The 280,342-nt window shown below is 45.8% G+C and overlaps 4 protein-coding genes across 11 annotated transcripts; 3 read left to right on the plus strand and 1 right to left on the minus strand.

Annotated features, from left to right (window-relative positions):
- Positions 1-7,478: 7,478 nt before the first annotated feature.
- Positions 7,479-201,406, plus strand: ITGA11 (integrin subunit alpha 11). Of its 5 annotated transcripts, none has more exons than XM_030578859.1 (31): positions 45,341-45,434; positions 71,449-71,560; positions 114,577-114,686; positions 117,277-117,368; positions 118,807-118,921; positions 120,825-120,952; positions 123,767-123,915; positions 125,151-125,295; positions 127,099-127,264; positions 128,031-128,101; positions 132,532-132,676; positions 136,513-136,661; positions 140,583-140,723; positions 145,025-145,228; positions 148,073-148,203; positions 150,336-150,502; positions 154,567-154,709; positions 157,764-157,874; positions 159,800-159,885; positions 162,032-162,239; positions 170,006-170,104; positions 175,008-175,084; positions 178,384-178,473; positions 185,408-185,498; positions 186,509-186,622; positions 188,196-188,282; positions 190,691-190,801; positions 192,050-192,145; positions 195,099-195,212; positions 196,350-196,398; positions 201,132-201,406. In XM_030578859.1, the coding sequence occupies exons 1-30, from the start codon at positions 45,383-45,385 to the stop codon at positions 196,362-196,364; spliced, it is 3,519 nt and encodes a 1,172-aa protein (XP_030434719.1). In that variant the 5' UTR covers positions 45,341-45,382; the 3' UTR covers positions 196,365-196,398; positions 201,132-201,406. The 5 variants fall into 5 exon arrangements, with proteins under 5 accessions (XP_030434717.1, XP_030434719.1, XP_030434718.1 ...); XM_030578858.1 differs by lacking the exon at positions 201,132-201,406 and adding an exon at positions 198,331-198,556; XM_030578857.1 differs by lacking the exons at positions 45,341-45,434; positions 196,350-196,398 and adding an exon at positions 7,479-7,545 and having other exon boundaries at positions 198,466-201,406.
- Positions 201,407-213,014: 11,608 nt separating this feature from the next.
- On the minus strand, positions 213,015-223,919 carry FEM1B (fem-1 homolog B). The gene is made up of 2 exons (XM_030577931.1): positions 222,884-223,919; positions 213,015-217,209 (listed from the first exon to the last, which is right to left on the minus strand). The coding sequence occupies exons 1-2, from the start codon at positions 223,129-223,131 to the stop codon at positions 215,574-215,576; spliced, it is 1,884 nt and encodes a 627-aa protein (XP_030433791.1). The 5' UTR covers positions 223,132-223,919; the 3' UTR covers positions 213,015-215,573.
- A 12,371-nt stretch (positions 223,920-236,290) lies between these two features.
- On the plus strand, positions 236,291-255,308 carry CLN6 (CLN6 transmembrane ER protein). Of its 2 annotated transcripts, XM_030578862.1 has the most exons (7): positions 236,291-236,402; positions 239,950-240,064; positions 241,098-241,196; positions 245,374-245,562; positions 245,670-245,725; positions 247,827-247,949; positions 252,108-255,308. In XM_030578862.1, exons 1-7 carry the CDS (start codon positions 236,323-236,325, stop codon positions 252,394-252,396), a joined length of 951 nt encoding a protein of 316 aa, XP_030434722.1. In that variant the 5' UTR covers positions 236,291-236,322; the 3' UTR covers positions 252,397-255,308. The 2 variants fall into 2 exon arrangements, with proteins under 2 accessions (XP_030434722.1, XP_030434723.1); XM_030578863.1 differs by lacking the exon at positions 241,098-241,196.
- A 2,878-nt stretch (positions 255,309-258,186) lies between these two features.
- On the plus strand, positions 258,187-275,060 carry CALML4 (calmodulin like 4). Of its 3 annotated transcripts, none has more exons than XM_030578866.1 (5): positions 258,187-258,306; positions 258,675-258,705; positions 265,831-265,971; positions 267,829-268,017; positions 273,521-275,050. In XM_030578866.1, the coding sequence occupies exons 1-5, from the start codon at positions 258,304-258,306 to the stop codon at positions 273,616-273,618; spliced, it is 462 nt and encodes a 153-aa protein (XP_030434726.1). In that variant the 5' UTR covers positions 258,187-258,303; the 3' UTR covers positions 273,619-275,050. The 3 variants fall into 3 exon arrangements, with proteins under 3 accessions (XP_030434726.1, XP_030434727.1, XP_030434724.1); XM_030578867.1 differs by lacking the exon at positions 258,187-258,306 and adding an exon at positions 258,358-258,573 and having other exon boundaries at positions 273,524-275,060; XM_030578864.1 differs by lacking the exon at positions 258,187-258,306 and adding an exon at positions 258,363-258,573.
- The last annotated feature ends 5,282 nt before the right edge of the window (positions 275,061-280,342 follow it).

Below are 280,342 nucleotides of genomic sequence, written 5' to 3' on the forward strand. Positions count from 1 at the left end.
GCCCAAAGCTTCCGCAATGTGTCTTACATGCAGATTATTTGCTCGCTGTTATTTGCTTGACAGCTGTGCAAATAAACACCTGTCTGGTACTGGGAGGACGCTGCCTGTTGTCATCAGAGACTGGCCCAAGAGAGACTCCAAGCTCTCTGCAGGGTTCTGTGGATTTGATGGCTCTAATTATAATGCGCTGCAGCCCCCTTTACAGTGAATTGGTGTCACAGGGTGTTACCCAGTCTGACATCAGACCCTGTCACTGCCTCAGTTTCCCTTTCTTGAATTGCCCAGTAATGGCACCCTGGCACTCATGCAAATCAAAGAATGTCTGCTCTTGAGGATCTGGTTTACTATTACAGCACCACAGTTCAAATGGCAAGTTAAATCAAAACAGGGCTTTCTCCCTCTCCACGGTTTCTTCAGCCCTTTGTGGATCAAACACTCTTTTCCCCCTGGCCAAGCCAGGTTCTGCTGCCTGACATTTCCAATGAGTTTTGCTCCAGGCCTTTCCCTGTGGGTGGCGTGGAGAGCTCCTTCCTCCCTGACCTGAGCATCCTCTAAGAGCCTTTCAGGTGAGGTCTTGCCTCACTTACCCTTGTCCTGGAGCTGCATTCACCCCAACCTCTGGGCATCTCTGGAGATCCCTCCCCATGGCCTTTCTTAGGCCCTGAATGCCTCCTAGGCTACCATCTCATGATGCCTAGTTACTCAGCCCAAACCCATCAACTGTGACCTAGGGAAAAGGCACCAGGGGGCTGAGCCCAAATCTCCTAAAGGGCCAGCCCATGTGACCAGTGGGATATAGTGAAACTCCGTTCATGGCAAGCTTGTCTGTAGAGAGCTGCTTTCCTGAAAGAGCGGTCCAGAGTCCACACACAAAGCATGTGGCGACTGAGAGCTGAGTAGCTGGAGGTTCCTTTTTGTAACACACCTGCCTGGAGTCTTTTATTCACTGTCCTGTAGGAAAGCAGCTACTTCTTGGCTGTTTTCATTGGTGATTTATTTATAGCAGAAGCTAGTTTGCTGTCCCCACTTCTAAGCTGTGTGCTCCCAGGTAGCTGTAAGTAATAAAGCCCTCGTTTTCAAACAGGGCTGAGTTCCCATGAGCACTTGCACCTGCCGCCGAATCACATGGGAACTCTGGGTACTCAGCACCTTTGAAAACCAAACTAACTCAATACCTTCCAGTGCTGAGTCTGTATTTGTACCTGTCTCTTTGTGCCATTCATGGTGTGCCTTACCACTTGTGAATATTAGACCGTGCATGGCTTCTGTCCCTTCATCTGTCTAGGAATTCTACCAAAAAAATCCTTGCCTCTCCAAACAGAACATTGCTAGTGTCATAAACAGATGGTTAAGGGTTAATGTCTCTCTTACCTGTAAAGGGTTAAGAAACTCAGTAAACCTGGCTGACACCTGACCAGAGGACCAATGGGGCGACAAGATACTTTCAAATCTTGGTGGAGGGAAGTCTTTGTTTGTGCTGTTTGTTTTGTTGGTTGTTCGCTCTTGGGGCTAAGAGGGGCCAGACGTGCAACCAGGTCTCTCTCCAATCTTTCTGAAACAGTCTCTCATGTTCAAAATAGTAAGTACTAGCTAGAAAAGGCAGATTAGTCTTATGTTTGTTTTCTTAACTTGTGAATGTGTATTTTGCCGGAAGTATTCTTACCTCTGTTTGCTGTACATGTATCTTAGGCTAAGGGGGAGGGAGTCCCTCTAGTCTATGTAAACTGAAGACCCTGTAAACATTTCCCATCCTGGTTTTACAGAGATAATTTTTACTTTTTTCTTTCTTTAATTAAAAGCTTTCTTTTTTAAGAGCCTGATTGGTTTTTCCCCCTTGTTTAAGACCCAAGGGGATTGGGTCTGAACTCACCAGGGATTGGGGGGGGGAAGGGGTGGGGAAGGTTAATTCCTCTCTGTTTTAAGATCCAAGGCGTTTGGATCAGTGTAGCCTCTCAGGGTAACCGAGGGAGGGGAAAGTCTGGGAGGGGGAAGGAGGGGGAATGGTTTATTTCTCCTTGTTTTAAGACCCAAGGGGTTTGGGTCCTGGGTCCCCCAGGGAAGGTTTTGGGGGACAGGGAGTGTACCAGACACTGGAATTTCTGATTGGTGGCAGCGCTATCAGATCTAAGCTAGGAATTAAGCTCAGAAGGGTACACGCAGGTCCCCACTTTTGGATGCGAAAGTTCAAACTGGGGGAAAAATACCTTGACAGCTAGTTTGCAATCCTGGTATTCTCACTGATGGGACAGGAAGAGAAATGGATAGTGCAGGCTTGGATTCAGAAAACCTCCCCCTCCTTACCATACATGGCTATTTGCAAAGTTGTTTTTTCACAACTGTCCTTTTTCCCCAGCAGTCAACATATTAGCAATGTATCATGTTCTGGGCAATGCTGCCAGCACTGCTGCAAAATTCATCCTGTCCAGAAGTTGACACTTTAGTCTCTTAAATCTACCATGCCCTGCAAGCAACGTCCTCAGTGCCCGTGAGCCAAGCCCTCAGGATGCCACGAAGCTTTGCTAATGTTTTTACTGTTTCTTGCAGAACAAGACAAGAGGAAATTGTAAAGGCTCTGTCCTGGAATGAAATCCTTGGTATCGAGACGTGGCTTGTTTGCCTAGGCAGCCTCTCTGTTTATCTGTCAGTGTAATAAGAAGAAAATAGACTCTTCTTTTAGCCATTCATTGGAAAAATCCATTGTAATCAAATATAAATGGTGCCACTTGTAGGGAGAATTATCCAGTTTTAAATGGAAAAACTGCAGTTTTGGGGGGCTCAAATATTAGGTGTTGTAGAAATATTTTTCTAAATCCCAGGCAAAGGACTTTTAAATAAGACCCTGATACAGCAAACCACTTAGGCCTAGATTTGTAAATACATTTAGGTGTTGCTGCATTTTGCATTGCAATGCCTAGGTCTCATTTTCAAAAGCGACATAGGCAGTTAATGAGCCTAATGAGCAGCAATGCCTAAATAACTTTAAAAATCTGGGCTTTAAGCGCTTGCTTAAATTTTCAAGTACGTGCTGTATTCACTGGCATTTAAGCACGTATGTAAAGTAATACATGCTGTGCTGAATAAAGATGGACTGAAACGTTCGCCTGATGTGCAAGGATTGTTCATGATGGGAGACAGCCTCTTGTCCAGGAGGAGGGATTAGTTCATTCAAGATGATGTGATCCTGGCTGCTACTAGTAGCTCGAGTAATGAACGTCACTGTCAGGAATAAATCATTCATGAGTGTCCTCAGGGGCCAGGAGAAAGGTGAATGGAGCTCCGAAGTACCAACAGATCTCAAGCCAAAAGCGCTCCTTTGCCTTTCATACAACCAGGCCCTTTTTTAAACTGGTGTGATGTGCTAGATTGTGAGTGTAAACTCCTATTATAAACTTCCAAATGTCAGTAGTGAGACAAATCTCATCCAGATGGAGGAGGTGGGTCCCATGCAACTGGTGATAGGCTTTTGCCAACCAGCTGCTTCTGACCTGGGGTTTCATGATATATGGAAAGGAAGTTACAACAAAAAAACATCAGCACAGTGAAAATGAGAGTTTGCCCCAAACTCCTTATTACAGTGCAAGTCCTTTGGGATCTGCTGCCGTTTCTTTATTCAGATTTTTATTCACAGCACTGATACTGGTAAACATCAGAAAGACCCGAGGTTCTGTGTATTTGGCATTTCAAATAGACATCATAAAATCTGCTTCAAATTTGCCATTGGCATATGGGTAGCACTTTGAGCAGAGAGTGAGAACATTCAGGTGACTGCAAAAGTCGTTCCAGCCATATGACTTAAATAGTGTCTTGATACAATCAGCTAAGTCTGTGCTTGGATTATTAATCTAGGAATACTCCTTAAAAGGCCCCTTTGTATAAGAGCAAATGTCACCCCGAAGATGCCATCAATGTGGATAAATAGGCTGGTTCCTACTAATGATGTCTTCAGTGTTTTGTCTTCTCGGTCACTGTAGCTGTCTTTAGCTGTCTCAAGGTACTACATGAACGTTCTTTGTCTAGCCACGTGGATAAAGTGTGTTTATTTCTCAGTAAAGAAACTTTATTGTGAGAAGGTAAGAAAACTATTATTCTAATGCTCTGGTGAGCTCTGTTTCTTTGGGAGAGAGACAGCGTTGCTGCACAATTTCTATGATGGGTTGTTCTAATCAACAATCATTAGAAAAGGTTGATTATGCTTTGTAAAATAGCTCTGGATAATAATTAGCACTAGTGTCAAACTTCTCATCTGCAAACATTAATAGAGTTGGTCAAGAACTAGGAAAATGTAAATTTTTGTAAACATTTCCTTTTTCGTTGAAATTTTGAAATGCAACATTTTTTATTTAAATTGCAAAGTTTTGGTTTTTTTGTCATTGATATTGAAAATTTTGATGAAAGATGTCAAAATTAAATACCGTAAATTCTGACAGCTCTACTAATTAATCCTTGCAAAAATGTGTAATGTAGATACAGTACTTAAAATGTTATCAGTCTAGGACCAGTGGGTCAGTATACTCCTTCTTCCCCTCCCCCTCCCTGCAACACCAGGCATGGGAATGGAGCAGGGATGATAAACCCAGGAAGCTGCTCCCAAGCCTGGGAAGGGGGAGAAAAGGACCCTGCAGCAGCTGTTCCCCCCACCAGGCCTGGGAGAGGGGAGGCGCAGAGGTGCAGGGGGAGCTGAGGGGCAGGTGTGAAGCCGGGGGCAGAACTGAGGAGTGGGCTGGGAAGGTGTAAAATTAATTGCTGGGCAGTGGGGAGGGGACTGCAGAATGAATTGGGATGTTGGGGCTTCAGGGGAAGCGCCACTCCATCAACCCGGGAAAGCTCCTGCAGCGGTGCCGGGCTCGGCTGACTTGGAGTAAAAGTAGAGGAAAGTGGGTCTTACATGACCGAACAAAGCACACCCTATAATCTTTTGTAAAAACAACCTCCTGGTTGTCGGGCCAGTTCCACGATTTTTTGTGTGTGAGGGGGTCTGACTGCTGATTTAGGGGTGGGCAGTACAATCGCCCCAAGGCCATCTGCTTGTTGTAGCTTGTCTGGTCCAGCGCTGCCTGAGCTCCTCAGTCTGAGATCCCTCTCTTTGCCCCTCGACTTCTGCTCAGTTCCCAAATGAACTTCTGGGGCAGGCCACTGGCAAGGCAACTTGAGCCTAAATGATGAATAAACCTAAACCTTCCAGCCAGCTTCTTGTGTTACAATGCTATGCAATGAATTGCATGGCTCGCCATTCTGCACCATATACAGTGCTCCTAGTGACCTGAGCGGCCCATAAGTGTCACTTGAAAAGTGTCCACGAAAATCACTGCTTAAGTGAGTGTGTAGTCGCTGCATTCACTCATAAAACAAAAACAAAACAACTCCCCCCGACACACACAGGTGCTGAATTTGAAAGTGTGCAAGATTTTAATACAATAAAAGCACCTTAAATCATTCGGGAACCCTGCTTTTTAGATCAGGTCAGATTAATTTACACTTCAAATTCTCCTGGCATGTGGCATGGATTTAATCTGGCATTCAGCAAAGATTTCATATGGGCCCTGCGAGAGTAGAATGAAGTTTAATGAATACTCTTGAAGGTCTGGAAGAAGATATAAATAATCACATTGTAACACATATGATTTGGCACCCAGGGCAGCTCTGTCAAACTATGGTCAAGGGGAAATAGAGTTTTGCTCGCAGCTATTCTAAAGGGCTGATCTAGATGCATTCCAAAACTGCTCGTTTATCCTGACTTCTTGCCTCTGTTGAAATTCTTTATTTTACGCAACCTGTTGTTTTTTTGCTTTGAAAATTTATTTGACATTTTGGTTTGGAGAAGAGGGGAAAATAATTCAAAAAGCCAACTATAAATTCCAATCTGCCACTGAAGAATGAATGGAACGGGACTGGGAAAAAAAATGTACCAGGGAGAAATATCAGTGCTGAAAAAAACAATAACCCATAGAATAAGATGTGTTCATATATAAGATTAAATATATTATGAAGATGATTTTCCTGCCCTGAATCGGTCAGAAAAATCTTGGCCTTTTCTGCATATTTTGCTGTGATTTGCAAAAAAAATTCTTTAAAGAGAAATGTATCAGTCAGGATATTGTGAGTCTACCTTGTGCCTGCAGTTGCTGCCATATTAAGTAAAAATAGGACTGACAGGATTAATAACTGAACTAGAGACAACGAGTAAGAGAATCTTAATCACTTCCAGTCACACTGGAACCTGCTGCAAATACAAAACTTCCTCCCCAGAATCATCCAAAATGGCACGGAAACTCCAACTAGAAGCATAACCAAAATAAACACCTAGGAAACTGGAAGGAAACGTATTTGCTGTAAAATGTCCATCATGCAAGGAATTCTACCCGACTCCTGTCTGAGCAAGCACCATATGGCACTGATTAGCCACATCAGGAGCTGGGGGTCTGCATGGACGAAGTCAGCCTCCTTCCTCTGCCAGTTAGTAGCAAGATTGATTTTAATCTCCATATACCTCTCTGAGATACTGCAGTCAGTGTGCAGTGTTTGCGTTGCACGTGCAGACTTGCACACGAGTGAAATCTGTGTCAGACATTGGTGTGGCTCCAGTATCTTCACTAGATTTAGAGCAGGGGTGATGCTGGCCCGTTGTCTCCAAATCAAAGATGCACCGTTTAGTGTAACCACGTGTTCAAAGAATTTGCCTATTTATTTTGAGTGCTTTTGTTGAAAATAATTTCCCTTCCCCTCAGCTCTGAGCACGTCTCCTGTTTGCCTAAATCTCTGAACTGGGTTCCCCTCTTCCATATACATTCAACCTTCTGCTACTCCCTTTCAAAGTTCTCTGTGACAGATTTTCTGCACATGCCTCTCTGCCCTCAGCTCCTTCTATACTCCTACCGCACCGGCTCTGCTTCATCCTCAGTGGGGGCTCTGTCTAGCATGTAGAAAGGGACATTTTGCACCTGCCACCAGCAGTGACCAAGAGGTACAGTTAAAGCACATTGCATCCGTACAGTGTGATTAAGCTGCTATATTGCAGCAGTGCTTGCTTGATTTTGCTGCATGCTTTTCACAGTTTGAATCCAGTCCTCTGTTTTATTTTCTCAATATTATTTTTTCTTGTGGGGCTCAAGCCCCAGTTAGCCAGTGTTTTAACAGGACGTGCTAATGTACGTGGCTTTTGTGGCGTTAGCACCCCGGGAATAATGTCTGACTTAGGAGGAGCCCCAGCATCCTTCACAACTCACCCACTCCATGTAACAAGCTTCCTGAACTGTCCTGATTCCAATTCCCATAAACAAAAGCTGTAGATCTAAAGTGCTGTGGAATGCACCAAGTCCTGAAGGGTCTGGAATCCCTGGAAAAGATGTTTCACTTGGAAAACCCCCTCCGGAGGCTTTATTTCTTCTTTATGATTTCCCCAGGTTATTCTCCAAGGCTGCTCCACCAATGAGTGAGCGCTCACGTGCCAAAATCCATCCACCTGTAAATCCTCTTTGGAGGCAACTGCTGCTACACGCTTTCATGAACAGTCAAGAGGGTTAAATGAATGGTCTTCAAGGGCAATGGGTATGGCTTTGATTGTAGCGATTTTCAAATGTTTTACAAGTCTAAGAGAATGGAAAATGTCTCAGATTGACAGAGTCATCTCAGCTCCTAGCCAACTGCATTTCTAAGAATCCTGGAAAAATAGTGGAGCGGTGGGGAAAGCTTGACAGGGCCAGTTCAGAGGCCAATTCTTTGCTCTCTAGACACGTGAGAGAGTGAGAGAGAGAGTTGGACGGGAAGGCATGACAAATGAAGGCTAGAGACCCACAATTAATTGGTATCAAAAGAAAGGGAGTGAAAAGTGGCCCTCGTCATTTATAAGTAGCTTTATATTGCAGCATCCAGCATTTGTCTATAAATTCTCTTTGTTAGGAATTACATTTTTAGAAGATGAAGGTCCAGAGTCTCACCTGCTATAAATCAGGATAATTCCATTGTCGTCAGCAGAACGGGGCCAATTTATACCAGCGGAGCATTCGGGTCTCTTGACTGCAACTTCTGTTATTTATGAGGGCAGCTTGTGTTACCTGTAGCAGCAAGTTTTCAACTCACTCCCGAAGATGCTGACTGAGCAGTTGCAGCTCCCACAGCCAGACTTGGAGTTGTGGGTGCTTAGCACCTCTGAATCAGTCTGCAGATGAATGCTGCCTTAGGCTTTTTGGTCTGACACTGGGGGAGCTGGATTCCTGAGATCTTTAGCCTAGTGTCTGCTGCTCTCAATTGCTATTTTTGTGATTTTTGGATTTCCTGCCCCATATTCATTGATCAGAAGTGGGCGGAGGGAGGTGGGTGCAGAGATGGCTCTGGCCCGTTTGGACTAAATCCAGTTTAGAGAGTGAAAGTTGGAACCTTCTAGTGGTGGTTTGATGGGTGTCGGTTCAGTTCACAGCAGACCGGTGTCTACTACACACAGAGCACCATCCCATCTGGCCCTAACTGGCAACCTTGTTGGTAGCTACAGCAAAGAACCTGCAGACTGAAAGGGAAGGAGCTCTTACCTTTACTGGTGCTACATGCTGGTCATGGCTGAGGCAATTGGGAGGACCTAAAGCTCAAGATTCAGCTCTAGATTTGGGTCCAAACTTCCCCAAAGTTCAATAGTTGATTTTTTTTTGTGAGTCTCTGGTTTTGATTCAGCCTCTTACTGAGAAAGGGCTGAGCTTAGAGTTGGAATCTGGTGCTGGATTCCCCAGAGTCAGGACTGAACTAGGCCCATCTCTGCACCTTAGTGGATGAAAGCTCTGTTTTCTTGCTGAGACTTCTCTTTAGAGGTCACTTTCTGCCACACAAGTTCCAACATTTCCACAGGGATAGCAGGGTTCCCAAAACAGTTCAGAGAAAACAAAACTTGTCCTAAATCTTCACCCAGAACTGTACCTGAAACTCTTTTCTGGATAAACAAAGCGGATTCATCTTTCTTCATTTGCTTGTGTCTCTTGCAATTTCCTGTTTTGTCTAGGATTACAAGTAGCTCTCTCCAAGTCAAGCCCTATCATATTCTATTTAGGTTCTCATACCATGTCCATCACCGTGGCATCTGGGAATCCTGCAAGGATTCTCACAGGCAAACACCAAAAATACCAGAGATCCCACAAGAGTATTTCTTCTCAAAGATTTCCTGCCCAACTTCAGATTTTTTCCATTATGTATGCTAGAGGTTGGTAGGTCTGCACTGTAGGGTACAGAGATGGAGTTCTAACCCCTTCACAAAACTTATGCGTGTTTGTATGTGGGGTTTTGCTGTAGTGTATTGAAATTACAGTCCAGCACAAATTTGGTTCCAGGTCCTGATGGGACCTATCTTCAAGGGAGTTTGGGTCCAATTTGTTGGTACAGGCCCATCTTTTACATATAATATGGTAATAAAGAGGGGCTTACAGTATATGTTGTGAAAAGGTTATTAAAGATTCCTTTCCTACAGAATCATTCAGATTAAATGTGAGCCTGAGATAGACGGCCAAATGCTACAGAAGAGAAACCAATATACTTGGTCTGGCTTGATTTTTTATAACAGACCTCAATTCAGACTGCAGCAGAGCAATCATTTAGAATTTTTGTAAATGGTTTTCAGGTGTGAGTAGGTAACGTAACACAAAATAACATACTGAGTAAAAGGAATGACTTTGCTTGCTTGAATGTATTAAGAATACATCAGCCTTAAAAGAAGTCTATAATTTAGTCCAAAAAACTTTCCCAATTTATGTATCAAACATCTTTGCCTTTAAATATTTATATATGAGAGGAGCCTGGAAAGAATCTTGATGAAGCAATTTTATCCTGGAGAGGTCTTCTGTTATGCATTTAACAGAGTTTCTGAAGTGGAGAACCACAGGGTAGCCCAGGGCATGGGACAGAGGAGGGCAAACTACAGCCGGAGGACCAGATCCGGCCCGTCAGGGCTTTCAGTCCAGCCCGCGGGATTGCCAGCCCCGTGGTACAGCAGGGCTAAGGCAGGATCCCTGCCAAAAAGTTTGCGCACCCTTGGCATAAGACTTAACAGGGATCAATAGCATCTTATGTCCCATGGAACAGATCTGAGTTGGACAGTGGATGATGGCTGCAGGAAGTAAGCATTGTCCCAGACTTTACCACCTTCTGCTCCGAGTCCAGAGCATGTGGTTTCCACCGGCCTTCTCTAGAATAAACACTGAGTGGCCTCTGAAATCCTACCAAAACAATATTCTTCACTGCACAAAGTTCCCCCCCAGGAGAATAACCCCTTTGTGACCAGTATTAGCCATGTCACTTGATGAGCTACTGCAAGGGCTCAGATACTACTGGAATGTGGGTGGAATCAGAACGTATGAAGAATACAATGGCATTCCAGCAGGGGGGGATTTAGATTAATGAAGATTCAATCTTGAAAATGAGGAGGACTCCTGAGAGGTGTTGAGTGCACTTAACTCCCACTAACTTCAGTGGGAGCTGGGGGCACTCAGCACCTCACAGGAGTGTGCAGGATTGAGTCCTAAAGGTCTTCTGAATGTCAGTTCTCACTGGCTTCAATGGGAGATGAGAGCTCAGTTCCTCCACAGTGCAATGACAACACCTGTGCCCTGAGCCAAAAGCAGGGTCCCCTTCTGCAACCCTCATTGATCTGCTGCTGTGGGTGAGGTTAGGGACTAAAGACGGAGGGGCCAGGCCCCTCAAGGGACTGCATCGTGGGATGCAGAATGAACATCCTGGAGAGTAGCTGCAGTGAAAGCTTTTTCAGTGTACCTGCACTAAAGTTCACTCAGTGGACTATGGTTTTGCTGTGGCCTAGGATATCCCCTTTAGCTCACAATGAAAAGAGCACCTTAAAAAAGTGTGCCCTAAAGACTGTCATTTAACTGGCAGGGAGTTCATGTGTCTCCAAGTGTGAGAGCCCAGGGAGCTGGGGGAAGGAATTTAGCTTTTTGCAAGGAGAGCTATTGCTAGTAGATTTTGCAGCTGAGCCTGCAATGCAGTGTTCACTGCGGGCCCTGCTCGATGACACAGCTCTGCCCATGTCCACCCAGATCTTATAGTGAGATCTCCACTTTCCTAAGTGAGGTCTTGGAGCGCGTCCCCGCTGGGAGAGCAGTATCTTTGCATTCTTTTCCTATTGATTTCAGCGGGGCCAGAGTGACACTCTGGTTTTGGCGGTGGTAAGCTTTTCTCACAGTAGCTCCATACCTTCAAGTTCTCCCAGCTTCCTTTTGACTTTCAAGCCACTCAGTCACCAGTCACAAAGTGGGTTCATTGGTTGTAATCATTTTTTGACCCACAGAACTTTTCTTATGAAAGCTAGAGCTCCAGGTACCATTTAGGGAAGATGCCTGGTCCCATGGGGAAGGGTGGGCAAGGACTTGGCAGTAAGGCTGGGCAAAATCCTTCCAGTAAATAGTAAATTTGTGAAGAGAGGTATTTTTCAGAACACTGAAACTATTCGTGAATTTGGCAAATACTTTCAGCTGGAAAAAACCCTGAGTAATGTCGCAATGGTTTGTGTCAACATTGTCGAAACCAAAGCTCAGTTTGAATCAAGATTCAAAATCTTTCATTCAACCTAAATAATTTGGTTTGTTTGTTTGTTTTTCCTTTTGGTGAGGGAAAACAAAAAATATCTAGTTTTGGTTTGAAACTAGGTGATTTTTTTTCCAGTTTGGCCACTGAACCTAAAAATCAGTTATTTGTTCAGTTCTATTGTGGAGATCTGGGTTCTGTTCCTGGCTCCCCCACTGACCTGCTGTGTGACCCTGGGCCAATTGTTGCATCTCTGTGTCTCAGTTTCCTTCCCCCATCTTTTGTCTTGTCTAATTAGCTTGTAAGTCCTTTGCAGCAGGGACTGTCTTTACTACGTGACACTACAATGTCTAGCACCGTGGATCTCAGCTGTCTCTTGGGGATTTTGGCTGCTACTGCAATACAGATAATCAACAATTTATAGATCCTGGATAATTTTTTTTGTCCTGACTGTTTTCTTGTGAGCATGATACAAAGTAAATATAATCCTCATTACATTAACATCAGAGCTCTGACCCACTAGAGGTTTTGTTCTTCATTATGTAGGGCACCAGACTGAACATTTTAAATGTATAGTGCTTCCACAGCATCATTCAAGTGTTTTTTTTTAAATAACAAACAACGAAATATTCCTGTGGGAAGAATATCCTCAAGTAGCCTACTTTGGAGAGTTACTGAATCCAATGAAACACGTTTTCCCAGGAATCTAGCTCAGAGGAAACCAAAAATTGTATACAAAAGACATATTCTTCTCATAATGGCTTTGCAAAATCTTGTTTTAGTAAAGTGCTAAAAACAGAATCTCGCCAAGATAGAAGTAGAGCTGATTCTGCCATGTGCAGGTCTAAGGAAGGAATCTCACGTGCACTGCAGGAGAATTGAGATGCCCTGGTACAAACACTAGATGTTTGCAGCAACAAAGCTTCAGGTGGATAGTTACCGAAATGCTTTTCTGCTGTTCCCGTGTAAGCGTATGGGCAGCTGAGAGAAAACAGAATTTTTATGTGAACAATAAGGGGAGAGGGATATTTCTTTTTAAATGTTTAAATGAGAAGTTTTTTGAAACCACATTTTCTTGGAGTCTAAGTTTTTCAGTTAAGCATTGGTTTTTTCTTCTACAAAATTTGTAGGCTATCGTGTCATGCTGGGATGTGTCAGCCCACAGCATTTAAAAAGACTTGGCTTAAAAAACAAACATAAGAAAACCCCAGTTTACAAAGTATCAGAGGGGTAGCCGTGTTAGTCTGGATCTGTAAAAGCAAAAAAGAATCTTGTGGCACCTTATAGACTAACAGACATTTTGGAGCATGAGCTTTCGTGGGTGAATACCCACTTCCTCAGATGCATGTAGTGGAAATTTCCAGGGGCAGGTATATATATGCTAGCAAGCAAGCTAGAGATAACAAGGTCAATTCAATCAGGGAGGATGAGGCCCTGTTCTAGCAGTTGAGGTGTGAAAACCAAGAGAGGAGAAACTGGTTCTGTAGTTGGCAAGCCATTCACAGTCTTTGTTCAATCCTGAGCTGATGGTGTCAAATTTGCAGATGAACTGAAGCTCAGCAGTTTCTCTTTGAAGTCTGGTCCTGAAGTTTTTTTGCTGCAGGGTGGCCACCTTAAGGTCTGCTATAGTGTGGCCGGGGAGGCTGAAGTGTTCTCCTACAGGTTTTTGTATATTGCCATTCCTAATGTCTGATTTGTGTCCATTTATCCTTTTCCGTAGAGACTGTCCAGTTTGGCCGATGTACATAGCAGAGGGGCATTGCTGGCATATGATGGCGTATATTACATTGGTGGATGTGCAGGTGAATGAACCAGTGATGGTGTGGCTGATCTGGTTAGGTCCTGCGATGGTGTCGCTGGTGTAGATATGTGGGCAGAGTTGGCATCGAGGTTTGTTGCATGGATTGGTTCCTGAGCTAGAGTTACTATGGTGCGGTGTGCAGTTACTGGTGAGAATATGTTTCAGGTTGGCAGGTTGTCTGTGGGCAAGGACTGGCCTGCCACCCAATGCCTGTAAAGTGTGGGATCATTGTCCAGGATGGGTTGTAGATCCTTGATGATGCGTTGGAGGGGTTTTAGCTGGGGGCTGTATGTGATGGCCAGTGGAGTCCTGTTGGTTTCTTTCTTGGGTTTGTCTTGCAGTAGGAGGCTTCTGGGTACACGTCTGGCTCTGTTGATCTGTTTCCTTATTTCCTCGTGCGGGTATTGTAGTTTTGAGAATGCTTGGTGGAGATTTTGTAGGTGTTGGTCTCTGTCTGAGGGGTTAGAGCAGATGCGGTTGTACCGCAGTGCTTGGCTGTAGACAATGGATCGTGTGATGTGTCCGGGATGGAAGCTGGAGGCATGAAGGTAGGCATAGCGGTCGGTAGGTTTTCGATATAGGGTGGTGTTAATGTGACCATCACTTATTTGCACCGTGGTGTCAAGAAAGTGGACCTCCCGTGTAGATTGGTCCAGGCTGAGGTTGATGGTGGGGTGGAAGCTGTTGAAATCGTGGTGGAATTTTTCCAGAGTCTCCTTCCCATGGGTCCAGATGATGAAGATGTCATCAATGTAGCGTAGGTAGAGAAGGGGCGTGAGTGGCCGAGAGCTGAGGAAGCGTTGTTCCAGGTTGGCCATAAAGATATTGGCATATTGTGGGGCAATGCGGGTGCCCATAGCAGTGCCACTGATCTGGAGATATATATTGTCATCAAATTTGAAATAGTTGTGTGTAAGTATAAAGGCACAGAGCTCAGCAGCCAGTTGTGCTGTGGCATCATCAGGGATAGTGTTCCTGACAGCTTGTATTCCATCTGTGTGGGGGATGTTCGTGTTGAGAGCCTCTACATCCATGGTGGCTAGAATGGTGTTTTCTGGGAGGTGACCAATGCGTTGTAGTTTCCTCAGGAAATCGGTGGTGTCACGGAGATAGCTGGGAGTGCTGGTGGCATAGGGTCTGAGTAGAGAGTCCATATATCCAGACAGTCCTTCAGTGAGAGTGCCAATGCCCGAGATGATGGGGCGTCCAGGATTTCCGGGTTTGTGGATCTTGGGTAGTAGATAGAATAACCCTGGTCGGGGCTCTAGGGGTATGTTGATTTCTTCTGCTGTTAGTGTAGGGAGTGTCCTGAGTAGATGCTGTAGTTTCTTAGTGTATTCCTCAGTGGGATCTGAGGGAAGTGGTATTGGAGAGTTGTCTGGCGGCCTCTTTTTGGTAGTCAGATCTGTTCATGATGACAACGGCACCTCCTTTATCAGCCTCTTTGATGATAATGTCAGGGTGGTTTCTGAGGCTGTGGATGGCATTGCGTTCTGCACGACTTAGGTTGTGAGGCAAGCGATGTTGTTGTTCCACAATTTCTGCCTGTGCACGCTGGCGGAAGCATTCAATGTATAGGTCCAGACTGTCATTTCGACCCTCAGGAGGAGTCCATGTGGAGTTCTTCTTCTTGTGCTGTTGGTGGGAGGTCACCTGTGTATCAGTGCACTGTTCAGTGTTGTCCTGGAAGTATTCTTTGAGTCGGAGACGGCGAAAGTAGGCTTCCAGATCGCCACAGAACTGTATCATGTTGGTGGGGGTGGCAGGGCAGAAAGAGAGTCCCCGAGATAGGACAGACTTTTCTTCTGGGCTGAGTGTGTAGTTGGATAGATTGACGATATTGCTGGGTGGGTTAGGGGTACCATGGTTGTGGCCCCATGAGGCAGGTAGGAGTTTAGACAGCTTACAGTCCTTTTTCCTTTGTAGAGAGGTGAAGTGAGTAATGTAGATCTCCTGTCTTATTCTAGTGAAGTACGTTTGTATAGAAGTTTGGTTATTAATGAGAGTCTCCAGGTTGGAGAGCTCTTTTCTGATGTTTTCCTGTTTGCTGTATAGGATGCTGATCAGGTGGTTCCTCAGTTTTTTTGATAGAGTATGGCATAATCTCTCACTGTGGTCTGTATAGTATGTAGAGAGCAGTGGATTTTTTACCTTTAGTCCATTTGGTATGATGTCCATCCGTTTGCATTTGGAAAGGAAGATGATATCCGTCTGTATTTGTGCAAGTTTCTTCATGAGGTTGATGGATTTCCACTCCATACGGCTAAATGCAGTGCCTTGCATGGTGTCAAGTATCAGAGGGGTAGCCGTGTTAGTCTGGATCTGTAAAAGTAGCAAAGAATCCTGTGGCACATTATAGATTAACAGACGTTTTGGAGGTTGAAGTGTTCTCCTACAGGTTTTTGTATATTGCCATTCCTAATGTCTGATTTGTGTCCATTGTATCCATCTACCTACACTACATTGATGACATCTTCATCATCTGGACCCATGGGAAGGAGACTCTGGAAAAATTCCACCACGATTTCAACAGCTTCCACCCCACCATCAACCTCAGCCTGGACCAATCTACACGGGAGGTCCACTTTCTTGACACCACGGTGCAAATAAGTGATGGTCACATTAACACCACCCTATATCGAAAACCTACCGACCGCTATGCCTACCTTCATGCCTCCAGCTTCCATCCCGGACACATCACACGATCCATTGTCTACAGCCAAGCACTGAGGTACAACCGCATCTGCTCTAACCCCTCAGACAGAGACCAACACCTACAAAATCTCCACCAAGCATTCTCAAAACTACAATACCCGCACGAGGAAATAAGGAAACAGATCAACAGAGCCAGACGTGTACCCAGAAGCCTCCTACTGCAAGACAAACCCAAGAAAGAAACCAACAGGACTCCACTGGCCATCACATACAGCCCCCAGCTAAAACCCCTCCAACGCATCATCAAGGATCTACAACCCATCCTGGACAATGATCCCACACTTTCACAGGCATTGGGTGGCAGGCCAGTCCTTGCCCACAGACAACCTGCCAACCTGAAACATATTCTCACCAGTAACTGCACACCGCACCATAGTAACTCTAGCTCAGGCACCAATCCATGCAACAAACCTCGATGCCAACTCTGCCCACATATCTACACCAGCGACACCATCGCAGGACCTAACCAGATCAGCCACACCATCACTGGTTCATTCACCTGCACATCCACCAATGTAATATACGCCATCATATGCCAGCAATGCCCCTCTGCTATGTACATCGGCCAAACTGGACAGTCTCTACGGAAAAGGATAAATGGACACAAATCAGACATTAGGAATGGCAATATACAAAAACCTGTAGGAGAACACTTCAGCCTCCCCGGCCACACTATAGCAGACCTTAAGGTGGCCACCCTGCAGCAAAAAAACTTCAGGACCAGACTTCAAAGAGAAACTGCTGAGCTTCAGTTCATCTGCAAATTTGACACCATCAGCTCAGGATTGAACAAAGACTGTGAATGGCTTGCCAACTACAGAACCAGTTTCTCCTCTCTTGGTTTTCACACCTCAACTGCTAGAACAGGGCCTCATCCTCCCTGATTGAATTGACCTTGTTATCTCTAGCTTGCTTGCTAGCATATATATACCTGCCCCTGGAAATTTCCACTACATGCATCTGAGGAAGTGGGTATTCACCCAGTTTACAAACTGTTTTCAAATTCTTTAAATTGTGATTGCAAAAAATGTGCAGCACTTTCACAAATGTGACTTTTTGCCAACACACTTACAGGTAACTACACTGAATTCAAAAGCAGAGAAGCTCTAGACACATCATAAACACTAAGCATAGCATCACACACACAATGTTTTATAGAGATTTGAGGACTGATTTTTAATTATAACATAAAATATGAGTGAGATGAGAGTTGCCTTTGAACTGCATAAAAAATCTCGTTTTGGCTTGAAAACAGAAGACAACTTTGTAAACTGTAGCCAGAAATATTGATCCATATAACCTAGGTAGGAAGTGCATAGTAACTGTATTGTGTGACACTGTGCAAAACTTGACATGATTTTATTTGGTTATTGTAACAAACTGAAGTTGGCCTTTAGTACATACTGAATGCTGGCCTTCACCACAGATATTGCACACAGATGGCAGGCAAAAAAATCCACTTATCTGTGGAAAGAAAGAGAATACTTGAGCTATGCTTCCTGTCCAATTTATATTGTTTATGAAGGCATTCATTTACCGTGGTGATGCCTGCAGCATAAATACCTAGAGAGAATAGCATAATTTTTCATCTACAGTATAACTTGGAAGGTACTAAGTTGACTGTCTGGTTTTGATTTTTGATACATGAACCTTTTATGATAGTATTTGATCTTCAGCTTGTTTAACTGATTCCTGAGAGGTAATAACTGTCTGCATCTATTTGCGTACATGGCTTCTGAGCTTCAGTGCCGCAGAAGGAATGGAACTGGGAATCATGGCATAGAACTGAGCAAAGGACGACTTAGGAGAAATAGCAGGAAATGTTTTCAGAGGGTGGGAGCTTATAGACTGTGTCATGGCCTGCCAAGGGAAACAGGAGAAGACCAGGCCCAGACTAGGTTTGGCAAAATACTTGATAATATGTCATAGGCTCCAGTACTGCATGGACCCAGAGGGTACATCTAAACTGCAATGTAAGCCCAGAGTTAGTAGAAGTCGAGTTAGCAGAGCTTTTTAACCTAGGACTTGAGCATCTACACTCAATTGTAACCACAGGTTAGGAGCTGTTGAACCCTGGGACACAACCTGAGGCTCCAGATTCTACACTACATTATGTGGGTCCAAGTCCAACCACCCTATCCCAGACTGTGTTCACAGTGTGAAATGATGGATGGAGATAATATCTAACTTACAGTTAAATCATTCAGTTTTGCAAATGGACAAGTAGAGCCAGTGTGGATGGGCCACAGGTCTATTAATACCAATTGAGCTGTGCCCTGGTGACATTCTAGATGATAGTCCTGTGTTCCAGGGATGATGCTAAGTATGCCGTCCCAATCTCCTGTCAGCAGAATGTGTCTTCACCAGGCACGCTACAGTGGTGCAGTTGCATTGGTGCAGCTGTGCCAATGTAGCACGGTAGTGTTGACCTGCTCATAGTGTTGTAACAACTCTGTAGTTGAGACTAAGTCAAAAATCTGTTCCTGGCTTTTCAATCCTCCGTGTAACAGTCTGTGGAAGTTCCAGTCTTTGATTGTTAAACAGATATTTGTGAAACCCATGACTGATTTGTTCAAGATGCTTATGATGTTGTGACTTTAAAAAGAATATATAGGAGGAGGTGAGGTCATTGGTCTCAGATACAGAACACTGTACTTTGTGAACTTGAACTGACTCACTTATGTATGGGCTAACAGTAGCTCCAGTGTCTAAGTGAGTAATTTTCTCCCTTTTGGGGTTTTTTTCCTTCATAGCAAATGCTTACATGAGATATTGTGTGACAATCGCAAGTCTCCCCACTGTTCTTTTTATAGAGAATGCCATGCAGGAGGCCAAAATGGTAGGTAGAAGAGAGAGAAAATCTGGTAGACCTGTTAGTCTAATGTCTCTAGTTAAAAATGTGGAGGGGATGAAACTTGTAGGGAATTCCAAGGCAGATACAACAGCAAGTAGTTCTCAACGTCAGATCAGTGTTAGTTTTATCTGAAGATACCCCTGTCACTGGGATGTCTTTTCAATAGCTTTATGGATTGGAGAAAGAAAGAGGAACCACCTGCTTGATGCAGTAATAAATTGTTTAACCTTGGACTATTTCTCATTTGGCATCACAGAACTAGTCAAAGGCATTTGTTTAAGAGTTTGGGGGGTTTTTTGGGTTTGGAGGATGTTTTTGTCCACTGAGCTGGAGAACTTAGCTGGCTCTTGGTTGCGTTTCCTGGTCTGTAGATGATATTGTGTCTCGGATCTGTTTTTTTTTTAAATGGGAATTTATTTCTGTGGAAGATAACTTTCTGATGGAAAAAAATGAAAACCAGACAAAAACTGAAAAATGTTCAGGCATTCCATTTCTCAACAAAAAATGTAAATTTTGATGGAAAACAGACATCTTTCATGAAAAATTTTTATTTACTCAAAAACCCAATTTTCCGTCAAACAGTTTAGATGTTCCATCAATTTGCCCTTGTCTCAGATTTGTGAGCAATACCCAAGCTGAGAATGATTTCCTTGATCAAAGACAAAGTAGGCTGTCTTTGAACAGGGTTTGAAAAAGAACTAGATAAATTCATGGAGGATAGGTCCATCAATGGCTATCAGCCAGGTTGGGCAGGGATGGTGTCCGTAGCCTCTGTTTGCCAGAAGCTGGAAACAGGTGACAGGAAATGGATCACTTGATAATTGCCTGTTCTGTTCATTCCCTCTGGGGCACCTGGCATTGGCCACTGTTGGAAGATAGGATACTGGGCTAGATGGACCTTTGGTCTGATCCAGTATGGCCGTTCTTATGTTTTTATGTTCTTAAGTATGTGGTACGTTGCAGGATGGTTCATGTGTATTTCTTTACATCATTCACACTGCTGTTAACCAAGACTGTGCAATAATTCCCCGTGCAGTGTTCCGAACATATATGTACTCCATTATCTTATATCTTAAAGGCACATCATGCTTCAGTACATCCTGTATATCCTGACATTCAAAAAGCAATATAAGTGTATGAGTGGCTTGTCTTTTTCTTTTTAAACAAATATCAATCATCAGCTGCATTATCAATACGCTTTTATCCAATAGCTCACTAGTTTCTTTAGCAGAGCAGACATCCGTGAGAACATACATACATGTGTGTGTGAGAGAGAAAGGGAATTTCTCCGGACAGTGGGCCTAATTCTGTTCCCAGTGAAGTATGTGTGTTTTGCCATTTTACTGTTCTCGGACGTGCACCTGAAATTCGCTGTCATGGGATAGCTTTTGTTTTTCTAAAAAAACCAAAAGAGGTACAAAGCTAATTGCATTACCTCCCACTTACAATTATATTTACAAATAGGAGAGAGCTTTTTAAAAAAATCCATAAAAAGCAATGTATGAAATTGTTCTATAGCTATCTCTGTATGGAACGTTCTGTCCTGGAAACTGAAAGCTATGAATATGAAGCAGATCATGATTTTCTCCGCATGTGGCAAAAATGTTCATTATTAGCATCCTTGCCAGACAGGCCACTGCCAACTCATGTGGGCAATTCAGTCCACGTTTTCAGACATATTGTCTGAGACAAAAGAGAAGATTGGTCTTGTGGCAAAAAGGTGGGGTTTTCAAGAACAACTAAATGACTTAGGAGCATAAGTCCCATTGAAAGTCTATGGGAATTGTGCTCCTAAATCATGTAGGTGCTTTTGAAAATCCCAAAGAGTAAGGAAATATATCTTCTATTCCAGCATGACCTTGGGCCAGCCACTGGAGACCGTATTTTCATGAGTGCCTACTAATTTTGGATGCCACTGTTTGGGGCTGTGTCATAAACAGATAGCTAAGGGTTAATGTTCTTTTACCTGTAAAGGGTTAACACAAGGAACCTGAAACACCTGACCAGAGGACCAATCAGGAAACAAGACTTTTTCAAATCGGGGTGGAGGGAAGTTTTGGGTGTGAGTTCTTTGTTCTTTGTCTTGTGTCTGTGCCTTCTCGGCTCTGAGAATGATTTTTCTATCTCTTGCCTTTCTAATCTTCTGTTTCCAAGTTGTAAGTACAAAGATAGTAAGACAATAGGTTTATATATTTTTTTGTATTTACATGTGTGTAGTTGCTGGAGTGTTTTGAATTGTATTCTTTTTGGATAAGGCTGTTTATTCACTTTTTTTTCTTAAGCAATTGACCCTGTATATTTTCACCTTATACAGAGATTATTTTTAATGTATTTTTCTTTCTTTTTATAAAACTTTCTTTTTAAGACCTGTTGGAGTTTTTCTTTAGTGGGGACTCCAGGGAATTGAGTCTGCAGCTCACCAGGGAATTGGTGGGAGGAAGAAGTCAGGGGGAAAATCTCTTTGTGTTAGATTTACTAAGCCTGACTTTGCATACCCTCTGGGTAAGGGGGAAGAGAGATTAGTTCTCTCGGTACTTGTGTTTCCAGGACTGGAAGCAGGGAATCTCCTAGGGTCGTCCAGGGAGGGGAGCCTGGGAGGAAGTAACCAGGAAACAAGGGGAGGGGGTTATTTCCCTTTGTTGTAAGACTCAAGGCATCTGAGTCTGGGGGTCCCCCAGGGAAGGTTTTGGGGAGACCACAGTGAGCTAGGCACTGTATAATTCCTGGCTGGTGGCAGCTTTACCAGGTCCAAGCTGGTAACTAAGCTTGGAGGTTTTCATGCTAACACCCATATTTTGGACGCTAAGGTCCAGCTTCATACTGCCAAGGGGAACAATAAGAAACTTCTTCGTTGGAGTTTAGCTCTCCAAGATTTTGACTTTGAAATTCAGCACATCTCAGGAGCTTCTAACAAAGTAGCTGATGCTCTCTTCCGTGAGAGTTTCCCAGAATCCAGTAGTTAAAAAGTGTTCTTAAAATGTAAAAGTCTGTTAGTTATATACTTAGTGGTATATGTAAAGGTGCATGTGTTGTATTAATCTGTTTATTTTAAAGTTCTAGGAGGAAATCGCTGCCAGTGAGGTTCCCCACTGTCTGCAATTTGGGGGGCATGTCATAAACAGATAGCTAAGGGTTAATGTCTCTTTCACCTGGAAAGGGGTAACAAAAAACACCTGACCAGAGGATCAATCAGGAAACAAGACTTTTTCAAATCTGGGTGGAGGGAAGTTTTGGGTGTGAGTTCTTTGTTCTTTGTCTTGTGTCTGACCCTCTCGGCTCTGAGAGTGAGTTTTCTATATCCTGGCTCTCTAATCTTCTGTTTCCAAGTTGTAAGTACAAAAATAGTAAGACAATAGGTTTACATTGTTTTCTTTTGTATTTACATGTGTGTAGTTGCTGGAGTGTTTTGAATTGTATTCTTTTTGGATAAGGCTGTTTATTCATTTTTTCCCTTTAAGCAATTGACCCTGTATATTGCCACCTTGATACAGAGACTATATATTATGCCCTTTTTCACTCTTTTTATATAAAGCTTTCTTTTTAAGACCTGTTGGAGTTTTTCTTTAGTGGGGACTCCAGGGAATTGAGTCTGCAGCTCACCAGGGAATTGGTGGGAGGAAGAAGTCAGGGGGAAAATCTCTTTGTGTTAGATTTACTAAGCCTGACTTTGCATACCCTCTGGGTAAGGGGGAAGAGAGATTAGTTCTCTCGGTACTTGTGTTTCCAGGACTGAAAGCAGGGAATCTCCTAGGGTCGTCCAGGGAGGGGAGCCTGGGAGGAAGTAACCAGGAAACAAAGGGAGGGGGTTATTTCCCTTTGTTGTGAGACTCAAGGAATCTGAGTCTGGGGGGTCCCCCAGGGAAGGTTTTGCAGAGACCACAGTGAGCTAGGCACTGTATAATTCCTGGCTGGTGGCAGCTTTACCAGGTCCAAGTTGGTAACTAAGCTTGGAGGTTTTCATGCTAACACCCATATTTTGGACGCTAAGGTCCAGATCTGGGAAAAAATGTTATGACATGGCTCAGGCTGGGCATCCAAAAACCATGGCACACAGAGCCTAGAAGGGTTGGGAGAAGTTATGAGACTTGAATGATGTTTGTAATGGGGGGGAGGGGGAGGGCTGCACTCTCCCAACCCAAACACCCCTCAACTTTTGGAGTGTGTTAAATCTGAATCCAAACTCTGAAAAATGGCTCATCTTTCTTATGGGTTGACCCAAAACCCGGGTTCCAAACATCCATGAACTCAAGTCCGTCAGAGATGTGGATCTGATTTGGCTGGTATGACCCCATCTTTGGTTTGGGAAGCTCTTTTGGATGCTTCGTGGGAGTGCTGTTGAAGTACAAAGCTTTCTTTACATGACTACGGCTACACCTCAGAATTCTCAGTGTGGTAATTTTTTTGCAGTGGATGTCACCTGTTCTGAAAAAATGACCACAAGGTATTTGGTTCCTAATCTGCATCTAGAAGAGTGAGAATTCTTGGGAAATGTCAAATGTGGGCTTCATTGACAGGTTTGACATGTCCTCCTGCCGCTGCACGTTCCAGAGCCTTCTGATCGCAGCTTGCTTGGAATCTAGTAGAATGACATTGGGGAAAAGTCCGGGTGACTCATGCTTTAATATTGGTTTTGGTTTATTTTTAATCTCTGTCATTTACCAGATGAGAGGTCAAATCAATTTCCCATATTATTTTCTTAAGTTTTCAAATCCATTGCCATAGCAACTGTTTTGCCCTCCTCAAAGCTGTCATTAAGCCATGACACTGCTTTCCTCTGGGAAAGAAAAATGGCTGGTTGAGCTCAATGTAAAGGGTGAATATGTATTGGTTTAACCTTTCATAGAGCTCTGCTCAGCAAAAATTCCAAATTCCGTGGCTCTGGCAGTGCACAAGAATCCCTAGTTCAGTTATTACCAAACGTAATCCCCATCCAGAGACCAGGAGATATTTCTCTTGCCCGCAGCATTTGTAATCTTGCCTTGTGCTTTAGCTCCCAGATGGCCATGCGAAGAGAAGCTACATCTGTTCACCATGTGCAGTGGGCTAGGTGTGAACATACCCACCAAGGCTGGAAGTTGAAGTTTCCCCAGTTGAAGCTAATAAATAATGAAGTCAGTATTCCTGAGGGGAAATGGGAACCATACATAAGAGTGTGTTTCATTGTTCCTCGGTTTGGTAGGACCACTAAAACTTGTGGTTGTGCACTGCAAATGGCTTCCTCAGGGTAGCTCTTTACATCAGCGCTTAGCAGTCCCCTCCAGATGGGAACAAAGGCCTTTCTTTATGTTACAGCCCCTGCATGTGAGACACATTCCTGGGTGAACAGCAAGACACCCACATTGGTATATCTACAGCACTTGCCTCCAGGGCCTGTGGTGTGGTTGTCCATGGTTAATGGCTGTAGTTAATTTCCATGCAATGTTGCTTATGTGGGATCAGGATCAGGCCACTCTGAGGCATGGAGGAGTTGGTTACATTGCTTGTCACTAAACGCTACAAGGATACACTAGCAGGGAGTCTAGAGATGGGGGAAGTCACGAGAACACCTGTATTGTAATAAGTGATCCGCAATACGGAAAAGAGTTGAGAGCCATTGCTCTAAAATACACATCTTTGCTAATCAAGCTAGTAACACCCCCAGGCTGTCGTTCATGGAGCAGCATGATTTACCCACCTTCTGATCATTGCCTGCCCTTAGCTGCAAGTTACCATGTGTTCTCAGTGTAGGTAAAGAGGAACGTGTCATCCAGGACCAATATGTGCAGCTTTCCTTTTGCTCCGCTTTGAAGGACAGCAGATAGCAAGTCCAGCTGAACCTGCTGCACGAGTGGTGAACTTGTGCACTCCCCTGGAGAAGCCAGCAAACTAACCACGGGCCAATCCCAGAGCTCCCGGTAAGCAGGCACACAGACATACCAGTGGGCTTGATGCACTGCAGATAAGTATATCAGGACTGATTCCCCTACAAGTGTAATGCTAATGAAGTCAATGGAATTACACTGGAGTGAGATCAGAATCAAGCCCATTCCACTGAAAGTATAATAATGATATTTCCACCCTCTTAAGTGTTTCTGAGGAAAGTTCCAGAGGGAGTTAAAATACTACCAGAGAAGAGCTGATGACGAATAATCTGGAGGATCCAGAGGGCTCATGTCATGTTTCTTTTGAACGGGTTTCCACTTTCTTTGTCAGACAGAATGGAAAGTGATTTGAAACATTTCTCTTTCCCTCCTTGCAAATTATTTTGCGGACTAAATTACTTTACTGTCACTTTTTTCCCTTCCACTACGTTCAGCGGGGTCTGGATCAGGCTCTCCTTTTATATTCTGTGATTTTATGAATTGCCAACTGCACAAAGCCAGTTTGGCATTTTCTCTTACAAATCCAGCTTGAAATGATTTTCCCATATGTATTTGGGACTTAACTGTGCATGTTGCTTCGGTAAAATTGAGCTGGAGGAAACCCAAAAGAATTCGTATTTATATTACACAGCAAATGCCTCTATTCTGGGAGTAATTCTCCAAGCAGACAAATATCTGTAACAAAAATGTACAGCTCTGAATAATACTGCTGTGGAGCAAGAAGAATATAATAATCAGTAATACAATGTTTATTTTTCCTGCAGTGGAAAAATTTCCCAGGGGAAAGATTCTGTTTTTATGGGCATGGTGTTTAATTTCTTTTTTGTAAATTAAACGTGTCTGAGCATTTCCATTGTTGGTACTTAGTGGTAATGGTAATAGCTTTACATTTCTGGCAAAACTGTACCTTCAGTGGAAGGAGGAGAAATCTGGCTTTCATGCGCATGCGTTTCTGGTTCTCCTGCATTCCTCAACAGTGACTCGCTCTCAGAATGGCAGCGCTTGAGGTTCGAACGTGTTTTGGTGCGTGGGGTAGCGTTTTGGAAGAGAGGAGTCCTTGAGTGCCTTTGGAGGGAGACTGAGCATTGCCAGCTCTCATTGAATTCAGCAGCCTGGACCTTGCAGAATCAGACGCGCGAGCATGAGGCTGGACTGGAAGTTGGAAGATCTGGTTGCTGTTCTCATCTTTGCCACAGATTAACGGCTGGGTGACTGTGGGCAGGTCATAGGCAAAGGGCCTTTTCTGGGTGCTCAGCAGGGGATCTGGCAATCCAGTTTCAGGAGCTCCGTACATCAGGCCAAAGTGCAATGCAGAAAAGGAGTGCTGTTTGTTCTGTGAAAAATGTGCTCTTAAATTCCTCTCCCACGATCCCACACCACATCTGTGGGCAGAGATGCAAATGGACTCTGGGTCTTCTGACTTTCATGCTTGCGCTGTACTGACTAAGACATGCTTCCTGGAAGACTGTAAACTCCTCCTGACCAAGAACTGAAGTGAACTACTGCAGGCCACGAAATGGATTTTATATTTGGGTAACCCAGAGCTAGCTTTTTCCCAGGGGGATTTTTAATAACCTATTTATTAGCAAGACAGCACAGATGACTGACTCAAAGGAAGAAATAAACAAAAAGAGACTAAATAAATAAGAAAAAATGCTGGCTAAGTAAACAAGTAGAAATTCCTCAGTAGCAAACACTTATTTTAAGGTTAACTGTGTAAACATGACATTTGAAAAGATGCTTTAATAATGAGGCAACCCCGGTCTAATATCAAAGGAAGTGCATAAACTCCCTTACTTTAATAGCAGATTAGCAGCTGTTTCAAAACAGCCTCGCGTGAGCATTAAATATAACTTGCTACCAAAGCTAACAGTAGAGGTTGGGACCAAGCTGCAAAGCTGAGATTTATAATTGAATCTGAATCCAAACATCCACAAAGCTCAGGAGGGCTGGATTCAGGGGACCTCTAGTTAATAGCCTGAGTCTGAGGGTATGTCTAGACTGCAATTAAAAAGCCACAGCTGGCCCATGCCAGCTGACTCAGGCTAGCAGGCATTGGACTAAGGAGCTGTTCAATTGCAGTGTAGACATTCAGGCGCAGGACCCCGTGATGGGGGAAGGTCCTGGAATTTGTGCTCCAGCCGTGGGTGTAATTGTGGTATAGACAAACCCTCAGTCAAAACATCGGTGGGGTGTCCAATCCCTTTCTAAGGTGTCTGTATCCAAATCCACTGCAGTCCAAATTGCCCTAAGGTCATTACTGCTTTCAGATCACCAGAACTAATTACTCATTTAGGAGGCAGCATTGCAAGGTGCTTCCATGCCAAACAGTCAGATCAGAGGAAATGGTCACATTTTCAAAAACTTCTTCTATCTGGAAAGCACCTACCACTTTCCACCTTATACTTAAAATGCAGAATACCAGTGCAACTGGTCATCTATCAGATGGGTAGAAACTTGTAAGTTCATCCACTATCAGCACTACAAAGTAGGAATTTTAAGCTGTTACAGTTAGGCAGAAATGGTTTCCCATCTTACGAATATTTCTGAGTTCAAAAATGTTTACTGTCCAGAATAGAGATGAGAAGTTGAAATCTCAAGAATTTTCACAAGCCGAAAAGATTTTGATTATTTTTCCCCATTTTGGTCAATCGAAATATTTCATTTCAATAATTATGAAATGTTTTATTTAGATTTTGACCTTTTTTCTTACCTCTTTTTCAGTCTAATTAGCTCAAGTGTCTAAACAAAACATTATTTTGAACTGGAAACTTGGCACTTTTTTGTTTCGAAGATGTCAAAACTTTTTGACAATTTTGAAACTTGTTTCAATACATTTTTGAGTCAGGAGATTTGTAAAAACCAGTCCTGTTTCACAAACAATTTCAGTTTCAATGAATTGGCATTTTTCAACAGCAACAACAAAAATACCTTGTGTTTAAAAAATTCTTGACCCAGCTGTACTTTAGAGTTGGAGCGAGTGTCCTCAACTGATTACAGCAAGTGACAATAACTTTGCTTCTGTTCCTACCTCTTCAACAGGTTTGTTATTGCGCTTGGGCAAATTTCTTAACTATTCTGTGCCCTAGTTTGTCCACCTGTAAAATGGGTATAAAAGTAATACCTCAGAGTCACGGAAATGAAATTGGAAAAGACTTATTCTGTCATTTAGTCAATTTTCTAGCCAGTGCAGGCTTATTTGAACTATATAGTCCCTTATGGTAGGCTGTGTCAGAGCTTTAACAACTCATGTTGTGATATACTTTCAAGATCCTTAAAGAAAAGCTGCTTTTCAGAGCACAAAGTACTTTTATCTGCAGTGGATGTTTGTGTCTGGAGATTACAGCTGCCTTTATTGCCAAGACAACTTAAATTTGCTAGAACGTTTCTCAAAACTGTTGCAACTTTGTTTTAGTTCTTGTGGAAGAACATTCTTCAGTTATCTGTAGGGAACTTCCTGACTTCGGCCCCATGCGTATTGCAGCGTGAGGCCTTCTGAAATAGGGAAGTCATACGCCTGTTGATTAATAGTGCCAATGCTTTCCTACCTGTTATAAAAAGTGTTAGGCCATATGGGCGAGGACTGTTCCAATTGATGCAAAAGTAGAGAGCTGCCATTTAGGAGAGAAGCATTTTGGCTAAGAGACTAATAAATAAAGCTGAAATGCCAGGAGTCCAGTGCCAGAGGAATTCCAAACAGAGCAGGTTCCAAATCTCCATTTTCTTGAGGTTAAGTTGCTTTTTAAGAAATACTGAAAAAGCAAATCAGCCGGAGCAGCACTGCTACATCAACAGAGTTTTCTCGTTGCTCCTTCCCAGCGTTACAGTTACACATGTTCAGTACGTTTTCTGTCCTCCAAGACTGCTTCTGGGATTGGGCACCGACGGTGAGTGTGACTAGGAGACTCATAGGCCCTAATGATCAGCCTGGCTGCAGGGAGGAGGTAACTTTTACCACAGTAGCACTGTGATACCATCGCTCAAAGGTAGATTCGGTGCCTCAACCAGCCACAAAAGCAGCACTGGGGGGATGCTATTATACACGTCAGCCATGCTAATCTATCCTCTTGGGCACACCAGCTCCAGTGCTAGGCTCACAACCTTCGCCTTGCTTTCCATAGTGGTTCTGCTGGAGGCTCAGGGCCTTGTGCATTGCTATTTTCTATTCAGCACCGTCATTTTGCAGACAAATGTCCTGCCTTTAGGATCTTATCCTTTACACTAGACTCGACATGGGAAGAGATTCCAATAAACAAAGAAAGAGAGAAGGGAAGGGATATGGAAGAATAGGGTACAACAGCTGAAGATCAGGAGACGTGCTTAATATTCTGCATATCTCTTGCTAGATCCTCTTTGGAGTTTTAAAATAAATGAATGTAACGTATTGGGACTGGGGACCCAGAATGGTTATGGTGGAAGTAGGGAACAAGGGGCAAAGCGAAGGCTCTTTCTTTGCAGGTGGTGAAGAAATAGGTCCCCAGTTATGGACGCACTTTATTTTTCTTTGAAAATCAGACAACAGAGTTTCTGCTGAGGCTGCGTGTGTAGGAGTCAGGGAGCCTGTTTCTCCTTCGTCCATGAGTAGAGAGTGGAGGTTGGTGCCCTCTTGAATAGAAACAGTGGCTGGCAGTGGGAGTGTGATCTCTCACAAGAGCAGATGCTAGAGGCTGTGTTAGGGAATACCCACTCCCCTGCACCATCAGTGTGAGCAAAGGCTAAAGGAGACGCCATGAAGCTAGCACGTGGTAAAGACAGACATACATCTGAAGGCTGCAGAAATATGCTGTCTGACCACGGCAATGCCAACATTCATTGGTGCTGTGACAGCTGACTGAAAAGCATGGGAGCTTAGCACGGACTTCTAGCATCATAATGGTACAATGGAAATAAATGCACCTTTGTCCATGCTCAACAGAATACAGAATTCCGTAAGGAGGCGCTTCTATTTACTGTACACTTGGGATTTGTTTCCATTTTGTATTCCTAGAGTGCTCCTGCTGTGGACATTTGGTTTGCTACTTGCACAGCTAAAGAGCCACCATTTCCTGGCTTCATATTAAATTGATAATCTCCGGAACATGGCATTTTTGTACAGTGAGATCATGTGTTGAATCCTGACCAATTTCACTCTCCTTAAAAAATTCCAAACTACTGGACAGTTCTGGGATAGTCATTGAGTATTTAGCTTAACCCTCAAAATGAGTTGTGGTGGGAAAAGTCCATATTATCAAACAAGTTGAGGACTGGCTCTTACGAGTAATTCAGCTGCATTTCATTTTCATTAGAGATGATCTGAGCAGCAAAGCTTGGAGCCGTGTCTGAACTGTCACAAAGTTTCGGGGGCGAATTCAATGGCCGTTCTTCATGACTGATCCAGCAAGATTTGGTCTGGAAAGTGATATTTTGTTGGCTGGTGAGTGGCAGGAGCTCCCTTCCATTAGAAGTGCTAACATGCTGTGTAAATTAGTCCACAGAGTTGACAGCTAATGTAACGTTGCAACTCCTTTCTTAGATGACTATGGAGATACAGTGCTCCCAATGCACCTCAAACGACACCTAGTAAGCCAGACACCCATGACTGGCCTTGAGCAAATAGTGTCTATGGCAAATGAATTTGACAAATAGTTCATGTGAACAAAATTCATCTGTGCACTGTTCACACTGAGAATGAATTCAATTATTCAGTATCCAGAATTTGCAATTCAGGCTGTGTGATTACTCAGCTAGGCCATGTGGTATTGTTTTTGCTCTCTGATTTGATCTAATCTTTCTAAATGGCTAGTGTAAAGTACTTTAATTTAGTCACACAACCAATTTTATTTCTTGATTAAACAAATTCATTCTGTTTACGGTCCTCTCAGTGAAGCTTCACGCACATGGATAGTTTGGAAGAATGAACAAAAAAGGACCTGGATGTCACCAAATCAAAATAATATTCAGAATTCACAATCCTACTAGTGAATGCTTTCCCGCACTATTCACTCATATTTTCATGGAGTATGTAATTGGTTTGGGTTCGTCTGCTGAAGGGCCAAAGAAGGTTGGTTTTGGCTTTAAAACCTCATCCTAAGAGTGTCTGGAATCTGATTTCCTTTTTGCCTGGGCTATTAGAATTTTTAGGGTAACATAACCCTTCAGGAGCCAGCAACCACAAGAGACATCCCCAGATATTAAACTCTGCCCTTAACAAGACAAAGCAGAACCAGCTTGAGCTACCATCCACTAATCTAGGAAAACTAGCCCCCACCCCAGGCAAGTGCTTCCCCCCTCAAAAGCACTGAGACTGTGCAGAACAAAAGAAACCGGGAAACAGGGAAAGGGAATCCTGCATTCATGTGGGAAAACACCGCAACCACCATCGGAAAGCTGGTGCCTCGAAGCAAACACGCACCCCACAGTATGTTGGGCAGTGTCCTTTGCCTCTGTTTCCTGCCTTGTGCTGTGAAAGTCTGACTAAGGAATGTCCCTTTCATGCATCACTCCCCTCTCTCTCCGCCGCGTCTCGCTCACAGTTTGTTGTCCTGGGTCAGCGAAGACCAGAATTCAGAGTGTGTTCACGTGGGTTCGCCACCCACCCCTCCAAAGAGGTGCGGGGCACACACCGAGCAGTGTCTCCTCGGCTGCCACCGCTGTACTCCACCACTGCTTGCCACCGCTGTTGCCACACTATCTCTACCGTCGCTGGGCACCTGCTGATGCTATTGTCTCTGCCGTCATTCAGCGCTGCCACTTCTGCAATGCAGCATTTCCAGGGTCCCCCACTTAACCCAGCACCTAGTGATTTCACGGGAGTGTGGGGCACCTCTCAGCTGCTGCCTCTTTGTTCTTTCAGTGCAACGCTGCCTGCACACTTGGTCTAGGGCTCAGCTCATTGGTGATTTCAGCTCTAGTAATCACTGAACAGAGATAAGGACTTTCAATTGAGTCAGATCAGCTCTGTCTTTAAACTGTGGAGATGAGAGGGTCAAATAGTGTCTAGAACTCTTTTTAGGCAGAGTCCACACCACCATATAGGAACATCTTTCCCCACCCCCTCTCGTTTTCACTGTGATTGGGCATCCCTCCTGCCCTACTTAGCAAGTGAGGTTCGGTTTAGGGTAAGCCCCTCAATCCAGGCAGGCTAAGTGCAGTTTGACTGCCCTTTACTCATGCAATAAGGGTAACAGCGTTTCATTCCCCCTGCGTTTCATGCTAAAGTGAATTGTAACCCAAAGACCAGCCAAAATTGATCACTTTGGCTAAGCAGCTCTGTCTGCTGACTGCCTTGGCAGAACAGGTGTGTGTATGCAGATACAGTCTGCTCCTGAAGTCTTTCCCCTCAGTTTGTCACTAGGAATCAGGTGCTCATTCAGACCCTGCTTAGAGTAACATAAAAAAGGTTTCAGTTCAACCACATCTCTGAGCTACTGAATCAACACTCAACAAACCAACTCTTAATTCATTTGGTAGGATCAGTGTCTGCACGTGACTAACCATCTCAACATACAGCGCAATATGCAGAGATGAACAGCAGGCCGCCATTAGCCCGGGATAGACCAGTCTAGTCCAATTATTGCGGGTGGATTTTGGATGATATTTCTGTTTTTCCTCTCCTGGTGCCAGGCGTTGCTTTCCTGACTGAGGGGCTTCCCCTACATCCAATAACTGAATTGCATTCAGCACGAGCAAGCTACAGGATTTGCTAACAGATATGATGCATTGCACAGCCACTTCTAAAATTGTCATTAAATCACCATTGATGCTAACTCCATGAGAAGCACCTACATAGTCACCTGCATCACTAATCTCTCATTACCTCCCGATTACTATATGATTAGTTTGTCATTTTATGAAAGCAATCCTTACGATGAAGGATGATTTCATTTTTCTGGTGCAGCTGATGGTTAAAATACCTCACAGAAGATCCCCACAATAAATCCCAGTCCTTCTGACATCTGTATTAATTTACTGCAGCCTTTTTGTTTTCGTTCCTAGACTCTGTTTCTTTACATTTCCCCGTATCCTAGTTTAACGCTTTAAAAACCCAAAGAACACAAGCATCCAGCATATCAAGCATCGATTGTGAGGATGTGTCTGCAGGAGGAAAACCTGGAGTTTAGGAAAGAAGTGAGTGTGTGTGTGAAATAATGTGCAATGAACTTCTGTGACCTCTGCTAGCTTCTGAGTATCTTGCAATGGAGGGAAAATAAGATCATGCAAATCCATGAGGTTGATAAAAGTGGGCTTTCTTCCAACTCAGGATGGGCTGGGGTGGGCGTCTGTGTTCAGCTCTGGATCGAATCTAGGCAAGTTTGACCTGGGAGTCAGGGCTGAGGCACTGTATATAAATCAAAAGTTTGGGACTTAAAATTAGTCCTTTATTTTGCTAGGGAAGTCTATTGAAGTAGATTTCCATTCGGCAAGCTGTGTGTGGTGGTATTGAGTCATTCATATTTTTAGTGATTATACATTAAGAGCCTAATTCTCCCCAATGGGAGAATTCAGGATTAACGGCTGCAAAACTGACTCCTTAGTAAATGCATTAAATAAAGCCAAATTCTGCCCTGTTACACTGGCGTGAATCTAGAGCCTTTCCACTTACAACAGAGAGAGACTCCAGCTTTACATCAATGTAACTGAATGCAGCATGTTTCCCATGGTGTTTTTTTAGCATAGTAACTCGATTACACACGACTTAATTCCAATAAATTAATTATTCATTCCCTTGATGAAAACCAATTCTACCTAATTCAGCTACAGAGATTTAACATAAATTACTGAACATTTCTTGCAGAAAGGAAACATTCCTTTACTTTTTAGTAAACAGTATCGTAGGCCAATTTATTTTAGCAGTGAACGATGAGTCAAGCAATTAAAATAAGCCCCAGCTTTATGGGGTCTGGTGTAGCCTTGGCAATGCTGAAATCTCATGAGTTTTCTGCTATTGTGGAGAAACAATCCAAGTAAACTGCTGGTGTCATAAATTTTTGTTTCTTTCAGATGAGATCTGGTGCCCTGTTCTGGCCTGGAACTGAAACCTTCAGTTCAGGTTCAGATCTACGAATTTCTTAGATTTCTATTTCACAAATGACCAATGTGACTCCCCCAACCAAGGGAGGATGGAACAAACTAATTGGATGGGTTACTTTCATTTTTCTGCTGCCTCTGTGCTTTTCGGCTACTCACCGAGGTTTTTTTAAGGCTCTGGTATTTTCTTAACAGAAATATAGTGGGTAGGTAGGCAAGGCCTGACACAAAACTTGGATTCAAATTTTTAACACCAAGGAGTTTGGATGTTTTTTTAGCCTGTTAAAGAGAGAATGGCCAGTTGAATTTAGGGGTCAAACCCTTAACCCTTTCAGAGCTCAGAAGAAGGGCGGGCTGAAAACTTTTCATCAAACTTTTTTCCAATGGAAAATTAGACTTTTGACAAAACCAAATTTATTGCCAAAACTTTTGGCTTTCTGCAGAAAAATTTGAGGTTTTTTTGTCAAGACCAAAATCTTCATCTTCCGCCAAAAAGTTTCAGTGTTTGGCTGAAAATTTTGGGTCTTGCAAAAACAAGAAAATGACAAAAACAACCTCCCCCCCACCCCTCAAAAAAATACAAGTTAAATTTTATGCAGGAGGAAAAAAAACATTTTCCAATCAGCTTTGTTCAGAGGTGTTTAGAGCCAAGGTTTTATTTCTGGCACATCTCTGGCTGTTGGTGGGCATTAAAGGACGGAGTCAATGGCAAAGTCTCCAAGTGTGTTAATTTATTAGGCTCATGATTAACTTGGGGGAATGACTCCAAAAAGCACCTGCAATGTGCACAGAACCTCTCATTCCTGTCCTCTGGGAGCCTGCTGGGAACCAGGAGTGGGCAACTCCCCTGAGGAGCTGACAAGAACAAAGGGCATGAGAGTAGAGAATGCAGGGGGGGCAGGAAGTCATCAACTATACAGGGAAGGAGGGAAAAGGGAGCATTGGCAGAAGCTCATATAGTATGGCCAAGAGGTTGTGGTGGGCATTGCATGTAAGTAACGGATGGAGCCGCTACTGCAGAACTACTTTGCAAGTATTCTTTGCATTACTGGAGCACCTGGTAGCCCTAGTCAAGGACCAGGAACCCATTGTGCAAGGCCCTGTACAAACACAGAACAAAAATGACAGTCCCTGCCCCATGGTGCTTACCATCTAACAAGAGACAATAGATGGATACTGACGGTTGTAGCTTGAATGAAATCAGCAGAATATATGAGTTTGGAAATGTAGCAGCAGAATAAATCAGAAGCATAATCTGTTGTTCAAATCTAAAAACCTCTACCAGATGTGGCAGTCCAGTATGGAAAGAAAGAAATATACACAAGGTTCACAGGAAGTATATGATAGTACATGTGTATTCTGCCATCAATATAGCTAGCTTTTGTTAGAGAGGAACCACCCGTCCCCCCACCCCATCTTTTTCACTCTGTTGTACAAGAAATAAATTGTACTATCACTGTAATTGCTTTTACAAAGCCAAAAAAAAGTGGCAAAGCTTTTCCTAGTCTGATGGTTTTTGTTATGGGATCAATTGTTTCTTTCCACAATCAGTTATTTCTGCTGGAGATATTTATATCCTATCTATCTTCATTTCCTACAAGGAAACATTGCTATAGCTCACAAACTTTCCTCCAAAATGTATTAAAACTTTGAGACTCTCCAGCATTGCTGCTGCTTTTTCACTAAGAATCATAATCAACTGCTGCGATGTTAAAAAAAAATCTGCTCTTTCTGTTTAAATACTAAACTTTGGCAGAGGGAGAGTGTATCCTTTCGATGGCTGCATCTTCTCCTTGCTCTCATATGAACATGCATAAATCTAACCCCAGTCACTGGGGAGATGTGTTCAGCTCAAATTTGGCTCCACTGTAGTGAAAAAAAATTGAAAATTTCTATCTGGCCTGGATTAAATAGAGCACTGACTAGGACAACGATCCAGATATAAAATGGGAAGATAGTTCTTAATTTGCACCAGCTCTTTTCTCCTGCAGGATTAATCACATCGGATGACTAGCAATGAAAAGCTTCTTTTTCAGATTTCTTTAACCCAGGATAACCTATGCCGTTTAATTTTCCAGAAGAGAAGAGTGCAACGTCACCATAACCGCTCAGAATTTCTGAAGTGCTTTTGTTTTCAGGTCCCTCCTTTGTCATTATTTCCTTCCCTTGTTTCCCCATAGATCATTCCAGTTAACAGCTGTTTACATTTTGAAAGTATTACATCAATATTATCACAATGAAGCTTTATTTTCCTTTGAACTTCTGGCATTTCTAGTTCATGCAAAGATCAGTAATATTAAGATGTCTAAACGTGATTTCTAATAACACAGCAAAAAAGACTCATAAGAATATAGCCATATGAATCATTGTAAAATGTGAACTAGGCAAACACTGGCTTTTCAGAAGATCTACCAAATAAGATTACATCCTGCATTAATTGATGAATCATTATGAATAGTGGATAAACTTCAGAGATTGGCAAGTCTCTTACAGCCAATTCACAAGCAGAAAAAGAGACAAAATTTATCTAAGCAAATTCTTCACAGCAAATTCTTCACTCCGCTCTACCTAAACAATTTGAGAAAAAGATTCTCTTTGCCTTCAGAGCTGGTTTTAAACTCGAAACCTATGAGGATCAACACAACCATCTCCCATCCTTTCCCTGTTATTGGGGTAAACATGAGATAACGTGGCATCCTCAGATGTTGAAATAGTCTGTATAATAAGAGAAAAGGCTTACAGAATTGCTCACCTGCAGTAACTTTTGGTGACAGATTAGAGCAGGGGTCAGCAACCTGCAGATGTGTGACAAAGGCAGCATGTGGGCCCATTCTAGTGGCACACTGCTGCCAGCCGGGGTCCCGGCCGCCGGCCCCGCTCAGCCTACTGCTGGACTGGATGAATGGAAGCTGGGCTGGCAGTGGGCTGAGCAGGGTCTGCAGCTGGGACTGGGGTTCAGTCTGGCGTGCTGCCAGTCTGGCACGCGAAACCTTTTACTGGCATGCGGAACCTTAAATTAATGAAGACTTGGCACACCACTTCCCACAGCTTGCCGACCCTGGGACTAGAGTATGGTATGATCAGGCCTGATCACATGGTACTTACATTCCCATTCAAGTTATTAGAGCTGCAAAGTTGTGGGAGTGGGGGAGGGCGGATTTATGAAAAAATGTCAATTTATTTCTGTCTCATTGCACACAAAATGGAATAATAGTTATTTTCTTTTTAAAAAATTGTGAAGTATCTTTTACTTTTTCCCCCTTTTCTCTTTTGATTTCCCTTTTTGCTGTAGGGTTCAATACATTAAGTAATGTCCGCGGGAGTGGGCATTCTTTACTTGGGCATTCCCCTCTGTAACTTTTCCAACCTTCCTCCTCTCTCAAAAAGTTCCAGGTTGGTAGAGTGACAGAATTCCATAGTTCCTTTTGCCACATGTCACTTTCCCCAAGTTCCAGAACATCAGGTTGAGAGGGTGGGGCACCACCCTTATGAGAAGACTGGAGGTAGAGGGTTGCTAAGAAGTCCGTATCAGATGGGGCTCCCCAGAACATCTGTGAATCTAGACCCCCATTTGTGAAACTGTGACTCTTGTGAGGTAGGAATTGTCACTCCAAGAACAGAATGATCTGCAGCAACCTTTTTGAGTCATTTATATCGGGCCAAAGTGAAAGGGTTTTTTCAGCCCCTTTTCTTAGCTCTTCTCTATTTGGAATTCCCTGCAACTGCAGCCACTTTAAACCATGGGAGACCCTGGAAATTTCTGTTTCTGCTTCCACTGCTCACTTTCTAGAGGCAATTATCCCAAAGCTTAGCTATTATCTGAGTTTTCCATAGAGTGTTCGCATCATTAATGAGTATGATGTGAACTCTGGGGAAGTGCTGGATTTTTCCTCTCTCCTGAAAGCAATGCATGTGGCACTCTGGCACCAGTGGATAGTTAGGCAGACTCTGGGAACTGGAATGCAGTCCAGTCCGTCAATGGGCATGTCATGCAGGATGCCAGGTGCAGAATTACCAATATACTTGTCAAATTTTTAGTATTCTATCATGATTTACTGCATTTATTGAACTCTTAGGTATTGCCAACTTTGTTTGAGAGGTTCCAGAAATACAGAGGATGGCTGTTTAGTAATCTTGGCAACTCTTACATGTTAATACACAGGGAAAATGTTATATTGATTATTACTCTATTTTTTCCCCACTGGAAATGATTCACTGAGAACAAGTGGCTGGAAAAGTCAGTACCTTCTGCAGAAGCTCATTATGAGAAAACAAATAAAATCATTAGTGGAGTCTGACCCAGATTGCTTAGCAAAATGAATAGGATTAATATTTCTAAATAGGGTCTGGTAATGTATTTGCAACAGAATCATAGAAATATAGGGCTGGAAAAGACCTTGGAAGTCAACAAGTCCAGCCCTTTGCACTGAGGCAGGGCCAAATCAATCTTTGAAAGTTTCCAAGTGCTTCCATGTTGTACATTAGACAATCTTGTCGTGGGGGTTTTGTTGGCCGGAGAGTTCACGTTAATACGCCCACTGTTTGCTGTGTGGGGTTACACAAATAGTGAAGTTGGGCAGTTTGCTGTCACAGGCTACAAACCCTGCCTTTCCCCTCATGACAACTGATGTACCTGAAAGTACCTGCCCAAGTTTCTTTCTGCATGTGTCACCTTGCTCCCCCAGTGAGTACCGTAGAGCGATTATGAAGACATTTCTTTAGTACAGCTAAGTTGTCCAAACAGAATCTGAATTTGGATGGAAAATTTGTACTAGATTTGGAAGAACCTGGTTGACAAGGAGTATTGGCTAGTGATTCACACAGGGGACTGAAAGTTGTTGGTTTTCTTCCTGGATTGGACTTGGACTAGCTTTGGGACCTTGGGGAAGTCACTTCTGCCTAAATTGTGTCACAAAGACACAGCAGTGTATTGCTGTCCCACCCCAGGGCCATCTGAAGCAAGGACTGAATATTAAAGAGCCACAGTCTCCTGCCTGCACCCCACTTCCTATAGCCTGTGTCGGCAATAAATTATGATACCACCTACGCTCGCTCAGTTGCCTGGACTGGTGCTTGGGCTCTACCCACTCGCTCCCAGCAGGAAAAGAGTAGTGGGTGCACAGTGCCCATTCACTCTTGCATGCTGGACCAAAGTCCAGGTAGTCCGTTTAGGGAGGGTCTTCTCCCCATTGCATCCTGCACAGCTGTGCTGCCTGGGGCAAAGTATGGCCATTAACTTCTATGTGCTCTGTTTACCCATCCGTATCATAGAATGTACCTAACTGCGAGGATTAACTGATGTCTCCACGTACTTTGAGATTCTCCAGTAGCCATAACTAAGTCAGAACAAAATGTTGCTAGGCTATTTTAATATTTTCTAACTCAAGATGATCTGGAATCAAAATCCTGGATTTGAAACCCCCCAAAGTTCAGATCTGGTTACAGTGGCAAACTTTGTGGCTTGGGCCCATCTTTTTCTATCTATGGTTTTGATCATATCTATAAGATCCAACTCTACCCACCTCACTCTGCTTTACTGGAAGGAATGGGGAAAAGATTGCTCTTCTTTCTGGGTGTTATTTATTCTGCTGTATTTCTCCCTCTCTCAGGCCTGGTCATAATTAAGATTTCATTGACCAGAGTCATGTCCTAGGATGTGTGTGTGTAATTCTGTATATTTTAACAATGCATGAATGAGGGGCTTTTTACGTAGATATCTCCCAGATGGGACATTCATAGCTGCTATGCAGTGCTAGCATAGGTCATGGTTACTTTCTGGAGGCTTTAGTTAGACTTTGTAGTCTCTCCTTTTGAACTAATAGTATTCACCACTATCAGTGTCAGAAACTGCCTCTGCCCCCGAGGCAGCAACATCTTACAATGAAAGCCGTTCCTGAAAACCTCTCAAATGTCCATCACCTTCCACAAATGGACTTGCTCCTCGGTTAATAACAGCATTCACTGAAAACACACTTTGTGTAAACACTGAAAGCAAACCACATCTGCTAGAGTCATGGCAGGTCACAGCTATCATTTCTGGAGAAAGTACTCGAGGGAACATTCCTATACTTGGCTGTCATGTAGTCTGCAGACTCTTACCATGCAAGATGCTGGCAGCGTGGAGCTGGTGGCATGAGAGTTTAGATGATGACAGCAATTAATTACTTCTCATCTGAAAGCCACAGTTTACAGCCAGTACATTACCACTCCATTTATCCAGTCGTTGGAAGCAAATTCCAGATCTCTCAAACAGCCTTCCAGTTTTGAAAAGACCTGACTCCGGTGGGAGGTGGAGAAACGCTGCCCAGGCCATATTGCACTATGGCTGTCTAGCTTTGTACCCGGGAGGGGTTCAGAACTGAGCTTCATGTTTCTGGGAGTACAGGTGAAACAGGTTCAGTTAAATGGTGGTACAGGGAAAGACCTAGGAGGAAGTTATGGTTCATTGAGATTAATGCCCTCTCTCAATTTGGGCCAGATTCTGCCACTCTTGCAGTGCGGAATACTCTACTCTGCAAGTAGTCCCATTGATTTCAGTGGGACTATTCCTGGAGTAAGTCATTACTCAATGGGAGTAAGGATTGTGAGTCTCATCAGACTGCTTTGACTTCCGGTACACATTTGCTGCACCACTCCGAGGTTTATGGGGATGCACACATTCTAGTGGCTTTGAAACCGAAGCATGACTGCAGCTTTTCAGATATTTGGGGCCAAACTTCTTGTAAACAGGCAGATTTCAATCCACTGAAGAGCCCAAAAGCTGCAACTTAGAAGGAATTTCTCAGTTAATTTTGCCGTTCTAGCCAGTAATAATCAAAGGGTATTGTTTTTTAAAAACTCCTTTGTGTTTATTCAAACCTTTTGGGAAGTGTTCAAAATACAAAGTAGAGAGACAAGGCTGGTAAGGTAATATCTTTCATTGGACCAACTTCTGTTGGGGAGAGAGAGAGAAGCTTTCAAGTCACACGGAACGGTTCTTCAGGTCCTGTGTGGCTCGAAAGCTTGTCTCCCTCCCCAACAAAAGATGGGCCTGTAAAAGATATCACCTCATCCACCTTGTCTCTCTAATACCTTGGGACCAACACGGCTACAACTACACTGCAGAATACAAAGTAGTGTGATATGATTTGCAGTTTTTCCATACAACTGATTAAATCCATAGGTTTGCTGGTTGGTAACAGTGAAGTTCCCAGGGGGATTTTTGTTGCTGCTCAGTGGTAACCCATCTTCCTTTTCTGAGCATCTTGTTGAGTAAAATATGGGACATCCTTCAACTTAGACACATACTTTACTTTACTTGCTGTGTATAATCCCGCTGACTTCACAGTGTGTAAAATTAAGCATGTGTGTAAGTCTTTGCAGAACTGGGGATTTACTGTGGAGCATTTTACTGACCTGAGTCTAATATACATGAATCTAAACCACAACATATGCTGTTCTTAGACCCTTACTGGGATCATGGGTTGTAATGTTGCATTTTTTATTTAAATTGAATACCTCTTATCCACCATTGTCTTCTGTACTTTAGTTAGTCCGTGGTTAAATTTCCTATTGTGACAGACCATGCCAGTGGGGTAGAGGAGTCTGGTCCTATTGGTATCCAGGAGGTGGGTGGGCGAAGCCTGCCCACTACTAAAGGACCTTCCCCCAGCCTAAGGGGAGGACCCACAGGTTAGGGACACCAAGTAATTACGTGGGACAACTAATGAAAAAACAGGATTGGGAGTGAGGTCATAGGGCTAAACGAAGGGAACCTGGTGGGGACACTGAGCAGAGAACCCCGGACAACGCCCACTGCTCCTCGAAAGTGTCAAGGGAGCCAGTGGACGCCACCCAGAGGAACTCTGCTCAGATGCATGAACAGACGGAGGAATGGAAATAGGCCCTACAGTCGCAGGAAATCCCGTCAGCCAACCTCCTCTCCCTGGTGTTGTAGATGGCCAGTTTGGCTAGAGCCAAGAGGAGGTTGAGAAGGAGATCCCGCGACTTTGTGGGGCCATGGATGGGGAGCGTGTAGATAAAAAGGTGAGGGGAAAAGTGCAACCAAAAATGCAAGAAAATATTCAAGAGGAGCTGGAAAAGGGGTTGCAATCTGGTGCACTCCAAATAAATGTGCGCCAGGATCTCTGTCACCCCACAAAAAGGGCAGGTGTTAGGGACAGGGGTGAACCGTGCCAAGTACACGCCCGTGCTCATGGCCCCATGAAGGAGTCACCAACTGACATCCCTGGCAGGCCTTCTCACCCTCAAGAGGTGGCAGGAGGTCCCGCCATTTGGTATCGGGGCGGGATGTGAGGGTGAGGTAGTTACAGGAGTCTGGTAGAGGGCAAATATACTGGTCACTGGCTGAGTAATTTTCTGTTCCCTGAGTGACCAGAGCAGGGGCTGCACTAGAGTAATCAGGAACCTGCTAGAACCAATTAAGGCAGACAGGCTGATTAGAACACCTGCAGCCAATCAAGGCAGGCTAATCGGGGCACCTGGGTTTAAAAAGGAGCTCACTCCAGTCAGGCAGGGAGGAGCCAGAGGAGAAGTGCGTGTGAGGAGCTGGGAGCAAGAGGCACAAGGAGCTGAGAGTGAGAGAGTATACTGCTGGAGGATTGAGGAGGACAAGCGTTATCAGACAGCAGGAGGAAGGTCCTGTGGTGAGGATAAAGAAGGTGTTTGGAGGAGCCCATGGGGAAGTAGCCCAGGGACTTGTAGCTGTCATGTAGCTGTTACAGGAGGTACTATAGACAGCTGCAATCCACAGGGCCCTGGGCTGGAACCCGGAGTAGAGGGCTGGTCCGGGTTCCCCCCAAACCTCCCAACTCCTGATCAGACACAGGAGGAGTTGATCCAGGCTGTGGGGAAGATCACTGAGGTGAGCAAATCTGCCAATAAGTGCAGGACCCACCAAGGTAGAGGAGGAACTTTGTCACACTATGTACTTGTGTATAATTATGTATTTTAATACTTTCCTCTGTTTGTTACACCCCAAAAATAGTGATAACAAAAATCATATACTACAAAAAGAAAAGCGTTGTTTCCCCTCAGCTGTTGACCTCCCTTGAAATTCTGATTTTTGGTCTAGAACTGACATGGGGAGAGGCAGGTGGGAAATTCAGGAAGAAAACTGACAATGCTTAATTTTATCAAAGCATTTAGCCCCTAGAAAGAACTGGACACTAACAAATTAGAAGAGCATGCACACATTTGAAATGTTTTGGATTCTGCTGCTGCTTTGATCTCGGGTCAAACATTCTCTCCAATCTAGAGTCCCCAAACGTGCATTTTCTGTGGAAAAAAGTGGAAAGAAATCAACTCTCCCAAATGTTCTGCTTCATCCAAGAATGTCTGGATCAGAGCTTAACTTCTTTCTTAAGATCCTGTACCCAGTTTGAAAAATAGCCAATAGACAGAGATAAGGTCTGACATTTGGACTAATTTCAAAAGGTGGTGGTTGTTTTATTCAGAGGAAGGAGGGAATTATTTAGGCCTTGTCCTCTCCATCTTCTGATTATAAGGACTAACTTTCTATGCGTGGAACATCCCTTTCACAATCTCGTTTGTCAGCACCACGACGCGTTCTGCTGGCTGGCATTGTGCTTTAACAGAGATCCCACCGTGCAAATGGTAATTCTGGTAGCTAGATTCTGCAGGGCTTCCTTTTGCAGCCAAAGTGTTGGGTTCCAAGACGTTTGAGGAGAAGGCCTCTGGGATCAAATCTCACGTACATGAGATATTTTTGTTATCTATTTATTTGTACAGAAAGGCGAAAAGCATGTAGGAGCAGCAGCAACAAGAAGAGCTGACATGATCTTACCACAAACCCCACTGCTTTGTATTCATGTCTAATCTGAATGCAAGGCCAGATCCAAAGCTGTTATAAATCAGAGCGACACTGATTTACACTGGCTGACAATCTGGCACTTCAAGTCTAAGTCTTAATATAAAAGCCCCTTACTGGGTTGGGACCTGACTGCCTATGAATGTTACCTATATAGTTGCAAAGAATCCTGTGGCACCTTATAGACTAACAGACGTTTTGGAGCATGAGCTTTCGTGGGTGAATACCCACTTCCTCAGATGCATGTCATTTGCATGAAAGCTGCTTCATGTCAGATGCATGAAAGCTCATGCTCCAAAACGTCTGTTAGTCTATAAGGTGCCCCAGGATTCTTTGCTGCTTTTACAGATCCAGACTAACACGGCTACCCTCTGATACTTGACACCTATATAGTTATAGCTCCATCTTCTGTGTAGAGCAAAGAGAACCAAGATAATACTCTCTAGTGATGGGTGGTGGGACCACCGCTGTGGAACTCCATGCCAAGGGAGATTAGATTGACCCTGAGTTTAGCTGTGTTCAGATCAAACAGTGAGGCTGTCTTTCTCGATAAAGCCAACGCCACAGTCATCATGACTTCTTCCACACCAAAATGACCAGCTCTTCCAACCCTGTGGGAGGTGGTCAGGGAGCAGAGCAGCCTTTGGATTTTGCTGTGCTTGGCTGCTGAATGCAACTCAGGTGCAACAGGCACTGCTGAACTGCTGTAGATAATTTAGATCCGCACAGTCGTTACTGGGCTGATGGTGACCAAGCGAAGCAGCACTTTGTGCACAGCTGAGGGGACAATCAGGTCTTGGGGGATTCATCTCGGAGGGTAGGGGAACGATCATTGCCATTGGACAATTGTGAAGCCTTTATTTCTCCCTGGTCCCCTGTGAGCTTCCAGGCTATGTTTTTCTAGGTGCCTGGCTGGGAGGCAAGCACAAACTTTAGGCTGTAGCAAAAGTGCTGAATAACAATGAGACAAAATTCAGAGTAGCGGCCGTGTTAGTCTGTATCCGCAAAAAGAACAGGAGAACTTGTGGCACCTTAGAGACTAACACATTTAGTTGAGCATCAGCTTTCGTGGGCTACAGCCCACTTCTTCGGATGCATAGACTGGAACACACAGACAGGAGATATTTATATATACAGAGGACATGAAAAAAGGCAAAACTTAGCCTGACCACTCCTCAGGCAGGCATTTGCAATAGAGACCTGCACTGTTCCAGGTACAGCCAGGTCAGTTCCTCAGGAACAATTCCCTGCTAAGTCCTGGCACTCAAGCACACTGTTCTCTCTCCTACTTACCAGGAAGCATAATTAGAATAGATCTTAGCAGATGGTAAATGCAATGGCTCAGACTGAACCCTGGTGTAACTCGCCAGCGGCCAGCAGGGTCAAGAGCCGGCACTGATCTCGGCTTCAGCTACATTATTTTGTCATCGGAAACGATTATTCTGTGTAGGAAGAAAAAATCTTTCCTTGCCATGGAAGGCATGTCTCTCAATGCATGCCATTGCCTGTCTCTCGATGCTGCCCAAGCTGGGGCATCTGAGTGTGAAATCTGGGGGAGAGGGGCCCTGGCAGGACAGGCAGTCAGGGTGGACTCTCTGCAAAGCATGTCCTCTCTTCAGTCCTCTTGTGCTGTACCTCCTACAAGTTAACTTGTCCCTCCCACTCCTTCCCAATGAGCAGCTTCTGGCAGGGAGCTGGGAAAGGCTGGGGATAAGTGGAAGCTTTTTTCAGAGTAAGGCTACCACTCTGGCTCGGTGCCTCAAGCGGGTGGTAGGGGTAGGGTACCAGACGCCTCTAGCACTCACATGGACTTCTACAGAGGGATCTTTGTAGCCTGGGCTCTCAGCCTCCTACCAGGTAAGCTCCCTCTCCTCTCTACCAGCTGCTGAACTCTGGAAAGCTTTTCTCAGGGCTGAAGGCACCGAGGGCAGCAGGCAGCTTTAAAAAGGGGGGAAATGGCTTTTTGCTTATGTTGGCAATCAAAAGAAAAGGAGCCAGAGAAAGGCACCGTTTAATAGGGCCATTGGTCAGTTAGTGAAAGGGCTACGTAACTGGGGAAGGGTAAACGAGGGGATTTTCCTCCAGGACGTGGAAGGGGATAGAATCTTTCGCTCGGCTCCTGAGGGGTGACTGGGAATGAAGGCGAGAGAACTCTTTTCGGTAGAGCACTCTCGACTCCTCATCTGGGTTACAGTTGCATGTGGGATTAGTTTGTATCTTTTTCTTTTTTCCTTAAGGAGGAAAAATATTTTAAACCAAAAATGAAGTCTCTAAGCCGGTGCTAAGTTTGGGGTTGTACAGTCAGCTTGTATTCAGCAGCACAAAAGGGGGCTGGGCATGGGGAAGGTGTCAGGGGCTAAATAACCTCTGGGTTCCAAGATTTTAGGTTCTCGTTTCATTTTAAGATGTGAGTTTGCAGCCTTCCTTCACATATGGTTCAGTGCGTGGCTGCATAAGCCGTATTGAGTTACAGAGGGGCTGGGGGGAGAGAGTTCTGCTTACTGTTGGCCACATGCCTGGGAGTTTAAGTTCAGTTATTACAGAAAGTGAGTCCCTGCAGTAGTCAGTTTTGCTGAAATTAGACTTGCCAGCTTTCCATGCACAGTCTACCTCAGGAGCAAAGGGGACTGTGACTCCACTTTGAGCTTTAGAACAAAAAGAAATCTTTCTACCAGCTAGTAAAAATTTGCTACTGTTGCTAACTAAATCACACACATCTATATGATGCTAAGAGCCGCACTGGGATCACTTGTGATACTGTAAACATTTCTAAACATCCTGAGGGAATGTGTAGCTATTTTTTCTAATTGCACAATTACTTGATAATCTAAGGAAAGCTGCAAGGACGCTGCCTTTCTTTGCCTAATAGGGAACATGTGTCTATGCCTTGCACGTGGATCTGAGAGGTTTTCACTTTGGACAGCATTTTGTGGTTACTTGCTGCATTTCGGAGATATTACTTCTTACTGTTTTTTTCAGACTACTGCAGACTTGCCTTTGAAAATAGGTAGATCAAGTTGCTCTGACATTTGGACAATAGGCACTATACTTAAAACTGTGCTTACATGTACTTTAAAGTCTGCAGCTTAAACTCTTTAAGGAGATCAAGTTATAGACTTGGTTTTATTTTATATTTTTAGACTCCACTTATGGAACACTGTAAATTTTTGGATCTTTGCCTGCAGGCCACACAAATAAATTTAAACCTGACTATTCCGTTATACGTACACTCCAGATTCTATGGTGACACCTGCTGGTGATGACAGAGCTCTTTAAATACAGACATCTGCGGTAAACAGTCTGATGTTTGTTCAAACAGGCAGCAAAAGAATAATTGAAATAGCAAGAGTCAATGTTTAACTCCCTATAAAGTGTCCAATGGTATCCTAGGTCTGGCAGTCCTGTATGTCTAGAAGTGCTAATAAATAACTACAACTATGACATTGTTGGCATTACTGAAACTTGGTGGGATAATACACACAACTGGAATGTTGGTGTGGATGGGTATAGTTTGCTCAGGAAGGATAGACAGGGGAAAAAGGGAGGAGGTGTTGCCTTATATATTAAAAATGTACACACTTGGACTGAGGTGGAGATGGACATAGGAGATGGAAGTGTTGAGAGTCTCTGGGTTAGGCTAAAAGGGGTAAAAAACACGGGTGATGTCATGCTCGGAGTCTACTACAGGCCACCTAATCAGGTGGAAGAGGTGGATGAGGCTTTTTTCAAACAACTAATAAAATCATCCAAAGCCCAAGATTTGGTGGTGATGGGGGACTTCAACTATCCAGATATATGTTGGGAAAATAACACCGCGGGGCACAAACTATCCAATAAGTTCCTGGACTGCATTGCAGACAACTTTTTATTTCAGAAAGTTGAAAAAGCTACTAGGGGGGAAGCTGTTCTAGAGTTGATTTTAACAAATAGGGAGGAACTCATTGAGAATTTGAAAGTAGAAGGAAGCTTGGGTGACAGTGATCATGAAATCATAGAGTTTGCAATTCTAAGGAAGGGTAGAAGGGAGTACAGCAAAATAGAGACAATGGATTTCAGGAAGGCAGATTTTGGTAAGCTCAGGGAGCTGATAGGCAAGGTCCCATGGGAATCAAGACTGAGGGGAAAAACAGCTGAGGAGAGTTGGCAGTTTTTCAAAGGGACGCTATTAAGGGCCCAAAAGCAAGCTATTCTGATGGTTAGGAAAGATTGAAAATGTGGCAAAAGACCACCATGGCTTAACCACGAGATCTTGCGTGACCTACAAAATAAAAAGGCGTCATATGAAAAATGGAAACTAGGTCAGATTACAAAGGATGAATATAGGCAAATAACACAGGAATGCAGAGGCAAGATTAGAAAGGCAAAGGCACAAAATGAGCTCAAAGTAGCTATGGGAATAAAGGGAAACAAGAAGACTTTTTATCAATATATTAGAAGCAAGAGGAAGACCAAGGACAGGGTAGGCCCACTGCTCAGTGAGGAGGGGAAACAGTAACGGGAGACTTGGAAATGGCAGAGATGCTTAATGACTTCTTTGTTTCGGTCTTCACTGAGAAGTCTGAAGGAATGTCTAGTATAGTGAATGCTTACGGGAAGAGGGTAGGTTTAGAAGATAAAATAAAAAAAGAGCAAGTAAAAATCACTTAGAAAAGTTAGATGCCTGCAAGTCACCAGGGCCTGATGAAATGCATCCTGGAATACTCAAGGAGTTAATAGAGGAGGTATCTGAGCCTCTAGCTATTATCTTTGGGAAATCATGGGAGACGGGGGAGATTCCAGAAAACTGGAAGGGGGCAAATATAGTGCCCCTCTATAAAAAGGGAAATAAAAACAACCCAGGAAACTACAGACCAGTTAGTTTAACTTCTGTGCCAGGGAAGATAATGGAGCAAGTAATTGAAGAAATCATCTGCAAACACTTGGAAGGTGGTAAGGTGATAGGGAATAGCCAGCATGGATTTGTAAAGAACAAATCATGTCAAACTAATCTGATAGCATTCTTTGATAGGATAACGAGCCTTGTGGATAAGGGAGAAGCGGTGGATGTGATATACCTAGACTTTAGTAAGGCATTTGATACGGTCTCACATGATATTCTTATAGATAAACTAGGAAAGTACAATTTAGATGGGGCTACTATAAGGTGGGTGCATAACTGGCTGGATAACCGTACTCAGAGAGTAGTTATTAATGGCTCCCAATCCTGCTGGAAAGGTATAACAAGTGGGGTTCCGCAGGGGTCTGTTGTGGGACCGGCTCTGTTCAATATCTTCATCAACGATTTAGATGTTGGCATAGAAAGTACACTTATTAAGTTTGCGGACAATACCAAACTGGGAGGGATTGCAACTGCTTTGGAGGACAGGGTCAAAATTCAAAATGATTTGGACAAATTGGAGAAATGGTCTGAGGTAAACAGGATGAAGTTCAATAAAGATAAATGCAAAGTGCTCCACTTAGGAAGGAACAATCAGTTTCACACATACAGAATGGGAAGAGACTGTCTAGGAAGGAGTATGGCAGAAAGAGATCTAGGGGTCATAGTGGACCACAAGCTTAATATGAGTCAACAGTGTGATACTGTTGCAAAAAAAGCAAATGTGATTCTGGGATGCATTAACAGGTGTGTTGTAAACAAGACACGAGAAGTCATTCTTCCGCTTTACTCTGCGCTGGTTAGGCCTCAACTGGAGTATTGTGTCCAGTTCTGGGCACCGCATTTCAAGAAGGATGTGGAGAAATTGGAGAGGGTCCAGAGAAGAGCAACAAGAACGATTAAAGGTCTTGAGAACATGACCTATGAAGGAAGGCTGAAGGAATTGGGTTTGTTTAGTTTGGAAAAGAGAAGACTGAGAGGGGACATGATAGCAGTTTTCAGGTATCTAAAAGGGTGTCATCAGGAGGAGGGAGAAAACTTGTTCACCTTAGCCTTCAATGATAGAACAAGAAGCAATGGGCTTAAACTGCAGCAAGGGAGATTTAGGTTGGACATTAGGAAAAAGTTCCTAACTGTCAGGGTAGTTAAACACTGGAATAGATTGCCTAGGGAAGTTGTGGAATCTCCATCTCTGGAGATATTTAAGAGTAGGTTAGATAAATGTCTTTTAGGAAAGGTCTAGACAGTATTTGGTCCTGCCATGAGGGCAGGGGACTGGACTCGATGACCTCTCGAGGTCCCTTCCAGTCCTAGAGTCTATGAGTCTATGAGTCTTGTCTTGCAGTCAACCCAGGTGTGGTGGGGTATGTGGGGACAGGAAACTAAGGATGGCATTTGGCTCTTTTGGATGAAGGCATATTTGGTTTTGTATGCTTGATGCACAAAGACATGACCAACTTTAGAAGGATCATAGAATCTCAGGGTCGGAAGGGACCTTGAGGTCATCTAGTCCAACCCCCTGCTCAAAGCAGGACCAATCTCCAACTAAATCATCCCAGCCAGGGCTTTGTCAAGCCTGACCTTAAAAACCTCTAAGGAAGGAGATTCCACCGCCTCCCTAGGGAACCCATTCCAGTGCTTCACGACCCTCCTAGTGAAATAGTGTTTCCTAATATCCAGCTAGACCTCCCTCATTGCAACTAGAGACCATTGCTCCTTGTTCTGTCTTCTGCCACCATTGAGAACAGTCAAGATCCATCCTCTTTGGAACACCCCACCTTCAGGTAGTTGAAGGCTGCTATTAAATCCCCCCTCACTCTTTTCTTCTGCAGACTAAATAAGCCCAGTTCCCTCAGCCTCTCCTCGTAAGTCATCACAGCTTACATCACAGCTGTGGAGCAGTAACATAGGCTGAGCGTGAAGCTGCAGAGTGGAACCAAATCTAAGTATGTATATGTTGAAATAATCCTTGTATACACATAGGAAGCCATCACATGTTCACAGCTGGATATTGTGTCATGATTTATGTTAATCTAGTGTGTAAAATGCTGTCATGTGGTAACTTCCTGCAACAGAAAGAAAGCGGGGACCTAAAAAAAGGCTACTGCATCAGACCTACTTTGTCTCTTTCACCTTTTAAAGTGACTGTTTTCAGGCATAATTGGTTTGTGGAAACTCAAGTTATTTACACTCTAGTTATAAAGACATTGGAAAATGCCCCAGCAGCCACTGGGGTATATCCCCTGACTTCACTGAAGTTATCCCTGGGATTGATTTGGTCTAGTACATCTCTGTATAACAGACTTTAAAACTACTTGAAGAACTTATTGTCCATATCAGTGTGTATTCCTTTAAGTTAGGTCAGAGTTTTTCAGCGGTGGCACGTGTGCCATGTTACTATGGAGTTACTATGGTGATTAGCTAATGTTAATAAATAGTGTTGGTCCAACTATTACATACATGACCAGAAGAGTCAGGCCACTTTCTCTTTTCAGCTGACTACCACTCTTCCTGAGAACGTACGTTCCAAGGAACTCCATGCAGTATAATGTCTTGTGCACAGGCAAACAGAGTTTGGCGAACAGTGATGATCCATCAGGGACCATTACTTCATATCTGGATCTATGGAGAACTAGTCTTAGGACCTGCAAACAGTGACACCCCCTTCTCTGACGGTTAGAAGCAACAAACAGGGCTAGATCCTGTTCCTAATGAATTCAGTGGGACAGGGATTGGACTCTTATCGGTTACTAACATTGTGGGTAAAGTGCTGCACATGGGCTTGATAGAAATGGCTTCTCTAAGTATCTGCTGGTATCAGCTGGCTCTGGATGTTCACAGTCAATAGATTATGTTATTGATCACTGACAGTGCAACTTTCTGTGACATGGAGAAATTGTGTCAGTTGGCAACACTTCCAATTCCAAAAATCAAAGACCCATTTGAAGAAAGCCAAGAAGGTTTTCCCTGATTAGAGAGTTTAGGAAACACACAAAGAGTTGTCACAGCTCCATCTCGCATGTTTGCATCTGGATGGTTTTATCTGTATGACACATTCTGACACAGAGCGTCACTGGAACGTTGGTAAGTGGGGAAGATGTCAGAATCTAGATAGTAACCTTATCCAGCATGGTGCCTGGACCTGTTGATAACCTCTCTTGTTATTGCTTTTGTTACGTAGCTACTTCTAGGCTTGTGAAAGTGAGGGACTAATGGAATAATAGAGCTGGGCATTTCACAAGGCTGTCTCAACCGCTTTGTCCTTACACTTCCATCCTCGTCTGTAACACCCCTGTTATTCCAGTCCAGGAATTCTCTAGCAACTATGCCCTGCCAGCCACAGCAAATTAAGCACTGATTTTGTAATGTACCCAGATCTCTATGGGAGAATAGGAGGAAGCCCCCGACTCATCTTGCCTTGTGTCCTAAGCTGAGCTGGAACCTAGGACATCAGGTGTGCTAGACTGGTATGTCTGGCTAGTGGACTAACGCTGCGCCACCCAGACTCCACGCTGCTTCATTTCACTATGAAAGATTTAGTCTAACTTTATTTTTTTATTTTCCACTTCTTCCTCTACCCCAGCTTTCTATTCACTGGGGTGGCTAGAATGTCTATTTCTAGCTGGGCAGCACATGTGTCAGGAAGGCCCTGACCACACTGGCATGGGAACTGTGCACTCTGTGACCATGTTAAAAGATTGTTGTCCTAGCGAGCTTCCAGCATGATTTTCCTAACCAGTGTGCACAGGGTTTATTATTCATCTGGAAAATGTGCTGGGGACATTATAGACGTTTGCTACAGAATAGCTAGGGGCTTGTCTCCATTAGATAACCTTTTGGGGTTTGAATAAAATTGTGAGTCTGTTAGCTGAAACAATACTGACCACAATTTTGTGGTTAGGACAGATCATGTGCAGTATTGGCTTGTAGTGTTTTCAGGAGAGTTTAACCTGCCATGATGGGGAACATGCTTCTCTTTGGTCTACCCTGTACACAAGGTCAGGGTCAGAATCGTGTCATTTAACTTGAATGTTCCCAGTTGTGATCAAACACACTAAGATTATGAATGTTAAGATGTGGGGAGCTAGTCTATTGTTTGGCTTGCATGGTACAAGGAAATCACCTTCAAACCCTGATAGACACAGATATGTAGTTGGATTGGTGTTAACTTGGATCCCAAATGCAGTGGGATACCTCTCATGTTCTTCCTCTGTCCTACTAGTACAGTAGCAGTTAATTGGAGAGCTAGAATTTTTATTTTTATAATGACTATGTAGTCCCTGCGTTATCAAGAATGATATTCTCGTGGCCCAGCATTTTAAAATAAAGCAACTTCTCGTTTGCTGCTTTTTGAAGACCAATGAGCTGGTCCGACACTTAATGACGTGTGGCTGCTTCCTAAAGATCTTGTGGGTAACCATGAACGTTACAGAATATGGATTTGTAATTAGAGATTTTACATTTATGCTTCTTATTACCCTGTTTTCGATCTACATCCATGTTGGCATCCACAAAGAGAACTCACTTTGTTCCCTAATGCCACATGATGGACAATGGCTTTTAAAGAGCTGGAGTCATGGGATAAAAGGGAAGGTCCTTTCATGGATTGAGAACTGGTTAAAAGACAGGGAACAAAGGGTAGGAATTAATGGTAAATTCTCAGAATGGGGAGGGGTAACTAGTGGTGTTCCCCAAGGGTCAGTCCTAGAACCAGTCCTATTCAATTTATTTATAAATGATCTGGAGAAAGGGGTAAACAGTGAGGTGGCAAAGTTTGCAGATGATACTAAACTACTCAAGATAGTTAAGACCAGAGCAGATTGTGAAGAACTTCAAAAAGATCTCACAAAACTAAGTGATTGGACAACAACGTGGCAAATGAAATTTAACGTGGATAAATGTAAAGTAATGTACATTGGAAAAAATAACACCAACTATACATACAATACGATGGGGGCTAATTTAGCTACAACCAGTCAGAAAAAAAAATCTTGGCATCATCGTGGATAGTTCTCTGAAGATGTCCACGCAGTGTGCAGAGGCGGTCAAAAAATCAAACAGGATGTTAGGAATCATTAAAAAGGGGATAGAGAATAAGACTGAGAATATATTATTGCCCTTATATAAATCCATGTACACCCACATCTCGAAATACTGTGTACAGATGTGGTCTCCTCACCTCAAAAAAGATATTCTAGCACTAGAAAAGGTTCAGAAAAGGGCAACTAAAATGATTAGCGGTTTGGAGAGGGTCCCATATGAGGAAAGATTAAAGAGGCTAGGCATCTTCAGCTTGGAAAAGAGGAGACTAAGGAGGGATATGATAGAGATATATAAAATCATGAGTGATGTGGAGAAAGTGGATAAGGAAAAGTTTTTACTTATTCCCATAATACAAGAACTAGGGGTCACCAAATGAAATTAATAGGTAGCAGGTTTAAAACAAATAAAAGGAAGTTCTTCTTCACACAGCGCACATTCAGCTTGTGGAACTCCTTACCTGAGGAGGTTGTGAAGGCTGGGACTATAACAATGTTTAAAAGGGAACTGGATAAATTCATGGTGGCTAAGACCATAAATGGCTATTAGCCAGGATGGGTAAAGAATGGTGTCCCTAGCCTCTGTTCATCAGAGGATGGAGATGGATGACAGGAGAGAGATCACTTGATCATTGCCTGTTAGCTTCACTCCCTCTGGGGCACCTGGCATTGGCCACTGTCAGTAGACAGATACTGGGCTAGATGGACCTTTGGTCTGACCCAGTACGGCCGTTCTTATGTTCTTATGTTATGAGTTTTAGCCTTTTTTGCCTGTAGTATATCAAGTAGTTTAGGAGTTTGTTTAGCTCTTTGCTGGCAAGATCTTGGATGTTTTAATACTTTCAGCATTTTATTTCACTTTTAGGAGGTAATGGCTGGGTTTACTGCAAGGATAAATTGTAGTCATATAATATCTATATGTCATTATCATTATTGTTGTGTGATTTGCTGTCACTGCTCGCTAAGCTTTCTCCCAAGTTTAGAATCGAGTAGCAGCGTCTACACATACACTTTGTTACAAGGGATGCTGCACCTCAGAACTAGGCTTTAGTGACTGGGTAGGGCCCAGAAGTGAAAAAGAGTCTGAGTTTAGAGTCCCAGACCAGGATGTTTGACCTCGGATTGTACCAGGCTTTGTGCAAGTGTAAACTCCCCACCTGCCACATGCACAGTCCTCGCCTCCACAGCTCAGAAGAGGATCGACCTGGATTCTCTGGAGTCAAGAGGGATCTAGCCCAGCTGATGGTGTTCCAATTCTCAGCTTCAGAAGGGTTTCCTTAGCGCCTTTTAATTTGTCAGTGTCCAGAATCCTCCAGCCCCTGAATCATGCATCTGCTTCAACGGCAAACTTGGGGGATCCCTCTCCCAGGGAAAAGTGCCCAGTGGAGGCTCTGGAGGGAATAAAACTCCACCAGGTTCCCCTTTACAAGTCATTGTCAGAGGTTGACCCTCCCCCATGGTTGAGCCCCAAACTGATGTGTCAGCTAGAAGCTGACTCTCCCCCTGGCATGGAGCTAGTTCAGGGGCAGAAGAGCATCCCTCCCTACTGGCTATCACCTGCCTTCTGCAAAGCCAATAGATGCCCTGGCAGACAGAGCATGAGCTAAGGTAGGGTTGAACGCAGCCCCAGGCTAGAGGAGATCCTCTGGGGGCCTGAGCTAGGCTCTGCCCTGGCTCCTAGACCCCTGCTCTTCCCCTTCTCCTTGGAGCCACACAGCATCTCCCCGCCACTCCTCAGAGGGATACTCCACTGTGCAAAGAGCTGTCCGAAAAGATCAGCAGCCTCCGGCTACATTAACTCTTTCATGGTTTTACCACTACAGGGAGGACCACCATGTATTTCTCTAGTGCTGCCCAGTTCCTCTCTTTCAGCCCACACACCTTCCTACCCACGGAGAGCCCTTCCCAGGGCCAGGGCAGGCAGTGAGGGGCCGCAGAAACTGCTGATGTCCGCTCTGTGCAGATGAAATACTCAGGGAAGAGGTACTCAGCTGAGAAGCCTGATAGGCTACTACACTGTAGCTCCCTTCCATAGCCTTTCGGTTCATTCCACATTTCCGTCACGCTCAGATTATGCAGGGAATGCTCTCCAGTTCTGCCCTGCTCCAGCTAAACAAACTGTTAAGGCGCTACGGGCACACCTGTTCAGCTTAACTTAATAATATAAAGCCATTGTCACCGACACAGTAACCTCAAACCATCGCAACAGGCCACATTTTTAATAACATCAAACAAAACTACCCAATAGCGCTGTATAGAGAGTGGTGAGGTCTATATTAGAGCCAATGTCGTCACCTGTGACAGCTGCTGCAGAGCAAAGACCAGCTACCATCAATAACAAGACACAGTTTGAGAGGCAAAGGCTCAAAGGTTAACCTTCCTTCAGAAAAATCTAGCTCTAATAGCATCCTGATTCTAGAAAACCTAGCCTGGGGTAGCCCCAAAAACTGGCCAAATCTTACCTTCCTGGTGTGTGAGCCACTGAAAAGTAAACCTAGATGACCTGGTTTCTTTCCACTCATATGCACAGATAGGATGGTGCTGTGGCTAGAGTGATAGATGGGGACTTGGAAGATGTGGATTCAATTCCCTGCTCTGCTACAGACTTCCTGTGTGACCTTGGACAAGTCACTTAGTCTCTCTGTGCCTCAGTTTCCCATCTGCACAATGGGAATAATAGCAGTTCCCCTCCACCTTAGAGGGGTTTTGTGAGAATAAATGCATTAAAAGATTGTAAGATGCTCAGATATATAGTAAGGAGGATCACATAAGCACTTTAGGGAGATATACACATTACATTTCTCCTCTCCTGTCTGTTTTTTTCTTATGAATCCTGCTCTCTGAAGCCCTCAGAGAAACAGGGGGAATAGACCTAGAGAGGACAGACCCCTTTCAGTGTTGTGTGTTCCTTTAGAAGAAAGTCCCTTCTGACAGAAGATGCATAGCTCCAGTAAGAAGAGAATGGAAATGAAGATGGGGAGAGAGATTTGTGCAGGAGAACTTTTTCTTTCAGAGAAAATGGTAGCTTTTCTTCCCAGTATTGTTTCCCAAATTTATTTTTCTTTTTCATGCTTAGCTAACGAGTATCAAGAGTTTGTACTAAACAAAAACTCCAGTACAGACAGGAGATATTTGAGGCTTCTGGGTTTGACAGCATTGCAAGCTAAACTTGTGGGATTTGGGCACTTGTTTATGACTACAATGTCACTTCTGACAAGAAAATAAGACGTGGTTCTTCCGATTGTAAACAGTCTCCTTGACAACTTTTCACAAGATTTGTTTTAGTAATTTAATCCAGTTTGAACAGTCTCTGACTTTTCTTTTTTGCCTTAAATGCTCTGCTCAACATCTGCGTACATTTCTGAACAGCTTTTCCTCCAACATATGACGAATTCCACTGACTTTGCCATCTAGTTTGTAAATCTTTCCTCCAAATCATTTTCTGTTTTTCCCCCTAGATTTGTCACCAGACTCTCACTAAAACTAAACATTTATATGGGGCCTATGAACCTGAAAGATTCCTGTGCTATATTCCCAGAGTATACCACCACTGAAATGCAGCTACCCCTGGTTTTCAGGGAAGACCCAAATGGCTCGACAGTGTGGAGAGGGAACGTTTGTTGGCCTATGGTACTAGGTCGTGCCTCTTCTCTTACAAAAGTGTCTGTTCTTTAGGTGCTCATCTTGCATCATTGAAGTCAGTGGGATTTTTGACATCAGAGTCCCAAAAGCCATTCAGGTTCTCTGTTTGTAAGCCTGTGTCTGAAACAAACCCTCGCACAGAGAAAACCACCTGGTGCTCACGTCATCTGCCTGGGGAAGATGAAGAGCTGAGCTGACCCACTCAGCCAGTGTTTGACCCTGAGACTCCAATGAACCTTGGTGTTCCCAACCTGATGCTGCTGCCCCTAAACCTCCCCTCTAACATTTGCTCTTGTCTGCCATTTTTAATGCCTGGGGCGTTTTCCGCTATTATTTGTGTTTATTTTTTGAAGCTGGCTTTTGTTGACCAGCCTGAGAGCAATGGGGTCCTTTGTGAATTTAATTTCTGACAGGCTTGGATGAGTTTACATTTAAAAAGGCTCCACTACTGAACGTTGAAAACTTTAGAAAGTTTAGTAATTAAAACATATTCCAAAATCCCTCAGCCACCATTTCTCCTTAGCCAAAGAAAAATATATTTTGTTAACTGAAAAAAATGCCTTGACAGTGAAACAAATGCCTGAGGAAATGCAAATGACTAATCTCAGAAACAGAGGAGACTTTCTACCTACTGCCAAGAGTCATCAGTGCCGTTGCTATGTTGTCAACAATGGTGGGTGTGGCTGAACAAGCAGCAGATGGGATGCGAAATTTTGTGAGTCTTAGAGAAGTAAGAAATACAAATCCTTAATGAATCAACTGTAGGTAGGTCTTGGAGACAAGAGCTGAAATCGTATCTGATATTATGGGGTTGATTCAGCACCACTGAAGTCTATGGAAGTTTTGTGTTGACCCATATGTGAACAGAAGCAAGTTCCATAGGGTATGCCTTCACTGCAGAATTAGCCCAGGCTCTTCCTTGGGTGTTTCCCCTAACTACCCTTCTCTCCACACACAAACCCTCTCACCTGAGTGCAGGGGTGCTTTCAACCCAGGCTAGCTGGCCAGGCTAGAGCCTGGTTTCTGCTTTCACTCCGGCCAATAACCAGTGAGGAGACACGTAAAATCTCTTGAATGCCAATAGTCCTCCAATGCCTTCCCACAATTCCCTCCGTGTGCCCAGAAGGACAGACATGTTTTCCAACAATTCACTGGGAAGGACTCATAGAACGGCTCTTCTTACTGCAGCACAGAAAACCAGAGGGTCTCCCCCTAGAAGTCCTAGTGACGTGCATGGGGGAACACAGCACCAGTGAGGAGGACACAATAGCACAAGTCAGGCTTTGCTGTCTGGCTGCTCACACCTGGGCTAGGCTAACCCGGGTGCTGTTCAACTGAGTTAACGCATGTTGATAAATTGGATAGTTAATTGCTTGACCGCACTTTGGTTCATTATGAAATATATTCAAGAGACCAAATAACCAGTGTCAGTCAGGTTGATTGCTCTGAGCCAATAACAATATAGTACAGGAAAAAGGGTCCATACTATATGAGTCTCTGGGAAGCCGATTCGTGAAGTGTTGTTACATCCACCTTAAGCAGAAGGTGTGCTCCCCGAGATACACTCCTAATGCCTCCTTTTTATACCCTGCCTGTTTACAAGTAAAAGGCATTGCATACATCATCTGAAAGTAGGCTGAACCAGTCAGCTCTTTGCCTTGTTTTTCTGGTGTCAGGATGTACCCCTTATCTCTTTGTTCTAAACACATGCATTTCAGGCACACGAGAGAGCATGAAGGCATCTCCTAGGTTTGTACTAGGGTAGGACAATCATGTTACTTGCTCTCTTCCTTTGGGGCATTTCAGTACAGGCCTGTGAGTAATTCCCTTTCTGTTGCTATGGTAAAGCACTCACTTGTCCGGATCTTAACAGCTTCCCTGTTTGCTCAAGCCAAAACTTACTTCAGTGAATACAAGGGGTTATAGGATACTTAGCATAAGTGAGCAGGGTGATATAAAATCCATAGGCCAATTTAAGCTATATTGCTGGTGCTTAATGCATACTGTAGCAATGCAGTCTCACCCCTGCAGCGCCTCCTGCTGGTCGTCCGTGGGAATTAGCTCACCAGCCCTCTGGAGTGCCTGGCAGGTGATCCGCTACTACTGGGCCCCTGTGTCCCTCCTGGACTCTGCTGTTCCTTCCCTTAGGGTTGCTGCCCTTCCCCCAGCAGTACCCCTCAGTCTCAGGGTCACCCCACCCATGAGAACCCCCACCTCCTATCCCCTCAGTCGTGACTACTGCCAGTCACCATCTAGCCCCCACGCCCTGGGGTGGACTGCAGTCTATCAGCCAATCATCACAGGCAACAAGGGGTTTGGACTGGCTGCCTTTACCCACCCTCAGGCCACCCCTCTGCAAGCCCAATACCTAAGTGGACCTAGGACCAGGCCCTGCAGCCTGGGGATTTGCTGGCCTTGGGCTTCCCAGCCCTGCCTCACTCTAGGTCCCCTGGGCAAGTTCTCCAGCAGCCAGGCCTATCTCCTTCTCAAGTCAGAGAGAGGTGGCTCCCTCTGGCTTCCCTGGCTGCCTTATAAGGCCCAGTTGCTCAGTTTGGGGCGTGGCCCCAGCTGCAGCCACTTACCCAATCAGCCAGGGTTTTACCTTGCCCAGCCGCAGCCCTCTGCAGGGCTTTTCCAACCCCTTCCAGGCTGGAGCAGGTGCTCACCCCGCTACACATACTAATATATATATATATATATGGTGGGGATAATCTGTATTATTTGTAGACTATGTCTATATGCTAGCCAGCATACATTAGTCAGTATTCTGACATGAAGTCCTACCCTAAATCTCTCCCTAGCACTTTTCACATGAGTAAGAAGTCGAACCCAGTGACCCTGATTCAATATTTCCTCTGCTGGGTAGCAAGCTCTCTGCCACTTGGGAACTGTCATTCACCCCAGAAGTAAGTGCAGTTCAGTGGTGTGGGACTTGGAAGGCCTTTGAGGTGAAAGGGGCTGGATAAAGATAAAATAGTATTATCTCCTGTGATGGTGAAACAAGCAGATGGCATACGGTCCTCTAGTAAGTATTCCTGTGATTGTTTTCAAACATGGTCAGGATATGGGGCTAGAACATGGAAAAGGCTTTCCAAGGCCTAATGGAAAAGAATTAACTCCTCACTGTGTTTAATTTGGTACTGGATATTGCTCCAACCTAGCACCACTTTACAGTAAAACAGATTTTATACAATCTCTTTTTCTCTGAGATCCTGCCAAGACTGTCATGTTCTGACAAAGACCAGACACCATCTTGGGCTCTCTTTAATTTTTGGTAAGGATGTTCTAGGGTACCAATTATATATGGCACAGTTAACAGCTAATCAAAACACTCATTATAATTTTGTCCTTCAACCCCATTCACCAACTACTGTCAAGGCAATTAACAAACACAAGGACTTTTTCTGGTTTCCTAACTTCAATGGATCATCAAGAACATGTTTTGGCTACAGATGTGCTGGATGTGATTGTGTGGTGGGGTGTTTACCCCCCAAGGTTGTTAAAGAGTTATTATGGGTCTGAGAGGTAACCCAGTGGCTTGGGCCAGACCTAATCAGAGATAAAGCACAGCTGGGAGGAGAGCTAGTGCATTTCTTTCTTTCTCCTACCCCAAATAAAGAGCTATTAAAAGGAGGAGACCTCAAAGGGGAGGAGGTGTGGTGTTTCCACTCTCTGGGCAGTAGCTTGGAAGCAGGCTGGTTTCTTTCTCCTGGGGTGAGCTGGAAGCCTGTCTGCAGGTGGGTTCTGAGGAGCTGTAGTCTGCCTGAATCCCTTAGCAAAGAGAGGAGTGTGCCAACCGCTGAGCTGTAGGGTTGATTGCAGCACAAAAGCCTGTGGTTAGACAGGAGCACAGTCTAGAGCAGCAGGGGCTTGGCTGTTCTGAGGTGGCTGCCAGCTGAAGGTTTGGCTGTTTTTATGCTTCTGTTGGGTTTTGGTAAAGGATTCTGTGGCCCTGGAAGCACTGGTATGGTTGGAGGGCCAGAACTCTCCTGGGGCTGGAGTTGGCCAAAGGACAGTGGGTGGGCACTGAGGAGAAGGTATTTCAATGCTACATCTAGGTATTGGCTAGAGCTGTTGTGGTGGCCATCTTGCTTCAGATAGTCTTTGACAACTGTTGAGAAAACGATTACAAATCCTAGTGTAACAAGGGCAAAAAACAGTTCTTCTCAGAGCCTGGGAGAGGCAGAGAGAGCCACCTTTCATGCAAAGCCTGGGCTCTGGCTGAGCAGTGCGTGGTGTAGGGCCAGAGAGGGGAGGTGTGTTATGCTATCTTTGGGCTCACCCAGAGGGCCAGCTGGCCCAGGGGAGTAAGTTAGTGGCCTCAGGCTGGTCTAACTTACATAGACTTGCGCATGCTTCCAAGGGGCCATTGCAGAAGCCTGGGAGCAACAAACTGCAACATGTTGTGACCACAGCCACTCCCCTGCTAGCGCTCCCTGGCATGACCTTCAAACCAAGCTGGCCATGTCTGCTCTACAGCACCAGGGATCTCCTACCCCAGGAAAATCCAGGCAGCAGGTGTGACATTCAGGGGAAAGGGCTCCACACACTTGCGATTCCCCTTAGGAAATGGGATTGGCAGGGACATCTCCGACTTGCCCTCTATGTTTAGTGTAATAATATCCATGCTTTAAGGACAGCCTGGCCACTCGGTGTATTGCTTTGTCTGTCACTTGACTCGTATGAAGATTCTTCCTCATGCTGGGTCCACCCTGAATTTAGGAAAAAGTTCCTCCGTTGCAGAACCTGCTGCAACTCTTGTCTAAGGGTGAGGTGAAACTACAGAAGCCCATGCCACCTCTTCTGGCCTTCTGAAATCATGGCCCTGAATATAGTTTGATTTTTAAGACTAATTACAGAAGCAGAAGCTCATACTTCAGGGGATGAGTGTGGCTTAGTGTTCATGTCACACACAGCAGGTCTTGCAAGATTCATCAGTGTTCCCAAGTCTCGTGGATTTTTACCATGAGCTTTCCAATATTTTAGGCTTTTCTTAGCCTCCAGATCCTGGAGTCTAGGGATTACGTGAGAATCTCAGCTTTCATGTTTTAAACAAAAGTAATTTTTGAGCCTTCATGGGTATGGAGGAAAGCTTGAAAATGTGACCCTTAAAAGCTCAAACATCAGAACACAAATAAAAAAAAACCCCACATTCATTATTTTAATCTTATGATTCTGGGGAGGCTGACTCATGATTTGTGAATACATGGGGCTGGCAATGTGTCTCACACAGGATTTTCCAAGAGATCATCTGCAATGTGAGGGGTTTTTTTCCCAGCAGTAGTAGTAAAATGTAACCAAATTGCATGAGTTTCCAAGTCGGTCTCCCTGATAAAATTTTTTCCCAGTCTTTTGGGGGGCTGCCTGGATCCTGCCTATTTATTTGATTGGGGAGGCAGCCAAGCCAGAGCACGTTTTTTACAGTTTGCACATGTGTGTTAAATTTCCCATTTTACACTTCTCCATAATAGGTTTGATTTATACACTTTACTGCTTAATGAAACATTAATGCTTTTTTTTTTTCTAAATTGCCTTTTATGAATCGTCCCAGTGGATTACCTTTCTACTGCCACATTTCTCAGAGAAGATATACGAGTGGTGATTGGGACCAGGCTAGGGCCATATATTAGGTCTGTATGGGTATGTCTACACTGTAATAAAAGACCTGCGGCGGGACCAGGTCAGCTGACTTGCGCTTGCACGTGTTAAAATTTGCTGTGTAGCTTTTTGGGCTCAGGCTGGCGCCTGGGCTTTGGGACCCCTTTCCCTCAGGGGATCCCAGAGCCTGGGCTCCAGCCCGAGGCCAAATGTCTACATTGCAGTTAAACAGCTTGAGCCCTGTGAGCCTGAGTCAACTGACACGAGCCAGCTGTGGATGTTTAATTGTTTTACTGACTTACCTTATGTGCTAAGGATTTTGTCTTTAGCTGTTCTTTGGAATAACAAAGCAACTGTGTAAGAACATTCTCCCACAGGTGGATAGCCAGGGACGGATTTTGTCCCCAATGATCTGCAAGGTTAAAGGTCCATAGCTGCAGATACAATTGTATGATTAAGTCCTAAAGCAAGGAAGGATGGTGCTGCACTCTTCCTATGTTATAAAAAAATAAAATTGAGAAAAATAGAAAACCAAGGGCCCAGCATTGCAGTCTTCAAAAGACAAAACTCCCAGCTCTGTACACTGAGACCTTTATCTATGTAAGTTTCGCTGGTGTAAAACTAGAGAAACTCTGTTGAACTCACGCATCCAAACTATGCAAAGGCAGAAGGGAGCTCAACTGTGTTACATCCCATCTAGCACTTCCTCCATTGACTACAAAAATACAATAACCTAGGTAATTAATCTTCTTGAGAACGCAATTTAGTTACTGACACACATGTACATGGAGGTGGATTTTGCTATTTTGCGTGTTTGAAACTAGGGATGGCTGAAACTTTTCCATCTAAACTGTTTATCAGTTTACAATTTCGAGTTTTCATGAAAAAAATTAAAATGTTTTTGGCTGAAAATTCTTGAGTTTTGTTGTTTAGAAGAAAAGCTGAAATTTTCCTGTGGTGAACAACTCCATTTTCCAACCAGTTCTCATTTAAACCTCATCTGTTAATATTGGGCCTGATTCTCCACAATCTAACACAGGTGTCAATCTTCAGTAACTCCCACTGAAGCCAACGGATTTGCACTGATATAAGCCAGCAAAAGGAAAACAAGCCATTAACTGAGACTCTTAAAGCAGCCAAGGAGATTTGGTTGCCCCATTGCCATTAAAATACCCCAGGCAGCTTTGAAAATCTCAATCCTTGCTTCTGTTACTTTTTGACAGAGTTCTCAGTTCTACATACAGGAGCCGATTCTTCTCTTATTTACATCTCTGTGAATCAGGAATAACTGCACTCTGCACAGAAGAAAGTGAAGTTACACCAGTGTAAATGGATCAGAGTCAGGCCTGCTGTGCTATATATTCTGTCTTGTTTTTTCTCCATGATACCTTTTCATTATATTACTGTTGGTAATGTTGCCCGGAATCCGCCCAGCAGGTGTTCGATAAGTTGCAGCAGTTTTTCGTTAAACTGGATATTGTTTTTAGCATTAAAAAAGATCAGTCTAGCCACAAAATTTTGGATACAATCTCCATGTCTCATCTTCTATGCTGTCTAGAATTTCTTCTAGCAGGTTTTAAAGAGTCTTACCTCAGTTTTCTTTGGCTAGACTCAAGAGTTTCTCTGCTCATGGAGTCAGTGTTGCAGATAAGTTACTATGGTTACAAAGAAGCAGATTGATGCCTAACATTCTTACCTGCAAAAACACTTTTCCATCCTGCATTTTCGTCAGAGAAACTCCAGTTTCAACCTCATGATGAGCCCTTGTTTTCCATAAAAAAGCCTGGCCCCCAGAACATGCTGTTGCCAAGTGGTCACCTTTAAAGTGGTCATTTACCAACCATTACCACAACATAGAATATGAGACACTGCTGCTATTTTCTGCCCTAAGGGGGACAGAAATGCTGTGGTATCCTAGATACCTCACTGGAGTAATGTTCACTTCTTTTGATTGTCCCCCCGAGGCATTCTTTTCCTATTCAGTTCTCTGATCATGTGCATCTAATGTAAAGAGATGCGGGGTGTTGGGGAGCCTACAGCACCTACAGGTATTTGATGCGCTTTAACAATAAAGCGTTCCATAAAGGAACACATTTCAAAATGACAGCATTAGGATGGAAGTCAAAGTGTGTGATTGTGATGTTGCACTCTATATGATTTTATGCAAATATACTAATGAGTGTGAACATAATGTAACTGGAATATGCTTCATGCAAAAGGTCTCTTGTAAGGTATCATTACAAAGCTTATAATCTATTGAGTGTGTTCATCTTATTTGTATAAATGTATCACTCTTGTATCTAAAACTAGAAATATGAAATATAACTCTGAGGTCCTATTGTAGTTATGCAAAGTGTGGGCCATTAATGGTGCTTTGGAATCTTGATGGCTCTCATCAGCCAGGACAATTTACTGTGGATAGTTCTGTTTGTTTGCAGGCCTTCCTGTGAGTCAGGCTGAGAGGAATGAAGGCTTGGCGTCTTACAGTGACATGTGATCATGTCACCTGAACTGGAATCCATCTTTAACCTTGTGTTTTTCCATTTAGAAGGAGGGGTGGGCACCCAGAGAGGGACAAAGGATTCCTGCCTTGTGCAAAGCTATATAAGGGGGTGGAACAGAACAATAGAGGCTGCAACCATGAGAAATTCCCTAGCTACCACCTGAGCTGGAACAAGGGCTATACCAGGGGAAAAGATTGTGCCCAGACTAGGAAGGTGTCCAGTCTGTTATAGAAGCTTATTGAAACATCTAAGGGTGAGATTTTATCTGTAATCAGTTTTCTTACTGTATTAGGTTTAGACTTGCGTGTTTTATTTTATTTTTTTTGGTAATTCACTTTGTTCTGTCTGTTCCTACTTGGAACTGCTTAAATTCTACTTTTTGTATTTAATAAAATCACTTTTTACTTATTAACTAACCCAGAGTAGTAATTAATACCTAATGGGGGGGCATCTGTGCATCTCTCTCTATCAGTGTTATAGAGGGTGTACAATTTATGAGTTTACCCTGTATAAGTTTTATAAAAGGTAAAACAGATTTATTTGAGGTTTGGACCCCACTGGGAACTGGGCATCTGGGCAGGGCCAGCTCTAGACACCAGCCTATCAAGCATGTGCTTGGAGTGGCACCTTGGGACAGGGCGGCACTCGGAGTTTGTTTTGGTTTTGGTTTTAGTTCAACCAGGTGGCGCTGGGGAGAGGCAGGGCTTGGGAGGAGTGGCGCCGTGCTGAGGGGGTGGGGACTTGGGCAGCACGGCGCTTGGCTGGGGCGGGGACTTGGGCGACGCGACGCTTGGGGGGCGGGGCGACGCGACGCTCAGGGGGCGGGGTGGGGTGGCGCTCTTTGTTTTTGCTTGGGGTGGCAAAAATGTTAGAGCCGGCCCTGCATCTGGGTGTTGGAGACAGGAACACTTTTTAAGCTGCTTTCAGTTAAACCTTCAGCTTTTGGGGGATGTTGTTCAGACCTGGGTCTGGGTTTGTAGCAGGCAGGCGTGTCTGGCTCGAACAGGCAGGGTTCTGGAGTCCCCAGCTGGCAGGGAAGATGGGTTAGAAATAGTCTCAGCACATCAGTTGGCAGCCCCAAGGGGTTTCTGTGATCCAACTCGTCACAGGGATGTGGCTCACAAAATCCAGGAACCATGACTTTGCTGGTTTGAAGACCTAGGGAGGATGAAGAGAGACCTGGTAAAGATAGCACGGCAGGAGAGGGGGGTAGGAACACAGAGAAAGCAATAGATGGATTGTATCAAAGAAAGTTGTAAGCAGGTGGACTTTAATGCTGCCTCAGACAGATAAAGATAACAGATGCTTGGGATACGGGGAAGAAGAAGTAAGGAGATCCATGGTGAGGATTATATTTTAAACAAAATCTCCTCTAGGAAGTGAGCAGCATGTGTACATGTAGGAGGTTGACGTGTTCAGACATGACTCAGGGTGTATATGCCTTTGAATAAACATGTGCAGTATAATACTCTTAGCAACAGATAAACTGTTTCTTCTGGGCGAGAAATAATAAGCTGAGTGTCATCCATATCTGGAAGTTGTCCCAACCCCATACCTCCAGACTAATGCTGCTAACAGCCTCGCATATGCATTGAATAAGAGGACAAGATGAGAGTTCTTTCTAGGAAGAACAACAATTGCTAAGCACAAGACTTTGGGTCCTGACAAGAAATAGGAATGAGTCCATTTGTGAGCAGCCCTGCCCAATTCTCCCAAGATCTACAGACAGGTCAGTGGCATCTTACGATTTGATTATTGTAGGCAAAAAATATCTCTAATTACATTATCATGGATACTTGACTTTTTCATCTATTACTAGAAGGTCAGCAGCCCTCCCCAGTCATGCAGTCTATTTACCCAACTCCATACCCTGCCTGACAAAGGGTCAAGAGGATCTGAGAAAATATTGAGAAAATTGTCTAGGCACAGATAATCTTTTCCTCTAAAGGGCCGGTTAGAGTGTCAGTCAAGTTTCATGAGCATAGGTGGAGCTTTGAAAGAGACCAGCAGCTTGCCCTCCTAATGGGTGGTGTTGCCAACCTGCATTAACTGTGGGCTAGCCCCTTCTCCCTTGCCTTCCCCAGGCAGAATGTAAATCTGGAGCACACATGGTGGCCCAAAGTTTCTCCAAAACCTCGAGAAACCCAGAGAGTACTACTAGCCAAAACTCAAAGAGAGCTGATGTCCCTCCAAAGTCATTGCCCTACCTCCAGGGACATAGACAGATTAATCTGAATCTTCTCGGGGAGAGGAACTCAAATTAGCTAATAAGGTGACATTGCCACTACTAACCAACCTGTCCATTGTTTGAGATTTGTTGGAGACAAGAAACTGCTCTTGCAGTATTATCCAATCAGGTTTCAGAGACCCATGTAAATGTGGGGCTTCAACTTCAAACAGTGGCAACCCTGTGGACCAATGACGTTGGTATACTCAGCATAAGCAAATGATCCTTGACGTTCCAGCCTCCTGAGAGAGAGGCACAGGCGAAACCTATAGAACCAATTTCAAACTTGGCTCGTATTTCTTTTATTCTTTTGGCAAGTATCATCGCCCTTCTGGTCTGCCCGCCTGCAGAACACAAAAGTGAAGAGGGAGAGGAGAGGAAGGATTTGATCTGATTCTGTCACATGTTCTGCACAGTTGTTAATGTTTTCCCCGTAGCACCTCCTCTGTGGGTGTGTCCCTGGGAAATGCACGCTGGCTTAGAGCTCTTAAGGAAGCTTCATGGGAACAACAGACTATGATCAGAAAGTCCATCTGCCAGTTAAGCATTTATCTTATTCAAAAAAAAACAACCCCATACTTTGTTGTAGTTAAACACTGCTACTGATAATATGTCTTTACAATTGATAAAACCAAGATTTTTTTAAAAAAAATAGACTTTAGATTCCCGGGGGAAAATAATAATGGATGCACTCAGCTACAAGAGAGTCAGGAAATGTCAGGAATTAGATTTACCTTCCATTTTTATAAATCTTTGCATACTCCATTATGGATTTAGACAGCAAAGAAATAGCTATTTACATTTATATCTGTGTCTCGTCCCAAATTTCTGGATGATATGAAATGCCCCTTAGGTTAGCCGTGTGAGCCAGAAATATATTATTCATGCTTTCTATACCGAAGAAAACACTGGGGATACCATAATACAGCACAAATAAAAACCAGACTCCTTCATTTCATTTAGAGCAATTACAATTCTTGAACTACATCAAGATGTATTTCATCATTCCTTTTCACAGTCTGGACACTGTATGAGAGAGAAATCTTCTCCCATCCCATTGGCAGTCTGTTTCCTTTCTATTTACATTCCAACTCTCTTTTGAGCTCATATGCAGCAACAAAATATGTCCCTAAAGAAACCCCTATAGCACACACAGAATTTAGTGTTTTGGTTTATTTTAGTGACTTCAAAATACCACCCATACAAAAATGGATGTGCTGCCATATTTTGATCTTGCTTTTCTTAGACAGTCAAAGTTCTGATGGTGAATTCGGTTATCATTGCAAGCTAACCATTTTTATTCTTTTTGGTTGAGATCGTTATTCTGCAGACGTCCCACCGGGTTTGTATCATAGCAGTTCTTTGCAATGTTAACACTGAGTTAGATGGGGTCTTGGACCAAATGCTTATGCAAGGGAATAAGGGGGAGGAAGAAATTGTCTTACACCTGGGTTGACTACTTGGCTCTTGGAGCAAAGGAGAAAAAAGGCTTTGTGCACCTGCTTACCACCTCTCCCTGCGCAGGTGACTGGGATGTAGGATGGGAGGGACAGGGAAGGGCTAGAGCCTTAGTTATCTCCCAGTGTCTGAGCCACTTCAAGGACTAGTTCAGGCCATCAGCAGTGCCAGCACCCTAATTCTTCCCCAGAGCAAGATGAAAGAAGGGAGGGACCTGAGCCTCCGGGGGGGGGGGGTCTCTGAAGCACAGTGTCCTCTGGAGTGATGCATTTTTCACACCTTCCCTTGCTCGGAGCTGTATCTAAAGGCACAGTTAATGCTATAAGCCAGGGATCGGCAACCTTTCAGAAGTGCTGTGCTGAGTCTTCATTTATTCATTCTAATTTAAGGTTTTGCATGCCAGTAATACATGTGAACATTTTTAGAAGGTCTCTTTCTATTAGTCTATAAGTGTGAGTGCCACTGAAAGTCAGCTTGCGTGCCGCCTTCGGCACACGTGCCATAGGTTGCCTACCCGCTATAAGCAAAAATACACTTTAAACTGAGACTGTCTGAGGTGCAAAGCCGGGCTGGGCGTGGAGATCCGATCTGGTCCTGAACTTCCCCTACTCTGCTGATGGTCACAGCAGAAGGGTTTGGATTCTGGACCAGCTGTACTGCAGAAGGGGGCCTCTTACTGAAGACAGCAGATTTAATGCAGGTTTAAGCGTATATTTCATAGACAGGCTTTTTAAACATATGTCTGAGCCTTAAAGATCACATTTTTCAGTGCTTCCAGTCTCCATGTCAGAGCATCCTTGCACCTGGGAGAGATCCCGCTTTAGAGTCCATAAAGACTGCTCCCTACTCAGCTGGAGAGCTCGCTAAACATTGGCTTCCTTTCCCCCTGGAGCTACAACAGCCTCTTTCCCAGAGCAAGACTGAATTCAGCCGATCGAGCTGCCTCTCCTGGCAGAGCATCAAACCATCACTAAACCTGCTGGAAGGATTGTCTGGGGAGAGAGCACTGGTTTGGGATTCAGGAGATGACAGCTCAGCGCCTGGCTCAGCCACAAACTATTTATATGGCCTTTGGAAACTCATTTAATCCATCCCATCTCTGTTCCCCAGCTGTGAAATGGGGCTAGTACTTCTCTACTTGACAGGGGTGTTGTGAGAATAATGACTTTGTGGCATTCAGATGTTATCATGAGGGCCATATATGCCCCCGGATAGGAATCCAATCTGTCAGAATAGTGACCCAGCGTTCAGAGGGAGGTGATTGAGAGGTGCAAGTGTGCAAGGAGGATGTTCAAAGATCTTTCTTTTGTTGTTCTTAATCCCTGTCCTGTCAGCTCTGATTTTCCAAGGTGACTTGCTCTTGCATTGCCTAGGGTAAAAATGTGATTATCTCGCTCCTATCTTTGCTTAGAGGCTGCCTCTGCAGCTAAGGAATTCCTTACAATGATTTCAGCACCCAGACGGGTTAAACCTTTGTGCAGGCCCCAGATGGGCTGGAGAGCAGAAACAGGCGTCTTCCTTCAGACTTCTGCAGCTGTGACCTCTACACCCTAAACAACGGGTTTTAAAAATAGTTCAGATCCAGGTCGTCCAGCAGTCTATTGACACGGCACAGTGCTGGGGAGCCAGGGTCTAGGCTTGAACTTGGGCCCTTGTTCCTAACAAAGGCTCAGCCCTTGCCTTTGCCCTTCTGCATCCAGGGGGTTTACTGGTAACAGGGGAGCTGAGCTGTAGAAGCTCTGGCAATGCAAAGCACTCTCCTCTTTTGCTAACTTCAGAGGGAGCTAGTGTGCTCAGACTCTCCCAGGATCAGACTCTGCGAGCTGCGCTGGGTCCTTCCCGGATGTGTGATCAGGGAGATGCTGATGGTCCCAGTAAGCTGTAGGAGAATAGAAGGAGCAGATCCCCTATAATCAGCATGGGGAAGGGCAGGGGAATCCCATGTAATAATTATTGGGCTACAGGACATTCCTGCTGGGGCGGGGGATGGGGTGGCAGAACAGGACCATTTTAGGCAGAAATAACTCTCAGCAGATGGATAAATGAAGTGCAATATCTGGGGGTTAAATCTCAGTCCCAATATCACCTCACTCTCAATATCCAGTGCTCCCTGCCCTGTGGCTCAACAGCCTAGCACACCCGTGGCAAGTCCACACAGCAGCCAGCTGAGAGTCTGGGGAAGCCCTAAAATGGAGGCAAGGTGGACAGCTGAAAAAATGAGTTCTTAGCTGTGTGCTGCACAGGTGGTATCATAAGACTAAAAACCTGGAAGCACTTTTCCTGGCTGGTTTCTTCACTCATAAGAAGAAACAGAAGGCAAAGGACCACAATGGATATAACCAAGAATGAGATTTTTCCTTTCAAACAGTGTAAGGAGTAACATGCCTGAATTGTATATATTATTAATTCTGTGTGTTGGATTTCAGGGTGCTTTACACTGGGGGTCAGTGTCGCTAGGGGAAGATCTCCTCCTCCCTGCCCGGACCTGAACTGATTAGATCTTTTTTTTTTTTTTTTCCTACCTCAGGATTCTGTGACACCTTCAATATTGACACCAAAAGGCCCCGAATCATACCAGGCTCTAAAGAAGCGTACTTTGGCTACACGGTGCAGCAGCATGAAATCGCTGGGAAGAAATGGTAAGTGAGCGCCTCTTATCCCTGTGGTCTAGCAAGAGGACAGGTGCCATTCTCTTAAAGCCAATCTATGCAGAACGCTGTACGGTCATTCCATCTCACTAAAGGTGCTGTCTTGGAGAAGGCAGAGTTGTGGCTTTCTGTTCTGAGAGGGACTGTGAGGCAAATTCTGCTCTTCCTTACTCTGGTGTAAATCTTTGATCTTCCCGAGTGCCTTCCATCTGAGGAGCTCCAAGTGTGAGTCTCATGAGAGGTTCTGTCAGAGAGAGAGTTTGTTTCCCTTCCATAGAAGCTGATGGGTGTCGAGTTTCCAGGTCCTGCTGTTGCCTGTCATTTGTACATGGCTGGTTCCATTCCCATGAACATTACCTTCGATCTTCAGGTGGGTTCACACCCCTGAGGGTTCTCTTGAGTTTCAGAGCCTGGGACTCAGAGAAAAGCTCAAAGCAAAACAGCCTGGCTTTTGGTCAGAACTGTTAAGTTTTACCTGGTTTCCACCCAAATGCACAACATGGGCCAGGTTATTTTGGGTTGGGTATGAAAGATGAAACTTGGCTGAATTTTTATCTGGCTTTAGGTTTCATGGTGAAAAGTTTCACTCCCAGCCAAGGCTGGAGAAATGAGGACTGCCTAGGATAATATGATGATTCACCAGATGTTACAGACGTCACTTAGTGCACTTCGGGAAGTCACTCGGATATTACAACGATGAGGGTGGTCTGAGAACCTATGCAATGCCCCAAAACTTCATTAACACAGAGTTAAGGTTGCCCAGTGGTGCCTAACGCTCTTCCAGAGTCACTGACCATAAATCTCTGAAAACCAGGATACGAATAATTTATGGTACAGGCCTCCTCCATTTCCCCTGCCCCTATCCCCCAACTCCTTCTACTATGTCCCCCTCATTCCTCCCACTGCTCTCCTACCCTTCCCTACTACTCAGCCTTATTTATCCCCCTCCGCTCGCCACAGCCCAAAGCCCCCTCTCTCTTCCCCTCCCAAAAGCCACACCCCTGTACAGCTCCAGCACCCCAACACATTCTCCCTCCGTGCCCCTCCACATTCCTTTGGTTTGCACCAAAAAGTTATAAGACTCTGAACATGTTCAGAGCAGCTCATGTTGGCAGGGGGTGGGTGTCTATGTACTAAGTCACGGGGCACTTGCTTTCCTTTGATCGCACTGTCCTATTGTTCAGGAAAGAGGATGACATTATCCTAATTGCTTACTAGAGTTTTTCTCCTGATCTGTATTGAAGTTAACGTTAATTTCCTTGACAATACTGCTAAAGGAAAATCTGAGTCTGTGTGTGGATTTTAAACTATCGCTCTTATCGTATGTCACCTTGAGCCACCAGGATACTGTGACAACAGACTGCCTGGACACTCTTGCTTCAACAGAGCCCTAATCTTGCTGTGTGCGCACATCCTGTTCTTTTATGTCTTTCACTTTGGCACATGTCAGCCCAGACTTACATACCTTACCCTTAGTCACCTTTTCAATCAACCAGAAAGGGGCTGGGCACTAGCTGAGATAAAACCCAAACAACTGAGATCAGTTTGGGGAGGGTCGGAGCCACAGTTTGTGCTTTAGGTGTATGCAAAAAAATCAATCCATCAATAAAAGAGATGATGATTTTGTAAAAGGCTGGATTGGAAGGGGTGGGGGAGGTCTGTATCTTAAGAGCCCCTTCTTCAAATGGCACCAAATCAGACCCCAACATGATCTGGCACCACCGTGAGGCACAGCACATTTCAAGACCATCCTCGTCAGCATGTGAATTTTAGAGCATTTATAATAGCCCGCATCCAAACAGAAAATGACTCTCAACCTTAACCAAAGCAGAGCTAGTGCTCTGCTATTCTAGAGAATAAACCAGACCACACTGCTGATTGTCCTGTTGCTTTCTGGGACTTGTTGCCCAGCTAAGCCCGGTGCTCCCATATGTCATGTTGTGAAGATGCCCACACCCCAGGTGATAACAGTCGATGTGTGCGAATGAGCTGGGGCAGCCTGCGGTTTGAGCAGAAAGTTTACAGAGTACAATGGGGAGGGGGTCTAATGACTAGATCAAGATATGAGGCTTTGCATCTAAATGCTCAGTCATTTCTATGTGTGAGTGGCTTTGTTCACACTTTCCCCATGTTAATGTTGGGCTTTGCTGTCTCAGTCTGGGAGGATTGCTCTAATTATTAAGATATTCACATGTGTGAAAACCCATCAGATGAAAAGTCCTTCCCGTGGCCCCCAGATCTTCAGATAACCAGTGGGAATTGTCAGTCTAGTCTCTTTGGAGGCACACATTCTCCCTTACAGTGTGGCCTCACATGACATAGAGTTGGTGGAGTGGCTTTCAGGCCTCCCCCACTGCTGCTCTCATGTTCTGCCATTCCTTCACTCTGCTGCAATATGGCTCAGTGGCTTCTTATACTTGAGTTAATGAGAGGTTCTGATTTAACCTTGGATTCCCCAGCTTTTGTCATCACAGCCTTAACATATTTAGATGCAGTTTCTTTTCTGTTTAATTTAAGGCTGTCCTGTGGTGAATGATGAGTCTCTGGCTGGATTTATGCCCTGACTGCCCTAAAGCCAAAGGGATGGCATGTTTTTCCCAAATCATATCATATACTGCTTTAGTTAGAGATGACTGCTGGGGGCCAGAGACTTGTTAGAAATAGCAAAGGGTGACTCCGTGGTCACAAGAGACCAGCCATAGGAGTACAGTGGTGGATCAGAGCTCAGGGATGCTGCTCACGACTCCAGAATTCCTAGCTGTGATTCTTCTGAGATATTTGCAGGTATATAAAACATTGGTATTTCCACTCTGTGGCCGCTGGTTTTCTTCACCCTACAGGAGGGGACTGAATTCAGAGATTCAGAGAACATAGATTGACATTCCTGTGAGAGCTGGCAATAAGGGACTGGTTTAAAAGGCGAATGATAGCACCATTATGAGTTCACTGTTGCCAGCTGAAAAGGAGAGTTTAGGTATTTAAAGGTGCCCTTTAAAACTCTTGGCTGAGTACTTTCAAAACTGGGTGCCTGTATTTAAGACCTAGGTATTTTTCCACTGCTTCCATGGGACCACCAGTATGCCCAAATTATAGCAAAGAATCCTGCATGTCATGCATCCGACGAAGTGGGTATTCACCCACGAAAGCTCATGCTCCAAAACGTCTGTTAGTCTATAAGGTGCCACAGGATTCTTTGCTGCTTTTACAGATCCAGACTAACACGGCTACCCCTCTGATACTTGACCCCAAATTATAGTTGGCCCTAGGCTTAAATTTTCCAAAATGACTCATGTGTTTTGTGTGTGTGCGCCCAACTTGAAACTCCTTATGGGGTGTGGCTTTCAGAGGGTGGGAACTCAGCACTTCCTGAAAACCAGGCCCCTTTGAGGTATCTCACCCTGGGCAAAACCACTTTAGCAAATGTGAGCACCCACGTAAGCGGCCTGATGTTCAGAAGTGCCCCCCAGCTCCTCTTGATGTTGACTGGGTTGCTGGGTGTTGAGCCCCTCTGACGATGAGAGTCCACGTTCTTTCCATGATGCCTGTTGGCCTGTCTTCCTCCTCCTTTAGGTCACTTTATCTATTTTGGAAAGACAGAAGAAATCCTCTTACATCCTGCTATCAATGTGTGGAGACCTGTGGTTTCCATCTGAAGTGCCAGATACTTCTATTGCAAGATTTTGGTGGCTGGTGTTCCAAGTGCCACATTTAAACAGCTCATCCATCACATTCGTTTGCCAGCAAAGCCAGTGTAAACAAATGAACAATGAAATGAGAGTTGCCAGCTATTTCTGTTGACTAAGAATTAATGTTTCACTAGTCAAATTCCTTGTGGTTCAGGGAACAACGATGCAGTTAAAGAACCTGCTAAATCAACACCAACTGTTATTCAGCATGTGTATTAATCATACATTTTAAAATTAAACGTGGGGAAAGAATAAACTGCATTCCCCAAATGCCATTCATTTGCGGATTTCAGTGCCATTTGCAATTGTTTGGATTATTTCTTCCCCTCTAGGAGCAACCAGTAATACTTCTCCTCGTTAAACAAGAAAGCGTGGATACTTGTGTCCACACACAGATCTCCTTATTTGGATATAAATGTTGGTATTTGCCTCCAAGATGGTCTTTCCCAAACTCTTTGGGGAACAAGAGACCCTCTGCAGACATGCTCACGGAAAAGCCAATAAAATGAGGAGCAAGCATGAAATAATTTCCTGACTGTTCATCTTGCTCAGGTAGAGGAATAGGCAGGAATTGGCCAGGTTAGAGTAACATTTTCTGTGCCCAGCACCTTCCGGTAGAACTTTAGTTCAACATGGGAATAGCTACTTTTCTGTCATGATTCAAAATACCACCAGCATTTACATGTGCATTAGATCATACAGCGCTGAGTTAGGCTTGGATCAGAATTTCCTGATGATTGGAGTGTCCAAAATCCAAATCTTTCTCCTCGTGCCAATCTCTAATATAGTCAAAGGTGAGTATGAATCGCAGTGCATGGTATATTTATCCCGTCTGATCTCCTGCTGTAGGTGAGCCAGCAATTCTAATAAAACTTACAACCATAATCAATCTCTGGCAGGCTAAAGCAGTAATTTCTGCCTGCTAATGCAGTATCTCTCTGGTAATGTTGATCTTTAATCATGATTAAAGTCTTCAATCCTGATTTACATCCACATGATACACTGCTAGCAATTGCAACTCTGGCAGTTCCTGATTGCAACCCTCAGTCACTGTTGAGTGTACCACTAACACCTTTGCAACAGATATAGCAGGCGCTTTCGTATATAAAAGGGATAGACATCTGGTTTGCAATGGCCTGAAGTAAGATGCTTATGTGTTGGAGTTTCTCTCTACCGTTTGTTGGTCAACTAGCCTAAGTTGTGGCAACCGCTTTGTGGTGTACATGGCAGGTGAGAGCTAGGATGAAGTATTTGTTTTCTAAAAGAATGGGAATCCTTGTGGCACCTTAGAGACTAACAGTTATTTGAGCATAAGCTTCCTTGGGCTAGAACCCACTTCATCGGCTGCATGCAGCGGAAAATACAGGAGGAAGAGAGATATACACAGAGGACATGAAAAAATGGGCGTTGCCATACTAACTGTAATGAGAGTAATCAATTAAGGTGGGTTATTATCAGCAGGAGGAAAAAAACCTTTTGTAGTGATAATCAGGATGGCCCATTTCCAACAGCTGACAAGAAGGTATGAGTAACAATAGAGGAGAAAAAAATTAGCATAGGGAAATAGGTTTTACTTTGTGTAATGACCCATCCACTCCCAGTCTTTATTCAAGCCTAATTTAATGGTGTCCAGTTTGCAAATTAATTCCAATTCTGCCGTTTCTCATTGGAGTCTGTTTTTGAAGTTTTTTTGTTGGAGTATTGCGACTTTGAGGTCTGTAACTGAGTGACCAAGGAGATTGACGTGTTCTCTGACTGGTTTTTGAAAGTTATAATTCTTGATGTCTGATTTGTGTCCATTTATTCTTTTGTGTAGAGAAAATGTATCAAGTTTATCCTCACTGGAGAGGGTCACCATTTTTCTAGATTCCTAGATTTTATTTTAAGGCCAGAAGGAAGCACTGTGATCTTCTAGTCTGACCTCCTGTCTAACACAGCCCACAAAACGTCACTCCCTGACTTCTGTCTGAGCCAGCTATAGTGTATCATTTTAGAAGAATGTCCAGTCTCTATTTAAAGACTTCAAGGGACAGAGAATCCACCGTATCCCTTGGTACGTCCTTGGATCGTTTGCCCAGCTGAGTCACTCCATTGTGCTTCTCTCCTCACCCCAAAGGTGTAGCCAGCTGAACTGCAGGTGGGGCCAGGGCCCTGCCTCCTGATGGGCACCTAGCAGAGGCCCAGGACTGAGTGTAGACCATGTTATCTGTTCCAGGCTTAAGTGCTGCTGCTTGGCTTGTTCTCTCCAGTGCCCTGAGGCCTGCATTTGCCCTGACCAGATGGAATTCATCGGCAGGTGCTACCTCTGTTTTCCTGGTCTCCCTCCCCATCCCGTCAGCCTCCAAAGGGCAGGATTTGGCTCATGGTGTTTATCTGTCTGAAGGAGCTAGGGGCTATTTGGTGGAAAAGGTTCAAAGTGCGATATAGAAGCAGCCTCTCCCTGGCAGAAACTCATGATTTGCTTTGCTTCTAAAGCGAATAGCAACAACTAGAGGATTGCAACGTGATTCACATTGGTGTATGTCTTTAAACCACTCTCAGACTGCAGCTGGCACAGAACACAGCTGCTCGCTTACTGAGCATTGAGAGCACATGAGGCCAGTGTTCTGGGATCTGCACTGGCAGCTTCTTGGTCTTTGGGTGGGGTTGAAGGTATTGGTTATGACCCGAGACTGGCTTAACTGAAGGATTGCCTCCCTCCCTGTGGTGAGCAGGGGCACGCACGCCAGATCCCCTGTTATAAAAGCATTGGGACAACTGGCAGGGCCCCTCTCCCACCGTCCAAAACTGCCTGAACTTAGTGACTTAGCTCAGTACAAAAAACATGTATTTGAGGGGAGTTTTTTGGAGGTGCTGAGGGCCTACATCCTAGACAATGAAGGGGGTAGATAGCTGGCTGCCTTCCTGTGGCATCCTGTGACTTCACTGCTACTAAGGTGGAATTTAAGGGCCAGATTCTCATACTGGTGTACGGCACCCCCTCATCCCCCCGCCCCGCATGCATGCACGTGCACTTGGCGATTTGAGAGCCAAAATCAGGCACATCCAAAAGGATGCGCACACTTTTCTGTATTCCCACTTACAATCAGAACCTAAACTAACATAGCAGACTTCATTTTTAAAGACGTATCATCCCAGCCTCCTGTTTTGCAGGTGCAATTTTTGCACTCCCAATTGACTGTAGGTGAAAAAGATGTATTCCAACACCTACTTGCCTGAGGTGGCAGCCAATCAGATAGCTAGCTAGAGAGGTAAGTGTTATCATGTGATGTTAATAAGGAATTATTAATCTCATTTGCAGAAACTGCTCCTATTTGAAGACTTAATTAGCTAATTTTAGCACTCAGTCACATTTTGCAGTCTGTTATCCCACAGAAAAGTCCTTTGGCAACTGGGTGGTAGAACAATTCTGCTAAGTAGCTGGCTCAAATCAAGCCTCCATTGATAGTGACCAGAAGTCATTGCCATCTGATGGCTTTGAAATGAGCTGTGTATCTTAGTTCATGTCCTAGAGAGCAGGGATCACATCACAAAATCAAGGCAACTGCCACAAAATTAGCATCCTTACTTGTAGCCTAGACAGAGAAGTCAAGACCCTTGCATGGAAGAAGAAAGATCCTGTGACCCCAGGGCAGGATTGAGGCATATGGGCAAGTTGGCTTGGCGGGGGGGAGGGGGGCGGTCTCCATTTTCCAGGGCTGCTAATCTGACGTCTTTCACAAGCACTGCCTTCTCACTTATAAACTGACACCTGCTGCGGGATAATAGATAAAATACCATATTTGTGAGGACCTGATACCAAGCCCATAGCAGTCAATGGGCGTCTTTGCACTGATGTCTGTGATCTTTGATTTAGGCCCTAATAGATGTCTGGTTTCTGCAAAGAGTTTTCTGATAGGTTGATTCTGAGCTCGGGAAATTGTGTTTGAAGCTGCACATCTCAGAATTAGATAAGGAAGAGGAAATAAGATGCTTTTCCTTTAGCTTCTTTCCCCCTTTTGCTTTGGACATGATCCTTTTTTGAAAATCCTCACTTTGATCTTAAAAGTACATGCCACCCTCAGAGAACTGTACTGTAACAGAAAGCGAAGGGCATGCAAGTGTGTGGAAATCCAGATGATAATTAGATACATAGCATATTGTTCCAAGCTGATGTGCCAAACTGCTCCTCAAGCAATGTTCCTCATCAGACTGTACACAGGAAAGACTACGACTGCTGGAAAAATCCACCATGAGTGGCAACACTGTGGTTCTACAGTGCAAATGATTTAACTTTAAAATCTCTTCTACAAGGGAGACCCTAGTGTATTGGGAAGAAAAGAGGGTATTTTAGCAGAATCTGCCTACTGTCCTGTTCAGATATTAAGAAGCTTGAAAGAGGAATTCTTTCTGCAAGAAAAGTTAGTGAGGTTCTTTCTCCACCAGGAGCCCCACTTCTACCCTTGGATGCATGACCCTTGTGTCATATTCTATCTCATGAAGTCAGTTGTGCCTAAGTTATTTACGTACTGCACTGAGCCTACAGCTGTATTTTGTAATCTTTCCACCAATGGCTACCCTCTCATGATACAAGAAGAGTTCCCGCCTTTAGAGTTCCTACTCTCCAACTGGGTATTTATGATGATTAAATGTCCAGTTCCAGGTAACCTGCCCCTCTCTTTGCAAACTTTGTGTAGACTATGCAATAAATAACAGCCTCGCTCTTGCAGTTGCTTCGCCTGGTTCATAAAGTATAGAGCTCTTCTCTCAGCTCTCACATTCTCTGGCAGAGGCTGGGTCTGGCTCTTTGTTCACACACACAAAATGAAACAATTTACACTCATTTCAGCAGCCATTTTGTCTCAAGGTTTTACTTATCAAAAAACTCCAGGCTTTTGCCTGATGTGGCTGGGACGAATGGTAAGAAATGAGCCATTAGTTGCTTATAGCCTCAGACCTGTAAGTGAAAGACCAGTTGTTTGCTGATTGTAAGGAAAGATTTCCCCTCTCCCACCCAGCCCTCAAGAGGTTTTTATCCTCCATCTCTCTTTGTGAAATAGAAGGTCTGTGACATTCCCCAGGGTGCATTGCTGTCCCCTTGGCTTTCCAGCCTGGAAAGCCTTTAACATTGCTTTGCTAGTGAACACCAAGCCTGCAGAGTCACTCCCAGCTGAGTACATGAATGCTATGCCCAGCCATCCATGAATAGATACAGGGTGACACCCACATATCCAACAATCCCAGCCTTGCTCCCCAGAAATGTGCTTTTGTATGGTTCAGTAGCCCACTGGATGGTACAAACTCATAATTTTAGTCTGTCATTCCAGCAAAGGGTAATTAATACATCAGCCTTTTTGACCTGAGTCAAACACTTCAGTCAAACACACTGGTTTAGATAAAACAGTAAAACAAGTTTATTAACTAGAGAAAGATAGATAAATTTTAAGTGATTTACAAGTGATAAAGCATAAAATTCAGAATTGGTTACAAAAGAAATAAAAAGATAAACATGCAAGCTAATTCCTAAATTTACCACAGCTAATAAATTTAAAGCAAATAGGTTTCTCTCACCCAAAAACTTACAGCAAGCTGTACTGGCTGCAAAAACCTGCAGGCCAGGAACACTCCCCCTCAGTTCAATGATGCGCCATTTGTCTTTCAAGCAATCTTGCTGCCATGAGTAGAGATAGGGTGGAGAGGTGATGAGGAGGTCACTGTCTCTCCTCTTTATAACCTCCTCCTCTCTTTGAGGATTACCCCCTGCCCACTGGGGTGTAGGCAAAACAGTTCCCTGTGAACATGAGATTCAAAACATCTTTCAGGTGAATTGCAAATTTCTTTGTTTACAGTTTCCCCTGCTGGCAAATGGTTGCTTCAGCAGTTAATAGTTTTCTAACACCTGTGGTCAGTTCTTTGCTGTCTCTGAGGAGCTAGTCTAGGGGCATTACACAGAACTGCGACATATTTCAGTAACAAACATATAGTAAAATCTCATAGCTTTACACACAATGTTGTTACACACTTTAAAACAGGACAGTTATGTTCATCAGATTATGAGTTTTCAAATGATACCTCACAAGGCATACTTTATGCAAAATATATCATAAATGTACAAAAATGGTGAACATGGGGTACAGGGTGTCACAAGGTCCTTGTAGACTGATAGATAATGTTTCCTTGATTATTTTTTTTCAATATAAGGGCATATCGAGTGGTGCCCAACTGGGGTCAGTTCTGGATCCAGTTCTGTTCAATATATTTATCAATGATTTAGATAATGACAGAGAGAGAGAGAGAGAGAGAGAGAGAGAGAGAGTAAAGTTTGTGAACAATACCAAACTGGGAGGGCTTGCAAGTATTAAAATTCAAAATGATCTGGACAAACTGGAGAAATGGTCTGAAATAAATAGTATGAAATTCAATAAGGACAAATGCAAAGTACTCTACTTAGGAAGGAAAAATCAGTTCCACACATACAAAATGGGAAATGACTGCCTAGGAAGGAGCACTGCTGAAAGGGCTCTGGGGGTCATAGTGGATCACAAGCTAAATATGAGTCAGCAGTGTAACACTGTTGCAATATAAGCAAACATCATTCTGGGATGTATTAGCAGGAGTATTATAAGCAAGACATAATTATTCCGCTGGACCTCAGGCTAATTAGGCCTCAACTGGAGTATTGTGTCCAGTTCTGGGTGCCACATTTCAGGAAAGATGTGGAAAAATTGGAGAAAATCCAGAGGAGAGTAACAAAAATGATTAAAGGTCCAGAAAACATGACCTATGAGGGAAGGTTGAAAAATTGGTTTGTTTAGTCTGGAGAAGAGAAGACTGAGAGGGACATAACCTCAAGTACATAAAAGGTTGTTACAAGGAGGAGGGAGAAAAATTGTTTTTCTTAAACTTTCAGGATAGGACAAGAAGCAATGGGCCTAAATTGCAGCAACCGCAGTTTAGGTTGGACATTAGGAAAAATTTCCTAACTGTCAGGGTGGTTAAGCACTGGAATAAATTGCCCAGGGGGGCCGTGGTATCTCCATCATTGGGGATTTTTAAGAGCAGGTTAGACAAACACCTGTCAGGGTTGGTCTAGATAATACTTAGTCCTGCCATGAGTGCAGGGGACTGGACTAGATGACCTCTCAATGTCCCTTCCAGTCCTGTGATTCTATGATAATCATTTCATAGCCATTAATAACTCATGATTTTTAGGGCTTGACCCAATGCCCACTGAAGTCAGTGGAAAGACTACCATTCACTTTGTCTCGCAGGCAGCATGCTCTAGTGGATGGAGAATCTGAATGGGAGTTGGATCTCCTGTGTTCTGAACCTGGCTGATTCACTGTGTCACCTTGAGCATGTGAAATAATGTAACATTATGAAATAACATTTCTCATCTGCAAACTAGGGATGATGATGTCTACATCACACTCCAAGTACCTGCCACCCAGGGATAATAGGTATGTACATCACTTACCTCCTTCATACTTTTATTCCATAGAGCTTAATGTACATGCTTGTCACCATGGTATCTGACTCCCTTCTATTAGTGCTGTTAGCAAGGTGATTGACATCTGTCACGTGTGGTTTGTTCTCTCATCCTCTCCACAGAGGGAGAAGCATGTGCAATGGAGTGTCTTGTTTGTTTTTAAAATATACCTGTGTCCGTGTGTTAGAGAAGGCCAGGAGGCAGAAATTGGTTTTGCACTTGGAGCAGAAGGAGGAAAGGTGTAGGATGATCCTTAGCTCCTGGGGGTCTTGGACTGATGTCAGCCAACTGGGACCAGGACAGTCTAGTCTAGTGGCCAAAACAGGTGTCAAGCCTAGTGCTTGGCATTGATAGTCAGCACGAAAGGTCAGACTGAAGGTCAGGAACAGGAGTGAGCAGGATAGGAGGTGAGGAGGGGTACCGGGCAGGGGCAGCAGGCATAGTGGAGGGCATGAGCCCTGAGCATCCACCAAACTGCTGTTGCTGGCCCCTGCAGCCAATCAGGAGGCATGGCCAACTGGGCTGCCTGCTGCAGGCCACCTGTACTGCTGATGCTGCCTGGAGATTAGTCCTGCTGTGGGCCCTGAATCCTGACCTCCCACCCCTGAGAAAGTTTGGTTTCTTAGCACTTGTTTCCAGTTCAGTACGACTCTAGAACGTTTGTTGTAGTTAGTAATGTACTTACGTGGTTTTTGATGAATTAATAAACTGCTGATTGGTTATGAATAACCAAGTGTCCTGATGTGAGAAATACTGTCTAAGGACCTTGCACTAAAATTAGTAAGATAGGGCTCCCTGGACTTGGTACGTGTTACCCAGTATTGGCTACAATACTTACCAAACTGGCAAGTGTAGTTGGTTAGATTTCAGCTTTAAAATCTAACTAGGACGGTGGCAAAGACATTAAATGGACTCTATTCAAGCTTACATAATGGTTACGTGATTCCTCCACACTCACCCAGACATGCCAAACCCACCAAAAAAAATGTAGAAATCGGGCTTATTTTTGGCTTAATTGATTTGTGAGTTGCTTGTTGGCTAGTTTTTAGCTTGTAAATTGTTGCTTGTTTGGCTTGTAGCTGCTTCTTTTTGATCAGCTCCAAGCAAGCAGGGGCAAAGGGGAGGGGGCAAACAGGGACAAGTGGGGGAGAGAGTCAGAGGTGCACACTGAGCCCACCACAGTCCCAGACTGCATGCCGGGGGGATCCAGTCACATAGAGTGTTGAGGTTCTTAGGGACTGGCTTGTTTTGAAATGAGATTAGCCTGATTTTTGGCTTACTGTGAAAGTCGGGGTGCTTATTTACTGCGTGAAAGTTGGTAACTGTGCATTTACCTATCTTTCAGGGGTGATAGTTACCTGCCTCACACCTCATTTAGTTACTTCCCAACAGCGTGGGGGTGACCGGGGCACTCTGGAGGCATAAAGTGGCATATACTGCCAATTGGAATGTAATTTTATTTATGCTTCCAGGCCATCACCTATAGCGTCATGAAGGAATTTTCACCCCATGTATCTGATGGCTCAGTAAGGCTACTCCATGTTCCTCAAGCCAACATCCAATTTATGCTTCTTTCCATCTCTTTGGATGAATATAAATGAATATCCTGAGGCAAGATAAATAGGCCAAGGTATTTTTATAAAAAAACCAACCCACCATGAGTCATTCTGGTTAAAATATAAATCACTGACCAAACAAAATGGCCATAGTATAAAACCGACAGACATACACTGCAGAGGAACCCTATTATGTGATTGATTATAATGGTGTAGGACCTCAACTGGCAGGAGGCAGCTGAAATGGAAATGATGAAATGAAACCACAGCTTGCTGGTGAGGCGGAAACCAGACATTCGTTCCTGAATAACAGCCTCCAAAAGGTTCCATGAGATCTGCTGAAAGGCAAAGGGGTGCCAGGAAACAAAACGACAACCTCAGAAATGCAAGACTATCTGGGAGCAATTGCTATAACAACACTCCAAAAACTTTGCTGCCAAATACCAAATATGGAATCCGAGTACTTTGGCACCTAACGCTAGTTTCTAAATATTTGAATGCTGCTTTTGGCCAGTTAGATGACTTTTAGGAGACTTTTAAATGCTATTATATACATAGATGTGTATGCACATTTATATATATACCTATGGGTGTGTTTGTGTTAATAGATACTATGGATATTGTGACAAAGTTCCTCCTCTACCTTGGTGGGTCCTGCGCTTATTGGCAGATTTGCTCACCTCAGTGATCTTCCCCACAGTCTGGATCAACTCCTCCTGTGTCTGATCAGGAGTTGGGAGGTTTGGGGGGAACCCAAGCCCACCCTCTACTCTGGGTTCCAGCCCAGAGCCCTGTGGATTGCAGCTGTCTATAGTGCCTCCCGTAACAGCTGCGTGACAGCTACAACTCCCTGGGCTACTTCCTCATGGCCTCCTCCAAACACTTTCTTTATCCTCACCATAGAATCTTCCTCCTGGTGTCTGATAACGCTTGTACTCCTTAGTCCTCCAGCAGCACACCCTCTTACTCTCAGCTCCTTGTGCCTCTTGCTCCCAGCTCCTCACATGCACTTCCTCTCCTCTGGCTCCTCCCTGCCTGACTGGAGAGAGCTCCTTTTTAAACCCAGGTGTCCTGATTAGCCTGCCTTGATTGGCTGCAGGTGTTCTAATCAGCCTGTCTGCCTTAATTGGTTCTAGCAAGTTCCTGATTACTCTAGTGCAGCCCCTGCTCTGGTCACTCAGGGAACAGAAAACTACTCACCCAGTGACCAGTATATTTGCCTTCTACCAGACTCCTGTACCCCACTGGTTAGGGTCTATCACAATATTTTTGGTCAGGACTATTTTCTTAGGGCAGTTAACTTTTTCGGTTCTAACCATAATCCCCATAATAGAAAGTTTGAGAGAAAAGGCTCCAGAATACTCAATTCACGGGGAAGGGGGGAAAGATGGCCACTATGGCTTCTCTGTTCATTGTCCTCCCAGACCAGCGAGTTAATGGCAGGTGTTTCCTCTTCAAAGCTTGGCTCCTTTTAGAAAAAGCTCAATATGTTTCCATTGAGTGTGTGAATGGAATAAAGAGCAGTCAGCTATCAAAACCAATAGAATCACGTCATATAACTTTGCGCAGTAGCAATGGCTGAGCTACCACAACACTGTGGAAAGCTCCAGCATGCAAGCTGTGCTTATGCTCGGTGATGTTGGATCAACAGAAATACCCAGCAATGGGCCACAGCGGGCCCTCATTGACAGCTAGGAGTCGCCGTTGAAGTCCTTGGGGGTCCCTGGGTGTAGCGGAGGGCAGAATACAGCCCCATATGGGTTTTGCACTTGGTATAAAGTCGATTTTATATAGTTTTCCGTTGAATGAAGCAGAATTTTGTTAACAAGATATTGTTAAGGACGCGTATAACTATGAGATCCTCACGTTGTGCGTAGGATTGGTGAAGGTCCATTCCCTGACAGTGAATTGCTCCTCACGGGGAAGTCCTCTGCTAGTGTGAGTCACTGTAGCTTCAGATGGCGAAGCTGACCGCTGTGACCGCTCCTGGGAGTGAAGGGTGCAGAAAAGTCCCATCACTAGGCATGGATGCACCTGCTTGGATAAACTAAGAAGCGCATACCTCCCCTGCCCCAACACACACACACACCTCTGCCCCTTGTGCACACACACAGACACACCTCTCCACACATACGCACACACAACACACATGGAGAGAGACACCTCTCCCCACCCCCTCCAAGCATACACGGAGATGCACACCTCCCCCAACACACATTCCCTCCCCAGCACACATGAAGACACACACCTCCCCAGATGCACACGCACACACAAGGATGCACATCTCTGTACCCCCCCAGGCGCGCACACAGTTTTGAGTCAAATACAAACTCAGCTTTTTTGAGTTTCAGAAAAAAAGTTCTTAAAGGCCCACCCGGAAGGGAAAGAAAAGGAGGGGAGGGGATTCTTGTTAAGCCGCAGCTCTGGTATGTAGCTAGGAGTGCATGGTGAAATGTGAGGGCCAGAATCTCTTGTGAACGTCATTGTCCTCAGTGGAGGTACACCTGATTTACACAAGCAGGAATCTGGTCCGGCAGGTGAAATTTACTCTTGGCATGAACCCACACAGGAGCTAGACACCACTTCAACGCATTGGTGCTGGAACTAGGGGTGCTGGGGATGCTACTGCAGCCCCTGGCTTGAAGTGGTTTCCATTATACACAGGGGTTACAGTTTGGTTCAGTGACTTTCAGTTCCACGCCCCCCTTACAAATTTTGTCAGCTCTCCTGCTTCAACCCCCCTTTCCATCCTGTTCTGAAGGTTTAAGCAGGAGTCTTCACTGCGGGCTGAACCAAATCCTAATGTGTTTTGAAATTTTCAGTGAATCAGAAAGTAAAAAATAAAATTATTGTGGGTTGGAGGAAATGTTTTGTGGATGCCAAAAGAAAACACTTGTTTTGATTTCAAGCCTTTGTTTACATTTACCCCCCAGGATGCAGCCTGGGACTGTGGGACCGCTGTGCCCCCTTACCTCTCTCCAGCCTGGGCCATCTCTCACAATGCCTTGCTAGTGACCAGCAGCAAACCCCTCCAGGCGCTGTGATCACTCAGCACAACAGCATGTGGAGCCCCACACCCAGCTAGATTGCATGAATGCTCCCAGAGCCACTCATGAATCACACAGAGAAAGGCATTGGAGCCAAATTTTCCCAGCTCCCAGCACTGTGCCCCAGGAATATACTGTCGTGCACTGCTCAAGATGGCAGTGCTGATTTATTAATTGGTTCACCTTCAACAGTGGAAAGTGGACATACACCAGCCTTTGTCAAACCTGAGCAGATTTGCCACACACTTCATACAAACTCACTGGTAAAGATAAACAGTAAAACAAATGTATTGACTACAAAGGTAGATTTTAAGTGATATTAAGGGCTTGTCTACATCAGAAAGTTGCAGCGCTGGTGAGGGAGTTACAGCGCTGCAACTTTGAAGGTGTACACATCTGCAGGGCATCACCAGCGCTGCAACTCCCTGTTTGCAGCGCTGGCCGTACTCCCGTTTTGTCTCGGGTGTAGAGGATCCAGCGCTGGTGATCCAGCGCTGGTAATCCAATGTAGACACTTACCAGCGCTTTTCTTGACCTCCGTGGAAGGAGAAAGCCTCTGGTAATCAAGCTGGTCTCCTTTCCCGGTTTGCTCTCTCGTTCCCGGAACCCCGAGCAAGCAGGTCTCCTTCCCTGCGGTTTGCAGGGTGGCTCCGGGAACGCGAGAGCAAACCGCGGCGAAGCTGGTCTCCTTTCCCGGTTTGCTTTCTCGTTCCCCGAACCGCCGAGCAAGCGGTTCTCCTTCCCTGCGGTTTGCAGGGTGGCTCCGGGAACGCGAGAGCAAACCGCGGCGAAGCTGGTCTCCTTTCCCGGTTTGCTCTCGCGTTCCCGGAGCCACCCTGCAAACAGCAGGGAAGGAGAACCGCTTGCTCGGCGGTTCGGGGAACGAGAGAGCAAACCGGGAAAGGAGACCAGCTTCGCCGCGGTTTGCTCTCGCGTTCCCGGAGCCACCCTGCAAACCACAGGGAAGGAGACCTGCTTGCTCGGGGTTCCGGGAACGAGAGAGCAAACCGCGGCGAAGCTGGTCTCCTTCCCCGGCTTGCTCTCTCGTTCCCGGAGCCACCCTGCAAACCGCAGGGAAGGAGAACCGCTTGCTCGGCGGTTCGGGGAACGAGGAGAGCAAACCGGGAAAGGAGACCAGCTTCGCCGCGGTTTGCTCTCGCGTTCCCGGAGCCACCCTGCAAACCGCAGGGAAGGAGACCTGCTTGCTCGGGGTTCCGGGAACGAGAGAGCAAACCGCTGCGAAGCTGGTCTCCTTCCCCTGTTTGCTCTCGCGTTCCCGGAACCCCCCTTGAAGCCGCCCAACAGCGCTGCAGTGTGGCCACATCTAACACCACTTGCAGCGCTGGTTGCTGTAAGTGTGGCCACTCTGCAGCGCTGGCCCTATACAGCTGTACTAATACAGCTGTAACAACCAGCGCTGCAAAATTTTAGATGTAGACATGGCCTAAGAGAGACGCAAAAAGTCAGAGTTAGTTGCCAAAAGAAATAAAAAATATAAGCATAGTCTAAACTCTCAACTCTATTAGACTGGGCAACATCTAGATTAGGCAGTTTTTCTCACCCCACTGCATACTGAAGTCCTTAATATACAGGTTTGGCCCAGGTTTAAGGAACAATCTCCTTTGTTGAAGTCTTGATTTCTTCTCAGTGTAGGTGGCTGAAGGAGAAAGGCCAAGCATGTGGCCGCTTTGTCTGTTTTATACCTTCAGTTCATGTGCTTGGAAAACACATGTGCATTGCTGAGTCTCCGGGCAAGGTTGAGCGATTCCTCTGGCATGGCCTCTTGCAAGTGAGTCCTTGCATTGTACTTCCCTTGCTGGACAATGGTTGTTGATGGGTTGATTGACACCCCACCCGGGCGTTGATTATTTTCCTTGCTGTTGCCTCTGGGGAGCTAATATCTGGCTGATTCCCCCAACTTACAGAATGTTTTAGTGACAACCACACAACACAATCTCATAACTTCATGTGCATCAATGATATACACATATGGACAGAGAAATGACTTTCAGCAGGTCACAACCTTTCCCCTGATACCTTACAAGGCATGCTTTATATGTAAGATCACAGTTATATGAAAATGAGGAATATAGGGCTTCCAGGACGCTCCCCCCAGGTACAGAATGTCACACACGTTCCTTGTTCTCCATGCAGAGGAGGCCCAGGAGATGCGCTGCTCAGCCACTTGGTGCCAGGGCTCACCTTCTGTCATCTTTTCTGCGTGCTTCTCCCAAGTCTTCCTTTCACAGGGGTGTGTTGTCAACGCTGAGCAAAGGATTAAAAAGTTCTTCCCCTCAAAAAAACTTCACTAGAGGCTTTGCTGTCAGATGTTTCAAATTAACCCATTTGACTTTCATGGCTCCTCTCGGAAAATGACATCTCCTAGCAATTGTGGTGTAGGCTCTGAAAGGAAAAGCAGCCGTTCAGCCAGACAGGTTAGACAGTCAGGGGCTTTCGCATCAAATGTGTTTCCTTAATTTAAGGCGAGCCAGGGCTGATTTGATTCCCATTGCTTTGTCGAGCTGCTTCATGCCTCAGGCCAAGGAAATGCCAGATGGAACTTTCCGCTTCCAAACTCCAAACATATTTCTAGTCAAAATTGAAAGACAAGTACCTCTCCCATCTCCCCACACACGGTGTTTAAACCAGACCCATGTATTTTAGGTACTCTACACTGGAATGGCAAGCTGGTAAATTAATTGGTGTTGAGGGTTCGCTGTAGTCGGCTTTATGCTATCCATCCTTCCCTCCAAGTGTAGGAGGGTGCTTCTGCACATGTCAGGCAGATGGTCAAAGTGTGCTGCCTTCCAGCCAGCAAAGCAGCCCCCCGGTGACTTTTCTCCTTGGTGAAATGGAGCACAGGCCTTAAAGAAGCTGAAGTTATACCAGGGCTGGCTCCAGGCATCAGCTAAGGAAGCTGGTGCTTAGGGCAGCCAATTCAAAGGGGCGGCACTCTGTCCAGTATCGGGGCAGCGCGTCCGGGTCTTCGGTGGGAGTTCGGCAGTGGGTCCCTCATTCCTTCTCTTCCTCTTTGAGCTGCCGCCAAAGTGCAGCTGAAGAGGAGGAGAGGGAGTGAAGAACCCGCTGCCAAATTGCCACCGAAGAAGTGGCCTGTTTGAGCTGTTGCCTAAGTGCTGCCGCTTGTCTTTTTTTTACCGCTTGGGGAGGCTGAAAAGCTGGAGCCTGCCCTGAGTTACGCCAGGGGTCAGTTCAGCCTTACATCAACTCCAGGATCAGGGCAGGGGAAAGTGTCTTAAATCTACCTTCCCCTCTACCCCAGGTCCTGTGCTGAGCAGGCAGGCCCTGGGTGTTTCACCGTAGGGTGCAAACTTCACACATGGTGATAGTGATGGATGTCTTTATGCCTGCAGCTTCCTAAGTAAACTGGACTGATGTGGGAGGCTCCTCTGCCTTACATGGCTCCAGCTTTCCAGTTGCAGAACAGCTAGCTCCCTTTGACAACGTATTGCAACAATGCTGCACATCATCGGCTAGCGAGCTCTTGTTCCAGCACTGTTTTGGTGCGTTGTAGAGGATGATAGATTTATATTCCCACTGGTAAATGTCAGTAATTTTTCATTTTTCCCTCTTCCCGAAAGTCAACAACTTTCCCCCACTTCTTTTTAATCAAAATGGGCAGAAACGGGTAGTTCAAAACCTCTCCATTGCACTTGTGGCAAACTGGTGTCATATTTTGCTGTCCTTTCGAGCTGTCACGCAATAGGAAATTATTATGCAATATTCTGATTATGAATTATATTTGGGGCTTCTAAAGCCATATTTAATCTTGACTTATAGAGTCATGTAACTTTTGCAAGCATAGCAAGGAGCGCCTGGCTAACATTTTTCGCTAGTGCAAAAACATAATTTGATAAAATGTTGGGGGTGGGAGAGTGGATTAAAGACCCTGGGCAATAAGCCTCAATATCCATAAAGAAAACAAAATCAAATCCTAACCAACCCATTAGAGTGAGTTGTACTGATGTGTTACTGGCAAGGTGGCTTTGTTCATGATCAAACACAGAGCACTAGCAGACTCACTCAATGACAGCAGGGGCCAGTTTTTCAGTGCCTACTAGGAATTAGCTAACAGAATTGCTTTAGCAGCCCTGTTGCTTGCCCCAAACCCAAGCCCTGTTTCCTTGCTATATACTTCACTGCTTATGGACCAGATGTCACCTAACCTTTGCGCCAGTCTCCCTTGTTCCAAGTGAATGAGTGCAAGGTGCCTTCTCCCCTGTGCAGGGACCAGGTACAGTTAAACTCCCTGTTGTCTCCTGACTGCTCCTAACAAGCACCTTCTGGCCCTGTGTGTGTGCACGCCTCTGACTCTAATGAAAGAGGTGAAGCTGGCGACCCTGCTAGTCCCCAGCGACTGCTCCGGGAGCAGACATGACGTTTTCAGTCTGACTGTAACCGACAAGGAGGGGGGAGAAGAGAGAAAATCTGCTCTGAAGATTTAGAGCCTTAATTGTGCTGATCTGGAAAAACAGCTAAAAGGCTCGCTCTTTCCCTACTACTGCAAGAGGCCGTCTTGGCTGCAGTCCTCTTGTGGTCTGGCTAGTATACGAGCATGCTGATTCTTTAGGTACATGACTGCTCAGCATTCTTTAAATAGGGGAATAACATCTGCCCTCAGCTAGACCCCTCCCAAGCTCCAAGCCCATCCACCTGGCTGGAATGACAGGGTAGAATCTGGCCAGCACTGGCCTGGCCTATTTCCCATCTTTCCGTCTATATTTTTTCTCTCTCATCTTTAGCCTTTCAGAATTTTCTCTCTCCCGAGGGGTGTCTCGTTGTATCATGTTCAGCAGCGGAGGGGACATCAATCACAGCTGCCTTTTGGAGTGCGCCTGATGTCAGTTACCAGGCTTCTTTACAAGTGAACTGCCCATAGGCGGCAAGTTACATCGGCCCGTGGTGCCAGTGCTCCATCAATATTCAGGAATGTGGACCTGGCTCCACCAATGTTTGGACTTATATTTTCAGAGCCGTCCATAGAGATGGGATAGCTCTGCTTGGACCTGTTCGGGGCACCACCAAAAATTATACAAACGTGGCACCCATAGAACTGCCAACTGTTGGAGACACACTCTGTGGCTATTCTCATACAGGAAAACAGCCCTTGTCTTCATTCAGATCGATTTACTGTGCTGAATATTCCGTTTTTTCCCCTTCTCAGCTGAATATTCAGCACACACTTGATAATAGAGAACAGTCAGCATCCTTTGGAATCCTATCACCTCCTGTCACTCAGATAAGGATGTAGGTTAGCACCTCTTGGGGGTCAGCCCGTAATATGCAGCGTATGTGCCACGTCCTCAACTACTGGAAATCAATGTAACTCCATTGCAGACAACGAAGCATTGAAGACCCTGAGGTCTGGCCCTCTATTTCTGCGAATGATTTAAGTTTTGCAGACGATCTCATCAGAATGATGGGTCCCACGATACTCAGCACTGTAAGATATGAGTGCAGGTGCACACACACAGCCTCCCATCGCCTCCAGCTTTCAGAAGAGGTCAGTTTATCTCAGTCCTTAGTTACTTGGGGTCTGATTCTCCTCTCGCCAACATACCGGTTTTATACCAGGATAACTCCATTGAGTTCTGTAGAGTCACTCCTGATTCACGCTCATCTCAATGAGCAGAAAAGCAGATCCTCAGGTCCCTGTTCACTGACTTGGTGGAGCTGCTGACTATAGCAGACTGTCATGCGGGGGCAGGGGGAACAGCCAGGCATATGGCACATACCAGAGAGTAAAAAGGAAATGCCTTGAGGCTCTCTTCTGTGTGACATTCTGGCACATGATGCTGCAAGGTAACATGGCCCTGGCTTGCCTCTGTCTGCTTTCCCAGTTACAGACAGTGTATGTGGGTAATGAGTGGCTGGCAACCCTTAGGGGTGATGAGCAAACTGTTGTATCATTGTGTTCATTCATGCAGAAGCTCAAAGAATTCATTGATCGGGGGATATTTTCACAGTTATTGACCATTGAACTCGGGCAAGGCAACTGCTCCACCCCGTCCACACCTCCCCAGATCTGCTATGGGCTAAAGGACCAGTTTCTCGAAGGAATAAAAAGGGGATATCAAATTGTAAGTGTCCAGCAAAAGGAAATGTTTCTGGATTCTTCCCTAGTGAAACCAGCAGCGGCTCATGTGCAAATAGATTGTTCAGAATATGCAATGGACCCTAGCTCTCGGCTTTCCATTTGTTTTCTGCTTTTGCTGCTGGATCGACAGAATTTGCTGGGCAAGTCTGACTCCTCATCTGTATCTGCCTTCCACGCCTGCAGTCAGCTGCAGGCTGTGTAATCTCCTGTGTCCTGGAAAGGCTTTACATGTTCCGTTTTAAGTGAAAGGCCAGTTCAAAATTAGCAGCCCAAAGCACTTGAATCTACGTTCTGCTGCTCCTGCAGCATGATACCAGACTGCCCAAGCTGTTCACTCTTCCTTAAACTCCTGAAACAAAAACAAATCCATTTTTTCCTAGCAAAGTGCAAAGTTAGCATTTTTTGACTCTCAAGTTATAAACTCCCCTGCTAACATATGGAGGCTCCGGGAAAGGTTTATCCTGTTGCATTAAATTCCATTTGACTTGGCTGAAAGAGTCCCCAGATGGAATGTAATCTCCTGTTATTTGTGTCTGTGGGTTCCGAGACCACGTTCCCGTGGGTAAGGCCAGTCCTCATGACTCCACGAATATCGTTGCGTTTCTTTTCAGTTCCAATACTCAGGGCTTCGGTCTCACCAGCAAAACAGCAGTGAGGGAGTGTGATATTCTCTCCGACAGTACTCTAAAAATACCTCCTAGTCTGACAGCTTGTGAGCTTAAAGGGACAGGTTCTCAAAAGCAGGCATGGTGACCATTCTGGACCTGTGCATGTACACTAGGGAGTAGGACAGTGCCTAAGGGCCTGTTTGTGTGCCCAGAGTCTTGGGGGTTGTAACAGGGCGCTGGCCAAAAGGCACTGACCCAGCCTCTGTAGCTCAGTGCCTGCTAGCTCAGCTCCCAGGAAGGGGAAGTGATTGGAGCTGACAGGGTGTGGCTGATTAAAGCGCTAGAAGAGACTCACCTGTGAGCTTGATGGGGAAGGCCTATAAAGCTAGCAGGAAGGAAGTAGAAGGAGAGGAACAGGAAAGTGAGGAGTGAGGGGCTGTTGCTCTCAGCTAGCTGTTCCCCAAGGGGCTACCTGGCTGATACTGAACTGTATATAGCTGCATATAGGTGGGGGCAGGAAAAGACGGAAATAAAAAGGCACTGGTGTGCTAAAGGGTGGTCTCCAGCTAATTCCTACCGCGAGCAACAAAGGGCCCGTCTACAGGCGTACTTTGGAGCCTTTGAAAACTGGACATTTGCCATGCTAATGAAAGGTCCGTTCTCAGCTTGGTGCAGCAATGGCTCTAAACCTCCTTAGTAACACTTCTTCCATGGCACCATGGCAGGCTGACATCGGGAAGCGTCACCCTATCCTGCCACCACTCTTCACTCGTGCAGTGTCAGTCAAGCAGCTAAACCCCTGGGGTCCAGAAGCATCTGTGTGGTAGAAAAGGAGGCTCCAGCCCCTTCCAACACTCATAGAATCATAGACTGTCAGGGTTGGAAGGGACCTCAGGAGGTCATCTAGTCCAATGCTCTGCTCAAAGCCGGACCAATTACCAACAAAATCATCCCAGCCAAGGCTTTGTTAAGCATGACCTTAAAAACCTCTAAGGAAGGAGATTCCACCACCTCCCTAGGTAACCCACTCTAGTGTTTCACCACCCTCCTAGTGAAAAAGTTTTTCCTAATATCCAACCTAAATTTCCCCCACTGCAACTGGAGACCATTACTCCTTGTTCTGTCATCTGCTACTACTGAGAACAGTCTAGATCCATCCTCTTTGGAACCCCCTTTCAGGTAGTTGAAAGCAGCTATCAAATCCCCCCTCATTCTTCTCTTCCGCAGACTAAACAATCCCAGTTCCCTCAACCTCTCCTCATAAGTCATGTGCTCCAGCCCCCTAATTATTTTTGTTACCCTCCGCTGGACTCTTTCCAATTTTTCCACATCCTTCTTGTAGTGTGGGGCCCAAAACTGGACACAGTACTCCAGATGAGGCCTCACCAATGTCGAATAGAAGGGACTGTGAGCTAACTCACATAGGTTAGCTGTGGAAAGCCCATTATGTGTTCATAAGGTTCACATCTGGATCAATTAGTGCTTGGGGCCTGAGGCCGTGAATATGATGCCATGGACTTCAAACGTTCAGAGGCAGCTGGGTGAAATTCTGAATCTTGGTTATATAAGAGGAGAGACTAGATGAGCAAATGGTCTTTAAAAGGTGTGACTCTCTGAACCCGGCAGAATATATTAGCCACCGATAACCAGTAATGTGGAAAACCAGGAGGCAACAGGCCCCTCTGGAGAGGTGCTGGAGTCAGAGATCAAGGTGTTGTTTCAAATCCCAGAAGGAAGTTATACTTAGTTTCCGGTCGGAAAGCTCAGGAACCTTACTTTACGTGCTGTGCAATGCTATGTGATGCCTGCAACACTGGCAACCAGAAAGCACCTAGGCTGTAAACTCTCCAACAGAACACTGATGGTCCAGCCAAGAATCTTTGTACTGGACTGTAAACACCTCTTTATTAGAGCCTGCTTAAGTGAAAGGGAAAAAATGACACCAGAAAGTTTGGGAAGTATCATTACTGATGACAGCAATGTTCAGAGAGCTCCTGAGACATGCTTTGCATCATGTTACTTTAGGGAGCACTGCAGTTGGGTTGTTTACTGTCATGTCTGTTTAATCACGGCTGTAGAACGGGTGGCTTATTGACGAGGGGGTGCTGAAAATGTTGCAGGCTGCCTAATCTCTAGACCAAAGAGGCTCAGATAAGCTTTGCAGTAGCATCCAAACCAAATCTCTGAACTTTGATGGCTCTGGCCATCACTAATTTGCATAGACTTTGGCTGTTCAGTGCAACACTTCGCCTTGTGACTCTAATAGACAGGTATTTCTCTCAACATACTCATCAGCACTTTGTCTTTTTATACATTATCACCCCCCCAGAAAATCAGAGTGGCCTTTGTGTGCTTAGAGAAGAGGCTATAAGTCTGAATTGCTGGGGTCTGTTCCCAGATTTTTCCACTGAGACATTGTGTCACTTTAGCTTTCCCAGCCTCATCTGTAAAATGGGTATAGTAATTCTTTTCTACTTTCTAGACACATTCTGTGCCTCAGTTCAAGTCTGTGAAATCCTTCCAAGCGAGAATAAAACACTGTCAAATCAGATTTGCACAGGTGCAAATGACTACACCCAGCGCAAGGCCTGACCAGCATGGTAGCCAAGGTGCCAGAAGTTACTCAAGCCTTGTCTACACCAGGGCTGACACTAGTGCTATTCAGCCAGCGGTATGAGCAGTGGGGTTAATTTTTGTTAATAAAGACGTGGCCCTCAATTCAGTGGGCCTGATTCTGATGTCACTGGCAGCATTTTAAGTTGAGACTGACTCTGTTGTAGTCAAGAGCGTTAAACTGGTGTAAGGGAACTGGTATAACCTTCATTGCAGTTTTCAGAACTCCCATCACCTGAATATACTGTTAGTATCTTACCCCATTACGGGTGGCTCCATTTTATATCTGACATTTCCCGTTGTAGATATATGTGTGTGTTCGTGCGTCTGTGTGTGTCCACTTAAAAAAGAAATGGGTGGAGGGATAGCTAAAACAAGCCTGCATTGCCATGGGCTGAATTAAGAGATGTGTTGCAGGAACGAACTATATAATTAGAACTATACATTCCAGTCTCAAACCCACTGTCACTAAGAACATCTGTTTAAATTACAATCATGTTTATGTTTTATTTTGGGATGAGAGGGTTTGTTATAAAACAGGAAAAACACTGATCATTGCTTAGAAAAACAAACCTAGGTCGCCTGGTGGTTGTAAAAGACTAAAGGAAATATTCTCGTGGGTGTCTTCCATTAAAATGACAATCCTCTCACACCATTGCTAATGGGTTTTTCCAAAGAACAAGAATTGCTCATTAGGAAGGTAATGCGAGACAGTGACAGAATGCAGGGAGTATGCCAGAAATGGTCCCACTCCAAAACCCAGGGCCTGAGCTCTCTTGAATGGTGGTGATGTTCAGACAGGTTGACCCACGGAGCTCAATACCTATCTCTAATTGTTACAGTGTGTATGTTGTGTAGGATCCGCTGGAGGAGAACTAAGATCAACCCATCAAAGGCTGCACTTCATTCTGTCATTTTCAGGGCAGAAGAGTTCAGCACCAGTGACCCCATTTTCAGCTGCCCTCAAACCAACTTCCACTTTCATGCAGCCACTTTTCCACGTACAGTTTCTGTATCATCAACATCAGTAGGCATGCAGCCATCGGATTGTTAGGTGCCCATCTGCCCACTTGTATCCATCTTTGTGGGCACAATCAGGTGCATGCCTGCTGAATTGGAGGGGTGGGCAGTAGAGTCCCTTGTTACTCCTGCCTGCATACTACCCCTCCGTCCTGCTGCATGCAGAGGTCAATGGGAATGCTGCACAGCAAAAGGTAGAGGTACAGAAGGATACGTGGGTGATATTTTTAAAGAAACGTAGATGGCTTTTTTCTCTCCACCTGTAACTGCCACTGGCTTCACTGGGAGTGATATGTGAGCATTAAGGGGAATCTACGGACCCAGGTTTTGATATTTTGGGCTGGATTAATCCTCCAGCCCCACTAATATAGGGGCACCAAGGTTTGCTATGCTATGCTGTGCTGTGCTGTGCTGTGCTTTGCTTAAACTGTTACCTAAGTATAGCCAATTAACATGATTGAAGATACGGGTAATGCAGCCAGCAGCGTTCAATATAGTCCTATACATTTGCCAGACCTAAATTATGGGTCAGCCACAACTAGTGATGGTAGAGATGCCAAGACACTCTAAACTGTGATCTTCAGCTCAGCACAAGCTGGATTGCTGCTTTCTAACCATCTAGTCCCTCTCCCAACAGATCATTCAATGCCAAAGGGTTTCCCTGTTGTTCCGTGTCTCTGACACACTATCTGTGTTTAGGTTTCAGATGGACACACTCCCTTGGACATTTGGTTTTTTTGGATTGTCCCTGCTGGACTTCCTGGAAAAGTATTTAACTGGGATTATTTAGCAAAGGCTTTTCTGCAATACTTCTGCCATCCCAAGTGCTCGATGATGTCACTTTTTCAGGGCTAAGCACATCCCATATGGAAGAAGTAACCCCTTGAGTGCCTGAATATAGGGCATCTAGTGTGAAATTCAGCACTTACAGCAAGGGCCATTTCAGAACTTTATCAGCCAGGCTAATGCTTTGGGTCCTTTCTCCTTGTGCAGGGCAGCAAAGGAGAACCCTGTGGTCCCCACCCCAGATACCGGCAACAGGCACACACGGGGCAGAACCCCACTCCACAGCATGGTCGCTTTAGGGTGCCAGGTCTCTCTGAGCTGCTGGACGGTACTAGTTTGGGTAAAGTCCTAGCCACGCCCAGAGGAGAAGGTGGTATGCTGTGACCTGTAAATGTCAGAGATTGGTCACGTTGAATCTTGGGGGGCCAGATCCTAAGCTGCAGCTGAGACATAGTTAGTTCAGGGAGGGTTTTAAACTGCCTTTGAGGCCCCTGAGCTGGAGACAGAGGCATGTCAGCTCTAGGTTAGTGGTTCGAATCTGGCCCAAGCTGAGTGAGACCAAAGAGCTTCGCCATCTGAGGGGTGTTTGTTGACCTGTTTGCAACAATGGGACAGTCTCAGGCCAGTTTACCATTGGAACGTCTGCATCATTTTGGTGCCCTGAGGACAGGCTCTGAAAAGATGTCAAGAACTTAATGGACCGGAACACAGGCGCCAGGCAATAAAGGGCCGCTTGTGCTGCCACTGCCTGCATGCTGTCCCTTCTCTGCATAGACTGCTGCAGCTTCCAGGGGTGTCCATCCGGCACCTTCCTGAGTCCTAAATTCACTTTAAAATGTCCTAATGTAGCTTCCCCACCCTCCCATGAAAATAATCCCAGCGTCCTGCCCTCCTGGCCTCCTCTGACTCCCTTTCAGCCTATCCGTACCAGTGCTTGAATAAAAAGAGCCTAATTGTTTGAGTCTGGTCTGCCCTCTTTCCCAGGTGTAGCTGCCATGAAGAGCAGTTCTCCATGATGTCACAGGCTGGAGATACGTTGCTAGTTTGATGGAGTTGTTCCTGAAATGCCTGCGTGGTGTACCAGACTTGTGTTTCTGTGCCCTACTGCTTGATTGTAGTGTGTTGAACTTCAGGAACTACATGTATAGATTTGTACATCCACAGCAGCCTTTCAAATATGAATGCAAACATCACCTGCTCATAAGTTTCTTCCCATCCCTCATTAAAAGAGTCTTAAAGGTGAAATGCACTAGAAGCTATTCTGAAAGAAAAGGACCATTGATGATGAGTTTCTCAAGGAACATACAGTTCTGTATATGAAAGACTATTCCCCTTGAGACAGCCTATGCCACGAAGAAGAATCTCTAATCTTCCTGCAATTACCAAAGAGGAAGATGTAGGCTTTATTTTAAAATCAACCATCTGCTAAGATATTTCAGATATATTATCCTAAAAGTAATACTGTGATTTGGAACTACTGTAATGGCACTTGAGTCACATTGGTGGGAACTGTGTAGATAGTACAGAGAGCCCACTGTGTAACCTTAAATCTCAGCCCTCGTGTAGCAGGGTGGACCCCTGCTCCTGCCCTGAAGGGGTTAAAAACAGCCCTGGGAAGGGGCTGTGGCTGGAGAAAGCAGCCTTTAGGCTGGGCTGATTGGGGAAGTGGCTGCTGCTGGGGCCATGCCTCAAACTGAGCAAGGGGTCCTCATAAGAAGGCCATAGGTGCTAGAAGCAGTCGGTCTCTCTCTAGCTGTAGAGGGAGATAGGCCTGGCTGCTGGGAACTAGAGGCAAAATACCTGAGGGGAGCAGGGCTGAGGACTGGCTGAGGAGCAAGGGAGCTGTAGCCTGGAAAGCCCCAGGATGCGGCCTAGCATTAGGCTAAAAGGTACTGGGGGTTGCAGAGGGCAGCCCAGGGGTAGGCAAGGGCAGCAGGTCCAAAACCCTTTGCCTATGATGAGTGGCTGATACTGCAGTCTGCCCCAGTGAATGGGGGTTAGATGGAGAATGGGCAATAGCCATATACTGAGGCAAAGTGGGGATAGAGGGTGGGGGTTCCCCGGGAAGGGGAAACCCCCAGAGAAAGAGGTGACTGCTGGGGGCAGCACTCCATGTAAAAGGGCACCGGGTCCAGGGAGGGACACAGGGCCGGAGGACAGATGGATCACTGGCCTGCAAAGGGCGCTCCAGAGCTGGAACCGAGCTAATTCCGAGACATAACCAGCAGGAGGCGAGGCAGGGGTGAGTCCACTCGTCTATACCTCGTTTTATAGTCCGTGGTGTGCATGTCCTTATGGGACAGCCCTACAGAACGTAATGGGAAATGACAGTTTTCCCATGCTTTTTTAAACTACATTGCAAACGTAATAGAAGATTGTATCCCTGCTGTGCAACTCTGTACAAAACATCCTCAGGAAGGATTTCATTCTATATTGAATCCTATAGGTTCTGAGAGGAATGTCTAAGGAAGCCTGCTACATTTCAGTGTGAATGCAGAGTCAATGAAGCTATGCTGAGTTACCCCAGCTCAGGATCTGACCCTGAACCTACAGTGGCAGAGGTCAAATGAGAGATGGGCCTGAACCAGAATCCTAGATCCAAACACCCCCAAACTTTGGGAGCATGTGGATCCTAATCATATGGCTGGATCTAATATCACACTGAGCCTAGAGGCCAGTCCCTTCCACGTCACCTCTTCCCTCCTCTTGTGCACTTTGGAAATGAGGGTTTTGTGTAGGGGACCTGGTTAGTAACCTCATGCCCCTTCCCTGCTTCTGTGAATGGAGACAGCTCCATGCTGTGCAAGGGTGGGGAGCCACCTCTTCTCCTCCCACACACATGGACACACCCCATTGAAATAGGGCCACTTTGCAGCTGTGTCATCCAAGCAAAGTAAGGGTGTGCTGGGGAGATTTGCAATTGTGACTGTTGTTAGTTAATGAAGATGACTGTGGAGATTACTGCACTGTCATGAATAGACTTATTTATTACCACAGATGCCAGAGAGTGATCATCTCTATGGCCTGGTCTACACTATGCGTTTAAACCGATTTTAGCAGAGTTAAACTGATTTAATGCTGCACCCGTCCACACAACGAGGCCCTTTATATCGATATAAAGGGCCCCTTAAACCGGTTTCCGTAATCCTCCCTGACGAGAGGAATAGCGCTGAAATCGGTATTATCATATCGGATTAGGGTTAGTGTGGCCACAAATCGACAGTATTGGCCTCCGGGCGGTATCCCACAGTGCACCATTGTGACCGCTCTGGACAGCAATCTGAACTCAGATGCAGTGGCCAGGTAGACAGGAAAAGCCCTGCGAACTTTTGAATTTCATTTCCTGTTTGCCCAGTGTGGAGCTCTGATCAGCACGGGTGGCGATGCAGTCCCAAATCCAAAAAGAGCTCCAGCATGGACCGTACAGTAAATACTGGATCTGATCGCTGTATGGGAAGACAAATCTGTTCTATCAAAGCTCCGTTACAGAAGTCGAAATGCCAAAGCGTTTGAAAAAAATCTCCAGGCTATGATACAAAGTCCACAACACAGTGCTGCGTGACAAGCATAATGGAAAGCCAAAGAATCAAATGGACACTCATGGAGGGAGGGAGGGGGTACTGAGGACTCCAGCTATCCCACAGTCCCCAGCAGTCTCCGAAAAGTATTTGCATTCTTGGCTGAGCTCCCAGTGCCTGTTGGGTCAAACACATTGTCTGGGGTGGTTCAGGGTATAGCTCGTTAATTTACCCCCCTTTCCCCCCCCCCATGAAAGAAAAGGGGAAAAAATCGTTTCTTGACTTTTTTCAGTGTCACCCTATGTCTACTGCATGCTGCTGGTAGACGTGATGCTGCGGCAGTCAACAGCAGTATCCTCTCCTCTCCTCGGTGGCAGATGGTACAATATGACTGCTATCTGACATCATCATCAGCAGCAGCCTGTGAGTGCTCCTGGCTGGCCTCAGAAGAGGTCGGCCGGGGGTGTCCGGGTAAAAATAGGAATGACTCCCAGTCATTCCCAGTAGATGGTACCGAACGGCTGGTAACCGTCTTCATCATAGTAACTGGGGGCTGAGTTCCATCAGCCCCCTCCCTTTCATGTGTAAAGAAAAGATTCTGTACTTCCTGGACTATCATAGCAGTGGGATGCTGGGCTTCTCTCCCCGCCACCGTTTAATGTCCTGCCTGGACTATCATAGCAGCTGGAGGCTGTCTGCCCCTCATTTTATCTCAGTAACAAGTCAGTGTTTCTTATTCCTGCATTCTTTATTACTTCATCACACAGATGGGGAGACACTGCAATGGTAGCCCAGGAAGGTTGGGGGAGGAGGGAAGCAACGGGTGGGGTTGTTGCAGGGGCACCCCCTAGAATGGCATGTAGCTCATCATTTCTGCGGGATCTGGCATGAAGCAGCTGTGCTCTCTGATACACCGGTTCTCTAGTACACTTGCCCCTTATTCTAGGCAGGACTGACTCTATTTTTAGATACCATAAAGGAGGGTTTGATTCGGGGAGTCATTCCCATTTTTGTCTTTGTGCCCCCGGCCGACCTCAGCCAGGGGCACCCATGACAGCAGCAGACGGTTCAGAACGACTGATAACCGTCATCTCATCGCCAATTTACAATGGCGCAGCAGACGGTACAGAACGACTGATAACCATCTCTGCTATCTTGCAAAGGCAAATGAATGCTGCTGTGTAGCACTGCAGTACCGTGTCTGTTAGCAACATCCAGTAGACATACGGTGACAGTAAAAAAAAGCTGAATGAGCTCCATGGTTGCGGTGCTATGGCATCTGCCAGGGCAATCCAGGGAAAAAGGGCTCGAAATGGTTGCCTGCTGTTGCTTTCATGGAGGAAGGAATGACTGACGACATTTACCCAGAATCACCCGTGACACTGTTTTTGCACCATCATGCATTGGGGTCTCAACCCAGAATTCCAATGGGCGGCGGAGACTGTGGGAGCTATGGAATAGCTACGGGATAGCTACCCACAGTGCAACGCTCCAGAAATCGACGCTAGCCTTGGACCATGGACGCACACCACCGAATTAATGTACTTAGTGTGGCCACGTGCACTCGACTTTATACAATCTGTTTTACAAAACTGGTTTATGTAAAGTCGGAATAATCCCGTAGTGTAGACATACCCTATGTCTCTCATGTACTGATTTGATTGCCATTTAAAACAGTGGTTCTCAAACTTTTGTACTGGTGACCCATTTCATATAGCAAGCCTCTGAGTGCAACCCCCCTTATAAATTAAAAACACATTTTTATATGTTTAACACCATGATAAATGCTGGAGGAAAAGTGAGGTTTGGGCCAGAGGCTGACAGCTCGTGACCCCCAATGTAATAACCTCATGACCCCCTGAGGGCTCCCGACCCACAGTTTGAGAACCCCTGATTTAAAATAAAAAACAAAGCAGCTGAATGACTACTTGTTAATGCAGTGTGGGTTAGTGGATGGAGCACTGGACTGGGACTCTGGAGACCTGAATTCTGTCCCCAGCTCTGCACCTGGATTACTGGGTGACCTTCAGCAAGTCATGTCACTGGGTTGTGCCTCAGTTTACCCATCTGTAAAATAGGGATAATGATACTAGTCTCCTTTGTAAAGCTCTTTGGGAGCTACATCTGATAAGAGTGAGGTTTTTAATGTAAAATTTTCTACAATAACTTTGCTAAGCAGGGACAGCAGTCAAATTGCTATTAAAAAGTTAGCCTTTGCTGGTAGTCACTACACAATGGCACGCTCACAGTGGGAAAGCAGTGAGGGGAACATTGGGTTTTAATGGCAGCCACTTGTCTCTAACAAATCAATCCTGGTGTGTGTGTTTTAGAAGAAATGGACAATATTAACTGAACTTACTGTGACGCTGGGGGGAGGAGCTCAAACTGCCCATTACCAGTACTGCTTTACCTGGACATGGTTTTGGGCAAGCCCTTTTGCTATCTGTCACTTACACCCCTTTCTCCTAGTGGCAAAAGCACGGAAGGTTTGTGTATGTGTGGTACCTTATCATAGTTAACTGTAGCACTGCTCACCAGAATTAATCCTCACGCTGCAGTTAGCCAGGATGTAGTGAAGCCCACAGCTTAGCAGTCCTTAGGTGGATTGTACATTTATATGGACAAGTACAGCCAGCATTACAGTAGTAAGGAATTAAAAATATAAGCATTTAAGGGACTGAAATGTTCCTGGTTTTGGAGCTTCAGCCGATCTCTAGCTATGGGGATGAGGAAGATTCTTTCCCTGTGGGTGGGTTATCCCATAACTGACTACTACAGGGTAAGGCCAATGGATTCCATGACATTCCCAGGACCACACAGAGACCTGTTGTCATATCTAGGTTTAGATTTTCTGCTCCCCCAGTGCTGTGCTCTGCCCTCATTCTCATATAAAGTGATGGACACCTTTGTTAAAGTTCTGAATTGTTTCTCTCCAATTGAATTCCCTGTCGCTTCTGGATGGTTTTTTTGACCATTGCTAGTGTACAGTAGGCATTTCAAGTCCTTTCTTCCCCACTTTCTAACGAAGTTCCCCAAGTCAATTTAAAGTTTTCCATCACTACCCTCTCCCTCTCCTGACTCTCCATAGTAAGTAGTTTCTCCAGTTCCATCTTGAATATTAGCTGCAACTGAATTTGTACTGCAGGAGATTAAGTGTTCCATTGATTGAAACCCCCGGTGAAAGGAATAGTTGCTTCTTTGTTCATTCTTAATTCTTGCCTTCCAAAATCACCAGTTAGACGTACCTTCTGTTCCTGATTTTTTTCAGTTTAATCAAAACATTTTTGGAAAATCAAAAAATATTGAGTGTGGTAACTTTATCGCTACTTTCCCAAAGGGCTTTGTTATTCCAGTGGATTGTTCCTATAGGAGATGGGCAGCTGATTGGATGCAGAATTCAAAAACAATACATTTGGTTAGACAGCAATGTGTAGGTGGCTTTTAGAGGTTTCTAAAATGTTATTAGCTTTAGTGTTGGATTCCTGGTACTAAAGCAGCCTGGCCGTACAGATGGAGGGATATAAAAAGTATACTGGTAAATACTGTCAAACTCTCTCATATATTTTCTCAAAGAGATTTTCTGCAATATATGAGGCACATACAGAATACATGACAAGGCGGTGTGGCTTCAGACTTGATAGCGCTCATTTCAGGTGACCAGCATAGCCACTGTGGCCATCTGAAGCTCAAGTCAATAAAACCTGTAGATCAGAACATTGTCATGTATAATCATTTTTGCATCTGCAGTTCAGGTCACGTAGACAGCTAAGACGTGTAGCTGTCTGGCAGTTGCCCTCAGGTCTTTAGAAATCTGATGGACCAGTCCCATACTGTTGAAGTGAATGGAAAAACTCTTTCTGACTTCAACAACAGTTGGTTTGAATCCTTAGTCCATTAAATTGTCGATGTTACTTTGTCCCCACAACAATTTGTACTCACAATTTGCAGGAGCAAAACCAGAGAGTAGCATTTCAAAATTTGATCTGTACATGCAACATATGTATAATTCATTTCTACCAAAACCCTTGTGTTCTTCGGGGTTTCGGGGTTATGAATAAAGACATAGGCTCAGGCTGAAAGTTGCCAGCAGCATGCTCAGCCACGAGAGGGACTTTTTTTCTTTTCACAATTGAAAAACAAATCCGGGAATGAGCATTTCAAAGGAGTTTATCTTCTGAAGCCACCTTTATTGGCCAAACAATGACCCAGGCCCCATCCTGCCACCTTTGCTGGCAGCTTTGCCTGTCTAGGATCAGTCCCTAAGTCAGGGTATGATAAATATATACAAGGAGCGAGAGGAATTATTGAGGGTGATCCAAGGGTGCATAGCTAGGATTAAAGGAGAAGCCAGGGGGAATGGAGGTGGAACAGCAGGAACTGGCTGCGGAATGCTCTGGGGGACGTCTGCTGAGAAAATGTTAATGAATGAACTGCAGGGACCTGTTCTGCATTGACAGAGGATAGCCTAGTTAAACTAGGTTTGAACACATCCCAAATCTCAAAACAAAACTGAGGTGAAATCTGGCCATTTGGGCTGGTTTCCCACTGAAATCATCCACCATTTATATTTCCTGGGGATTCTGAGACAAAACTGGCAAACTTGTAACTCAGCCCAGCTTCACAAACCTCCCCTGAGTTTCAGACTCAGATTCTGGAAGCAGGAGAGTGTCCTGTGGTATTGAGCACTACTGCAAACATGTGGCTGAGGGCCACCGCCACCAGATCCAGGCCACCAGGAAGTGGGCATGGGCCACATGGGCTACTGGCTCATGAGAACGGCCATATTGGGTCAGACCAATGGTCCGTCTAGCCCAGTGTCCTGTCTTCTGACAGTGGCCAGTGCCTGGTGCTTCAGAGGGAATGAACAAAATAGGTAATCATCAAGCGATCCATCCCCCATCGTTCATTCCCAGCTTCTGGCAAACAGAGGGTAGGGACACTCAGAGCATGGGGTTGCATCCTTGCCCATCCTGGCTAATAGGAACTTATCTCTCTCTTTTTTAACCCTGTTCTAGTTTTGGCCTTCACAATATCCCCTGGCAAGGAGTTCCACAGGTTGACTGTGCAGTGTGTGAAGAAGTACTACCTTTTGGTTGTTTTAAACCTGCTGCCTATTAATTTCATTGGGTGACTCCTAGTTCTTGTGTTATATGGAGGAGTAAATAACACTTCCTTATTCACTTTCTCCACATCAATCAAGATTTTATAGACCTCTATTATCAGCCCTCCCTCATTCATCTCTTTTCCAGTCTTTTTAATCTCCCCTCACACAGAAGCTGTTCCATACCCCTAGTCATTTTTATTGCCCTTCTCTGTACCTTTTCCAAATCCAATATATCTGTTTTGAGATGAGGTGACCAGATCTGCACGCGGTATTCCACATGTGGGTGTACCATAGATTTATACAGTGGCATTATGATATTTTCAGTCTTAGTCTCTATCCCTTTCCTAATGGCTCCTAACATTCTCTTAGCTTTTTTGACTGCCACTGCACATGCATGGATCCCCCCTTGGATAAGCAGAGGACCTCCTTCCCCCCATCCATATCACATGGGTGAGATTTTTCAATTAGAAGCCCAAATCCTACTGAACGCCAATGGGTCTTGTGCTGCTAAATGACTTAGGGGTTTTTAAAAATCCCAACCAATGAAACCATTCAGGTCTGTTGTGTCAGCTCTGACAGTTATTTACTCAGTTTCCTGGAGCTTCATCCCCTCCAGAGCTCCCCCACCCTCCCATCCAAACCCATTTGTGTCTCTTTCTGCCCCTTTGATTGTCCTCCTCTCCCTTCCACCAAGCTCATATTTTTGCATAGATGTAAATGTTCCATCTGGCCCCATTCTGTGTATCTGCTGGGAATCAGGGCTTGCAGTAGAGCTAGCCTGGAAGAGGGACCTGCAGCAGAGTCTGTCTCTGGGCAACCTAGCGAGCTCAGCTGGCCTGTGGCTAGGCTGCCTGATTGGTTATAATAATCAGCAGACCAGCTCCTAAGCCCAGCTGTAGATCAGTGACTGCTCAAAGAATTCACCCTCAGCTGTGATAGCTGCTTGTTCCCAGCCCTGCTTTTACCTTGTTCCAGCCCAGATCCTGTCTCGGCCCCAGCCTTGCCCCCCCCTTTTCCTTACTCCAGTTAACCTGGTTCTGACCCTCGGTTCCCATTCCGGACCTCAGACTTTGGCTCTGACACTTGACTCTGACACCTGGACTCTGACTCCATTCCTGGCTGCTAACCCCTGTTCTAACCACTAGGCATGACTCCTGCTCTGACCACTAAGCACGACTGCCCATGTCCAGTCACATGACAGTAACAGGTTGTTCTTTGGGACCCATCTTGCCAGCTGGAGACTCAGAAAGGCCCATTTTGATCACTGCTCTAATCTCTCCAATGCACCGTTTGCAGCTGATGCAAAGTGCCTTAAACCAGTTGATAGTTCAGAATGCTGCGATCGGCCCGATGGGGGCAGGTGTCCCCTTTCAGGGCTCGTGCCATGTACCTGCAGCCCCAGGCTGTGCATTGAACTGGGTGGCCATCACACAAATGCTGGTCACTTCTCGTTCCCAGGTTCCCTCAAGCCATTAAAACGTGATCTGAAGGCCCTTGGAGTCTGGACTCGGACAATAGCTGATATGTGGCATCGCTTTGTATGCTGGAGTGGGTCTCTGGAAACACGAAATACCTTCTGATGCTACAGGAGAGTCTAACAGCTTTAATGGGAAACAAACAAAACATAATGTCATACACTGAGTTTTGCTGCCATGGAACAATTTACGGAGATGACAAATACCGTTGCTGACTTGTGCTGAGGATGGCACCCTCTCATTAGCTTCTTTTATTGTTATTTATTGGTTTCCTTTCCCAGATATGTTTTCATGCTGATTTGGGACAGGATCTTATTTTTAGACAAGCATCTAGTGCATGACTTCATAAACCACAATAATACAAGCAGGCTTCTAACCGACTTGAGAATGAAGGATTGCATGATTGCCACATTCTAATGACTGCTCTTGTGAACATTAGTCTACATTCATATGTCTCCTGTAACTAAACCTCTGTCCACCTTTTAAATAGCTGGGAAAGCATTTCTTTAGCTGCCAAGTTTCCATGTACAGTTGATGACCACAGCTCAGTGACAATTTAAAGTTAAAAACAATGCCATTGTATTTCAGAAACAAAATGCTATTTTCATTAGCTTCTGATTTTCATTACCTTTATTGTTGTGTCTGTACATATTTTTGGTTTCCCTGTAGCTTCAAGCTGTGAAATTGATTGGGAGGTACATGGAATGCGTTCCTTTAGAGCCATGACATTTTTCTGTTTGTATGAGAGACATTTAGGCCTGATAGATGGCAATGTTAAAGCACTGGACTATGAGCTGTTGATAGGTATTAGTTTAGCTGAGCCTTGAAGGGAAAGATACCCCCAGTAGGAAAGTGTTTGAGGATGTGAGGAGTGGTCTGATTCCGGAGCTGGCTTTCTTTGGTGCGACTACTGCTAAGGCTATGATTTAATCATGGGTATTTTTAGTAAAAGTCGTGGACAGGTCACAGGTAATAAACAAAAATTCAGGACCTGTCACCTGTCCATGACTTATACTAAAAATACCTGTGATTAAACCTTGGCACAGCACTGGGGGGATGGCAGGAGCTGCTGTTGAGGGGGCGCCCGGGGTTGGTGGCTCCAGCTGCTGGGGTCCACAGACCACGGCTGCCCTGGGACCGTGGCCGGGGGCCGCCGAAGCAGCGATGAGTGTGGTTGTCCCCAGGGCCGCTCCAGCAGTGGCTGGTGTGGCTGTTCCGAGGGCTACCTGAGCAGCTGGGCAGTGCTGGGATCAGCCACTATGGCCCTGTGACTTCCGCGACCTCTATGACAGACATGGAGTCCGAAGGATTGCTTTAGGAGAATGGATTTGTGTAAATGATGAACTCTGGGAGATGCTGTTACGGCTTGTTACTGAACTCTGTAACTACTAACAGAAGAGTGCCTTAGCTTTATACGTGGAAGTGGAAGAATCTTTTTGAAGTCTCCAAGCTCTGAAGCACTCCAGAGAACTTTTTTCATAAAGTTCTGCTTCTTCTTGGGAAGCAAAAAGATCTAAAATGAAAATATCTGCCCTTGTTCGTGGGGAATTGGTTGCAGTGTGATTAAAAATTAGAAATGGACCGAACACAGTTTTTGAACCTCTTTCTTTTTGTAGGCAAGACCCTAACCATCTTTTGAGGTTTCTTCTCTTTGCTACCAAGATCCCTGTTCTTTCACCCCCAAAGCCATGGCTTCTCTGCACAGGCTCCCTCCCTAGCTAGCTAGAAGTTTAACAGTATCTGGAAATTCCCAGTCCTGGCAGTGTATAGGGAGTTATCCAGATTTCATTCAACTTCTGAAAAGTGTGGTTTGGGTTGAGTCGGAGGCCCGGTCTACACTACAAAATTTTGTCAGCATAGTTGTGTTGGTCAGGGGTGTGGAAAAAAACCACCCACTAGCTGATGTAGGTACACCGGCAAAAACCCAGAATAGAGGCAGCTAATGTTGTTCAGGGAGGTGGTGCTACTCCTTCAGTTGGCGAAACCTGTGTCTACACTAGGGGGCTCTGCTGGTTTAGCTATACTGGCAGAGCAGTTGCAGTATAGACTATGCCTGAGTTATTGATAGTGGGTCTAGATGGTTATTAATTTCTCCTAATTAGTCTCCTTAATAGCAAAGTGGCATAACAAGGAATGTTTCATTTAAAAATCCAAAATGCTCATTAGACTTTTCGAGTGTCCGATTTGTTGAGCAACCCTGTTTTACTGCACGGGAATTAAAGAATTAGTTCTTAATGCCATTTTGGAAACAATGTTGTTAAAAAAAGATAATCATTCCTACTATAACACAATACAGCTGTGCTGAGGCGAGTTGTTTTTCCAGCTGTTGTAGAGCACCACACAGAACAAAAGGGTTTCTGTTCATTTACCGATCTGGAGGTGGAGACAAGCATGTGCATATTTAAGTATGTTACTGTTGCCAGCTGAAACCACCTTTGGAGTTCCTAACCCAAAGCTCTCCACCTTTCCATAGCCGATACTCAGCAGTGCTGAATATTTATCCAGGGTTTACAGGTTGGGATTGAAAGACGTCACTTATCCAAGTGTAAGCAGGGGAATGGTCCCCTGGGAACATTCCTGGCTTATACACGACCCCGGGGAAGTGGGCTAGCCAAAGGTTCTGAGTCCTTGCTCCCACTCCCTTTACCCAGAGACCTGCCGGACCTCAAGGGCTCCCTTTCCACTCTCCTGGGTGGCAGAGACCTTGTAACCCCAACAAGGCTGGGCCCAGGATTCCTGGGGGCTTGACCCCCAACCTTGTCATGGTCACTCAGGACAGGGGCGGGGGTGTCCCCACTCCAGGGTGCTCGCTCTGCTCTGGATGCTTCCCTGACCCACTGATCATCACATAGAGTTAAAGGAAAATACAAATACAAAATACAAATACAAATACAAACCAGCAACTAATTAAAAACAAAGGAAAAGGAAAACACGTCACTCTGCTCTGTGGCCCAGGACAACCAGCCATCCCAGCAATATCTTTTATTTGGACCCACTTCCATTGGTGAGAGAGAGACACTTTTGAGCTACAGAGAGCTCTTCAGTCCATGGAGGACAGCTGAATACAAGATCAAACAGCTAGTTTAGCATAAGTAGTTAGCACATACTCTGAGGGACAATTCAAAGTGGACTGGCCACTTCACTTTGAGGACGAGCTCTGTGCAGCTAGAAAGCTTGTCTCTCTCACCAATAGAAGTGGGTCCAATAAAAGATATCACCTCACCCACCTTGTATCTTTAATTTTTTAAAATATATTTTATAATATATTTTAAAAGTGACAATGAAAAATATCAAAATTGAAACTAAACATTTCAATGGACCAAAACATTTTAAAAATTTCATTTCGTGGGAAATTGTTGAAATGTTTTGGTTTTGCTCCAAATGCCAAAACGTCGGAATTTCCTGCAGAATGGAGTTTCAACCACCTCTGGCATTAAGGCTGCAGCTTGCACTGCTGTCTACTAGGCTGTGGACATTCTGGTCAGGCCACTAGGTGAGAGGATGCAGAGGACTTCCTGCTATCTCAGCAGACATCATCTGGCAGAACTGGCTGCATCAGTCCCATGAAACTGTAAAAGGGAGAATCTTTGCCTTACCCATCTCCTATTTCTGGGGATCCAGTGACAGTGGGACTGGAGAATGGAGCTATCACTTTATGCTAGCACTATTCAAAGCAGGGGAGAAGGGCATTGGTGAGGGCAGCTCAGCTGTGACCCCATCTAACTACTCTGTGTTGGCCAACAAAAATGGCCAGGAACAGGGGAAGGATACGCTTCACCATGGAAAAGGGTGACAGAGTTGCTATGGTTGCAGTGTGTGCCAAGGTGGTGCCTGCCAATTCCTCCACGTCCATTATCCCAACACAGGGCTGGCCCTTGAAGGCATCACCGAACCCAGAGCCTATCCCACAAATGGACACAGGTGCAGCTGAAAGCCCCTTATTAGTGTCCTTTACTAGCTGTGATTACTGTATTTTATACAATTAAAGACCCAGGGAGGAATAATAAATGTGAGCCGACCCCTGGTTTAACTGAGAAACCCGAGGGCACTGCATAATAGTTCTTAAATCATAAACAATGTGCGGTCCTTGTATTGCACAAGTCTATGACGGAGAGTAACCAGATCATAGACACACGTGGCCAGATGCTTCCCTGTATTGTTGCTGCCTTGCACTGGTGCAATCTGGAAAGGAGACGACTAAGGGGGAATATGACTGAGGGCTATAAAATCATGACTGGTGTAGAGAAAGTAAATAAGGAAGTGCTATTTACTTCTTTCTTATAACACAAGAACTAGGAACTAGGGGTCACCCAAATGAAATTAATAGGCAGCAGGTTTAAAACAAACAAAAGGAAGTATTTCTTCACACAACACACAATCAACCTGTGGGACTCCTTGCCAGAGGATGCTATGAAGGCCAAGACTATAACAGGGTTCAAGAAGTAGATGATAAATGCATGGAGAATAGGTCCATCAATGGCTATTAGCCAGGATGGGCAGGGATGGTGTCCCTAGCCTCTGTTTGCCAGAAGCTGGGAATGAGTCAATTGATGATTACCTGTTCTGTTCATTCCCTCTGGGGCTATACAACTGGAGGAGGGATAGCTTAGTGGTTTGAACATTGGCCCCGCTAAACCCAGGGTTGAGCATTCAATCATTGAGGGGGCCATTTAGGGAACTGGGGTTAAAAAAAACTGTCCAGGAATTTGTCCTGCTTTGAGCAGGGGGTTGGACTAAATGATCTCCTGAGGTCCCTTCCAACCCTGAGATTCTATAGTCCATCCTTGTCATGCCAAGTGTCCATCTCAGCATTTTGAAAGGCATTCTCCTATTGCAGATCATTCCACACACATCTCTCCATTTCACCCATGCCTTTCCTGTTCTGCTTGTAAGTTTGTCATTGAGTTCACCATTATCCTGTACTATACAGTCTAGGTACCTGAACTTCTGTGTCTTTGGTATGGCTGGCCCACCAGACTTACAGTCCTGTTGTCTTCCTGCAGAGTATCATTGAGTCTACAGACCATGGCCTCCATTTGATTTCTTCTGATTTTCATGCCATTTCTTTTAAATACTCACCTCCACCTCTCTTAGATCTTATTTTCAAACAGAAATTATTCATGTTTATAATACTTAAATATTCCCTGCTGTTGTAGAGAAGTTAGATCAAATGACTTGTTTTGCTACTTGGTTGGGTGCAGAGAATGATCACATCTCTCCTCTGGCTATTCAGAGGTGGAGAAAGCTTCCCCTGACATGTCATAACAATGTAGGGAATATTTAAGGGGCATGAGTTGTTGGTTTTTTTCCCATCCAAGGTTATTAGCCTACCAGGTTGTCTGGATGTTTGAACAACAAACTTTAGCCTGGAGTCCCATGGACTGTGGATGAATGCACAGATGGTAGTGAAGAATGGAGAGTTATGAAGTCATTTATTATTACAATAATACAAATATGGTAGGAAGGAGCCATTAAAATGTCAATATTTGCCAGCTTCTGAGCTTGCTCTCTCTGGAAATCTCAGCCAGTCTATAAAAGCCACCCAAGGGATTAGGGAGTCAATTCTCATTACAAGTGATGGGCATCCATATCTTTTAGGTACCTTTGAAAATTGCAGCCTCAATGCATCTACAACACAGGGTCAAATTCTACACTCATTTATATCCATTGGTTTCAGTTCACAGAGGAGAAAAATGGATTCCTGAGTACTTTAAGGGAATTTGTGTCCATTTGTGTCCATTTTTTTTCACATAACAAAAAGTATTTCATTTAAGTCCAACTTTAATCATGTAAATCTTAGGGATGTTTCCTTCAAACAAATACCATTCGTGTTTCTTTTCTGTCTGTGTTAATTCGCCAGCGCTGTATATTGTTTCTTTGGGAGTCTCAAGAAATGATAATTTGAACCATTCCTGGGTGTCTCTCTGATGTGGTGGCTCTGGATTTGGTGCTGAAATGTGTGTTATTTGCAAGTGCCCGCTCATGTCCTGACGGAACATTCTTTTGTCCAGGCTGGTGGTGGGAGCCCCTTATGAAACCAATGGACAGCTGAAGACTGGAGATGTCTACAAGTGTCCAGTGAATGGCGAGACTAATGGAAACTGCACCAAACTCAACCTAGGTACCAATGCCCTGCCACTTATGCAGCACAGCTAGCCTGCGTGCTAGAAAATTATGAATTAGGCACACACAGATCATGAGATAATATATACAAAATCTTGTGATTTTAAAGCCATATATCAAATACTGTGTGTGTGCATGTGCGTGTGTGTGTGTGTTTCTTTTTATTTATCTTCTGTCTTTTGAGCCTTTAAAGATGCACTCCAGTCATGTTTTCAAGCTTTTTTTTTAAATGCCAGCTGACATAATCATACAGTCACGTGACGGCTGGAGCTGGGGCTTTAAGAAACACTGACTCATGAGACTACAATGCCTGTGCAGTCTCCATAGGGAGAAGAATCAAAGAGCCAAACTGGTTCCAGAGGGGGTGCCTGTTCATTGTTGCTCTCAAGTTTTGTTTTAAAAAAAAAACCAAAGATCCTCACCTGGCATGTCGCTCCCTGACTTCATGATTTACGCCAGCTGAAGCACCAACCCCATTGTTTCACATAACCTAAAATGAAAGGAAAAGTTTCCATCTTTGTTAAAAGCATTGTGGGGGGCTCCCCAGCGGGTGTGAATTGTTCTGGGCCCAGATGAAGCTCTTTCAATTTACTCCAGCTGTGATTCTGCCCCAGAGATTTTGGTTGGGCAGGATTTAAAACCTCCTCCGCCCTGTGTGCAGCCTAAATGCTATGTCCCTGGGACAGAAAGTGAAACTGACTGACTGCTCCGTTTTCATTGTTCTGGCCGAGTGTGTACACACAGTATTAATGTCAGAATGAAAAAAAACAATCCCTAGAGAGTCAATGATCAGAAGTGTTACCTATAACACAGGCAAGGGCATTTGTTTGTAAAGCATATGGCGCCTGGTCATACCCTTAAGATTACACACGCAGGGGGACCTCTATATTCAGAGAGACCCCCCACATCCCAGGGGAAGTCACCCCCATCCTATCTGTCTTATATGGCCCCATCAACATAGTGTCTGAGCACCTCAGTCTTTAGTGTATTTATCCTCAAAACCCCCAGTAAGGCAGGGCAGGGTTGTTATCCCCATTGGGCAAAGGGGGACAGAAGCATAGAGAGACTAAGTGACTTGGCCAAGATCCCACTGAAAACCTGTGGCAGAGCAGGGAATTGAACCTGGGCCTCCCAAGTGGCTAGTCCCCCAACCTGAACTTCTGTCTAGAGCTGGTTGGCAAATGGGAGGGGGTGGGAGAGTCTGCAGAAAATTCCAAGTTTTTGTCAAAAAAAAAAACCCAACCATTTTTTTTCTTCTTTTCTCAAACCAAAATATTTTTGGCTGAAAACTGACAAAAACTGAAACAATTTTGGTTTTCAGCTGAAAATATTGAGTTTTCAAGTCTGGGGTTTTCTGACCAAAATCAAAAACTTGTCGAGAAAGTCCTGTGCCTCGCAGGTTATGTCTACACTGTGAGCTGGACGTGACCCCAGGCTCGGGTAGTCTCACTTGCTCTAGCTCTCATCATGCTCATGGACTGAAAATAGCAGTGTTAGTGTAGCTTGGGGTAGCCTGGTAGCAGCGAGCAGCAGCATGGAGAAGCCACACCAAGTCTGTACCCACAGGGGTCAGACGGGTTTGCACTCAGCCTGGAGAGCTGGTTTCACCATGTGCGGATATCTGCACTACCCCAGATACGCTATTTTTAGCACATTAGTGCGATGAGCTAGAACAAGTACCTCTGTGCGAGGTGGAATCAAACTCTGGCTCCTAGCATCAGAGGTGAAAGTAAGCTGGTATGCCCTGGTACCGCACACCTGCAAGCACCGGTGTGCCGTACCGGGGCGGATCAGCTTCCCCTGGTGGCAATTTAAAGGGCCTGGGGCTCCCAGCAGTGGCTGGGGCCCCGGGCCCTTTAAATTGCCACCAGAGCCCTGGTGCTGGAACCCTGGGGAAGTGGCAGCAGGGCTCCAGTGGCTATTTAAAAGATCTGGGGCTCCAGCAGCCACTACCGCTGCAGGCCCATTAAATCATTCCCGGAGCCTGCTGGAGCCCTGGGGTAGTGGCAGTGGGGCTCTGGCAGAGATTTAAAGGGCCAAGGGCTCCCTGCTGTCACTACTGCAATGGAGCCCTGGCCCTTTAAAGCTCCGCCAGAGGCCAGGGCCCCCTCTGATGGTGATTTAAAGGGCCTGGGGCTCCCAGCTGCTGCTACTACAGCCCCAGCCCCAGGACCTTTAAATCCTGATTTAAAGTGCCTGGGGATTTAAAGACCCCGCCTCTTCCAGTAGAGGCCCCGCCCCCTCGTAAGGACTCCGGAGTGCTCGTAAGTCCTTTAAGTTACTTTCAGCCCTCAGAGTGGGTCTTTAACTAAAGATCAAAGCTGCACTGGAAACTTTGGGTGTCGAGATGTCTTGCAGTCCTTCAACCGGATCTGTTCTTACACTTACTAAGATACTCATGGTGGCACAATAAAAATGTGGGATTTTCTGGTTTGTGTTACAATTGGTCTGCCGAGGTGCTTCCTTCACAATGGTAAAGTTTTGGCCAGCTGTCCAGCCATGACGTAAAAAAACATTTCAGAAGCCTGTGTACGAGCCGCTCCCTCCTGGATGATACAGTGCATCTAACCTTGGTATTCTTTCTCAAGGAAGAGTAACACTCTCCAATGTGTCAGAGCGCAAAGATAACATGCGTCTTGGCCTGAGTCTGACCACAAACCCCAAGGACAAGAGCTTTCTGGTAAGAATAAGATAGTCTATAAATAATTGGCTCTTAATATGCAAACTGCCTGGTGCTTTTTTTGGTTTATTGAGTCTCTCTCCCGGACCTCTGCAGCAACATTCCTCTTGCTATTCGTCTGTCGTTTGTTTATTAACTTAACCCCAACAGGATTGTTTTATCCCATTATGAATATAAATGTGAGACCTCCACTTTCCATGATGGCAGCAGCTTCTCCAGACTGCCAAAGAAAAATGCATTTTCCAAACACCTATAGTTAACATTTCACGTCAATGTTCTGTTGACCTCGAAGATCAAGCTTTCAGTCTTGGCTTCTACTGCGGCATGCCTCCTTTTGTGCATGGAACAACGAAGCCTTTGCTAGTTGGCATTCCTAGGGTCACAATGTCTACACTACCACAAAGCACAGGCTCTTAATCAAGTTTCGCTCAAACTCCCCTCCCGTTCACACACAAATCAGTTTGACTCAGGACAGCAAGCACTCAGGACCCACGTCCGAAGATGCTGCTAGCGGAGATCCTGAGTCCTGCTGTGACTTGGGTCCAGCCCTGTCATTTTGCAGTGTGGGCATAGCTGAAACTGCAGACCTGAGTCAGAAGGTTTATATAGTGCAGTATGGACATGTTAGCACGGCTGTGCAACCCAAGTCCAGCAACTGTAAGCCCAGATTTGCAAAGCTCAAACACAGACTTGGAAACATCAAGTCCTTAAGCCCGAGTCCCAAAGAATCGGCTTTACAATGCAACATAGACATCCCCTTAGGTTCCTGAGAAATGGATAATGCAGATTGCCTCCACACATTTTTGAGGTTCTGATACTGCCGTTTGTGACTCCTGGCAAGCTGCCGTCTCCACACTGTCTGCTGCCATTGCTAATGCATACAGATCTAGATCCTTATATGACAAGGTGAGAATTTTTCTAAATCCAGCCCAAAGCCTGGAAGGGAACTCCTCCAAACAGAAGATATTGGTACAGGATAAAATGCTAGTACACCCTTGCCATGAGCCAACATCCTGCAAGTTAAATCTGCCTTAGCAGAACCCACAAACACCCAATCATCCCAAGAGTTCACATATTTTAGAAAGGAAAATACTTGTCACTTCCTTACTTAGGCCATTTTCTCCCTCTGTTTGTTTCTACTTTCTGCACTCCCTTCAGGATCTGTGCCACCCCTGGCAATCTCCTCCACATGTGCACAATGTTCTTAATGGCTAAAGTCTCATCGTAATTTGCTCCGGAGAAACCCCACATAGCGTGCTGCTTCATGCAGGCTGAGCGGGCACTGGAGGGGTTTGGCCAGAATAGTCCCCAAGTCGTACATAGGTGCAGATCTCTGATTCTTCGCTGTTGATCTTTATAGTCTGTAAAACAGAGGCTGAGTAAGTGGCAGTTTTTCAACCCCTCACTGATGTTTTATTTTTCTCAATTTTCTTTACAGGCTTGCAGCCCTCTCTGGTCCCATGAGTGCGGAAGCTCTTACTATACCACAGGAATGTGCTCCCGGGTGAACTCCAACTTCAGATTCTCAAAGACCATAGCTCCTGCTCTCCAGAGTATGAGATGCAATCTGTTATGTAGACTCTAACTCAAACCCTGCTTTTGAAGTTAAATAGAATTTTTGTTCTTTAATCGCTTCGTGCCATTGAGAAAACAAAGTGAAGTCAGGATTTAAAAGGAGGCAAGATAGCAAAGGAAATGATTCGAGAAAGGCGACCCAAAGGGGATCACATGCACAGACATCTGGCCAACATTTTCCCTTTGAGTGACACTTGAGGAAGACAAAGCACCTTATGCTTTGAACACCAGAAATAAGTGTCCAGCATATTTGATCAGCACCCTGCAATGTGTTGGGAAGGGGAAAGAGGGAAAGAATTCAGGCATTGTCTGCAGAAAACAAGGCTGATTTGCTGAACAGCTAAAACTGTTGTCCAGTATTTTCAAACCTTGATGCATAAAGTTAGCCACCTGGCTCCATATTTAGGCACTAAATAAGTGTCCTGATTTTATGGGCACTCAGCGTCTACAGCTGCTGTTGGGTTCAGTGGAGGTTCTGGGTTCTCAGCCCCTCTGAAAAATCAAGCCACTTATTTAGCTGCCAACACTGACATCCTCTTTTGGGGAAATTTTGGCTTCCATCCTGTTGAACAGGCCGCTGATGAGCTGAAGTTTCTTTGGGTGATGAAGGGGAGTGAATTCAGAGCCTACTAACATTTTAACAGTATTTTTCTTTAAATTTCCTCTTATAATGTAATGTTGCAGGATGAATTTCTCCCATTGGTGCCCCATTTGTTCAAGCTGATGATGTTATTTCAGACATTCTTATCAATCAGAGATGTTGCTATGATCACATTGAAAAGTGTAACTGATACCTTGGAAGAAACTAGATTACCAAGCCTAACTTCATTTTAAAATAATAATTGAACAAACATGAAATATAGTCTTCCTTCCATTTGGAGCAGTTGATATAAGAGCACTCATAGCTCCCTTCCCTGTGATTTATGAGTTCACAAGACCCTTCTGATAGAATCATGTGCCCACTGATTCATGGCCTGCTCGGTGGTAGCACAAGTCCATCCTTTGCTCCCCCAACAGTTCTCTGAAACACGTCGTTAATTCTTATAAAATACGAGGGCATAAAAGGAAGCCATAAGGATAACACTGGACGATGGCAGGCTTCAGAAAGGGAACTGGTCAACCCACTGCCTCCTTTTAATCAGCTCATTTGATCAGTCCTTCATAATGTCTTGCTATTAGATAAAATCCTCAAGTCCTCACTTGATTTTTTTTTTTTAATCTTTACTGTGGCAAAAGCTCCCCTTTTCTTTAGTTGGAGCAAATACTGATCTGTACTATTTACTGAGCACTATTCATGTGCTGAATGCTGTGTAACCATAGAAGAAGGCATAGTCCCTGCCCCAGGAAGTTACAATGCCAGAATCAGATTCTTTCACACTTCCACTGCGTGCACCACCTCCTGCTGGCCCTGATTCTGCATGGTGCATAGGCATGTGCTTATCTCACACTGAAGTTAAGCATATGCTTAAGCACTTAAGGACCTCTTTGAGTTGCCACCTTGAAATCAAAGGGATGACTCACAGAGTAAAGTACTACTCAACATGAGTAAAGGTGGCAGAATTGGGCCCTACACATTTGAAGTAATTTAATACACTGGATGGAGGTCCAAATCTGATTCGGAGCCGGCAATCTGAGGTTGCTTATGTACAATATTATTCTTAGAAAGTTCTCCAGTTCTCTCCTGCCAGAGCTAACCAGGGGTGTGGGCTTTCTCGATCTCATTTAAGTGAATGTGACCTGAAGATCTTTACATATGATTGAAATCAGACTTTTCACACACATCACAAGAGCGAGTACCTGGTTGCAGGGAATAAAGCCATAAATTTCCACTTTGCAGTTGTTGCCAAGGTCTTTCAATAATATGCTGTGTATTTTCCACAGGATGCCAAACGTACATGGACATAATCATCGTTCTGGATGGATCGAACAGCATATATCCCTGGGTTGAAGTGCAACATTTCCTGATAAACATCTTGAAAAAGTTTTACATTGGGCCTGGTCAGATACAGGTAAGCATGTCCCTGGTCATTCTGTGCATTTATGTCTCTGTTCATCCTTGCAATACAGATTTTCCTGGTCTATTTCCTAGGAGAAATGTCCCTTTGATGCCAATATACTGCAGCTTGGCAAGGCGTTTGCCCAGAATAAACCTGCAGAGTATGTATTTGAAAGCTGAGCCAATGGAAATACTGCTCACGTTAATGTTCTTAACTGAAATATTGAGTAAGGAACAACCCACGCAATGAAATGGGAAGGAAGGAGGATGGTTAAGTTACGTGAAACTTAATCAGCATCGCTCTGTGTTTATGCAGTTTGTAGCAGCTCTGGAGAGTACTCCATCATTTTCTTGCTGGGCCTTAGTGGCTATCTCTACACAGCAAAGAAAAACCCATGGCTGGCCCATGCCAGCCAACTCCGGCTTGCAGGGCTGTTACCTGCACAAAAGTCTCTGTTACTCACACACTCAAGGGCACTCACTTTTACCCAGTTCCTAGTGCTCCAGGTAAAAAGCACATAACTTTACCCCTCCGTGGGCTCCGGGCTCTATTCCTTCATGGGCTCCAGGCAAACACCCTTTCCCACTGGACTCAGGGCTTAATCTTTTGTGCTTTTACGGGGTCTTTTACCAGTGAAAGAGCCTTACACAGTAATATCCTACATAACCTCTAGTTATTAACAGTCACCAAAAACAGAGTGCAGACACTACACAGGCAGTACTCACCACTCCCAATAAGACAGATGAACTTTTCTTGATGGCCAGTCAGGATCAGTTCCATCTTGAGGACTCCAGTTTCTGCCCTGTGTCAGTGGCAGAGTGTTGAGGTCTGGCAGCTCTGATCTTTGGGACTGTGTCCTGGAGTTGATTCCCAAAGAACTGCCTTTTGGACCCCAGTTTATATAGTGATATTTGATTCCTTTTTAGCTGTACCTTAACCAATCATTATACTAACATTTTACTAACCAATCCTAACATAGTGTAACAAAGTTCTCTAACCAATCCAATCCCACCACCTTAATTGATTTACACCCAGCAAAATTAATTACATATCAGACAGAAACAATTAAAGAATCGGACAGAGACCATACAGATAAACAATAGGGAAGTGGGGACCATAATGACAAAGCAATAAAGAAATGAGGATTTCACAGCCACAACTATTGAGAAGTGATTTCTTGACAGACAGGCAGCCATCAAACTACGTTTTCTTTAACCATGTTAAGATCTGTTTCTTTATCTGGTCATAGTGGTGCCATTAGGATGGAGTCTCCTTTTTAACAGCCTGATATGACATTGTTTTAATGTAATTGTGATGGGATGTGAGGATGTGACTTCCTGCTTCTCCGCTAATGGCTCCTGCTCAGCTGCTGTTTTAATCTGGCTGCAGACAAAGGCCGTAGCCCTACAAGGCAGTTTAATTGCTGTGCAGACTTCTGGGCTCAGTCCAGAGCCACAGATCTGGGACCTACCCACCTCACAGCCTGGGCCCTAGTTCAAGCCTGAGCGTCTACATAGCAATGAAACAGCCCCACGGCCAGAGCCTGGCGAGCCTGAGATGGAGCTGCAGGTGTCTAGTTGCTTTGTAGACGTACCCATTATGGCTGATGTTGGTACCTAAGTTTGTGACTGAGAAGCCAGTAAGAGCAGGGGGGATACGACATAAGGATTTCAGCCAATTCTGAGTCCCCAAAAAACTGCACAAAGAGCCCTTCCCCCCCCCGTACATCCTCAACAAGAGAAGACACAGGTCAGGATTATGGGGCCAGAGGACCTGGTCTGCACAACTGAACACCTAGGTTCCCAACCACAACACCATTCCTCTTCCCTTGGCAGTTTGAGCATGGGTGACAGCTGGGCAGAATATGGACCCACTATTAATGCTGGCTTTGTATTGTCAACTGTCATTTGGGGGGAAATATGGAGCAGAATTTGACTGAGTTTAACTTTAACTGTGGGCAGAGATGACTGTGGTGAAAACACGCTGAAATAGAGTCTTCTCTGCCAGTTATGTGTAAAAAGACGTCCAAAAGTTCCCCTTGCAAAAGGACGGATTCTAGTATCTAAGTCCTGGCAGAAATATGGCTGAGAACAGTTTGTTTGCCAGATCTTCTTGTTTGGAGCAGAACTTATTTAGTGGCTGATCTATCTTCATGCACTTTTAATGGACTATAATTAATTTCCACACTAATATTGGCAGAGATGCTACTGCAAACTCTTTTTGGATTCGCATATTTACATTGTCAGTGCCAAACCTCTAGCACTATTAAAAGACCAACAGTTTCCTGCCTTCCTTTTCTCTTCTGTGCTTCATTGTTCCCTGGGCTCAGAAATGGCTGGGCTCTTGGTTTTCCCTACACAGAATTAGGAGATCTTTGCAGCTAATTTTGGGGCTACGCAACAGGTGTACCTGCAAAAAAGCTTCTGTTCTTGTGCGTAGACTTGCACACAAACGGCTATGTGACCTTGCTCCTTTTCAGTGTCTTTGAATAGTAAGGTTCCCTGGTGCACTTTTTTCTGTGCAGGTCACTAAATAAACCTATATTATTATCACAGCAGTAGACATACCTGTTAGTCCAATTACTTGTAGCACAGAAGCAATGTAAGTATGGAAAAACCTGGTTTCGTTGCAGATGGCCCCATTACTACACACCCCAACTCCTAATCTCCACATTTCTAGTAAATCATACAACAGTCCGTTATATATAACTATATACTGTATATTAACTGAAATTATACTTGATCACTAAAACAGGTTCTTTGTTTCTCGCGTGACTGCTATGATGTGTGGTATTTGCATCCTTTGTAATGCTCCTTTAATTCCTAGGTTGGAGTTGTTCAGTATGGAGAAGACGTCGTGCATGAATTTCATTTAAATGACTACCGATCTGTAAAAGATGTGGTGGAAGCTGCTAGTCACATAGAGCAGAGAGGAGGTACAGAAACCAGGACAGCATACGGGATAGAATTTGCTCGGTAAATCACAAATAGGGATTCACATTTATTCTAATTACAAGTTTTTCTTTCTTTCTTTCTTTCTTTCTCTTTCCAGGTGTTTTGAAAAGTTAAACAATAGTCTCTGAACTAGGGGATATTTCCAGACAAAGCCATAATGATATTTTGTAACAGAATATAGCCAACTCAATCCACCACTGCAGCTGAACCCAGGAGGAGGGAATCAAGAGTTGCTGTATGGTAGCGTGACATCCCCCAACTCCTGAAACTAGTTGGGATCATTTCAGCCCCTGCCCAGTGGTCCCCAGGGACGTCTTCCACCAGCCAAGCATTACCATCCCCAACATACCTCTATCCTGGGGCTGGGATAAGGGGGCATAGACCTGGCTACTGTGGTGGCGCTACACTAGACCAGGGAAATCCCCAACCTGTTGATTAAGCTGGTTTTCTGCATGCTTTGTGCTGAGCAGGAGGAAGGGACCCCAGTCCATTTACTTCAGGGATACCTCTTTCTGAAGCTAACCTGGGTTGCATTGTTCAGATCCAGAATTAGACCAGAAATATGAACTAGCCCAGTGGCTGAAGGAGTTCTGATCTGAGAGTGCCACCCGAACGCACACAGCAGAGCTCTATAAAGACCAGAACCAGCCTACAGTTCAGATCTTGTGTTTTCTTCACCCTGTTTCTCCCTCTTTTGTTGCAGAATTGCAAGTGGTGCGAGATTAGTAGGAATATTGATCACTAAACATCCGCACTATTGCCCTTAATTTATAACCAAATTTATTATACAAATTTTTAAAACAAAGACTGAGCCAGATTCTGATCTGTTATATGATGTAAACCTGGAGCAAATCCTCTGATTTAATGAAGTTGTTCCACAGGGAGATTACAAGTGGGTCCACTATGGGGAAATATTGCTTATTAACACCAAAAAGCTTTCCGAGAATCCCATATTTTGTTGGATTTCCTTTTTAATTTAAGAACTCGCAGCCCATTAAAATAACATTTTGTGATTTATGAGTTGACCCCAGGGTAGATTCCTGTTGATCTGAATGGAATGAGAATCTTACAATTTGTTCAGGTTAAACTGGAGTTCAGCCAAAAAAGGGGTTTTTCATGTAAGTGGCACAGGCCAATGTGATGCATGTGAAACACACCCAGCATGGCAGTGTATATCAAGGTATGTTCTGATCAGAAGAAACCTCTTGCAGCCAGCCTGCTGCTTTGCACAGCCCAATATTTCCTTTTCATTTCAGCTCAGAAGCCTTTCAGAAAGGTGGACGAAAGGGAGCAAAGAAAGTGATGATTGTAATAACCGATGGGGAATCCCATGACAGCCCGGACCTGGAGAAGGTGATTGAAAACAGTGAGAAGGACAATGTCACCAGATATGCTGTGGCAGTAAGTCACTCTCCTATTTAACAATACACTGTAGCTTCTCCATAGTGACCCACTAAGCTTGGCATCTGCCCAAGCTTCCCCATCTGTGAAATGGGTACAGATAGGTAACAATACAGGGGCATTCTTCTTCTTTGCCTTGTCCCATCAATCCAGGTTGGCTGCTCCTCTTCTTCATCCCAGATTTATAGACTCATAGACTATAAGGTCAGAAGGGACCATTATGATCATCTAGTCTGACCTCCTGCACAATGCAGGCCACAGAATCTCACCCACCCACTCCTGTAACAAACCTCTAACCTATAAGATGAGGGTGGAGGCCAGAAGATCCCTGCTTAGGGTCAGGAACCAGGACCTCTACTGCCCTGACAGAGAGGCAAGGTTCCAAAGGTCAGGTGCACTAACAGCTAGGCCACACAGCCCTCCAGCCCCCCTATCCCAGTGCGCTTCTCACTGTGACGTTGCACTCCATATGTTTTATGGAAATATGCTAATGAGTGTGAATATAACGTAACTGAATATGCTTCATGTAAAAGGTCTCTTGTAAGGTATCATTACAAAGCTTATAATCTACTGAATGTGCTCATCCTATTTGTATGTATGTATCATTCTTGTATCTCAATCTAGAAATCTAAAGTATTACTCTGCATAGTTACAATAGGACTTCAAAGTGTGGGCCATTAATGGTGGCTTAGAATCTTGATGGCTCCCATTAACTAGGACAATTGGTTGTGAATGGCTCTTTTTATTCACAAACTTTCCTGGGTACATGCAGGCCAACCCTGAAAGAATGGAAAATGAGTTCTTACAGTGACATGTGATCATGTCACCTGGTCCTAAAATCCATCTTAAACCTGGTGCTTTTCCATTTAGAAGGCAGGGGTGGGGACCCAGAGAGAGACGAAGGATACCCACCTTGTGCCAAAGCTATAAAAGGGAGTGGAACAGAGCAAAGGGGATGAGAAATCCCCTAGTTACCACCTGAGCTGGAACTAACAAGGATTGAACTAGGGGAAAGGACTGGGCTCAGACTAAGAAGGAGTCTAGTTTGTGAAAGAAGCTTATTGGAACATCTCTGAGAGTGAGATTTACCTGTATTCAGTTTCTTAATGTATTAGGCTTAGACTTGCGTGTTTTGTTTTATTTTGCTTGGTAACTTACTTTGTTCTGTCTGTTATTACTTGAAGCCACTTAAATCCTACTTGTTATACTTAATAAAATCACTTTTGTTTATTAATTAACCCACAGTAAGTGATTAATACCTTGGGGAGCAAACAGCTGTGCATATCGCTCTATCAGTGTTATAGAGGGTGGACAATTTTTGAGTTTACCCTGTATAAGCTTTATACAAAGTAAAACAGATTTATTTGGGGTTTGGATCCTATTGGAAGCTGGGTGTCTGGGTGCTGGAGATAGGTAACTTGCTGAGCAGTTTTTGGTTAAAGTCTACAGCTTTGGGGACATGGACCAGTCCTAGGTCTGTGTTGCAGCAGACTAACATGTCTGGCTCAACAAGGCAGGGTTCTGGAATCCCAAGCTGGGAGGGAAAAGGAGCTCAGAGGTAGTCTCAGCACATCAGGTGACTGTCCCAAGGGGGTCTCTGTGACCCAACCCGTCACACTCACTTCCTGATTTCAACCTGTCATTGAATTGCAAGTACAAAATGCAGGGACTGATTTTATGGATGTCTATGGCACCTTTGTAGAGGGAGGCTTCCCTTTTGAGAACCGGCCCCTTGGCATCTTGGGAACGCTATGTCCATTATGTGGAAAAATTAGACAACTTAGTTTTGTTTTTCACATCCAGGTTCTGGGGTATTATAATAGAAGAGGAATCAATCCAGCAGCATTTTTGAAAGAAATAAAATTTATAGCAAGTGATCCAGATGACAAGCACTTCTTTAATGTCACAGATGAAGCGGCACTGAAGGATATTGTGGATGCACTGGGAGAGAGGATATTTAGTTTGGAAGGTGAGTGATGTACATTTCCTTCATTCTAAGTGGTTTATAGTGTTTCTAACTTCCGCATAGTCCTACAGACCATCTTCAGTTTTAGGATAAACCTGTGTGTTTCTTTGTTAGCCAACCAAACATTTGACCTTCTAACTAGAATGGAGTCTGCTGGGCATTTTCCTAACATTAATAACATCATGCTTTGTAAATTAAAACAACTGCACTGAAAGACAGTATACCTCCTACATAAGAGGAGCAGCAACAATTCCCAAATTAAGGTTGCCTAACATTTTCCTTTATGAAAAAATCTTTGCAACCTTTATTCGAAGATCTTTAATGCTTCCAGCAGGCTTTTGAAATTTGCCGGGGGATAGTCTAGCAGTCAGTTTGGTGCCTTTTACTGACCCCATGAAAATCCATTCAGATTTGGCCATGTTATAAGCAGTGAAAAGTCACCATATTCTGAAGGTGTATAGCATATGTAAGGTGCAATCATCTAAACCCGTATTCCTTTGTAACTGTGTGGACACCTGTGAGAAAATGAGGCACTGCTACACAGGCGGAACTTGCCATATTTATTCACTGGGCTAGATCCTTATCTGGTGTTAATTAGGGTAATTCTCTTGACTTCAGTGAAGTTACGCCAATTTACCCCAGCTGAGGAAATGGCCTTTCCTGTTCTGAAGTTACAGGGGGAGGTGGTAGTTCATTGTGCCTAATTCCATTCGGTAACTGGCGATCTCCCTAGGACAGGTCTTTAATTTTAACGTCTTTTTTATTCTAGGTACCAACAAAAACGAAATCTCCTTTGGACTTGAAATGTCCCAGACTGGATTTTCATCACACGTTGTGGAAGTAAGAGAACAGATTTGTTTTTCTCTCCCATTCAAGAATTTTTTTTTGCAGGTAACTGTCCTATGGAAAGCAGATGTAGTGACTTTTGGTTTTATGGTGTATGAATCCATGTTGCAAATACATGGCCCAGAAGGCTCTGATGTGCGTTAGGGTTTGGAGATAGCTCAAGGTCTTGATCCCTGAGGAGGAGTCTATTTTTCCTGTTGTACACTGATACTAACTCCCAGAATAAGTGTCCTGAATTTTTCCAGTGTGTTTCCGTTTCACTCTTGATGGAAAGAGATGCCATTACAGAGCTGACACACTGATTTTTATGAATGCGTGGGGTGAACGTTGAAATGAAAGTCATTTCTCTCTCGAGCCAATGGGCCAAATTCTACCCTGGCATAGCTCCAGCAAAGTGTGGGGAGTTGCATTCACACACACTATGCCTGCACTTTCCTTTTAAACCTTACCTAACCAGTCCAGTACATTCCAGAGACGTCAGCTGAGGTTTTCTTAGTGGCAACACTCAGTAGGAATAGCCGAAGGGAGTGGTGAGTGCCAGGTTCCTTGATAACTGGAATCAGCGCTGTGAACCGATCTGACTCCTCCCTGGAACTTGAGTGGAAGTCCAGCTTTCCAGAATGTTTAGCCGATGTTTATAAACACAATAAAACATCTTTACTGGTCTCATCTCGAAATAGGAGGGCAAAAGAATTAGTGGTCTCAGTATTTATACATATATATTTAGTTAATAGCTTAGCTGGAGAGGGGCTAGCAAACGTTTTATACAAGCGAGTGTTGACAGCTGAAATAGACAAGGCAAAGGGAGGGTGGGGAGAAAGTGCTGTTATCCTCACAATGGAAGCATAAGAGGTTTGTCCCAGGGCACAGGGGGAATCTATGGCAGAGCCCAGAATTTGAACCCAGACCTTCTGCGTCCATTCCTTTCCACGGGGACGTTAAACAAGTGGGGAGAGATGGGACTGAATCAGCGTGACTGGAGGAAATGGTGGGCTGGCTGGCTGGGCAGTCACTGCAATGGCTAACTCACACGGCAGCGTTACCGGTGTCCCCTGCACTTTCACATCCGACTAATGTTGTGCTCTTCACCCTGTGAGAGCCTCTGGCGTTCCCATCCTTCCCAGCTGGGGACTTGCATCTCAACAGAGTGCTGCTGCCTAATGAGAGGGACCCTCACTCTGCAAGGGATGCAAGTTGGGGAGTGGCTTCCCACTGCCCACTTGTGTCATGCCAGCCACAGTCTGACCCCCCTTGCCATTGTTCCTTTTCTGGATGGGTCCAGCCCCTTTCACGTGACACGTCAGGAAGCAGGGAGGAGGAAGGGCGTTCCTGGAGCTCGGCCCTTTGACACAGAAGGAGAGTAAAGGCCATGTGTTGTGCTCAGGCTGCATCCAATACTCCATCTGCACTCAGAGGCTGATCCAGAGCCCAGGAAAGTCAATGGGAGCCTTTCCTTTAAGTTCCTATAAGTTTAGTGGACTTTGGATCAGCCTAAAATGAGGGTGGTTCTGGCTTTAAAAACCCAGCACAGCTTGAAATATTTACAGCCATCCAAATGTGAGAGCAGGTTGAGCAGTTAAATCAGGTAGTGTATTATGGGGCCATTAGTTATAAATAAACTTGGCGATGCAAACACGACTAGAGACACAATCTCAAATGTTACCCAGAAAATGACTTTCTCCAGCTCTGTTTCCTCTCTTTGTTTTCCATCCTGCCTTTCTCTGCACCTGCTAACAGCTGCTGTCCAGCACCCGTTGTACTGCCAAGAGGGTAGCTGAGGAGCTTCGTCTGTAGCCAGTGCTGCTACTTCTCTGACAGAAGAATCAACAGCTTTTAAGCAGTCTCCAGCCTTGCTTTGTTGTTTGCTTAAGGACAGAGTTTTTTAGTAGTCTTGCCAACGCTGAAAAGATTGCAGGAATTGGCACGTCTGAGAATATTTCAGTTGCTAACTTGGCACTTGGATTTCATGCACATGGCTTAACTGCTTTTAAATGCTAGATGTTCTTCCAAATACATCTAGTACTCTACTGAAATGCAATGTGACAAGGTGCAAAAGACAATGCTGTTAGGATCAGTTGGACTCTTGGAAATGAAAAAGGTTGTTGAAAAGACAGGGCTTGATTGGAAACATTGTTAAAGTAGTTTTAGAAATATACCTTTCTGTGAATGCTTTGGAGACTTGCTTCCTTGAAGCTTTACTTGCTACGTCCATCAGTCTTTCTGAAAATAACAAGTGTGATTTGTGGGAATAACTTTTCCTTGTTTTTCCTAGAACCTATAGTTATAGTCATCAAGCCAAATAAATACACTGCCGAGGAATTAAAATTTAAGGAAAACTTCCCCCAAAAAAGAGCTGATACATTTCCTACAGGGGAAACAACTAATTAGATTCTTCTCATTACTCTCATTGATTTCAAACATCTGGCTTTAATCAGGATTTGCCCATATGTCCCATGAGGGGAATAATTGTATCTACATGGTAACAAACATTTTAAACAGAGAGAGGGGCCCAAAACTTAACTTTGAATCCACCCCACCTGTTCCTTCTGGACGTGTGTGTGGCAGAGCCAAGGGAATCCAATTGGAATCCCCTTAGCTGAATCTGATATTATGGATCTGGTTTGAGGTCTGATCCAAAACTGAGCCTGCTTTCCTGTTCTGGTAGAATCAGCTAATCTCAGGAGATTTCCATTGCTTGGGGTAAAAATCGCCAGAGACAAGCTGGGGAGATTTCAGGGCCATCAAACCAAAACTGTAGTCCAAGCTTGACCCAAACCCTGACCCTCTTTCGCATCCAAACTCTGCACCCTGGGCCTAACATCAACAGCTATAGACGGAGCCAATTCGAAATCAGATGCGGAACTGAAGTAGTGATGGCTCCCATGTAAATCACTGGCTAAATCCACATTCATTTCACTGGGAGCAGGATTGGGGCATGAGGGTGGGGCCGGGGCACTGGTGCGGTTTAGTGGCCCAACCCCATTGTCTTCCACAGAGAAAGGGATGTGCTGCCAAGTCATAGAGCCTCTTTTGAAAATCCCACCTTCAGTCTCTAAAAGGACATGACCGGGGTTTTAACGGAAGCTTAGAACCTTGGAAATCATCGTTACAGTGCTTCACTTAGCCTGGTTATCACCCCACTCCCTGCTGGGTCTCCTCGTTACGGGAACCTGCAAGAGTTTCAGTGCTGTGCACACAAGTCGGTGCCATCTGCTCCTAGCTGGTTGCAGGGAGGGCAGTGATGTTATCTGAGGAAACTTTGAATCCCAGTTTGCCATCTGCTCTGAAACGAAAGGCACCGGAGCCTGCACTGAAGGGCTGCTTTAGTTCATTATTTTTAGCACTGGATCAGGATGCTCTTAGTCAGACTTTGGTTTTAGCCGTACTTATGATTAAACTTCTGCAGGGCTGAGGACAGACTGGCTGAGGCAACGTGTTATTTGATGACTGAGCATGGAGGGCTGCTACCAGCAGTCCCAGAGCTGATTGTTTGGGTTCTGTCAATAATGGGTCAAATCCCTGGATCCAGCTCTGCTGTGTTTGGCATAGGACCCAAAGGGGACAGGAAAAGTTACTTGATGTCACCTTTGTGCTTCCCCAATCCTGGAAGCTGGCTGGGGGCCAGTTTGAGGCCCGATGTAACTTAGGGCAGCCCCTGGCACAACCCCAACATGCCCCTGAGGGATGCTGAGCCATTGGCACCAGGGCAGGTTTCTGCCTGCTGGAGCAGCGCAAAGCAGATTGGACCCATCGGGCTTCCTTGCTCTCTGCAGGCTCAGCAACGGGATGAGGTTTAACAAAGATGGCAGGCTTTATCCTGCAAGTCCTTGTGCCAGGTGCTGCACTCTGGCGTGCGGGGGGCAGAGACACGCAGGCACAAGCGGTGTTAAGCACTGAGTGTCCTTCTCCCTGAGCAGGTGTGACGCTGAAGCTCCTGGTGCCCCCACTGCCTTATTTCAGGTGCACTGAATATAAGAGGGGGTGAGTCTGGGTGGAGAATGGGTGTATCTGAGCAGACTTTGCCCTGAGTGCAACAAGTAGGGCAAGCAGTGACACTCCCTTCAGTGGCCAGGTGCTGCTACCAAGAAGGATAACCTGGCCGCCTCGCAATTGCTTTCATTGGTTCAGGGCAGGATTTCCTTGTGCTCCCAGACAGGATCCTCACCTAGCGCTTGTGGGCCCCGCACTGCACCAGCGCCATGCAGCTTCAGGCTTTAAATGCATCTTAAAAGGAAGCCCAAGGTCGGCTTCTTTTTGGCACGGCTTCACTTGTTGCTGGGTGATTTTGTATCTCCACTGGTTTCCGTCTGTCATTTGCTCAGTTTGACTTGATTCACAAGGTGTTTGGTGTTTGCACAGAAACCACCTTCAGCAGCCACAGGTCCAGATGACAAGATGCTCTAAAAATTTTGTGTTCCTCGCAGGATGGGATTTTGCTTGGGGCTGTAGGAGCGTATGACTGGAATGGAGCAGTGCTCAAAGAAACCAGCAGTGGAAAAGTCATTCCTCATAGGGAATCGTATCTCCAGGAATTCCCGGAGGAGCTGAAGAACCATGGAGCATACCTAGGTAAGGGGATTACGCAGAGTGGATTGGTTTCACAAATTAAATTAATGATTTTTGCCATTTTTCGACCAATTCTGCCAGGCCAGGTGGAACGTGCAGACTCTTTTACAGCAGACCCAATTTGCTAGTGCTCACAGAAATACCCGTCAAAGCAAAAATATATTGTTATGTACCCAGCTGTGCAGGCAGCCAAGACTGTGCTTGTGTGAGAGAGATACTACCCCCAGCTCACTGATAAAGCCGACTCACTGTCGAACTAGTGGAGGATCCAGAGGAAAGCCAAAGCCTACAGGAATATACAGTATACAGAAGCAAAATACATGCAGGAGTTCTGATCCTCTGGGTCACCTGCAGTTCTCAATGGGGGCTTTAAAAATACTGATGATATATCCTGGGTAAAGAGGAAATATCTGCTGTGCAGATCAGCTCTATATGCAGCTGTTGGAGTCCATGAGCAACAATATACACCTGGTTTTCAAAATGAAGTCTACTGATGTGAACTGGGAGCGACACACTGCATGGAAACGGTCTTCTCGGCCTAGCAGGAAGCAGGATCAGAGATTACACAGTAAGAACTCAAAGATGCCAAAGCTCTCCTCTGTGATACCAGGCAGAATAACAGCCCCCAGGCACAACATTCTCCTCCAAAAAATGGGAGAACGTAACAAAGAGGCTAATTGTTACAAACTGAGTATCAGTTTGTCTGGCTATTGCTGCATTCACCGTACCTGGACCAGAGACAGGCTTTCAAATAGCACAAGACCAGCTCCCGTTACACAAAGAATACCATGCTGCGGTGGCTGGGGATGGGAGCACTGATTGGCCTTCTTCCTTAATAGCACCAAATGGATCAGATATGAAAAACAGAACGGTCTGAGAAAAGCTGGGCAATCGCGTGTCCTGGACCAGTGACAGAAAAGGGGGGTGGCAAGATTCCCTGGCACGAGGACTCTCTGGTGTAGACTGGCATGCTGGTGAATGAGACCATGCTGAGGACAAACGTGGTCCCTGCCAGGGGATTGGCTGCATGTCCAGCAGCGCCAGGATCAGAGAGCAAAGGTTCTGTAAAGCTACCTGTGCACCCACCCTCCTGACCTTTGTTGAGTGCAAATAGGTGAGCTCCGGGAACTTGCCCTGCAAAGTCGTTGTTTTGTACACATGGTGACAGCCATATGATAAATTGATGGGCCAAAACAGAACCTCTCATTCTAACCCCTTTAAGTGTGATTCCTGAATTCCCAGATTGGAAACCTCCCCTATAAATTGGTTCTGAGTGCCTTCAGTCCCCAAAATGCCCCGAGCTGGACAACATGTAACGCCATCCTTAACTAAACTCTTCCTTGCTGGGGGAGGCACTAGCGCATCTGCTGGGCACACCTGCTGCATGGAAAAGTGTCCAGGTGAAAACTTCAGCAAAGTCCCTCCAGACCAGATTATCAGTGGCCTCCTGCAGGTGCACAAGACCGGGGAAAGGATGCAGCAGCTCTGTTCGCCCAACCCTTTGGACTCCCTTCTCTGGGGCAGCCACAACCCTCAGCCTGCTTTTCATGAGTGCAAGGTGTCAAAGAGGCCTTCACAGCCCAAAGGGAGAGCAGATGGTTGGACTCGCTGGCTGATGGCTGCCCTAGGCCAGCTCTGGGGAGCCCATGCTGTATCCCTAATAAACATGGGTAATGCTTCTCCGTGCAGTGTCCTCCATCCTCCACCCGCTGCAAACCCCACCCAACTCAGCTTCAGAATAGATGGCAAATCCTATTTGTATCCAACGTCTCTAATATTTCTCCATTTTCCATAATGATAAGGGATATTCATCAATATCATCAGTAATTCTCCTCAGTCTGTTATTACAGATAAATGCGTGTCTGCCTCTCTTCGTGATCTGCCCTCTTCTCAGTTATATATAGTGATAAAGAGGCTAGCGAGTACCTCTTGCATCCTAATGCTGTTTGTCGTTATCTCTTTTCTAGATAACATCTAAAGCACCTGCCTAGCCCAAGAACAGTGTAATCATTTAAACAGGGATTTACCAGACATTGGAGTTGCTTATGTAATTACTTTGATACTCACCCAACCCTGATCTATAGATTTCACGGCCACACTTTAGATCAAGGTTACATTTATGAAGCATGTTAATAAATGATTAATAGATGGTATTAGCCTTGCATGACTATATATGTTACAGATTATTATAACAACATCATCTTCCGATGGGCTAGATCAGTAATTTTCAACCTGTGGTCCGTGGACTCCTGGGAGTCCGCAGACTGTCTAAGGGGTCCACAAAAGGTTGTTACATAGAACAGTGGTTGTCGACTTGTGATTCACAGACCATGTCTAAGATTTCCAAAGGGGTCCACATCTCCATTTGGAATTTTTTAGGAGTCCACGGATGAAAAAAGGTTGAAAACCCCTGGAGTAGATGATTATAAACACTTTATTGATACATTGGACTCCATAAGAATTGACTAAACATTTATTAAAACGTATTAATCACCTCTAACCCCTTTGTAAACTATCGATAAATGTACTCTTAATATAAAGTGTGACCAATTTCATTAGCAAAATCAAACCCTGCCTTCCTGGCTCACGCAGTAGATTAGCTTAGAACAAGAACGATAGATTCTGTGGCTAAGGTAAAGCCAATCACTGGAATCCAGCTGGTTCATTCAGGGGGATATAATTCAGAACCTTTGCCTGGTTTCCTGTTCTCCATTTGTATATAGGACACATCCGAATTTAACAGCAGTAACTGACCTCCTGGAGTTTTCAGTTCATAGGTGCAGGGTTATTTACTAAAGTCTTCTCTGTGGAGTCACAACTTTTTATAGCACCCATTAGTTTGGCATCAAATATCAGTCAACTCTTTTACGCTTCTCAGACCTGGTTTGTGCTCTGCTTGGAGGATGCCTTACACAGCACCACACTTAGATGCATGGAATCATGCCTCAATGTTTTGTATCCAAATACAGTGTAATGGTTTGTATAATTGTATATAAACCGTGAAGTAAGCTGGCTATCAGGAAGTGTAATGCACTTACCTACTACTGCAATATTATTCTGCATTCGATTTGCTATCAGCACCAACCCTTGCAAATTCTAGTAGTAATCTGAATGATCCAGGAGATGGAATGAAGGGACCGGAGCAATAAATTCTAGGCCCTTCAAAATATGAGGTTAGAGTTGTCAGGTTTGTTTGAATGACTTTATCTTTCTGAGAACTCCTGGTTTCCAGTTTGCTGATCTGGGAGGCAGCTGGAGTTGGGTTAGCAGCCTGAAACAAATCAAAACCAGATGGTCAGCCAACAGTGTTGCAATAAAGGAAGAGATTCAAAGAGTGAAGTGAGCAATGAAATGATAAGCATGGATGTGGACAAATTCAGACTGGAAATCCGGCATAGCTTTTTACCAGTGAGAATAATTAACCATTGGAACAATTTTACCAAGGGCCATGATGGATTCCCCATCCCTGGCAATTTTTTAAATCAAGATTGGATGTTTTTCTACAAGATCTGCTCTAGGAACTATTTGTGGGGAGTTCTCTGGCCTGTGTTACACAGGAAGTGAGACTAGATGATCACAATGGTCCTTTCTGGCCTTGGAATCTATGATTCCATCTGTCTATTAGGAGCCAAATGGGAAAAATCTAATCAGGACACTCATTTTCCAGCTAGAAAACACAATATGTAATTGATTTAGCAGGTTTCTGGTATCTAGATTTGTCTGTGTCATTTGTCACATCTATTCTGGACAGTATTCAGCCTGGGAGGTCATTCCCATGTTGGCGCTTCTTGGAGCTTCATTTCCAGGTTGTGCTCACCTTGTGTTTCCATGTCTTGTAGGTTACACCGTCACCTCAGTGATGTCTCCAAAGCATGGAAGGATTTATGTAGCAGGAGCTCCCAGGTTCAACCACACTGGGAAAGCAATTATTTTTACAATGCACAGCAACAGAAACCTAACTATTCACCAGTCTTTGAAAGGAGAACAGGTAAAACATAAGGAGATACCTGGTACAGATCTATGGGGCAGATTTCTGAAATAGACTTGACTGAATGCACTAATGTATATGGCTGTTACCATTAGACTTGGGTCCTATGTATATTTCTCATCTATCTGACTTGATGGACAAAAGGTCAGATCTTCATCTGATGTAAATGGGCTCCATTGGCCTGAGTAGAATTACATCCATTTACATCAGCGGCAGATTTGGCCCAAAGGCTTTGTAACACATTTTGTGGTTTAAAAAAACCCTGTAACCACTACATTTTATTCTGAATTTTTTAAGTTTCTGATCAGGAGATTTGCTTGTTTCCCCACTCCACTAAGTGGAAACCTACCAATATTTTGTTAAGCAATCTTGGTAGCTTCTGGTTCCCTCCATGAATTCTGGAGAAAAGATTTGGATGCTCTCTCTGTGGTCTTGTATCTCCCTCCCTGTGTAGATTACTTTTCTGTTATGATGAAATGAAAGCTAGATATTTTAAGAAATCCATCACCAGCTAGGGATTTCATGGCTCTCACTGTGCCAGCAACTCTGACTTTCACAGCTGTAGCAGGGATAGAACTCAGGTCTTCCCATTTCAGACAGATGTGAGCAAAAGAAGGGGTTTATTTTTAGTTGTTTCAAACCCAAGGCCTTTGATACACTGTTCTGCAGGTTGACACCTATCCAGTAGAGGGCAGTGGTGTACACATACATACACCCCACCCACCAGCAAGTGCAGTAGAATATGGAAATAATCTTATTCTGTGCATAAAACTTACTAGAAAGTTGCACCCGGTGTTGCGTCTGTAGACCAAGCTCATTTAGGGTGATAGCAGATAGCAAGTGTGAAAAATCAGGACGGGGTGGGGGGTAATAGGAGCCTATATAAGAAAAAGCCCCAAATATCTGGACTGTCCCGATAAAATCAGGACATCTGGTCACCCAAAGCTCATTGCGCACATCAGGGGCTCCTTGCCTCCCTCCGTTCCCCTCCCCCACAAGCGCTCTGTGTGCCACCCTCCCATCCCCCTCTACTTCAGGGACTCCCTACAACCTCACCCACCCCCTTCCTCATGCTAGGGATCTGAGTGTCCCCATCCCCACTTCCCCCATTCTTCCCACCACCCTGCATGCACTTCAGTGCCCTCTCCCTTCCGCTCACCATTCCTTCTGTCTGGGAGCTAAGTCTTGCAAGGTGAAGTCTTTGGGGAGTGGGGGGTGTGCAGAGCTGAGAAGGGGAGCACTGCTGTGCTGGAAAGCGTTAACAGTTGCCATGAAAGGGTTTTCCGAACTATCTACATTCTAGAGGCAGTTGAAGGTACTAGCTGTGCCGACCAGATTCCAGGGGATCCGTGGCCCCATTTTCCTCCTTCTGGTTTTCCCCCAGAATCTGTAGGGTTCTGATCACTGGTGCCTAGAACATTCCCTGACATTTTGGAATTGATCGGGTGCAGCATTCTAAAGGTATTGCAGGACAGACAGACAGACAGAGGCCATTGGGTCAAGTGTCAGACCTTGCTTCACTCGACCAATGATGAATACACAATGGGGATGTCTACACAGGCACAAAAGCCCCACAGCATGGCCATGGCAGGCCCAGGTCAGCTGGATCGAGCTCGTGGGGCTAAAAATGCAGCGTAGACATTCTGGCTCAGGCTGGAGCTTGAGCTCTGGGACCTTCCACCCTTGCAGGATCCCAGAGCTCAAGGTTCAGCCTGAGCCTGAACATCTACACAGCAATTTTTCAGACCCACAGCCCAAGCCCCCCCTGCCCCCGCAAGCCTGAGTCAGATGACATGGGCCAGCTGTGGGTTTCTTATCCTCACGTAGATACTGGAAAATAGACTCACAACCTCCTTCTTCTCCAAGTAGTCTGCTTCTTTTATCTTACGCCTCTGTCTCCTTTTTTTCTAAATCACCTCTGCACTCATGCCACATATAATGCAGCAGCTTTGGCACCCTCCGGCCTCTGTATCATGCTAAAAGCAGCTCCCTTGCATAAATCTGCAGCACCTTCTGTTGTCTGTCTGTCCTCTGATTCCAACACAGGGCCTGGAAATTCATCAGACACCATTGTTCCCTACCCAGCCTCCTTGGCCTGCTGGGATGCATGAACCTTCCGTACTGGGGGTGAAATTCACCACTCTGCAAAGGCCAGTATCAGGCATGAAGTCCCACTGAAGCCTTATTTTGAAGGGCCTTTATGCTGTACAGGGTGAGCATCGCCCTGTGTGAATTTTACCCAGAAGCAGAAAAATGGCCAGGCTGGTTCTGCTCATGTAGATTAGTTACGCATAAGCTGCTGTTAATCGTCTCCAAAAAAAAAAAAATTCAGTCCGATCTCTGGCAACGAGGCAGAAAGCAAAAGTGTTATCAATGGTATTGTTGCGCAAACCCAGAATTCCAGAATATTGCCAATATAAATTCTCTGTGTGTGTGGTCCATATAGAGACATGCCTAAACTGTAACATTCCCATCTGGATATAAGCTTTCCCAAAGTTTCATGGGGGAATTGGACCCAGAGTTTTGATCCATCCCTAGTTATATGATGTAGCAAGACAGTCAATGACCAGCTGACCTGGTGATCTCACACTAGCATTCTCATTTCTGCTAGCCTAGGCATCGCGGAAGGGGCCCCAGCCCAGGTGTGTGCAGCAGGCCTCAATCCCACTTGAGGCCTCTCCCTCCCCTATAGAGGAGCAGGAGGACAAGGTGGGGGACCCAGGCCCACCCACTCCACCAGGTCCCAAGCCAAGGCCCTAGGATTTGACCAAGTGTCCAGACCAGCTATAGATCTACCCCAAGTGATGCTTGCCCCTGGGTCACTTCCTACCAGACTGGTGCTCTTCTGTTTGGGGCCTGGTCGCTGGCTTAGAAGACTCCACTTGATAATGTCCTGTTCCAAGGAATCTCTTTTAGGGCTTTCAGCTCCCAAAGTGTGGGTGGAAGGATCCCTACTGCTACAGCAGGCTTAACAAAGCTGTAGCCACTCCTATCCCAGCAACCAGCATCAGCCTTTTTTCCTAGTACAGCCTGTACCTTCCCCCCCCACCCGCCCCCTTTCCTGGGCAGGGGTGGCTCCAGACTCCAGCACTCCAAGCGCATGCTTGGGGAGGCAAGCCGCAAGGGATACTGTGCCAGTATCTGCGAGGGCAGCAGGCAGGCTTCCCTCAGCGGCATGCCTGCGGAAGGTTCGCTGATCCCACAGCTCCAGCAGTAGTCGCGGGACCTGTTGACCCTCTGCAGGCAAGCCGACGAAGGCAGCCTGCTTGGGGCAGCAAAAACCCTAGAGCCGCCCCTATTCCTGGGCTATCAGTGTCCTCTTCAGTTATTCCTCCACCTGGTGCATGCCCTGCACCGGCTCAGGGTGGGTCCTCCCTGGCCCAGGATTGCTCTATTCCATGCCCTGGTTCAGGCTGGGGTCTGTAGAGCCCATACGGTTCCCTTTGACAGTGAAGTACTGATTCATTCAAAGTAGCTTGAGGAAGAAATGGTGAAGGGGTGTCTAATAGAACTGGAGTGACTGCCCAGCATATACAGTCTGCACAGGGAGGGAATTCTGCAGGGCAGAAGAATGAAGCTGCCATAGGCTTGGAGGGAACCCTTCAGCTGAAATATACATGTGTGTACCTACATTTAAACAATCTCTCCTCCAAAACCCAGGAAAATGTGACACTAAGAGAACTCAGCAATGCCAGAGAAAGGGAAAGAGTCTGATCATTAATCTTTTAGGATTCAAATTATTTTCCCGGAGATCTGTCTAGACAATAAGTTAATGTGTCTCTGTTCAGAAGACTGGAAATTCCACTCACTCCAAGGGTGTCATCCCTGAGGTATTCAATTCCTTAGATATACAGGGACATGTCGGAATATATGGTGGTCTCATTTGCATTCCAACCATTTTCTCCTTTCCGGTTCTTTCAGATTGGCTCCTACTTTGGAAGTGAAATAAATTCCATCGACATTAATGGAGACGGGATGACAGATATTTTGTTGGTTGGTGCCCCCATGTACTTCAGCGAAGGCAGAGAGAGGGGGAAGGTGTACGTCTACATTCTAAAAGAGGTAATTAAGCTGTGGTTGTTCCATCTTTGCTCCTGCTCCTGCCCCAGCAGAGGCTTTGGAATAGCCTGCATGTCAATTCCCCTTTCTCAAACCTGGCTACCCTCTGACATGGTCCTCGCTCTGCCCTGGGCACTCTGCTGGGGTGTGAGCATAGTCAGCGTCCGGCGTCTTCCAGGGGACAATTCAGCAGCTCCTGTGGGAGAATGAAAGCATACCGACAAGGGGAACACTCCCATCATGCTCTGCTTGGCCACTCTTGAGTCCATCTACACTGCAGCTGGAGTGGTAATTTCCAGCTCAGGTTGAGGTACATGCACTAGCTTTGATGGAGTTAGCCTGCTGAAACTAGCAGTGTAACTGTGTCAGCATGGCTGGTGGCTCGGGCTAGTCACCCGAGGACCTACCTAGGAGCACGGACAGGACTATAGTCAGGTGGCTAGCCCATCCGCCATGGCTAGGCTGCTGTTTTTAATGCACTAGTTCAATTAAAGCTAGTGTGGGTATGTCTACCTGAGCTCTTTACCCAAGTGCTGTGTTGATATACCTACATGTGCCCTAAGACAGGCAAAGATGTCCTATCTGATCTGCTAGACAGAGGTGCTTTTTCAGTTCTGAAAGACAGACGGACAAGGTGCAGCTCTGCTTGGCCAGATGAACATCCGAGGGCACCTGCTCTGCTCAGATGGATGAATGGAGAGGTGGCTTGGGCCCTCGAAGTAGGTGGCGCGCTGCACGTGGTGTCCCATTCAGCAATCTTACCAAAAATACCAAGTGGGTATCCCAGGCTGGATGCAGGGCCTTGGCACATACACATCTGGCTTGTCCAGAAGTGCAGCTAAGTTGCCTTCAAAGATCACCTGGCATCTTTTGTCACAATCCAAAGGAGACACAGAACTTGAAAGCCCTTCTCAGCTGTGTCTACTACTAGACTTTGAGCAAGTTTGCCTCTTTTCCTTGTTTATAAAGCGTCCTGGTTTTCTGATGCCAGCGAAGGGAATCTAGACCATACTAAAATGCAGCTGCATTGTCCCAGGGTCTCTTTCAACCACTCTCATTCCAAACATATTCACAGACCTTGGGGAAGGCAATACTAGAAGTTGGATTACATTTCCCTTTGGGAAAATATGTCTTCTGGCTACTGGCCCCTTTGTCCAGCTCACACTCTGGGGATGGTCTTCTGGGTCCTGATCGAAACCCCATTTTAATCCAGAGAGAGACTCCCATTTCTTCAGTGGGTTTTATATCAGAACCCTGGGGAACAGGGTCTTCTGGCCAGACTATCTCCTGCTCCAGTGCCTCAAGGATGGTCCCATGGAACATGGACAGCGTTTCTTTTCCCTGTCAGCATTTTCCTGGTCCCAGAGTCCTGGTGCCTCTCAAAGGTTGCTGCCCTGCCCTTATGGAAAAGCCCTACAGAATCCAATAAAGAATGAAAAGTTTTCTTTTCTTCTTTTAAACCATCCTATAGATTTTAACAGAAAATGATATTCCTGCAGTGGAAGCCATAGGATTGTTCAGAGGGTAACAAGGGGTCCAACCAGCTAGAGAAAGGGTCATATTCTGTACAGAGTCCATATTTCTAGACTTAAATCCCATTTTGTTTCTGTAGAACCTTTTAAATATAATGAGACTTTCCATAAGAGCCTGTTCAGTCTTAGCCTGAGTCTGTAAAATGCAGGACATGCTCAAAGATTGCAATGGTTTGGGCTAGGGGGAAGGCACTGAGCCTTCTCATCATTCATAAGGAAGTAGTTGGTGCTGGGTCAGAGCTTTTGGGCATTAGGGCTCTGGTATCACCTGGTACTAGATGCCTGAGAGGAAAATATAAATGCCCCGATGCTGGCAGTTGAGGGCACTCAACATCTCTCTGGGGACACTTAGCATCTCGGAGGCTGTGTGCTGCTTTTCCACGTGTGTATTTGGTTGCAGAACTTTGCCTGTAGCTATGGGTGCTTCACAATCTCAAGCAAACCTTTTATCCAATTATTCAAGCATGTAATTGAATGAGAAAGGGGAAAAAACCATCAATGTGAGCCTTCGCAGTGGCGTTTGCTGGTTCCTTGTTGATTTGTTGTGGGAAAGGCTTCTCTAATAACATTTCAGAATTATGCAGTCTTCCTTGTTTGGGAAATTGTTTGCAGATTGCACTACCTCTGTTATGATTTCCGCTAGGATTCCAAACTCTCTGAGGTAATGACCAAAAATAGTCTCCATAGAAAGGAAGAGACATTCCTTCTTCTCCTCTTCCTCCTCCTCTTTCTTGGACATCCTTGTAGCTTTCTCGAGATTTTAAATCTTGGCAGTGCTGAAAAAAGCCGTAAGCTCAGTCTGGTTTTTATTGACAATGCAGTGGTAAAATTGGATCTCCCACATTGGCACTGAGTACTGTCTTGAATACAGTAAACAGGGAAGCGCTGTTAAGGAAGAGATATACACCTTTTAGCGTGAAAGCTGACAATTTCTGTTCAGAGACTCACAGTAGCAAATGTTGCATTATATCCATAAACCCAAACTAGGATTAGCAGTAAGTGTCGCGTATGTGTGATGACTTCTGGTAACCTCCAGGAGGAATGTTACATTTGAAAACAACACTTGAAAAACTCCCTTTGGTCTCAATTTGCTTTTGCTTTGTGACATCAGGAAGCCAGTAAATAATTGGTTAGGAAGATTTTGTAACAAATGCCCTCGCCTCCCAAAAAAAATGTTGTGCACTTCCTGCTCCATGAAGACTATAAACAGAGGTGCTGTCCCTAGATTTTAACTCTTGAAAATTGGAGCTTGGGCATTACCGATGGGAGGGTTCCTGGCAACTGAAGTAACTCCCTCTCACTCTCCATCAAATGCCTGAAGTAGCTGGCTTTCAAGACCCCAGTCAAGGCTCACCCGTTGGGCCCATGTTCCCTTGGCTCTGGGCTGAGACGTGGCAGGTTAGGTTGGGTTGTTTGATAAAGGTTTGTGCACTTTTGGCCAGTTGATTTCCTTTTTTAATGCAAACAGCATTGCTAGTGGCCACAGCAATGGGTGCCTAAAATAATGCTGAGTAAATAAACAGAATTAATCTGACAAGTCAGGCTCTGTGAAATTGCAGGGGAAATTTCAGCCAAAATATTCACACAATTTTCTTGACTTGGTTTTGTGCACTTGGTTTTTTTATTTTTGGGGAACGTTAATAAAATCAGCCATTTGGCAACACTGCTTGTGTTCACGGTGCAGTTTTCCATGAAATGGGCTCGTTGTTGCTCCGAAACTTGATGACCACAGCACCTGTTTTGAATTTGCAATGAAATGCAAAAACGTTCAGAGCTGGCCTCTGCTCACATGTTTCGCCCCAGCCTCACAAGCTGCAATATCCAGGGATCTGCCCAGTTGTGGAATCCCCAGCCCCACCCTGTCCCCCCAAAAACCACAGTGCCCAGGGATGAAATGAGCCCCCAGCATGTGGGGCTCTGCTGTACACAGTGGGTGAGGATATGCCCAGGCTTCTGAAATACTGCGTCCCTCCCACAGCAGAACAGGGTGCAGAGTTTGCTTCAAGATGAGCAGATCTTACAGCCATATAGGCACAGAATAATATGTGTATGTCCAGACCCTTCCACCTAAAGATCTCAAAGCACCAGACAGATATTAATGAATTAAGCTTTACAACACCCTTGTGAGAAAGGTAAGTGATTTTGCCCCTATTTTACAGATCAGTAGGCAGAGGTAGAAAGAATCCAAGTGGCTTACCAAGATGATAAAGCCAATGTTTGCTTGGGCCAGAAAAAGAATCCAGGGGTCTTGATTCTCTGTTCTGGCCAGGAGTCTGTAATGCTTGGTGTTCTCAGTTACAATGGGCAGCAATCTCTGTGGTACTTTCTTTCTCTCATAGCTCAGGTATGTATATGGCCCCCCTCATTACTATCTTTTCACTTCACACCATTTCTGCTATTATCCCCATTTAACAGATAGAGAACTGAGGCACATGGCAGCAAAGTGATTTGTCCAAGGTCACATAGAAAGTCTGTGATAGAGCAGAAAATTGAACACGCATCTCCCAAGTCTTGGGCTACAGCTCTAACCATTGAACCATTCTTTCTATTTACCTAAGGCTTTTATACTGCTGCCCGTCCTTCCACATGAAGTCAATAGCAATAGCAAAGCCCTTAGTCTTTTCCCTTTTTGGAGTACAATCACTATTTAGGTTTGGGGAAGGAGAGTTGTTTGTTCTGTGGGATTTTAGGGAGTTGGTTGATTGGTTGTCTCATGATTTGGGATTTTTTTATTCCTTCGTCTTCATTGCTGTTTCTCCTTCCCCTTTGAAGGACCGGTTTGTTTTCAACGGAGCTCTGAAAGATTTGCAGAGCTACCAGAATTCTAGATTTGGCTCTTGCATTGCCTCTGTCCGTGATCTGAATCAAGACTCCTACAACGATGTTGTCATTGGTGCTCCTTTGGAAGATGACCACCAAGGAGCAATATATATCTTCCATGGCTTCAGAGAAAACCTCCTGAAGATGTATAAGCAGGTATGGTTTCCCTTGTCCCAGGATTTCCCCACCAGCCTATTCCAAGAATTGTAATTTTCTCCCACTTTAGGGCCCCTTAAAGTGGTATATTTAGCGTAAATAACAATGAGGCCCTGAAAAGGGGAAAAGTACAGTTTGGAATAGTTTGTGGAAATTTGACATCATTTCTGAGGTAATAGTGCCTCAGATGTTCACAAGCCAGGAGTGATCTCAATTCATCTCTGACTACGAATTTTTTCCATATCCATTTATTTCACCCTTGAGTCTCACGTAGAGACTTTACCAACAGGAGAGGGCTAACATTTTTCTTGTTCCTGAAAGTGAGAAGTGGCAAGAGATAGTAGTGTCATATCCTCCCTTGGTCAACCTATCCTGGGCAAGATCTACTCTGATGCCATCTCGTGGGCAGCGATGGTGTCCCTAGCCTCTGTTTGCCAGGAGCTGGGAAAGGGTGACAGGGGATGGATCGCCTGGTGATTCCCTGTTCTGTTCATTCCCTCTGGGGCACCTGGCACATGGCCACTATTGGAAGACAGGATACTGGGATAGCAAGACCTTTGGTCTGACCCAGTATGGGCGTTCTTATGTTCTCATTGTGTTACCAGAAATCAGTGAGCGAATTAAAATGGAATTCTCCCCAGTACTTTTAATGTGTGTCTACACTGCAAGCTTCATTTGGTGGTGTGTAGTGCACATACGTGCGTAGCGCCCCTAACATTGGTGTAGCAGTGTAGATGGTGAGGCATGGTGAGCACATACCCTGCACTGCTCTCTGCTCACCCAAGCTGTGCCTTCCTGGCTACATGGCTATCTTTACCAGTACAGTGTCCCGCTGCCTCCCTGCTACTGGAGTCTTTCCTCACCAAAGGAAAAGACTCTGGCAGTGGGGAAAGGCTCTGACATAAGCCCACTACTTTCCCCCTGCCAGAGTTTTTCCTTGCCACAGTGCAAGGCTCTGGCATCTCCCCACTGCCAGAGTCTATGACTAACACATCACAGTGTGGACGCAGCTTGCTTTTCACTGTGATGCCGACATTGGTGTGTAGTGCAGGCACAGCCTGTGAATTATTCAGCAAGGTAAAGTACATCAGAGGTCATTGGCAAGCCTACTTTTCAGAGAGAAGCTGCCATAATCAAGAACATGAACTATTGCGTCTCCGAACATCTGCTATCTCTATTAGCACTTGTAATGCTTTTGCCTAGCTATGCAGTATTTTCTGTGTTTGGACGTTAGCTTGTTCTTCCCATGAGTCACTAATTAATCAGAGAATCTTCTTTTGCCCAGATTATTCTTCTTAATGTCGCTCAGCAGGCTCCAGTATAAAATCTGTCTCCAATGACAAAATCTGGGAGGGGAATTGAAGTCAAAGTGAGTTTTGGCATTACTTCAGTGGGCCAGGATTTCACACTCGCTGTTTAATTGTTCCATAATGTGACTGTAAAACTGGTTCCAAGATATTTCCTTCACATTTCCATGCTGAAACACACAAGATATGAAAGACGTATAGAAAAGGAATGGGATTTTTAGAGCTTCATACAGTGGGACTGGTTTTGTAAATGAAACAGAATCATAGAAATGTCAGGGTGTGGGGGGGACCTCAGGAGATCATCTGGCCCATCCCACTGCCCTGAGACAGGTTTCAAGTAGACCTAAACCATCTCTGACAGGTGTTCAACTTGTTCATTAAAAACCTCCAACCTGTTCTTCAAATCCTCAGCAGAACCATCCTCAAGAGCTAGGAAAAATGGCACTGCTGCCCACTTACACTATTTCTAGTGGAAAGTTCTGAGAGTGATGCCACTCAAAAGCAAATGTGCTGTTTTCCCAACAAATTATGTAAATTTCTTTTCCTTCAGTCATTTGAAAGTGACTCACGTAGCTCTGAATGCTCTAAAGCCGGTGGTTAGTTCAGTGATCTTGACTGAACACAACACGTAAGCGTGGTTACTCCACAGATCAAACTTTAATTTCTAGATCCACTGACCTGTCAGAAAGAAAGGAGGTAGCCTGTTTTGTAGAGATGTGAGCTCTGTGCGTTAGAGACTAAGGCCTGACTGACATAGGCACAGGCTTGTTCTCTTGCACCGGCAAGTGAATTTATGTGCATTCACACCCACGTTTGCCCATCTTCATGCACATATACTCGCACTCATGCCCCCACACACATGTTCGTGCATGTTCCCACATGCAAATGCATACATGTGCCCACACTTATGTTTTCACGCACACGTTCATGCTCACAAACATACTTTCACCTTTACACACTGCCATTCATGCTGGATTCCCAACATATGAGTCTGAATGGAGGTCTAAAGGTGGTGCACCAAACCCACAAGGGAGTTCATTGCCTGGAACAAGAGATCCTAACAGCTAAAACCCAAGCTAGAATAGCATACTGGAATGCAAGAACCATTGGGAAACTGAGTCAAGAAGTCAGAGAAATGACTAGTTCAGTATTAGTATTGCTGGAGTGGGCGAAATGAGGAGGACTGGATGTAGAAGACTCCATTCAGATGTTATCACACTATTCAAATCAGGAAACTTAACACATTCCACCAGAGATATCTGTGAAGAATACTTGGTGTCCGCTAATGGGACAAAGTAACCAATGGTGACGTGTTACAAAGGACTCGCCAACAGAGTGCAGAGACAATGATTTGAGAAAGAAGGCTTTAGTGGTCTGGATATATTGTATGGATGTCAAGAACTGTGGCATTAGACAGACAGAGAGGGAAACGCCGGCCTGTCTCATGATTCACACGGCACAAGAGCATAAAATAATAATAATAGTAATAGACGACTCATGCTAGAAACAAGAGTGGATTTCTTTTTGTGCATTTCAGAGAATAGCAGCCGTAGACCTTCTTCCAGGCCTCATGTATTTTGGATGCAGTATCCATGGACAACTAGATCTAAATGAAGATGGCCTCATAGACCTAGCAGTTGGCTCTCTTGGAAGTGCTGTGCTCTTATGGTAGGTTATGCATCCGGGTTTTGTAACTGCCCTCTCACCAAAGTTCATTGAAATATGTTTTCATTTAGGGGAACAACTGATTCTCCAAAAATATGACCGATATTATACCCTTAAAAAGCCCTGTAGTACTCTACAATAATGATCCAATATACTTAGGCTTGGAGAATTTGATTTTTTGTGTGTGTGATTTTGACAGATATCCGTATTTATTTATTTATTTATTGTATTTTTATCAATTCAAATGTATTACAGTTCTGCAAAATTATGGGTTGTCAGCATTTTTTATTGTTATCTATTTAAATTTTCATAGTGGTAGGAAATTATAGAGGTGGATTAGACAATAATTATGCAATGACAGTAATATTAGGATTCAAAAAGTTAAAGCTTTATAATCATTAAACCATAAATTGTCAGTATCACATGTCAAAATATACATAGGAAACGTACTTCAATCAAATTTTAGTAAGTTCTCAAGCAGCATTTTTCTTACTTTGCTTATCTGTAAATTTCAGTTATTATTGATGGAAAGATTTTTTCGTTGTTGGTTTGTGTGTGTGTACAGTGAAATCAACACTTACCAATAAACATCTAATTCTTCCAAGCCTAAATATACTGAGAAGCAGCAGGATTCTGGACCATTTCTGTAGAATGGTATTGGAAATGCAGCTGTGCATGAAAAGAGGTCAAAACATCACTAAATTTCATAATTAATTCCCCAGGAGTTTCAACCAAAAACCAAACTTCATGTTGTTTCCCAAAGCTCTCTTGGTTTTATTTAATTCATAAATTAATACATCAAAGCATTAATTAATGTTTGGAAAGCACCTTGAAGGCAGGAGGACAGACTCTCAGCTGATGTAAATTAGCACAGCTCAATGGAGCTACACCAGATTTACACCACCTGGGGATCTGTCCTGAAAAGTGCTACCCACTTGCAGAGGACCAAATTCTCCTCTTAGTTCTGAGCATAGAAGCCATAGCTTGGTGGTTTGAGCATTGGCCTGCTAAACCCAGGGTTGTGAGTTCAATCCTTGAGGGGGCCATTTGGGGAATGGTCCTGCTTTAAGCAGGAGGTTGGACTAGATGATCTCCTGAGGTCCCTTCCAACCCTTATGATTGCAGAGGAGAACTTGGCTGTACGTTCATTCGTGTTATTCTTCACCTACCAGTCTGCAGTTATTTCCTCTCCCAAATCCCAGCTGAAGACTGATCATTGTACAATAGTGGCCTACTACAGTCTGTGCCACGTATGTCATTACCTGAGGCCATGGTTAGTCAGGTGTCCTGCAAGTACACCTGACCCATGTGACACAGCCCTGCAGAGCACTCTCATTCCTTGCTGTTCTCCTGGTCACTTATCCTGGTTCTAGTTCATTACTTGATCCTCTTCAAGTTCCTGAATTTCCTGCTAGTGCCTTTTTCCTCAGTCTCCTCCTTGGACTGTCTGTGTTAAGGAGGGTGGCACTATGAAAGTGGGTTGCTGCTGCTATGTGGGGCGTCAGATGTAGGCAGGAGGAGGCTGATGTGGATTGGGCTATGCAGGGGTGCAGTTGAAGCCCCTGCGCCCCAACCCCGCACCACTCCTCAGCAGCAGCACTGAGCAGGTGGGGGAAGCCCCAGCACCACAACTCCACTCCCCAGCAAACCCTGGCTGTGGCCCCAGCACTGGAGGAGCCCTGGCTTCCTGCCGCGGCCTCAGGGCTGGGAGAGCTCTCACTCCCTGCTATGGCTCGAGGGCCCTGGCGGGGTGCTGGACAGAGCTTTTCTGGTCTGGGGCTACCGGGGGTGGGGAGAAGAATGAGCAAATAGGAGGCCACAGTAGGGGGCGGAATGGGGCAGGACGGTGGGTGGAACAGGGGCGGGGCTGGGGGGGAAAGGAGCAGAATGGTGTGGAGCCATGGGAGGGGCCGCAGGCAGAATGGGGGTGGGACTGCAGGTGGAAGGTGCGGGGAAGGCGCCCCCCTACTTGCTCTGCCCCAGGGCCCCACAAAACCTTAATCTGCCTCTGGATGGGATGCTTCACATTTCATCCAGGGAGAGCCCTGCAAAACCTATGTATAGACACATGCTTAGGTGTCCAAAGACGAGCCACAGCACTGCGGTATAACTCGTGCACCTTGTTCCCACCCTAGGTCCCGCAGTGTTGTCCAGGTCAATGCCAGCATTAGGTTTGAACCATCCAAAATCAACATCTTTAACAAAGACTGCAAGCGAAATGGGAAGGATGCCACCTGCATGTCTGCATTTGTCTGCTTCACTCCAGTCTTCCTCTCCACTCATTTTCAGACGGCAAGTGTGGGTAAGCGAAGGCTCCCACTCTGATTTCGCCTTTGCTCTTGTGAGAATCGACCTTTTCATTTGTCTTTACCTGGCCTGCATTGGTAAGAGCACTGCCACGCTGTTCCTGTCTAGTAGCAGGAGTGGAGGTGGAGAGGAAAATGAGCTAAGAGCTTGTTAGGTGCAGGGTAGCACTAAACACATGTGCTTAGCCTCATCTGACATGGCCCGTTCTCGACCCAGGCCCCACCCCTTTTCGACCTTCACACTGGCAAGTAATGGAGGAGATGTGCCAGGCCCTGTAGATCTACCACTATTCAGTGCAGGGGGCTGCACCTAATATGTCACCCTAATAGCGTCTAGGTGTAACCTCTGCTCACCCCTCCACTGGAGTGCAAAGTCTTGCAGTTCCTCCTCTGCACTGTGCAGGGACTTGCAAAGTCCAAGCTTTGCCATTAGAAAACGGTGGAAATTAGAACCTTAGGGGACCAAAGGGGCTCTTGTTACCGGCAGTCCACACAAACCCGTGTAGGTCCTTGTGTGTAGTGGGGCAGCTACCCTGCTCCTGGGAGGCTGATTGGGGAAGCGGCCCACACCTCATCAGGCCCTGATAAAAGGGCTAAGGGAAGAGGTGGGACAGTCTCACTCCAGCCTTGGAGTAGGAAGGGCCTGGCTGCCTGGGAACCAAGGGTACCTGACACAGAGCAGGGCTGGGGAAAGGCAAAAGGAGCTGGGGAGCTCCAGCCTGGCAACTCCTCAGGCTGAGGCCTTGGGTAAGGTCTAAGCAGGCACTGCGTCTGCAGAGGTGCAGCCCGGGGATAGGCAGAGGCAGCTGTTCTGATCCCTGTGCCAGTGATGAGTGGCCATGACAGACTGTAGTCTGCCCCAGAGAATGGGGGTTAGAGGGTGACTGGCAGTAGCCACTCAGGCAAAGTGGGTGTAGAGGGTTGGGGGTTCCCCTGGGAGGGGAGACCAGAGCAGGGGGGTACTGCTGGGGCAGAACCCTGAGGTAAAAGGCACCGGGGTCTGGGAGAGACACAGGGGCCTGAGGCAGGTAAGACACCAGCCAGCAGAGGGTACTCCGAGAGCTGGAATTGAGCTAATTCCTGAGGCAACCAGCAGGAGGCGCTGTGCCAGGGAGTACTCGATCTGCTGCACTGCATTCATAAAAATGATTCCAGTCCTCAGGGCGATTAGCACAGTCACCTCTCACCGTCGAGCAGAAAACGCAAGCTGGAGCAACAATGAATCACTGTGCAAGTTTTATTAAAGAAAATAATCCTCGATTGGAAAATGTGCCGCAGTTCTAGGGATTGTGATGTAGAGGGAGCAGTGCGACCCCAGCTGCCCTGAAAGGAGATCGTCCAAACATGCGGCAGGGCCGTGCACAGCACAGTCCACCCAGCGCTTGTTCTGAGGGTAGTCAAATTCCTTCAGGATTGACCTCTGCTCTGAGCTTTGTAAAGATCCCGAAGCAAGGCCGACTTGTCTGCAGTGTTCAGTCTCTCACCCTGGCTACTGCTGTGTTCTGAGACAGCCTGGTTTATAAAGGGAGCCCTCCCAACCATGGGTGTGGGAATTGTCATGGTTCTCGTACAGTCTGTGTGTGGGAGTTTGCTGCCTTGGTCTTGCATCCACACAGTACATCTGTGGGCCATATGCCTACATACTTGGCTAATCTCACAAAGAGCCTCTATGAGCCGGTCGATCCTGCTTGGCTTTAAAACACTGCACGCTGCTCTGACCTGGAGTCTACACACAGGATGCCCATGACTCAGCTAGAACAAAGAGGAAGCAAAAGCAGCATGGCCTATAATAACCCCCCAACAATGTATAGTAAAATGCTATGACAGGGGCTTATGTTATGAGTGAAATCATGTCCCCAGTGAAGGCAATGGCAAAATTCCCACTGATTTCACCAGGGCCAGGATTTTCCCCTATAATGCTCAAAGCTGATATCCTGTGTGTAACTCACCCTGTCATTTTAGAGCTTGCAGAAGAGGGTGACACGGAAATGTGTTAGAAGGCAGAGGAGATGCAGAGGGTTATCGCTCCGAAGTACAGTGCTGCTGAGGGACAAAGGAAACAAGAGAAGAAAGAAGTTGAATTCTGAATGTCTTAGACTTTGGATCTTTCATCTTTTCTTAGCATTGCACTAGCAGGGTATTGGGTCCTAGCACCACACTGTTAAAAAGTCTAAAGTGGCTGCAGAATCCCAAATCCCTGACTCCCAGGTTCTCAAGTACTAACACATACAGGCCATTTGGGGTTTTGTCATGATGTGGGGAAGAGGGGGTGGGGAATGTACAGCAATATTTAAGAAGAAAAATGCTTTCTCATTATGTATGTAAGCGATGACATGCAAAGCAGAAAGGGTACTTTCAGAACCAGTACAATGCATCGTGTGGATAGAAATCAGACAAATGTTTAAACAGCCTGTGCATTATTAATCCATGTCCTGAAATGATCCATTTATATGGTGGATTGTTGAAACATGAATGTAAATACTTCCAAAATGTCTGTTAAAAAGTCTAAACTGGCTGCAGAATCCCAAATCCCTGACTCCCAGGTTCTCAAGTATTGCTGGTGTCCATAAGTTCCTTTTCCTTCTGCGTTTGGCCAGAAGGTCATGACCTTTCCCCTCTGACCTCACCACAGTTTTCCATAACTTTGTAACCTACAACTCAGATTACTGAAGTGTGCACTACAGGGGGCTCCTCTTGAGAGCATCAGCTGGTGCAGAACCCATAGGGTGACCAGACAGCAAATCTGAAAAATGGGACAGGAGGTGGAGGGTAATAGGTGCCTATATAAGAAAAAGTCCCAAATATTAGGACTGTCCCTATGAAATTGGGACATCTGGTCACCCTAAGAATCTGGCTGCTTGATTGCTTGCTATATGTGTCACGTGGAGCATATTAGACACATAGTCTGGTTTCCAGTGCTATTCATGGGATTAACTTTGATTTGTTAAACCCTTCGTACTCTAGCCTGGGTCTAGGCCGCCTTAGACGCTGCCTCTCTTTGTCTTCTGCTGACAGCCCCTAGATTTTAATTCTGGGAGACTGTTCATGGCTCAGCACTCTGGAATTTACTTCCTCTGCTAGCAAGCCTAACAAAGCCTGCACCTAGGTGTCAATCTCATCTTTATCCTCTGATCTTTGGCTAGGTTGGCATGAGTGATGGAGTTGCCTTTGTGCTTTCAGTGGAGTTTCCTTCCGCGCCATCAAGGTGTTAATTGTAAAGACATTGTGGTTATTCGGTTGTATAGGAGCTGAGCTCCAAGGCTTGTAGAGGGTGCATGCTACAATACTACAGCATAAGGCAGAAACATACATAAACAAATAATTCTGAGCACCAGGTGGCTGACATAAATGGACAGCGTTTCATATGTGCTGACACAGTACAACGTGAGGGCTGTCTGTTTATACCTTACAACACAGGTTCTCAACCAGAGGTCCGGGGCCCCCTGCGGGGCTGTGAGCAGGATTCAGGGCATCCTTCAAGCAGGGCCAGCATTAGACTCGCTGGGGCCCAGGATAGAAAGTCAAAGCCCCACTGCATGGGGCTGAAGCCCAGGGCTCTGAGCCCCACCACTCAGGGCTGAAGCCGAAGCCCGGGCAATGTAGCTTCGGCATAGTCCCTGTGGCATGGGACCCCAGGCAATGGCCCTGCTTGACCCCTTGATGTCAGCCCTTGGTTTTATATGCAGAAAACCAGTTGTTGTGGCACAGGTGGGCCATGGAGTTTTTACAGCATGTTGGGGGAGCCTCAGAAAGAAATATGTTGAGAACCCCTGTCTTACATGACCTGCAGTTTGGCCAGCTTCTTAAAAGGACAAAGTGGCAACAACCAAAAGTTGCCTTCAGATCTCTGAATTAGCATCTTGTTTTTAAAAAGGGAGCTTTGATAAGCTCTGCTGATGACATTTTGAGTCCACACATTGACAATTCATAGATGTTAATTTTATTGTGGAAGGAGAATTGTTGATTTGTGCTCTAGGAAAGGATGAAGCAGAGCGGAGGCTTTACCACATAAAAATGTAACAGTAGAAAGAAATCAGAATAAAACATTTTCCCTTTTCAGGATTAAAATACAATGCAACCATTGACGAGCGAAGGTACACGCCACGGGCTCATTTGGATGAAAACAGCGACCGGCACACTCATAGGCTGGTCACATTGTCTGCAGGACAAGAACACTGCGACAAGCTCAATTTTCACGTCTTGGTAAGTATACATGGCATCAAACTTGGAGACCCCTTCGACTCCTTTTGTAGTCAGTGGAGAGACAGAGTGGGATTTAGATCAGGCCAGGTAAAAGAGTTCTGCTTGGCAAAGATCTTCATGCAAAACAGAAACACATCAGGAAGCAAGCATGTAAGCCAAGCGGAAGTGCCTTGAGTACATCTCGTGGCTGGAAACTGGGCTAAGCTTTATCTCCAAGTCCAGATTTATTATTGCTGGGTTTGATGTGGTTAAGGATGAAATCCGCTCCGAGTGAGCTGCTGAAGTTTTATAGCTGCTCAGTCCACTGTGTGAGCCAGCAAGGGACCTGAACTCCTCCCAGCCTCCAGTTATTTTTTTCTAAAAGCCTTTTATCATTTCAGTGCTGTAATCTAAGGAATTCATACCTGGCTGCATCGCTCACGTTTGAGGACCAGTCCAAATGGTTCTGAACTCAATACAAACACACGCAGTGACTTTGATTCAGGACCAAATGTTTTCATTTTCCTTCCCAGACTTTGTGCATTTCTCCTACTAGTAGACTCCTCTTGCTCTTGGGTTAGAAGCCAGTTAAAGCTTCTGCATAGCAGAGCCAAACCAAGAAAGAAATATGATCAAATTGACCAACCTAAAGGATGGGAAATTACTCACAAGTGGAGATAGATCTGAACAGAAGCCTGGATCCAAACACCTGCAGATTTGGGGGAAATTTGGATCCTGATCTGGAGCTGAACTTCACAGCTAGCCAGGCCAAATCCCCAGACTCAAACTTCTGTGAAATTTGGGAAAGTTTGCTTCTGAAGTTTGAATCCGAGTTTTGATTTGCATTCATTTCTGGTCATAAGTTTCTCTCTGGCATTATTTTCTAGAGCCAGATGTTCAAAAGACACACCTCATTCCCCCACACACCCATATTAAACATCTGCACCTTTCCTTCTGGTTCATTAAGACTCAGTCAAGGGCAGCCATTATGTCTCTCTGTACGCAATTGTTACAGTTTAGGAAATCTGGTGTGGTATAAACAATCACTCTTTATGATGATGGACTGTTTCAAAGCAGATGTTCTGCACTCCTAATTACCCCTTGCACTTCTACACACACACACACACACACACCCCTCACATTTTATTTGTATAGGTCAAGAGGCACACATGCAATCTCAGAGCAGTAAGAGGCTATGTTTGTTGTCTCACCTATGTAATGTCCTTTAGTTGTAAGATGAAAGAAGGCAAATGCAAAGTGTGTTTAAATTGTGATACATTAACTTTGTAAAAATTGTTCCACCATGTTTGTGTTTTCATTGCACCCAACTATTCCTGTGGAAAACATTTATCCATTTTAATAATGTATTAGAGAGGCTACAAAAGCAGAAAACCTAATAACAATGGGGGATTTCAACTGTCTTCATATTGACTGGCTATATGTCACCTCAGGAAGGGATGCAGAGATAAAATTACCAGACACATGAAATGACTGCTTCTTGGAGCAACTTGTCCTGGAACCCACAAGGGAAGAGGTGATTCTTGATTTAGTCCTAAATGGAACACAGGATCTGGTCTAAGAGAATATAGCTGAGTCACTTAGTAATAATGACTATAATGTAACTACATTTAACATCCTTATAGGGGGGAAAATGCCAAAGAAACCCAGCACAGTAGCATTTAACTTCAAAAAGGGGAACTACACAAAAATGAGGAAGCTAACTAATTGGAAATTAACAGGAACAGTCACAAGGGTGAAATGCCTTCAAACTGCATGGGGACCATTTAAAAACACCATCAGACTGGCTCAAATTAAATGTATACTCCAAATAAAAAAACAGTAAAGAGGCTGAAAAAGTGCCACCATGGTAAAAAGCAGAGTAAAAGAGTCAGTTAAAGACAAAAAGACGTCTTTTAAAAATTGGAAGACAAATCCTAGTGAGGAAAATAGAAAGGAGCGCAAACCCTGGCAAGTCAAGTGTAAATGTGTAATAAAACAGGCCCCAAAAGAATTTAAAGACCAACTAGCTAAGAACACAAAAACTAATCGCAAGTATTTTGTTAAATACTTCAGTGTTAATAAATGCAAAGTGATGCACATTGGAAAAAATAATCCCAATTATACATACAAATGATGGGGTCTAAAGTAGCTGTTACCACTCAAGAAAGAGACCTTGAAGTCATCATGAGTAGTTCCCCAAAATCATCAGCTCAACATGCAGTGGCAATCAAAAAAGCTAAGTATCAGAAGGGTAGCTGTGTTAGTCTGGATCTCTAAAACCAGCACAGAGTCCTGTGGCACCATATAGACTAACAGACGTATTGGAGCCTGAGCTTTCATGGATGAATACCCACTTTGTCAGATGCAAAAAAGCTAACAGAATGTTAGGAACTATTAGGAAAGGGATAGATAGTAAAACAGAAAATATCATAATGCCACTATATAGAGCCATGATATAACCCACACCTTGAATACTGCATGCAGTTCTGGTCACTCCATCTCAAAAAGATCTAATAGAATTGGAAATGGTGCAGACAAGGACAAAAAAATGATTAGGGGTATAGAACAACTTCCATATGAGGAGAGATTTAAAAGACCAGGACTGTTCATTTTAGGAAAGAGATGAATAAGAGGAATATGATTGAGGCCTATAAAATCATGAATGGTGTGGAGAAAGTGAATGGGAAAGTTATATACCCCTTTGCATAATACAAGAACCCGGGGTCAGCCAATGAAATTAATAGGCAGCAAGTTTACAACAAACAAAAGGAAATATATCTTCACACAACACACAGTCAACCTGTGGAACTCATTGCCAGGGGATGTTGTGATGCTTCAGAAAATTAGCCAAGATGGTCAGGGACACAACTGCATACTCAAGGTATCCTTAAACCTCTGACTGCCAGAAGCTGGAACTGAATGACAAGGGATGGATCACTCAAAATTACCCTGTTCTGCTCCTTCCCTCTGAAGCATCTGGCATTGGCCACTATCAAAGACTGGATACTGGGCTAAATGGACCATTGGTCTGATCCAGTATGGCCATTCTTATATTCTTATTTTCTCTGCCTCTAGGACACAGCAGACTATGTGAAGCCTGTGACATTTTCAGTCGAATATGGGCTGGAGAATCCCGACTATGGTCCCATGATGGATGATGGCTGGCCAACTGCATTTAAAGTCTCTGTACGTAATGGTCATTGCACTAGGAGGAAAGTACTCTGCATGGGATAGCCCACTGCAGAATCAGTCTGAGCAATAGTCTGCACTAATTATCTATAGCACCTTCCACCCAAGGATCTCAAAGCTGTTTATGGAGCTGGCTACGGTTTAGTCACCATTTTATAGAAGAGGAAACTGAGGCACGGAGAGGCTGCGTGAGTAGCCCATGGTCACACAGGGTTTATCTATACTTTGAGCTGGCTACTCTCGGTTCTAGCCCGGGGACGTCTTCTGCCGCTACAAATCACACCCCCAACTTAAAGTGTAGACATTCACATGGTCAGCCAGGTCTCCTGACTCTCAGCTGCTGGAGCATGTCTGCACCAGTAAATCTCAGTGAAATCCTACCTGCACAATGCATATTTGGCATTTATTTCTCTGTGACCCAGGACACATATGAGAATCCATGTTATTGGTATCACTTAAAGCCTTACCCTCAGGCACATCAGAGCCAGTGGTATTAAAACCTTGTCCCCTGGCTTTGACAGGAGAAGCAAAAATGTCAGTGGATAACCATAAGGGGCTGGATTCCGTGGTCCAGCAAGTTCACCTTGTGCCACTTGTGCCTACATTGTGCAAAACAAGGCTAAGGGCCCAGCGACTGTCACTGGGAAATTCCCCTGGTGCAGGGGGGATTAGTGCAAAGCCGAGAGGAACAGCTCCATCACCTCCCGTGCCAGAAACCAGCACCTGGCATATGGGGAGGAGCGGGCACAGCCATAAAGGGGGTGTCATAGGAACAGTCTCTGCTGTCCCTATTCTCCAGTTTCCCAAGGGACTGGCGCGGAAGTGGCATAAATTAAAAGCACCCCCTGGAGCCAGGCAGCTCTGCAGAGAAGAAGAAATCAGCTCAAATGAGTGCAATAACCTTTTGCTCCCCTCTTGCAGAGCCAATCTGATTAGAGCAGTCCTAGGGCTCTTATGTTCACATATTGCCCTATGGAGATCTAATTCTAGCTCTTTGGCAGGTAGCAAAGACTTATGGGTCAGGGGGTTCCCATGCACGTACCTTCCATTTCACTGAGGAACCCGTGGCTGCGTTTGCAAGAAGTGGGGTGCTAACCCCAGATTCTAACCAGAGTGACTACACTCTGCCTATCCCAGATCCTCCTGTAATTCCAGCTGGGTACAGTATTCTTCACTTCCTGTCCTAAACTGTTGTGCAGAATCACTGCAGGCTGCTAAATTATCTACACGTTATACCATGAAGGCTGCTTCTGTGGAAGACAAAGTGACTCCTTGTGTATAGTTTGTAAAGCTTTTTATGGTCCCTCACAGCATTAATGTTACACTATTATTATAATCTCTAAACATTTTGGGCTAGATCCTCACCTGATGTAAATTAGCATAGTCCAGCTGAAGTCAAAGATGGAACCACACTGATTTCCACCAACTGCGCATCTGACTCTGCCCCATTGAGTTTAAAAATCATAGTAGCAATAGCTTAATTAATGTAAACAAAGGAGACAGAGACAAAGAGAGAAGATAGCTAATACTGGAGCATATATCCCAGGAGTGATTAGGCATAAAACAGGAAATCTTTGAAAGTTGGGTGTATGATTTGAACTGATGTTTGAAATATTTGTGCTCTAGAATGGAATTTAAAAAGCAAAAACAAAGCAATCTGAATGATAAACTTGGTGGTCAGCTAACTTATCCCTGAACTCAATGCTTTTGCATCTTTACCTGTCAAATGGGCAGATGATCAAGAATCTCTCTTGTATTGTTTATTTGCCATATGAATTTTTTTGTTGTTTTAAATCATTTAGTTTGTGGTTTTGATTGACTGAAAATTGCAATTGTGGGTGCACAGTACATGAAAATCCCTCTCAGCAGGTGCTGTGCACATCAAAATGCCATTTGGATTTTTCTGGTCATTCCCCCTTAAGGTGCCTTTCTGGAATGGATGCAATGAGGATGAACACTGTGTCCCTGATCTGGTCCTTGATGCTAAAAATGATATTCCAACTGCCACGTGAGTAGATAATCCAAACTAAATTGTCCTGCTAACCAGGAAATCATGTCACAAAATGCAGAGGATTGCTGAAATCAGATCACAGGTTTAGCCCTTCTCATTGCAGAGGATTTTGTCCTGAATTTTCTTTCTCTCTCTCTCTCTCTCTCTCTCTCTCTCTCTCTTTTTATCTTTGCTTTTGCCCTGACATTAACCATCTATGGTCCATGTCCCATACACATGCTGTACACATACACCATATTAACAAATGCTGAGATTCATCATCATTAAGAGCATGCGTGCAGGAGGAGATGAATCATGCAGACCTGATTATCTTCTGTTTTGTTTTGGGTTTTTTTGGAGGGAGGGAGTGTTTGTTTTGTTTTGAAGGGGATTGTGTTTGCGGTTTTCATTGTTTGCTAAGGGCTTATCGAATATAACGTGTTATTTCTCATTTGCCCTTTGCAATGGATTTCAGAGGCATTTTCATTACGTGTTTCAATTTCTATTCTGAGAGCGATGCCCTTGTTTGGACTCCCATCATATCCTCTAACCACATTGCCAAGGGCTTGCCCGTGTCCAAATGCAGACTAGCCAGTAGCCCAAAGAGCCTGGCATCTGGCTGCCAGCATTGGCATAATGAGCTAACAAACCCAGCAAGTCTGCCTGGCTCTCAAAGTAAAATGCAGTAGGCCATAAAATGCAGGAATTTCTTCACAGAGCAGCTGGATGGTGGGTGAAAGTGTCCTGGCCTCTGCTTCAGTGGCCCGCATGATTCCTGTCTGACCCCATCCTTGCCCCACCGATTTACACCCCAGTGTGTCACACCAAGGCAGTTAGACAGTGTTATACAACAGCCACAGCAAAAGAGAGTTCACAACTATTCTATTTAGAACCACGTGACTCCTTTCCTTCCTGAGTAGCCTGTGGTATGACAGGCACACTGGGCAAAGATTTACTTGCACTAGCATTCCCAGCCGCAAATGAGTATTTCTTTTTCTTCTTACCTTGGTGATAGGGAGAGAGAATGGATTTATGGCAGCACTTCAGGCAGTTGTAAAGGATTTATGAAACGGAAGGGCACGGCCAAGTTCAAAGAGAGACTAATAAACAGAGCTGGGATGCACTATTTACTGACATTCAGCTCAGCTCTGGCAAGATAAAAAACCCACTAAGCTTAGAAGAAAGAATAGAAACTCAGTCATGTTTCTATTTTGTTAGTGTGCAAGTGCATTTCCTATAAAGTATTTCTTCTCACCAATGGTCCTCAACAGAAGACCGTGAGGCCAAGGAGGTCTGGAGAAGATCCCCCTTGAAAGCCCACCATTGCTATCCCTTGCTCTGCCACAAGGGGCACTGTGGTAGGAACAAGCGAGCTATTTCCCCTCCAATAGCAGGGGCTGTTCCCTGTCCTCGTTATCCTGGACTATCCGATTTGGAATTCATTCTTTTCCTCCCTAAGGCACCTGGCGCGTAGCAACCTACCGCCCTGTAAAGGAGATTTAACTAATCCTCCAAACGAGTGAGGCACAAATTGTTCATCTACATGAAATACGCTTGCAAGCCTAATGGGCCCGATCTTCAAACAGAGCCTCTGATGTCTTCCACCTGCAAAACAGTTCTGCATGCAGCAGTTATGTACAAAAACCCCTATTTTGGTTGCACAGACTTGCATTTGCGTGTCCAGGTTGGTAGCTGGGTATCAACATTCATGGCCAAATGCAAGCTTGCCTACAGTTATGCTGATGTTAACATTTGCACACATTTTGAGGGGCTGATTTAAAGGCATCTGAAAACTTAGCCCCTACTATTTGTATGTAATGCATTAAGCACATACAACTATAGTACAGAGAGTCTCACATTCATTCTAATAGCTGTACGCAAAGACAGCATTTCCAGCATGCTTATGTACAAACTGATCAATACATTTATTTAACCAGTTTAAATGTAGTGAAGATGCATCTTCATTTACCTAATTGGAGCAGCTCAGAGCTCAACTTACTGTGTGTCGATGCATACTAACCATGTAAACTGCCTCCTATGTCAGCAGATAAGGAGCTCCGTATAAGATCTTTTGTGCTATGTGTCCTCCAAAGCTTTTACAGCTGAAGTCCTCTAATAACAATGCCAACCTGGCCACTGCTTTAATGCTCTGCTTTTCTTGTAGGGAGTATTGCAGAAGAGTACTGAGAAAGTCACCGTCGGATTGCGCCGCCTACACACTATCTTTTGATACCTCCGTTTTTATCATAGAGAGCACGAGGAGGAGGGTGGCTGTAGAAGCTACACTGGAGAACAAAGGCGAAAATGCATACAGCACTGTCCTAAACATTTCCTTCTCGAGAAATCTGCAGTTTGCTAGCTTGATTCAGAAGGTAAGAACTCCTTTAGAGTCTTCTCCAGTTGGCACTTGTGTTGGGAACAATTCACTGCCAGTAAAAAAGAGAAATGGCCATTGGTGGGCCTGGTCCTGCACCAGTGAAGCTAAAGAGGGTTTTGCCATTGACTTTAGTGGAAATGAAACTGGGACACAAAAATAGGAGTAATTAGATAGTAAGGAGGAGATATTGCCAAAGTAGGTGTGTTATTCAGTGTAGTGTCTGAACACTGTTGCTATTCTGTTGCATTTCCGTAGCCCCTTCCACACTCACTGTACAAAGGTTAATTTAGCCTAACTCCTCTGCTCCAATGAGGGGTACGTCAGGATTGCCAGACTGGATCAGACCCAAAGGCCATCTCACCCAGTATCCCGTCCCTGACAGTGGCCAACTTCAGTGGAAGGTGCAAGAAACTCCAAAATATACAATTTATGGGGAAAGCTGTCCCATATTGTTCCCTCCAATGAGCATTCCTTTGCATTTGTCAGCACTGAATTTCATCTGCCCTTCTGCCATGTCCCCTTAGCATTTTTTGGAGCCTACGCTACTCTAGTCTTGAGTAACCAGAAAGATTCCACGTCATCTGCAGATATTGCCATCTTGCTGTTCACCCGCTTTTCCAGATTATTAATGAATATATTACAGTACCCCGGTCCTTGTGCAGAACCCTGGGACACCTTCCCCTTTGCCGCCATGGTGAAAGTGTATCATTTCTTTCTATTTGCTTTCTCCTGGCCATTGTCTAATCCATCACAGAATGTTACTTCTCACCCACGATGACAGCTTAATAACCATTCATGATGGACTTTGTCAAAAGCTTTTTGGAAAATTCAAATAAATCAAATTAATTATTTCTCCTTTATCCACCTTTTTGACACACTCAGAGATTCTAGGAGATCAGAGGCATGATTTTCCCTTACAGAAGCCAGGGCGGTCTGTCCCCATTATGTCTCATTCATCTAGTTATTTTTATAATTCATATTAGGTACTCATTGCAAAGAATTGAATTATTGTTTCAACCAATTATCTGCATTTTGTAGACAAGGAAAATAAGCACAAGGAGTGAAACTCTAGTATATGCAGAGGCTCAGCACAAGCCCAATGCTGCACTTTAATCACACTTCATAATAGGCTTTCCATGGAACACACGTGTACCCTCAACGACACACATGGGCTTCAGGCTGGCCTCTATTTAGGCAGCATGGCCTAATGCATAGGGCACTGGACTGGAAGTCAGGAGACCTGGGTTCTATTCCTGGCTCTTCCTGTGCCTTACTTTCCCCATCTGTAAAATGGGAAAATGATACTAACCTGTCAGGACCCTCGCTTCAAACCCAGGCCCACTGGATTCTCAGCAAACAGCCTTGGTCATCATACCTTTCCAATAGGTCAGACTAAAAGGAACTCACAGACATGAGTGGGCCAGCTACCAGTGCTCCATGGCCTGCTTCCTGACTGGCCACATAGCCTTGAGCCTGATTGGCTGGTGACCCTATATAAACTTCCTGCTTCCTTTCTGGCCATGTCTGAGCAAAACAAGCCATTGCCTGCTGCGAGCTACACGGACTCACCTGACCCTGCCTTGTTGCCCCACCTCATCCTGACTTGCTGCCTCAGCCCTCCAGCCAACCCCCCATACCTTCCCCTTGGATTAGATCTCCTGGCTATCAGACCTTTGTGTGGACTCCCACCACTGATCTGGACTGCCCTTCAACCCACCGGACCCCAGACATCAAAGCACTGGGGGCTCGCCTGATGAAAAGTGATAGATGATATTATTAGTACTTGATTTCTCCTTGCAAAACTGAAAACTGTTCTAAAAACTTAGGGGGGTAAATTAACTGGCCTAAGTTCCCCTGTTCTCTGTGGCTGAGCCAAGAATAGAATTCAGAGTCCTTGACTCCCAGTTCTGTGCCTTAACCACATTTCCTCTAAATCACTCTCCCAGATTTTCTTCTTCTTTTCCTCAGTTTCTAAGAGGAGAAAGGTCAGGAGAAAGAGAGTGAAGAAGTATTCAAATGGGATGCTTCGCTGTAGCTAAGAAAGATGGGATTAATCAAAGAGCATTGCATTATTCATCTGCAACACATTTTCTCCTTCTTAATTTCTTGGCAGTGCAGCTCTCTGGTGCTCCATCACTGTGGTGCTCCATGCTTCCTGATGTTCAGTCTTTATACTCATATCCCAGATCATGGCCTACATGTCATCCTCAGAGTCGGGTGCAAAGTGAATCTGGTATTCTTTCATGCAGTTCTCACTATAACTCCTGAGATGTAGCTAGTTAAGTATGCATTGTAACAGGGAAAACACTGTGTCTCTTTACTTATCAAGGCTAAACATACACGGGAAAAATAGATGCAGATCTTATTTCTGTGCTGATCTCGGGATTGGAATCTAAGATGACAATAAAAACAGGAGCGCTGCCAAGGGCCTTAGAGGATGTAACCAGATGATCTCAAACTCAGCCCAGAACCAAATCATTTTTGAGCGCTAATAAAGCTTAGTTAGATTTTAGTCAAAACCTTTCCATTTTCACTAGTTATGACTGAGACCAACAGCAAAAGGAATGGCCATATATGTTGATAAGAAGTTCCACAATTTCATCAGAGAAGATGAAAATGCAATGTGGGATATAAACCTCCATGCTCCAGGGCTGAACCAGTTACTAACTGCCTGGGGTCAGGAAGAAGCTGCTCCTATATTTTGTTCTATTCCATGATTGTGCATTACAGGGAATCCTGCACTTTTCCCTGAAGACTCTGGTACTGGGAAAAACAGAATGTGGGATAAAACAGACCCCGTGTCAGATCCAGCCTAGCGATTCTATGTCTGTAATAAGTTTGTGGATGCTTTTGGCTCTTAAGCTTCTAAGGATGTTAAATCCTTCATTGTTAGAATACAAAACCGTTTTTTTATTTGTAAGTGCCTGAGACACACTCAGATGCTGAGGAACTTATTTCCGCCTTTGCCTTTGCACTCCTATGGCTTAAAAAAAAATGCTCCCAAGCTGAGGACGCTGGTGGCCAAGTTTCAGTCAATGAAGAATTTTTACTGCTGAGTTATAGCTCCCCTGAAAATATGGGCTTACAATGGAAACAGAGCCATGACTTAGAGTTGAGCCTGTTGATGCCATTCTAATACTGCTTTGCAAGCTCTATACTGACTGGAAGATTGAAGGTAGTGCATATGTTTCGAGTATTTGGGACATACAGGGCTCTGTTGAAAACCAGCTTTGTCAACAAAACAGTCAGAGTCTGGGAATGACCAAAAAAAAAAAAAAAGACCTCTGATTTATAAACTTCATATGGCTGCAACCACATCACCCACTTTGTCAGCCTGCATGAGTGTGTGTGGAGAGAGAGGCAGCCTTTCCTCTCACATCTTCAGGCCTCCTCGTGGTGAATGGAGGATCTTGGCCTTTTTTTACAGAACCATCATGTCATGTTGCGTCTCTAGCCACTGCAGCTGCTGCTGACCTAGGTTCAGAAGTGAACTCCACGGGGGCCTTGCATTTTCTGGGGCACTTTCTGCTCCCCTGAGAGCCCTAAGCAGGATGTCCTGTCATCTCAGGTCCAGCGCCTCCCACTGATTTGTTATATCTTCCTACTACATGTGGTCTTTGAGCAGTCAGGGCCTTAGCCCCCCTTGGTGCATGCTTGTCCCACTGACTGAGGCCAGTGAGGGCTGTGGACACATGGAAAAGCAGGAGTTGGCCTGATGGCTGTCAGGGTGCATTGTGACAATGCTCAACGCAGCATCCTGACAGGAAGACTAGAGAAATGGGTGTCAACTCCCGCCCCTCTCCCCAACAGAAAGAAGTGCCCACCCAAACTCCAGGCCGCTTTTGGCAGGTGGACCCGTCAGTTTTCAGTAGCACTGTTGAGAACCCCAGCTCTAGGGAACCCCACAGCCAACTCTTTGGCACAGTCCAACCCTGCATTCCTCCCTGCTGTTTTTAGCGAGCTGGCTAGATTAAAGCTAGCATGGGTATGTCTACATGGGCTACAAAGGACAGCCCCAGTCTCAGTGCACACATAGCCTCAGGGTCTGTCTGCCCTTCGAGCTGCAGGCGCAGTTCCAAGATGGAGGCGACATGCGTGCATTAGCTGGGATCCAGCTAACACGCTAAATGTAGTCACAGCAGCACGAGTGGTGGGAGCCGGGAGGGGCAAGCTGCCCTGGATGTGCCTAGTGTCTCAGCCAGGAACGTGCTCTGGGTGGCCAGCCTCTCCCACCGTTTGCACCACTGCTGCTACACGCTGCACTGATCAGAGCTGGCACACGTACGTCTCCCCAACCTGGGAATACCACCCTCACCTCGGTCAGCCTCAGCCTGCCAGCTCTTCACTGCCTTTTCTAGGCCCCTGGTCCTGGAATGGCTTCTGCTCCCTTTGATCCCTCTCTCGGCAGAGGGAACGGCACAGGGTGAAGGGGCTGAGCCCCAGATCTCGTCCCAAAGTTCTGCTTTGGGTGAAGGCGGCAGCTCATTTACATCTTTGGGGCTGCATTTCATGTATGTGTTTCAAACAGCTAGCTACCCTCTGCTTCCCAGTCCCTCCAAAGGCCCAGACTGGAGGACGGAGGGACTCATTCTGTACCACGGCCATGGTTTACCTTTCCTACTTGGATTCTTTAACAAGTACTTTTGATCCAACTCCAGAACCACCATAAACACTCACACACAGGCATGCCCCAGGATACGTGACAGGTATCCTAGATATTTCCCAATTCATCACCTTCCATCTAGCTAATGGTCTTCTCGCACTCATCTCCAGGCTCCCCAAGCACCACCCTGGGCTCCTTTCTTACTCCCCTTTTAGACAGATTTTCCTTACAGGAAAGGCCTGTATCTTGTTATCCCTGGGTTTCAAACAGCTTAGCAGCCCTGCCTTCCCCACTATCACCTCTAAGAAATCTGGGCCAAGCAATCATTCAGCACTTCGCTAACATTTCAGCATTGTGTCTAGGCTGTGGCGAGCTTTGATCCATCATTCTGGTTGAGAATGTAGTAAACGTCTAAGAGTGGATGACACTGTGTGCCAACCTTCCAATGTGCGCTCAGAGGAATTCCTGAGACCTCCAAATCCTGCTTCTTGGGAAATGTGCTGATCTTGCTGAGAATTCATTCGTCCACTACATGACTTCATAACCATTCCGGGTATCAAATAGCTCCCATTTGGTGGTTTAAAAGTTGTGCCAATGGAAAATTACGGGACATGTTGCCCACAAAATCAGAAAAATGTAAGGGTTTGCTGTGTGTTTTCTGATAGATTACTCCAAATTAACCAAGGAAAAATGTTATGAGATGTAACAGAGTAAGCGCCATGCAGCAGCGTTTAGACAAAACATTGTTGCCAGTTACCAAAGCTCAGCTCAACTAATGTGTGCCTTGCTATTGTTCATTACAAAGACAAATCGACTAGAGTAATAAGTAGCTCCTTGAGTTTCCAACTGAACTCCAGGTAGGATGACCAGACAGCAAATGAGACAGGGTCGGGGGTAATAGGAGCCTATATAAGAAAAAGACCCCAGAATAGGGACTGTCCCTATAAAATTGGGACATCTGGTCACCCTAACTCCAGGATTGTATTTGGTTCTGTACAAACACACAAGAAAAGCCAGTCTTTGCCCCAGGAAACACCTAGGCCAAATAGACTGAGGCTGGGAGAGTGTGTTAGCAGTGTCACTTGACAGACAGGGAATGGGAACTGAGGCACAGTGAAATGCTCCAGGTCACACAGGGAGTTTGTGGCAGAATCAGGCACTGGACTCAGAGCTCCGGAGTCCCAATCCAATGCCTTAGTGTAGCAGGGTGGTTACCCTACTCCTGCCCAGAGGGGTTAAAAACAGAGGGCTGTGGCTGAGGCAAGTGGCTCCAGCCTGGAAACTCCGCAGGCTGCAGGCCTTGTTAAAGGCCCATAAAGGCACAGAGGTTGCAGGGGGCAGCCCAGGGGCAGGCCAAGGCAACAGGTCCAAACCCCCCTTTCCAGTGATGAGTGGCCTCTACAGACTGCAGTCTGCCCCAGAGAACGGGGGCTAGATGGTGGCTGGCAGTAGCCACTGAGGCAAGGTGGGGATAGGAGGTTGGGGGTTCCCCTGACTGGGGAAACCCAGATTGGGGGGTGAGGGTTGCCGCATTGCGCAGAATCTCTGGGTAAAGGGCACCAGGGTCCGGGAGGGACACGGGGGCCAGCGGCAAGTGGGACACCAGCCTGCAGAGGGCGCGCCAGAGCTGGAAAAAGAGCTAATTCCCTGGACAACCAGCAGGAAGCACCACAGGTGTGAGTCCTGCACTGTTACACTTAGCTAGAATGAGATCTTTCCTCCTTAGACTGGAGCATTATGTTACAAGCTGTATTATCTGGAGCATTACTGTAGGTCGTTTTTTCGAAGGAGCATTCCCTTGCTGATGGTATCATTAAATATAGCAAGTTTATTTTATTGTTGCATTATCTTATTATTCCATTGTCTGATTCATTATTGGGATAGATATCCTGCAATCTCCTGGACAAACCATACTGAACTAAGTTAAAGTGTCTTAAGATGTCGTTGCTTTAAAAATGCAAATGTTATGTGGTATCATGGGCTGGTATGTAGCATCTTTTAAGGAGGAGACAGGAGGTAGGTAAACACCAGGAAGTGTCATGTGCTTCCAAGGACTCTTGAGAACAATGGACTAAATAAGGCTGAACTTCTAGCTGAGCGAGGTTCCTGGGAAATACTTGGGACGAGGGGAATGCAAATGTCTCACTACAGGGCCATCCTTTGGAAGCTGCACCTTGAAGAGAAACCCATTGTCTGGCTCATTACCTAGTCCCGGTCTCTTCAAAGACCCAACCTGGCTAAAGGAGGGACTCAGTCATTCCTGGGGGCGCTAGTTCCAAGCGAAAGCTGTTCTGAACTGGTGACCACAGGAAAAGCTCCTGGGTGGGCTTTGAAGAATTAATCACCAGCCAGAATCCTGGTTGGAGTTAGGCGTTGATCTCTGGGAAGCTTTTTAGCATGCGTGTAGGTTCTTGTATTGTTCTGAATGTGTTTTCTCTGTAATGGTTTTACCTTAAGACTAAAAGGGCTTGCTTAGAAAGAGCTGTGTGATGACTTCTAACTGGGCCATTCCACTGTCTACTGCCTCTGAAGAGAGAAGAGAAGGAGGCCTGCTTAGGCAGGCTGCCTTTTGCTGGGAATACCACAGTATAGTCAGGAGCTGCACAGTCTGGAAAAACCCTGGCTGGGTGGGACTCTTGTCTCCACGCAAGAGAGGTGACCACAGAGGGGGAATACAGGTGCAATTGCCAGGACTTGTAGGGATGGTTATTTATTGTTTGTGTTAAGATAGCACCTAGCTGCCTCAGTCATGGAGCAGGACCTCCCTGTGGCAGGGGCTGTACAAACAGAACACCCCAAAAGAGTGTACATTCTAAGTAAGTTGATTATCACTACCATGTGATCACTACTTAATAAAGTGATTATTGCTCTAAGAATAATCAGTTTTATTTGGTCTTTTTCTTTCATCGCTGTATCTACAATTCCACAGCAGGATTTAATCCAAGAAATTTGAAATTGGCTCTGTGAATGTGATACTAGTTTAACAGAATTGCATGGGAAGAATGTCTGGCTTTCCACAACTGTAGTTTCCCTATTTTTTAAGCTTCAGTTCGGATGTCTTTCAGTCTGTGAGCACAGCCACAAGGAGCGTGTTGGCTATGAGAAATGTGCTGTGGGTATCTCTGGTGTTTCTGGTAACCTGTTGTATTCCATTTCAGGATGATACAGATGTCAGTATTGAATGCATGAATGAAGAAAAGCGCCCCAACAAGAAGGTGTGCAATGTTAGCTACCCCTTCTTCCGAGCCAAAGCAAAGGTAAAGATAGTTTCTGTTATTCGACCTGGCAAGTCCAAATGAAATATCCTGCTGATGGGTGCTCCGGCCCCTCCTCTGTGGCTGCAGAAGGGTGCCACTGAGTGGGCAGGGGGCAAAGGTGCCACTAAGCAGGCAGAGGGCATGGCCACATTTGGGAATGGTGTTCAGGAGGTGACGTAGTGCCAAGCTCAGCTCCTTGCATAGGGCATGCTGAGGACAGGGAGAAAGGTTCCTTCACTGAGCTGACCCTCTGTTGATCACTTCCACAGAAACGCTGGGGTTGCAGATTCTATTTCAGCCATTGGAACAAAGTAACGTAGGGAGAGCAGAGCCCCACTCGCTTGTGGAGCTAAGGGGAGCATTCTGTTCCAGATCTCTGCCCAGAGCCCTGCCTGCACTGGGGTGGGTTAAGGATCTGGCCCAACAAGGATGAGCCAAATGATTCAAAGACTAGTTTCAGAGTAGCAGCTGTGTTAATCTGTATCCACAAAAAGAACAGGAGTACTTGTAGCACCTTAGAGACTAACAAATTTATTTGAGCATAAGCTTTCGTGGGCTACCGCCCACTTCTTCAGATGCATAGAATGGAACACACAAATAGGAGATATTTATACATGCAGAGAACATGAAAAGGTGGAAGTATGCATACCAACAGGAAGAGTCTAATTAATTGAGATGAGCTATCGTCAGCAGGAAAAAACCTTTTGAAGTGATAATTAAGATGACCCATAGAAGGCGTGAGGAGAACTTGACATAGGGAAATAGATTCATTTAGTGTAATGACCCAACCATTCCCAATCTCTGTTTAGGCCTGAGTTAATTGTATCTAAGTTGCATATTAATTCGAGTTCAGCAGTCTCTCTTTGGAGTCTGTTTTTGAAGTTATTTGTTGCAAAATTGCCACCTTCAAGTCTGTCACTGAGTGGTTAGAGAGGTTGAAGTGTTCTCCCACTGGTTTTTGAATGTTATGATTCCTGATGTCAGATTTGTGTCCATTTATTCTTTTGCGTAGAGACTGTTGGTTTGCCCAATGTACATGGCAGAGGGGCATTGCTGGCACATGATGGCATATATCACGTTGGTAGATGTGCAGGTGAACGAGCCCCTGATGGCGTGACTGATGTGATTAGGTCCTATGATGGTGTCATTTGAATAGATATGTGGACAGAGCTGGCATCGAGCTTTGTTGCAAGGATAGGTTCCTGGGTTAGTGTTTATGCTGTATGGTGTGTGGTTGCTTCAGGTTGGGAGGCTGTCTATAAGCGAGGACTGGCCTGTCTCCCAAGATCTGTGAGAGTGAGGGATCATCTTTCAGGATAGGTTGTAGATCTTTGATGATGCGCTGGAGAGGTTTTAGGGCTGGTCCACACTGGGGGGGATGGGGGAATCGATCTTAGATACGCAACTTCAGCTACGTGAATAACGTAGCTGAAGTCGAATATCTAAGATCAGATTACTCACCCATCCAGACGGTGCGGGATCGATGTTCGCGGCTCTCCGTGTCGATTCCGGAACTCCGTTGGGGTTGATGGAGTTCCGGAATCGATATAAGCGCGCTCGGGGATCGATATATCGCGTCTAGATTAGTCGCGATATATCGATCCCCGAGCAATCGATTTTAACCCGCCGATACGGCAGGTAGTCTGGACGTACCCTTAGTTGGGGGTTGTATTTGCTTTCTTTTCTATTTCACAATGCCACCAGTGTTAGGGGACAACAGGTCAGCTAAGAGGTTTCAGCAGCATAAAAATTGCATTGAATCCTAGCAGATCTTCAGGCAGACAAATTAAAACCAGTCACATGGAGACAAAGAATTTGACTTTAATCCTTTGGCACAGTTTAATGTTGGCCTTCCGATCTGCTGCTGGTAACTTATCCTGCCTTACAAAATGAGTCACCTTTTACTGGTTAGGTAGAGCAAGCTAAGTTCTTCTCTCTTTCATTTCAACCAGACCCTCTGCCCCTCATTCATCATACTGGAGATGTTCACATGAATTTGCTCAAAAACAAAAAAGAGAGAGAGACAGAATGAAGGAATCCTCAGTAGTATCAGTTTGGTGAAGAGGTGACGCGTCTAAGGGTGTTTTCACAGGAGCAATTTCAGATAAACTCCTTGGTAGCATTCTTTTTAACCCTAGCCATTCATTTTAGTTATATATCAGCTAATATTTTAGAAACACTGATCAAACATTTTAATGAGTGTTAACATATTTAGTTAAAAGCCAGTTCATTATATATGGGCTCAAAGACACACTTGACTTGTTATTCAAATTATTATGTTATTCATATGTACAGTGAGGCAATCCTTGCACTGAAGATCTTACAGTCAAAGTTGACAAGACACAGCAGGTGGGAGAAAGGAGGTATTGTTATCCCTAAATGACAGATGAGGATGGGAGTGGCAGAAGGTCCCTAAAAGCGGGGGGGGGGGGGCCGCAGGTGCCTGAACTGTGGCACTGCCGTCACATCGCCCCCTTCCCCCTCCCTGTACTGCCCCTTCTCTCTGAGCCCTCACCCTCATGCTGCTCATTCCCTCAAGGCCCCACCTTTTCCCCTGAGGCCCTGCTCTTGCATTGCCTCTTCCCCCCACTCTCTCCTCTCTGACCCTTCCCCCTGCTGCTTGCCTTTATTGATGGTAGAAAGGGGGTGCATGACCTCCTGGATGGGGAATTTAGGCACAGAGAGATTAAGTAACTTGCCCAAAGTCACATAGCAAGCCTGCAGCATTTTCAGGAATTAAACCCAGATAGAATATCACTGTTGAAAGGGACCTCAGGAGGTAATCTAGTCTAACCCCTTGCTTAAAGCAGGACCAATCCCTGGACAGATTTTTGCCCCAAATCCCTCACTGTCCCCCTCAAGAATTGAGCACTCAACCCTGGGTTTAGCAGGCCAATGTTCGGAGCACTGAGTTATCCCTCTTCCCTCCAGTCCTGTGATTTTACCACCAGTTCCAATCTGGCAGCTTAGTATCCCTGGACTGGGAGGTTTTCAAAAGCCAAATTGAAATCCGGATTTAAATGTTGCAATTCTCAGAATGAACTGAAGGAAGATCGTGGATATGATTTTGCATCTGCATCCAAATTTCACATCTCCAGAGTTTGTGGCACATTTACCAATATGAATTTTTTTTTTCTTCTAAACAAGAAATGGATTGCACCCTCAGCAAGTTCACGGATGACACTAAGCTGAGGTGAAAGGTAGATAAACGCTGGAGGGTAGGGATAGGGTCCAGAGTGATCTAGACAAATTGGAGGATTGGGCTAAAAGAAATCTGATGAGGTTCAAAAAGGACTTACAACAGAAGAATCCCATGCACCGCTACAGGCTGGGGACTGACTGGCTAAGCAGCAGTTCTGCAGAAAAGGACCTGGGGATTACAGTGGACGAGAAGCTGGATATGAGTCAACAGTGTGCCCTTGTTGCCAAGAAGGCTAACAGCATATTGGGCTGTATTAGTAGGAGCACTGCCAGCAGATCGAGGGAAGTGATTATTCCCCTCTATTCAACACTGGTGAGGCCACATCTGGAGTCTTGCATGCAGTTTTGGGCCCCCCACTACAGAAGGGATGTGGACAAATTGGAGAGAGTCCAGCAGAGGGCAATGAAAATGATTAGGGGGCTGGGGCACATGACTTAAGAGGCGAGGCGGCAGGAACTGGGCTTATTTAGTCTGCAGAAGTGAAGAATGAGGGGGGATTTGATAGCAGCCTTCAACTACCTGAAGGCAGGTTCCAAACAGGATGGAGCTCAGCTGTTCTCAGTGATGGCAGATGACAGAACAAGGAGCAATGGTCTCAAGTTACAGTGGGGGAGGTTTAGGTTGGATATTAGGAAAAACTTTTTCACCAGGAGGGTGGTGAAGCACTGGAATGGGTTACCTAGGGAGGTCGTGGAATCTTCATCCTTAGAGGTTTTTAAGGCCCAGCTTGACAAAGCCCTGGTTGGGGTGATTTTGTTGGGGTTGGTCCTGCTTTGAACAGGCATTGGACTAGATGACCTCCTGAGGTCCCTTCCAACCCTGAGATTCTATGAATTAGCATATATATCAACTCGCTGTATGTTATGTTAGAGGGAAAATAGGGTGACAGGCTGCTGTGTTGGAATATAAAGAAGCAGGTCATGACAGAAGCTTTCCCAGACTCAAAACAATATATTAGTCTGAAACCTTTGCCTGTCAGGAACTCCAAAATGATGGATGTGCTTCATTCACCTCTCTAGAATTTAAACCTTGCAATAAAGCCGTCTTGTGTGCTTGTGGCCATAACATAAAATGAAGCAGCCCAATTCCGTATGACCTACAGCGGCTAAGAATGCATCTGCGTGGCATCAGGTAGTTCGGGTCCTGCCAAAACAAAGACAAGCTGGAAATGGAAATTTGGCCCTAGGAGCCGGAGTAGAATTTTAATATTATAATCAGCTGTGCACCGTCCCAGACAGTTTGAGGTCATTGCCACGTTTTTTTCAGATCTGCCATTAATGACATTTTATTGTTGTGGAACATCTCTTTGGTGCTTGTCCCACATCAGTGGAAACAATGCCTCAGATGTGAGTTAGTTGAATGGCACAGTGAGCCTGATAGGCCTTTTACAAAAAGGATTTTTTGTTCTCTATTCTAAATAATAATAATAATTTTAAACACACACACACACACAGAAACCACCAAGTCAGTAGCTGTTTTCTCTGGAAAGATACAGCTCTGCTTGAAACCTGCCAACCTCTCCTGTAACATTTCATCAATGATCTTCCTCCCACGAACTTTGTGACTGGCTAGAAGGTTGTGCTCTGCTGCGATAGGATTAACGGGAAAGGATGGTGGCAGAGGGGAAACTCGTGTCTGAGACAGCTGCATAACTTTGTATTCGTTTATGTATTTTTTTCAATCTATTTTTAATCTCTGCAGGTGGCTTTTCGCCTGGATTTCGAATTCAGCAAATCTATTTTTCTTCAAAGCATGGAGATCTATCTAACTGCCAACAGGTTAATGAGTGCATTATTTTTCTGTTCCCTTTGCACATATTTATCACCTTTATTTTCTAACTAAATACAATGCTCTCTGCACAGATCTCATCTTAGATCGCCTGTCATCTTCCCCCTCCTGTTGCTGCTTAACTGTTGATGGTTTTCACCTCTCCCCCTTCCTCCCCATGCAATGGCAGCCTGAGATTTTTCATTGGAGTGAGTTTGGAGAGCACAGATACTTTACAGCTTTGTTCATAGTTGAGAAGAGCCTGCATTTCAATCTTCAATATCTATTAGCATCACTCAGCAAAGATGGCAACCTCTGCTCTAGAGGCACCCAGGGCATAGCATATGGAAATTAAATTACCTTTGGCTGTTAGAAAATATGTAGCGCTGTACTTGTAAGTCATGGCTCGCTCTCTCTCTCTCTCTCTCTGGATATCTGATGTGCTTCAGCTGCCAGCAATATTCAAGGGTGTGTGGATGAATAGAAAGTGACACTTGCCAATGCTTTTCGTTCAGCTACTTTCACAAACACAAACACTCCCAGTAAAAATACCTTATGCTTGTAAAGTTCTACTCATCCACTTGCCTGGCACAAGTAAATTTTTTTGACAGGCAAGTAAAATCTGATTAGGGTTTTGTTGGTTTGTTTTTGTTTGTTGTTTCCCCCATCAATCATCGTGGCAAAGGGCAGCCAAAGAGATTTTATGCCTGGTCTAGTAAATGTTCAAGACGATTTTGCAAGGCTGCTCTGTGCTCTGTAACCTAAATTCACTGCCTTGACCTGGGAAAAGTTACTAAGGAAAATCTGCTTCTGTCGGCTCATTTGCCAGTAACATAAGAACATAAGAACGGCCGTACCGGTCAGACCAAAGGTCATGCAGCCCAGTATCCTGTCTACCAACAGTGGCCAATGCCAGGTGCCCCAGAGGGAGTGAACCTAACAGGTAATGATCAAGTGATCTCTCTTTTCTGTGACTTCTGCACACACTTACTTGGCATCTTCCAGAAAAACTCAAGAGGGCAAATTCTGACTCATCCAGAATTGGTTTCAAAGGATATGTTTACACTGCATTGTAAACCCGGGTCTGTGGGATCCTGGCTTCTGGGCTTGGTGTTTCCAAACCCATGTGTCAGTGTCTACACTGCCTTGTAAACCTGGATTTACAATTGCTGGACCTGGGTCTCACAGCCGTGCTAACGCAGCTGTACTGCACTACCTGGGCCCTCTGACTGGGTCCTGCAGCTGGAGCTGTGTCCACACTGCAAAATGACAGGGCTTGGACCTTAGTCACAGCAGGACTCAGGTTCTGACCCATCCCCCTAGCAGGGTCCTAGGAACTGGGTCCCATGTGCTTGCTGACCCGAGTCAGACTGATTTGTGTGTGCATGGAAGTGGGGCTTGGGCTCAAACCTGCAGCATAGACATGGGTGCAAATCAGAGTCTGATCCTGCACTCACTGTCAATGGGCCTTTTGCTGTTGATTTCAGTGAGTGCAGGTATAAAGCCAGACATTGTACCACTGGATGAGTGAGTTCTGCCTAGAGGCAACCCAGCGTCCTTAACCTAGGTCTGTACCTAACTTGTATCATGCCCTGACCCTCTAGGGCCCATCCTCTAACACCGCACTGCGCATTAACCAGCTCTCCCACCACAGATGCCTTCAGACCAGTATAACTGCCTCCATGCTACAGAGTTTAGGGTGACCAGATGTTAAGGGGAAAAAATCGGGATCGCCCCGGGGGGGCGTTTTTTTTTGTTTTTTTACACTCACCTGTCCGGAAGTTCGGCAGCAATTTGGTGGAGAGCCCTTCAGTCGCAGACCATCTTCGGCAGTATTTCAGCGGGGGGTAATAAACCTTGCTGCCAAAGACAGAAGCACCCCCTGCCGAAATACCACTGAAGACCATCCGCGACTGAAGGACTCTCTGCCGAATTGCCGCCGAAGACCAGGAAACAAAATATCAGGACAAATGGCCTCCCAATCGTACTCTGGTCAGGATGCGGGACAAACTCCTCAAGATCGAGACAGTCCCAATTTTGTCCGGATGTCTGGTCACCCTAACAGAGTTGTACTGATTCAACTAAGTCATTTTCTACTAGTTTAGTTACATCATCACAGAAACTGTGTGCAGATAGTGCCTTTGTAAACTAAACAACACTATCCTTATTAGCAGTCGCTACCAGGTACTTCCTATGAGAGAAGATGCTTACCTGTTGCGAATTCTGCCTTCTACTCTTGGCAATCACACCCCAAAGCAAAAACAAACTGGAATGGGAATGATGAGGTTATGTGTGGGACTGAAGCTCTGAAATGCCAGCAGAAACCAGGCAGGAAGAGGGCTATGGAAATTTTTAGACAGAAGCTTGACAATGAAGCAGAGAAAGAGAGAGAGAGAGAGAGAGAGAGAACATCATTTCCCTTATTCTAATCAAGTTTCTTGTTCAGTGTTAGAAGAAAGCATCTGGTCCTGTGATTCTTTACCATCTTCACAAAAGAGTGATGGACACCAAGTGCTGTTTATTAGAAGTTAACCGTTATTCTTTAAGATGTTTGCGTGCCACTTTCCCAGCACAGCTGTTCTAGCTATACGTGTGCCTGTGATCTCATTGGCCCGGACTGACTTCCATTGCTGTCCTGCGTAATTGTCAGATTTGCAGCAAACACTGGGTGATCTGAGTTATTGACCAGTCGGGATGCTTTTACTATGTTGTTAACTAATTGTAGTTAATAAAATAACAATACTTGGCCAGTTATTTTGCTGTGAGAAATAGAAAATGAAACCAGGAATTCACACGACTGTGGCTCTTTGGGGTAATGTTGTTCGCTAATTTGGGTCCAGAACCGCTGAGGTCTGAGTATCACTGCTCTAGAGTTTAGGGGGAGGATTAATTTTTTGCCGAGTTTGTGACTCATGCCATGCCAGCAATAAGTGCCTTTTTATATGTTCCTATCCCACTAGCCCCCCTGGTGTAAGCGCCAAGGTAAAGGGCCTCTGTTCCCTGCCAAAATAGGCACAAGTAACTGCAGAATGTTGTTACCTCATTCCCCTGCCTTCCTAGAAATTCATTGCACAATCTCAAAGCAGTTCCCTATATTTTACCAGCTCTGACAGTTCATACATGAAGGGACGGGCCCTAAGAAGGCCTTGTCAGCAGTTAAGGTCCAGCATCCCTGCCCTCCACTGAGAATCAGTTGTCCCATTTGGACTCTATGCTGTGGAGTCAGCAAATTAATTCTCACGCCAGGGTGGGCTGTTTCCCCCACTGTGCGGAGTGGCCTAAATGCTGTTTTCCTTTGCTTGGCTTCCAGTGACAGCGAAGAACAAGAAAGTACCAAAGAGGATAACGCGGCTCTCCTGAATTTTCATCTGAAATACGAAGCCGACCTCCTTTTCACCAGGTTTGTGGTCATCGTGGCCGGGGCATTGAGGAATCGGTAGCTGAGCAAACCCAGCCCAACCCCTGCAGCCCTTGCTCAACCCTGATACCCACTGCTCCCAGGGCCCATGTTTCCCTGCCTGGGGGGAGGACACTCAGCTCATGGTTTGCCTGGAATTGTTCCATAGAGATTGAAGGCCTAGGGGCTCAGCTCCCTAAACTGGAGTCAAGGGTCTGCATGGGAAGGCTTCTTGCCTCTGCACTTCTGTCCACACGTCTCCAGCTCCTCTGCCCCACAACATGCTGCCGGGTGCTAGGCGTGGGGAGCTCCGCAGCAGGGAGGGGCATCCTGGGCGAGGCACCTTGCGAGAGAATCTGGCATGGGGTTGGCCAGCCCATGGGGACCACTTGTGTGAGATGGGAATGAGGGGAAACCACATGAAACACAAAGGAAAAGGCTTTATTTTAAGGGGCTTTTTAGGGAAAAACCATTTTCCATAGCATATTGTGTCTTTTTTTTCTCTGATGTGTACGTTTCTACTGCCCTCGGGTATACAATGCAATTATCAGGAGCTTCAATTGAATGGTTAAAACGGTACCTGTGATCAGGTTTAATACATTTCAATGCATCTTCAAATAAGGGACAGGTGGGTCCCCCAGCACAAATCAATGAAATAAGGGACCATCCCTTAAATGAAGGGCCAGGTGGTCAACCTAGGTCAGTCCCACCAACAACTACCAGCCTATCCCCTGCCTATAAAAGAGGAAGATCACAGCTGCCTCTGATTGGCTTCCCCAAGCTCTGGGAGAAGAGGGGAGCATGCCAGAGGTATGATGGATCCGCAGGTGTGGACCCCGTTCTGCATTTTTGCCCTGGGTTAGAGCAGCGGTGTTCGTGACTACTCTCGGAAAGGCGAGAGAAGAACGCACGTTGGTTTCGAGGAATGGCTCCTGGGTAATCCTGGCCGAGCTATCTTGCGAGAGGACCCAGCTCAGCAAGTTGTCGGCACTGCGGTGAGGGTGTAATAACGCAGCATAGCAGAACAGGCCTGCGCAGCAACTTGGGAGGCAGGAATGGCTGACAGCTACCAAGGCTGAGAAAACAAAGGCTGCCACGAGTGAGGCCGGAACGTGCAGCTGGCAGCGGCTTTGCACACCCGCTCCTGTGCGCACAGCTGACCTCTCCAGATAGCCCAGATGTGCGGCCGTTTGTGCAGTTGCTGCCAGTTGCACATGCAGAGAGGGAGGTGCAACAACAGAGGCTGCAAACTCTACATGTGGCATCCCAGCCACCAGTGTCCCAGCTCTGTGCACAGAGAGACAGAGGGGGCGGGCAGATTGGCAGCATTAATTAAATGTTCCAGCTGAACTGGACCATATCAGATACTCCTTAAAAAAACAATCCGCCCCCTTCAAAGTTATGCAGCTGGGAAAACCTGGTGCACGTTGTTAGAGAGAAGACGTGCAAATGAGCCTTTCCGTGTGTAACTAGAACTTCCATTAGCCTACTGAAAAGCTTCCTTGTAAGGACCCAGGTTGCGACTGGAGGGACGTATCCTTTGTCAGGTCAGTTTTGCGTACTGGGAGGTCTGGGATCCGCAAGGACACGGAGCAAAGAAGCACTGACGCAGCTAAGTGGATGAGTTGTATGGATGGGCTGATTCAGTCATGGCAATCGGCCTGGGCGGGGAAACCCTCCCTGTTAGCCAACAGCAAGAAGGATAGGACGTTTGTGCTGCTGCCTCAGGACCCTGTGGGAATTCAGACAATCGCTGGCTTCGTGTTTGTAAAGTCCCATTCAGTGGCAAACTGGGACTCCGGCAGGGACCCTGTGCTATGGCCTGAGAGGCATGGAGCAGAGGGCTGGGAGTCAAGAGTTTCTGAATTCTAACCCTGGCCACTAAATTAGCTGCTTGGCCTTGGGTGAGCCCCTGCCCCTCTCTCGGTATTGGCTTTCTGACCTGTAAAAGGAAGATGATAACATTTACTTTGCCTGCCTCAGAGGGGTGTTTGGAGGAATAATTAGCTAGTGGTTGATGCTAAAGTGCTGTACAGTGACATCACTTTTCATCAACAGAGCTCAACGACATCAAAGGATTTCAGTCTCCTCATCTCCATTTGACAGATGTGGAAACTGAGGCACAGAGCATGCGGTGATATGCCCCAGATCACCCAGCAGGCTGGTGGTAGAGCCACAAATAGAACTTGGGCTCTGCTGAGTCCCAGTCCAGTGCTCTATCCATTAAGCCATGCTGTCTCCACTGACTGAGTAAGTGCTCAGTTACACTGTTTTGGCCCTAAGCCCTGTGGGCAGCTCACAGAAGGTGCCCTCCGTGCAGATACACTTTTCTGCACAGTTTGGGGGTTGCAAGCTAGCTCTGTGGTGCCATCTCACCCTGCCCATCTTACCACACGGTGCCTTTGGGTGTCAGGGAGCCCCAGTGGGGTTGGAGTCGCCTCCTACCACACCCTGGTGAAAAGCCTGTGGACAATGAATGGAAATGTTTGGAGGAGGGTCTCCCCACACTTGCCTTCCTGTGGCCTAATCCTGCACCAGACTAGTCAATGGGTGTGTAGCCATTGCCTCCAATGGGAGCTTGGTCAGGCCCTTGGAGGGGAGTGGGGGGACCAGGGGCAGATCTCTGTCAGGGAGCTGTGGGAAGCCCTGGGTGGCCATGGAGTTGACCCGGAGGCTCAGATACCAGAAAGGATCCACCAGACTCCTAGCTGAGCATTGACACAGTGCTCACCGCTGCAGTGGGTGAGCCCTGCAGGACCCAATGCCTGTACTGTACAAGGTCAAACTACCCCCGATACGATGATCCAAGCTTCTGTGAGCTGCGGCACTTGGGCTATTACTGTGGTGTCTTTCCTTTCCTCGGTCAACTAGGGCGGGAGTTTTCCTTATCAGCAGTGCCTCTGGCACGCCTTGCTTAGACTTGTTTGAAGGGCATTTCCTTAGCCTGTTTGGAAAAGAAGCCCCGTCTGGAGCGGGCCGTAGTCCAAGCTTCAGAGAAGTCTGCCAAGGAGATTTTTGCTGTGGTGCTGGTCTGGATTGAATAACAACGGTACAAACGCAACTCTGCTTGGTAGCATCAAAGGGGCTACCGTTCAGGGCTCCAGGCTTCGGGTTTTCTGCTTGCCAAGAGAGCGTTGGAGTGCTACTCCTGACTGGAGCGTGATGCGGCCATTCCTTTGTAGCTTCAGCTCTACACAGCGTCTGTCTGAATCAGGATCCTTTGTATCAGAGAGGGCCAGGCTTTCCCTACCGATTCTAGTGCCACCAGTGTTTCAGCTGCCCCACTTGTTTCAGAGGGGAGCCGCAGTGATTTCCACGTAACCCGGCTTCCCAAGCAGGCCCCAGATTGACAGTGGTAGTTTGCAGTGGAGGAGTTCACACACTCTCACTGGCTTCTTTTTCCCAATAAGTAATTTCAGTTCGGGTTTCTGGGGTATTTAGATTCCTACTTTCCTCCCAAGGTGAAACTCTTTCCAATGATGTCATTATGCTACATTATCATTTAAAGATTACAGTCCAGTTTTCTTCTACCGTGAGGCGGTCTGGAATACAGATATAAATGAGGCCAAGGTGATAACTCACCGACATTCCAGTTCAATTCATTCTTCCAGCCAAACCCCCCAGAGCCCTGCTAAATAGATCTCATGCAATATTTCATAGCATCCTGATTAGACATATTCCATATGGCATGTGGATTACACACAGGAAGGGAAAGCAATCTAAACATGAGTGACTTGTATATTATTTAAAATCTGGATTGTGGCTGTTAAATGTTTTTAATTCACGTGTTGTTGAAAAAGACTAACTCACACTGTGGTAAATACAGTATAAATGAGAGGAAAGGATTAGTTTGCACATGAAAGGAAATGTAGTGTGAATGTTCATTTTTGAAAAGACACATTGATTGCGTTCATAAGACCATAAGAACGGCCATACTGGGTCAGACCAAAGGTCCATCTAGCCGAGTATCCTGTCTTCCAACAGTGGCCAATGCCAGGTGTCCCAGAGGGAATGAACAGAACAGGTAATCACCAAGTGATCCATCCCCTGTCGCCCATTCCCAGCTTGTGGCAAATAGAGGCTAGGGACACCATCCCTGCCCATCCTGGCTAATAGCCATTGATGAATCTATCCTCCATGAACTTACCTCGTTCTTTTCTGAACCGTTATGGTCTTGGCATTCACAGCATCCTCTGGCAATGAGTTCCACACGGTGACTGTGTGTTGCGTGGAGAAATGCTTCCTTTGGTTTGTTTTAAACAATCCTCATTGTAAAGTATGCACCGGCCACAGCTGACAGCTATAAACACACTTCAGGAGAGCACTTGTGAACTCTTTCTGTCAATGCTCAGCTGCCCTGCTTCAGCCCAGGAGCACGCGGTGCAGCTCAGCAGAGGGAGGGGCAGAAAGATGGCCACCCGAGAGCTCCCTGATCTGGGCCAGGTTCCCAGCATAAATCAGAGCAGTCTTCAGGGTGTTCTACTTTACAGTGGCTGCAAATGGCTCTGAGGAGCTGTTGTGGCAGCCAGAGGCCTAGAGAAGGCCTGGAGTGATCTCCAACCCCTGCAGTAAGGGTAGTGTAGGAGCTGCTGCTCTGGCTTTGTGCACGACTGCGAGGAATTTTGGAATTTTTCCCATGGCGAGCCAGCTATTGGGCAGCTGTGTGCCAGCAGCACAGTGTAATCAGCCACCGCAGAGCTTCCTAAAGGTGAACGCCCCCTTCTCTGTTTGGCTTGGGATCCTTAAAGCCCAGGCCACGGGACCCATTTTTAAAATTCATTAGCTGGGTTTACATTCACGTGCCACAGGTCTGAAACCATGTGTAGCCCAACCTGCGAGGATGTTCACTAGAGAATATTAAAATGGTCTGCGGGAGAGAGCAGTATGACTTTGACAGAAAGGATGGTCTAGTGGTTAGGGTGTTAGTCTAGGAGGTCTGGTTGCAAGGTCAAGTTCTGCCTAAGGTTTCTGCTGTGATCTTGGCCAAGTCATTAACGGTCTGATTTTTTTTAATGTAGTAGGCATCTAATTCCCACTGAAATCAATGAGAGTTCGTCACCCAAAGACATTTAAAAATCTGCCTAAGTAGCTTTAAAAATCAGAACCTATTAGCCTCTTGTGAGGATAACACAGAAGATCATGAAGCACTCAGATACTGTGGTAATGGGCACCATATAAGTACCTATGGGTACATGTTCGCAGCAATAAAGAACCTGCAGCAGCACATCCCAGAGCCTAGATCCAGCTGTCTGAGGTGGGGGGAACGTGGGCTGCGGAGCTAAAAACAGCAGTGTAGACATTCAGGCCTGGGCTGGAGCCTGGGCTCAGAGTCCCTTCCCCCACTCCCAGGCTCCAACCAGAGCATCTACACTGCTATCTAGAGACCAGCAGAGCTGGGCGTCAGGACTCCGTGCTGCGGGTCTCTTATGGCGGTGTTGCCATCCCTTAAGATAAGATGACATGGTAACCCTATTCTGACAGCAGTTCCACTGACATAACCCCAGGACAGTTTGGATTTGCTTTCCCACAATAGCCAGCAAAAAGCCACTGCCTTTACTGTGGCTCCCATAGAAAAGCATCACTTTAAGTTGTCTCGATGGCAGCTTAACTATTTTCCAAAAGGGCTCAGCTTTCCGCTACTGCAGGCTAGACTTGAGCTTTGGTTTTCAGTTTAGAAACAAAATATGAAGGAAACATCAAACCAGAGTCCCTTGGCAATAATCCCACTGTGCTGCCTATAGGACTCAATGCATACATGTAAAAATCGCTGGTAAAAAGCAGTGAGGTGATGGGCGTTTCATAATGTTTTAACACACAAACGTGTGTGTTATTAAGTATGTGGGAGTGTGATTTCTTTAAGAGGAAGAACTACTTACTGGACACAATAATGTTCTTAGCATGTGTTACCAACCTCTGATGTGACTTCACATCCCTGTGTCTGGACTCTGAGTCACTGGCTTTAAAATAATCTCACCCCCACCAAAAAAAAATGATTGCAAGGGAATGTGCAGAGGATTTGATGCAGCATGTTAAAAAAACTCTTTCTCCTGGGTGGAAATGCATAGTTCAAGAAGTAAAGTGAGCTAAAGTTCAGATGACAATTTATTTACACGATTATAAAAACGCAGAATATATGAGCACATTCCGTGGCTGCCCCTATCCGGGCTGTAATTTCTACCAGATTTTGGAATCTTTCTGGGATTTCTTATACTCCCGCCAGTGGGGCCCAGCAAACACTTCACTTTATTCCTTGTGATTTATGGGACTGTTTCTTTTCACTTCAGCAAAGATGCAACTGCCAGAACCCATCCCACAAGCACAGAGAACGAAACTGTCACCGTCTGGTCACACTAAAAAAGGAGGAATCTTTTCAAAGCCTTTAGAAGCTATTTGTTGGCCAAAGGCTTTGTGCCTGTGTACCAGTACGCACACGCACCAGTGAATGTGTTCCACAGTGCAGAGATGCGCACCGGCTAGCAGAGATTCCTCAGCTGTGGTCTGCAGAGCTGGCTTGTCACACGGCGCTGGCTCCTTCCTGGGCTTCAAGCTTCTAAATGGTTATGTGATTGGTTGATTTATATTTACACACCACTGATATCAACTTCCAGAATTCGTGCAGTGTTGGGCCCTGTCTATGATATGTATTAGCTAGAATAATTAACCAGCTTCCTGTATTACAGTTATTCAGACTGCCAGTGAATTTATTGCTGATGAAACTAGAGTCTAGCAAACCAAGGTGCCAAGGGAGCCTGTCCACACAGTTCTGCCCAGGCACCTTACTCTGACCCGGCCCCTGTGCTCCTCTGGCATCCCTCAAGCGTTCAGTACCATTAAACGCTAGGTTGCTGCAGCTCCTGGCTGATGAATAACGGGTCCTCTTGTTTCTGATTGGTTGTTTTGTGGAGAAGTGATGTGCTCTCGTTCATTGTCATGACAGGAGTTCAAGTATGGACTATTATGAAATCAAGTCAAACAGCTCCCTGGAGAGGTACGACAGCATCGGCCCTCCCTTTAATTGCACATTTAAGGTAAGGCAACATTTTCAAATGATGGGTCAAAATACTTCCCTTTTCTATGCCCATGGATCAATATGAGGCTCTTAAATTAGCCAGGGCACTGCCTGGGTCCTGGCACCTGGCCCAAGGGGTACTGGCCTGGCACACACCACCTCAAGATCAGGGGGGCCCTGGCTGAGCTTTGGGCCACCTCTGACAAGGGCTGCATGCCCCTCGGCCAGAGCAGAGGCTCAGCCTCGCCACTGGTACACGGTGCCCATTTCTGACCTGAATCACTTCTTGCGGCTCGCAATGTCTGTCATCACCGAAAGACGTGAGAAACAAAGATTTAGCAGGGTAAAGCCTATCTCCTGGAGGAAGCTGTGGCTACTTCCCTCTGGAAATGAGTTTTCCCGAACCCAACGGCCCCCCTTCACACCAGCCCTGCTGGCACCACGCTGCTTTTGGGGCAGATTTTCCACACACTGGAATAAGAATTCGGGTTTGCTAAGGGCCAGTGGTTTGGAAAGCCTGCTCCGCACTCATCCCAGCACACTTCTGCTCCCCCCCTCGTCAGGCTTCAGAGCCCAATCTCCACCCCAAGCCGCAACATCTGCAGGGCTGTTTGTAGCATGGTAGCGCTGTCGGCCCAGGGTGGGCGCCTCGCTGCCATGGGCTGTGTAGACATCGTCTGTGCTACAATGACTGTCAGCAATGTGGAAAAAATAGCACTTCCCTACCTCTTGGGGGCGCTACAAGGACAGCCCATTAACGGTGACCAGACCTCATGGTAATGGGAGCCAGATAAGGGTCTAAAAGAGAGAGATGATAGATTTAATACCAACCTCAGTAAAATAACCGATTGCCTCACCTGATAAAAAACATAGTGTCCCAATTTAGGTCCATCTCACAAAAAACCCACCAGTTATCCCTGAGCAAAGAGCTTGCAACTGATAACTTGCTCTTTCTCACCTAGCACAAAAAGGTAACGCTCCTCGAATACTGATTCCCTGCGTTAAAACAATCTCCTTTCCATGTTACAGCTGCACAATCTGGGGTTCTTTCCTGTCGATGGCGTGACTATTAAAATCACAATCCCAGTAGCCACAAGAGGAGGGAATCGCCTTCTGCTGCTGACTGATTTCATTGTCGATCAGGTAGCAGTTCTGATAACTTCCACTTTTGGAATGGTTCAAGGTGCTGCCATTTGAAATATTTCCTTTATCAAATCTCTTCTCAGCGCTACTCTGGGCTTCCCAAATGCTTAACAATTTCCATTCAGTCCATGGGGATTCACAGCAGGCAGCAGGATGGGGCTATAGCCCTCTGTCCCATATATAGCCAGGGGACATACATTCATGTGCTCTAGAAAGTTGGTAGATGCTGTTATATTCATATCCTGGTAGCAGGTAATTATTTTCCTGCTGTCAATTCAACTTGAGTGTTAATAGTTATCTTCTGGCTTACATGACCCAATTATTTAACTCTTTGGCTCTTCTGTTGGCTATTCATGGACTTCTTCCTTCCACGTTCATTTGGCTGGGAAAGTGGAAAGTGGTAGCAAGCCACGGATCTGAGCAAGAACTAAACCTCCTACTAGCATTTAATGACTTCTTGCAGGTCTTGAAATAATGATGCTTTGACTGGGACATCTGCTGGAATCTGAATGACCTCAAAGTGGTGAAAGAGTTCGTGGCAGCTCACTGGGGACCTTGTGTATAATATTCCCCCTGCAATGGAGCACGTTTCACATGCTTTCTAAGAAAAGGCAGCCTTGTCTCAGAGACGGTGTGTCAGTGGATATTTTAGCTTCAATACCTCTTTCTACAGTGTCAGCCTTGGCACGCTTGGCCTATCACACACTGGACAGAGTTCTGATGATGTCCTAGTCAGCGGGAGGTATTACTGAGATAGAACATATGCTCTTGGGAGGGCACAAATTTTGTCTTCCACTCTGGGACTTTGCCTCCCACCCCCACCCCCGGGATGAATTTCCTTAGTAGAAAAGAAAAAGTATTCCATGATCCTTGAGAAACGTGTGAAATTGAATTCAAAGCCACGTGTGAATCAAGCTCTCCCAAAGGGCTTACTCAGAGCTGGTTCATTTCAGTGCAACTGTCTCCTGGAAATCACTCTGTGAACTAGACAGGGTTGAGGAGAGTTGTTAACCTTTTAATTAACCTTTTAATTAAAAATATATTAAACGTGTTAATTAAAAATGAATTGCTAGTAGTAAAAGCCACCTGCTGTCCATTACAGCTTGGGTTTCAGATGCTCTTTCTTAACTTCTGATTTCAGGGCTAAGCTTTCCATGCCCGAAGGTCTGTAACATTTGGGATCTAATGTGCTAAGAGGCTTGTTCCGTGGCCACCACTGACCATGTGGTGGTGTTTTCATCCAGTAGCTGTAATTAGAGAATAAATTTGGGTCCATGTTCAGATGTGAATGGATAACAGTAAAACTCTGGACTCATTGAGAGAGAACTTTTCCATGCTATATTGTTCTAGACACATTAGACTAGAGGAGAGGCTCTAGATAGAGAACCCAGCCTTCTGTGACACTTGTCACAGACCCATCCCTGGACTCTGTATAGTGGAAGAGCAAAAATAAAACTGACCTGAATATGGAAAGCCGGGGGGGGTGGTGCAGGAGGGTGTTTGTTTAGTTCTTTTGGGTCAGTTTGAACATGAATTTCTTTATGTTTAACTGAATTTCTTTTGGCCATTGAAGGAAAACATGACGTGTAATATCTGGGGAAACAACACTGATTACAGAAGGACACCTGCTGAGGAGGACCTTTCCCGTAACCTACAACTGGTATGCCATTTGCATCAGCTTTTCCCAACTCTCTTATCTGGGATCTGTCTCCAAAGCACTCCTGCTCTGTCCTTGCGATTGATACACGTCTCCAAAGATAGTGTGACCCTTGGGCTGAATGAAAGAAAGAGCAGAAGGGAGAGGGTGATCCTGAATGTACACAAGTTCTGGGGAAGGCCTTCTGGCTGCGAGCTGTGTAATTGGCCAGGGTTAGTGTCTCCGTTAATGTGAGGCCGCCCATTATTCAGGAGGTCAACGTCCAGTCCAGCCACAGACCTTGTCTCTCCCCTTCAGAGGCACGTGCCAAAAGCATCATGTTGCTGACCTCCGGGGCAGTGCTGGGCTGCTGGCTCAGGTGCAGTTCATGAAAGCCATTTTGATGGTGACAAAACAACTCTTTCCAGGACTGTGTTTGATTTTGGTTAGAGATGGGCTCACACTGAAAACGCCAATCTGGGTCCCAAACCCCCCACTGCCTAGAGCCTTTGGTTCAGCCCATTGTACAAATCGGAACCATCCGCGGGCTCCATCTTGTCCTCCCCGTCAGATGAGAGCTCCTCATTCTCGCCTCCTTCCAGACCCTGCACGGCCCGGCACTAGCCTACATCTCTGCTCTCACCTTTCTGCTCCTCCCTGTCAGTGCCTCTTTGTAGCGCTGCTCAGCTCCATGTAACCACTGTGCAATTAATCCATTTCCTCCTCACCTCGCTCTGTAAGGTTTGTCCACTTAGGGAAGGGATCTTGTTTGTTCCATACTCCGTATAGTGAAGGGCAGGTTGAACCTGACCCACTGCACCTTGAAACTGGCAACATTCCCATTCGCATCAATGAGAGCAGGCCCCAGGCCCTTTATTGACAAATAACAAACGGTGTCTTTTGTACAGCACCTGGCACAACAGGGCCCCGATCCTTATCTGGGATCTGTCTCCAAAGCACTCCTGCTCTGTCCTTGCGATTGATACACGTCTTCAAAGATAGTGTGACCCTTGGGCTGAATGAAAGAAAGAGCGGAAGGGAGAGGGTGATCCTGGATGTACACAAGTTCTGGGGAAGGCACCTGGCACAACAGGGCCCAGATCCTGAATGGGGCTGTTACCCACACAAAATGCTCTGTTACACACTCTAGGGGCACCCATTTTTACCCAGTTCCTAGGGCTCAGGGCATAACCTTCTGCGGATTTGCAGCATCTTTTACCAGTGAAAAGTAATATCCTTCTCCTCTATTTATTAACAATTACCAAGCACAATACACATGCTAAGCATACAATGCCATGCTCACCAGTCCTGATCAGGCAGGCGGACTTCCCCTGTTGGCCAGGCAGGGTCGGTCTCGTCTGGATTCTGGTAGCTGCATGTCACAGTCGTGCAGAGGATTCTTACCAGCTTTGATCTTAGGCTGAGTCCTGGAGGTGAGTTCTTCTTCCAGGTCTTTCCCTCTTCCTTCTCCGCTAGTCTCCTTCTTGGACCCCAGTTTATAGAGTGAAACTTGAATCCAGCTTAGCTGCACCTTAACTAATCATTGTACTAAAATGTTACTAGCCAATCCTAACATAGTGTAACGAAGTTCTCTAACCTAATCACTCCCCACCACTTTAATTAATTTACACCAAGCAAAACGTATTGTGTGACCGACCGAAACAATTAAAGAACCAGGCAGAGACCATACAGATAAACAATAGAGAAGTGGGGACCATAATGACAAAACAATAAAGAAATGAGGATTTCACAGCCACAGCTATTGATGAGTGATTTCTCGACAGACAGGCTGCCATCAAACTACGTTTTCTTTAACCATCTCAAGATCCGTTTCTTTATCTGGTGGTGATGGGTGCGATTAGGACGGCGTCTCCTTCTTAACAGCCCGATATGACATTGTTTTAATGTAATTTAGATGGAATGTGGGGATGTGACTTCCTGCTTCTCAGCTAATGGCTGCTGCTCTCCTAATCAGGCTGCAGACAAAGGCCTTAGGCCTTACAATATGGCAACAGGGCAAAGCCTTATCCCTACAGGGCCTCTGGAGCCTGTGGCAATACATAGAATCAAATCCTAATAACGAGACAGTAAAATTCAGAGTCTGGGTCAGATTTCACTCTCCCTCTTCCATGCACTGACTCCCAGACCGTTCACGTCCAGGATTCTGGGGCAAACCCAGCCTCTCGGTGCTGCTGTTTGATTTCAGCCTTTTGGTTCTTGCTTATGACCAAAAAATATTTCCGCCTCCCTTTTTCTCCCCGAGCGTGAAAGGAGCCAATCAGAGCTGGGCTGCAGGGTCTTTTCATTAGTCCCAGTCTGGTGCGGGGAGGAGGGAGGTATATTTGTTTAATTTTGCACTATCCAGAAAGAGAAGAGACGTCTGGCCACATGTGAAGGGAACATCAGTGACATGCAAACATCTGCTTTTTCAGAACCACAGTAACTCGGACGTCGTGTCCATTGACTGTAATGTGAAATTAGCATCCAATGAAGAAATCAGCTTTCACCTACGTGGCAATCTGTGGCTGGAGTCACTGAAAGCAGTAAGTACAGCAGCCGGAGCCGTGCCACAGCTGCCGTCAAACAGAAAGAGCCTTACAGTGAAACGTTACAGGGCAAACAGACTGGTTTTCTCCCAAGCACAGATGCATGCGTTTTGATTCTCGCATTCACAGACGATTTATTCAGCTGCAATTAACCCTCCATCCTAATCCACAATCTCCGGAGGCAGCTCACCGTGGAGAATGTAATACTGAGCCTTACACAGCCTGTTTCTTCTTCCAAGTGCTTTGCCATCGTTACCTAATTAATCCAACACCCCTGGGAGGTGGGTAGAGGCTGAGGTCTAGGGCTAACCTCATGGCTGGCGTGAACCGGCCCAATTCTATGACGTTAGTAGAGATTCCCCTTCGCACCCCGGGTCTGAATTTGTCCCATAGAGACGAGGGGTCACTGATGTCAGTAAAACTCTGCTGATCTACACCAGCGGCCGGGCCGGCCAAAGGCCGTGTAGGGAGGATAAGAACTCAGAGCTAGCACAGGGGTTACGGCCCAGTCCTTCCTATGCCCCACCCATTTCCCTCATTCTGTGATGCCCACTTGGGGGGGAGGAGCAGCGCTGAACAGCTAATATTCATTCCCCAAGATACAGCAGGTAAATGGAGGTGACACCAGATCTCATTTGCTTCACCTTCAGCCTCGCCGCTGGACCCATCAGCAAGGGCAACTTGGACAGCCAGATTGGTCCCTCGCCCAACATTACAGCCCCTCACGTTAACGGTCAGGGTCCAGCCTCACTGGGGCGCGCCAAAGGGCTGGTGAACCTGTCTCAGGGAATGTGAACTGGCATTTTCTATGGGTGGCTTCTAGGCGCCTGCAGTTGGGTCAGCAATGAGCCTTGCACCTCGACAGCTCCAGCGGGGACCCAGCGGGGCCCATAATGACCAAAAGCTGTATGCCATTGGATGGCCATTCAGTGGCCTGTATTACATGTTTGGTGGTCTCTGGCCAGGTCCTAGTGGATGGGGCCCACCCCACAAGACCCACCGTGGCAGATGTTGACAATCCTCTTGCCCATAAAGGTGTCTCCTCTAGATTATGATGGGGCACATTGGCTGGGCTGTCCCATGCAGAGAGCCAAGGTGTCAGTCCCCAGGGCTCTCGCTCCAGCCAACCCATCCCTGCACTGCATGGCACTCGCGTCCCCTTCCACTGCAGCTGCCCTTTGGAACATCCCTGGCCTGGCTCACACCGGGCCTGGGCCGATTCTCACTGTTGGTCTGTCTCTGCAGCTGAAGTTCAGGTCCCTGAAGCTCACGACGAATGCAGCTCTGCAGCGACAGTTTCGCAGCCCCTTCATCTTTCGGGAAGAGGACCCCAGTCGGCAGGTGAGCTGCTTGAGCTCTTGACTATATTCCCCAGTGATGGGTGCGCAGATGTTTGCATTAAAGGGAGGGGATGGAGAAAGCCCTAAGAGGGGCTGGGCTGCATCTGGCTACTGTGGAAAAGAAATCAGAGCAACTCCAGACCAGCCGGGTAGGCAGGCTGCCGGAGAGAGCTGGTGATTCAGATTAAGGCAGACTTGGGTGCTACCTTTCCCTACCCCTCAACCTGCCGACGGGGCTCTCAGCTACTGGGATGAAATCAAGGGAAGCTGCAGCTGGAACTGAGACTGGCCACTGATTTCACGGTGCCCAGGACAGACTGCCAGAGCTTTCCCATCCCCCAGCTCAGCAGAGGAGGAAACTGGGGAAGAAGCGAGTTACATACACTCCCATGCACACAGGCCCACCCGTCCTACCCCAGTGATTGGAGAAAGGGGAGAACTAAGGTCTGTGAAAGCCTCTCTGGTGCTCAGATACTGAGGAGTGTTGCACAAAACAGAAAAGAAAAGAATGTCGCAGCCAGGTCCGAGGCCAATGAGATCCCTCAGTTTGCTTAGCCACTTCCAGGCTGCGAGCGCATGTGGGGTTTTCAGGTATTTTCTTTGCTTTTGTCGATTTGCGCTTGAGCGGACGTATTTCAGGCACTTCGCGAATGGCTTTGGTCAGACCCAACTCTCCTTCGCTCTGCTCTGCGGGCGGCAGGGCAGGCTGGGGGACCTCCGCTTATTTCACCCTTGTGGCCGGTTTCTCTGAGTTATTTGGGGATCTCCACATGCCCCCGGAGCCCAGACGCACCAGTGTCTCTAGGACACAGCAGCTGGTGGCACCAAACAATAATGGCAAGGGGCAAAACGTTTTTAAAAATCCACTAGAGACCAACTGGATCCAGCGCCACGCCTCAGAAGGCCCAGGGATCTGGCAGAGGGGAAGCGACATGGCCGGCAGCGGCAGCAGCAGCAGCAGATCAGTTCACATGTGACACCGCGTGGGTCCGTCTACGCTGCAGTTAGCGATGCGATTGCAGCCCGGGCTGTATAGCAGTGAAGGGTCAGTGGCATCTTGGAGGCCGCCCAGATCCCTGGGCACACGCTCGCATGGCTGCTGTGTCGTCACTGCGGGTTTCAGCCAGGCTCACTAGATTAAAGCTGTTGTGGGTATGCTGGCCACAGCTGCCATCACCCCTTTACTGGCAGCACAAATATACCCTAAGAGATGGGGGGGGTGCAACAGAGCACTCCACATAGTCCAGGCAAGGCCACTTGAAGCCACTGGGTCATGCGGTGTGTCCTAAAAGCAGCCCATCAGGGTCTCTTCCAGGAGGGAGTTCCACAGACAAGCACCATTGGTGGAGCCTGGGACTGCCAGGTAGGGCAGAGGGCCCAGAGCGATGGGCAGAGGAAGCGGGGCAACAAAGTGGCCTCCAGAGGGACTGTTCTGTTAAAAGGAGCTTTATCCAAACAGTCGTCGTGGGGCGGCTGGTTGGTACTGGCTGAACTGCATCTCCGGGGCTGAATGGCTGGGGAGCGCCGGAATTCCCTGATCGCTAGGCTCAGGGCCTCATCCACTGCCTTCAGCCCCACAGTTCCAGCAGCAGATGCCAGGCTGCGTTCCCCTGGCAGGGGAAGGTCTTCCTGGAGCAGGGACATTGCTGTGCAAGCCACCCGTGCTCCCTGTTCCCACCAGGCTCAGAGCCACGGCAGGGCCTGCTGGAAGGCTCCATGCCAGGCTCCCAGGAGATGGAATCACTCAGCGTCTCCTCAGCAGGGACAGGCAGTGTGGCTGGATGACCCACACTTGCCTCTGGAGGGTCCATGCCGTCAGTCAGCCTTCAGAGCTGCCCTCCCCTCAGCGGTTGACGGCAGCGGCATTGCCACGTGCCTGCCCACAGGGCAAACTCCAGCGTGGCCAACTGTCATGATTTCATTGCAGCTCTCACAGCATTTGGTGGTTTTCTTAAACCTCCAGCTCCTGGAGTCCTGTGATTCCATGAGAATCTCAGCTGTCCTTGAGCAAAACAAAGTAGGTGTCAGGCCCTTGTGGTCGCAGAGCAAAGCTTGAAAATGTGGCTGAAAGGAGTGTTTTCACACATGACTCCTTTCCCCGCGGGGTTTGTGTGCAGACGTGTCTGAGGCAGATCCAGCCAAGCCAGAGTCCTGCTCCCACCATGTCACCAAGTTCCCAGCTGGGCCCAGAAAGAATGGAGTGCTGCTGCCCTCTGCTGGCTGCAGGCTTCATCTTCCAGCCAGGAGCCCTGCCAGCCGTCCTGGGCTGCTACAGGCTCTGCAAAGGGACTAGAGAGATCGATGTCCATCCATCGCAGGCAGGTCCACTGTTAGCCTGAACCTCACTGCCTGCAGACACCCACATTCTAACACCTGCAACCAGGTCACAGCAAGAAATGTTTAGTCGTTCTTGAAAATCTACGGCAGGTACAAAAACTGTGTTTTATTCGGTTTCAGGCCGCTTGCAGACCCTGTGTCCCATTGAGTACCATGTCCCCTTTCCCGTAGGGCCCTATGTAAGGCAGACACAGCCTGACAGAGCAGTGTGCCTGTTCCCAGGCCTGAGCCCCTGTGATCCTGTTCCTTCCTAACTGCTGCCTCGAAAGCGATGGATTGCTGTGCAGGTGCACTTGAATTTGAGATGAAGGACTGGTCCACCCTGGGGATTCAAGCTGTCTGCACCCACCCACCAGAGTGGCTGCACCAGTGCAAAGCCCTGGTGTCCACTGGCAAAGCTGCCGTGTGCACCAGTGAGCCGGCTGGCGTAAGTTCTGGCAAGCCAGAGCTCTAGGCGAGGGGCTGGCACCAGGAAGCTACTCTGCCGGCTGAAATCAGGGCACATGCCAGAGGCAGAGAAGGCCTAAAAGTGGCATGCAGGGGGGCAGCACTTGGGGGAGAGGGGGAGGCACTCTGCAAACCCAAGTACATTCATCTCACACAGCTTCCTATTGCAGGTAACGTTTGAAATCTCCAAGCAAGAAGAGTCCAAGATCCCGATCTGGATCATCCTCGGCAGCACGCTCGGAGGGCTCCTGCTGCTCGCGCTGCTTGTCCTGGCTCTATGGAAGGTAAGGCTGGTCCCACAGCAGAGCTCATTTTCCATCCAGCACTCGGGGCAGACATGTCTCACGCGGTCAGGACAAGCTGACGCCATTTCCCTGCACAGTCACTATTCCTTTGTCATCGACCCATCAATATTAAGGCCAGAAGGGACCATTGTGATCTCTGACCTTCAACATGATGGACCTTTGGTGACGTTGCTGTAGCCTCTGCCTGCTCCCCAGAACTAGTACCCAGCCCCACCCCACACCCTCGGGCTCTGTGCATCCCCCTGCACAGCACACCTGGGTTTGATGACTCAGTGTTGTAAACTAAAATGCCCTCCGCTGGAAGTCAAGGGATTCCTCCAGGAGGGACAAGCCTCAGCTGCAACTTGAGTTCCCAATATGACCCCAAACTTTCAACCAGCCTGCAACCCACGCTGCTTGGATGGCTTGGAAATGCTCATGGTCAGGCTTGATGCCCAGTGCCCTGGAAGGGAGATGAGGAAGCCCCCAGTGCCCTCCACACTCTCCTTGTCCCGTTTCTTGCCTGTTTGTGGCGGAGGCGAAGAGAACAGCCCACTCCCCAGCCCAGCTTTAGACTCACCTCTAGGCCCAGATTGGGTTCCTCACCTCCCACTTGAGTTTCTGGGGCTGGGAGCAGGGCTACGCAGCACCCCAGGGGAGCAGGCTGAATGGGCATGTTAGAGGGACAGGGTCACGCAGAATGCCAGTCCTGGGTAAAGAGAGAGGAGCAGAGAGGCTGGTCCCTGGCTGCCAGGGATTTGGTCTGATCAACATTATCAAACTGGCAATGCAAAAAGCAGCATTGGAGTGGAGTGAGACCAAAACCCCCTGGAGGTCAGTGCCAGCTTTGCTCACAGCTGGGCAGACCATTAAATCCCCCCGGGCGTAGTGAATTGTACAGCCGGACACTGGCCATGGCGAAGACGAAGGTCCCCTCGCCTGGCATGCCCATGGGATACTCCAGGGAAAGGTGGCAAAGGCCCAAGGTCCCTGATGTGCCCTGGAGATGAAGTCCCTTCCTGAGCCTGTGTTTAGGGATTGGTTTAACCTTGGCTTCTTAGAGCTTGCACGGTACCTTGCAGTTGCTCTTACCAGCAAATCTTTGATAAACCTACACCAAGTTTTGTCCACAACTAGGGCATGACTGACTAGATTGCACTTCCCAAGAGGGCCCCTTCTCAGGCAGGTAAGATTGCTGGTTCAACAGACGGGGTGTGGGCAGGCAGGTTTTGCTGCTCATTGTCAACCTGGAGCGGGGGGTAGGGGCAGGCAGAGCACATCCAGCCCAGACTGCCCTGTCTTTGCTCCAATGTTCTGAGTCTGTCAAAAACCCTGCTCCCAAAAGTCTATGGCAAGACTGCCGTTGACTGTAATGGGACCAGGATTTGCCCCGTTTGGAACAGGGGACCCTGGCATTTACAGTTCACGTGAACATTTCAAAAGAGCAGCAATTTGGGTTTGTGGCTCGACCTAGGAAAAGACATCGACACCCAATGCCACATCCTGGAGCTCTTGCCCTCTGAGCACCTACAGCGAGTATTATGGCTTTGTCTGAAAACCTTTGAACATGTGAGGTGCTTCTTTTCCACCAGGCTGCCCAGCAGCAGTGAATAAACACAGATGCATTTTTTTTAAAGCTTCAGAGAAATCCCACAAGAATTTCTCCCTCTAAAGCAGCGATACTCAGATGGAGGCTCAGGAGCTACAAATGGCTCTTTAATGTGTCTCCTGAGGCTCTTTGCTGCACAGGATATTAAAACACTGCATGATTTAATTATTAACCAATCAGGAAGCTTTTACTTGTTGTTAACCAATTGTAGACAACTTGGTCAGTCATTTTGCTGTGAGAATAACCTATACAGTAAAAGCTGCATTATCCCACACTTCACTAATCGGATAGCTTCCAATACAAATCTTCTATCTAGTAACCAGGACTGGTGTACTGCCCAGGAGGTTATGTAACTGCACATTCTGCACTCTACTTCAATGCAAAAGAGGCAGAAGACACGTAAGCAAGCTGATATCAAGGATTTATTCACAAAAGCAACTTCCAGGGTGTGTCATAGGGTCATTACAGATTCAGCCCAATCTCCTACACCTTCTCCAACTACAATGATAATTGATGTTAATAATAATGACCCTGAGGCACTGCAAGATCCTGAAGTGCCTTCTAAATCATCAAAGATTAAACTATGTTCAGTACAGTTTTCGTGTTAAGTGTATTTTCAGTCAACTGGGTGTACGCCACATGTGGCCCACAGTGATATGTAGTGTCTTGAAATAACCTACTGTATAGAAAACTTTACCTGTGTACACCTAAGTGCTTCAAGAAACCAAGCCCTCTGCAGTGCAGTGCTACTACCTGCATACTGCACTGGATTTTATACTTTATTCATTTGATTGTATTCTAATTCTTTGAAATTGGTAAAACCAGATCATTCTCAGTGAACCAGAATATTTGATTAACTGGCACCACTCATTCTCCCAACATGCCAGATAACAAAACTTTTCCTGTATATGGTAAATGAAACAGTGAATTCACACTCCTGTGGCTCTTTTGGGTAATATGGATCATTAATTTCACTCCTGAATTACTGAGATCTGGATATCACTGTTCTAAAGGGACAGAAACGCTGGGGCTCCACACCATGTTTTGTAAAAAGCACATTTACCGATCAACACACTAAAACCAAATGACGAAAAACTAAAAACTCTCTGCCATGAATGCAGGGGACTACATGACCTCTCAAGGTCCCTTCCAGTCCGGTGATTCTATGATTCTACTCTTTGCCATTGATACTTCTGGCTGGGTCACCTTGGACAGATGAGTCAGTTTCACTTCCTGCCTTTCAAACACCAGCAGGTGCTGCAATTTCAAGGAAATTTAAATGCAGGCCATTTGAAAAGCTTTTTGCTGGATTTTTCTTTATAATGTCAAACCCATTTTTGTCAAAATTAAATTTTCCAAACCCTTGTTATTGTCAAAAAAATTAAATGTGGGCCCTTCACTGCCTGACAATATCCCTTTAAAAGAAACGCACTTCAACATAAGCAGCTGAAGTAATGGTGGGTTGTTTTTTTGTTTTTTGTTTTTTTGTCTTTTCTTTAATTCCTACAGCTTGGATTTTTTAAAAGTGCCAGTCGCAAGAGAGATACAGAACAGGAGCAGAATGCCAAAGTATTAGAATGAGGCTTCCCCAGCGAGGGCCTGTGAAGCTAATCTATCTATCATCCTGTTCCTATTAATTTACAGCTTACGGAGTATATGTTTGTCTTGATGCTGAAGGATGTGGGTGTGGAACTCCGTTTGCATCGAGATGAGAATACACCCCTTTGTGTGAAATTATCTAAATAAAACCTATTCGCTGGCTATATGCCACGGGAGCACAAGCATCAAAAGGTACTTCAAACTGGTTTTAAATAGCTCTGTTCTGCCTAGTCACAGGCAGCTGTGCAAATCTGAGAGAGAGAGAAAGAGAAAGAACTAAGGGCAATAACAGAATAGAGGTGGTTTATTATGATTTTCATGCTGGGGATTGCAAGTTTAATGACATGCTACAGATCTAAAAAACAAGCCAGTCAGATTACTTGTGAGAGATGTGAGATTAGGGTGAAATCTCAGGAGATTTACAGTACCTAATTTTCATGCCTGAGTTGTATAAAATCCCACTGATTGATTGCACCTCCTGTTCTTCAACTTCTTAATCGGCATTATGGATGGGATCTGAGAGACTTTCTAGCTAAAAGACATAGAAAGTCTAGTTCCCAACTGTTAAGCTGTAGCAACAGTAAACCTGCATTTATTGTTTGTTCATTTAAATGGCCTCACGCACTGTGGGTAATGTCTGTTCAAAATGTAGTGTTCAAAAAGAGTTGGAGGGGATAGACCTTGTGCAGAGCATACTTTTGCTGCTGCTGCTGCTACTAAACAGTACTTCAGAGATACCTCATAGTAAAGGTTAACATCTGGATTATTCAAACTAGGTGGATGTGTCAGTAAAATGCCAAATGTGAATTCTCCAAGTGCATGATTTGCCTGAGGAAATAAGATTTCTCCAGTGAAGCAAAGCAGAGCTGGCTCAGGCCAATACAAAACCACAGATCCCCAAGTGTTTTACATGTTCTGAGTGGAGAGTTTAATGCAGAGATTTTAATTTGCTTTCTTTTTAATGCACTGAATACAATTAATGGCAAATTAAAGCACCTTAATGCAAAACTTCAGTGTCCAGCTGTATATACTTATTCTGAAAATATTTACCTGTTTAAACACAAAAAACATCAAAAAACCAGTTTGAAGTGTTTTCTACAAACTGTGCAATTTCAAAGAGTATGCGTGCAACAGGAATCCAGACATGTATTATAATTGTATATACTTTGTGTAATGCAGAGATGATCAGTGCTGTTTGACAAAAGTCTTTTCTTTTGCATAATATAATTATTTATGCTAATATTAACTTTACAACTGAAAAGAAAGAAAGCAGACGTCCACCCGATGTGTAATAAAGTCTGTTAAAAACTGTTTTCGTATTTTTAAGGATTAAAAAAACAGTATTTTTAAAAATTCATAGTTTCAACTACCATTCTGTGCTAAACCATTTTCACCAATTATCATCTAGTATTGGATTGAATTGTTCACATGCCTTTAGAATAGAGTGGAAAGAGGAACTATAATTATACTATTTCTGCCTTTATTTATTTTGACAATAAATATATTTTCCAGAATGACTATATTGAAGCCTTCTTTTAAAGGGACACTGTCAGGTTAAAAAAAATAAATTCGTATGCTTGCAGCACGAGTATCCCATTGTGGGCCCATCCATACACACGTTGCAGGATCAGATCCTTTGGGCCTTATCGTTGTGTTAAAACTTTCGATTATTTAAACTGAAAAACAAATCTAATTGACTTTTTTCTGTTTCTGCTTTTCTTGAGTTTTGCATTTCTCAGCTTGAGCAAGGGAAAGTCTAGTCAGTTTCATTATTTCTAGTCAATTTTACTTGCATGTTCTCCTGCAGGAGCCCAAGCCTGTAATGGGGCGGCAACTGCTTCAGGGAGTTGTTTATTTACATTTGTTTCCATTGGCGATTTTAAACAAAGAATGGAACTAGCTATGTTAGTTTTAGGCTTTGTGAATTAGCATGGGGGTGCCTGGTTTACAAAACCGAATGGAGATTTTTGACCTGACGTTGTCCCTTTATTTCAATATTATATTGGGAGTAGCAAATGTTTCCCATCACAAGAGTAAATTTTCTTATTGAGCTGGATTAGCTAAAATCTTGGCCATTGTACAGAGTTTTGTTTTTCCCCTTTCATGAGTAATCAATTTTCAGAAATCTTGCAAAATAATCTTGTTGAAAGTATTTAAATGGAAGGCTGCATAAAGAACATCGAAGTCATCAATTCATCCTCACACAAGCTCTCTCTTTGACCAACATCAAAACCAACAACAAAAACCCCAAACCCAACAACAAAAAACAAACAACCACCACACATTGTTCAGTAGCTTGTTCATTTCAGATGTTGGTGATGAGAAAATTGATTTTCTTTTTCAAATCCAAAACTTTAGCTTATCATTAGCATTTCCCCATATTTTAAAGAACTTCAATATACATGAAATAGAAAAACCTCAAGGTCAAAATTCACTGGGGCCTGATTTTGCACCGTTGAAGTCAACTGGCACTTTGCCACTTTCTGCGGTGGGCACAGAATAAGACCAACAGTGAATAAGGGACAGTGTAAATAGAATACCCAATGTTGCTGTAGGGTAGGGGTCTTTCCACTGACAACCAAACGGATGAAACGTAGCAACTTCGTATTAATTCTGTTCCTTAAAACCAAAGAAAATGATTGTCCGATCAGTTCTTGTTTGTACTATACTAATAATGGAAAAATAAAAACTTTTATCATGTATTCCACCAGTCTCATAAAGAACAAAATCAGCATGACCATCTTCATCGGGACTGCGAGGCGTCTGGCCGGTGCCTTGTTCTGAGATGCATCTGAAGTTCACATTGCTCCTGTATATAGGAAATGTTCCGCTGGCAAGTGCTAGTTTACATGGTTAGCAAGTTTCAATTTGATGGACGTGCTTTGCCAAAACTTGCCACTGCTGTATAATATGCAAACAATGTGCTTGTACACAGGGTATGTAAATATGCTTCGAAATGTGCAGCTCTACTTTGTAACACTGAACTGCTGGGAAATACAATTTGAAGATTTGTGTACATGGTCTTAGTGGTCAGCTTTGACTATTTATTTTTTCATGTTTTCTTCTGTCGTGATGCTGCTGAAATCAGCAAGGATCAGGTTGTCCCTGCAATGTTAGCAAATAGAATGTGGTTTCACGCTGCACTGTTTGTTCTCAAGGTGTCTCAGAAGCACATGGAATGAATGAGTTACTGGTCATAGACCAGTGGTGGAGACAAGCATAGTGAATGCAGCAACAACTCAGAACCTTTGTACGCCAAGGCCCCAATTCTCTGGGCTGTTTGAGCAGGAACACAGAAGGGGAGTCTAAAGGGCTTGGTTGTTTTTTGCATTGTCCTCAGGATACATTAGATCAGCCTTAATGCTGCTCTAACCTATACTTCGCTGCAGAGGCACCCATGGGGCTGTTGTATCAGCTCAGAGTACCTGGAGCACAATGCCGTTCCAGCAGTGCAGCTTGCCAAGAAAGCCCCTTTGCTAACAGGGGAGTTCTGCTGCTGTTGCTGCCTTTTTAAGCTATTGGAGCGGCATGAATGGGCTGGAGGGCAAGTGCATAGGTCCCTGGCAGCCTGTTTTCCACAGGGTTAGGAATGTTGGCCAAGATTAAACGGACCCATGACAAAAAGGTGTAGGGCCAGCTCCAAACTGCCCCATGGAGTTTGCTGTGGGCTCAGCTCTAACTGTGAGCTTTCCAAAAAGCACCATAGCTGTTTAAAACTGCCCCCTGCAACTGAGAAGGAGGGGCTTTGGCTCCGCCACTACCCTCTTCATCTCCAATAGTATCGAACGAAACTGTCACCAGCTGAGAGAGGTGGATGGTCAGGCCTGAAATGAATCAGACCCATTGGATCTCTTTGACCTGAATTTATTCAGCCTGATAAGGTTCCTCTTGCTAATTCCTTTGACGCCAGATTTACACCCCTCTGGCTTCCCAGAATCTGGCTCCAGGGAAGGAGTCTAAATTTGTATCTGTGGATGTTAATCCTTTAGCAGTCACTGTTAGAGGGCCAAAACTACCAAACCTTTTGAGAGAACATTGGCCTCTGCTTGACATTGGAGCTGATTTTTATAGCACTTTGCTCTAGCCCATTTTTGTGTTGCTAATGTGCAGTACCTAGCAACTCTGGGCGCATGCGCCACTGTTCAATATGCTACTACATCGCTCTGAAACATTAACGACTAATCATCTGTGAGGGAGATGGTGCATTCAGAGGCGTGTTTAGAGACATCACCGCAAGGACTTCACATGCACAATGGTCAGACTAACCTCCACTCTGAACTCACATGAAATATACCAAGTCCAAGTGCTGGGGGGGCTGCTTTGGCTGACATCCTCTTGTCTGTTTAATTCTATTTGTCTTTTTGTTTGGTTAAGAACATTAAAAACAGCCAGACAGGGTCAGACCAATGGTCCATGTCGCCCAGTGTCCTGTCTGCCGACAGTGGCCAATGCCAGATGCTTCAAAGGGAATGAACAGAATAGGGAATCATCAAGTGATCCATCCCCTGTCACCCATTCCCAGCTTTTGGCAAACAGAGGCTAGGGACACTTCAGAGCATGGTTACATCCCTGTCCAGCCTGGCTAATAGTTATTGATGGACCTATCCTCCAGGCACTTATCTAGTTCTTTTTTAAACCCTGTTATAGTCTTGGCCTTCACAACATCGCCTGACAATGCATTCCACAGGTTGACTGTGCATTGTGTGAAGAAATACTTCCTTTTGTTCATTTTAAACCTGCTGCCTATTAATGTCGCTGAGTGACCCTTGCTTCTTGTGTTAGGTGAAGGAGTAAATAACTCTTCCTTATCCACTTCCTCAATGGCAGATGGTTATTTAAAGCTGCTGCATACCAAGGTCACTGTTAGCTTTCAAACTAAGCCAAATGCCCGGTGCACCCCAGTGTTAGGAAGCAGCAGTCCGTCGAAGAGGTGCTGTCAGGCTTTTCAAGCACAGCTGACCCCTCCTTGCTGCCTGATTATTGTGCCCACTTTGCATCTGACTCCCCAGTGCCTAACTGGACGTGTGCAGGGTCTCACATTCCCAGGAAAGGCAGGCCGCCCTAGCAGGCCTTTCTGCATCCCCTACACTGTGCTGGTGTTTCTGAAACCCAGCCAGGCCTTAGCCAGTTGGCATGTTGCAAGAGTTTGACGCCTGCATTGAGTGTGCATGCGGCGCCTTTGCTGCTGGAGCTCTCCGGAGGCAGGTCACAGTGCCTGAGGGAGGGAACAGATGCCTCCCCGCCACCACCAACCCCCCCAGGAGGGGCCCATATGCTTTCTAGGGCTCACCAGCCAACAAATGACCTGCGAGCTGCTGAGGGCCCGGAACCTGCTTCTCCCCAGAGAGTACTCTGACCACAGCCTACAGCACCATTCGCCTGCTCTCTCTGGCCCGAGGCCTGCTCCATATTGCCTGGAAAGGGGAACAGCTTCACCAGGGGAGCTGCAGAGACCCCCCCCCCCGCAAATAGCCATGGTTAGGGCACTCAATGGGGGAAATCCCTGTGCCACAGAGGGCAGCGTGGAGATTCGAACATGGAGAAGCCACATCTTGGGTGCGAGTGCGAACAGGGCCGGGGCGGGGGGAACCACTTGTACCCCAGCCTTAGGCATACTTCTGTGAGGCCTGGGGTGCCAGGTGCTGGCTTGTGTGAATCCTATTCTTTGGCTCCTGCCTCGCCCCATGCAGGCCATAGGGAGCCTGGGCCACGCCCCACCCCGTGCGGCCCTGCGTTCGAGGCCCCTTTGTGGCCCTACCCAGCGAGCGTTGCACACCCAATGCTGTTACAGCACTGTGCAGCCAGAGCAAGGGCACCGACTTGCTTCTCTCCGGGTGGGGGCTCCACCCCTGCTCCGCTCCAAGGCCTTGCCCCCCCCACGCCACCCCAGCCCCCAAGGCCCCACCCTCACGCCTCCTTGTCCACTACTTTTTCCCATGGGTGCTCCAGCCCCAGTGCACCCATGGAGCTGGGGTGGGGGGGGTGCCCTCTGACCCAGGGCCTGCCCCACACCCAGCTGCAAACCAGGGCCAGCAGCAACCAGCTGACTTGGCACTGACACGAGCAGCACAAGCCAAGTGGGTTTCAGAAAAACCTGCTGCCAGGTGGCAACTAAGTTATTCTGCCGTCACGCTGGTGGCTAACCAGCCTGTCTGGCCTACACAGTCACTATATAAACACACGGTTATATACACCATATAAACACACGGTTATATACACCATATAAACAACTGTGCTCCACCTGGGCCGCAGCGCCAGCCTCATGCACATGAAGACCAGTACTAACCCGCTGCCAGGCCAGGCCCTGTGTCGCACAATCATGGCAGCGCCACTTCACACACGTCGGCTTTTGGGCCTGCTACTTGATGTAAATATGGCCAGGCCCGTGCCTGGGGTGCCACGCTTGGCTGGGCAGATTCCTGGAGGTTTCCGCACACAATTTAATTGAAGCTTAGCCCACAGGCAGTCCTGGCGGGTTTACAACCCAGGCCGGGGGGGCGGGGGGGGGGGAATCAGGGCCTTGCAGTGGTGTCTTTTGTAAACAAGAACTTTATCCACTGCTAAAACCAAGCCCTTGGGACTGGGGCAGTGGGTCCCAAACGTGGTTTGCGGCTTGTTCAGGGTAAGCTTCTGGCAGGCCACGAGGCGCTTTGTTTACCTGGAGCATCCGCAGATATGTCGGCTTGCAGCTCCTGGTTCACCCTTCCTGGCCATGAACAGTTCTACCATTTGCTGCCTCCCCCCCCGCCCAAGGCAACAAAAAAAAAAACCCTGCCCCCCTTCAAGAATTGCCGGAATGCCGCCCTGTATTATGTGCTGCTCCAGGCATGTGCTGCCTGGAGCCGGCCCTGTTCCCAGCCAGCGGGAGCTGGGAATGATGCTGGTGCTAGTTGTGACACCAAACCAGAGGTAGGCGCTGTCAGGCACCACTCATAGCCACTGTTCCCCACCACATAACAGGATGGCGCTGTTTCTGTGAACTAATGAAGCAAAGTAACATGCATCACACAGTAGTCCCCAACCTTGTCCAGGTGGCAGGCGCTACCGAGGACCATGGCCAGTGGACAAGCATCTGGCAAAATGCCCCACAAAGCAGCAGCATCAAGAGGCGTCGCAGCCAAAAATCAGCAGCCATTCAGCAGCAACACCGTTTGATGAGGTCACTTTTCAGCGGCATTTCGGCGGCTGCTCATCCACCAGCCAGTACACAGGTGCACATAGATGCCCCAATGGGTGCCATGACAGCCACAGGCACTGCGTTGGGGACACCCTCCCCCCCCGCTGTACAAGAACCACAGGCCTTGGGGAAAAACAAAAACAAAACAGTGTATGTGTGTGCATGATATGCCACACACATGATATGCCATAGCGTCTGGCGTCAGGCCAATAGTCACATGGCCCTGCGCCTGGTCTGTGCGGCCAGCCTTATGCCAAGCATGGTGACACACAAACCCCTTCGGAGACACTAGACCCACCCACCCCCCACCCCGGCCTAACCCCTGCCTCCTGAGGCCCTACTCCCCCCCCTCCCTCAGGAGCCTCTCCACTGCCACTCCAGCTGCCCTGAACCCAGGCCATCAGCCAACTTGCCTGCCCGCCCCACCACCGGCCAGACTGGGCTGTCCCAGGCCCCTGGGCCCAAAGCCCAGGCCAACACACACGCCACCTCAGCCCTGGCTAGATCAGCCTTGGGCGCTGGCTTGAGCCCTGAGCACCAGGCCACTGGCTGGACTTGAGCACCCGCCAGCTTCAGGAAACTAAGAGAGATGGTGTGGGGCGGGGGGGGGGGCAGGAGTTGCCCCACCCCCACCCCCTCCAGGACAGAGCATGGTTGGGAGCCATAACCCGGGTTGGGGAGGCATAGCCTGCCCTGGCCTTTGATGCCTCTGCAAACAGAGCAGTTGGACTGACTGAAACACCACATCACATCCACACCCCCCCACACACACACTACCCACCTTCCTGGCATGGGGCTTTTTTGAATGCCCTCACCTGCATCGGTAGCATGCAGAACAAGCCAAGTGGCCAGAGGGTGGCACAGTGTTTGCAACTGACTAACAGACAATTAGGCCAGGGCTCCATGCCCACCCCTCACCGCCCTCGGCACTGCTCCCCTGCCCCAGGGCTAACGTCATAATCTGAGTAAAGAAGCTGGTTTCCCCCTTTTAACAGGGGCTCTCGCTATGTGTCATCACTGGCCTGCATAGAGGTGGGCGGGGGGGGGCCCTCCAGTGCTAGGGCTTGTCTACTCCAGCCCCTAGCACTCAGGGACTCTTTGACTGTAGTGTACATTCACTCAGACAGCAACCAGAGCTCTGGGCCCTCCCTGCCTTGGGCTCCAGGCAGGGCCTGATCACCTACATCACATAAACAGCCCTCGGCTGCAAGCCTGCAGCGCTGGCTCTGGCCAGCTGTAGTTTTTTACTTGCAGTGGAGCCAGCCCCTGGGTGCACTGCAAGGTGGGCTTGCTTCAAGACCAGTACAGCCTGGTGCGCTATGGCCAGCTGGAGCATCACATGCATGGCGACGCTGTACACAGCCCCTTGGGCATAGCAGTGGTTGGGTTGGGTGGCCCTTAGCTAGTGTGAGCCCCGGGGGGAGGGTCGGGGGGGGCAGTGCTGTAACCCACCAGCTTCTGCACTGGCCCCCCCCCAGCCCTGGTCGAAAGGGGTTAGCGCCAGCCCAGCAGCAGCAGGCCCTTCACCCAGCCTGGAGTAGCGCGTGTGCCCTGCATTCATCCCCATGCTGCGATATTTACAACAAGCCCCCAGGACGTCACTAAACCTAGCCAGCTGCAGTAAAGTGAGGGGCAGGCAGGCCCGCCCTGTAGTCACCGGGTCTTCATTGGTGCTCATGGGCACAGCGGGCCAAGCCCTGGCTCACAACATCCATAATTGCATTGCAGAGGGGCTGGGGCGGGTGTCAGTGCACCAGAGGAGAGACTCTACACAAGGGCAGCTGTGCAGAGGGGCCAGGAGGGCTGGGTCTAGCTTGGAGCCTGAGCCCTCGTTCAATGCACTGGGAACCCCCTCTCACACACCACTCGGGAGTGGCCAACCTGTGGCTCCGGCGCCACATACTTCAGCAGTTAATAGGCGGCTCCTTGTACAGGCACTGACTCTGGGGCTGGAGCTACAGGCGCCAACTTTCCAATGTGCTGGGGGGTGCTCACTGCTCAGCCCCTTGCTCTGCCACAGGCCCTGCCCCCACACCACCCCTTCCCCTGAGCCTGCCATGCCCCTGCTCCTCCCCTCCTCCCCCAGCCTGCTGCATGCCACAAAACAGCTGCTTGCGGGGAGGATACGGAGCTGCCAGTCAGATCCGGCGCTTCCATTTAGGTGACCTAGGCGGTTGCCTAGGGCACCAGGATTTGGGGAGGAGGCATTTTGCTGCCCTCGGCGGCAATTCAGTGGCAGGGCGTCCTTCCGCGCTCTGGGTCGTCTGCAGCAATTCTGCGGTGGGTCCTTCACTCACTCCAGGACCCGCCGCCGAAGTGCCCTGAAGACCAGGAGCGTGGAACGACCCCCCCCCCCTCGCCGCAGAATTGCCGCCAACGACTGGGAGCGCGGAAGGACCCCCGCCTAGGGCGCTAAAAACCCTGGCGCCGCTCCTGCTGCCAGTGGGTGGGAGGCGCTGGGAGCGTAGGAGAGGGGGCTGCTGAGGTATTACTGTGGTTCGTTGCCAATGTACACTGGTCAATTCTGGCTCCTCCTCAGGCTCAGGTTGGCCACCCCTGTGCTAGGTGCCCCAGAAAGTCTGAGCCTTGGGACTCATTCTACGCCCCCTTCCTTGGCTAGTGAAACGACGGTGGTGCTGCAGCAGCCCAGCGCTGTGGTAGGAGGGAAGCAGAGGGAAGCCCCTCTACAGTATTTGCCCCTTGTTCCCCCTTTGCATCTCTCCATCCTGTCATCTTGCCCTCATCTCACTGCCCAGGCCCTCAGTTCAGCTTGTGCCCTCTTTCGTCCTCCTCCTCTGCAGCTGCCCTGTCTCTCTCTTCCTTGGCCCCCTCCCACAGGGCACAGGGACGCAGCCGCTCCTCAAGACAGTGGAGACCAGTACAACACCCCCGAGAGCAGATTAGGGGTAGAGGCAGCCAACGGGGCAGGAGAAGGGCTTGGGTGACTGCAAGAGACACAGCAGCACACGGGGGGCCTGGCCTGGCCCCCAGCTTCCCTAGCATTTGATGGAAAGCAAAACAAATGAACTCCCATCTCTCCTGGCCCTTCCAGCAATAGCAGCCCAGGCCAAGGAAATAAACCACCCCTACAATGCTGTGGGGGAGCCCCTTTGCTGAAGGTGTCACTGTATGAGCGTGGTTTTGAACTAAGCCAGGCCGGGAAGGTGGGCACTCAGCACTGCAGTTGCTGGGGAGGGCACGGCTCAATGCTGGGTATCAGATCTACACCCAGCTTTGTACTCAGCCACAGCCAGTTGGTAAGACCTTCTCCATGCTGACTACTCGCCCCTCACTTTAAGGGCAGCACGGCTACATTCAGCAGCTGCTGATGGTGCCGACTCCCCCCAGCCACATTTTGGCTGAGCTGGGGAAAGCCTGGCTGCAAGAAAGGCTCCCAGAAGTCTTTGAACATTTTAGTTTAAGCATCTAATAAAAGTTGATTTAGGGGGGTTGGAAACAACCATGCACATGCCCTGCTGTGATACTGGCAATTCAACTCTTCCAGTACCGGGAACTCAAAAGCAAAACAGTCTCTCAGCAGCAGTGATGCTGGGTCATGGCTTGTCACTGGCTGAGTCGAGCTGTGGTGGTAGCAAACGCGTAGCAAGGAAGTCTCTGCTATTGGAAAAAGGTTGTTTGGGGAACTGTTTTCTTTACCTATAACCTTGCCCTGAAATGTATTTCTGCAGCTTGCCTGTACGTAGCCTTGTGCATGTCTTCTTTAGAAATACCCGGTTTTCACCATACAGCGTTCATTAAGGGTAATAGTGCCACATGCTGGTGGCTAATGACACAAGGCCAAAGATCTTATGTTTGACAGTCCCCAAGGTGTGCCTTATGGGAGCACAACACAAACCCTCGTGTTTCTTAATGCTTAGTCATGGCTGTGATTTTAAGAATGTCAACAGTTCTATCCATCCAAATCCAAGCTTTCACTAGCAGAAGGAATTTAACCCAAGTATTATGGATTCACAGCCCCCATCTGAAAACTGGGGCCTTGGTTATGGACAGAAGTTGCAACAGTTTAGATTACACCAGTTTAGTTATACCAGTACAAAATACAATGTAGACACCCTTGCTTCAGTTGTAGAATGGCTTATTACAGGTTAGCTTACACTTCTTCCTAGTCAATTTAAGAGGGCACACACCACCTTTCAGAGTGGCGTAGTAGATTTCAACTCACTTTTCATTAAGTCTTTTCAGCTTTGCAAGTAGAGGTGGCCTGTGTTGAAACTAAAAAGCAGTATTACCCATGTCAGAAAAGCTATGAACATGGGCCCCCAGGTCTACAATCTGCAGCAGCATGCAGCTGCCTGCCCGCTCAGAGCCTTCCTCACGTAATAGCTGTAATATGCTGTGTTGCCTGAGGAGGTGCTAGGTGAGTTAAGTGTAAAGGGCACAGGATCAGACTCAATAGGAACTATCAAAACAATAAGCCGAAACTTGATTCAAAATTGTGTGTTTCCTAAAATAAAATGCAGTCATTTTTTTATTAAAAATTCCTTTTCCCCAAAGAACTTTTTTCCCGAGCTGTCACTCCTAAAAACGGAACATAAAACAAAATTTCCTTATCCACCAACACTAGAAATGTGATAAAGTGTGAGTCCCAAATCATCAATAAGCCTATCACAAGCTGTGCTATTTTACAAGCACTCTTAAAGGAACAGTCAGAACTATGCACAACAGAATGATGCTATCATTAGAACAACCAGTCCTAGTGAATTGTTGGATTACTGCAATACAATCTCTCTCTCTCCCATCCTAGGAAGAATGGCTGGGAAGAAATATTGCTGACCCTTAGTGTTCAAAATTGATGAGTTGGGCCTATCCAAAAATTGTCAGATTGGATTTTAAAAATAAGTGTGTACACACACACACACACACACACACACACACACACACACGGAATTATTTCTATTGCCTTCTACTGTTTTGGTCTTTAAGGCGCACACAGGTCACGTCTTCTCCACAATCATGAAGGTTAGAAACTTACCTTTATGAAAAATATGAAAGCTGAGATTGTCACATAATCACATGCCTCCAGGAGTTGAGACTTAAAAAAGCATTTAATAGTGTGAGACACAATAAAGTTGCAAGAGTTGGCAACACTAGGTAGGGCTCTAGTCAACAGCTATGAGGATCAGCAGCTCAGGCCCACAGCCCTAAACTCAGCTGACCCAACACTAAGAACATGGTGGTTGCGAAAGATCAGAGATGTGTATCTATCCCAGCTCTGTTGCACTTTCGCTCATCATGCTTAAGTATTTTGGGGGAGACATCTTTCTCCATTGGTATTTGAGGAGCTGAGTGAATGGCACTCTCCAAATGACATCCAAGAGACTGCAGTGAATACACCCAAGAGTTTGCCTGATATCTACGTCACCTCCGGTTGACTGACAGGCTTAGCAGCAGCATTCTGAAAGCTTGTATCTCTGTCACACAAACTCTCTAAACACAGAAACATTTATAATCAAACCTAACTACTACAGCCCTTCACTCAATCACTTTCCGAGAACGAATGTAGAACTCCTTTTCCTGGTGAAAGGATGTATACAGGAGCTCAGTGTGGATTTTTATAAAGACCATACACAGTCTGCATAAAGCCAAATGAGAAAAAATAAGTGCCTCAAAATGTTCCCCAAAATCACTTTAAAAATATGTTGCTAGAGTAGAATGCCTCCTCGATGCCTCTGCGTGGGTCATGCCTACTGCACCCTTTGGTGAACATTTCTGATGCTGTCGGTTGGTATCTAATGAACTATCAACAATTTGGCTAAGTCTGAGGGACAGCTATGGGTAGTTTCAGTGCGCATCTTCGGTCTGTAGTATCTCCCCAAACCAAACAGCTGTTGGCACTTTCAATGAAACCTCAATAGACGACCCCAGTAGGTAAAGTTAGTACATCATAGGTGGTAATTTAATTAATACGTAAGTCACTGTCAAATCTAAATCAAATTATGGGTCTAACTGATCCATACAAAGGCATTGCTGCCTCTGCAAATCTGGGGCAGAGATCTATTTTAAAAGACAGCTGCCTCCATGACCTTTCATAGCAAGGAGAGCTTGGAGGCTTTGTATAAAATGCAGAAGTAACTTCTCCTTCCCCATTCCCCAAATGGTAGGATTGCACAGCTTTAATTTATAGAACAGCCAATCATGCCCTCAGTTACAGCTTTGTAAATCCACTGACCATAAGTTTTAGACCCCGATGGTTGACTCCAACTAGAAATGGGGTATTTCACTCTGCTCATCGGTGCAGGGATACAGGATCAACGTTCAGAGCGAAAACGATGCCCAGTGGAGTTAATAAACCTGGTCACATTTTTGTCCTTATGGCCAAATCCTGTGGGGTCCTTCCAAAGACAAAACTTTGACCCAACAAAGAATGATAAAGCTCGGGACTCAGCTAAGAAAGCACAAAGGAAGGCAGAAGCTGGGAATGGGCGACAGGGGATGGATCACTTGATGATTACCTGTTCTGTTCATTCCCTCTGGGGCACCTGGCATTGGCTACTATCAGTAAACAAGATACTTGGCTAGATGGACCATTGGTCTGACCCAGTCTGGCTGTTCTTGTGTTGTTATGACAGACTCTCAACAAGGCACCAGCTGGACTACTAATGACAGATTTTCCTTGTGGGGCGGTGCAAGGAGGTGGCTTTTTTTTTTTCCTTCAAACAAACCCAAAACATTAACAATAGCAAAGTCACAGTGGCAAAACCAGGTAACCCCCTCCACGAAAAGGCATCTCCAGCCTAGTCAGCTGCTCTAATGTGAAACTAAGTGGGCCTGATTCTGTAACAGCTTTCAGGTCCCCCTGAAGGCAACATTAGTTGCAATCAGTTAACACTTCACATGACCATCACCACCATCAAGACCTAGGGCTGCAACCAAAAGGACGGTCTTGGGAACCGAGTATGGCATCAGGAGTCAAGAACTCCACTATAGACTTGCCGTGTTAGACCTTGGGCAAGTCACTTTGTGCATTACCCAAAGCCCGATGTCAACAGGAATTATTTCATTGATTTCAGAGGACTTTAGCTTAGACCCTTGAACACTGTGCATCAACTCCCCAGTTTATAAAATAGGGCTAATAACACTCATCCATTTTTATACAGTGCTTGGAGAGCCACATGAGCTATATAAATGCTAAGTAGGGTTGTTGCTCTTGGATAATGACATTTTCTCTGCAGCTTTCCACATACTGAAGTCATGGGTGAAGGACCCTAGAATAGGAAGGATGCAATGGAACCAAAGGTGGAAATCAGCAGAACACAAATTGCGAGCTGAGATACAAGACCACCACCCTTCCCACCAGAACATTTGGGGTAATTTTGTTTTTTATTACACAGCAGAATGATTTGTGGAGGAGTTTCATTTAACTAACAATTTCATCTACAGAAATCTCAGGCATGTGTTTGTTCCAAGAATGGTTTTATGCAGATATTTCACAAGAATACATTATGTAGATTATTTTACACGTCAGAATCACATCCTGAGGAAAATAGTGCAAGGATGTGCTGTCTTAATTAACAGTACAAATTGTAACCAGTGCCTTTTGAGCAATTCATAAAGCAGTCAGCTGTTATCTACTGCCTAGCTATTTTGCCAGCAGCATGTCACACGCACTACTAATATAGAACCAGTGTTCAGTCCTTTCTTCCCTAGTCAACTGGGTTTCAAGAACTCTTTAGTCTACGTTAATTATACACATTATAAATGTGTACTGAGGTGCAGCAGTGTCCAAATAACTTATTTGATGTAGGTGGCACATTATAGCAAGAGATGGAGTTTTTCCCCAACATAAACACAGATTCATCTATCTGCTTATTTTAGTTGGTGTTAAAATATATCAGCCACCACTAACGTTACCACCATAATATATATCTTCTGGTATTTGTCCTTCATGTTCTCCAGCAAGGAAAGTCTTGAGGCTTTAGCTACAATGGATATCATCCTGCAAGGTGCTGAGAAGCCATTGGCTTCAGAGGGCTTGAGGACATTTGTCATCTCGTGGGATCAAACTCAAAAACATATGAGCTTTAAGAACTCTTTCTGGCAACAGTAAATTAAAAGCCTTTGAGGGTATCTAACAGCCAGGCTAGAAATTTTCATAATAAAATCTCAGCAAAACAGAAATCTAAGATTATGTGAAACTTCAGATTGTTGGTACATTTCAGATGGGCAGAGGAAGACATGCAAAGTACAAAATTACAGGAACACTATTGTCTTCCTGCCTATTCTGTGAAAGGTTCTGTGGTGCTGCATTTGTTTTAAGGCCATGGGTGACTGAGTTTGGCTTTCTCATCTTTCCTGAAACGCTGAATTGCAACTGTTGGTTTTTCACACTGTAGTTGAAACTACATGAGATACAAATTCCAAAACACATTTCTCATTTAAGGATTTTGTTTTCACGCTCTGGCAGACTGAGAAGCTTGCAAGTTAAAGATGTAAAGGAAAAAGCTTTGGCACTGTTACAAGAGACACACAACAGTCTATATTTACAACACTATACAATCTGAGCAGCATTGTTCTGAATGGCACTAGCCAAAAATTAGAATTACAAACTAATTTCACATTCAGTGTTTATTTATTTGTAATACAAATGGAAACGTGTGCTCAGATCTTGCCTGAAGTTCTACTCAGATTGTTTAAAAAAATACAGAACATTATTTCATTGTCTGACCATTAAAAAGCCCTATTTAAAATAAGAAACAGAATTTTCAGGAGGCCGCCAAAACAAGTGACATTTTACTGCTGCAACTTCTGCCAAGGAGAAGTACCTTCTCAAGTAACAGCTATTATACAATCAGTTACTTCTCGTCATAAAAGAACACTTTAGTTATAGGATGATTTTTTTTTAAAAAAAAAACAATTTTACTGTAAGTTTTCATAATGAAAGGAATAAAAATCATGAAAAAATTTAAACTGAGTCAGAAAGACTAATTCCATGCTTATTGGAAACTTGGTTCTGATCATCATCACACTTGAAGGAAGACGTTTGGGCAAAGGGGTTCCTTCAATGAAAGACTGCTCCATTAGGAAGACACAGCATTAGGAATTCTGGAGTGCAGTTTTAAAAACTGAGTCAAAACGTTGCATGTTAAGCACTAAAATGACAAAAAATTTAAAAGCTATTTGAAATGTGAGGGGACGTGAACATGCACACACACACACACACACCCTATCCATTTTCTAGGTAGCCAGGCATGATATTTTTAAATGAGTGGCTTGCTGTGTAAAAAGAAATTGATTGATTTAGATTCATTTGGATAGATGTGCTAGTATAAATAAAGAACACGATTATTTAACTATTACTATATCAGCATATTCATACAGTTGAATTTAAACCTGTATTTCCTAATAGAGCGTCCCCATACTTCTACAGCTGTCGATAAGTGCTGCTTACATTTCAAAAAAAGAACAGGAATAGTTTAAAATGTTACTGATTGCTTCAGTGTTAACTGAATGGCATAAAAAGATGGTAAGAAATGAGAGCCATCTGTATATTGGGAATTATCAGCAACTACAAGATACTTTCAAATTCTTTTTTTCCCTTCCTTGTCCCAAGAAGATTTTAAATCTACAAATTTGCTGCAGAGGTAATGTGGTGGCATGAGCTTTTTAACAGAAACATCTTTTTAAGTGGCTGTTTAAAGCATTCTCAGCTGTAACTCATGAATGCACGTGCATATTTGAAACAATATTTTGTGCTTGTTACATTTGGTGTTTGTTTTCATTTTGTTTTTGTTTTTTTAATCAAAAAAGAGTGACCAACTTTTCAGACATCAGACTGTAGTTACATCCAAGCAATGTGGCTTTTTTCCCCAAGATCTGTTTGAGAACAGAGGCTGAAGACTGAATGCAAAGAAACAAAAACCCCCAAAGTGGAGAAAACTAATCTATGCACATGTTTTCTATCATCTGTGATTTACGTCTTCTCTGAGTAGCACCACCTTGAAAGATTTTATGTAGCCTAATGAAATTCTACAAATTCTTCCAGAGTTCTGGGGATCTGCTTTTGGTAGCTTATGTTATAGATCCGCACTGCGCGGGCAGCCAGGCACTTGAGGCTCAGCTTCATTTGAGTTTTAAGGAGTATTTCAGACACCCCAGTTGTACTTTTATCAAGAGGAGTCTTCTTCTGCTTATTTGTCATGTCTGTATGAGCACCAGCCTCCACCAGACTAATGATAATCGAATGCAAAGTCAAAAAATCACTGATGGGTCTGTTGTACTGAACAATGATGTGAAGTGCGCTGTTTCCTTCGTTGTCCACTGCATTCACTTCAGCACCACAGTCTAATAGGAGCTTGGTGACAAGTGCATTTGGAAAGCTGCAGACGTCATTTGTGTGGAAGTCATCTACTGGAGTACTGGAGTTGACAGCATGATGCAGCAAACTAGACCCATCCCGAGTTCTGGGATCAAGATTAATCAAGTTATAAATCTGCTTGTTGAGTCGAGCCTGCTCTTCTTCACCACACTGAGTCTTGGTTGAGATGCACACCAAATACAAGAAGGTAAAAATATTGCATTCGTAGTTGTCCATGGCTGTGTGGATGTCAGTGTCTTGGTTGTTTTTAATCCTGGACATTCCTTGTTCTATTTCCAAGACACTACACCTCAAAACACTTTCTATGTCCTTGGCTTTAACAGGCTCATTCAAGTGTATCATCTGAGAGAAGACTTGAGCAAACCTCAAGAGATCCTTATGGGTATTCCTATTACCTTTCTGCCTCAAATGCAATGCATGAAGCCACAGTTTGATACACTGTTCAAACTCCATGTTATCTGCATAAACAGCCCCACGATAAATAATAGGATGCGAAACATCTATATTGTCCGAGCCCAAAATTCGTTCACGCACTATGAGGCCTTCCATGTGAAGGGCATCTCTGTCCTGCCTAATAGATTCTAATTCCTGAGGAGTTCTGCATTCAGTTCTGTTTCCATAAGCTTCGATTTGTGGAAGAATCTCTTTCTCAACGATGTTCTCACTGTCTCTATACCTCTCCAGCATTGCTAAATATAAATAGTGATAAGTCTTCATTATATCGTAATTTTCTCTGTCATTTGCAAACGATGCACCCAGAAGTTCCAAAGCTTCAATTCTACTTTTTCTGTCGCAGTCTGCATGAGCAAGGAGAAGTTCAACTACATCTGCTTTACAGCTCTCAGCAGCTACTTTTAATGGAGTCATTCCATGGCCATTCACCATCATTGCAGATTTCCATTTGACCAGCTCTCTAACAATCTCTAAATGGCCAGCTTCAGCTGCGAAGTGTAATGCTGTAGCACCACAGTGAGCCTTGGCATTGGGATCAGCATGTTGTTCTAGGAGATATCTCACCACATCCGTGTGCCCCTTGTAAGCTGCAATCATAAGGCAAGTGTTGTCATACTTGTTGGCAATACTGATGTTAGCGTTATTTTCTACCAGATATTTCACGATGTCCAGTCTGCCATCAAAGCATGCGGCCCGCAGCGGAGTTGAATTGGTCACAGTAGTGTGGTTCACATTGGCTCCATGACTAACTAGCAGTTTGACGACTTCAAAGTGTCCGGCTCCTGCTGCACACCAGAGAGCTGTGGCTCCATCAATGACATAACTACAAATTGAAAGACAAAAAACAGGCAGTTAAACTGCTGCACTTTGTAAGAGATCAGAGTAGTCTGCAAGAAGCATGTTACCAATATTCCAAGTTTCTATTCAACACAGGCAGATATTTTAGAGCCATCCCATTTTATCCTTGGAGATATTTATCAACAGAGCCAAGACAAAATAAGGCAATCAGCAAGTACACAGATGTCCAAAAGAAAAAAAAGTTAGAGATTGAGATTTTCAAAACAGTGCCAGGGATTTAGCCACATGACTCCACTAATATTAATAGAATCACCTAGAGACATTCAGTAAAGGAAGGTGAACCTACAGATCTTTAGAATTACATAAGGAGAATAAAATTCAGAGTGAAAAAGATAAAGTCTGATGTTTTCTCCACTTCACTAGGCCACTGGAATGGCACTGGAATGTGGAAACAAGAGCTGTTTATATCACAGCAATATGGATGAAAACAGTATCTCAGACTTCACTGGGAAACCAAACCATTGCAAAAGGACAAAACCATCTTTCATTTCAGTTTGTAGACCTGCTCAGGCATTCTCCAGAGTTAAAACTGAATAATAGAACACCAGCGTGACTTAACAATTATGCTGCAAATGCACATAAGTAATTTTGCGAGAATAGTCACATGTGTATTTGCATGCTCAAGTGCTCAGAAGACACCCAACAGGACAAGCTTCAGAATTTTGATCTAAAGACAGTTCCTAGGGCTAGATTCTGATATCCTTACTCAGCATGAGCCGTTCCTTACTCCACAAACAGTCTCTCTGAAATCAGTCTCTCTGAAGATGTGAGGAAGGATTTCAAGCCCTGGCCCTATGACCAGAAGTGCTTTCTTGGTGCAGCAGGGGGACACATACACAAAACATTAATTTGGGGAGTAAACAATTAGGTGTTATGAGCCAGTCTTCCTTAGTTTGCACCTTGGCAGAGACTAGAGGCACCACTGCAGACTCCCTAGCACAACTGTGGCAATCAGGCTCACAAGAATGATAGAAGATACAGGGAGCACAAACAGTGAATGCACAGCACACTTCCCATGCCCTAGCCTGAATATCCTCATGCAGGGGGGTATGAGAAGAAGTTTAAACAGGTGGTGCATCTAGCCCTATATCTGTGCCAGGAAGAAGTGAAAGGACCCAGCCATCCCATAAACACACAGTGATGTAGAGAAGAAGAGATTTCTCCATCCAACAGCAGAGTGGCGATAACAGCCCTTCCCAGGGTGGATACAAATCAATGTTGTTTTTGATAAAATGCTTTTTGAGGAAAAAACTTATCTAAAGATAGTTTTAATTAAGATACATGATAGCTCAAAGATATCTCATCATGGAATTATAAATTCTAATTCTATAGTATGAGATAATATATTCATTTAATGTTTACGAAAAGTTTTGTAAATGAGTTCCAATAGTTCATGGATTAGAGACCCAATCTTACATGGTTCCAGGGACTTCTGTACAGATAATTTAGATTAATCTTTCTATCTACCCAATGGGACTCAGTGCTCAGTCTAGAAGATACCATCAGAGATGCTTAGGCCTGTTCTACACTAGTGGGGGGGGGGTGCCAATGTAAGATATGCAACTTCAGCTATGGGAATAGCGTAGCTTAAGTCGACGTATCTTATTTTGACTTACCTCCCGTCCTCACGGCGCGGGATCGACGGCCGCGGCTCCCCCGTCAACTCCGCTTCCGACGCTCTCCCTGGTGGCGTTTCAGAGTCGACGGGAGTGTGTTTGGGGATCGATATATCGCGTATCGTCTAGACGCGATATATCGATCCCCAATAGATCGATTGCTACCCACCGATACGGCGGGTAGTCTGGACGTGCCCTTAGTATTGCAGTTCTCAAACAGTGGATTTGTGCCTCCAGAGATAACATGCTTGTTAACAGCAAAAATGTTTTAAATAAATAAATAATATGTAGAGGTGAGAAATAACAGACCTCAACCCTATTGTCCCTCTTCAAATTTGTGTACACAGAGTCAATCCCTTATCTCTCTCTAAAAGTGCAAAGTTTCAAAAGTTCAATGAATAGAAGATTGTTAGGGGTGGAATAGATCTGGACAAGGAGAAGAGATCTGGAGATAAATGTGAGAAGGGAGGGTCAGGGAGTAGAAACAAAAGTGAAACTCTTTGAGCAGCATACTCCAGAAGTCTTGAGGTCTTTCTGAGGGTAGCCTTCATTGATTTGAGATCTACCAAACCATTCTCTCACTAGAAGGGAAAACCTATAATGGCAGCAGGCTGTAAAAGAAACCCAGTTTGGGTCTCATCTATCTATGAGTTGTGAAGAATATGAATAACGTTATAAACACACACAACAATGCACTTTTATGTAGAAATCCATGATTAAATCGAGTCTTTCCTGACTAGTGATTTAAATCAAATCCACTCTGGCCCTTCCTAGCATTGACTGGGAGCAGGAGTCCCTCCTCCACCTCAAAAACAGGAGAGACCCTCATACACATACACCTCCACTCTACTCATTCTCGAGGAATTTTTCTTTGGAAAGAATGATCAAAAAAAGCATTCTTGGGATCAGCCTCTCTCCCTCAGTGCCACAGAGAGGAATTGCTCTTACCTTCTCTCCGGAGCTGGTGGAGAGGCATAGATATAATTAACTACAGGCCATCAATTGACAGCTAGATGAAAGTCAGCAGCGGGTACCCATTATGTTCTCTCTCTCTTCCTGTATCTGAAACAAGCTCTTCCTTTTCATACAGGCAGCACAAAGAAAGCAAATCTGTGAAGCTTGAGTTTGCTTTTAGGGCAACTTTAGCTTTATGGATATAGTTGGGCAGGAGATTTCAGTTTTTTTATTATATGAACCATTTATGTTCCAGCATACATGTTGGAACATGTTAGAAGAGTGTTTCTCAAACTGGGGTTGCCACTTGTGTAGGGAAAGCCCCTGGCAGGCCGGCCTGGTTTGTTTACCTGTCGCGTCCGCAGGTCCGGCCCCAGCAGCCCCTATTGGCCTGGAGCGGCAAACCGCAGCCAGTGGGAGCCACAATCAGCGGGACCTGTGGATGGGGCAGGTAAACAAACCGGCCTGGCCCACCAGAGGCTTTCCCTACTCAAGCGGCGACCTCAGTTTGAGTAACACTATGTTAGAACAGCATTGCAACGAGAAGTTTTAAGAACAAGGGCGGTAAGAAGGGTGAAGAAAGGAAGGTCCACTCAAGAACACAGAAACAAGATATTCTGGAGAGGTAACCTTGGTTGACAATAAGTGTTATTCATAATCTAGTAAAATTTCACTGTACAGTATTCATTCCATGCTAAACTAAAATACTTACATCAGTGCAATGGTTCTAAAAAGCTGAGGGACTAAGATTCATTTAGAAAAGCCTCAGGCAATAGCTCTGTCCACACTACACAAAACAAATCCATTTACAAATATGATTTAACACACAGCTAAAACTGCATAAACATGTTTAAATAATCCACTTTAACAAGGTATCTGAGCAACCACAATGCTCTTCTGATGAGTTTTGAAACCCATAGTATCAGAGGGGTAGCCGTGCATGCATCCAATGAAGTGAGTATTCACCCATGAAAGCTCATGCTCTAATACGTCGGTTAGTCTATAAGGTGCCACAGGACTCTGCTGCTTTTTGAAACCCATAGACTCTTGGGTCAGGTAAGGTAGTCTTCTACAAACCAGGCAGTTGAGCAGCCAAGAATTTTAGCTTACTTTTGAGAAAAGTTTCTTCTGCACCTTCAGTCTGTATGCACTTAGCTTGCTAGTGTGCTGATGTAAAGTCCACAACTATCCAAGTCTAAGTCATAAGATTACTCTGTATTCCCAACTAAGGAAGAGTAAAATGGCTAACAAAATGCAGGAACTGAGTTTGTGGGAACTACAGCTCCTTATACAACCTTATCCAGAATGCTCCATAGCTCAAGACTAAACTCTTGTGGCCCCAGCAATCAGAGCTAAAGTAACCTTTAAAAAAATAATTACCATTCAGTAAAATCTGAATGTCCAAATTAGAAATAAAACTTCATTAAAATGTAAATATCAATGCAGCCATAAAAACCATCTCCCATGCCTTTAAACAGCTAGAGTAAGCAAGGTAGAGAGGAATTTGCGCTCTCACTGGAGGTTTTCAAAGCACTTTAAAAACATTTAAGCCTCACAAAATCCCTGTATGCTACATAAACAACTAAAAGGGTCCTTTTTGTGATAACTATTACTGTACATTTGGGCTGAGAAGGGCCCTGTAGCATATTACAAATGCAGCTATAGTATCTCATGCTGTGATCCTGTCATACATCTCAAAAGCTAAGCACCAATCGGTGGCTGACTGTGAGATCCAGCTGTGCAGGAAGCGATGGTGGTGATTCAATATAGGCCATTCTCTTTCCCGTGACTCTGAAATAAACTGGTCCCACAGCTTTTGTCAGAGCGCGCTGAGCTTCTGGGGACATGTCTTGCAAGAGAAGGAAAACTGATCTTGTGACCAGAATGATCCCATAGCATATCTTCCAAGAACAAAATTATTATCCGCAGTGTCCTGGCTAAATCCCAGCTCTGGTGATTACGTTCTCTCTCTTAAAACTCCCCATGCAGTTTGAGTTGAAACGTGTATTTTCTCCCCTTCCTGTCCTAAAATGTTGTGTGCCATTGAGCACCTCCTTCAAATAATACTGTATTTTAGTGTTGGAGGAAGTGATGGCTCCTGTATGGTTTACATACTACAGTGGTTGTTTTGGGATAAGACGTACTATACAAAAGAGTAATACCATTTGTGGAGTAATTTAGAGAGGAATCCCTGTCTACCTCATCTAGAACCAGAGGCATTATAAATTATATCTAGAGCAGCTGAAAAGGAGGGTGGCTACATACAAACAGAGCATCCATGTGGCTCACACCTTCCCTCTCCATGCGACCCATGGTAGCAGTGAGGTCACAGAATAGTACATTCTGGTATATCCTGAAAAAAGGTCACTTGCCCAAGGCAAAGGCGAAGCTTTCCCTAGGGAGCTGAGGTGTGGGAGTTGTGGCTAGTCCCATTAGATTCTGTATAAAGTAAGATTTTTTTAAACAACAAAAAAAAATACATGTTTTTCCCATGTAGTTGGGAAGATAGTCTTGCAAATGTGAACTGAGGGAGTTATGACTCCCTGAGTCTACACACAACTCCTGTAGCACTGCTACTGCTCATAGCTTTCCCAGCAGAGTGCGGGTGAGGATGGGGGGAACCCTAGTTAGTTTAACAGCTACTATTCTGACTCTGGTAGGAAAGTGCTGTGTGTTCCCAATAATCACACAGAGAGGGTATGTCTACACTAGGAACATTGCAGTGGTATAGCTGCATCACTTGTAGCGTAGAGGCCTACTACAATGATGGAAAGGGTTCTTCCGTTGCTGCAGTAAATCGATCTGTCTGGGAGGCGGTAGCTAGGTTGACAGAATTCTTCTGTCTGCAATAGGCATTAGAATAACTTAATCACAGCGCACAGGACATGAACATTTTCCCAGGCCTCAGTGATGTAGGTAAGACAATCTAACTTTGTAGTGTAGACCAGCCCCGGGTCTGGTTAGCAAGATCTTTCAGCATCTGTTCTGAGACAGCTCAATTTTCATCCTGGCTTTGCAATTCCCCTTGGAAAGAGGTAGGGGTAAGAGACAGCAGCATTGTGTACGTACCCATCGAAGCGGACCGTGCCAATCTGATGGGTCTGCACCTGGTAATGTTCTAGCAGCAAGCGCACCACCTTGGTGTGACCGTTACGGGCTGCGATGATAAGGGGCGTGGAGCGCTGACCACTCTGCTGGCTGACGTAGCTCAGCAAGTACCTGATGTCATTCTCGGAGCGGTTGAGCAGCAGGGCAGCCAGGGTCAGCACTCTCCCTTCACTGGCCGCCTTGTACACGTAGCCCGCCAGGCCTTCCATGGCCTTCTCCGCCTCCTCCCAACTTCTCCTCCTGCTGCCACCGCCACCCTCAGGCCTGCCAGCTGCAGCTGGTGCCAAGGCCAGGCTAGTCTCTTCTTCCTCCGTCCTGAATCGGTCCACAGCGGGGGGCACATGCGGGCAGGCCCTGACCAGAGCCCAGCTGGCCCCCTCAGGGTCAGCAACAGCGCAGGGTGACCCGAGTCTCCACCACTACCCACGGCCCCAAGGACGCCCTGTCAGTGCCACATTCCCCAGCCCCTCGGAGTGCCACGTGCCAGGCGGGTGGGCAGCCACCCCTCCGGGGCTCTGTGCCCACTACCCCCCCCCCGACAGGGCCTGGGGGCAGGGAGCCCCCCCAGGAAAGCTCCCCAGGGAGGGCCTGGTGGGGGAGGGACCCAGGAGGGGGAGAAGGGGGCGGGAACCCCCCGTTCCTACAGGCCCTAGAGAAGGACTGGGGGAGGCAGGGACTTGGGAAGGGCGGGGGGTCTGACACGCCCCCTTACTACGGGTACTCGGAGGGGCCTGGTGGGGGGCAGGGACCAAGGAGAAAGCAGAGGCGCGGGCGCCCCTGCCTCACTACGGGTACCCGGAGGGACCGTGGACGGAAAACAGAAACTCTGAGAGCGCGACTTCCCAGGAGTGACAGGGTCGAGCCCCACCCCCCAAGCTACGGGTGCCCGCAGGGGCCGGGCAGCTGCGGCTCCCTCAGGGTGTCTCGTGCCGCTCCCCCCCAGGCCCGCGCGCGCTCCTTCTAGGCCGCTGAGATTCCGGAAGCGAAAGCGGAAGTGGCCGAGTCCCCTGTGGAATCCATCCCGGCCGGGAAAACACGACCCGAACAGAACCGTTCCGGGGCTGGCCGGGCCCGCGGCAGGACCTGGGGGGGGCGGACGGTGCCAGGGACTGGCCCTGCTGGGAGGGAGCCGGGCTGGGTCCCCCCATTCGGCCCCTTCCAGCAGCCCAGCCCCAGGACAGGGCCATGGCACCGAACGGTGGGGTCCCTGCCGGGCTGTGCCATGGCGGGGGGGGGGGGGGGGGGGGAGCGCTTCCCCAAAGCTGGTTCGTGGGTCTCCAGCCGTCCCAGGTCCCACCTCAACCCTTCCTGCTCGGGCACTTGCCTGGCGCCCCCCACCCCTCCACACACACCCAGGCCTGATCTGGCTGCAGCCATCGAGGACCTTCAGGTGACCCCCCTCCTGCAGGTTCCTGAGGGCAACCAGCCAAACAGGGAATCAAAATAAATCCCCTTCCCTCCCACACATAGACTCTAGGACCGGAAGGGACCTCGAGAGGTCATCGAGTCCAGTCCCCTGCCCTCATGGCAGGACCAAATACTGTCTAGACCTTTCCTAAAAGACATTTATCTAACCTACTCTTAAATATCTCCAGAGATGGAGATTCCACAACTTCCCTAGGCAATTTATTCCAGTGTTTAACCACCCTGATAGTTAGGAACTTTTTCCTAAAGTCCAACCTAAATCTCCCTTGCTGCAGTTTAACCCCCATTGCTTCTTGTTCTATCACTGGAGGCTAAGGTGAACAAGTTTTCTCCCTCCTCCCGATGACACCCTTTTAGATACCTGAAAACTGCTATCCTGTCCCCTCAGTCTTCTCTTTTCCAAACTAAACAAACCCAATTCCTTCAGCCTTCCTTCATAGGTCATGTTCTCAAGACCTTTAATCGTTCTTGTTGCTCTTCTCTGGACCCTCTCCAATTTCTCCACATCCTTCTTGAAATGCGGTGCCCAGAACTGGACACAATACTCCAGTTGAGGCCTAACCAGCGCAGAGTAAAGCGGAAGAATGACTTCTCGTGTCTTGTTTACAACACACCTGTTAATGCATCCCAGAATCACATTTGCTTTTTTTGCAACAGTATCACACTGTTGACTCATATTAAGCTTGTGGTCCACTATGACCCCTAGATCTCTTTCTGCCATACTCCTTCCTAGACAGTCTCTTCCCATTCTGTATGTGTGAAACTGATTGTTCCTTCCTAAGTGGAGCACTTTGCATTTATCTTTATTGAACTTCATCCTGTTTGTCTCAGACCATTTCTCCAATTTGTTCAGATCATTTTGAATTTTGACCCTGTCCTCCAAAGCTGTTGCAATCCCTCCCAGTTTGGTATCGTCTGCAAACTTAATAAGCGTACTTTCTATGCCAACATCTAAATCGTTGATGAAGATATTGAACAGAGCCAGTCCCAAAACAGACCCCTGCGGAACCCCACTTGTTATACCTTTCCAGCAGGATTGGGAGCCATTAATAACTACTCTCTGAGTACGGTTATCCAGCCAGTTATGCACCCACCTTATAGTAGCCCCATCTAAATTGTACTTTCCTAGTTTATCTATAAGAATATCATGCGAGACCGTATCAAATGCCTTACTAAAGTCTAGGTATATCACATCCACCACTACTCCCTTATCCACAAGGCTCGTTATCCTATCAAAGAACGCTATCAGATTAGTTTGACACGATTTCTTCTTTACAAATCCATGCTGGCTATTCCCTATCACCTTACTACCTTCCAAGTGTTTGCAGATGATTTCTTTAATTACTTGCTCCATTATCTTCCCTGGCACAGACGTTAAACTAACTGGTCTGTAGTTTCCTGAGTTGTTTTTATTTCCCTTTTTATAGATGGGCACTATATTTGCCCTTTTCCAGTCTTCTGGAATCTCCCCCGTCTCCCATGATTTCCCAAAGATAATAGCTAGAGGCTCAGATACCTCCTCTATTAACTCCTTGAGTATTCTAGGATGCATTTCATCAGGCCCTGGTGACTTGCAGGCATCTAACTTTTCTAAGTGATTTTTTACTTGCTCTTTTTTTATTTTATCTTCTAAACCTACCCTCTTCCCGTAAGCATTCACTATATTGGACATTCCTTCAGACTTCTCAGTGAAGACCGAAACAAAAAAGTCATTAAGCATCTCTGCCATTTCGAAGTCTCCCGTTACTGTTTCCCCCTCCTCACTGAGCAGTGGGCCTACCCTGTCCTTGGTCTTCCTCTTGCTTCTAATGTATTGATAAAAAGTCTTCTTGTTTCCCTTTATTCCCATAGCTAGTTTGAGCTCATTTTGTGCCTTTGCCTTTCTAATCTTGCCTCTGCATTCCTGTGTTATTTGCCTATATTCATCCTTTGTAATCTGACCTAGTTTCCATTTTTTATATGACGCCTTTTTATTTTGTAGGTCACGCAAGATCTCGTGATTAAGCCAAGGTGGTCTTTTGCCACATTTTCTATCTTTCCTAACCATCGGAATAGCTTGCTTTTGGGCCCTTAATAGCGTCCCTTTGAAAAACTGCCAACTCTCCTCAGTTGTTTTTCCCCTCTTGATTCCCATGGGATCTTACCTATCAGCTCTCTGAGCTTACCAAAATCCACCTTCCTGAAATCCATTGTCTCTGTTTTGCTGTACTCCCTTCAACCCTTCCTTAGAATTGCAAACTAGGTTTGACGGGGACAGGTGAGCAAACCCCACAGGTAGGTGGGGAACAAGACCTGGGAGATGGGTCGGAAACAGGAGGGAGCATGGGCTATAATGGCAGAGAGAAAGAAGGGTCAGGGCAAAGCTGGGAGGCAAGATCAAACCAGTATCTTAGATGCCTATATACAAATGCAAGAAGCATGAGTAATAAGCAAGAAGAACTGGAAGTGCTAATAAATAAATACAACTATGACATTGTTGGCATTACTGAAACTTGGTGGGATAATACGACTGGAATGTTGGTGTGGATGGGTATAGTTTGCTCAGGAAGGATAGACAGGGGAAAAAGGGAGGAGGTGTTGCCTTATATATTAAAAATGTACACACTTGGACTGAGGTGGAGATGGACATAGGAGATGGAAGTGTTGAGAGTCTCTGGGTTAGGCTAAAAGGGGTAAAAAACACGGGTGATGTCGTGCTGGGAGTCTACTACAGGCCACCTAATCAGGTGGAAGAGGTGGATGAGGCTTTTTTCAAACAACTAACAAAATCATCCAAAGCCCAAGATTACACCAGCTGAGCCAGGGTTCCCTTCTCCTGCCTTATAATTCCACCGGCAGCATTGCCGAGCCCTCAAAAATCATGAGTCCGGGCTCCAGGAACCATGAGCTTGGCTTTAAAAGGATGATTTCCATAATCCATTTGGGGTTCTTTTTAGTTCCTTTCTGTTCTGGTGGCATTCAGGGTGCAGCTCAGGTCACATTTTCACATGTTGCTCTGCAGCCATGAAGGGTAACAAGTTTTTAGTTTTAAATGAAAACTAAGATTTCTGGGTAATCCCCTGACTCCAGGAGTTGGGGCTTTCAGAGGCACACCAACTATCGGGAAAAATGGCAACACTGTTAGCACCCCAGTCATCCAGAGAATCTTCCAAAAATAACAGAGTAGATTAGACCTATGTTTCAAATGTAAAAGTAATTGGGGAACAATACGCTTTTGGTGAGGGGGAAGTTTTAGGGTTCTTAATAAATCATAAAAGGTCACAAGCTTAATTTTTAATTCTTATGTGAGTCACTTTAAGGAGCTGTTAGGGATAGGAAATGCAACAATACCCACCAGCATTATGGGGTCCCTGCTTCTTGGTTACCATCTGTTGTGGAGTTTTCTTTCTTTTGTTCTAAACTACTTGCCATGTGTCACTGCCTGAACCATGTGCTGCATGAAAGGGGCTTCTCGGGTGAGTGAAATGCGGAACTAAACAATCAGCATTAATAATAAAAGGAGAATTACGTTTATTGAAAAAACTGTCACATATACTAAATTTTACATATACACTAATGTTACCAATAACGAAAGCAGATTATTATTAGCCTGATTAGCTACACAAAGCAAAGTAAAGGTCCAAACAAAGGAGATTGTGTGGGGTGATCTTCTATAACAAGGCTGAACAGCAAGTACAATATTCCTGAGATACAAAACAACACCGGCTATATTTGGGGGTGGTTTATTATTAATTATCTAGATTGCGTAGTATGTAGAGGTTACAATCAAGATGGGGCCCAGTGTGGTGGGCACACTGGAAACTCAATAGGGCCCAATCCTGCAAACTCTTATGATCATGCTTAATTGTACTACCACGAGTAGTCCCACTGAAATCAATGGGCTACACAGAGTAGTAAAGTAAAGCCCAGGCATGTGTGAAGGACCAGGGCCCTAGAGAGAAACACTAATCCACAGATTTACAGTCAAGCTAGACAAAACAAATAGAGTAGGAGGGAGACTAGAGGCGAAATGACTTGCCAAGTGGGGGAGTAACAGGTAGAACTAGCACCCCGGACTCTTCCCAGTCCAGCATCCACTCCACTCAACCAGAATGGCTTGTGTAGGCATGCCTTGTCCCTGGCCTTTTCCAGGAAAACGATTCTCTTCAACAAAAGCTGTAGGTGTCCAAATACAGAAATGGAATGATAAACTGGAACTCTTTTTGAAACAAAAAATCGTGCTGAGCAATAGTAACAGGGCAACCAAGGCCCCAGTCCTGTAGTGAGTGAGAGCCCCACTGACTTTAATAGGGATCTGCCCACACTCAGTACTCAGTAAGGGGTCTTGGCCATAACATGTAAACACACTGGGATCTTGTGGGATGACAGACACTATATAGATGTAAGTTGTTATCAAGAACAGAGACGCGATGCCTCTTGATTTGGAAAGTCCTCCTAAGCCTGCTGTCTCATTTTCCAGGTGAGGAGGGCCCATCCCTCTGGTGTCAGGCCATCACTTTCCGTCTTTGCTCTAGTTCACCTCTGTTCTCCCAGCTCTTGTCATCTGCAGTCTGGCATCTTTGACTTTGCATTCCAAAAGCAAGCTCCTCCAGACAACTTCTACCTCCTCAAACAGCCCGATCTTGCAAAATCTCTTTTAAGTAGCTTGACTATGCCACAAATGCAGGTGATAGCACTATTCAGTCATACAACTTCCACTGCTGAAAGTGTCACAATGGCTTATCCTCGGTAAGTATAACTGTTTGAAAGTGTGCAGGAATCAGGACGTCCTCTCCTTCCCAACCTTTCACTGACAGATGTGTGGGAACATGTCTCTCCCTTTCTGTGCTACATTTGTTTGTAACTGTGTGTCCATTTGTGTTATCCACGTCCTATAAGGCAAGGACTAGAACTCACTCTTCCTGCTTGTTGTGTAAAAACCAGAATTTTCCAATGATCTTTATGAAATTCTGCCCAGAAGAGCCTTGGATTTTCCCAGTCTCAACTTGTACCTCTGTTCAAGGGCATAATTCAACTCTCATTAGTATCCGTGGGGATTTTGTCATTGACTTCAATAGGACTAAGACCCAAGTGTCTATAGGTGTAATTCTGTTCTCTATCACTCCTGCTCCACCATTAGCAGCTTCACTAAGGTTGCATCAGTTCAACTGGGGGGAAATGTAGCCCCATCTGTTCACTTGTTTCTCCCTTTCGTCTACCGTACTCCCCTTCTCTGGAAGCTTTTAGCGGATATGTCATCTTGTGACCAGTTATTTGTTATAATTACCTGACACTGTAAGTAAAGTGATCTACTAATTGTACTGAGGTCTGCTACGTGCCATTGTTTTAGAAGGATACAGTAACAGCAACATTAATAGTTAATTTAAAATAATGCAACTAGACCCGCTGCTTTCTGTGGAAACTTCGCTACAAGCTAGTCTATCCATTATGTATGGGAGCAATGGCCTAATTCTGCCAAAGGCAACTGCCAAAATAGGTACTGAAGATACCACAGCAAAGTGACACAGTACATAGTGTTAAGTTGTTGGGTCACCAAGGATCAGCTTTAACAGGCACATAAACGCAGAAGCTAGAATACAATAATACTGGCTCATGTTACGGTCGTAAATTGAAACCTATTGTCTCCACTATCTCAAGAATTCCCCTCGTTTTGGATCTCTGGACTTTTTAGGGTTAAACATCGCAGGAGAAGGAAATGCTAAGTCACAGGCATAATCAGTCCTAAAGATCCCAGTTAAGGGGTGATCCTGCGAGATGCTGAGGCCTTGCTACTCATTGATTTTAATGCATGCTGTGGCCGTTCAGCACCTGTGTTAGACAACAGAAGGGTGGCATCAGGTAATCGAGGGATACATTTCAGTGCATCAGACCCCGCGGGTCATTGTATAGGCATGTCCCCTAAATAACAATACTTTTATATCCCCCCAAAGGTCTCAAAGCACTTTACAAAGGAAAGTAAGTCTCATTACCCGCATTTGACAGCTTCACTTCTGAGGCAGAAGGTCCAGTTCACCATTGCTCTGCTCCCTGTGTCATCGTTAACAGCAGTGAGAGTGCGTATAACGCGCTGCCGGTCTGATCTGGGAGCATTTTACACTGGTGTAAGTGACTCCACAAAGTGTAGGACAACAGTGAATTGGCCCAGAATGAATAAGGGCTTTTAAAGCTATTTAGGTGCCTGAAGATGCAGCTAGGCCCCTAATGGGGGTTTTGAACAGCACCTAACTCCTCCAGTAGCCTAAACACTTTTAAAAATGCCTCTGGATGCCTCGTTGTCTCTTTCACCACCTAGGTAGCATTAAACATCTGGCCTCAAGTGACTTGACCTTGGCTACAGCAGGTCAGTGGCTGAGCTAGGAAGAGAATCCATATCCCCTGATTTCTAGTCACATGCCCCCTCCACTGAACTATTCCATTGCCGTCTATGACTGATGAGAGAGTCTCCTCCCCCTTACCATAGACTGAATCACAAACAACATGTGGGGGACAGTGGAAAAAACTCAGCGTGAGGATTCAAAGACCTTGTATGTCAGTGGTCCCAACCTTTTCATCCAGCAAGCGCCAGATGAAGGACCATGGCAGCAGTGGAGTATCCGCCGAAATGCCGCCGAATTTCTGCGGCATTTCAGCAGCGATGCCTCTCAATAACGTTGCTTGTCGGCGGCATGCGGCATCATCAAGAGGTGTCACTGCCGAAATGCTGCAGAAATTCAGCGGCATTTCAGTGGATGCCTGATCGCCGGCCAGGACACGGGCGCATTTAGATGCCCCTGCGGGCGCCATGGCACCTGTAGACACTGCGTTGGGGACCCCTGTTGTATGTGCTCTCAGCCTTGTCCTTCTTTAATCTCTTGTATTTCCATACAGCCTTACTCCAGAGACTCTCACAGTGCTTTATGGTTCACTGCTGTCTTGTGAGAAAGTGAAGTATTAAAAACCTTGTTCCATATGTTACACCAGCAGATCCCAGTCATCTATGGGTGGAATCAAACCTGAGATTTCTGGAGCTAAATACATGAGCCTCTCCTGCCTGAGCTCAAAGCCACATGGCCCTTAGTGAAGGCTGTACAGCAGACTCATTAATCTCTGCGTGGTCTTGGTGCCATTAGAGGGAACAGAACACCACACTCAAGAGGTATGTAGGTTACAGATAGATTATGAAAATGAAGCTCACAGAACTTGCCCACGGTCACACACTGAGTCTGTGTTAGGAAAAGATCCCAGATCTCCTGACTCCCAGTCTGGTGACTTATTTTAATTAAGGGCTGTGTTTGAAATAATAACTAAAAATACGATAAACTGCTCGTTTGTGAAAATCCCTATTTCTCATGCTATTTTCATAGCTGAAAGTCATTTTCCATCTTTGGATCTGACATAAAAAGAGATTGCAAGGACAATTAGTGGTTGGTCCAAAAGGCAATTAAAGGGTTAAAAGATTGTTGGGGGGGGGGTCCTATTTTAAAAATAGCAAAGATTATCTGACTGTACTTTGAAAAGGGTATGTGAATAAAATAAGCTGCCCAGATTTGCTGCCTGGAATATGGGGACAGTGCACTGAGGGGGCAGGACATGAACTCAGAGGATTTGCAATGATTTACCTTCTGCTCCGATAAGCCGAGATCACAGCTTCTTGCCTAAAACATTATTGCGGATCCTGAGTCAGTCTGTTCCTCTAAGGCCTCAGTCCTGCCATGAGCTCCATGTGGATGTGCCTGTGTGATGCTCATTACAGGCTCAAGGACCTAGCAAGCATGGCCAGTTACTGAGATCCCAGACCTCAAGAGGTGCTGATAATAAGAGATTACACAAAGCTAGCTGATACACAGCAAATTCATAGCACGCGTGTTGTGGTTTGCTCCTTGGAAGGTCCAGTGTTTCTCACCCCTCCCCTCCACATGTTCCTCAGCCTCAATCTTGATGTCAGGCTCCCCCGATGCGGGGGACAAGGTTAATTCCCTCTGGAGCCTTCGCACCCCTCCTTGAATCAGCCATTCGAGGCACTACTCCTGCCAAATCAGCACAAGAATTCCTGCTGAGCTGATTTCTCAGGGCTCACCCTCCCACCTGACCTGGGGGCTTTAACCGATGTATAAGGTAAATATCTCTGTGCATGCCAACTGCTGGTAAAGTAATTACAGCCACAGAAGTAACACAGTTTGTTTTCAGACAGAGTTTTTTTTAAGGCCTTTGTGTTTGGCTGGTGAATTGCTTTTGGAATAAGCTCCTTTACGCCACAGCATTCATTCACTCTTACAATTCCCAGTGGCCATAATCCTGACTGACCCCCACTACAGCGTGTTCTCAGTCGACTTTGTCCTCTGGCCTTATGTTATTTCTTCCTGAAAATCTCCTCTCTGCAGTTTTGTTGGCATCTGCAAAGGGCTCTGTGGCACAAGCAATAAAGCAAACCGAGTGAACGCTTCTCTTCCTAGCCAGTCACACTCCACGCCGACGGGGCCACCTCTCCCCTTCCCATTCACGTACCGCACTCATTAATGGCCATGCGATACGCCCCCCCTAGCAGTCCAGTGACCTGATGATGACTACAGCTGATTCAAGTTTAAGGCTGGAGTTGTGTTGCTGATCGTTGCTGCCTTTTATGGGGCGGGTCCCTCCAAGGCACCATCAGTTGTACGCAGGGACTACTCAGCAGCAGCGCTCATATTATGAAGCAAAGCAAGCTTGAAAAATTTAGCTCCATCTTAAGACCACAAGAACAGCCCCACTGGGTCAGACCAATGGGCCACTTAGTCAAGTATCCTGTCTCTGACAGTGGCCAATGCCAGATGCTTCTGGCAGTTGGAGGTTTAGAGACACCTGGAGCATGGGGCTGCATCCTTGACCATCTTGGCTAATAGCCATTGATGGACCTATCCTCCAGGAACGTATCTAATTCTGTTTTAACCCTGTTATAGTCTTGGCCTTCACAACATCCTCTGGCAAGGAGTTTCACAAGTTGACTGTGCGTTGTGTGAAGAAGTATTTCCTTTTGTTTGTTTTAAACCCGCTGCCTAGTAATTTCATCAGGTGACCCCTGGTTCTGGTGTTATGTGAAAAGATAACACGTCCCTATTCACTTTCTCCACATCATGCATGATTTTATAGACTCTGTCCTATCCTCACCCTTAGTTGTCTCTTTTCTAAGCTGAACAGTCCTAGTCTTTCTAATCTCTCCTCACACAGAAGCTGTTCCACCCCCTAATCATTTTTGTTGCCCTTCTCTGCACTTTTTTCAGTTCTAAACGTGTTCAAGCAATCTACATGGACTGTTCATTAGAGGCCACCCTTCAGTGGTTTAGAAGCTAATATTAGCTAGTTTCAAAGCACTTCACAAATGTTAAGTAATCCTTATGACTCCCCTTAGGGATAGTTAGGTATAATTCCCATTTTATCGGCACACAGGCTGGGACTACGCTAGCGCTTATATCTCTAAAATTGTCTAATTGTCGGCACTGATATAGCTACATCCCAATAGCAACAGTGGGAGCTGTAGCATAGACAGGGCTATATGGCTTATGCACTGCGATCTTCTAACTCAGCTCACAGAAGCACTATACAACTTGGCAGGAGAAACAGTGGGAAATTGTTGGGAACAGTCCTAGTGTAGACAGAACCATAGAGAGATCACTGGATGTGGTCAAGACCAATGCTGGGATCAGAACACAAGAAGTTCCTTGTTCCCAGATCACATTACTTAGCCCTGCATTCTGCATGTGCCTCTACCTTTGTGTTTCTAATTGAGCTTGTGTGTTCGTTTTCCTCTGATGAGTTAGATAATAACAGCCCACTGCTGAAAGCAGTTGACCAGACTAGAGGGACCAATGACGTGTTGTGACATGGAAACACTTCTGTTTATTTACTACATGACAATTGCTTTGGTTCATTTAAAAATATAAGCCAAAATAACGTCCTGCTTTCTCAGTCTTTGCATTCCTAATCTTGAATTTCTGAATGAACGGAGCCTGACTTATGCAGCATTGCTATAGCTGCATCAGTCCCAGAACATTAAAGAGACAAAGTGGGTGAGGGAATCTTTTATTGGACCAGCTGTGTAGCTCAAGAGTTTGTCCCTCTCACCAACCAAAGCTGGTCCAATAAACATGTGACTTGTCATTTTAATCTGAAAAGTGATTAAAAAGACATCATGGGGTTCGCTATGCATTGGCTCTCAAAGACTCAGATCTGCTCAATTTACAGTTGAAAAAAAAATCTTCTAATTGTCAGGCCTGTAAATTCCACCTGGGGTCTGAATTGCAAGTTGCTCTAACCCAGGGGTAGGCAACCCATGGCACGCAAGCCAAAGGCGGCACGCGAGCTGATTTTCAGTGGCCCTCACACTGCCCGGGTCCTGGCCACCAGTCTGGGGGGCTCTGCATTTTAATTTAATTTTAAATGAAGCTTCTTAAACATTTTAAAAACCTTATTTACCTTACATAAAACAATAGTTTAGTTATATATTATAGACTTATAGAAAGAGACCTTCTGAAAATGTTAAAATGCATTACTGGCATGCGAAACCTTAAATCAGAGCGAATAACTGAAGACTCGGCACAGCACTTCTAAAAGGTTGCCGACCCCTGTTCTAGCTGATGACATGAGCCAGAACCCAGCTCATTCTCCCACAGCTGTAGTGTATAGCTAATATTTCCGGGCTAACAGGAGTGAGTGGTAATGAAAACAAAATGTTAGTCACTACCACAAGCAGATATGACTGAAATGACACAAAGAACACATATAGTGAGCAGGAAGCTACCATTTTTACATAGACTCTCTTCAAACCAGACCTAGATTTCAAGATGAACATTTCAGAAGATTTCTGTACACCATAAAGGCAGAAAATATTACAGCCTTACTCTGCTCTTTTACAAATGTAGATTAGTTAGTTGAGGTTTGTAAAGCCCTATGAGCATGAAAAGCACAGCACTATGTAAGTGTTAAGTATTCTCTCTGCACATCTGGCCAGGGTCATGGCAGGCAGACCTACAACTGAGAAACACAGAGCAGTGCTAAGCAGCCAGCCACCTCTGTGTATGATGGGGTGATGACAGACGATCATTTTAGTTAATTCAAGTTTTTTGTTTGTTTGGAACATCAAAATACTAGACTATTAACTCTCTAGAGCAGGAGCTGTGTCTTACTGTGAGTATGTACCTGCTGGGTTAGTGACAGTGTAAAAGGCTCCCTAGCATAGGGTGACCAGATGTCCCCAGTTTATAGGGGCAGGCCTGATATTTGGGTTTTTTATATATATAGGTTCCTATTACCCGCCACCCTCTGTCACAATTTGTCAGTCTTGCTGTCTGCTCACCCCAGCAGTTTTGTTCTTTGGAAATATATTTCTGACCCATCCGAGCCCGAAATGTCATTTTCAAACCGAGGTTATCTTGGTGCTAGAAACCCGCGTCCCAAAGCTCCATCTAGGACAGAGTCACCGTTTTGCACGTCCTAAAACAGCCTCGCAAACCCTGGGCCAGAAGCACGTGCGGTAACCGAGAAGTCGCTGTAGCAGGGCCGGGCAGGGCAGGGCCGGGCAGGGCAGGCCCGTCCCCCCCCTTGGCGGGGGAAGCCACGGGGCGCAGGAGAAGCCGGCCCCAGCTCAGGCTGGCTCTGTGCTAGAGCCGGGGCCAGGACCCAGGAGTCCCGAGAGCCAATCCTAGAGCCGGTGTAACGACAGAAACAAGCCTGGCAGCAATTCCAGAGCAGGAGCACAGATGGTTTTCTTATGTGCCAGAAACTGAAGCTAGTTGCAAAACGGGAGGGTTGCTCAAACTGACGTTACACCGGCAGCTGCCGCGCTTCCCCCAGCGGCTCCCCCCTCGCCTCTTCCAGGCCAGCCAGCGCCAGGCTCCAGCCCCGTCCCCCGGCCTCACGGGCGGGCTGGGGCGGGGCGCGGCGCGGCGCGGGGAGGCGGCTCCCGGAGCCCCTGGCTGCAGCCCAGGCGGATGCGCGGGGACGGAGCCGGGCCGGACGGGCACATGCAGGGAGCGCGGAGGCGGCAGTTCCCGCCAGCGGCCCCGGGCTCCCAGCAGCCGGGCGGGTCCTTCTACCAGGGCAGGTGAGCGCGTCCCCCGGGCGCCCCGAGACCGGGCGGGTGGAACCGGCCTGGGGCCCCGGGACATGGGCGGAGGGAGCCGGGCCGGCCCTGACCTGAACCCTGCGGCCCCTGGCCCCAGCCCGGGCTCCCGGCGGGGGCCCGGGATCAGCCCGCTGGGTCCAGCCCAGGAGCGATGGGACAGGGAGGCCCGTGCTTAGCGCGCCGGTGTGAGCCCAGCCCCCGTTACTGCCCCCGCTCCAGCCTGCGGGGCCCCGGCTGCGCCCTGCTCACCGCTTCAGAGCCGGCAAATCCCCCTTCCCCTCCTGCCCTGCCCGGGGAGCACCGGGCCCCGGCCGACTCCGCCCGCGCCCTGCTCACCGCTTCAGAGCCGGCAAATCCCCCTTCCCCTCCTGCCCTGCCCGGGGAGCACCGGGCCCCGGCCGACCCCGCCCGCGCCCTGCTCACCCTTCAGAGCCGGCAAATCCCCCTTCCCCTCCTGCCCTGCCCGGGGAGCACCGGGCCCCGGCCGACCCCGCCCGCGCTGCTCCCTTGGCCAGTAGCCCCAGAGCCGAGAATCGGTCCCGCTTTCGGAAAGGGCTCTCTAGCCACCCCCTCCTCAATTCTTCACGGTAGCAGTTTTTGCCCCATTACAGGGCTCCTGCCCTCCCTTCAGGCGGTGTGACTGACCGCCGGGGTTCTCTGGGCCATGGTCTCAAAGCTGGGTCTTGTTCACTCTTGCTCTGGTTAGCAGAAGGGCAGGCCCTGCGTGCACTTTATTAGCGGTTATTGAATCAACAACACTCCCTTTAATCCCCAAGATCTGACCGATTCCTCCAGTTCTGCATGTCTCCCATCTTGCCTCATCCACCCAGAAAATACTCCCCTTCTACAGGAGGAAACACCACTCCCTTCCTCGCAAAGAACCCTAAATAATCTTTCCAGCATTACCCCAAAACACACTGAACCACCACCACACAGAGCAGCTGCCAAGCTGCCCTAGAGGCAGCCTAGGATTACACATGAACCTAGACCACCCTTCCCCCAACTTCTGCGGTGCAAAGTATCAAAAGTGAATCTAAAAGGGCCTTTTACTTTCCCCTCCTTTTGTTCTGTCACCCCTCTGACCTGTCCCCTGCTGCCTTTTTCTTCCCAAATAAGAGCTACCATTACTTGTCTGTATACATTAAATCCTACTTTCCTTGCACTAGAGATCTTAGGTAGAAGTTTGAAAAGCAATTATGTGAATTAGGAGCCTAAGTAGTCACTTGTGCCAATAAGATTTAAGTTCCTAAACTGCTTACTTGCTTTTGAAATTTCACTCCTTGGTTCACTTTTTTACCTTCAAAGTGCCATGGAGGCCTCTGGCACTATGTGGATAATAAATCTCTTATACGCATACCTCCATTCAAGGGAATGCTCTTGGCAGATACATTTTGCAACAAAGAAAAGAATCAAGCTCAAGGATCCATACTCCTCCTGTACCCCCCCCCCCCCCCCGCTGTAGTGTCACAGAGGCAGTGTAAATATTGAACACAGCTAAACATCTCCTATCGGGGCTGGACAATGCATGGAAAGGATGGGTCATTTTGTGAGCAAAGACCTGATCTACACTAGGAAATTAGATCAAGATAATTGTTAAAAAAAAAAAGCCACACACCTCTGAGCAACAGAGTCAAATTGTCCAAACGCCTGTATAGACAGCTCTAGGTTGACAGGAGAATTCGCCTCTCGGGGCGGTGGAGTACCTATGCCAAGGGGATACCCCTCCTGTCAGCATACGTAATGTCTTCACTGAATCGCTCCTGCAGCCTTTTACGTGTAGACAAGCCCAAAGTCTCACCAGGCCACTGACTACCAGAGAGAAGAAAAAGCTTTGATAACATTAGATTTCCTTTCCAATACCATCACTCGTTCTGTATTGTAGCTTGTTTAAAATGTGTCCCTCGGTAAGACAACCTATCTCCATTGTGAGCTGGACAGTTAAGAACTAAGCTTCAACATTAGATAATATTTTAGCATTTGATCTCTCGAAACAGTCTCAAGGGCAGTAGGTTTCACAACTGTGACATTAATGTAAAGCTGCTATTTACCTCTAGGTGCACAAAGGCCTGATCCCGCTGTTGTATTCGAGGAGAAGACTCCCATTACTTCAGTGGGAGTTGGATCACAAGGCATGCTAACGGGAGTTTGCACAGGCAGATGGATTAGAAAATTAAGGTGGACTCATTTCCAGTGTCACACCATTTCTTTTGCCATTTGAGTGTCATTGGGCTGCAAAGCTGTGTTAGCATCTCTGTAGGAGAGATTGCTGGGGTAGTAATAGTAAGGCTTTGTCATGCAAAGTTTAAAAATAGTTCAACACTTAAAAGAAACATGTTCCCCAAAGATACTGCATACATGCTTATTTTTATCAAGTAAAATATTTTTTTTACAAGAGTTTGTTGCTTTTGATGAATAGTGCTTTGCATTTCAGTCCTGCCTATAATCTAAGGATTTTAACCTTTGCTTGTTCCTCAGAGTGCAGTTCAGCTTTGTCACACAGCTAAGTGTAAGAGAAGCAGTAGGGCACAGGGGATAGGGCACTGAACTGGGTGTCCGTACACCTGGATTCCTGACCCAGCTTCTCCAGTGATCTGTTGTGTGACTTGGGGTTAAGTGCTTCAGTCAGACCAGACCTTGAGCACCAGCTGAGCAGGGGTGCCTAAAAGTCCCCTAGGCTTCTGCTGGCAGGCATTGCAAAGCCACCTAAGTCCTGCTGCTGCCCCCATCCAACAAGCTGCTTGGAGCTCTCACAAACACATCTCATCCCCTGCAGGAGTCTCAAAACAGGTGTTCCCCTGCAGTGCCTGTGGTGCACAGCCAGAGCCTTGCACAATATATGTCAGAGGGGTAGCCGTGTTAGTCTGGATCTGTAAAAGCAGCAAAGAATCCTGTGGCACCGTATAGACTAACAAATGGATGCATGAGATGCATCCGACGAAGCGGGTATTCACCCACGAAAGCTCATGCTCCAATACATTTGTTAGTCTATAACTCTTTGCCACTTTTACAGGGAGTTAACAGGCTGGGAATTTGGGGGCATGTCCAGAGTACCCAATAGTTATGGCTCCCAGTGGGGATGTGGGAGACCCAGATTCAAAGTCTTGTTCTGCCTGCTGTGGAGCAGGGACTTGGAGCTAGGTCTTCCACCTCCAAAGGGAGTACCCTACCCACTAAGTTATGGGACATTCTGGGGTAGGTCTCTCCATCCCTTAGTTCCCTTTCCCATACTTTGTCTGTCTTGGTTGGTTAGACTGGAAGCTTTTTGAGGCAGGACTGTCACTCCATGTGTGAACAATGGAGTCTTCCTCTCCTTTGGAGCCTTGTGGTCCTACTGTAATATAAACATAGAGGACACAGTTACAGCACGACAAGATTTTTTTGCCTGCTCTTTCACAACCCATTCGTATCTTATTAAAATGGAGCCTTCTTAAAGTGCAGGACAAAAGAATTTTCTTTCCATTACTGTCAAGAAAGTGACCTTCCGGAAACACATGGGCTGAAGTTGTCTTTGCTGTCTCGTTAATAGGCATGGGTCAACGAAGAATGAAGATGCGTTTAAGACATCTCAGTTTCATTTTGACCTGTGGTTCTACTTCACTCTACAGAACTGGGTGTTGGACTTTGGCCGTCCAATAGTTATGGTGAGTAGGACAACTTAGCTGGCAGTGCCGGTCAGCTGAGGGCAGTGCAAAGGGTGGGAGGATGTAGAAGGAAGAGATTTTGAGCAGTCCAAGGAGCGGTGGGTTAAATTAGTGGAACTATGTTAGCTAAGCACAGAATTATCCCTGTACACTGGAACCCCATGGTCTAAATCCTACTGCTGCCAGAACAACTTAAACTTGCATCTTCTCTGTTCTCAAGGGAGGTACAAGATGGTCTCTGATTGCGTATCATTGTCATCATAGTGCTATTGCTGTTGCCGCAGTGTCAATGACTGCTGCTAACTATACTGCTTACATGGCAGAGCAGAAACCTCAGAAGTTTGGTCTTACATCACTACCAGCTTCCCTGCATCAAAATTAAATGGAGAGGCTGGCAGCATCTGTCACTAATACACAGTACATTGTGCTCACCTTCAGGAACTGCCATGAGAGAAAAAAATCCCATCTATCTATTATGGCTGAAGGGTTTTCACTTTCAAGCTGTAATTTTTGGTTGGGCTACATGATCGAAGATTACCCAAGTGTCGGATACAGGAAGCCTGCAGAGCATACTAAATAAACAATAGATTTGGAATGGGCTTCTTAACAACCAGCCACGCAAATTAAGAGCATTAGCTTTTGGCATTGTTGCAGGAGTGAGTGGATGAGGAGAAAGAGCATTATTTTCTCATCTTATTTCAAAGCTCCAATTTTAGGGAGGCTTAATCTAAATCAGAAAACATCTCTGGAAAATTGACAGTCAACTGGCTTTACTTCATTAACAGCTAGGCAAAGCCAAGACAGCCAGCTGGCTAAGAAATCAAGCCACAACAACTGGGATGTGACTGCAGACCAAAACTCATTCTCTTTCTTGCAATCACTAAACATTCAGCCAGTCACCGTGGGCTGCAGACGTTTTGAGAAGTTATGAATGTCGTGCAATACTTGTGCGGTATTTAAATCTGTTGCCTGCTCTACTTACAGGCGATGTATTTGGAGGCTTGCTGACATTTTGTTTTTCTTCTCTCCTCAGATTATTCTGCCTTTAGAGTGGTTTCCTTTAAACAAACCTAGTGCAGGAGATTATTTCCATATGGCTTACAATGTTATCACGCCATTTCTTCTTTTAAAGGTAAACCTCAAAGCATGGACGTTACATTTTTGAGCAAAACTTTCCAAAGACGAGGTTTTGCTGCAGGAATTCTTGAGGGAGGGTATGCATAACAACCCTGGTCAAATTCAGAATTTGCTTGCCAGGGGCCAGTTCCACCCAGGGTAGAACGACTCTGAAATGCTTATGGGGGAACAAAACAGTGACTTTTAAAGAACAAGACGTTAACCAGCCTGAGATAACTGTAAAGTTCATTTGTCTTCTGACCTGCTGAGGCTAGAAATGTTTTTAGTATCGCATGATATCAATATCAATATCGCATGATATTCTTATAGATAAGCTAGGAAAGTACAATTTAGATGGGGCTACTATAAGGTGGGTGCATAACTGGCTGGATAACCGTACTCAGAGAGTAGTTGTTAATGGCTCCCAATCCTGCTGGAAAGGTATAACAAGTGGGGTTCCGCAGGGGTCTGTTTTGGGACCGGTTCTGTTCAATATCTTCATCAACGATTTAGATGTTGGCATAGAAAGTACGCTTATTAAGTTTGCGGACGATACCAAACTGGGAGGGATTGCAACTGCTCTGGAGGACAGGGTCAAAATTCAAAATGATCTGGACAAATTGGAGAAATGGTCTGAGGTAAACAGGATGAAGTTCAATAAAGATAAATGCAAAGTGCTCCACTTAGGAAGGAACAATCAGTTTCACACATACAGAATGGGAAGAGACTGTCTAGGAAGGAGTATGGCAGAAAGAGATCTAGGGGTCATAGTGGACCACAAGCTTAATATGAGTGAACAGTGTGATACTGTTGCAAAAAAAGCAAACATGATTCTGGGATGCATTAACAGGTGTGTTGTAAACAAGACACGAGAAGTCATTCTTCCGCTTTACTCTGCGCTGGTTAGGCCTCAACTGGAGTATTGTGTCCAGTTCTGGGCACCGCATTTCAAGAAAGATGTGGAGAAATTGGAGAGGGTCCAGAGAAGAGCAACAAGAATGATTAAAGGTCTTGAGAACATGACCTATGAAGGAAGGCTGAAGGAATTGGGTTTGTTTAGTTTGGAAAAGAGAAGACTGAGAGGGGACCTGATAGCAGTTTTCAGGTATCTAAAAGGGTGTCATCAGGAGGAGGGAGAAAACTTGTTCACCTTAGCCTCCAATGATAGAACAAGAAGCAATGGGCTTAAACTGCAGCAAGGGAGATTTAGGTTGGACATTAGGAAAAAGTTCCTAACTGTCAGGGTAGTTAAACACTGGAATAGATTGCCTAGGGAAGTTGTGGAATCTCCATCTCTGGAGATATTTAAGAGTAGGTTAGATAAATGTCTATTAGGGATGGTTTAGACAGTATTTGGTCCTGCCATGAGGGCAGGGGACTGGACTCGATGACCTCTCGAGGTCCCTTCCAGTCCTAGAGTCTATGAGTCTATGAGTCTATGAGTTAGTGGATGGGTAGAAATGGTTTCATTGTCAGTAACTTGTCTAAGCCCTGGGCCAATGATCAGGGACAGATTTGATCCTTTCATCACTGTGTGGGGGTAGCATTTCTCTTTCTTACTCATTTCCCCGCCTATCATGATCTGTACCTCCAGGTTGGTTTTTCCTCTGCCTGTTCATAGGAACGTACAAAGTACCACACTTTATCACATCCATGGCCCCATGAGTTGAGTAGCCTGTCTCTGACAGTGGACGAAATCAGAAGTTTCAGTGGAAGGTTTCATAGATTTAAGGCCAGAATGGACCATTAGGATTAGCTCTAGTCTGACTTCCTGTGTAACCCAAACCAGAGAGTTTCAGACAGTAATTTCTGCATCAGGCTAATAACTTCTAGGTGAACTCAAGGCATCCTGTCTTGAATTAAGACTTCAGGTGTTGGAGAATCCACCATATCCAGAAGTTAATTGTTCCAGTGGTTAATTACCCAAATGGGGAAAAGTTTGCATCTTATCTCAAGCCTGAATTTTTCTAGCTTTAGCTTCCAGCCATTGGATCACATGTAGGGTTACCAGATAGCAACTGAAAAAACAGGACGAGGTGGGGGGTAATAGGCGCCTATATAAGAAAAAGTCCCAAAAACCGGGACTGTCCCTTTAAAAACAGGACATCTGGTCACCCTAATCATGTGTCTTTGTCAGCTACAATAAAGAGCCCTGTACTCTCAGAAAGCTTCTCCCAGTCAGAACATGCCAGAAGCCCTGCAGTAGGCAGCTATGAACACCCTATTAGTTAGAAATTGAATTATGCCCTGGAGTGAAGGGTTTATCCCTTCCAAAAAATTTTTTTGTAAATCCTTACCTTGGATGTGTGTGTTATTCACACCACTGTCCAATCCCTTTCTTAATTCTGTTAAGCTCTTGGCTGCAATGGCATCTTGTGGCAGAGAGAACCATAAAGTAGCAAAGCATTAGGTGAGAAAGTATTTCCTTCCATAAGTTTTCACTTTCTGGCCTTTCAGTGTAATTGGATTTCCTCTTGGAATTTTATGAATAGGAATGCCCAACCCAGCATCTCTAGGTCATTCATTATTTAGTATACTTTTATCATGTCTGCTCTCATTTGTCTTCTGCATTACAGCCCCTATCTTTTCCATCTCTCTTCAGACAAAATATTTTTGCTTGGCTCTGATTCGTGTTGTTCATCTCCGAACCCCTCTTTCTGATCTCCAGAAAATCATTATAAAAATCAATTGAAAGCTAAGCTTTGAAAATAGATTGTCTTGATTATTATTATCTATAGAAACACTTCTGCTAAGAAGCTTATTATTGGCAGCAGAGAAAAGGGCAGGCAGAAGACTATTGTAGCTGATTTTCCAAGCTAGGAAGAAGGACACAGCCAGAGCTATGGAGCTGATCAGCTGTTTCTCCATGTGAAGCACCCTTATCAAGACTAGTCTTGAGAACTGACCTTTGGTGGAGTTTAGCTCTTCAACCAGCACTAGAGCGAATCTGAGAATGCATTCAGTCAGGAAGAGAAATTGTTCCAAAAGTCAGTCAGATTTGCAGTCACACTGACGTTTTCATTTAGACCCTTGACCCCTGTGTCCCAAAGCATTGCAGGGCAAATTAATACCATCTGTCTAGAAGCCTTCCTGCTGTAGAAGCCACAGATAATCCAATTTGTGATGTTTGTGCTGCTTTGAAGTCTCCGTTACGGAATTGTCCTTTCTGGGGTGAAATTCACCCTGGGCAGAGGACCTGCACAAGATGCTAGCGATTGCCGCACCCCAAGGATTGGACCATAAGAGCTTGAGTAGAATACACACATGGTCGTGTGCAGGTTCCCATGCAGAGGAGAATTTCACCCTCAAAGTTCAGCTTGGCTACTGGTGGCAAAGGGTTATTGAATTCACCAAGCAATTTGACATGGTGCTTTGATTTTACCCCTTACATTAGAGCAGAGTAAAGGAAGCTTCGCCCTCAGAAACAACTAATAACCTGAAGTACAGAGAAAAATGAGTCAAGCTCCTTAGAACACAGTCCAGCAGAGGGTATAGTCTGCACTAATTGAAGGAGGAGTTAGAGCATCATACAGTAACTTGGAGCATTGCTGGAGGTGCCACTCACCACTGGAGGGTACAAAGAGGCTTTCAGACAGAATCATTATGCTACTCGGAGCAGGAACGACAGAAAGCCACAGACATTTTTCTTCTAAGGAATCAGGCTTCTGCTCCTGGCTGATGAATAGATCAATTGCGTTGAGTACTATTTTGGATTGTTGACGTAGTCGCAGTGCTGGTGCAGTTAAGGATGGGCTGTCAGGTTTGAGGCTAAAAATAAGGGGATTTATTTACAATTTTTATAGGAAAAAAAAATCAATAAAACCCGTTTCCTGGTCCCCTGAGCTATCTGCATCCCTGATACGGCAATAGGGGGAGTTAGGAAACCACGTCTCCTCTAGATAGGGGATTCTGTAATTGTCCAGCAGAAGATGCAAAGAATGCCTCGGGAGCATCTGACAGGATACGGGGCTGGGCAGACCCTGGCTCTGATCTGCTCAGAAGACATACAGTTTGCAACATTGTGTAGAATGACTTGCTTGTTGGGGATGATTTTGGGCGGGGGGAGGAGGGGATGGACAAAGACTTAAAGCTGGCATTTTACAGTGGCTAGAATCGCTCGTGTTTTATTTCCCCTCTGTTTCTACCTTCTGCATCCTGGTTCAGACACCCTTAACGAGCCCCTTGAATTGCAGCTCATTGAAAGGTCCCCTAAGACCCTGCCCAGATCAGTGGTCTACGTCAGCATCATCGTGTTCGTCATGGGAGCGAGCATCCATTTGGTGGGCGACTCCGTCAACCACCGTTTGATTTTCAGCGGGTACCAGCACCATCTGTCCGTAAGAGAGAACCCAATCATCAAAAACCTCAAACCGGAGACGCTGGTAAGGACGCTTGGGTGTGCAGCAGCATGTGTTTTAGACTGCCTGATTTTTGTATACTACGGTGATGCTCCCGCACGCCTTTCTAACCTGGCTTCATTCCATTGCAGATTGATTCTTTTGAGCTGCTGTACTACTACGATGAATACTTAGGGCATTCAATGTGGTGAGTGATTTACAGTGTGTCTGATAGCTGCAGAATGTAGCAGGAAGTAAATCTGTTCAGTAAAGCACCCAGTCTGGGAGACCTGGTTAGAGTACGTTCCTATAGCCGGTGCCAGTGGCACAAGTCATGCCTTGGAAAACTGCCCCAGCCATTTTCGCTCTGTCCCTGTCACTATTCAGACCACTCGCTGTTATTGACAGCAGGAGGACTCTGTTCAGAACCAGGCTGTTATTCATGTAGGATGAGCAGTTGGAGCCCTTGAAATGGGCAGCTGTGAAGGGCTCTTAGGACGAGGAACATCCTTGCAGGCATAAGTCACCATTCTGCAGGCTCGCTGCCTCTCATCTTTTTCCCCTTTCATTGTTCTTCCACTCAAGGAGCGTCCTACTGGGGCACGTCTACACTGCAGTTAGACACCCGCGGCTGGCCTGTGCCAGCTGGCTTGGGCTCCCGGGGCTCGGGCTGCAGGGCTGTTTAATAGCAGTGTAGACATCCAATGGAGTCAGCCTCTAGGACCTGCAAGATGGGCGGGGTCCCAGAGCTCAGGCTGCAGCCTGAGCCTGGAAGTCTGCCTAGCAATGAAACTGCCCCGCAGACCGAGGTGGCTGGCACAGGCCTGCTGCGATTTATAATTGCCGTGAAGCCATACCCCTTAGTGAGTAAGGCTGGACTTTGCTCCTTCAGCTGGGTCTCCCCAACCTGGCTCCAGCCAGGGGGTGGCTCAGAACCACAGTCCGACCATGATAAGAGCCGAGCGGGCAGCTGTGGGGAGCCACGGCGGACCCTCCGTCACTCTGGTCATGGGTCCCAAGCAGCCCCTGGGCCCTGTCTCTGCCCCCTGGGCCCTCCACCCAGGGCAGGTGGAGGATCTGCCGCGGCTTCTCACAGCTGCCCACCTGCTCTTACCGTCAGAGCCCTGCGCGGATACAAAATGTGTATCCGCATCTGCAGAAATGGTCCATGGATATAAAACGGATCCACACAGATTTGCAGGGCTCTAGATACGAGTAGCCCCCATCCCTGAGGAAGCGGACACTGCTCTGTGTGCATTTCATCCCAGCAGTGGATTTTAGCATGGATCCTATAGTGTCCCTACTACAAAATGGCACGAGGCCTCCTTGGACATTGCAAATATAAATACTTCCACCCACAGGCTATTGTCACATCCCTGCAGTGCTCTGTGAAGCAAACTCAGTTTGTCTTAATAGGGAACACAAGTCAGCTGGCCCTTAACCGAGGCTCATTCAGTCTGTTTAAACCCCAGACTGGTGATGCCCGGTGTTTGAAATGCTGTTTTTCCAAATGGCTCAATTTTTTAATAAAGTCCCTAGGCTTCCTATCAAGCCAGAGAGTGCAAAAAATGCCAATGTTAGATGGGGAACTTGGATCCCTTACTAATCAGCAAACTCTTACTTGTCCTCTGAGAGGCAAGGAAGTCTGTTTTCCTTTGAAAGCGCTTTGCATCGTCCCCCCCTTATACAATAGCTCAGTGCTTGGCATGGCCTGCACTTTGCATCTCCTACCCGCACAGCTGTAATCTTGTGGCTACAGCTGTGACCATAACAGACGGGGCTGTAGCATTACAATCAGACAGTAGCGTGGCCCTGAATGCAGACCGCGCCTTCCCATTGGTGCAAAGTTTCCAGCAAGCCACCGACCTCAACACAGGCCTTGGCTAGTTTGCAGGTTCACCAGAAATGGCCCGTTAACCTCCCTCCTTAATTTCATTTGCCAAAAGGATTCCTAGGTTTGGCCGAGGGAACTAGCCAAGTCTGAGGCAAAGCTCTGTAGCTGCAGAGTAAAGGGTTTCAGCCCTTGCAAACTTACTCAGCTATGGAAGGTTGTGAAAAGCCTCAGAAGTAGGTTCAGGCTCCAACATGGAGAACGGCTCATCAGCCTTGTCTACACGGCTGTTTTTAGCCCCAGAGCGTGAGCCCCATCAGCCCCTGTCTGTAGATTCTGGCTCTGAGTCGCGGCCGTGGGTGGGTTTGCAGTCTGGACGTGCCTGAAAGGAGGAATCCCACGTCTGTCCCAAGCTCATGTGCTAGAATGGGGTTTTCATTACTAACAGCCTGACCACAGCTTTCTTCTCCTGGCACAGGTATATTCCTTTCTTTCTCATACTCTTCATATATTTTACCGGCTGCTTCACACCCATTAAAGAAGAGAGCAGAATGCCATTAGCCGCCTTGCTCCTGATGGGGCCAAGCAGCCTTTATTACTGGTAAGTTAGCTAAGCTCCAGGTACAGGTAAGGGACATAGAAAACTAGTGGATGTTTGAATAATGATACAAGTGACTACATGGCTCCGAGAATAGGTAATGGGAACCAGGGCCATCCAGAGGATTCAGGGGGCCTGGGGTCTTCGGTGGTGGGGGGTCCTTCCACTCCAGGATCCATGGCAGGAACCCCCTGCCGCCAAGTTGCCACTGAAGACCCGGCACTTCAGCGGGTCCCGGGGCAGAAGGACCCCCTGCTGCCGAATTGCCACTGAAAACCCAGAACAGAAGCAGCTCAGGGGGCCCGGGCTCCACAAGGGTTTTCCGGGGCCCCCGGAGCAAGTGAAGGACCCTGCTCCAGGGCCCCCAAAAAACTCTCATGGGGGCCCCTGCAGGGCCTGGGGCAAATTGTCCCACTTTCCCCCCCCCCCCCGCATGGGACTGTTTTTTTAATCCCACTCCTACCCTCTCTCGCATTCTTTCTTGCATTTTATCCCACTCCCACCTGCAAAAACCTTCAAGCCTGTAAGAGAGATACAGATTCCCCCCTGCTACTTCGAAAAATAAAATAAAATAAAATAAAAGGTTAGTTAATGTATTACACACATCAACAAAATGCAGACACAATTTTTACCACTAAAAGAATAAATCTTGCTTAAGCCATGTAAAAAAATACTTTAACTCATTAGGATAGACATCAAATCTCTTTCTATCCCTGTTTAAGTATTAAAACCTTTATTTAAAGAAGAAAATCTTGCTTGACGCTGCTGAAATTCTATTTATGTGTGCCCTTTTCTTCTCAGGGACTGTTGTCTCTGAAACCTAAGGATGGCCTTTGCTGATCATTTTAGCAAAAGATGTCCAGTTAATGTGCTTATCCACAATTCCAAACCCTCCATAGCTGCCCAGTCCCCAGCTGCCAAAACCCCCAGTTCCTCCATGTCATCTTCTGTGGTGCCATTGTGTGTTTTCAGGCCAATGTTCATTACTCTATGGGAAAGGTAGGGGCAGCCTATATTAACTCAGCAACAGTTGCTGTTCTCATACATATAATTCATCTACGTTAGTTCACTATGAGCCAGCATTTTCATGCAATTCATCTCCAGCTGCTGCATCAGAACCACCAGACCCATGAAGATACAGTTATACAGAACCTCTCGCCCCTGTGTCGCAATCTTGAGTCATGCTCATGAGGAAAAAGCCATCCCCACATGTCTCACTCCAATTCATTGAGGGAACACTCAGAGAACCACCATCAGTTGGTACCTACATTAGTCACCTCAGCAAGGAGGCCAAGGGATGAATAGATGTGGAGCCTAAACTATCCACTCGGCCTGAGACATGCCCCCTAAAGCAGGGCTGGAGGCACACTGGCAGGTCTCATATCACCCATTCTGGAGACAGAGGCTCTGGGACAGGCACTCTCCAGCAGTTCAGCACTCTGGTGGGAAAAGCAAATTGGTGGATGCAGTCGGGGAAATGAAAATTCCTTTACCATGAGATATCATGGAGAAGTTGGCATTCCTGGCAGACAGAGCTGGCCAGGAGGAGCTTAACAAATAACTCAGCATCCAGGGCCTGCTTTCTGCATCAGAACTTTTGCTTTGGAGCTAGCAGGCTGTCAGTCACCTCTCCTTCCTAAGGGGCAGCTTGCGTCTCCACTTGGGATCCAAAATACACCCTTTCTCCCCTCCGCCCCGTAGGGTCTGGCTGCCCTGCCGCTGTGACAGCTAAACAGCCTTAAACTGGCACACGAATAATAGCTTGGCTGTGCCAGATCAGGCTGGGAAGCCTTTGGGCATTAGGGAGCATGAGAGCCCAAGCACCAGCCTGAGTCTCAGTGTCCACGCTAGCATGAGTCTGTCTAGCCAGGCTGGGAGACCAGCTCCTACCTGCTGTACACAGGTACCCTGAAATGTTGCCCATGTACTATACCAGACTTTTGGGGCAGCAGCCGATTCCAGCCTACACCGTTTATCTGCTTGGTTAGCATGAAAAACCCTGAATGCTGCTTCACCGTCTCACCATCCCCTAGCGTGTTCGACTGAGATATTAGGATCTCTCGACTTTGGATGTTCCATCTTGATTTTATTTGCCGTATGCACAGTCTGTAGAGCCTGGAGCACACAGTGTTCCATGCAGCCTTTAGGAATATTCACCTTTCCTGTGGAAATCCCCTGATATCAGTCATCTAGGCTTTTTAATATATAAATAAAGTCCCCTTCATCTGCATGCTGCTTTCCTGCTCTGCCGGAATAGCCTTTGGAGAGAGGGTTTATTTATTTCCCATTTTCATTATTCTCCTCTTTCCAAATGCTTTCCCTGATGGCCGCCAAACAGCTTGTCACTTCAGAGATTATGGTCTCTCTTATCCAGATCTCTGCCCCCTGCCAAGATTGTATTTCATACACTAAATTAATTTTTTAATAGTCAAATCAGCTTAATGATTTAGCCAACTCTCAGTTTCCCCATTCTAATTTCCTTTAAATACATCAGCTTGGAGTTCTGCAGTTCATGTTCTTATATGTATTTAGGAAAGGAAAAGATTTAAAAGCCAGGGGGAGCTTAATTCCATCGCGTCTCCCTCCTCCAAGTTCCCTTTTTGGTTCGGATCTCAGTAAGCAGTAACCCATTTGATCATTCTGGTTTGGCTCTGTCCTGCCTGTCCCACTGTGATCTATTAATAAATAGCTGTTCTAGAAACCCTCCAGTTAGTTTCCAATTTTCCTAATTCACTTGGCTGGCATCTGTAAGTCTCTCCTGGACCGTAGTACATACCATCATATTGATTCACACCAAGAAACAGGGCATGACTAGATATGAGAGATATGGAGCACTATAAATGCGAAAAAAAAACAAAAATGTGGGCTTTACGGCATTCATGAAAAATGCCAGCCACCCATTTTAAAAATAAACTTCTACCTCTAGTGGCCCAACCCTCTACAATTGCTAATGCCCTGTCTATCCTGGGGTCTTTGCACTGATGAGACCACAGCAGTGCAAATCCTCAGTGTATACATGATGCAACAGTGTAAGTCTGATGCACTGGTATGATCTGCTCTGCTAAATCACACTGAGACAAGATCCGTTTGCACAGGTGCAGCACATCTGCATCAGGGGTTTGCACTGGAGTGACTACCTCCCGATGTAAACACTGGGGCCTAGTGACTGAGAGCAAAACTAGGACTCAGGATTCCCAGCTCAGCTACTGGCTTGCTGGGACCTTGGGCAAGCCACCTCCCATCTCTGTGCCTCAGTTTCCCCATCTGTAAAATGGGGTGAATGGTATCTCCTTTGTAAAGCTATATAAGAGGGAGGAGATATTTTTATTATAATATAGTTACAGTGGTGCAAATTTCCTTAGTCTAGACAAGTCCCAAATGTAAAGTGTGTGTTGAACCTCCCAGCCAATCAGCTTCTGCCCTGTGTGTTTCACCCTCACTCATCCGTCCTGTTGAAACTAGAATCTAGGCAGGTGGGAAGAGAGATGGCCAGTTTCAAAATCACACTCTGAACAAGATGAGTAAACACACTGAGTTACTTACGGTACCGGTTACAACTTTCGGTTATTAAAACATTTAAAATATATAGTTTTTTTAATTTCCACATTGAGAATTATCCTGACAACTGTCAAATGTAAAGACTCAGCCCTGCAGCTAAGTTTCATTTTGGCTGAACAAAGCCCTCTAGGTGCGTACGGTGGAATGAGTTTTAAAATTTACCTTTGAGAATTTAAGCGGCTCGGACTCTCCCTCACGTTGGCCAGTGAAAGTCAGTTACTGTCAAGTTCCCGGCATTGCAATGGCTGCATGAGGGAATGTTTATTTGAAAACATCTGTTCATGTATGAAATATAGGGAAGAGGCATGAGGCAGTGGTCTGAGCATGAGACTAGGAGCCAGAAATACTCCCCTCTGGGGAAATCCCGTAATCTCCTGCCTCAGTTTCCCCAGCAGTACATAATACCAGTTACTCACTGTGAGGATTAATGTTGGTAAAGGGGAAGATTTTCCAAAAGTACAAGACACAGGTAGTTGCTCAGCTCCGACTGAAAGTCCCGAGTCTCCCCCCAAGGTGCTTTTCATCCATCGGTAGCTATAGCCGGGCTAAGGGTTATTATTGCTACATGGTCACAGGGGCACTAATGATATTTTTGCATTGTAGGTACCTTGTGACAGAAGGTCAGATTTTCATGCTCTACATTTTTACGTTCTTTGCCATGATGGCTTTAGTCATGCACCAGAAACGAAAAGGACTGGTCTTGGACAGCAACGGACTCTTCTTCTTCTACTCTTACATTATTACATTGGTCTTAATTGGCGCTTGGGTGGTTTGGCTGTGGAATGACAAAATCCTCAGGAAGAAGTATCCTGGCGTCATTTACATTCCAGAGCCCTGGGCCTTTTATACCTTACACCTGAGCAATCTCCATTCGGCAAAGGAAGGTTTTTAAGTGGCGATATCTTCGGAGTGGTTTGCAAACAGATCTCTTGCTTTTCCTAATGTGGGTGTGTTTCAAATCAGTTTCTGACCATGGTAGCTGGACCGTGTGCTGTACGCTAACACGACCCGGGGACAGAGGTTTGTTTGAATCGGAGGGGAGGTGTTAAGTCTGCTGTGAAATACTTGCTCTAGTGTGTTGTAAGTTACTTTCCCAAGCTGCCGTTTGACGCGTTCTAGTTTGCATTGAGTGCAGTACATAACTGACCTTGGAGGGAACACTGACAGATGCTAGTTGGTACCCAAACAGAATGCAGAATGGCCTAGTCCTGGTGTACCGCAAAATTTCATCCTAATGTAGCACACAATGGGGCATTTCCCCCTGTCTTTGGTAAAGTGCCAGCCTTTCCTTTCTGAGCCGAACAGGGGAACTGCTCTCATTCCTTCACCTCTGGAAACATGCCATGCAATGACATCAGAGCAGCGGTTCTCTATGGGTCAGGACCCTATTTTAATGGGGTCATCAGGGCTGGCGTTAGACTTGCTGGAGTCCGGGGCCAAAGCCAAGCCCAAGAGCTTCAGCCCTGGGTGCCTGGGGCTCAAACTCCAGGTTTTTGCTCCCCCCAGCACAGGGCAGCAGGGCTCAGGCTTTGGCTCTGGCCCTCCTGCCCAGGGCAGCGGGGGCTTGGGCGGGCTCAGGCGTTGGTCCCTCCTCCTGGGGTCATGTAGTAATTTGTGTTGGCAGAAGGGGCCGCGGTGCAGTGAAGGTTGAGAACACCAGCTTTAGAGAACTCATCCTCTGAGCCTGGCACAGCCGAGCAAGCCAACATCTTGGCATGAATCCTTGTGGGCAGAATTCATCCCCACCTCCCATACTACATACACAAAGGCATTGAGTTAGGGGCCGCATGGGGCTTGGAGCAGGGAGGGCAGTTCAGCCTACACTTGGGGGCTGCTACTCCAGCCTAGAATAGGGGCTGCAACTGTGTGCCACTTACACCGGGGGTCATGGGCATGTGTATTTTAGACCCATGGCCACGTTCTCCCTACCCCCAGCCATGCACTAGGGTCTGGTATTGTGCACAGGGATTGTTAACAGAGAGGAAGTGAAACTAAGCATCTTTGCACGAGTAAGCTACACATGCCACAGCTGCTTTAAAGCAGAAGACACCCCCTTCTCCCCCCCCCCACACACCCCCAACAGGAACCAAAGAGCAAACGCATTTGGCAGCTCACAGATGGCCAGCAGGTTAGGAGTTAAGGGATAACGCCCCCTGGATCCTGCCGCCCTACACGGCGACTCTCACTGGCTGACTTTAGTTCCTTCTGCCCATTGTGGGTTTGGACTTTGCGACTGGGCTGAACACTCTCGGGGTGGGAGACCTGCTAACACCACAGCAATGAGGGGCCGGAAGGACTGATCAGTCCACCCTGAGCGAGGCAGGACTGGGACTGCACAAAGGGTTACACTCCTCCCTGCATTAATGACGTGGCTCACACACCCTTCCCTCGCCCAGCCATTTCCACCCCAATCTTTCCCCCCAGCCCAGCTGTTCCCCACACACTTGTTCTCTCTTTCCACTCCCTCCATTCCCTTCATTCTCTTCCAGGCAGGGTGGCAGCTGGTATCTGGCGTGGTCTCTTTCTCAGCTCCCTGCTGGACCATGGCATCCCCCAGAGCGGAGGAGAGGGGGCTGTAGGTCCTGCCTGCTCTGGGGACTGGTGCTGTAGCAGGATTCCGTCTGCACCTCTCCCCTCTCCCACTGCTGCCTGCTTACTCTGCTTGTGCTGATTGGCAAGTGCCCTTCAGCTGGTTCCCACTGACAAGACATCACTATAGGCTTAAAAATAGGGCCGGGTTTGAGGAAACGCCTGCCCCGTAGCCCTCTGTAACCTGTCAGGATAGTCACAACTACATTAACCGGCCAAGTGCGTCACTTCGTCTCTGTGAGAATTTAACCAATAGGTTTTACTAGATTCCTGTCTCTGGACAGCACCGGAGTTGCCAGGGCTAGGCCAGGGATCCTTTTAATCTCCCCTCCCACCCAAATTCCTACCTTCGTTTCCTCACTCTCAGGATATACAGTATTAATGCAGACTTTGATTTCCCTTCCTGGAAGCCTTTAACGAAATAAAGCAGGAATCCGGGTTTAACCTACCTGCAGCTCAGACTGACTTCAATGCATATCTGCCAATTCTTCAGCATATTCCCCTGCCTCTCAGCACAGCACGGGGCTCGCCAATCCTGCCAGGTTCTGAGCGCCATCCACATCCACTGTTAGCAGCGAGACTTGATGATCTTCAGTGCCGCGCAGGATCAAGACCAAAGGGTCTCTCTCTGCATTTTCCGTGCTCCACAGAGCTGAAGGGAAGACTCATTTTGCTGGCAGGGCAGCTTGCAGATAACACTGTGATTTTAAGTGGGCAAACCTGCAAGAATCAGAGACACAGAAGTCAGTTCCTGTACCTGGCAGCGCCCAGATTCTGCATTTCTTTTCAGGTGACCTGAAATGAGGCCTGTTCAGTGACTGCCAGACTTTCAGTTGAATTTGGCAGCTTGTCAAGCACAATCTAGTGACCCCTTGAGTGGAAAGTGTCTGTGTAAGTGTAGAATATACTTTGAATCAGCCACGTTCCTCCATTATTTTTGCATGCTACATCCAGTCTGGTGTCGGTAGCTCCTTGTGTCCTTTGTAACACAACTCACTAATCCTCTTCTAACACTCGGGTAGTGAACACTTAATGCAATATGTGTGCAGAATCTTTCTGAACTAAAGCTCGTTTTTATCTCCTGGAATTCTGTGGCTAATCCTTGTTGTTATTTGTATCTGTCACATCGTATTACACCCGAGTGTGGCACAACACAAGTATAAAATGAAGTGTTCTCCACAAAACCAATTCCAAAATAAAAACATTTGCATATGGCTGGAAGTAGTTATTGAACTAGTTCTGTTCTTTATGGGAGGCCTGAGAGTCTTACAATGTAAGTGAGTAACGTATAGGCGAAGGGACAGGCAGATGCTCAGATTCACTCTTGCAGGTGAAACACCAAACCATTTCGTATATTCAGATCCTGCACACAATGCTGTATGTAGCCTGACATGCTAGAAACATCAGGCTTCTAAGGATTCCTTTAGACTGGCTTGAAAATCTTAGCTGGATGGATAAAGACCAGCCACATTTGAAGTCTTAGGCCATGTCTACATCTAAAATTTTGCAGCGCTGGTTGTTACAGCTGTATTAGTACAGCTGTATAGGGCCAGCGCTGCAGAGTGGCCACACTTACAGCAACCAGCGCTGCAAGTGGTGTTAGATGTGGCCACACTGCAGCGCTGTTGGGCGGCTTCAAGGGGGGTTCCGGGACGAGAGAGCAAACCGGGAAAGGAAACCAGCTTCCCCGCGGTTTGCTCTCTCGGTCCCGGAGCCACCCAGCAAACCGCAGGGAAGGAGACCTGCTTGCTCGGGGTTCTGGGACCGAGAGAGCAAACCGGGAACGCCGCGGTTTGCTCTCGCGTTCCCGGAGCCAGCCAGCAAACCGCAGGGAAGGAGACCTGCTTGCTCGGGGTTCCGGGACCGAGAGAGCAAACCAGGAAACCGCGGCGAAGCTGGTTTCCTTTCCCGGTTTGCTCTCTCGGTCCCGGAACCCCGAGCAAGCAGGTCTCCTTCCCTGCGGTTTGCTGGGTGGCTCCGGGACCGAGAGAGCAAACCGCGGCGTTCCCGGTTTGCTCTCTCGGTCCCGGAACCCCGAGCAAGCAGGTCTCCTCCCTGCGGTTTGCTGGCTGGCTCCGGGAACGCGAGAGCAAACCGCGGCGAAGCTGGTCTCCTTTCCCGGTTTGCTCTCTCGGTCCCGGAACCCCGAGCAAGCAGGTCTCCTTCCCTGCGGTTTGCTGGGTGGCTCCGGGACCGAGAGAGCAAACCGCGGCGTTCCCGGTTTGCTCTCTCGGTCCCGGAACCCCGAGCAAGCAGGTCTCCTTCCCTGCGGTTTGCTGGCTGGCTCCGGGAACGCGAGAGCAAACCGCGGCGAAGCTGGTCTCCTTTCCCGGTTTGCTCTCTCGGTCCCGGAACCCCGAGCAAGCAGGTCTCCTTCCCTGCGGTTTGCTGGGTGGCTCCGGGACCGAGAGAGCAAACCGCGGCGTTCCCGGTTTGCTCTCTCGGTCCCGGAACCCCGAGCAAGCAGGTCTCCTTCCCTGCGGTTTGCTGGCTGGCTCCGGGAACGCGAGAGCAAACCGCGGCGAAGCGGGTCTCCTTTCCCGGTTTGCTCTCTCGGTCCCGGAACCCCAAGCAAGCAGGTCTCCTTCCCTGCGGTTTGCTGGGTGGCTCCGGGAACGCGAGAGCAAACCGCGGCGAAGCTGGTCTCCTTTCCCGGTTTGCTCTCTCGGTCCCGGAACCCCGAGCAAGCAGGTCTCCTTCCCTGCGGTTTGCTGGCTGGCTCCGGGACCGAGAGAGCAAACCGGGAAAGGAAACCAGCTTGATTACCAGAGGCTTCCTCCTTCCACGGAGGTCAAGAAAAGCACTGGTAACTGTCTACATTGGATTACCAGCGCTGGATCACCAGCGCTGGATCCTCTACACCCGAGACAAAACGGGAGTACGGCCAGCGCTGCAAACAGGGAGTTGCAGCGCTGGTGGTGCCCTGCAGATGTGTACACCTTCAAAGTTGCAGCGCTGTAACTCCCTCACCAGCGGTGCAACTTTCTGATGTAGACAAGCCCTTAAATTCCTTATCACTTAAGTGTAACGGGGGGAAGGTGTAGCCGAGAGCCAGTTGAAAATGTTGCTTAAGTTTTTTCAACAAAAAACTGCTTTTTGAACAATACAAAACAGCGTGTCAGGCAATTTCTGTATCCTTCAAACTCCCTTTTTTCCACAGATCAATTGAAAACTAATCATTTTAAATATGGGGGGTTTGCCCTTCTCCAGGGCTGGAGGGGGACAAAACATGGAAAAACTTGCATTTTGATTGCATCCGGTTTGAACAGAAATACATGTTTGGTTTCAAGTTTTCATCGAAAAGTTGGGGGGAAAAAAAACAACAAATTGAACATTTTTTGTTCAAAGTAATTCCTGATTTTCAACCAACCCGGAGACTGTAGCTTTGTATGTTTCTTTACAATGTATAGTAAAAGGCCTGGACATAGATTCCCCACCTCCTTCAATATTTTTTCTGACCTCTCCCCTCATATTATAAATATATGTTTCTCTTCTTAGGAATATCTATCTATGGGTTTTCCTAAGCAGAGAGCTGGGAAAGGGACTTTCAATCCTGAAGGATGTTTGCTCCAAGTGGTTTAATTAAATAAATATTAAAACTCTGTCTGTTTTAAACAGTCTCAAAATCACTTCCCCTTTCTCTGGTGTCAAATCTACCAACTCTCCAGACTTCCCCAGGCAGATAAGACCTGCCACCTTTGCGCTGTTTAAAAAAACAAAACCAAGCACATCTTTCAATCCTCCTTTATACACCATAAAAGCAGACAAGACTAATTCTAGTCACCTTCTGAACAAACTGGCCAGTCGGGATATAAACATCAACATCTTTTACAGAGCAAAACCTGTTGCAATTTGCTCATAGAGCTCACAATTCAAAAATTAACTTCCTCTCTTGCCCAGCAGCAAAACCCTATTCAAGATTGTGACTTATTATAAATAAATATCCCCTTCTGTCCCTTCTAAACAACCTCATTAGATATTAGTGACTCTGTGGGCTTGTCTCTAAGTGTTGGTATTTAAGCACAGCATGAGGTCCATTGCAATCTACTGGGGATTACCAACCCTTTTATACTCAACCTGGAGTTGTTTCATTATTGAGTCTGACCTAAGGCTGAAGGCGACCTCAAATTAGACAGAGGAAGAGTCTGCCCCCGGTTTCCTGCTCCTTTATAAACCCTTCTTGTGCAAACGCTCCTTCAAGAATTCTGAAATGGTGAGTTTGTTGCAGGAGAGATCTTTTTATTAGAACTAATGTGTGTGCCTAGCTGATTAACAGCCGTTGCTGGTAGTCGGAATCCAACCCGCAGCATGGATCAGGTCTTGTATCCATGGCAGCAGGGTATTTATTACAGTTCCTACCACTCTCCACCCAGGATTGGCGGACTTTAGCCCTTAATCAAATAGAAAAGTAGGAGAACACAGGGACTGACTCTCTGACCACCAGATATAAAACAAAGGGGGGGAGATTCTTTAGCAAATGGTGAGTGACAAACATTTTTGATCTATTTGAAACGTGCCTTATTGTGCTACATTCAGAAATTGAACTTCTTTTTCTTTCCCTCCTTCCTGTTTCTGCTACAGGCAAAATTTCTGTCCCAGGATCAAATTAATGGTATGTACAGTTGCTTTTTAATTAGCAGGATGAGTTTAACAAGTTTGCCGCTAACGGCGCTTCTCATTAAAGGGCCTCATTCTGGGGAGTTTACTTTGTTGTTTAACATTCTCATAATTCTTGAGGTGAACTGTCTCTGCTAGCTAATGTGTTTTAAAAGATGCAGTCAGCCGGAGACGTCCTCTCTGCAGTCGGCTGCTGGGATGGGGTGCAGTTTGGGCTAGCAAAGGAAAGGGAGCAAGAAACTAGAATAATTGTACAAAACATTTATATATGTTGTTCTTAAAATTGAAGAATGCTGGATTTCACGGGGAAAGAGGTTTAACTCCCCGCCCCCAACCTTTTAACATTACATCTCTAGACAAAAATAAGGGAGAGAGGATATTTAAAGCAATAATTTGAGATACTGACGCAGTACTGTAAAGCTTTGGACCTCAAGCAAACCCCTAGAAAGGCAGGCGAAGGCTGGTTTTGTGAGCAAAGCACAGGATGGAGACAGGAAGGCCGAGTTCTAATTCTCACTTCTTTCTGCGTGACCCTTGGCAAGTCACTTACCACATCTGTGTTTCTCTCTCTCAAAATGGCCACAACAGCTATCTGCCTTATTAACCACTTGGAAAGAGCAGCGGGACCCTTGACTGGGAGGCTAATAGAAACATTGGTTTGATTATATTAACCCAGGGCGGGAGCAGGCCCAGGGATTAGAGGGTGCTGTTTTGGAGAGGTAGGCAGACAGCGAAGACAGGGGATACCTGGAGGAGCGAATGGCATGAAGCAAGCAGCTGCTGCTGGCCCTGCACAATGCTAGCAAGCGAGGAGGATCAGAAAGGGACCCATAAGGGTGGGAGAAGGTCAGGTTATGCAGGAGCTAGAGATCCAGCTCAGAGAAGTGCTGGAAATCTTTCATCTCTGAGCAAGTCCCCCTGCACCACTTAATTCTTTATCCTGACACAACAGGAAAGCACTGGGGGAGGGACACACAAAACTTTGGCCTTTGAGCAGAGTCAGTTGGTCCAGAACTGTTTACAGAAAGCGTCTTTTGAAAGGCAAATCAGATACAACTAGGACAGGCTTCCTTACACCCCAGGTACAGTTTCCTGCCCTTTGGAGCATGTCTCTTAGCTGGAGCTGGTAGGAACATGTCTCAGGGAAGGTACCGCCGTGGCATTGTCTGCTCAACCACTCACAAAACTCTGCCCTTTAACTCCAGGAAAGAGTTCGTCACAGTACAACCCCCATCACCAGCAGTCACAGGATAGAAAGAGGTTGGGCTCCACATAGCCCCCTGTAACCCCAGGGTAGCTCAAGGAACTGTACAAATTAACAAATCTAATGCTGGTGTGTGTCAGGACCGAGTAGCACAGCAAACAGGATAACGCACAAGCTCCCATTGCCCAGGACAGCGTGATCTGTTGCTAAGGTTATTTTTATTAAAATATCTGTAGTTCAGAATTCAATTCACAAAACACAGCAGAACTAACATGCACACGCGACACTAGTTCTGTCTGCAAACTGGCCTAGGTCAGCAGAGCGCTGTTTCTTATCACTGAGTCTCAGGGCAAGGCCTCCAAATGCTTGTGAGTGCAGTAAAAAAAACTAAAGAGGCCGCGTTTCCACGTGGTCCCCATTGTGTGACGCACTTTGCATTTCTCAAAACAACAGCCCAGCACCAAGCACGTTGCTGGCATTGTCTCTTGGGGTGCAGTCCTAGCCCCATGAAGTCAATGGCAAGTTAGCCATTCGCTCTAAGAGGATTTCACCTCCAGAGACTGGGGGGTCTGGGCTCACCTTCGGCCTGGGATTGCGTGGGCTAAACCCCCGACCTGGGATGGGTTAGACCATTTGGGGGGGGCTGACTAGCATAGCCCAAGCGTAAAACCTACCTCCGCTCTTCCTTCTCCTGGGAAAAAACAGCATTCGCGCCAATGTTCAAATTCAGAAGGGACATTGGAAAGAGCATGGCCCATTAGCCACCGCAAAACACCCACACAGCGAGCAAGTTTCACAGTCCCCACAAGGCACAAGACTCCTCACCTCATCCAAAGGACACACCTCATGCATTGTACACACTGCACCATGACTGAGCCATTCACTGCTGACTCTAGTCCCTTAGCTTCCCCCGCAACACTGCATTTGTGGCATGAACTCTTAATGGTGGGTGCAACAGACCCACTAGTGCCAAGATGGTTAATTTACTTTTGCTCAGTCTTCGCATTTGTCGCAAAATCTGTCCAGCTGCACTCTACAGCCCCAATTCACATGATCCTAATTAGCAGAGAGTAACCAGCCTGCAAAAACCAACATACAGGCTCACCTAATTGCGCAACAGAAAGTGCTGAGATGAGGCTGCTGGAAAACAATAAGGAAGCTTGCTTATTGCTAAAGCACTGGCCTGCTCCATCAGCCCAACTAGTTAAATCCAGACTTACTTTATTAGATAAAGGCGTCAATCTTTAGAAATTAAGGATCCATCTTCACCGACAAATTGACTGTTCTTTAGCCTAATCTGAGGAGATAGGTCCATACTGTCTCAGTCATCTTAATAAAATCTGCTACTAATCAGATCCTCACATAGCTGTGGCAAGGTTTTAACCATCTTCTCAAACCATCCCTCTGTTTTCTATGATTCCATGGCTGTGAAGTTTCCACCTTTACTCCAGCCCCTGCCACAGAATCTAAACTCTTATTTCTAGCCCTTAAAGCTGCCAGGGAACCTTCGAATGCAAGCCGATGCAGTGAATGTCAGCCAGTCTCCATACACAACAAAGCTGAGGAGAACTGCTCCTGTTCATCTCAGGGCAGAGTTAATCTTGAATTCCGTTTCCATCCTGAGACAATTGGGAAGCAGGTGAGAAAAAGATTAGTGAGACTAGCGCATATATTTGTTTTGCCGTAGCCCTGGTCGTGGGTCAGAATCTCATTCTGATAGATGCTCTACGAACAAAAAACATGGATGTTACCACAGAGATCACCCCTACTCCACAGAATGGTATTTTGGCTTGGTAGTAGGTCGCAGCATCACAACTGACATCTTTCAGTACAGTTTAAAATGACGACATCACAGCACTGTGTCTATTTCCCTATTTTCCCTTTGTTCATTTCCTTCGGTTTGTCATCAAGCCATGGGTCCTTTGGGAATCAGAGGGAAAAGGAGTCAGGGAAGTGAGCCGTTTGTCTCTGTAGGTTTCTCTTAGTTGTTCAGAGAATGTCGGTCAATTGTTTCAAACACCACAATCCTCTTTTCATTAGTATTCCACCCAGTAGATCTACACAGTTAAGTGTTTAAAAAGCTATTTCCCAAGCAGAGATCCTTTGCTGCTCCGATGAATGTTTAGGAGCTCAAGAACTCCATAGCTCGTTAGTCTGAATGTATTAAAGGAGGCTTGAGTTGCTAGGGGTCATGGAATTCACTGTTCTGTACTCCTACTCCAAATGGGTTTGTTCCCAGGACCATCTAGAGACTCCCTAACATCTCACCACTGGATACAGGATCATAGAATCATAGGACTGGAAGGGACCTCGACAGGTCACCTAGTCCAATCCGCTGCACTCGTGGCAGGACTAATTATCTAGACCATCCCTGACAGGTGTTCGTCTAACCTGCTCTTAAAAATCTCCAATGATGGAGATTCCACAACCTCCCTAGGCAATTTATTCTAGTGCTTAACCACCCTGACAGTTAGGAGGTTTTTCCTAATGTACAACCTAAAGCTCCTTTGCTGCAATTTAAGTCCGTTGCTTCCTGTCCTATCCTCAGAGGTTACAATTCTTCTCCCTCCTCCTTGTAACAACAGTCTTTTATGTACTTGAAAACTTATGTCCCCTCTCAGTCTTCTCTTCTCCAGACTAAACAAACCCCATTTTTTCAATCTTCCCTCATAGGTCATGTTTTCTAGACCTTTAATCATTTTTGTTGCTCTCCTCCAGACTTTCTCCAATTTGTCCACAGCTTTCCTGAAATGTGTCACCCAGAACTGGACACAATACTCCCGTTGAGGCCTAATCAGCATAGAGTAGAGTGGAAGAATTCTCGTCTTGCTTACAGCACTTCTGCTAGTAAGTTTTTTGCTTTTTTGGCAACAATGTTGCACTGTTGACTCATACTTGGCTTATGGTCCACTATGACCCCCAGATCCCTTTCCCCGGTATTCCTTCCTAGGCAGTCATTTCCCGTTTTGTATGTGTGCCGCTGATTGTTCCTTCCTAAGTGGAGTACTTTGCATTTATCCTTATTGAGTTTCATCCTATTTACTTCAGACCATTTCTCCAGTTTGTACAGATCATTTTGAATTTTAATCCTATCCTCCAAAACACCTGAACCCCTCCCAGCTTGGTATCATCCACATACGTTATTAGTGTACTCTCTATGCCATTATCTAAATCACTGATGAAGATACTGAACAGAACCAGACCCAGAACTGATCCCTGTGGGACCCCACTCGTTATGTCCTTCCAGCATGACTGTGAACCACTGATAACTACTCTCTGGGAATGGTTTTCCAGCCAGTTTTGCACCCACCTTATAGTAGCTCCATCTAGGTTGCATTTCCCTAGTGTGTTTATGAGAAGGTCATGCGAGACAGTATCAGAAACTTTAATAAAGTCAAGATATACGCCTCTACCTCGATATAACGCTGTCCTCGGGAGCCAAAAAATCTTACTGCATTATAGGTGAAACTGTGTTATATTGAACTTGCTTTGATCCACCAGAGTGCACAGCCCCACCCCTCCAGGGCACTGCTTTACTGCATTCTATCCAAATTCCTGTTATATTGGGTGGCATTATATTGAGGTAGCCGTGTACTACATCTACTGCTTTTCCCTCCCATCCACAAGGCTTGTTACCCTGTCAAAGAAAGCTATCAGGTTGGTTTGACATGATTTATTCTTGACAAATCCATGCTGACTGTTACTTATCACCTTAGTATCTTCTAGACGTTTGCAAATTGATTACTTAATTATTTGCTCCATTATCTTTCTGGGCACAGAAGTTAAGCTGACTGGTCTGTAATTCCCCGGGATATCCTTATTTCCCTTTTTATAGATGGGCACTAGATTTGCCAGTTTCCAGTCTTCTGGAATCTCTTCCGTCTTCCATGACTTCTCAAAGATAATCGCTAATGGCTCAGATATCTTCTCAGTCTGCTCCTTGAGTATTCTAGGATGCATTTCATCAGGCCCCGGTGACCTGAAGACATCTAACTTGTCCAAGTAATTTTTAACCTGTTCTTTTCCTATTTTAGCCTCTGATCCTATCTCATTTTCACTGGCATTCGCTATGTTAGGCGTCCAATCACCACCAACCTTCTTGGTGAAAACAGAAACAAAGAAGTCCTCTGTCATTTCCATATTTTCTGTTATTTTTTCCCCCTCATTGAGTAATGGGCCTACTCTCTCCTTAGTCTTTCTCTTGCTTCTAATGTATTGTAGAATGTTTTCTTGTTACCCTTTGTGTCTCTAGCTAGTTTCATTTCGTTTTGTGCCTCGGCCTTTCTAATTTTGTCCCTACATACTTGTGTTACCATGCTGTAAGATGGTCCCTGTTGCAAGGGAGAAGCAGCTCCATGGGTGACTTGGCACATTGGTAATTTAGGACAGCCACTTCCCTACAGAGCCCACCTTGGGATGGATTGGCACCGCCCACTCTGCTCAAGAATCGACTCACATCATACCCTGGCACTTCTGTCTTCTCCATTCCCTGGCTGACATGCTGCTCTGTCCTCCATTTGTTCTCTCCTCCGCCATCTTATTTTCTTGAATTCTCTCCTATTCTTTATTCCTTCTGTTCTATTCCTTTTTTGCCCCCTCCCCCATACCCATCCTCTTCCCATTCCCCAGAAGGCAACGATGCTGCATAGGGGCACATGGCACCCTTGGGGCCCCTCCACAAGCTACTCTCTTGTCTGAGTCGAGTGCCCTGGGAGCAGAGCGGAAAAGATTGGCCAACAGGCTGATATCTGACACTCTGCATCATGAACTGGAGAACTGGTCTGAAGACAACAAGATGAAATTTGGTGAAGCCAAGTACGAAGTATTTCACATAGGAAGGAAAAAGCAAATGCACAACTACGCAATGGGGAGTAACTAGCTAGGTAGTAATACTGCTGAAAAGGACCTGAAGGTTACAGTGGATCACCAATTGAATATGAGTCAACACTGTGATGCACTTTAGAAAAAGGCTAATAGCAGTCTGGGGTGTATTAACAGTAGTGTCACATGGAAGACCCGGGAGATAACTGTCCCGATCTACTAGCACTGGTAAGGCCTCGGCTGGAGTACTGTGTGTCATGGGTGCCATGCTGTAGGAAAATGTGGACAAAATGAGAAAGTCCCAAGGAAAGCAACAAAAATGATACAAGGTTTAGAAAACCTGACCTATAAGGAAAAGTTAAAAAACTGGGTTGTGTTTAGTCTTGAGAAAAGAAGACTGGCGGGGGACCTGGGAACAGTCTTCAAATATGGTAAGGGCTGTTATAAAAAGAGGACAGTGATCAATTGTTCTCCCATGTATACTGAAGGTGAGGCAAGAAGTAACAGTCCGCAGCAAGGGAGATTTAGATTCGATATTAGGCAAACTTTTCTAACTCTCAGGGTAGTTAAGCTCTGGACTAGGCTTCCCATGGAAGTTGTGGAATTCTCCTCACTGGAGGTTGGACAAATTCCTGTTAGGGATGGTCTAGGGTTACTTGGTCCTGACTCAGCGCGGGAAACTGAACTTGATGACTTCTCAAGGTCCCTTCCAGCCCCACATTTCTGCTAGACGGAAAAGGCCATCCACCACTTTGACCACAAGTTCAGGAACTATATTTAAGGACAATCCCCAACTGCTCCTTTTCTCTATTCCCGTCTCCCCTTTGGAAAGGTCTGGTAATGTATGTGTACACACACGCACGCACACACACACACCTCCCAACACGGAGTTCAGGTAGTCATTTGATGCGTTAGCTACAAGGGTTGATGAAATGCTGAAAGAGTTTAAAACTCTGACCAAGTCAATTGGTCATTTTGCAAGTTTAAATAGTCTAGCTGCTTTTTCCTCCTGACTAGTAGATTGCAGGGAAATTTCACTTTCAAACTCAGACAATATTGGACGGCAACACACATCGGTTTTTGTTTTTAAACTAGAATTCAAGGAATGCTTTTCTCTATATGACAAGAAACAAAAAGGCAAGATAAATGCCAGCGACCTAATCACAGTGATGCGTTGCCTGGGAACCAGCCCAACTCCGGGAGAGGTAGAGACACATCTTCAAGGGCATAAAATTGGTAAGTAAAATAGATCCAGACTGCAAGGATTGTTACAACAAGACAGATGACATGTAGAGCTCTCCATCTGACAATAACCAAGTGAAAAGTAGGTCTAAAATATTCAACAAGGAGGACCCCATGCAAACTAGCAGAAGAGGAAGAAGTTGGACAGGATGGTATTTGTTAAGATTCAACTTTTCTGATGTCGAGACACTATAGTAATAAAAATGAGCAAGGCAGGAATCTAGGTAGATTTGGGTCTATTGCCTGGGCTGTCTCATCTTACAGGATAACCAGAAATTGGTCATAAGAGTGGTCAGATGTGCCGGATGATAGATAGGAAGGGCACATTTAGAAGACTTCACAGACAAATCCAGCACAGGTATCAAAATGGTGCCATAAGGACATCAAGAGGAGTGGGGAAAGGAGACAAATGCTTAAGAAAATTGTGCTGTCACAGTTGTGTTGAGCTGCAGCCCTCCTGAGATCAGAGAGTCCTGTCAAACCAGGCTAGGAAGGTAACAAAAAAGGCCATTTTCAACTCCAGATGTCTCTAAAAAACACAGAGTGGGGGTCAAAGAAGAGTCATGAACAGAGGTGGTCTGCACCAAACCATTGTGGGATAGGGGCTGAGTGTCTAACAAGGCTACAGAATTGTTATAAAGATCGGGCTCCTCCAATGACCAGGGGAAGCATCCATACACAGATGAGCTGAAATTTGGTTCAGGCCCTTGTCCTGAGACAAAGGTTACTCCCCAGAAGTGCCCCTATGAGGTAGCACTTGGCAGTATACTCAGGTGGAGGCAGCACTGCCACCAGTTTCAATTATTCTTTCAATTCATACTGTGCACAAGGAGGGTGCCTGCCCTGAACTCTAGGTGCCCTTAACACTCATTTTAAACACCCAACTGCAGGGTGACCAGATAGCAAGTTTGAAAAAACAGGATGGGGGGAGGGGAGAGGAATAGGAGCCTATATAAGAAAAAGACCCAAAAATCAAGCATGTCTCTATAAAATTTGGACATCTGGTCACCCTACCCGATAGACTTGTGAAGAACCAGACTCTCAATTAACCCTACACAGCCAGGAGTGGCGCCAGGGTTTCTGGTGCCCTAGACAGAATTTGAGAGGCGGCATTTTGTGCGCTCCCCACGGGGCGCACGGGAGCTTCCGGTTCCTCTCCCATCATGCAGCCGAGGAAGGACCCTCCGCCAAAATGCCGCAGGCGACAGCAGTAGTCATTGAGCTGCTCAATTGCCTGCCGCTGTTTTCCGCGGCACGTTGGCAGAAGGTCCTTCGGCGGTGCGATGGGAGCGGAACCGGAAGCTCCTATGCACCCCATGGGGCGCACACAAAATGCCACCCCCCGAATCCTGGCACCCTACGACCACCTAGGGTCGCCTAATGGAAGCGCCAGCCCTGTACACAGCCTTGATCCTTATCACCACATGCTGGGACCCAAAGGCGTTGCCATCAGCTAGGATGCTGAGAAGTCTCCTAGCTTGGTGGAATGCAGGCAAGCCCTGGCTAACAGCCTGAAGATGAGCATCTCACCTCACTGACATGGCAAAGGCCTAGCACAGCATGAGGATCTCAGAAGGGAAGCAAGGCTATTCCTATTTAGTAAGATGAGACTTGCCAAGGGGTGAGAGCGCATCAGTCTGGAACAGCCCTGCAAGGTAGGGCCTCAGCGAGAGACAAACTGCCTGGATCTGGTGCATGCAAACAAGGAGACACAGCTAATCTAGCTCAGGGAAGTAGGCCGAGCTCTCAGAGGAAAGGGAAAGAGCGAAGGCCAGAGGAGGCTGGGCTGATGGAGCACATATATGCCAGCAGCTAAACAAGAACATGTGTTGTTTTGTGTCGTGTTTCCAGACAGAAAGGCAGAAGTGGATTTTTCCACTTTCCTGACCATAATGTACAGGCAAATGCAGCAGGAAGACCCTGGGAAGGAAATCCTGGCGGCCCTAGCAATGATGGACAAGCAGAAGAAGGGTTTCATCACCGCTTCCGAGCTGAGAGCCAAACTCACCAGGCTGGGAGAAAAGCTCTCGGAGGATGAAGGTACAGCATCAAATGGCAGCATACATTCAACACCTTTCTAAGCTCCCTCTTCTCCCTCCACCCAACCCCCACTGGAGTCAGATATGAGATCACAAACACCTGTGGGTGGGTACCACGTCACCTGCCTCTGCCAGTGATCTTCACCCTAGAAGGGCTGGGTCACGCAGTTAGTTCATGGTAGAGCAAAGTCACGGGGTCACGATCCAACCACGGTACAGTGTGCTGACATTGCGTCATGAGGCTTGCATTATGACATTGTGTTGTCACAACTCTAGGTCATCACACTAATGCCAACATTGTTGCAACATAGGGTATCACTGAGTTGCTCTTTGGAGGGGAGGGATAGCTCAGCGGTTAGAGCATTGGCCTGCTAAACCCAGGGTTGTGAGTTCAATTCTTGAGGGGACCACATAGGGATCTGGTGCAAAAATCAGTACTTGGTCCTGCTTGTGAAGGCAGGGGGCTGGACTTGATGACCTTTCAAGGTCTTTTCCAGTTCTAGGAGATAGGTATATCTCCAATTATTATTTTATTTATTATTATTCTTTTGCTTCTCTTCTTACTGCCTTCTGATCCAGCTAGTCATCGGTACCTTTCTTACATGAGGCAGAAGAGGAGAGCAACCCAAATCACAAGGGCCACATGCTGCTTCATAACCCCAAGCTAAGGCTTTGCTCTAAATCATAAACAAGCTGCTGCCTTATTCTCCATAAATATTTTGTTCATCTCAAGTTAAAGTTGACTGGAGGCAAGGAACAAGTATAGAGGAGTTACTTACCTGGCAGCAGATAGTCAGAACAGATCCACACTCTTGGGACACACCTGCAGAAAAGATAAACCCTTTCATTAGGCACATTAATGCTCTTTGAGAAAAAGGAAGGATATTTTATGCCATCGTCTGGGCTTTAAATTAACACTGGTACAAATCAAAAGTAATTCTAGGTGAGTTATTCTCCATTCACACCAGCATAACTGGGGGCCCAGATGGGCAGAGGTTGGCACTTTGCAGCAGTAATCAGAAGGTGTGGATTAAGAGCCATGCTGAAGAAAGAAGAGATCATTTACCATTCTTTTCCCTAGAGGTGCCCATCGTCTTCTGAAAGTAACAACTATTCTTTGTAGGATAAACTGTCCTTGTCCCCACAGGCGTCCTGGGAAAGCTTCATCGAGAGATCCTCCAAGCTACACCCAAGGGGGTCTGGATGCTCTCAGGGAATTCTGTTTGCTTTGAGGAGGGTCAGCTTAGAAAGAAGCAAAGAGAGGGCTCATTTTGACTTATTGCTCTCAAAAGATCTTTATTCTTTTAACATCCTGTGACAAAGTCAGGCTGGAAGGCTGCTCGAGGGTGCTGGGAAGTGAGTGAGCGTAAGCCCCAGAATGTTAAAGGCCCTCATCCCTACTAGCTGAGATGGGGTTAATACGTCAGGTTAATGAGGAACACCAGATTCCAACTCAGGCCTGCCTGAGGCCTTTAAAACCCCTCCTCTGGTGAGAGGAAAGGGGGAAGAGAGAGACAAGCTGCTGCCAGGTTAGTGGCAGTAGGAAAATAACCTTTTCCAGGGTGGGAGGCTGGGCTCCCTCCTATAGGAGAAGCTGCCAAACCTGAGGCCTGCTGGGCGTTTGGGGTGGGGGGAGGCTGAGGACTGACACCACAGGGCAACCAACAGGGTGGCACCCTGCAGCAGGGCGGAGGCAGAGAAAGGTACCCCCTGGTTTTCCTTTGTTTATGAGACGGTTTCCTTTTTGTTGGTGGAGGATCAACCCCTTAGGCCAACCTTCAGGCCTACCCTTAAAGTACAACCAAGGGAGAAGGCAAACCCTGCCATTGAGTGGGGCTGATTACCCCAGGCCTGCCATTGCCAGAAGGGGAAGAACTAAATCTGGCCAGACGAAAGAGGTGCCTTGCCACAATCCTTAGTCAAAAATCTGCCTCCAGCAATTGCAAGAGCTCTCAGGGGTCATCAAAAATGATCTGAAGATGTTTTTATGTGGCTGATTTTGCCTCAGCCTTTTACAATCCTCTGAAAAGCTTTTTCTGCTTCAAATGTCATATGCATTGTCCGTGGACAGAAGCTTTTGGGGGGAGGGAGGTTTAAGTTTGAGAGAAATCAGACAAGCCAAAATTTGCCAAATGCCATCACCACCAGGCAGTTCAAATGTTCATGATACTTGTTCACTCAGAAATGGATCCACATTTGGCTGCTGTTCTCCCAACTCCAGCACATTTTGCCATATTCCTGGAAAGAGGCTCTCTAGCTCTGACGTTATTCAATCCCTCTCTGTAGTGGTCCCTCACTCTCCAGTGGGGAGGGAGGCCACGCTGCCTCGTCATCGGGGCACTAGTCTTTGGGCTCCGGCCGCACGGGCAGGGCTGAGTCCTACGCAGTCTGCGGTTCTGGGCCCGTCTAGCAGAGATGGGCACACCACAGTAGTCTGGGGGTCCTGTGCCTACCCACAGGCGGGACAGTGCCCAACGTAGTCTCTAGCGATACCAATTAACCGTCTGGGCCCTGGCCCTCAGGGCAGGGCTGGGCTGATAGCAGGCTGTAGCCTAAGCCGCCAGCAGGCAGCAAACACAGTCAATAGATCTAGCCCTTTGGGATGGGGCAGAGCAGAGAGCTTGGGGCTCAGGCAGCCAGCAAAACGCACATTGCCTCAGGGTTCAGGTAAGGGTGAGCACGCACACGTCTAGGGGCTCCAACAAGAAGTGAGCACCCAGCAGGCAGTCTAGGTGCTGGCAGGGGTGTTGACAGAGCACAAACCTCCTGGCCTAAGGTGGGGAGTCGGCCACCGAGGCTGCAGTGCCAGGGGGATGCAGGCCCACCCTACTCCACCGCGTCCCTGCCCAGGGCCCTAACAGTGTCAGAGGGGTCTGGCACTGGGTCTGCGGGGATCCAACTGCAATAGGCCGACCCAGACGCGGTCAGCCCTGTAGCCGGCCAGTCGGCAGCTGCCCCTGGCCTACGTCCTACCTCCCCGGGGTTTGGTCCCTCTAGCCTCCACCAGTCCTTGGGCTACACAGCTGGCAGTAGTCCCGGCAACTCCTCATCTGGGTCCGTCCCGGGTGCCTCAGCAAGGCAAAGGCATCTGTCTCCTCCGCTGGCTCCAGCCCAAGTGAGCTGCAGAGCCCTCCCTTTATACTTCCTGCCCCGCCCTGGTACTTCCGGTGAGGGGCCAGGGTGGGTTTGGCTCTGCCCACCAAGGGGAGTGTAGTGCTTCCTCACTCTCCAGTCCAGAGGGAGGCCACTCTGCCTCACTACTCTCTCGTACTAGGAACTTTAGAAAGACCCATCTAGAGTCTGGCAGATTTGGTAAGATTTGCTTAAAACCCAAGTCAACAGACTTTGTGTGCATATCCCCAGGCTCTTCACTGGCACACGAACTGCCCTTCTTACTGCTAAAGTGGAATTTAAATTGAATAGGTGCAGGTTTAGCACCACTCCCTCCATTTACCATCATTAACTAAATCAGTTTTCAGGGAGATGTCTCAACAAGACAGCACCTCTTTAGAGTAGCCCAGTTAGAGTATTCTGGAAAAGCAGCTCATGCACATTCTTGCGTCTAAAACAGGTTAGTTATAATACAAGTTATTGTTAAAGCTCAACAAAAATAGTGAAAAAAATTCTGGAGGTATAGCCAGAATTAAAAACATCCCAGATAGTACTGCGGTTATCTATAGTGAGCCACACTTCACATTCGAGTAGAGACACAGTTTGCCAGCTAATTACAATGCACTATAGATTTTAATGAAGGTGAGCAGCGGAATAAGAAATCCACTCAAGACCTTGTCTTGACACAATGAACTCAGCTTGTTAAGCTGCAATAAATATTTCATGCTACGACAGACTCAATTCAAAAGCATCCGCTATGTTCAATAACTACTGGCATGTGGCTTCATTTGTGGTGTTGCTTAAAGTGGGCTTTTAAATCTTCCCTCTCTCCAGTAAAATATTGTTTTCCATTTTCCAGACAGGAATGAACAAAAGTTACCCTGGTGCAGTATTTAAAATGCTGCGCGGCTTAGACTGCAGTGGGTTTGTTTATCCCTTTTTAAAGGTGTATAGTTACAATGAGGACAGTCACTTGAAAGAAGTATTAGATCTCTTGATCACACAAAGAACAATTACTTACCTTACAGTAACTATGGTTCTGCAAGATATGTTGTCCAGATGGATTCCACTCTTGCAGTCCTAAGAGGTAAGAAGGAACAGAGGGACAGTTGGACCCACTCTGCTCTTGGGTTGGAGGGTGCAGGTGTGGCCCCAACACAGTGCTGGCCCAAAGAATCTGATCCTAGGCATATGGGGCACATGCACACGAACAGTATGTCTGCACAGCAACTAGACACCCGCGGCTAGCCCGTGCTAGCTGATTCAGGTTCATAGGGTTGTTTCACTGTTGGATCCCAGGTTCTAGGACCCTGAGGGGTGGGAAGGTCCAGAGCTCAGGCTCCAGTCTGAGCCTAGATGTCTACACTGCAGGGAAATAGCCCCAAAGCCTGAGAGTTTTTCTTTGCTGTGTAGACGTCTCCCAAGAGTGGAACCCAGGTGGACAATCCCTCCATCTCACGGCATGGCTACTCTTCTGCCTTCTTCCCCAGAAATGTCATGGACTCCAGTGGGGGTGTCTTCTCCATACCCTGGTGTTTTAAGTTCCTGCCACCATTTCCACAACAATCCCTGTGCAGCAGTCTATTTATAGCACCAACAGTGCTTTCTGGCCCTCTCCCCAGGACCTGAGGGGAACAGTGGTCTCCCTGCCTTGAGTCCTCTATGTAACTGGGCTTGCCTCCCTCCCTTTGGCACTTCCTTCCATCAGCATTGTCACTGTCCCCTGAAGACATTGGCTTGGCAATTTATCCCTAGCACCCACGGCATTGCTAAAGCTATATTAGAATTCTGGTTATAAAGCCATAATGAAATTCCTCTTGGTTTCAAACACTGATGGCCTCTCCATAGGACAAAATGGCACTGGTGTTTCTAAGGTGTGAATTTAAACCAATTTTGTTAAACCAGTGCAATCCTCGGCATGGACACTTATTTTGGTTTAAGTGTGGTTTAGTTTAAGTCAATAGGGAATAAGTTTACATTAAACCCAAATAAGCCAATCACACTGAAATAAGAGTGCGTCCACACAGCGATTGCAGCAATTTAAAAATTGGTTAAAGTTAAACCGGTGAAGTTTCCTATGTAGGTAAGGCCTGCGAATCAGATCCTCACTTGGTGCAAGTCAGCTGAACTCCATGGGCTTTAATTGAACTACTATTTACGTGAGCTGAGGAATAACCCTCTGTGCTTGTGTTTCCTCTGTTAGCATCCACCTCTCTATTCCAAATGCTGAATTCAGTATAGATCAGTCACTAATACTTGAAGTAACTAATTCAAATTTTGATTTAACAACAAAAGCCAGATTTTAACATCATATTTAAATACAGGAAATTGAAGGAAGATGACACAATACTTAAAATAAATTGAACTGAGATTGTTACATTTTGTTATTACAGTAGATGACCTTCTAAGAGAAGCTAAAATTGCACCAAATGGGATGATGAAATATGAAGAATTCATCCACACCATCACCCTTCCTGTTACAGACGACTGAATTTCAGAATGACAAGACTGCCTCGGGTGGGGAAAAGGGCAAGCTTTTCCAGCTTACGTTTTCCTGGGTCACTTTTGGGCTCACTGGAATTAGCACTGCTTGCCTTTAAGGATCTATATTTTGCCTTCTTAGAGTGAAATGTTTATGTCTGAACAGGTTTTTCCCGTTGCAAGGCCTGGCCACACCTTCCTTGTCAGTTGGAATGGAGCGTCATGTCAAACACTGGATGTAGTATTTTAAATGAATTGAATGCCATGTTACATGCAATAAAGCTTATCATGCTTAAAACTCACTCATTGGTAATTAAAAACACGGTTATAAAGAGGACAGTTTTTTGGCAGAGCAAAATCAGCCACCTACCTTAATGTCACAGGGAGATGGTTCTTCTGAGGAGTAAAGAAAGAACAAACAGGTATTTGGTCTGACTCTGTGAGCCTGTGGTATCCAACTATTCCCTGTGTCTGAGGTATCCTAGGGTGCTTGACTATGCTACCCATAAACTTTGACAAGTTTGGAATGACCATGCATATCGCTCACACCACTGCCTGGATACACACAATCTACTGATCAGTCACTTGCTGTTATGAAGAAGCCGAGCCAACACACCAGAGGGAAGGGGAGCTCAGAACCCTGTTGGCTATCTGGATGAGGACAGTGGTCAAGCAGATAGATGTGAGTTCTTCCAAAAAATCACAGCAACATGAGCCATATTACTCTTCAAGCATGATAAGGGGTTCCCTGTGCAGCATCACTTCACTCATCCAGATTCTTGGAGAGCGGAAAACAAAGATCTCCATACTCCCATGCTTATGACTTTTTATTAATTAGGAAGCTACTTCAACTTGCAATTTCATAGGAAATCTCCATAAAGTTGAAAACTTTTCTCTCTCCATGAAGTTGGTCCAATAAATGATATTACGTCACCCATGTTGTCTCTCTGTGAAGTTAAACACCCACCGCGACTCCTGAGGCAGGAGAATATGGGCTTTGCATAAGAAATCTCAATCCTATGAAAAGAGCCATAGTCCTTGGCTGAGACGCTGTGGGATAACTGCCCAGAACATACTCCTAAAAACACTTCGGCAGTGTGGACACAATACAATTGTGATGGCAGAAATGTGCAGCCCAGTCAGGATTGTAAACTAGGATGATCAAACTTTCAGTGGAGTGGGCTGAATAAATGCCTTGGTGCCCAGCAGATCTGCTGTCAATGGGAGGTTGGCACAGACTGTGGTCTTTATCTAGTAACTGAACTTGTAATTGTTATCTCTTCAGTACATTGACAAGATAATATACTCCCTGCTAGGATCACTATTTCTGTCCATTGGTGCTCTTCCTCCCCACTCCTCCTTTCTTCCCTGCAACTCTGCAATTCCCATCCTCCTCTCATTCCCTTTATCAGATGATCAGCAATGAAGTAGTTAATGTAGATATCCGCGTTATGCTTTAGAGTTAATTCCCTAATGTATCTAAGATGGGGTGGAGGAGATGTCGTCGTTTCCGACTGCCTGTAGAACTCAGGAAAACTCAGTATATGATTTATACTCTTCACATTGAGTTCTTTCTTCAGCTATTAAAGCCAGAAACTTTCATTTTTAAAAAGTGTAAAAAGATTCTGCACGTGAATATTCCATCTAAACACGTCAAATGGGTTGGATCCATGTTTGACTGGGCTGGACCATTTCAGTTCATTAAAAATTTAAGAGCGTCCACAATGTTTAGGCCCTCTACATACACCTTTTACCCCAAGTTTTGTTAATCAGTCATAGAAACCTTGTTTGTGCATCCCCACCTGCCATGCTAATCACATTTGTATCAATGCCTTCTAGTAGATCTCTCATAAAGATTGCCCATGACACAGAATGCCAGGACATGGACAGTGGCATCAGGGGCCATGTACACTCACTTATATTACTGAAGGAAGATTACCATTTACGTGAACATCGTTATTGGGTCCTGCTCATGTTGCAAAACAGTATGTTGAAGTGGTTATTGGGTGACAACTATGTGAGAGACTAGGCCTCAAGCAGGGACAAGACACAGAGCCAACCAACCATGGTTACTAATCATGACTCCAAGGTGACAACTGATGCCAAGCAGGCACATCCCTAAGTTTGCACATTGCCTCATTAAAAGGTAGTAGGGATCCACTCACACAGTCAGCTGTGCGCTCAGGACTCTAGTTTTGGTCATATTTCATGTGTGGCCACAGTGTTTAAAGCCAACTGTGTCAGTAACTGACCACAAAACTTGGTTAAAAGTTCTACTGTGGACAGGCCTGTTGGGTCTTTCAAACAGTAAGTTGGGCCCCAACACTCTTGGAGGTAGACATTTTAGATATGGAAAACTGAGACACAAAAGGGTTAAATGACTTGCCCGAAGTCTTGCAAGAGGATGGGAGTGGATCCAAAGATCTGTCATCCACCCAGTGCCATTCCTTGTGCATTTCCTGCTTTCACTTACTCATGAAGACTTGAGTTGCGATTTTACAGTTCTCATGCCATAATCAGCCATCATGAGGTAACCATGATGAACTCAAATCCTTTATTTCTAAGTCTTTTAAACAGCAAAGGGCTGTGTGTTGAGGGGACACTATCCCTGGCCAGGCATAAATCTGATCTACCTACCCTGTCACACATCTGTCTACAATGTCCACTCAATTATCATCTTTGAGCTTTCCAATCATCCAACAAAAATACTCCATGGACTTCTAAAAATTAGACAAAAATCTTCCCAGCAACCTTAAACACTTAAGCACCCCTCTCAATAACAAAGAGGGAGGTCCTGAAGATAGAGGGCAGAGAACTCCGTAAGGAAATAGTTCTTGCTTTTAAATGTCCAAATTATGCCTTTTCTCCCCTACCATTAAGTTCTACAAATATCTTGACATTACAAGTGAGGACAGTCTACTTATTACGTTCACTGGTCCCTTTTGAGGAGTGTGCCAGTAGCTTGTTCAGAGCAGTGAAATAGGTTCTCTCATTTGTATTAGCTGCCAACTACCAATGGCCCAAGATAGCCATTTGACAATCTCTCCCACTGTTCAGTGCATTTGACTACTGGAAACCAATGCTTTCGGACAGAATTGATATAAAAGGTGTTGATGAGGCATGGACATTACTCAGATCAAACACTTTGTATTAATCTAGAATGTGTTGTAACAGCCTGTTTCTACCAGCCAGGTATAAACACTTCCCAAGTGAAAACTAGACAAGAATGGGGACAGTGCATTTCATACACTCTCACACAAACACGGCGCCACTGACAGAACAGGAGAAGACTGGTGCACTGAATGCTCTACTTAAATTCAGGTACAAAATGACACATCCCATGCTACGAAACATCATTTATCAATGAAGCATGCCTGTGCAAATTACATTCCTGTGAGTTTCCCATTCCACAGGGAGCATCCAGCATTACTTAATTTAGAGAAGACAAGATAACTGATTTTTTTTTATTACATCTAAAGATTTCTACATAAACAGGTAACATTCAATAGGTAAACAATTTTTTCCAATGCATGTAATAAATATTTTCACTTGGTACTTTTATACAAACTGACATCGGTCTACTATACATTTTAAAAGCCATTTTACTGGTTTGACATGCCGTATGAAAACTAAGAGAAATTTTAAGGCAATGAATCACAGATTTAAATTCATGGAATTAATGGTAACTTGTTAATATTCTGCTTATATACATTTCCCCTTTGTTAATTAAAACAACTGACAGCAGCACTTTCTGGAACCACCAGCTATTCTCCCTTGTTACAAATGTAAGCTCTTTTTAAAAAGAAAAAAAGAAAATGAACACTTACATTGATAAAACAAACTCCTTTCTGAATACATGTTAAAATGTGCTTTAAAACCCTGAAATGTCAATGCAATGAAGGATTCTCTGCGATATGCTCTCCCCACAGTTCTTAGCTTTCAATTAGAAGGCAGCTCCAAGCCAGTTCAATAAAACTCTACAAGCCATCCCACCCGAGAGGCTTTTTGAATCCTTGCCATGGAGGGTAACGAACAGGCACAGAATTGCTACAATGCCTATATTCAGGAAAGCACTACAAAATATTTTAAACACTCAGTATGTCAGATTTTAGCATAGTTCAGATTTTGTTTTGCGTTTTGTTTTTTAAAAGAATGCATCCAATAATGCCCACAAGTGATTCAAAACCACTTCAGCCCTGCTATTGAAATAACAGCTATTTACTCAGATCTGTGTGTACAGCCACATACACACATGCGGTAATATACATAACAGACACACACACGCCCCCTTCTAGTGGAAGAATTTGAGGACAAAGGAAAATATTGGTACTCCACAGCCTAAGGGTTACACAGATTCAGTAATCTACAGTCAGGTTAGCAGTACTGCAAACCAGCCAAAAGCAGGAGTTACTTTACTACATCTTCAATAAATATGCAATGAGTGATTTTTTTTTTAACTAAATCGGAAGGAATTCCTGGAGAATTCAGACAGACATCTGCTAAATAATGTTAACTGCAGGCAGATACAAAGTTCCAGCAAGTTATCAATCTTACAAAAGCTCAGAGAATGAAACAAATAGCCACAAAACATACAGAATAAATACCACATAGGAGAATCAAAGAGCGTTTGCTGACCTATGTGGAACAATGGGATTAAAACATGAAGCTGAACTGAAAAGCCTTTCTGCTCTTATTTAGCTGGTTTGGGGGATCACCGGCTGACCTTGGCTTTTGGAAGGTAAAGCTAAGGATGAAGGATTCCCAACTCTTTCACAATATATTTGCCACATTCAGTTCTCTAGGGTTGTCGAGGTTTTAATTACATTTTTAATTTTGTTTTTAAAAGCAGATTGTCAGCTAACCTTTAACACAGCAGAATCGGTATGAACACTGCCACCACTCAGATGTGAAACAGCCATCAACTCCCCAGAACGTCATTCTTTAATTTTCATTTTCTTACCAGGTTTAGAAGGCGGGGTCACATCTGCTCTCAGTTACACTGGTGCGAGTCTGGAGGAATCAGTCACTTCAGATTCATACTAGGTATTACAGTGGAGCATCTGCTCTCTAATTACCAATTTAATAACCCAATGGATTTGCTAGACTAAAATTTATCAACTAGTTATAGTCCTAATGAAGGTTTAAATACCTCAATCTCAGACTGAATTTAAAAAAGAAATATTTCCTGTTTTCTCCTTTTATTTTAAACTGACATTTAATAAATTATAAAACGGGTGTATGATGAAATATATATCTATATCAGCCAGATATGTATGGAATACACATGCATGGAAAAAGCTATTTAACTCACTTTTGACTCACACACTGCTCTATAAATACATATATACACACACATTTACATATAAACACAAACATTTTGTTTTCAAAATTCAAGTCAACTATTCAGTGGTAGAGGGATGCTGTAAAAACTCTAAAAACAATTTTGATGCCACATATTCATGTGAACCTGTCAATTTACCATTCAACTGATCTTACGGCAATGCCTAATTTTACTTGGATTAAAGTAATCTTTTTTTAAAATCAATGCAAGGTTTAAAGAGACAACTTTAAAAGTGAAAGGTGGCCCTTATCAATGCTCAAACTAGCTGATATCAACTTTTTGGAACATAAAAATTCAGACAGGAATCTGCTAAATTGTGGTATTTCTTCCTGTCCTTCCTGATAAGCTTGTTACCTGCACTTTCAACTAGCTAAAAAAATATTTTTCACACCAGAGGACATATTCATTCTCTCTGGTGAGGACTTTGGGACACAATAGAATCACTTCCCCCTCCCACCCACCCCCAACTCTTATTTTAAAGAATCTCCTGAAAAACTGCTTTCCATCTATTTACATGTTTCTCTATTTAATAAGAATGGATCAGTCCAAATGATCCATCAGTTCTAAAAAAGACTTTCCTATGTCATGCATGTCTTAAAATAAAAAAAAAAATGGAACAGGAATTGTAGAGCACATACAGCTCTCAAGAGTTCAATATAAGCATACTTAAAAACAGGGAATCACTCAAAATAACTAGGAGGCCAAAAAGAGAAAAATCCAGCCAGTGACCACTGATAGATTTCTACAGACAGACGTTCCAGCCCAGTTAAGTGAGTGGGCTATGGTTTGGATGGTGCTTTTGTTTGGTTGGTTTTTTAAGCTTAATGTCTAACATTCAATATTAACTGAATTTTGATGCATGTGAAGTCAGAAGATGACAGCAGCACAAACCATGCAACAGTGCATTTTAAACCCTATTTCCTTCTCTGTGTTTGACAGGTTTGTTTTTAGCAGAAATGTAATCTATTGTGGCCAAAAGTAGGTATTCACTGACAGAGCCATTTTGGCCCCAATTCAGTAAGCTCCTTAAGTACACTGCTAACTTTAAAGCACATGAGTAGTTCCACACTTAAAAATTTAACACACGTTTCAGTACCTTGTTGATTGGGACCGTAATTATTTAAAGAATTGATACTGGAGGTTAGAAATAAAAATCTAGTGTGAAGGTGTGTCAGGGCTTTTATATGGGGCTAGAGTCTATAAAATGATCCTGTCTCAAAACAATACTTCAGCCTGTGATTGTATCGAGTCTAACCCATAAGAGTAACTGACACACTAATGAGCCTGCAACAATGTTGATGAAAGAGCTGGAACTCCACATGCCAACTGAATATACAACCATGTAGAATCAGAAATGACATTTAAAACACACTCCCTATCCTGCACTACAGAG

Source organism: Gopherus evgoodei, chromosome 10 (genome assembly GCF_007399415.2).
Source record: "Gopherus evgoodei ecotype Sinaloan lineage chromosome 10, rGopEvg1_v1.p, whole genome shotgun sequence".
NCBI lineage: Eukaryota > Metazoa > Chordata > Testudines > Testudinidae > Gopherus > Gopherus evgoodei.

Excerpts from the sequence above, each read along its gene's own strand:
- FEM1B (XM_030577931.1), bottom strand. The coding sequence starts at position 223,131 with ATGGAAGGCCTGGCGGGCTACGTGTACAAGGCGGCCAGTGAAGGGAGA. Across the intron at positions 217,210-222,883 it reads GGCACGGTCCGCTTCGATGG|TTATGTCATTGATGGAGCCA; the intron begins GTACGTACACAA and ends TTCAATTTGTAG.
- ITGA11 (XM_030578854.1), top strand. The coding sequence starts at position 45,383 with ATGGACTTCTACAGAGGGATCTTTGTAGCCTGGGCTCTCAGCCTCCTA. Across the intron at positions 178,474-185,407 it reads GCCGACCTCCTTTTCACCAG|GAGTTCAAGTATGGACTATT; the intron begins GTTTGTGGTCAT and ends TTGTCATGACAG. Across the intron at positions 188,283-190,690 it reads TTTCCCGTAACCTACAACTG|AACCACAGTAACTCGGACGT; the intron begins GTATGCCATTTG and ends CTGCTTTTTCAG.
- CALML4 (XM_030578866.1), top strand. Across the intron at positions 265,972-267,828 it reads TCTTCAAGGGCATAAAATTG|ACAGAAAGGCAGAAGTGGAT; the intron begins GTAAGTAAAATA and ends TCGTGTTTCCAG. Across the intron at positions 268,018-273,520 it reads AAAGCTCTCGGAGGATGAAG|TAGATGACCTTCTAAGAGAA; the intron begins GTACAGCATCAA and ends TTGTTATTACAG.
- CLN6 (XM_030578862.1), top strand. The coding sequence starts at position 236,323 with ATGCAGGGAGCGCGGAGGCGGCAGTTCCCGCCAGCGGCCCCGGGCTCC. Across the intron at positions 236,403-239,949 it reads GGGTCCTTCTACCAGGGCAG|GCATGGGTCAACGAAGAATG; the intron begins GTGAGCGCGTCC and ends TCTCGTTAATAG. Across the intron at positions 241,197-245,373 it reads CGCCATTTCTTCTTTTAAAG|CTCATTGAAAGGTCCCCTAA; the intron begins GTAAACCTCAAA and ends CTTGAATTGCAG.